A 251,390-nucleotide genomic window follows, 5' to 3' on the forward strand; every position below is an offset into this window, starting at 1 on the left:
AAAGGAGGAACTGAATTACAGTACAAAACACAGTGACAAGGCCAAATTTATCCTTGGTGTAACTCACTGATGTCAGTGGAGTTAAACCAGAGATGAAATAGGCTCACTACGTGTACATGAAACACCCCAGTAAGCACAGAAGGATATTCATAGATTTTGCAGCCAGAAGGGACCGTTACGATCGTATCATCTGACTCCTGCATAAACACAGGCGAGAAAATTTTACCCATTTCCCCATTACACACACAGATGATCGACTGAAAGATTTTATTCTTTTCACGTTGGCAGGGGAGTTGCTTTGGTACTGCTACAGGAAGATGCTGCGTGCCACTCTAAGGTACTGAGCATCCTCCCCTTGTCAGCAGGAGGTTTTGCTCAGTCAGTTTATGCTGCATTCGTCACCGTAGGGGCTGGAGGCAGAAGACGAAAGGCCTCCTTGCACCCAGTTTGTGAGCGCTTCCACTTTGAAGGGTTTTGCCTGTAACACAAACAGGCTGCTCCTCTCTATAGTGAGGCTTGAAGTTCACATGGGCTGAGGTGTGAAACGCTGAGATTCGTGTGGGTTAGATGGGGAGGATGAATCCACCTCTTCTAGGCAGGGAAGACTCATGAAGAGGTAGATGAGGGACCTAGCAGTGGTGAGCCTCGCCAGCGGAAAAACCACTTGGTCCCAAGGAGTAACACGTACATGGTAGTCAAGGTGAAAGTGTGTATTACCTCAGACATCATTAACTCTATCATTAACAACAGGACAGGCAGAGTGTGCAGAACATCCATCCCACAGAGATCTCTGGGACGGGCACAATTCACAGCAACTTCTGCCCAGGGAAAAACTTCATACCTAGCAAAGACACCAACCGTCTCCCCTCCTCCCAGTACGTAGGAAACATGCATTATCAGTTTTAATTTACCCGAAGGTGTACCCAGACCTGCTGATGGGAAGGTGCAGGAACAAGGATAAGTTGAAGCTCACAACTCCCACTTCTCTTGGCATCATCTGAGCACTGATTAGCCATGAGTGCTGACACTCAGGTCTGGGTAGTCACATTTTCGTAGGTGCCAGTCTCAACCTTAACATTTCTCTAACATTTTACCGTTTGTATAACTCACTGAACGTGTCAGGTGTCTCACCTTGAACGTTAAGAGCTCCTTGCTCTCCAGGCCACCTCTTCCACCACATCAGCGATGTGATTTCTTCCTGTGATTCACAGTGATGCCCATTTAGTGCATTCCCACAGATCCTTCCATACAAGGACCTCACATTTCATATTTATCGATGAATTAAGTTCTGTAAAAGTCCTGTGAGGCAAGTATTATGATCCCTGTATTATGATGGGAAGTTGAGAGGTGGAGCAGATTTAGTGACATTTTTACTCTTGGCAAAGCTAGGCCAAGAGCTAGAACCTCATCATGCATCTCTGAAGACTTTGCTTGAAGCAGAGGATGCGTCTTCCTCACATACAGTACTACCCTGGGTCATTTCCTACTCTGCTGTTTAAATGCAGCTGAAGAACAAGTCAGCCTTTTCCCCTACCCTGCAGTTTACACTTACAAAGTACTGCACAAACATAAAATACATTAGCATTCATACAATCTATGTATTTCCTGACATATCCTACACCTTATATCTCCTGAACCCTGCTCCCGGACCTCTGACTGTGCTAAGCCTGAGAAGACCTCCAAAACAGTTGGGCTATGCACTCCCAGGTCTGGTGCCTCCTCTCAAAGTCAGTCTTTCACAGGAGCATGCACTTTTGCAAGATTATCTTTTGGCTTCTGCTAGCAGAAATCAGAAACAGATTATCTGAAATGAGGAGCATCTACCATTTTAGCTCCAGGCCAGGTGGACATGGATGACCTAAAAGGATATATTTAGTAATGAACACTTCAGACCGCAGTGCATATGTGTATCCAGTTACTAACTGTTAATCATGTCTCCTTCCCCTAAACTGGCCAACCAAAAGGACACCTGGCAATTCTGGAACATTTTTATTAGGTTACTAATATCAATATTAAGTGAAAGAGCTTGAAGAATGTCACATTAGTTTCTGATGGCTCCCTTCCGCCATACTGCTGGCCAGCAAGCTTTGGCAGATGTGACTCCATTCTGTCCAAATGCAATTCAGTGTTTAAGAATGTGCTCACTTTCCTGGGACCATCTGTTTACTTTTCTGCTGAAGGAACTCCAGCCTCTTTGGCAACCTCATTGTATTGTACTCAATAAATCCTGACATGTAGCAAATTTTTTTTGGCAGATCTTGAATCTGAATGCCATCCAAATTGTTCATTATTGATATTAAAACCGATTTGTGCATCACCAACCATTAAAGGAATGTACTAAATATCTGCATGAATGAGAAACCAAGTAGTCCATCAGAATACATTTATCAAGAGCAACATTAAAGTGAAAGGAGAGTTCTGTGGCTTTTCCTGCTATTGCAAAAGCCCACCTCTAAGAGTAATCGCTTCTTTCCTTGTTGCAGGACCCAAAACATAGAAAGAGCTAATGTACAAATTAAAAAGTCAAAAGAGAGGTATCTGTCCCAAAGGACTACCTCGTATGTAGGTACACATGCAGTCCGGAGTAGGAAAGTAGGACCTTGCATCTATTCCTAGCTCAGCCACAAAGCCACTGTCTGACCACAGCAAAGTCTCTTCATCCTGCATGGGTTTGGTATCTTCTTCAAGTAGTTGTCTACATTGTAGGATCTTCAAGGCATCATTAGACTTGTAAAACAGTTAATGTGAATTCCTAACTACTGTACTCTGACGTCCAGTATGGATATCTGTAGCACGACAAAGTATAATGAAGCTTTCAAAGTATTGGTGAATACCTACAGAAAATAATGATGTGTACTTTCTGTATTTGTAGATTGTATACCCACATTATCTTTAATTAAAAACTAATACTTTTCTAGATAAGGAAGTTGATGTAAAATTATGTTTACCAGACTAACTTTTAAGGATCCATTTCCACTGGAGTTTTGCGTAAGTACTGTGGGATTATTGGGCTCCAGTTGTTGCTGGTATATCAGTGGTCAGCATTCAGAGTCCATTATATTTTCCACATGATTTTTCACAGAAACCTGCAGAAGCTTTGGAAAAATCCAATTACTTTATCTCCCATAAAAGAATGGACTTAATTTTTTATTAAAAAAAAAAAAAAAAGAATCAATACTTAGGCAATATAACAATCTATCCTGACACACCACACTGAGAACAAGGATTCTGTTGAAATTTCTTCATCTTCCCTTATTCCTTTCTGCTCTAATAACTACTAAAAATACTGACCTGAAGTATTTGCCCTTCGTGGTGTGTTGGACATTGATGACAAAAAGTAGAAATAGGACAACTGCTGCAATAGCACCTATATTGTACGGTCCCGTACAAGTAGTTGGATCCAAAACCAAGGGTTGGCTTCAGAAAGAGCATCATCATTTTGCTTCCTTTTCTTTTTTATTTGCCCCAGGTGGCTCAGTAGGGTCTCATTTCGAAGGAAGTTATTCTGCTTGCTACGTGGAGTGAGCATGCAGCCTCGACAGCATGCTAAACTTTTGAACTTTTCCTATATATTCTCCAGACACACTCACAGATTCCTCCCCAGTTAATTTAATGCTGGTGAAAGACTGCAGATTGATAGCTCGGGAGACCAAAGCCTGTTGTCACACGCAGGTAATTATTTGGTAGGATAAATGCTTCCTCCCATTGCCCTGTCGCAGTGACTCCAGTGCCGAGAGCTGGGCTGGGAGCGCTCCCTCTGCACCAGCTCCAAAATTGCTCTCCTCGTCCAGTTCGGTGCCAGCCGGAGAACTAGCATGGATTTTGGGATGTAGCTAGGTCTCCACTAGAAAATGGAGTGAGGCTGCCAACACTTACAGGTCTCCCTATTAACAAACGGGCTCCGTTACAAGAGGCACACTGCAGTTCCAGCAAGTAGCCTTCCGGTGTCGAGTCAGTGCACAAGGGCTTTGAGGAAATGTGTTAACAATATCGCCGTGTGTGACAAGGGAGTTAGACTTTTAATCACCTCTGCTCCTTCAGGTGATCGCTCTCTCCCTCTCCCGTTTTGTTCCTCCCATCACAGGGCAGGCTGTGCAGCAGAGCAGGGGAAAGCGCCTAGCTGCCTTCGAGCACCCTATATTTTCTTATCAAGAGCGATGGGTTTTATCATTGCTGTTCTTCTGCTCTGTCTCACTTTCATCAGACTGCTGGGCCTGTTAAATGAACAGAGGATCACTCCAAATATTTCAGTTGGGATTAAAAAAAGTATCTTGGATAGCCTGCTTTTTGTTCCCAAATCCTTTTCCCCTCTCCCCTTGGCCATGTCACCTCGTAGAGGCTGACGCTTAGTCAACAGTTGCCGCTGTCCCCTGCACAAGTGCAAAATCTTCTTGTGCCTTGTGTACTCATTGCGAATGTGATACAAATCAGTCCAGTGGGAATATGGTTGAAAATCAGAATTGACCAGTTAATAACTAGCGAGATAAATGTCCATCCTTGAGGTGAGGTTCTGCTCCCAGTCGCTCATTACGGCATGCCATCTCCCGACTTCACCGGGGCAGGCGTCGCACAGAGTGGTACACGAGGAGCTTGGTACTCCTTTGTGTATTTATGGGGATCTTCCACTACATGAACTGGCAACCTTGCTATCCACCCGAGTCTGTCACCGCCTCCACTAAATGCTCGTACAACCTAGGGTTGTGTAATTAGCTGAGAGGACAACCTCACGGATGTCAGGAAATCTGTATTTTATTTCCCATATAATGTTGGATAATGGATTCTCCACGGCTTTGGATTTCCATATGTAAATCTGGGATACTAATTCCTAACCTGTTCCTGGAATTTGTGAAGCTTAGCGGATGGGAAGTTACACCTAATTAAGCAGAAGTGATTTGTATGGAAGAAGATAAAAGGCTGGCTCCGATTTGCGCTCTGGTATTTAGACATGATCTTTTCCCCAACTATTTCTGTGAAAAGGCCCAAGGTTCCAGCACGGCTGGTAACATCCACAGTCCCAGGTACAGTATCTTTGCAAGGCACTACATAAAGCTGCGGCAGATAATTCTGACAGCCAGCTCCCACAGGAAATAACAGCGATCACAAAGCCGAACACCTTCCACTAAAAGTACAAGATGTACTGCTCCTGAACTTGCCTTCTTAGTCATAAACGCTCAGCAGCATGTACATTAGAAACAGAAACAAAACCTTTCCAAATAAAACACCGCGCTGCTTACACAAGGGAGGACAGGAGAAAGAAAGCATCTGAAAGATGTTAGTCATCTCTTTTAATGCATGGCACTGAAGTACATCAATACGTGGCGGTGTGAATGATAGGAGAAAGGACACCGCCTTGCAAGTGCAGGCAGGGCTTGGGGCAAATGCTGATGGCTAGCTGTGCCACATTGCTGTGTAAAAATGGAGTCAATAAACACTTGCTCCCCTGCAAAGACTGCAACTCTCATTTTTTAAGAGCAAAGCTGCAGCTGCAACGTGCACCAGATGGTACGAAAAGCACTGCAGTTCAATAGCACCTTCTATCTGCAAGATACTGTTATTCAGTTGCTCTACTCTCTCTAGTGAAACATAATAATGAAATGGAAAACACATTATTTTTTTTGCCTCTAGGACACAAAAATAATCCGTTTAAGACTCTAATTTCTAATGGTAGGACTGTGGAAGTTTCTAAAACTCCCTAGAAGCTGGGAGTATATTCCAGTGGGAAGATGACTTAGTGTTGCCACTCTTATTCTACTTTTTTTTTTTTTTCACCAAACATCCCCTGCTGGCCCCTGTTACAGAGAAGATACAAAGATATAAAGGGAATCTTTGGTCTGAAATGACATGGCAAGTCTTAACATCTTTACGGCGTAACTCACATTGGCTTCACTGGGAAGCTGATGTGTTGGAAGCAGAATAAGCAGTGGCCTGGTAGCGTGAATGCCCACTGACAAACACAGGAACCACACATAAATGACAGCTGGTGGCATTTTCAGGAAGGCCTTTCTTCTCCGCAAGAAGTGTTTTCAATCTGCTAGATGAAAGTACTTATAAGGGTAAAATGACCATCATGGTCAGGGCTGACCACTCCTGCTTTCATTTCAAGCATTTGGTTGTTCTTTCCTCCAGCTCTCCTTAACTTATAAATATTTGTAGTGGTTCAGATGTTGAAGTGGAATAAGATAATCTTACTTTAGAAGTGTTTAATATATTTCCTCACAAAACAATTGTCGCTTTATGACAACAACCTGTGACCTAGTGATGGCTGCAAGAACAATCTGGCTACGTGAAAGGGATGTCTCGTACATACTCATCGACAGCTTTGGCCAAAGGCACGCACCTCTGCCTCGACAGCCGTTTTAGGTGAACAAGTTTTACAAGGTTGGATATTGGTCTTAAAGAACCATAAACTATTTTCACTATAGATCTCCTGCAACTGGAAGATTATTTGATCAAAGCTAAAATGGGTTTTAATTAATTCAGCAAATATTGAACTCGCTAACAAGAGTTGCTTAGAAAGTAAATTCCATGGGGCCGGGATAGGTATTATCTGTGTGTTAGGTATTACACAAAACATATTGACTACATCAACAGCAAACCGGGATTCGGACTGTCAGTTATCAAACAGAGATAGAATTCATCAATTTTCTTTATCCAAGGATCTGATCCAAATACATACTGTGAATGTATTGGTAAATATAATTAAGCTTCATTTTTATTGTTAAAAAGCAATATAACAAAATATGTCAAAGGGCGTATAGAGCTCCCAGGTCCCGTTTTTATTATTCAACCATCATGCTGTGCTAGAGTTTACGAGACCCGCTGGCCTTTTAGAAGGACTTGGGGTGGTGTGGGCACAGCAGCATTTAATGCCACTACGGGAATGATAAGCCTAGACTTCGCAGTCAAATGTTTTTGATTCCCCAGTCAGAGCAGTCAGGTGCCCATTTACACCTGAGCTGGCTGGGTGGCCCATGGCACATGCCCTGAGCAAAAAGTTGATTTTAATTTAGCCACTGTGTGCATCTTCTCCCTGTTATTTGTGCTGCAGTAGCATGCAAAGGTGCGTTCACGTGCCAAAACGATGGTCAGTGGACAGCAAGGTAGGTGCAGATCAGGCTCTGAGAGCATACAATGAAACCGGGAGACAGTCATAGCTGATGGTCACCAATATGTGGAACCTCCTGGCTGGGCTGACTGTCACCCTGCCCCCTAATCTCTGTGTCCACTGAACCCCTTCTCTTGCCTGCTAGCAGCGGTCACTTCTGATTATTGCCTTCTCTGAGTGTCCCAGTCCTGACTTGGGAAGGGTGCTGACCTCCTCTTCCCACCACGGTGTTTCTACATCCCAAAACTTCCATTCCCTACTCTGCCAGGGCCATCGTTCAGCTGAGAACACAAACCTGAGCCCAACTTCCACCATACCACCTCGTTTCAACAGAGCAAGTCACACACTGCATCAGACTTCTGGAAATAAATTCTGGAAGAGTTACAAGAGAGGTCTGGGAATTGAGCTGTAGCTGAGTGACCCCGCTCACATGGTCTGGAGAGGAGAAATTTTCATTTGTGTGACAATTTAATGGTTTACAAGGTGGAGCGCTCGTGTGATGGCAGGGCAGAAACCCAAATCTACTCAGGTAGGAAAGATCCGTGGAGGACTTGGGTATATCCAAAGTGCTCTGTAAATTCAAGATATTAATAATATTGCTATGTGTTAATTTTATCCCAGGACTAGTTGTAAACTGAATATAAAGTTAAGTGTAAATGGGAGTAACTCCTTATGCATGCTTAAAATATGGAGCTAGTCTCCCATGGTTTCTTTCTTCTACTTTTATTAATCCTGAAAACTAATTACCACAAATTATTTGATTAGTCAAAATACAGGAATCAGATTTTAAATAGATTTTTTTTTTTTTTAACAAGTTACATGAAATCATGATGCAAAAGTTCACAGTAATTAGCCCCCTACTAACAGTTAAATAGAAACTATAGTAAGCATGCTTTGGTTCTTTTTCTTCTATCAAAAAAATGATATAATTCTCAGATTTTTATCATACCGGATTGGTGAGCCATACGTATAATGCTATATAAAAAAAAAAAAAAAATCACAAAATATTGACATTTTGGGAGCAAAGACACGGAATAGGGATTTCAACATGAATCACATTCTTCACTTTTAAGAAGAAAGTTCAATCCTTATTAATAATTGAAAGGCAGGCTTGTGTGGGAACGCTGTCCCGCAGCAAGCACCGCGGCACAGCATGCTGCATGCAGATGCAGCTACACCGGGAAGCTTCCCCCTGCCCCACTCAGCCACACCACCTCCCGCATCCAAGAGATACAGCCATGCTTGTGGCTTTTATTGGCACTGCTGCGTTGGTCAGGGATAGCACATCTTCACAATCCCCAAGGGCAGATGCGTCCTGCTCCCAGGCAAGAAATTATGTGACTTATCTTTCTTTTAAAAGGTTACTGGGGAATGATGCTGAGGTCTGGGAAGACAAGAAGATTGCTGTAATATAAAGCTAGCCGTTTTCTATGTTCCTAAGAGTTTTTACAAGGGCATAGGAAAACCACAAGTTTCTTCTAAAATCAAACTATCTGTTACCATTTTACATGTATGGTTTGACGATGGACTGATGAGCAGAGTGAGATGCCATAAAATCTTCTGGATTAATGGGAGAAGCGGTTTGCAAGACGGAGGAGGTTTTTTACACTACACTAAATCCTAGTCCTGCACCCTTTCTGTAGAAGTGGGTCTGAGGAGAAGTACAGGAGGAAGGTGACAGGGAGGTCTCCTTGCTCTCCCAGACTGAGGGGCTGAATGTGCTTAACCATAGGGTAACCCTGGGGTCACCCGACTGCACCCACATGCTCTGGCAGAGTGCTGTGCACCCCTTTCTCAAGCCCCACACCTGCAAACCCTCCCTTCTCACTCTCCTTGCCCTTCATATTGAGCCAAGCGCTACTGCAGAGTCAGCTACAGCACCTTCCCCTCTCCCGAAAGCTGGATGAGCACCCAGACCCCCACTGCTGGGTCCCTGGGGGCTGCTCCACGGCTGGGGCACCCAGCCCAGGGTAAGAGTCCACACAAAGTCAACTGAAGTCAAAAGAAGCTGAGATAGGAGGTGACAAACTCCTAGGAGCACCATTTTTTTTAAGACCACTCCGGCCGGCCGGTAGGTTGGAGAGAGAAGAGCATCCTCCAGGAGCTGTGCTTTACCCTGAGCAACCGCATTAGCCCAGAGAGGAGCTTCTGACGGGGCTGCAGCGCTATCGCTCGGCGCAGAAAATAGCTTAATCCTATCGTAATCTCCTTGCAATTTCCCTCTGTATTTTGATGTACATTGTTCCAAAGATACAATTTGATTTGAAATAGAGTTTTTTTTCAGACTCCAATGTGTCAAATTTAATTTCAAGAGTTTTTATTGCAGGGAAAAAAATCATTTTTTTAAGTGAAAGATTAGAATTGTAGTAAATAACCAGCACTGAGTTTCTGCTCTGCAAATTTAACTGTTTCCAAGGCAGATACAGATCAAGAACTGACATTTATTCCCTCATCGTTACCTAAACTTTAGATTTTTCAAATGTTTTTATTCACTGTCACCTCTGAACAAGCAACATCAAAACATGATGTTTGGAGAGACCATTCCTGGGGGGACTCCGCACTGCGGGAATGCAGCTTTTCAGATTGCCTGCATCGGCTTTGGATGGAAATCTCTGCACTGTCACTTCAGAGAACTCATTCCAGCAGGTGGTTTATGATGCTGAGAAAGCTGTGCTGGAAAAAAAGTGAAGGATTCTGTTACCAGAAACAAAGTTTAGTGTGGATCTGTGCCAAGGAAGATGAGGTTTACGAGTACAATACTCCTAGTGCACATGAGACATTATATCAGTGGTGAGAAATTTATTGCAATCATCTTCCTATTTCCATTTCTGCCTTCTTTTTGGTGACATAATAGTGAAAGAGGAAAGGTCACACCTTGATGCCAAGATGATTCATAACTTTAATACCAGAAGGAACAATTGACCTAAACAATCTTTGGCTAAAGTGTATTTCCAGCAGTGCTTTCAGCCTCAGTCTGAAGCCAAACAGAGAAATACCCACCGCAAGGTTATTGTGATATATTCAGAACCACCTGCCTGAGGAAGGAGGTTGATACCCAGTTGAATGTCTCTGAGAAGCCAAGACAAAGCTACCTAAGACCCAGACATGATTGCCCTTCAGCTACTGCCCATGGAGATGGCTCCACGGCAGTGGCTTCTCTGCAGACAGGCCTGATTGTAGCTCTCGTTGCATGCACCAAAAGTAGTCTGGAACTAAAGTGACGTTATGATGGTTTTCCTAATGTGCAATACTGACAAAACCATGGATATGCAAGAGAGAGGAAACCAAGGCCAAGGACAACATGATGGCATTTGCTGCTTTGGAAAAACTGCTGTTCTGCAGCCTTCTTGATGAGCAAGGTGAACCCCATTAATCCACTCCTTTGCCTGCTTTTTTTCATTGTCCACAAAGGCAGACTTAGACAAATGAGAAAGCAGAAACAGTGTGGGGACTGAGAAATCTGGGCCACCGTTTCTGTGTCTGAACTGCACATCAGGCTCTGAGAAGAGACCTGAGACTAGGAGTGTGCTACAGACACAGACCCGCCGACCGTGAGCACGCTCAGTCCTGACTCCGGTGGGTTGAAAGCATTTGCGACTCAGTAGGAAGGTCTACCTACAGCAAATTGATATTATCCAGAGGACACCGAGCCAAGCTGTCAGAGAAACTACTGCTTTAAAAAAACCCAGTAACTGTGTCACAGCACGACAAACATATGCACAGATTGATTTTGGCTACAAACCAATAAATTTGTACAACCAATGAGCCCAGCTTTTAGCTGTAACAAACAAGACACAATTACGATACAATCCACTACTGCAACACTCAGGCTAGCAAGGAAAAGCTAATGGCTCTTGAAATACTTTTGCTTGAAGAAAATTTTGGTACCAAGTATGATGAGAAAAATGTACAAGGCAAGAAACCAGAAGCAAGCAGAGATGTGAGCTGTCGTGTTGTGTGCTCTGTAAAACAGCCACGGATGGAAATAAATCAGAGTGAGAAATCCAAAAGAAAGACGGGAATCTTGAAACCGGCAGGATGATTAACAAAAGGACAGACCAAGGCTCAGAAGTTTTTATTGTGTCCAGAAGATCACATTTTAAGAGGCAGATTGTCTCATACTCCTGTGTCACCACTTAAATCTAATTACATCTGGTAGCAATAAAAGCTGACAGACACAGCAGGTGTTATCAATGCAATTTTTGGTAAGCAGCCATCCATACATAGACCATCACCAGGACCCAAATGGGCACCTTTGGCAATCTCAGCAAAGAACCTGAACGTTGCCTGGATATTGAATTGGAAAGTGTTTTTCTAGCCCAGAACGGAGAGGCTTGCTGAAGCTGACAGAGCATGGAGCCAGGTATTACTCAGCTGCTGCTCACTGCTCCCTGAGTGACCAGCTACATCACCTCACACCACTTTACATCTTTCCCCTAAGTGCTGCTCCAGTTTGTTTCTACTCCAAAAAAACCCCAGCCAGTTTCTCTCTTCCTCTCATTTTCTTCCCATACAGGAGCTAAATTAAATCCTGTGCAAGTTTTGAAAATACGCAATAAAGATAACATCCTGTGTTTAGATTAGAGCGGAAAAAGGGATGGAAGGGATGCATATGCAACCTTCAGGACATAAACCACCAAAACAGCATAAGACTTGCCATGAAAATTTAGTTTGGATAGAGTTTGCTGATAATTGACATTTGAGGAGGTTCTTCTACATTCTTTGGAAATGTTTGGTAGTAACCTTTACTTAAAGTGAAATGCTGCACTTTGGTACACTCTGCATTGCCTGTGTACAGCAAACCTTTCTGGTTTGCACTGCAAATACAAATATACCGCAGCCTGCAGTGACACATCACCATGTCACTGGTCTCAAACATCATTGTGGTTTTCCTCTTCCATTGAAAGATTTTTTTCATTCATAGCCCAAACGGTGCCTCGTAACATCAGGTAGAAGGTAGCGGAACCAATATACACAAAAGCTTTGAAGCCTGATGTTCATGACCTCAAAATATGGTTGTCATATTACAAACACAAAAGATCTCAAATTATTTTATGGTAGCACCATCCCCTCTGTGATTTGCATCAAAGCCCACCTGCGGTTCTCCTGTGTCTAGTCTGTTTTAATGTTTCCCTGTTTCCCTTTGTTTCCCTGCCCTGCAGACTGCAGAGCACCCATTGCACATCGTGTCCAGTCTGTGGATGGGGAAATGACACCCACAGCAACTACCAGCTGAGCCCTGGTCCCGTGGGAAGCCTGCAGCCGAGCAAGGAAGTGCAGCCTCTGAAACCAAGTCTTAACTACAAAACTGGCCTCTTTTCCTCTCAGTAAGTTATTAAGCCCCTGCAAAGTCTTGAACCTCTATCACAACGGCATTTGCAAAAGAGGATTTTAATGTTTAAACAGTGCTTGAGTTAAAAATATATTGAACAGTCCATTTACATTTTGGACAAAGTATATTGAATTTACCATGAAAATATTCCTATAGAGGTGAGATAAAATAAATGAAAAGACAGCTCTCCTTGTGTTTCTTACTTTTTTTCTGTAGAACTAATATAGGATTAAAGAGGAAAACCTGGTAGCTGCAGGAACAAGTTTGAGCAATCACTTGTCACTTGCAGTTAGCACAAAAATGTATTATAACAAGATATTACTTGTAGAATTTCCACTATAAATCTTTTATTCATTCCAAGGAATCCCAGTCCAGGCATTTGCCATACTGCATTGTCAAAAATAATGCCCAGCATAAATGGTGTTCGAGAGACCATGAACATCAGAGATAACAAGAGTACTAACGCCTTATGGGCCTTAAAAACCCAGTAGTGGTATTTCTGGTCTCTCATTAAAAGTGAAATAAAAATATTGTTTAAGAATGACTTTTATGCTTAACTATTAAATGCAAGCATTGATTCTTTGCTTATGGTTTTTGCCACTTTTCTTCTTAAAAACTGCTGAGTGGATGTAAACAAGAAAGTAAATTTTTACGGCCCCATTCTGTTGCTGGGCAGGAGAATAACTGAAAGCTGAAACAACCTGGCAACCTAAATGAGCACCAGGAGCAAGAAAACACCTGTAAAATACCAACCAGCTCTAAGAGAAGGAAGGAGAAAACTGCTTGAGCGGGAGCCATGGTGTAAACCAGCGTGTTTCCATGGAGGTCAGGGGACTTGTGGCAATTTCCATGGGTGAAGGAGGTGCAGGCTCTGACCTATACGCCTGATGAAGTACATCTGCATTTAGCAACATGGCTAGCAGCGAGTGCTGCTTTACTGCGTCGGGACAGCCAAGAGCCGCTGTCTTCCTCACCACCAGTTCCTAAAACTGGTTTGTAGTTCAGACGTTGCCAGGGGAGAGACTTCACCCTCAGAGCCACTTCCCTCTGCAGCAGGGAGCTCGGCCTTCGTGGCAGGACTCAACCCCCGGCCAAGCGAGCGAAGTCCTCCGCACTGATTATGGTCAGCGTTGAGTCACGCTCATTATTAATTTTCCGAAGTACAATGCAGCTGGGGCGGGGGGAGCCTGGGGTTTGTGCCAGAGCAGCGGTCACTGCAGCTGTAAGCGTTCGTGCCAGCTGAACGCCGACACCTTCACTAATGCATCGCACCCCCTTCCCTTTTTCTGAAGATGGCTCAGAAAACACAACTTGACAGCTACTACTCGGTACTGAGGACATTGTGCTGAGTCTTTCCCTTTTCAAATTTCCATATTCAAATCCTGATAATTTTATTATTTTTTTTTATATCAGGGTTTCATGTGCTTTAGTTCTCTCGCTGCATCATCCTTTTAGCATGTCTGTCCTGCTGCTGAACTCTTTCCCTTCACTTTTTCCCTTGGACTCTCTTAGCTATGTTTTCTTCCAGATTCAGCTAATTTGGGAGAAAGTGTGGGATAACAGTGGGAAATGTGAGGCAGCGTAGCTGCGTCAGTAGAGTGATGTGCCATACTGCAGTGAGATCAAAAGTGCTCCTAACCAAGGCAAGTTTATAAAGCAACTTCTGCCAAAACTCCTGGCACGATCATATCTCAAACAGGTAAGCAAGCCACGAAATCATCTCTTTCTTGGAGAGGTTCTCCTCCTTCCTTTCCACTCTTCTTTAATCTTCCCACCAATTCGTTCTTTTCCTCTAATTCATCTTCTCAGCTTTTTGTTTCTTCCATTTCTCTCTTCTCTTGACCTCCAGAGGCCATGAGAGTAAGAAACAGCTTTTCTCCCAGTTCATATACCAGAAGTAGATGGAAAAACAAGAAGACAGATTTCCTAGATAGGGAAAGGTAAGTTTCTAGTTTCTTTGACACATCCTTGCTTTCACAGCAGAAGCACAGAGCATGTTTCCTTCAGCTGTAGAAAATGGAGAGCAAATTAGGGGAGGGGACACACAAAATGGAAGATGACCTTCATGCTTTGGTCTCTGCTTGCACTAGAAAATGTAGGCTGAACCATTCTCTTTCTGCTAACATCAAGCCTCATGGAGGCCTAAGGTAGGATAGCCAGGAATAAAAACATATCCTTGATTTTCATCAGACCTGGAAGGTGGTATCAGCATTTTCGCAGCGGGAAACCTGGAACTGCTGCAATAACTTAAGCAAGATGAAATGACTGTGAGACACATAACATTACCACATGTCCTATGTATAACAACGACGACAACAAAATTGCAAATGTTTGAAAGAATATTTTTAATTATGAGTATTTTTCATACCCCCTGCTTAGAAAGGGTGCTGCCATGCTTCCAAGAGTTGTTGTATTAGCTATAGAGCTCATACAAAAAGGAAAATTATAACTGTAAAGGGAAAATTATAACTGATCAAATTTTAAAGAAACCTCTAAAAATAGCTTGTCTAAAGCCCATAATGTCACAATGATAAAGTCTAATATCTCAGGTCCTCCAAGAGCTTAGAGCAAGATACGTCCCATTAGGAAGTTTGGGCTTTTCCATTAGTTTCCCCACAGGATACAGATGTTCCTTCTGACTACAAAAGCCTGAAAAGTAACAGAGCTGAAGCATCTCTCCAATCCAAACGGAAATATTCCTAAACTCTCATGCATCATTGTCTGGGAAACAAGATTTTAGCACTAAGCAGATTATTTGTCTACATAAGATGTGGGTGCGTGCTTGCTTCCAGTTAGAAAACGAGGAATGTGGAGCCGTTTGCAGCAGTAGGTGGGCTGGAGATAGCCCTGGCGATGATGGATTTGCAGACAACGCAGGGGATTTTGTTAGAAATGAAGATGATTGCCGTTTGTTATATTACACTTCAGTTTATCACAGCAGCACTATACCATCCATTCAGGGCTCTGTTTTGGGTGTAAGATGACCTCTAATGTTAAGCAGACATTACCAATAACCACTTTCTTTGCCATTAGTATAATAAACCATTGGTAATAAACAGTGACCTCATCTTCTAGAGTTAAGTCCTGCCGTGTTCACTAAAACAACAGTAACAAAAATACCTCTTGATAGCCAGCACTAGTTTTGCTTGAGTACAGTTTCTTCCAGTTACAAGGTATTTATCAGCAGCAGGAACACAATTTATATTATACAGCCTGTGCTCACTGTTAAAATTTATACCAATCAGCATAGTCATTAAGTCCTACATTTGCCTTCCTCTAATCCACTGTTAGATTAAATGGTTCAATTAATAATAAATATTAGCGGTTTATTAGATTAATAGTTACACCACTACATTAGTGTATGCGGCTGCAGAGAGACAGAAAAGAAGCAATAGTTCCGCACTAAATCATTTTTAGCCAAGCAGTGTACCATATGTTGTTCTGCTGCACTCGTCTCTTCTTCACAAAAAACAAAGCCAAAACCTTCGGCTTCACCTGCCACTTCTAGTTACTCAGCCACAGCCCAAGGATCTAGATGGAAATGAGGAACCAGTCTGTGCTCTGAGCAAAGCCATTGAACTCAGCAGGACTGCAGGAGGGGAGCCAGCACAAGCTTTGACCCATTTATTTGAGAAAATTACCCCTGGACAACGAGATAATCCTCCCCAATAAGCCTGGCTATGGGCAGGAGGAAGCACCAGATTAGTGAATTTGGTTCTGCTGAAGGGACGGATACTTAGCAGCTGGAGAGGCTCTGCTGTCCCACACTGAAAATGCTGGTGTGATAACATGCCAAATTGTTGCATCTGTACATGATCTGTTTTCATCTACAAAACAGACAGCAAAATGTTCTAATTTTATAAGGCAGGGGAAGAATCAGCTAAGAGGAAAGTTGGTGATATTGTCCAGGAAACTACTGTTAATGTTAATCTGCTATTTGTCAAATATCCATACGTGTTATAAATACGTGTACCATTTTGCAAGCACATGGCCTAACCGGTAGGAGAATGGGGAGATGACAGTCAGGAGACTGGACTCTGTTCCCATCCTCATCCCTAGCTCAATGCCTTTTTATTTCTTCCAGCTCTGTCAGCCATGTCTATTGAAGCATCTTCTCATCATTCTAGATTCATTCTTTCCAGACCTGACCTTTCCTTATAATTCTCTGCTTCTTTTGCCTCATCCCTGGATATATCCCATCCTGCTTCCTCAGTTTCTCTCATCCACAAATACAGGATAATGACACCTTTTCATAAAGTGCATTTGTATGCAAAGCACTGTCAGGGATTGTTAAAGCTGTCACCAGGGAGTGACAGCTACATTGGATCGTACTCATCTCAGGGACATCTGTGGAGGGGCCAAGAGCGTTTTCATGCTCTGCTCGTAGCTGATGGGTAACAGCAAATCTGTAAGAAACTAGGGGAGGTCTGCAAAACTGCATGAAAACCCCACTCAAATCAAGCAGCTCTACTTAAATTGCCATTTTCCATGGGGAGAAGTTTCCACCGTCTCTTGAAGTTTGAAACGTGTTTGATTTACAAGATGGGAGCAGGGCCGAAGGCCTCCCCATCCTGGCACAACAGCAGCTGAAAAGATCGTGAGATCTCTGCTCTGCTGAGTTCAAAGAAACAGTAAAAATGATTTAACTTAGGAAATGTACACTGATGGGTATATTCCTAACTCCCATGGATGTGAATAGCTGGGGGTGCATGACTACAGTCCCACGCACTGAGATGAGATAATTACAGTTGTACAGTAGTGGAGGCATTGCCAATATCCCATAATTAATTTACAGACAGAGTATTTCCTCCTCCTTTCCCCCCATTAAGTGTAGAGAAAATAAATGTTCTTAGGAGTTGGCAGTTTCTCTTTAGTTTGCATATTCCTCCTAAATATGAACATTATGTTGTTTACTCATCTGTTAATGACAGCTGATTATCAAACCATAAATATACATGTATCTAATGGTTTGTGAACATCAAACATCGGAATGTAATATGTGTGGGTGTATGCCGGAACCCAGTACCAAACAATTGCCATTTAGCACGTCAGCTCTGTAGCCCTGTCTCAGCCTGGGCACTGTCACTTCCCATGCATTAGAAGAAGAGAACAGATTTTCCCAGCTGCTGTTAAGATATTTGTTTGCTGCCACGTGCAACCAGATCGTTTTTTATTTTGCTTGAGCCGCCTCTCCTGCACAATCCTGTGGTGTTACCTCTTCTTGCTGGCTTCTGGGGGTCTGAGAAGGCAACTCGACAAGCCAGACACCTTTTCCTTTTAGTTTTAAGCCTTATCTCTTTTTCTGCCATTGTTCTTGGTCATCAAGTAAAGTAAAATAATAGGATGCAGTCACCACTTCAGTGTGAACTTCCTAAGAAGTCAGGGTTTAAAGCGAACACACCCAAGGCCTCTTTCTGTGTTGCCCAGTTTTTTCCTTCTTTCCTCCATTGTCTCAGCTCTCTGCCTCAGCTCGCTTTTCCTCCTAAATGTCTTGCTGTTACCTCAGATTCGGTTTCTCAGGAACAAAGCTGTTTTCCTCCACCCTAACACTTCCTTTGCCATAGCTGGTAACTTCACTAACCTTTCCACTTCACTGACCTGTAACTTCAGTGTTGCCTTAGTCCTGACTCTTCTGCTCCCCCTCCACTTAGGCTCTCCCACTTGGTTATTCCTTTTCCTCTTTCTAGTCCTAAATCCAGTCCTTTCCCCTTACCCTTTGAAGCCAAAGCGCATGAACTATCTTTCTCCACTTCACTTTCCATCCATCTCTCTTCTGAAATCTTGCTTTAATTCTGCTGCTGAAGTTGACTTCTCCCGTTCTTCTGACCATGTGAACTTCCACTTCCTTGAAGTCCTTCCCGATCTGTCCCTTGTTGCAGAGGTAACTTAATCTTCTTTTGTGTCACCTCTCTTCCAGCTCCGTATTTACATTCTTTCCTCATTGTCCTCGGAATCATTTCTCTTTCTCTGCGTGCCACAACTAACTCCCCACTCTCTACTTGCAACGCTCTGTTTAAAACTAGAGCTGGGCCAGATACAAGGTTTTGGATCTGAATTCTTGAAAAAGCAAAGGGAACTGTGTGCAGCTCCTATGCTTTTAAGTTTGGAGAAGAACCCAAAGAAACAGGCAACTTCTCCCTTGGAGCCAACCTGCAAAATGGTGTGCGCTCCCCATCAGTACTGACTAACCTCAGCTTCGGCAGACTTCGGTTACAGGTAGGACTGATGGCACCTTCTCATGCCAAAGCCCCTGGGAATAGTTGTTTTTATGATACTGTGGATAAAACCAGTAGGTACACGCTTGGCCTGGTTAATGCATTTGAATGGTCTCTTTGCTTCATGCAAATGTTCAGATCTGGAAGTCTCAGCTAAGAATTTTGCATTGCAGCGGTATGTTCCCAGCTGCACTGAGCATTTTGCCATTGCTGTTGAGGGAATGAGAATAGGTTGGTCAACCATTTTCTGACAATTTACAAGGAATATGGTGAGCATGACTTGTCTCACAAGTAGTTTTTGGAATTCCTTATATTAAGATGAGGCATATGTGTAATTTTCAAGACTTTAATTTTTATGTTATTCCAAGTTACAAAAAAACACTTAGCAATTTTGATCAAACACAAGCACTGCTGTGATGTAATTCTAGAATCAACGTATAAAAAATTTCGCTTGTCTTTTTAGCAATTATTGATGAAGGGAATAGAGCTGCAGGTGAACACAAAGGGCTGGCTGTTTGCATTCCCGCACTGCCAGCACGCCAGATTGGATAGCAAGCAAGTCATTTTGCCTGGAACTAAACCAGTTGAATGCTGACAGATAGGTGTTTGTGCAGTGCAGGCTCGGCAATGAAAATAAGCTGTTACTGCTTACGCTGACCTGTGCTATTTGATTACGATATGACGCCTTTCTTCCTAATATGAATCAAGAGAGCTTATTTGGGTGATGTTGGTTCAATGCTCAGCCACGCCGAGCCACCACAGGAGCTCAGGTGCCCTGTGAGATATCTATATTTGTGGGGCTGACTCCTGGGGAAGTGTCTGACATCCTCTCCAATCGCGTTTTTATTGTCCAAGTCAAGAGAATTAAATAACTGTAGCTGGATGTTTTAAAAGGGCCGTATAGTTTTATGAATAGTTAATAACACAGGTGTATAGAACTGTTAAGAAGAGCTGTATCTCATGATTCACCCTGATGGCTGCCAGAGTTGGAAGGGAGACCTCCCGGTGCTCGGCATCGCAGCATTGGCTCGGGCAGGGCAGAGCCGGCTGCAGGGCGGCGAGGCGGCGGGTCCCCAGGGATGGCAGCGCTGCCCGCTCCTCCCAGCCGCTCAGCTCCCCAACGGCAAAGGGCGGGTCGCTTTAATTTTTGAGGAGTTCATCTTCTCATCTACCACCAAAATCTGCATCTGAATATGCCACTGCTCAGTTTTTCGCTACCCCAGGCCAGTGGAAATAATGCAGAGCTGCTCCTGTTTTGCTGCAAAATGGCTTCCTTTTGGCTGGTTTATTAACGTAAAACAAAGGCCCAACAAGTTTTGACAAATCCAAACCATTCTGTTTTCAGAATATTCTCCCAGAAATAAACCTGGGAGTTTTCTGATTTTGTCCAGAAATGAGCAAAGACAAATGTTGAAATCTTTCAGACACAGAATTTCTACCTTGCATGCAGGTCGACAGGAGATTACATTTCATTTGGCTTCAGGTAGAGGCCAATCTGCTAATTAAATGGCAAACCTGCTTTACTAGAGATAAAAATAAAGCAAGCGCTAGTGAGAAAAGGGGAATGGGGACCAAACAAAAGCGAAGGATAGGAAAGGGATGAAGTCAATAACAGATAAATCCCAGTCCCAACACAAGTACTAGAAAGACAATACTCGGTTGTGCACTGAGAAGCCGAGGTTTATTAGCTGTTGATTAAGTCTTGTGAGGAGCAGAAAGATAGTTGAGGAGAATGAAGCAAAATACAAGCAATCTCTTCTATTTTCTTGGCAAATTTGATCTTCTCTATTAGGATTATCAGAGCGCTTATTCCCTGGATGTGGGCAGCGAGGCAGATTTCCAATGCCTTTCAATTGCTTTTCTGGCTGAGGCTGGCTATTCTAATGCAACGTGACGGGTAGCCACAAACATAATCCGTAGGAGCCAGTGGTGCTCGAATGCAGATGCTACTCACAGAGTCAAAAGAGAAGAGCCGTGCTCCAAGTTTCCTCAAACCAGGACACTCGCAGCGCCGGTTTTTATGCGACACGGTAGCTCAAAGCTCAGCGTTGCTGCATTCTCAACGTTGTTTACAGGCGGGATATTCAGGCATTTAAAAAACCATCTGTATCCAAATTGCAGAAGATTACATATTCTTTTTCCTCAGCTGATTTTACTTTCCAGTATGGGGATTTAGGAATACCCGTATTGGATCAGACTGTCGGTTAATCTGGTCTGGTATACCTATTCTGACTGAAGCTAATAGATGGTGCTTCAGAGGAAGAAAACAGAAAGAAAACAAAACCACCACAATACATCTAGTTAATTGAACAGTTCTGTACACGGGGAGAAAAATTCCTTCCTGATGTCCACAGGTGATGAGCGTATGCCCTGAAGCATGAGACACGATTACTCTTATCATTATCTTAGCTTGCATGGCAACAAATGTAATTAGTGGTCATAAAATTATCCTGCTGTTTGGGATTATCTATTTTTTTAAAGCAACAGAGCCAAGCATGTCTCTGAGGTAACTTCATTTGAATAGGATGAATTTGGCCTGTGAAGTCTAAAATGTATCCTTAAGTACAAACAATAGAAAATAGAAAAGGCAAGAGTTGAAAGTACTTGGCTGTGGCCTCCTATGGCTGTTATTTATCACATACTTGGGCTGTTTCTTAAGAGGCTTTATCCAAACTTCATGTTAGCAAGATAAGAGGTGAAACAAACTGCTGTGAGTAATGACAATAAGCAAGAGAAGAATAAGACTTCCAGCCCAAACTAAGTAAATACCATTAAGCAACATGTAGTGGCGACTGAAAGGCAAGCCCCTTCCCACCTCTGGCCATACCTCAGCAGCTCTGCAGTGGATGATCAGCCACAGAAAGGGCATTAGCAAGACTGACATGTGGCCAGAGAAGCATTGGGACTGCTGTGTCAAGCCCAAATGTAAACAATTAAGACAAAAACAAAGCTACCAATGTAAGTCACCCACTGCGTCCGTTCAACGCATGGAGATCCCCCTGCAGAAGCCGTGGTGAGACCTGAGAGGCACGAAGGGTTTGTTCGGCTCTAGAAGAATTAACACGTTAACCAGGTTGGCTACCTGCAATGCTATATGCAAATAAATCTGAAACATCTCCTGAGGTCTGCTAAATAAGAGAGATGCCACTCCACTGCTTAACAGTCCTGGGAAGGACAGAGAGGGTATTTCAGCTTTGGCTTTGGCTTTGATGAGTGCAATCGCCGCTTGGAAGGGCGTAATTACACTGGTGCTGCTGGCTGCTTCCTTCAGGAGATTGGCGGCCACAGGGACAACTGTCAAGTTCGAGCCTGGTTTAGCCAAAAGCTTTTAGCATGGTTTAAACTCCATTTCTCTTGTAAATGCAAAGAGGTAAGGGCATCAGGAAGCAAACCTGCAGGCCTGCTAGACCTCTGGAACAGCTGAGATAGCAGGAGCTGAAAACATGGTACAGCCAGGCCACCCCCTGCGTGCTGATGAATGGCAGTGCTCCACCTGAGACCTTCTCGCTTGGTCTTTTCTTGCACCCTCACTGCCCCCCGCCCTGTCTCTCGGTGCAATCCGGATTTCCACTGTTAGTGCCACTTATGTTGCCTGCAAGACACCACGTACGATGTTGCAGCCAGCTTTGTGAAGCGGCATCGAAAGCCCTCTCGAAGCAGTGTCATTTCCACCATGGATATCTCCAGCTGGGTATTTTCCATATTTCTAACCAAAACAAGAGCCGGTAAGGGCTTTTTTTTGGAAAAAAAAAAGCACAGAAGGACTACAAAGAAAATGCAACAAGTTCCCTTCACAATGTGTACATCTTCAGTGCAGAGCAAACTCAGGCTTGAAAGTCGCCTTCACGATGGCCCCAAAATACCTGTGCCACATTTAATTCTTTTTTCAAGAGAGGGTGTCTGACTCCTCAGGGTCCAGGGGCCCGGGACCATATGCACGGTGAGACCATAGTATAACTGAAGTTCTAGTGGTCCCCAGTTGCTCTCCCCCAGTACCTCCCCACTCGCTGGGACAAACCCCAGAGCAGCCTGGGTAATGGCAGTGCCAGGGGGTCAGGGATGTTCCCCACCACAGCAGGGTAAGAGAAGAGAGGAACTTTACCATGAAGTAACATGGTAAGGAAGATCAGCCTCACAGACAGTGGCTTTCCAGGGGTGCTAATATTTTTCTCACTGTGCCTGTCAGGGCTGCTGTCCTCAGTCGCAGTTGTCTCTGTGGGTGGGATAAAGTGTTCAGTAATACTAAACTGTGGGTAGATATCCAGGAAGTGTTCCCCAACGGAACAGAGGAGCCTCCTGGAAGCAGTCACCAAGCCTAGTTTTAGAGCGATGCCGCCCCTGCTGCAGGCTCTCTCTCCGGTGTGGATCCCACAGCTGATCACAGGCAGTGCCTGCTGCCTGCCTGCCCGCTCCGGGCAGCCTGGGTGTGATGCAGGTCCCTCTGCCTGCCTCGCACAAAGCGTGCTTCAGCAGCAGCCCTTGGGAACTCCTCTCCTGCTCTAGCAGAGGTGTCACTGCTGTAATTCTATCAGCGCACAGGCAGCATGTAAAACTTTATAAACCACTTGGCCTCGCCACTGGAAATACTGTAAGAATTGATAGAGCATGCAGCAGCATCTAAACGACAGACCGACAGACATAAAGTAGGTAAGCACTTTTATTACTCCTTAGAGGACTCACACTTATTTGTCAAGGTTAACTGCATCTTTGAGGCAAGACATTTTTTGTTGTCATTAAATATCTTTCACTCCTGTGTCCTTCTGCTTAACGAAGATGCCCTCAGAAGACTGAAGGTAATTTACGCTGCAAGTTGCTTGCTCTCATCGTTTTACCAGGAGCCCCACGGTATGCTCTTTAAAAGCCCCAACTCCCAGCCAAGTGAGTCTGTGAGAACCTCAACATTTGTTTTAACAACAACAATAAAGTGACTAGTCATCACAGCTATGGATAAAAACATGAAGATGTGACCCGGGTGCATACTAAATGGTTGAAAACTAGAAGGCGAAGAAACCCAGGTGCATGTATTTACTCACATCTCATTATTTTTAGACCAGGTTTCGGAGCCATGACTTAAGATTTGGGAGCATGTGGGATGTGCAAAAAACACACCAAAAAACCAAACCCAAACGAAAAACAAACAAACGAAAAAATATGCTTTTTGGATATAAGGTGCTTGGCTGCCCATGCTGGACTGAATTTGCTGGCATGAAGAAGCACTTTGCACCCAAGGGAGCCCTCCAACTTGTCCAGAGTGCCAAATCCACAAACACTCAGATTAGCTCTTCTGCCTGGTGTGGGTTAGAGCCGGTCACTCATCCTGCCTGTCCCCTCTGTCCCTTTCTCACAGGGAGGACAGTCATTCTGGCACTTGGCCTGCCTCTGCATCTTGCCCAGAGATAATGTGCAATGACTTGGACTCCTATGCCCTCTCACTCCTTGTGCGCCCAAGCAGGCATCATGGCTGTTGGCTATCACCAGGGAAGAAAATATGCATTTTAATGACACCTGCTCTACATGTGATAAGGGCCCTATATACCTCCATGCAGAATGTTACATGTCAGAGTCAGAGCCTTCTAATTGAGCAACAAATGCTTGTTGCACAAACTCAACCGACAATTCTTGATGGATAGAAAATACAATATTTAGTCAGACTGCTGTAAGTTAAAACACAGCAGACAGTAAAAGGATGAAATTATACTCCAACAGACTTTTAAATGAGAAAATAGTCTGTGTTAGGGAACATTATTCATTTAAATAGCAGAAAGCTTATAATTTCAACGAGGCCACAATTTCCATAAAAAGCCTGCATTTGGGATTTTTTTCTCCCCGTTTTCCCTCTTGCAGATTGCAGTTAAAATGAATGAACCTTCCTGCTTACAGAGAAATTCATTTTTATTTTACTTTGCCTTTTTCATGTCAATTACAGAACACTTTGTTAAAATGATTACATAATTTGTGCGGAAGCTTGGTATTGCAGGCTGGAGGAGATAAACCCACTTAAATGTGACCAATGTACTCTCAAATTCCTGCCCAGAGCAGTTTCTCATCTAGACATCACTCACAGCATCTTCCAAAACCCCTGCACAGAATCAGTGCAAATGTCAGAGACAAAAAAGCGTCTCTCTCTGCTGAGGGAGGTACCACGTGAACTCTGTTCTCAGGCAGCGAGTCAGAGGTCACTTGCTGCTAAAAACTCTGTATCCTCTGTCCTCATCTCATCACTTGGTTCCTGTCTCTTGATAAGGTTACGCTGAATGGTGCTGGCATCCTTCAAGGTTACTGTTCCAGAAAATATTTGCAAATAATCTGACGTGCTGTCAGCTATCAGGCAGCAGTGAACTCATATAATTCAACATACTAATGTGGGTTTTCACGCCTAAAGCTATAAATAAGCTTGATATTCGAAAGTTTCTGTAATGTTTATTTAATAGCAATATTTTATAGATAAATATTGATTATTCCATTGCACTCCAGTGGAGATCTTCTTCCAATGTAACAGTTGTTTCTAACCCCAGGCCTCTTTTTCTGACCCCTCCCTGCCACCCACATCTCTATTAAAGAAACAAAACACTTCCTTCTCAAAACCTTTTTCAGACACAAGGGAATTATGGCCACGGCAGCTCCTCCTTTGCCCCCTCCTCCTCCCTTCTCCTTTTCCCAGATTGCTGTTCACCCCCGTGGAGATTTTGCCTGACTTATCATTGCACAAGGACACCCGTGGGTATTCTTGGAAGTCCAGCTAGAGAAAACTCCTTATGTTGGGCATATCCCATTTAAACTCACAGACTGGGAGTGCCACGTGTTTACTGCTTCCCAGCGCTCCCATACTTGGCCTTAGCCTGATGTTCCTCCTGTGCTGATTAGCTAGAGGGGGGACTTGGCAGTGTGGGGTTAACGGTTGGCCTCAACGATCTTAAAGGTCCTTTCCAACCTGAATGACTCTATGATTCTATGAAGTCTAAAGGAAATGTTGTATCAATTCCAGTCAGAGCGTGGGCTTTGGATCCTACCAGCCAGACCTCAGGTGTGCCTCACGCTCTGCAGCTGCTCCTTAGGATGCCCTCCCTCCTCCCATGCCCAGGAGCACCGCCGAGCAGATGATGCTGGCGTTCAGCTGCTTTTCACAAGCTCTATTCCTGCATGGTTCTGCAGGGTATCAGTTCACTGCCTTCCACCTTTGTGGCTAAGAGGCAACTCAAAGCCCACTGAAACCCATCTGAGAGGTGTTCAAGATACAGCAAGAGGCATTGCTCAAGTCTTTTAAGAACTTGGAAAAACCGACCCTTTTCCTTGCAGCAGCTGCTGGCAATTTTTTCTTCTTCTTCGCATGAAAAAACAATTCATCAGAAGCTTTCCAATTCAAAAGAAGCCTTTAAGTGAAAATGCTCTCATGGAGCTGCGTAAGGTTTGGACCATTGCACCACTGTGACAATTTGTGTTTTTAAAAGACTGTGATTTTCAGCACACTGTCCGCAACTCAGTAAAATAATCCTCCACTTGGGAAAACCAGCAATGCCTGATAACAAATCATTATAATTGAGCAGGACCCAATACATACATGCATTGTATGTACTCTACATACCTGAGGGCTTGGCTGGCTGTAGCTTCTCAAGCAGCTGGGTCTTTATACAGATGGTCCGTTGTGGTGGTGAGTGGCGCAGGAAGAATTTCTCCACTCCATGTTGCTAAATGGAAACTCAAGTTCAAGGATGCAGTATCTAATATACAGGGATCTAAGCACCTCTTCACATCTGGGCTTGGATTTTGGAAAGAAAGTAGAAATATCCGGAGCTAGCAGCTGTTTGATGGCCCTGCACAGGATCACGGACCTACTTACAAAATTTTGCTTGCCAGACTGGAATTTAGAGAGAAGTTGACTGTAATTCAAGTGCCAAGGAAATCAATGAGCAAAATAATCTGTATGACATCAATATTTAATAGTAATACCACCACTAGTATTTGGAGACTTCTGTACCATGAAAGACTGGACCCCAAATGAGCAAACCCCATTTTCTTCCAACGGAGAAAGGGAAGTGAGAACTCTCATCAATGAAACAACTTCTCTGCCGTACCCTGTGCAAATATTTGGATTACTAAAATGAATTTATGAAGCAATTACTTTTAATGCTATATGAGGAAATTAAGTACTCATTGATTCGTGATTTATAATCTAAAGCTAAAAGATCATGAAAAAGCAAATATAACTTAATTAAATGTCCTTTGGCTTTGCTACTATTGCAGACCTAACTCATAAAGTAAGTAAAACAAACCATTTTTAGAACATAAATGAGTATTGGTTCGTCTAGTTCAGAAGACAAATAATTTACTGGTTAAATATATTCAGCAAAGTTTAGCCATGTGAAAGATTTTTCCAGTGGCCTCTGGGTCCTGAAGAAAGGATAAAAACTGACTGGTACAGATTCAAGGGATTCATTGTGCTGCAAATGACAGGAGCATTTGCTATGAAAAGAGGAAAACAAAAGGCTATTTCCGTTCTTTTTGTACTGGGAAAAATATTTTAATATATTCATGAAGTAGAATATATTGTGAAAGGAACGTGCCTTTATGGTCTCTCCATTGGCAATGCACTTCTGATTATTCACTTCTGACACTGAGCCTATTAACCTGGGGAAATTTAATCTAATGCTATAGTAATGTTGCTATTTTTCCACTCTGAAGTGTAAATAATTTGAAAAAAAAAAACCACCCAGGGTTTTAGAATGAAACACCCCAAGTGGTGTATTCAGTCAGTTAAGTAGTCAGTTTGACTCTTCCTTTGTACTGCAGAAGCAAGAGGACTGAGTTTAAAAAAAAAGGAGTGAAAAACAAAACGCTACTAAATAAATCACGGAGGGCCATCCATTATAGCGACATATTGCATCAAGTTAAACTGTTTCTAAATACACTGGGTTGGACGTCTCCCCTTTCAGTCTGTGAATGGGTGTTGCATGTGCATACTGAAGGAGGACATACAAGACAACTTTGACGCCCCTTGAACTTCATGTGTTCGAGCAAAGGATGAAGATGAGGTATTGGGTTGGCTCTGTCCTCCTTGAAGAGCCTTTCTGTGTCCTCTGATCCCAGGTAAAGCACAACAGGTTTAGAGGGTGTGATTACACCAAGAGGTAATGGCAGCAGGGCAAACCCAGCCACTGCAGAACAGCAGGGACAAACGCAATCTGCTTCCCACCTCTTGCAAGGCACAAGGCTGATGGCTTTTGTCACAACAGTCCAGAGGACAAACCATACCCTGCAAAGGTAAAGGTGCTCAGGCCTGTCACGCTGTGAGGACAGCCAGCAGCTGCCTGCCTCTTAATAGTAGTGCACTTCGTGTGTCAACACCACATGCAAACCCCACCATATATAAAAGCACTATATCGCTCAGGTTCCTATAAAACGCTTTCTCCCCCCAAATGCATCAGAGGAGCCATTCATAAATAAAAGAGTGACTGCTATTCACTGGCCAGACACAGCCAAGTGTATCTGAGACCTGGAGAGCAGTGACAATAACTCGCTGGAAAACATCGGCTCCGCTGTGAAAAGAGACATCAGAAGTACACAGCGTTTCCAAGAGACCTCGGAGCTCAGGAAGCATCTGTCTTTTTAAAACCTCATTAATGTAGACTACAAGGGCTCCAGCACACAAACCACAAATTGTATCAGGTGAGTTAGTTACCATACATCAGCGGGCCTGCGTGCATGCTCTGAGCGCACAGAAAACACAGCATAATTTGAGTTAACTGGGTGCGCTCTGATTTTACGCTAACCCACAGCAATCTCCCGCCTTGCAAAGGACATAGATCCAGAGTGCCTACACAGGTGGTTACCCCAGGCTACCTGATGTGAAGTCATGCACTAACGAAAAGTCACTTTTCTGTTACTGTGAGCCATCCTCAGGCTGGGGACTACAGACTACGGGTGCTTCATTGAGGTACCTTAGCTAAGGAGCCTACACGACCACAGCTTCTCTCTGTCTTTGATGGAGGGAATGGGGGCCTCCAGAGATTGCCCAATTTAGGCAACTCCAGAAGAAACACTAAGGGTATTCCACTATGTCATAAAGAATATGGCAGTTAGTGTCTTCTCCTAATTTAGAGGGAACATGAAAAGCTGAATTTTTCAAGCAATGCCATTGTTAAACATCTATGGCCTTAAAAGAGTAAACTTGTTTCCAACTTAAAAAGCAAGCAATGGAAAGGAAAAAATGGAAAGCGTTTTGAATCTTTGCTTAATATATAAAACATCTAACACAAGAAAATAATCTAGCTGCAACAATAACTGTAAAGTCAATGTGAAACAGATGCACTATCAGTGACTGTATTTACCTGGTGTTTAACACAAATCTGAACAGCTTTTTTGTTCCTCTTCACTATCCTTTGCAACAAATGAAGTCACACCTCATTTTAAGGGCACAGATCCTAAAAGTGGAAGGACATAAATACTGGTACCAGAGCTTCAGAAAGATAAAGAAAAGATGCTGGTGCTTGATATGGAGAAAATACTTAGCTTTTCCTACAAACTGCAACTAGCTGTAAGAAGTCAGCCTTGCTGCTGGGAGGGTGACAAGCAGCAAGACGGACAAAGCGTGATCTTCTTGGCATCAGTGTGGTGGTGTAAAGATGGGTTCACTGGTGCATCCAAAGCACTCGGTTACTACCATCAAGGCTACAGTAGATCGTTATTGCTATATTTAGGGTACATTGTGAGTGAAGTCTGGATGGTGTACACAAACTAAGGCAGAAAAGTCACCAAATGAATGAAAAGCAAGACGGAATTTGCTCTTGCAATTAGTTCTGTGCATTCTGTGCACTGAGTGAGTTCTTTGGAGAAAATGACATATGGACATGTAACTGAAGGCAACATCATATTCCATACGCACAAAGGGAGTACACTGCGCTTGCAGGTCCAACGCTACCGGCCTCCTTGTGCAAACTTTCCCAATGTGGCCTTCTCTTAATGCGGATTCTTTACACATGGTTCTGTTGGCTGTTTGATGTGGTTTACTTCAGGGCTTGCAGCTCCCAGGTTTCCTCTGTAAGAATTCTTATCATGGGCATTAATATCCTGTAGCAGTTCTCCAAGAGTTAGATCAAAAGCTAATGTAAGGTAATAGGAGTCTTCTCACAGGCTTTTGTGTCTGGAAGTACCCATGGTAGCAATTTTAAAATGCATTCCTTCTGTCTGGAAGGAAATTTCCATGGCCATATAAGTCTACACTGTACATTCAATATTTTAATCCACCTTCCTTGGCCTTACTGAGTTCATATTTTCTTTAAAAAGACAATTTCTAAAGAGAATGGCACCATGTCTGGCACAGTGGAAAGGGACTCAAAACTACATTTGTGTTGAATTTGGAAAATACATAACCTTTTTCCCACATCTTACCCCAAATACTTGGTTAGTATGAACTATTTGTTTCTGTTTGTTCTCATTCTGACAAAAAAAAATTTAAATAATCTAATATTAAATTATTTGGTAATTAGTTAAACCAGGAATTTGGTAATTACTTAAAGCAGAAAAATCCAATATTCAAAGACTGCTCATCATTTGTTTTCCATGTTGCCATTCTCATCAGTCATTCTTATACCTCAACATACAATAGCTCTCACCTACAGAATCCTGGCAGCCTCTCCCTTTCTATTGTCTCCACCTCACACCTTATTGCAACATTTCCATTATAGCGACTACTTAACTTTGCAAGAGTGGTATGGGGATGATGCAGTACCACATTCATTTGCATTATGTTGTATGAAGAGCGCTTGCTATGAAAATTACCATGTCATAAATGGGAAGACCATGGCTCAAGGTGAGCAATATACAGCAGAAGTGGATGTGTTCTTGAAACCTCTCTCTTTATTACTGTTGAAAGGTCACACACAAAAGCGTATAATGTGCAGAACATAAAGGTGAAGTGCACTGTATCTTAAAATGACCCTAAACAAGAAGACGATAATGCTATATGTATAATAAAACAATAATAATATCTTAAAGGCCTCCAGAGATAAATGTTAGCTATTTTCCTTTATCTGGCAGTTACACACACACAAAAAAAGTAATAACAAAGATGTATGATAAAACAGATTGACAACCTATTGTTACGTGTATTGAGAGATAACCACAAAGTGGGATAGAACACAGGCATCGAAGACAAAGAAACAAATGACACCAAATTAGAAGAAAGGTAGAGGGGGAAAGACTCATAACAGGGGAATATCCCAGTATGCTACCGATCTCCTTGGACATGCGAGCACCAAAGGCAGCTGCCCAGAACCCGCTCGCTCCATGAGTGAGGCCTGCTTGAGTGGACCTGCTACCTACGACACTACACAGGTACTATAAGAGACCACGTTAAAAGTTCAGCTTCAGTACTTTACTTCATCCTTCTGTCATACTTCATCGTCCAGCGTGCACTGGGCCCTGATCTTTTAATCCACTCCAGAATGTATAAGAGGTTTAAATGCTTCCTATTTTTAAAATTCTACATGTTTCTCCGAAGAAAGATAGATTCTCTGGAAGCAGATGAAATGACCCAAAGGCATTCAAGTGTTACGAACAAAAGAGGTACAGCATTCATTTACAATCATATAATGACTGCCCTATAGGACGTCTGTGTGGAGCCACGTGCATCAACAGCCCAGGTGAGCCTGGGATGGAGGGAAGCCAGCTTGCCTGCCTACAGTCCAGGACCACCAACTCCAAAATACCATCTTGGGAAGACTTAGGGGCCAAAGGCTGTATTGAGATCTGCATCTTAGGTGGACAGATGGACCGATCCCTGTCTCAGAGACACGAATGCCATTCTGCTATCTCAAACACAGCATAGTCTTTGCAGAAGCTTCCATATTTTTTTTAATTTTTTTTTTTTTAGTCTTTTGCTGCAAGGCCTGCAGTTTGGCTTAAAGTTGCTCCAAGTCCTCTCTCTCAGTGACCCTACCGGGATGTGCTCATCCTCTGTACACAAGCTGCTGGCTTCTGGTACAGGGTGGACCTCTCCTCCTGACCACTGCAGATGGCCCAGGAACAGCCACCTGTGTGTTGTTCCTAAATGAAGCCCACAAGGCTCGATGTAATGAGGAACCAAGATTACTTATTTGCAGCTGAACTGAGCCCAACTGTAGTTAAGCAGCAAAGTGAAACACAGAGGAGTCACCACCGCCTGCAGTGGTAACAGAGATCCAACAGAAGACTCTGTAGAAGAAATATTTACTTATATGTTGAATTAATAACACTTCACCTGTGAATTTGTTTGTTTGTTTTTAGAAGTTTGAGATAGGTGCCTAACTTCAGAAGCTTTCCTGATGCCAGACCCTGCTCCTGTAAGGAAAGAACCAGAGCTCCAGACAAATCTGCAGGCAAGTCCTTTGTAAGCGATGGTCTGTTTTGGACAACACCTTTCCCCACTGCTAAAGCTGAGTGGGATTTAATTCCACAGCAAGATCAGGTTGAAAGTGAATTTGTGACAGAGTATGCAGCCACCCTAAGAAAGCTATTAGGACCTGTGACCTTGAGCTCAGTCTAGAGGGCTCTTTGTGGGACCACTTTGCCTGCAGGGAGTACAATAAAAGTGTTCAGCAAGCTTGCCTACAGAGGGAATCTGACATACCAATCAGTGCTGGAGAGATTGATTTCAAGTGAAATAGCAGTGAAGGACACTTGTGCTAATAAAGCAAGGCTGGAAGGGTAGGAAGAGATCATATGCAGCAAAGAATGGTCTGTTTCTGTCTGAAACTTTCAGGCAGTCTTTCATCTATGTCCAAAACATGAAATTGGACATAGCTATGGATACAGCTATATATAAACCCAACTGCATGTCTAGAAGCAAGGGAGGGAAGCCAGTGGAGGTGGTGCTGCTTGCAATGCTGGGGAGGTGCACTCCACTGTGAGCGGTTTAGCCATCCGCAGGAAATGTGAGAGCATCACCTGAGTCAGCATGGACTTGGGAAGTGCTCCACAGCTGAGGGAAAAGGGCTGGAGCACCAACGGCTACACACACCACACTCAGGAGGCAACAGCTCCAGACACACTGTAACACGGCTGCAGAACCAGGCTCCTGATGAGCAGCATGAGTAAAGCGCCAGCAGTAAATCCACTGAGGGAGCAGCTGCAGACTGTAGAAATTATGAAGGAAAGACTGGTTAGTGAGAAGGGCCAGTCACCAAAATAGTTTAACTAACAGCCTAACAGATACCACTGCATCCCCGGCAGGCTATACAAGAATGGCTGCTCCATGGATAAGCTGTCCGTGACATTGGATACTGCACCTTGAATACCTCCCCCCCCCCCCCCCCCTATTCTCTGGGGTAGAACAGGTTTCATTTCAGGCAGAGGCTCTGCTGCTGGTAACACCCAGCTTGTGTGGTCCTGGGCTTCCCGGCACACACATCTGATCTGCCGTAGGAGTGGGTACATGATTGTCTATCTGTTGAAGGAGTCAAAGCGGATGAGATGAAGTTCATGCTGGTTTTATGCCAACTTTATTGCAGCAGTGGGAGTACAGACAATATCTGATTCAGCAGAAAACCTTGTGCTCTAATCTATCAAAACTTTTCCAAATAAATTGGAACTGTGAGAGTCAGTTTGTATTGAATCAGCATTTTGAATCACTTGCCTGTGGCATTTTGGATCCAATACCAAGAGTCTTAGTGCCAGATTTACTGTATCGATGAACCACAACCTCAGCTTCTGTCAAACAGGGCAAAAGCAGGAGGGAAAGGCTTTATTTCAAGAATCCATGGAATAGTTACAGATGAAAAAGAACATTTGGATGGGAGAGAAGAATAAAAAGAAACAAGGAGGCTGATAGCATCTTCTAAAACACCCCAGTATTGCCAAAGATGTGATTTCTGAATAATTCAGTGTTGCAGTGATCAGCTGCAGTGCTATAGCTCTGAAGCCAAAACAACAAAATTTCATTACACCCTAATAACATGTAGTGTTTAGGCTGCAATATTCATCAGATCAATACTTTTATTTCTATCAGGACACTGTACATTTGTTTCCTTACCCTCCTAGTATCTCCAGAGATTCTGTTGTTTTACACAAATAGTGTGAGCTCAGTTACTCTGTTATTATAATGATTTTTTTCTGAGAGACATAAAGCACTCAGAAAATTGCAAACTACACTTTTAGCCAGCATGGTTTCTAGCAGTTTTAATAAATGCTTTAAAAAAACAAACCACCCTGACAGCAAACAATTGTGTTTATCCCCTGCCTGCAAGGATCTGCCTGCTCTTCTGATAATCAATTTCTTCGAATTACTAATAACAGTCTTAAGAGCAAGCAAGGCTCCCACTACCTGCAATTCAACAGTTGGAAATAAGCTATAATTTGCATTAAAAATAAAGCCAGTCATGCCTTATAGCTTGGACATTGCAAGCTGCAAAATAAGATACACTAACTACCTAGGCTTATGACACAGTGCTCCTGTGGCATGCAGCACTCCAATTAAAAGTGTGTCAGCACTTCTTTTATAAAACTCCATTTCTGAGGGCTTTATACCAGCTACTTAACTTCATGTAGCATAACTGTTCACAGTCCAGCAGCAAAGATATTACGTGCAAATTGCCCCTGCTGTGTAGAAAATAAGCCCGGAGAACCAAAACTGCAAAACACAGTAAAAATGTAAAATATCTCTGTTATTTATGTACCCCCAATCTCATCTATACATCCTGCAGTAAGTTTTGTGTGATGAGGAGTGTGTAGGGGGGCCCAGGGACTAATGTGGATCCCATGCAAAAGCTGGTACCGGAGGCAGTACAAACGCCTCTGCACCCTTCAGCAATGGGACACCAGCAGCGGTGGGGACCCCCAACCACTCAGAGAAGGGAAGGCTGAAATTCCTGCTCATTCTCTCCCTGCAGTACCATGCAGAGGAAAACTCCATGTGAGAAGCCAGGTAAACTCTTCAGATCAAGACATAGCTCTTACAGTTTTTGGGTTATGGCTCTTATAGTTTTTGGTCCATTTAGGAGGCAGGGGAAAAATGTTTTTGTCTTGTGCTCTTCTAGCTAATCAGAAAAATTTGACCCTACATATAAAATCAGTAAAAATAGTTGACAACAGTGCAAAAGGAAAAAATACATAAATTTTAAACCAAACCTGACTGAAACAAACAATTTAGGTCCAAAATATAACCCACTATCTTTATACTTAATATGATGGTCAGTGTGCTCATTATTCAAATAGCTTTTCTTTTCCATTTAACTATTCTCTTTGTATCTGACAAAATTTATCAAAAGCAAAACATTGCCTACCAGTTCCAACAGAAGATATGATTTAAACACTTTTTCTTCGCTCTGTCACAGCAGTGATTCAACCAACAAAACACTAGTGGGATCACATACGGTGCAGATGCTTTGCAAAGTTAAAATACTACCAAGATCATTAATCTGAGCAGCTCCAATAATCTGAGTTACATTTCATTTGGTAATCAACAGCAAGATGTGAAAACTGTTCTCTCTCTCATGCCACATGCTGTTGGCTGCCCATCAGCTGCTGCATAACTTGACCGAGCTGAGCGAAAGCCAAAGCGCATCCCTACATGCCAGCTGAACACATGCAAGAGAGACGTATGATATGCACCAAGATGAGTGTGTGGACAACAGCATCCCTTCTAATAGCTGAAGGTGGAAGATAATACTTCCCAGGAGCAGGAGATAATCTACTATTTTAACCATCTTTTCCCACTCAAGGCAGTGAAATGTAATCTCCAAGGCAAACTCTAACTTACTGGTGAAAGTGTGGCAGTAGCAACTAGTCTAGTCTCCCCGCTGCCTAAATCTCTTCTGAAGTAGCTTCAGATATGTTGAGGAATAGCACTCTAATCCTTTCCTACAAAATTTCTATTCATACTATGCAATAACTGTGGTCTGTGGCTGTCCCTCAGAATACCAGAAGTATCAAATTATTCATAAAGACAGATTTAATACGGTTATCACTGCGCTGTGGCAGACTAGCTCACGGGAGAAAGTGCTAGCTGCTATTTGCATGTAGGTGACCCATCCGATGCTCTTTACAGTCTTACTGTTTTAAGCTATTATGTCTGAAGGCTGCCATGTCTAATTTTTCCCCAAACTTCCCAAATTCCACTAAAACAAGAATCAGCATGAGCTCCCGGCACAGGGCTGGGAATGGGAAGACCTGATTTCTAGGGCTGTACCTGTCACTGCTGTGCGTGTCACTGGGGACAGTCCCTTCCCTCCGCTCATTATCTCACCAACTGAAAGATTTGGTGGGGAGACAGTCCTCCTGCAAAGGACCTAGGAAGATGAATGCACAGGCTGCTTTAGGACGTCATTAATGGTATTCTGGCAATCAACTGCAATTAGGAGTGCTGCCTAGTGCAAATGACTCTGGAACACGAGAGTACTGATGTAAATCAAACACCCCAATTCAGCGCCTTTATTATCAACAAGAATCTTGTCACGGACATCAAAGGACTCGGCACGTGCCCAGTCACATTCAGACTCCTCATCTTTGTGCAGATGTACATATTTTATTATTTAAAACTAGGAACAGTTAAATGTTTATTTAAGGCACAAAGGAGATCTCATTATGACTCTATTTTATAACACAGTATCTATAATGCTTCTCTTTATGGCTCATTCCCTAGAATGAACTGGTTTTCAAATGAGAAACAAGCGTTCAGGGTTTTGTGGCATAAATGACAATCCTGACTCCTTTATCCTTAACGGGGCTGAAGCCTTTTACACAGGTTTTATAAAGCTGTGCAGATCAGATTAAAACCTTTTTACTAGAAAAAGTGCTGCTGACCATCACTCTGACTTCAGCTGTCAAAGGGTCACCATGGCATTTGGGTGTTTAAGAATATTCCTAGTCCCATTACTTACAAACCCAGATCCTTTTATAGGTGCAGTATAGCACAAAAGTACAGTCCTTGTTATACAGTTAGAGGATGCTGCTCCCAATTTTCATTATTTCATTTGAAATCGCAAGCCCTGAAGCAAAAACAAGGCTTCTAGTACCTTTACCTTTTTGCAAAGCTGTTGGCATTGTTATTTATCAAACCTGATACTTTCATGTTCCTAAACCCTATTGTTTTCAGTTTAAGTATAAAAACTCCCAGATTTTCTGTATGCTAATTTATTTATATGAGATGTGTACGCATTAGATCTGCAATGAGACTATTAGTAACACACAAACTAAGCTACCTCTATTTTGAATGTTTAAATATTCAACTCCAAAGGATGCTCAAAGATTTAAAGCTCTAAACATATTCAGTCCTTTTCATCATAAAACTCTTTTGCACTGATTATTTTACAGAGCTTTGCTTGTATGCAGGCACTTAGTGGAAGACCAATTGCATAACCTTTCTCCCCTTACAAGCATTCCTGAGGCTAAATAAGACTTTACCAGCAACAACAACACCCATCAGTTATCTATGCTGTAGTGTAAACAATGAAATTCTTATTATGTACTCAGAATTCACAGAGCCATTTCCATGGTAACTCTGTTTTCATGTCATATCTTTAATGAATAGGTAATGAAAGAAATGCTGCATTTACAACTTCATTACTAGTAAAAAAAATACAGCAGTAAATTTGAATTATAGTAGCTGTCATTTTTAGAACATGCTGAAGATCATGCACGAATTTCAAGCCTGTCATTTTGAAGTGACAAAGTAAATACAAGCAGACAAATATAACAGGCACTCTTGTTTTTAATTCCACTCTCCAGTTTGTTCTGCTATTCATAATTTTCTGATACAGAGTAAAAGCTTAAGTAATAAACCAAGGTCAACTTAGGATGATGGGTCAGGCATAGTTGGAGACAAGTTGTGTACTTGTGAACACATGTACCAGTGCTAGTGAATTTTAATGACTTGATCCATCATATTTTAATTACATAAATCACTGAGGTGCTGACTTCTATAGGTATTACTTTCTGGATAGATACAAAATGCATCATGGGCTGGAGATGATGTTTACCTGTGGGAAAGGACTGGAAAGCGATTTTGACTGGTACGATAGACAGGGAAGGAGATAATCAGAGCCAGCCAGGTGAGTCAGGCAGAGGAAGACTGTAGCGTAAACCCCACAGATATTGTAACCACTCCATTGAGTTACAACACGAAGTAAATCAATGAGCCAATCCAACAGGAGCTGCCAGCTCGACAGGCTGGTGATGCAGGGTCTGGCTCATGGGAACGTGCCATTATTTGAATGCAAGACATGGAGCGAAGTAACTTTCATTATTTAAAATTTCTGCAGGCTTATAGACTAAATCTCTCCATTGCCTCTCCTCACCAAGTGCAGAACTGCAGCATGTTTGAGAAAGATGCTGAAACCTTCCTCCTCGTGAGCGTACAAATGGTGCCGCAGGGCAGGAGCAAGCACCATGCTGCTTCACAAGTGGCACACGAGCCTCTGTGGGTGCTGCACCTCCTTGCTCCCACCACAGGCTTCAGGAGAGTGACCCAGAGTCACAGCTCCACCAAACCCCCTAATACATTGTGTATTAAATCTCCTGTTTCTTATTTCACGTGGGCATACATGGGAATCTGTGTCCATTAAAAGGCTCGGAGCCCACAGACCTAACAAGAACCTCCAGAAAGTGCTTGAATGTGGTGCTGAGCTCAACGGCCTTGGGTTTACTCGTGAACACTGGGGTTGGCACAGTATTCCGTAACTGTGTCTTGGACATAGATGTCATTCCAACAGGACAGGGTCAGGCAGATGCACAGGAGGCTTTCGAGACCAGGGAGAGGGTTTGCTGTCCCTGAGGAGTGCCTGGAAGCTCCAGAGCACACATATACACATGCCACCTATCAACTCATCTCCCCGCGGCAGGGGAAATGGCCACAGGCTCTCTTGGGGTGAGTCGGGGCTCCCTGCTCCTCTCCGCAGCTCGGGCAGCTCCTCTGGCAGGAGGAGGCAATGGTTCAGCTCTCCACAGCATCACAATTGTAGAATCACAGAATCACAGAATGGTTTGGGCTGGAAGGGACGTTAAAGGTCATCTCGTCCCACCCCGTGCCCTGGCAGGGCCCCCTCCCCCCAGCCCAGGCTGCTCCCAGCCCCATCCAGCCTGGCCTTGAGCACTGCCAGGGATGGGGCACCCACAGCTGCTCTGGGCAGCCTGGGCCAGCGCCTCGCCGCCCTCACGGGGAACAATTTCTGCCTCACAGCTCATCTGCATCTCCCCTCTCCCAGCTTAAGGCCATTCCCCCTTGGCCTGTCACCACGTGCCCACGTACAAAGCCCCTCTCCAGCTTCTTGCCGGCCCCTGTAGGTGCTGGGAGCTGCTCTAAGGTCTCCCCGGAGCCTTCTCCTCCCCAGGCTGAGCAGCCCCAGCTCTCCCAGCCCGGCTCCATGGCAGAGGGGCTCCAGCCCCCTGACCACCTCCGTGGCCTCCTCTGGGCTCGCTCCAACAGGTCCGTGTCCTTCTCATGCTGGGGGCCCCAGAGCTGGTCGCAGCGCTGCAGGGGGGTCTCACGGGAGCGGAGCAGAGGGGCAGAATCCCCTCCCCCGCCCTGCTGGCCATGCTGCTGGGGATGCAGCCCAGGGCACGGGGGCTCTCTGGGCTGCGAGCGCACGTTGCCGGGTCGTGTTGGGCTTCTTGTCCACCAGCAGCTCTAAGTCCTTCTCCTCGGGGCCGCTTTCAATCTATTCTCTGCCCAGCCTGAATTGATACTGGGAGTATCTCAACGTGGCCTCACCGCTGCCTTCCCACCCCACCAGCTGAGGACTGAAATTACGACAGATGCCTGTGAGGGGGGAAAATCTCATTATGCCCCCCCTTCCCCGCACACCAGGCACAGGACACAATGCAGCCCGTTCTTTGCAGCTGGCCGAGGAGAAACCACAGCCCTTCACTGGCAGCTCCTGGCGGTCCCTCGGTGTGCACTGAGCCTTTCAGCTGTCACATGGGGGTCTGGTCCTGCCAAACAGACCCCACACAGAACTTCAGCCAGGCTTTTCTTGCTCTTACTTGGGCAACTCTCCCACAAAATAATACTGAAATGGGGTAAAAAAACCACAGACACACACAACCAAAACTGGATTGTGGAGCGACAGTCCTGAGAGTGGCCCAAAAACATGAGTAGGTAGCAGGGTTAGTTGGTGCTCAGCCACTGCAAGTTTTCATTTCTTAAAATTCAGATAATTTTAAATGAAATCTTTCCAATGGGGACAGAATAACCGAGCGGATTAAATACTGTTGCTGTTTGGGAGCTGCTGGGAAGGAGGTGTGTGTGTTTGGGATGTGTGTTTCTCTGCAAAGAAGATTTGTTAGTTCTTGAAACCGGTGATTTGGGAGAAGTTAGCAACAGTGCAAAGTCATTATAGATGGAGGCCGGAGATGTTGCAGATATTGAACTTGTTACAGGAATATTTTATAGCCCACCTGACCAAAACCGAACAACTGGACTGTGAAATGATTGAGCAAATAAAAAAAAAGCAGTAAAAATGCTGGAGTGATAGTAATGGAAGATTTTTAACTACCAGAGCATAGGCTGGAGTCCATTAAGTGCATGAAATAAGGCCAGAGGTATGCAAGAATGTGTGGCTCACAGAGGATCTTTTTTAAAGAACTCATTAAATGCCCTAGCAGTAGTTATCTGGGTATTAAATAACACAGAGAATAAACATATCTGCCCAACACTACTAAACTGGGTATTATTAAGAGTTGGATGTAAAGGGCTGTACACATGAACAGTGTGAAAACAGCCCATCCTGAGCACACAGCCCCCAGGAACTTTTCTGGACACCATCTCCAGGTTGCTTCTCCATAACGATTAGTACACATGGACCAGCATCTCTTCTCCTACCATTTCCCTGAGAGGGCTGTTGTGAACCAGCGCCCTGCAGTATGCTGTGACACAGGGGCTAGAGATGGAGATCGAGGATGTCAGTAATAGAGGGGCAACTAAGCAAATGTGAAGGAAATTTTTCATGTAATTAGTTTTTCAATCTTTTTCACTAGTTACACGAACATTTCACACCATTTAGAAGTTCTGATTTGTCACCTCAGGATTTACCAGGAAAAAAAAAGGAAGAAGCACGCTGAGATACTGGCATTGTTTTGAGGTAATAGAGTGGAGAACAGTGACTTAAGAACTCAGGATCTGTTCCTGCAAGACTCATGTGGACAAACTGTTCTCAGTGAATGATCAGTCTTCCACCTCATCACCTCTAATACTCTGGAAAACTTTTGCCAGCTAAATTTTCAGTCCTGCCTAGCAAACAACTGCTTTTATATGCTTGAATTCTCAGTGACTCATCACTGCAGATCTGTGGAACTTGGGAAAAACGATGATGCTTCACCTTTAGAAAATTGTTCTACTGGGTTTTTTTGACCCATTTGTAAATTAGAATTTACTTGATGTAAAATGTCAATCTCATTTAAGCCCCTAATCCCTCCTGCGATCTAGGGAACAGAGCTATTTTCACCTGGAAGGTAGGGAAACATTTTGAGTTATTAGAGGTGGAATTATTTTAAACATCTGTGAGATATACAAGGCTCTCAGCATGTGTTACCGCTTCCATGCGATGTCTGGCAAATGTTACAAGCACCACTCCTCCTAACTCACACTTTCATTAAAAGAAAAGGAAAGACAAAAGAAAACCTGGAGGTTTTGAGAGCAGACTACATGCTGTGTTAGCATGAGACCCAGGACCTGCCAGGCCTCAGGATGCTGCAGGAACCAGCCGTGGCAATGGTCTGGATGCAGGAGGTATATCTTGGGGTTGAGGAAAAGCGCAAAAGGGGTATATTCCCCGTGCCACCCAAATGTAATTAGTCTTGCTGCATTCTCTCTAGTTTTAGGATTGAATGACCAGCTCTGTAATCAGTCAGACCGATGTCCTGGAGACCCTGGGGAAGGGTCCCACTCATTCCCTACACACTCCCACAGCACTGCCAGCAGGTGATGGGTTTTCCTACCATGGGAAGGGGTCAAAATCCACCCCTCTAAGAGTAACAGGGACCCTGGGATGGAGCGAGGCTGTTAAGACTCTGCTTAACACCAAATAATATGATAAAGCAATGTCTTATAAATGGTTGTATTTCTCCCTCCTCATTCTCCTGCTGAACGGCACATGGGGTCTCTGAAGGCTGGGAATCCAATTGTGATCAGAAAAATTATTAGTGGTCACTTTATATCCATTTGGTTTTGTGTCAACACTGTCCTTTACCTCTTTTTCCCTCACTGCAGTTCGTTCCCTTGACATTTATCAGTGAACAATCAAACCCTATCTCAGCATTTATTTTGCTGGCTTAAATGATCCAGGCTCTTGTATCCTTTCCTGAAATCTCAGCTCCCAGTGCTGGGGCCAGCCACGGATCGAGCAGGATCAGAGCCACACACGGCAGCTCAAGCAGAAGCAGCAGGATGGGCACAGGCAGGAATACCTCACTAGCACTACTCAAAATACCTTCATGGCAACACATCATGGCTCAAAATCCTCTGGGACCGCTGCGTATGGCCAGCTTGCTCTTTCACCTACGTGTCCTTAACCTGTGAGCCTCAGCTTATCACAGAAATCATCACTGTTTGTCCCCTAAGGGCATATACTCAATCTTATTATTTTCTACTATTCCAGTCCCAAATTCCACGTACACAACATAGTAAGTTCTTGTACTTATGATGGTTTTAATTCTGTGCTGTCTGCAAACTCAGTTAGCATGGTCCCCCTCCCCAAGGCCATTACTGGGAATATTACACCAGATACTGTCAAGACCAGTCTTTGGGGAATGCTACAGGTAACCTCCTTCTAACATGATGTCTTCCCTGTTAATGCAATCTGTTTTCATTTCTACCTGTTGCTCATTCCTTATCAACCTTTCAGCTTTTCTCCTAATCTCCACTGCCTCCATTTTAACTAATAATTTCCCATGTGGTGCTATATCAAATGCTTCACTGAAGTCCATAAAGATGAGACCTATTGAATTTTCTTTGTCAAGAAAATCAGTTATCCTATCAGAGAAAGGTATCAGGTTAGCATGGCATGTGGTACCATAGGACAAAAAATTGTATGCTATTCCATTTTCCATGTATATCTTCTTTTGAAAATTATTTAATTAATTTTATTAAAGCTTTTAATTACTGGTTTTCTCCAAATAGCATCTGAAGTCTTGTACACTGTTGAGATCAGACAATCAGGCTTTGGCTGTCAAGAACATTGCTCATCCCCTTCTGCCCCCATTCTCAAGTGCAGGTACTGTGTGTGCTATGCTCCAAACATACAGTGCTGTCTCTAATTAGACAAATGTATTAACCCTTCCTAATCTGAGCACACTGAGCAACTTGAATATTGCTTCGGCCTGAGCCCAGGTAAATTCTTACAGCTTGATTCCCGCAGCCATTCAGCCTCTGACCCATTTTATCACCTTTCTTGCAAACCAAGACACAGACACTGATTGTTGGGGTCATACTTTGATTATTTCTACACAATCCCCTCTGTACAGTCTTCACTTGTTCTGCCTTCTTATCCCCAAAGAGCTTCAGTGCCTCTTATTTTTCCTTGCAAAGTCTGTTTTGGCTGAGGTTTTGCTGGCTTACTTTATCCTTACATTTCCTGAATTCCTTCAAGTACCTAACCATATCTTCAAGACCTAAGATTTTATGAAAACAAGTTATGCATCCTCTGTCTGCGCATCTGTTCCCATCTATAAAGCCACTCAGTTCATTCATTTCTAAAACCATCTGCCTCATTTGGTAAGCTCCTGCCATGTGCCAGTGAGTACATGGGAGAGTTGCAGCGACCTCTGTGCCTACTAGCATACAACTAAATGGGAATAAGGGGTGTAGTAACAGGACTGAAGTCCTAGCACAGGAGTAAATAAGGTTCTGCTGCTTGCCCAAGGTGTTGGGCACTTCCCCTACCATTTTAAGACACTTTTAGTGCTATCTGCAAGGTGGACCCACAAAGTCAAGCAATACTTTACTTGGGTTTTATGCAAGTTTCTGACAGTTCTTGCTGAAATCCATTGTATTGATGTAATTCACAATTCTGTTCAGTAAAAAAGCAATATTTGCACTCCAACTTTCAATAATGGGATAAAGTAGCATTAGGAAAAGAAAAGGAGGGGAGGGGGGGACGGGGGAAATTAGCTCATCCACCTAAACCACTGTAATACTGTAACAAACACTGATCTTTCATTGCTGAGAACAGAATAATGAGTAGCCAGGACTGCACAACTACAAAAGATTTCATTCTCTAATTGTCAAAAAGCGTTAAAGATCAACTATTTATTGTGTAGGAGAGGAGGAGGGAACAGACTTCAGTGCATCCCTTCACCAGAGGTTGTCCCTAATTGTCATGCATAGATTGAAACCAGAGGTTACTGAGCGAAATTTGTTTGCATTTATTAATCAAAAGGAGTCAAAGGCACACAAAGATATCATCAAGGCTCCCTTGTGCTTGGGGAGGCTGACAACTAAAATTCTTGATGAAGTGTTTGCAGAATGTTTGCAATCTGTTCACAGCCTTTTTACTTTGCAGGTGCAAACCTTTCTATCTGTTACATCAAAGAAACAATTGAAAATTAAACATAGTAAACATCACCGTACAGGTTTTAATCTCCCATTTCTACAGGACAAAGGGAGTGGTATAATTAATTTCAAAGCAATGTTTGAGTTCTTTCAATATTCATTTGTGCACATTAGCATGTCATTAGCTATGTTTTAAACACTGATCCTTATTTCCTTCTCCCACACACCTTTCTTTTAGCCCTTTTGTTAAAAATAAATAAATAAATGGAAAAGTTGTACTTCCTGGGAGATGCTTTCATGCTAAAGCATCCATGCATAGATAATTATCTTGCTCAATGAAATAGATTGGGGGCATAATGTATGGCTTTTGAGGTAAAGCAGAGGCAGCAGAAAATAGATGAAGAGAGATAATGCTTTTCAGCGATGTTAAGAACGTGCAGGGGCAAAGACACTCTCACTGAGTTTTGCTATCATGCCTCGTGAATAATGTATTTTATTATATCCATTGTGGTTATCTTTTAATATGTTAATAACACTTCTAACACTCTATCACACACACACACACACTTTTTCTTTTATGTAGTTTTAAAACTCTTTTTTTTATTAAGATGTAACAAATGGAGATGCAATCAATACATACTTCTTCTGTTGATGACTAACTAGTAAAAGGATTTTCTTGTAAGTTTAATTTTAAACACAGATCTGTTTGAACAATGTCTACAGGGTAATTTCAGCCATCTATCTGCAGCATTTCCTGTAGCATTTCCGAGCTAACTCCTAATAACATCCTCCCCCTTAGGTATATTAATTTTATACATCCTGAACAGGAGATTGAACAGTCCTCAAGCAGCCACGCAAGGTCACTGACACTAACAAAAATAGAACCTTTCATTGTGCTTTTATCAAGTCATGCTGGCATTTATATTAGCCTGTGTGGGCCTGAACAGCACGTATACTTGCTGGAGTTTAATATACAATTGTTTTCAAGAACCATTCAGCTCAATTTGTATTGAAAATATTACTTGGGAAACAATGAGCCTTTCAGACGTTTTGGCTGTCTTTCAGCTAAAGCGTATAATTTTGGCGTTTGTAGTGAGGTATGAAAAGTGCCATAAATGTATGCAGGCTGCCAATCACAGGGGAAGGGCAGCAAAATCCAAGCTGTCCGATCCTACAGGGACCCCTAACATGCTTCTGCTGCCCCTCTCATCCATGGGCAAGACCACCCCGAAGCACCTAAGCGGGAAGTGCCCCGAGGGGCGATGGATCAACCTGTACAACGCCTGCTCGCTAGCCATGCTCCACGCCGAGCTGGGCAGGCAACAGCAGCCCACTCCCGCATCTCTCCTCGCCAACCTCCTCTCACTGAGAACCAGTCTGGGCTCTGAATGTCCGCTTCATCTGCGATTACAGATGGGCACGGTGCTCAGCAAGAGCCCTTAGCACAAGGACATCTTACAAAGCCTCCAGAAAGGCAGATCCGTCTGCTGCTTTCCCCTCCTGCCAGCGTTGGGCTCAAACCTTCTTTCCACCCTCTCCAGAGGTTACCAAGAGATGGTCACCAGGAATAGTCCTAGTGCGGCAGAAAGGACAACTCATTACTCTGTATTTGTGAATAGATTCCTTGTATTTATGCGAAGATACGGTACATGCACCGTCAGAAAGCTTGTCCCTAACACGTAAGTTGGTGATGACTATCAAAGCACAGACCCCGCAGACTGACCGCAGCTCACGGGCGGGTGACAACGCAGGTGACAATGCAGGTAGTGGCGGTACAGGTTAGCAAGTTGGCAAATTTCCCCAGGGCAGTCAAAGGAAGAGGTGGGTATTTCATAATTACTTAATTACCTGAACATCTTCACTCTCATCTCAGGCTTTTCAGCAAGAACAAGTAAATGCACATGAAAATGCTAATTAAGCCTGGATGGAACAAGAGGAGGGATTCAATTGTCATATGAACCGTAAGGATATTGAACTCTCTGAGTCCTCCTGTGCTGTTCTCAGCGAGGAAGGAGGGAATTAGTCTTTAACAAGACAAAAATACCTTACTGAGTATCTCTGAGTTTTGTTAAATACTCTAAGCATTCCCATCCTTACTGACACACATGTAGGATAATTAAATGAGTGAACAGTCCCCTCACAGTTATCTTCCTATGTCATGAACAACAGCCAGAATCTTCAAATCTATTCGTAAGTATGATGAAGACCAGCTGACTAAGTACCAGGGACATCCCCACACACAGGTAGATCTGAAGCCTCACTACAAAGAATTTTTCAGTCTTTCTCTCCGCTTCTACCTAGAAACTTGCTAAGCGTGCTCACATTCAGGAATGGATAAAACCAAGGACAACAGGAAAAGCTCTGAGTTGGCTCTTGTTTTCGCCTGAATTGTTCTGCCCAGCCCTCTAAGCAGGATCAGCCAGGTGCTCAGAGCACCAGCAGGAGCCCGCAGACCTGGGCTGTCCCTTGCAGCAGCATAATCCCCTGCAGCCACATGCAAATGAGAACAGAACTTGCCCCAAGGTCCCTTTTCTCCTTCCAGCAGCCTACGTTTCTGCAGGTGACCCTCACTGCACCCCAGACTCCACATGATCAAACAGCAGCTTGCTCCAAACGTGGCTCCTTTTGACAGCATGGGGATGACTCATCTGAGTGACGACTTCTCCATTCAAGTATCATCTCCAAAACCCAAGTTTGTGTGGGGCTCCTTGGCCAAGGCATGCTTGTGAAGGGCAATTTTTAGCAGAAAACATGCAGTAGTGTGGAAGTCTGTGTGCACATAAAGATACACGGATATCTATATTTATGTACACACATTAACTAATAGAACTTTTTCCACTCAGGGTCAGCACATATTTCACAGACATATTTGTTTCTCCTGATGTTACAGAACTTAATTACAAACCCTCAGTTTTCATACATTCAATTCATTTTCAGACCGAGCAGAAGCAAATGAAATTGTCTTCTTTTTTTTTTTCCTACACTCAATGGGGTGTCGCTGTGATGAAAATAAATATGACATACTTCTGAGAGAGCTACTTAGTTCCTTCTAAACAAAAGGTCTGCTTTAGGTCAGTGTTTTAATTGTGTGAATATGCTCAAAGCCATCTTAACGCACTTCATAGGGCCATACTGTCCCATAATTCAAGCTACAAAGTTGTGATAAGAATCTTCCATTTTAAATTACAAAAAGAGAGGAAGAAACAAAAAACCCCAAAGCCAGATCTCTTGCTGCAAAGAAAATCAGTGAAGCACAAACCACTTCTGGAGGCCCCTCCAGCAACCCCCCTCCCTGCTGCCCAGCTCCCCTGCCCTTCAGTGGGACCGCACTCACTGCTGCTGCTGCTGCTGCTGGCCCACATCAGTTTTGTTTCAGCTGTTCCCGCCAGCCCCTTGGTAGAGGTCCCACGTGCTGATAAGGATCATGCCATTCACAGTCCACGTACCCATCTACATCCTTGCTGTGCACCCAGCTGGGTCATTTCAGAAAATGTCAGCTAGGAGCTGTGCCATCCTGGGCTAGACTGGGGTTAGGATCAGTTATTGGCAGTTCTGGAACTCTCTTTCCCTATAACATCGCAGCTGCCTGTGCAATGCGGGGTTTTTTTTAGATCATTCATTCTTACTTCCTACAATTTATTGCAAAGGGCAAGTTCATCTCCCAGGAGCGTGGTGTTCCTTAAGGCTCAAGGTCCCCCCATCAACAAGTGGTACAAAGTGACAGTGCACAGGATGGCCAAGCTGACCCAACAGCCAGTCCCACCACTGCACGGTGGGGCACATCCTGGGCTTGCTCCACCTTTTTCCTGATAATCTAGCAAACTGTCAAGGCTCAAGGCGAGAGCCCACAAGTGGCAGAAGCAGCACCAGATAAGCAAGAAAGCTGCAGCCAGCAGCAGAGAGGAGAAATGAGGCCACTGTTTTTTGATGACAGTGAGCCATTTGTCTGGCTCACCAACCATAACTGCACCCAACACCCACCTGCAGCCCAAATTCTCATCCCATCCTAATGAAAACTGTCCTCTCAAGAATATACCAGGTTTCTGCCTTTGCTGGCATCACCGCTGGCATCTGGCCATGCCTAGTGGCTGCACGCTGACACGCAAAGCCAGTTCCCCCAAACAGCACAGCCACATCCACCGTCCCCATTTGTCTTCTGGGTAACACTGCAGTGAGCTCTTCCTGCTGCTCTCCAGAAAGCCTTTGCAACACCTGCCAGAGCTGAGCTTCCTTCCTCATGTCTGAAATGTCCAAACTCTTTCAAACCCTCTTCTTCTTCTTTCCTTTCCCTGGTTTTCTCCTAAACACATCATGAACCAGACTGTCCCTGTTCTGCTTTACACCACCACCATCACCAGGTACCATATACCTACCCCACAGGTACCTGCTGTGCGTGGGCAGCTCCTCCTACCAAACAGGCAAATTGAGATAATGCAGCCAATTAAAAGCTGCTTTGTTCTCTCCAAAAAGGCACCATTTCATCATGTTATTTTATTCTGTTTCACCTAGCAGTCTCAGATGACTTTGGTTACTCATTTGAAGAATAATAAAATAGCTTCTTATCAAGGCTTTAAAAAATAATATACCTTGGAACAGTTATTTAAGATTGAAAAGGGGTGTGTGTAATCATTTTCAAAAGAAACAGAGTGACGTCTCTTACTACACAGATGCAAGAAAAACACAAGCTACTCCAGAAAGAAAATATCATTGAGACTGAGTTTATAGGAGCCACAGGTTTGTAACTAAAATTACAATATGAAGAAGATAATTTGATAATAAATAGAGACACTGCGCAGCAATTAAAACCAGTCTACTGAGAGCTGAATCTATGGAAGTGCAGTAAGATGTTACAAAAGTTTATAAGATGGGACATAAATCTAATTAACCTAGGTAGTAGAGACAACCCAGTCCGAATGCAAAGCATTCCCACTTGCTAGTTCCTCAGTTCATAAACACCCCCAGAGCCCAAGAACACCAGAGAAGAAACTCCTTGGGTATTGTGGAACATCTACAGCAATAGGAAGGGAAATGATAAGGAAATTGAAGTCAATTTGCTTCTGATGTTAACAGAAAGCAGGGACAACATCTGTGAAGGTGCTAGTGTGTAAAAAGACCACCAGTGGGCAGAGAGTTTGGCCACTGGCTTTCTGAGCTGTGTGCAGACTCAGAAGTTCCCATACCCCTATTTTCCAAAATTATCCTGCGCCCTTAAGTTACATTCAGAGGACACAGTGCACACAGCAAGGTCAGCCATCTGAACTGTGTTCCTAACACACATCCTCATTCATGTTCTCTTTTGCAAAGATGTAAGCTTATAAATAAAGGTGATGTTACATTACCTTTATACTTGCCAAAATCAGATCACAGGCAAGCTCTTCCCTGAAGCCGGGGCTGAAATGAAGACAGCTGAAAAGACAATCTAGGAAAGTCTGGGGAATAAGCTGAAATGGGCAAACATTTGGAAAGAATGCCTACTGCTTAGATTAAATTTTTAAAAGGCAAATAAAACCTCAAGTCCAATATTTGTAAGCAGAGAGTTAAATTTTCGGAGCTTGCAGAGATAACTCACGCAGCCACCAGCACCAGAGGAGATGGTTACTCACTCTGAAGTGTGTCCGTCACCATTCCTCCAAAAAGCTGCTAAGCCGAGGGGCTGGTTATGATGGGCTGTTATTTACAGCATAGCAGTCGCCACATAAACCCCATGGTGGGACTACATTGTTGCTGTGTTAAGTGTCCTGACATCCAGCATGAGGAAGGACAGGAACAAATGACAATACAATGCATATGGAAAGGGAGCACAATGGAAGTAGTTTGTAGTTTATTTCTGGAAGTCAATAACTATTCTTTTAGCTGTAATTTTTAGTCTTTAATATTACAAGATACAGTTATTTGTAAGTGGGTGAATGAGGAAGGGCTTCACATACCGTAATGTAATGATACTGTCACATCGTTGTAGCATTAATCAGAGGATCTAATTTTATGTGCATCCAAACATCAACAAATCTTTTTTAAAGGTATCGATTTTATTGATTTTAAGACGTATTGTGGCTCTTGGGACAAAGACAGACAAAAGTTCTACACAGACGATGTGCAGCAAACGAATAGATGTAATTACTACCACCTTGTGTTTATAATGCACATTGGCTGTGCCAGTGTTCCACACGGAGTCAGTTGTTCTGCCCCTGATTTCCACAGAAGTAGGTTAGAGCTGGTTAAAGGCAGTGTTAGGGAAACACTGATTATTCTACTTGTTAGAAAAAGAAATGAGCAAGCATGTAGCACTTAAATGTGGACTGAAGTAATGACTTTGGTGAGTTGAGATACCAGAGACTCCAGGAGCCACCCAGGATCAGTCACTCAACATGGGTCTGAATTCCCATGTGTGTACTTGTGGAGTATACAGCTTCTGTTTTGGGGTTGTGGGGTTTTTTCCTTTCATTTATAAACCATTAGTTTCTTCAGACAAGGACTTTCTCCTGCTACTTGGTTGCATGGTGTCTTACACTGAGACTTCAGCCTATTTGGCGCGCTTAGGCATTCTTGTGAATGAAGGCTAAAACATAACAAATCCATCTTCCCTTACAGTTTGATTTAAAAACTTCCCTTAAATATATGCAAAAATCATCTGTGTCTAAATGGAGAAGTTAGGATAAAAGGTATCTCCCTACTTTTCTACAGAAGGTGAAGTGAAGCCAAAGAAAAGAATTACTTAATAAAGTTCGTAAGTTGAGGGCCACAGTAAAAGATCCAAAATTCTCAGTTTCTGCAGATTCAGATTCTTCTAGCTGAGCTCAAGCACCCCACCCAAAGTACGGTGTTGTGCACATCCTGGGTATTTAGTAACTGTAGAAACTTGTAAAAAAAACAAGATTGAGAAAGGCTATTTTGGCTTTGGTGGGAGGACCGATGGTAGAAGGGATGAGGGTAGAGCCCACCACAGACCTTCTGAGACACCTCCTCAACCTCTGTTAACATTTAATTGATATTTATCTATTTGGACAGAGGCAGGCCTTCAGGTCCTAGGCAAACGTGGTACCACCATGCCATAAAGCCGCTCACACTTTCTCCAAGTATTTTCTACAATGTAGAACTCCACGGGACAGACGGTCCAGCCCTGAAATGCTCCAGAACTTTCTCAGCCATGCACTGACCTAAGAGTGGTTGGTTCAAATTCTATTTGTCATGCTGCTTGAGCTAGTATCTCTGATTTCTTAAGAAAGATAGCTAACTCGGAGGCCTTCAGATGATCCAGTTCCTGCCATTGGGGAACTTCACGTCAAAGACTGCTGGGGAAAAGGAAACCGCTGCCACTGTTCCTTGAAATCTCTTCACTTTGATTTTGGCAGTTGCTCCACATCAAATTCAGACATTTTCTTTAATAGTGAACTACTTCCAGTTCTGACCTGAGAAAGGATTTCAGATTTGTTGCTTTGTTAGTTAGGTGAGAAAACATTTTCAGTTCAGATTGGAAAGGACTGTTACAAGAACTGAACTGCATTTTTGGTCGCTTGCTGAACTGGCAAATACATTTTTCACGCTTTCCTGTGGTCCTGCCAGCAGGACACACCAGCACTCTGCCATGCTCCATGACTGCCTCCCCAGACAAATGGTCTTTCTTCCCTAAAATGCTTTCCTGTGTATCTGAGGCCAAAATTCTCTTATCTCATAAATATTAGGAAGGCTTCATGGAAATACTAGTGAGGATGATAATAGAATGAACTTCAGGAGGAACATGATGAGTATTACAGAGAGAAATCTCCTTAACTTTATTAAAGGAAATCACTTGCAATAGATTTTTAGCATAATCCTTCTTGCTGTTTTCTAATACTGGTAGGAACCACTGAATACCTCGTAGGTTTTCGAGAAGGCTTTTGTGAGACTTCCTTTGCCTACAACATCCTGAAACAGTTCCTGCTGCAGGTCCCCTGTGTGGTCTCTCCAAATGGACTGCTCCATTTCTGACTGTGCTGCTACAAGGTACAGCAAGACGGTAAGTTGCATGAGCAGTTGGTTTGTTACTTACAAGTGACATTTATAAATTAAAAACTATACAGATTTAAGTGTAATCAAACATGTCAAAGCTTCTTAGGATTCAATAAAAACCCTCAAGGTCTGCCTGGGGTGCTTTAAGGACTGCTCCAAATCACAGTCCTGGCTGGCACCATACAGATGGCACCTTTTCCATCTCCTTACACCTTGTCGTAGAACTACCAGGGTTTTAAGACTCATTCCACTTTCACCCTACTTACACAGACCTCATTTCGCTAACACACCGTGGTCTTCCCTGTGCTCCCTCTTATCCCTTTATGCCAAGGACAGAAAGCGAGTGCAGGTGGAGGAGGGAGTTTACTGCTACCCCTCTCGGAAAGCACTGCTTCCACAAAGACTTCCCATACGCTTTCCCCGCTACTCCGCTACAGTGTTAACTGTTCAGTTAACACACTCCGTGCAGGTTTTTCTGAGGTCTACGGTGTACACGCACAGCCAGTGACCATTTCTCACTTGTTCCTGTGGCAGAGGAGTTTCTGCAGCAGCATCTACGGTGTTTCAGAGAAAGTTGTGCAAAGGGCTGGCTCGGGGCTGTACATGGAGCGGGGTGAAAGGCAGGCACAGAGTCACAGAGGCAGGCATTGCATGTAACCTGGCTGGCAGAAGGATAGAACAACTGGGGGATAATAAGATTATTACAGTGCAAAGTTATTCTGTTGAGATAAAGAAGAATTTTAATGACTTTTGTAGAAGGTATCAAGCCATCGTTAGCCAATCAGCCTGACTTTCTGAGACGGCCGATTTTGCATATGTGAGATTGCTTTGCTTAGAGGCTCCCAGACAGCTCCATGATACCGTGTGACTGAAAGGGGAGATAAATCTCTCAATCTCTATTTTAATTTCACTACAATTGCCTTATTACAGTGTTATGTGAGGAATATGCATGGTACTTCCCAAGGGTTTTGCTTTTCCCAGTAGCAAATGTCTCACTCACTGTTTGGGCAGAACGGTTCTCTTGCTAAATTGCTCACAATGCAAGCTATTATGGAATAGAGGTACCCCGTGGGTATGATTGAAATTTATATGCAAGGAACAATCAAGAATGCCAAGTGCACTGGATAAACTGTAGGTAGGTGGCAGAAGGCAGATAAGCAGCCTAGGAGGTTTAAGTTACAGGATCTTAAGCCATAGAAAGATTCATTCTATAATTTACATTACAACCAGTTTCATTTGTGGAATGAATAATGGAAAGCTCATACAGATAAGTATTTGAGGTCCAATCCTGGGAGGTGTTGAGCACTCAGCTCCCACTGAAGTCAGTGTGCAAGCCAGGCTTTTTAAAACGTGTGTCTCTGCAGCACAGGGGAGCCAACTTGTTGGTTAACAGCCACTGCAGATAATCAAGCCTGAGAAGCCGGGCTTTCACAGCGCTGCTCCTCTTCTCCCAATCTAACACATTTGCTTGCTTTAGAACACTGCATTTTAAAGATACAAATCACTTCACAAAAAAGTACAGTGTGAATGACTTATTTACTTTTAAAACACCAATAAAGACATTCAAGTGTTGCTATGGGAAACTATCAATTTTCCTTTTGCTGAGTAGTCAGGCAAAGATTTATGCATATTTGTATCCATATATAAATACCTTTGTGCAAGTCTAACTAACTCCAAACTACTAAATCTCCAGCCTTCCCTCCTTTCCATGATCTCAGACCTTCATAAGTAGGACAACAGCACTGAAAAAATGACGCACCACAGGCAACATCAGACTGTTTTCTGCCCGCCAGCCTCAGCTGTCACTTCCCTGTCTCCTGGGACCAGGGGCAATATTGATGGGCTCGTGGGCAACACTTGTCCATGGGTCTGTGGGTCTATGGGCTAGGGGTGTGCTATTCGGTCTTATCTGCATTAAAAAGTTACTTTGATTTGTTGCATGTGGTTTTCAGCAAGTCAAATTGACAAGCTGACCCCTATTTTGGCACAGCTTCACTATTTTCTTTATGACTTAACTGTCCCGAAAACATCTCCAACTAAAAGGGAGTAATTCAAAGCTGTGTACCTATTAAAGAAGATGAAAGAAGGTGAGCATTGAGTTGTAAGAATCTCCTCAAGGTCATAACAGTTTCATTCAGAGTTCTGCTTTACGCAAGCCACCCAAATTTTGAGGAAGTGCAGGCAAGGGTTTGATTTTGACCCATACCCATGTTATTAAGTAAAGCTGGGAAATATTCATAAGCAGGGTATGAGAAGTTGAATGTGTTCTTAATAAATAATTATTAATTTATGTCATTTGAATGAAACATTGTAATTTCCTTCAAATAGACATTAGCATAATAAAAAATATTCAAGAGGTATCAAACCTCCTGAAGCATAATGCATTATGCATTTTGTATTTAACGTTTACCCTGTGAAACAGCCAGCGGTATTTGGAAAAAAACATTCAGCTTAAATCACGAAGACATTCAGGAGCTGAAATTACACTCTCCCATCTGCGAGCTCCAGCAGCCCCTGTACAGGGGGATATCTGAGGCACTCCAGAAGGGCAGGAGGCAGAAGGGACGATATAAAACTTGTGCCGGAGGGGCCAGTCCCCGCGGCAGAACAAAGGCAGTGGGAGATGCAGTGGGGAGCGAGCGGCAGCCGCAGCATCGGGAGAGTGTGTGAGCGGCGAGCACAGTCCATAAAGCCACAATGAATGGTAATGACAGGCAATAAAATACCCTTTTAAAAATCCAGTAAAGGATAAAGACTGTAGACTGCAGCATTGACTGGCAATGCTGTAGCTGCAAAACATCAGCAGATTAGCATAAAGCATGGCAAGAAAGTACAACTAAAAATTATTCAGTCATACCAAATGCTTGCAGAGAATCTAGGCCAAGCAAGCAATCAAAATCAAATAGAAACAAGGTATATGTAATCCCACAGTAAAAAGATTGAGCAACAGTACATTGCCAAGACATTTTAATACTCCTTTAGCCCACAATTTTTCAAAACCATTAATAGAGCTATAAAAAGTGAGGAAAGCTGCACAATGCAGTTCAGACCAACACGGGGGTGTAATTCTACACCGATGTAGCACCAGTGTTAATATAATTTCTCTCATGTTACACAAGAAGCCCAGCAAGAGCATCATAAAATGCAGTATGTGTTTTCTCTACCAGCTTAAGTGTCTTTTAGCATAATTATTCCTGATGCTTCAGTTATGGGAGGGAACGCTACCAATCTAAGCAGCAAGAAGGTATTTATTTGCCCTTAAGGCACAATTACATTCTGGAAAATGGCTCTTTTTTAATTCAATGATATACTTCTTTTGCATGTTAGGGGTCATACACTGCTAAGACCACAGTCCTTGCAGTTGTGTGTTTACGCCTTAAAAAGCTCAAGTTCTGTATGCTGAGGTGTTGTTTGTTTAACCCTCCTGCTTTTTCTCTGCGTGTTTTTGGTTTTTTTTTTTGCAGCTCATGCAGGCCTATGATAGTGAGTGATATCTATTGTGGCACGTGGAAAATAATCAAATCATAATTTAAAATTCCAAACACTAAATCTTTGTGCTGAGGATGCTCCAGGCAAAAAGGCCACCGAGTGGCTTCTCTGTTGAATTCACAGAGATACCAGTTAAGGAAAAAAAAAAAGCCCAAAGCATCCTTTTATTTAATTTTTAATTTCAGCAGATTTGAAGCTGAGCCAATCATCATGATTCATCCCAGGAATTCTCTCCGAGGAGAGCCAAAAGTTTCCATGCAGGCTCTGCAGCGAGCCTGGCTCACTTGGGACACATCTCCTGCCTGCCAGGCAGCCCCGCTACCCAGGGATTGCTCAGTGGTGACAGCGCTCCCTCCTCGGGAACAGCCACCAATCTTACCAAACCAGCAAGTTTTAGTCAAAAAAACTCTCTTTCATGTGGCTGGGAGCCTTGGGAAGGAAACCCCAGCCTCCACGGACTGGGAGAGGGAAGAAGCCCCTTTTATTTGACCCTTCCTGTTGGGGTTGACTTGTCCAATTGAGCTGTCCAAGGAGATCATGCTCTCCAGGGGTGTCAGCTTTGCATGGCCCAGGTGTAATAAATTGTACTAATACACAGTAAAGAATAATAGAAACTAGCACTTTCTGGCTTCAGGAGAAAAATGTAACCGCACAAATGACATTATAGTGGTACAGCAACCACTAATCGCCCCAAATTATAAAGTATAAAACAGATTGCTGCAGCTATGCCTGAAGATCATTTTATGCAGTAGAATAACCTGTTAAAAGCTGAAAATCATCAGTGGAAATCCAAATCTATGTGCACATCTCTTTGTGGATGTGTACATCAAACAGAGGCAACAGTGTTTTGTACCAGATACAAACATAAAGGTACTGAGTGAAGAAAGACCCCTCCAGAAAAAAAACAGCACAAGTTTTGGCAGTTATTTAACATTTCTGACTCAGGCATATACAACCCTACTTCCAGTTGCTACCGTAAATCCCTTTTCTCAGTCAAACACGGTTTCTATCAAAACACAATGATGGGGTGGGAATTATCCGGTGTCGAGGCCAACTGCTCGTTTGGGGAGCCCCAAGCCCCATGGATGAAGAAGGTGAGACTTCTAAGGAGCAAAGCTGTTTTAGCGTAGCTGGAAAAAGGCAACTTCTCCCTTCTGGATCGTTTTCTTTGTGTACCACAAAGATCTTTTGGTGTGTAAAATCTATGATGATAACAAATACGGGGCAAGAGCTGCTTTTATTAAATAATTAAATGTTTCAGCTTTTCCCTTGGAACTGTATGCTGCAGCAAGAGGATTTTGAAGGAACATATGCAAATGAAAATCATATCAAAATAATTCCTTAGTCTCCTGCAACCATGTGTTATTCAATATTTTCAAATAGCAAACCCTTATTTTATTTCAATATTTATCTTCAGTTTTTCTCAAGGAAAAATATAAAAGGCACCTGTACTTGACTCCCTGATCTTATACAACTGGATAAAAATCATTGTGCACTAGAGCAACGAAACTTGTACCTCTCAGCTAAAGCCAAAATCTCCGCAGAAAAGATGGATCTGGCTCAAGTTGCTGTGGGCAAGAAAAGATGGAGGCAGCGTCCTCTTGGTCGGTCTCCAACTACCCCATGGCTTGGCCTGCTGGAAAAGACGTACAGGGATTGCCCAACCTCAGGGAAGCGCAAAGGGTGTTTTACTAGAGAGCTGGAGGGTTGCAAAAGGCCTTCAGCAGCTCTTGCTGCTCATGTCTTGACTTTGAGCACAAGCTGAAACAGAGCCCACAGCAAAACCTCCCACCCCTAGACTGATAACCGAGGGGTGAGGCCGGTGCTCACGGCAGCGCTGGAAATGTCCGCATCGGTGCATCCCCCCAGCTGGCTGTTCTATCAGCCAGGGCAGCTACGGGCACCTCTGCCTTGCAGGGGGGACAGAAATAAACGTGGGCACGGCAAAACCCCCATGTGCTCCTTAACCCCGTTTCGAGAAGCAACTCAGCACTGCTCTCACAAACCTCCACTTGGCAGCCACAGCTATTCCCAAACTTTGGGTAACGGGCAGGAAAAAAGAGTTTTTTCAGAGCAAACTGAGGAGTAACAGCGGTCAAAAGCGGTAATCCAGGCTGTTAGTTTTTAATGGCACGCGGATAATAGGCAGGAGCGTGAGCAGGGAACTCTGCCTCCTTCCCTGACACCGACTGTTCACACTTGTGTAGCACTTCAGTGATGCACTTAGTTCATGCTTTACCTTAAAGTGCTATATTTTAACTGGAGAGGAAATGTGCAGCGGTTTTCATGCTCCTGCTGTGAAACTGTGGGCAAGTGGAGTCTTTCAAATGGCAGTCACTGCAAGTAAGGAATGTTGGTTTTGTATAGAAGGGCTTTCTGCACAGTACCGGCAATTAGTGACGTAATAACAGAGAATTAAAAAAGGGAACCAAGTCTCTCTTGTCAGACATCTTCCTACTCTTACCTCTTGCAATATGGACATGTAACTGTGTCTAGAAATAAAATCTGGGATGGGAGATGTTGGTCACAGGATCAAGTTTTAATAATATGAACCCTGGATGCAAATTAAAAACCTGTAACTTGGATGGGTTTTGCATGCACATCGAGTTGCAGCCATGGTTATGAAGACATTTACACAATTTCCAAGAAAACAAAGAAGTTGGGAACTGAAAAAAGAACCCACTCCTTTTTACCATTCAAGGTCTGTGAATGAAGTTGGGAATTTGCACTCTACCTTATTCATTAAAATAGAAACTGCCATCACTTTAATGAGCAGCCTGAGGGTGGACAAAGTGCCTTGAATAGCTACGTACCATAGAGAACTTGGCATCCTTACTGAAACATAATGTGGGATTGCAATTGTGGGATTTTTCCAGTGAATACGAAATGATCAAAGATAACACTGCCCCAAAAAGAATTAAAACAGTGCAACATTGCATCAAGTTACAGCCAATGTCAATCATTACATGCCTGAGTGCACAGGATCTTTTAAATAATGTTATAGACATGCTGTGGCATTCAAAATATTCACTGAATTTCAAATTAAAATGCAAAAGCATGTTCCCTGCTCATCTGACCAGAATAGTGAACTCTAGGCACATCTTTCCAAATATTGCTCTAATGCCACATCATTTACTGTCAGCTGGAGGACAGGCTAATTTTATGCAGAGCTGGATGATGGGAGGACTGTCACATTAAATGGATTCCGAAAAGTTACCTTCAGCTTTGGTCTCGGGAGATGAGAAACTAGCAAAGATGGAGTTACAAAAGACTGGGGAAGGAGAGGGAAGGAGAGAGAAGGAAAGGACTAATTGCAGACTGATCACCTTTCCTACTGTGAAAGAAAAAACCTTTCGCACAATGCAGAACTTGAACTCATCATTGTGTAGATGAGAGTTTCTGGCATATAATGCCAGCCTGAGCTACTTACTGGAAAGAGTGTTGCTTTATTTACATGCTAAAGGGAACCACCTCCTAGCTTTGGGCTGCTGATAAGCAGCCGTGGTTGGAAGAAAAAGAGAAAGAACAGTACACCATTCTGGAAAAGGAGAGGGTGGGAGGGAATGGAGTAAAGACACAGATCAAAGGAAATATTTATAATATGCCACTACAACGGGGTGAAATGCAGAAGTCTTTTGCAAACGTAACAGGGAGCCCAAAGTAATTTCAATTTTTAAAAAGGTCAGTGAGGAAATAGCAGAGAAAAACTTTACTCCAGGCTCAGAAATAGGAATAGAAATATTGGAGCATTTAACCTCACAACCTCTATGAAAACAGCATGCAATTCAGTCTTCAGGTGGAAAGAAAAAAATACTTTAAGCAGTCTATACAAACCAACTGAGAGCAAGGTAATATATAGAGTGTACAATTGCAATTAAGTGGAGGATGGAGCAAGCCAATCTAGATCCAATGAAAACATGAACAGAAGTGAACAAGTACACATCACCCACTACACACATTGTAGTAGGACCTGCATAAATTGAGGCACTTTTGCTCTCATTTCCAACACTGTAAGCTCATGGATTTGGACAAAGTACAGATTAGCCCAGGATCTGACTCAGAAGCTGACATAAAATATCTAAATCTTGAACAATCCCATGGCAGTTAAAGTCAGGTTCTCATGTTGGAGACCTCTGTCAAGCTCTGATGGCCAGGAGCCATCCAGGGGATCCCACCACCTGACTCTGAGAATCTTTTACCATCTCCTGAGCACCGGGATCATCACCTTTTCTCTTCAAATGCCCATACCACTTTCAAATCTACGAGTAATATGCAGCCTAATTTTCCTAAATGAATTGTAATTACAGTAATTCATGCCTATAGCTCATGCCTGTTTGTGGGAGGGTTTTGCTGTAAGAGGCATTGTATCATCTTCTCTGTAGGTCTACAGTTTGAGAGGTGATCTCATGGAGCCCTTACGTATCAGCTCTTACGTGATGACCCTGCTTGGGTATGGATTTCAATTATCTGACTTCTTCATTTATTTTTCTATGAATACGCTTGCATTTCATTGCAGAGGTTGACTGCTCAATGTCCAGAATATGTATGAATTTGTTCTTTTAATTGTTTATATGACAAGGTTTATTTCATAATATTTGATGAAATCAAAAGTATACACAGATTTACATGATTTAATTTAAGGCAAATGCTTAATTTAACATTCTTATACATACGAAATGAAGCAATAAGAACAAAAGGGTTTTTAATGAGTGAATTGTAGAACTGCTTATTTGAAGTGGTAAGGAAGCATGAGCCTAATGAGCTGAGCACTGGTCAGGGAGCCAGAAACATCCAAGACCTACTCCAGATCAGACACTGCTTCAGCCTGTTTTCTCAAGCAAGTTATCAAACTCGTCCAAGGTTGTCCAGTTCTCTGCCTGACAATACTTAAAAGACAAAAATTCACTGTGTGTTTAACTTTATGCCACATTTCACATCAACATTATTTTCTGCTTCAAAAGTACAGCAAATACAACAGGTTGGACCTTCAGCTACCACCTCCACTCGGGCACAGCCTGTGCATTAATCGCTTCTCCTGCTCCTATGTCTGGGACCATCCTGCTTGTCCATTCGCTAAGGAAAACCAAGCCTGATGGACTACGACCTACCTCACCTAGGGTCCACGCAGGGCAATGGCACGCTGCTTTTAGAGCTACATTTTGCCAGGTCTGTATTCTGCACTAAGGTTTGCCGGACTCACGGACACAGTCATTTAGGGCCAGGACTCCCACAAAGGCCTAAGTGCTTTGAATGAGGGCACGTTAAAATTTTCCCAGTCACCACTGAAAATCCCAGCTGGACAGTGACTGATATGTACTAAGAACCATGGAGAAGTAACAAAATACAGACAGGAGGAACACAGCAAGCAGAGCTAAAAACGTGGTAGCACAAGCAGGAACAAAATAAAATCGACGATTAGGTCATTAATGCGAAGATCAGCAAGCTTTTGGGAGCAGTGTGCCAGACCGCGTCTCTTTTCTTTCAATCAGAGGTTACACGCACTGGCAGGGATTTGGTGGGAGCCAGAAGATAGGGCCTCTCAAAGAAACAAGATGCTGCCAGTTGGCTGCTTGGCAGTGTCTTGCTGCTATAGGTGACAAGGGCTGCTGTCCCACTGCAGTCTCAAATCCAGTGGGAAATGGGGGCTGTGATCTGCAGTCTCCCCTAGATGTGGACCTGCTGTCCATCACTCACCCCCACCCACCTGCCCTTCTCAGCACCTGCATCCCAGATTGCTAACCCTCCTGTGAAAGGACCAAAACCCGTATTAGACGTTCAAGTCACTAAAGCCATGGTAAAAACAACAAGGAAAAAACCTCCAACCCCGAAGTCAAAGAAAATAAACATTCCCCTATACATTCAGAAAGAATGAGTCAAATCCAGTTTTTAAGATCCACAAAACCCAAGATGCCCAGCTATGCACAGAGGATTTTCTAAAGTAGTTCCCTGATCACTACCTGGTGACAGGACAGAGGAGTGTTGCCGAAGCAGCTGGAGGGTCATGGGAAAGCTTTCTGGACCCTAAACCTTTTCCTTTTGCTCTGCCCTTGAGAGAGTAAACACAGGCCATACACAGAAGTTATTTTTAAATTTTCTTAATCTATATTAAGAAGAATAAACTGAATTCTACAAACAACATGAGTTCTTTTATTCTCAATAAACAACAGGCTTTAAATTTAAGTGCTTATATGACTTTACTACACATCAGGTCACAATTTAATCTCTCTTTAACTTTCATTTAATGCCCAATTTAATCTCAATATGACAGCTAACAATTAAGAGAATGCATGCGGAGCCACTTACTGTTTGATTGTATTGGTCATGTATCGACGTCAGATACAGTATGGTTTTCCTGTAGATCATAAAACATCAGAGCAAAAGATTGCACAGTTCTGAGAAATGTCTACAGCTCTCAGCAGCTTTGAAGATTAGACTTTAATGAGCCATGACTGGGTACGTGCATGTGTTGCAAACCCCCTATAGCTTTAATAACTTAATTAACAAAATGTTCTATCCTGGACATTTCCAATGCATTACTTCAGGTATGACACACTCTTTTCTAGATTTCAATCTCCGTCCAAAAAGCAGAGTCTCTAATAAAACCTTTACACATACTGATCTTTTACAAACTTTGTATTTTTATGACATACTCTAAACACGTAAACAACCAAGGGCCAGAGGTCCCAAACATCAGCACGCACCGTGCAACGCCTTGGTAGAACATGGGAACAGCCACCTGGGCTCAGACGTTGAGTCCATCATTTATTTGGTCTGCTTCCTCCTCTTAGCTAGTGCAAATCCATGACTTCCAACAGTATAAATGAGGAGAAACATCTCACCCAGGTTTTGTATAGGTGGGAAAGGCACACTTTGTATAAAAGCAGGCATGGGTTCTGCTCTGTGTTAGCCCTGTTTGCAGATTTTTATCAGTTTAAGTGTTTCATAGACTTAAATATATGCACATGCCTTACGTAACCCAGCCGCAGTAGGATTATTTCTAACACACAAATTTGCCTAGACCCTATTTCTCATGTAGCAACAGGCCAAGGGGGAGTGGCCTTAAGCTGAGAGAGGGGAGATGCAGATGAGCTGTGAGGCAGAAATTGTTCCCCGTGAGGGCGGCGAGGCGCTGGCCCAGGCTGCCCAGAGCAGCTGTGGGTGCCCCATCCCTGGCAGTGCTCAAGGCCAGGCTGGATGGGGCTGGGAGCAGCCGGGGCTGGGGGGAGGGGGCCCTGCACACGGCAGGGGGGGTGGGATGAGATGACCTTTAACGTCCCTTCCAACCCAAACCATTCTGTGATGCCATGTTCCAGCATTTCTTGGTAACAAACCTTAAAACTAAAATAAAATTACATTGCATTTTAAAAATCACACCCTGAGTGATTTTATATAGTAAACTATTTATTTTAAAACAAGATTAAATATTGCACCTCGCTGAAATATTTTCTCTTAGCAAAGAGCACTCAGATGGAAAATTTCATACATTTCAACTGATTTTTTGCCTGAATGGTTTTCACATATTTTTCTAAAACCTAGTTGTGTCAAATGATTTATTCTCCTCTAACAATACGGTACAAGTAGCTAGGAAGATGCAAGTGCTGAAATGGTTGACGGCAGTTGGCCAATTAAGTGCTCTACAGTATTCTGATTTTTTTTGTGCTTGCACATACTAATCCTTTTTTTAATGTATTGAGGTTCTATCCAGCAGAAAGAATGAGCTAACTGCAAGGCATGCCACATGAGGAGTTTGAAAATGTACAGCGACATGCTCGTATCCAGGGGAGGTTTAGCCAAGTGTGAAGCATAAAACATATCTAAGAAGAAGCAAAAGCCGAGGGAAGGAAAGGAAGTCTGACTGGAGCCGCGGGGCGTCGCAGGAAGCAGGTGCAGGCACTGCCTGTCTTCACCAGCTCTAGGAGGGCACCGGGCGCAGAGAAGCCCATCCAGAACGGGTGCATTGCTTGGCCACTGTCCTGTCAACTAACAAGGGGTGGCCCACGGGAAGTCTCCCCGCTCATCTGCAGCACATCATTAGAGGAGGCGGACAGTACCGCTGCCAGGTCTCCAGGCAGAGCGAGCCAGCTTCACCCAGCACAGCTGTGCTTGTTCCAGACTCCTCTGGTGATGCTTTTTCTGCTGCCTCGTTTATCTCTGGCTTATGAAACTGTTGGGTAGCAGAAATAAACAAACCTCTTCTTCGGAAACATTGCTCTGTCCCAAGCGCAACTTCTTGGTCCCAAGGAAAAAAAAAAAAAGACAACATAAAATGTGGTGAATTATTCTTATCTGTATTGGACGTTTCCCTTTTATTAAAAAAAGAGGTAAGAAAGGTGATGCTTGGTTTCAGGTATTGTACAGAAGTAGTAAGAAGTAACACGTATGTACAATACAAGAGTAGTGATAGCCGCAGACTTCTGTAAATACTAAGTACACTAAAAGCAAAAACCAATCTAGTTTTATGTGGTTTGGTGGGTTTTTTTTCAAAACTTTTAATGTTGCTTTATTAAAATAAAATCAACGTTCGAAGTTTTCAGGAAGCTCTCCACTGAATCACACGCGGCTTCCTCTGCAACCTTCTTTTAAGCCTTACTGCTTATCAAGTAACACCCAAAACATTTTGTAGGTTTCTGGGAAGGAAAATTGAAACCCTAAGATATGAATTATAAAAACCTAAACTCAGATTTCAGAACCTTTCCACCTGCTGTCCTACTCAAATTGCTCATTACGGAAGAGACACAAACACTTGTCAAGTACAGGGAAGACACCAGGTCTCTGAAGGCCAGTGAAGAAGCAAACCGCTGTGAAATATGCAGTTTACAACCCAGACAAAATTTATTTATTACAGATTACTTTATCTAATTCCTTACCTGCTGAAGTTATCATCGCCTTCAGCACTGGGTGTCCATAGTGAAAGAATTACCACTAGCACTACATATCAAAACATTGCTATAATTTCTCTCACAGATCTATACCAGTCACCACAGGTTACTGTGATTTTTCCAGATTAAAACCTGCAAGAAAAGTGCTTTTTTCTTGTTAGCCAGCTGGAGTATAAACAAGTGACAGCCAGAATGAACAGACACTCCCCGCAATTTCAATGAGAGGCTCTTAATTACAAGTCACAAGAGTAGGGGTCGTCTCCTCTGAGGCCAGTACATTTAAATGTCTCCCTCTGGGTTACACCATTTGAAGAAAATGTACTTGCCTATTTAGGACTTAAAAAAAAAAAATGTCAGAAAACAAAGTCCCCAGATTTTTTAAGGTATAAATTTTTACAAGTTACAACCTGCAGCTTTGACATTTTAGAAGAAGCCTGGATTCTAGCTAGTATGTGTAAAAATGAATGAAGAGATATTTATTTGCATTTAAGCACTACATCTTGAAGAGATATGGATAAAATAATGTCACTTCATCATTCTGTTGTTGACATGAGTGTTGTTGCTCCTAAAGGGAAATTACTTGCTGGCTTTGGCCAGGTCCAGCAGCCTTCCTTCTTCCCACGGAGGTGTGGCCAGGTGAAAGCCTTGCTTGTATAGGGAGGGAGATGCATGACCATTCCCACTTAACTCCAGTACAAGCTAATAGACAAGAGAAGGTCAACTAAAAGAGATGTAAAATGTGACACTCCCTCCAGGCTGTCCATGCTGGAGGAGCACACATCACACTGCTGTCTCCATCCGAACTGTGGCGCAGTTCTTGTTAGGATTCTCTCCTTCTACAACCCCGCCACATTCCAAAAAGCAGCAAAGTTCCCAGCATTGCTGATGGACTCAGAGTGTGGGTGCTTCACCAGCTGTTAGTCTGGTCCTTCTTTGAGGAGGTCTAACTGTTAAAATGGAGAAAGATGGGAGCAGACATTTTAGCGCTGATGTTGTACTACAGCCCGAGTGAGGGCAGAGGTGGTAGAAAGCCAGGAAATCTTTGCCTGGAGGCAGCACTCCCAAGAGCAAGGAGAGCAAGCTTTGTACTAAGGGGTCCAAATCAGAGCTGGGTGAGAAGTTCATGAAAACAAATCTTCAATAGTTTTCACTCATTTTCTCCTGTTCATGAATTCTCATAGGACCACAGAATCATTTGGGTTGGAAAAGACCCCTGGGATCACCAAGTACAACCGTTAACCCAGCACTGCCCAGCCCACCGCCAACCCGTGTCCCTAACTCCCACACCTACACCCCTTTTAGATACCTCCAGGGCTGGTGACCCCACCAGCTCCCTGGGCAGCCTGTGCCAGGGCTTGCCCACCCTTTTGGTGAAGAAGAACTTTCCCTGCCACCCAACCTAACCCTCCCCTGGCGCAACTCGAGGCCGTTCCCTCTTGTCCTGTGGCTGGTTCGCTGGGAGCAGAGACCGACCCCCCCTGCCCACAGCCCCTGCCAGGGAGCTGAGAGCCATCAGGGCCCCCCGAGCCCCCTTTTCTGCAGGCTGAGCCCCCCCAGCTCCCCCAGCCGCTGCCCACCAGCCCTGTGCCCCAGCCCCCTGCCCAGCCCCCTGCCCGGCTCTGGACACGCTGCGGCCCCCCAGGGTCTGTCTGGGAGTGAGGGGCCCAGAGCTGAGCCCGGCTTCGAGGGGCGGCCTGGCCAGTGCCCAGCGCAGGGGGACGGGCGCTGCCCTGGCCCTGCTGGCCACGCTGCTTCGGCTACCAGCCAGGGTGCTGCTGGCCTTCTCGGCCCCCTGGGCACACGGGGGGCTCATGCCCAGCCGCTGCTGCCCAGCCCCCCAGCCCCTTTCCCGCCGGGCAGCTCCCAGCCCCTGCCCCAGCCCGCGGCTGCCGGGGGCGGCTGTGCCCCACGGGCAGGGCCCGGCACGGACCCGGGGTGACCCTCACACCGGTGGCCTCGGCCCCTCGGCCCGGCCTGCCCAGGTCCCTCTGCAGCCCCCTGCCCCCCGGCAGGTCAGCGCTCCCCCCGGCTGCGTGTGGGCCGGAACCTGACTGAGGGGGCACTCGATCCCCTCACCCGGGTCATCGATCAGGAGATTAAACAGAGCCGGCCCCAGCGCCGAGCCCTGGGGAGCACCACGTGTGACCAGCACCCCATGTTACTCCATTCACTGTCACCTCAAGTGTATCCCTTACTTGTACTACAACTGGCTTGCAGACCAAGGCGTGGTTCTTTACTTCTGCACAGATTTATTAGGATTGCAACTTTGTCCGAGTGGCATGATATATGCTACCAAATAAAGGAGAGATTAGAAATACAAGCTTTGTATATCAAGCACAATACAAAAATATTTCCAGTTAGTACAATAGTATCACCACACCCCACACCCCCCCTTTTTGAACATAATTCAGCCAAAATTACATATATGGAAAAAAACCCAGAGATGCTAAGGATGATTTATTAATTGTACGTAACATGCCTGAAGGCAGACTGGGAATGGAATTCAGAGGGATGGACACAAAGGAGGATTAAGCTGATAATGGCAATGCATGGTGTAACTTCTCCTTAGTCACAAACACTCTCATCACATGAAATTATTTTCACAGATGATGTTTACACAATAGCATGAACTGTCCTATAGTTTATCTCTTAAGCATTACAGAAACTGAAATGCTGGTGTGATACAATTTCTATGCTTACCAGAGGCTTTCTGCAAAATTCTTTCAAATCAAAATAGGACAACTAAGCACTCTATTCCTAAATCTGGTCATACAGATGCTCAAGTAATTTGATTGACAAACTTTCTCTTTGCTTAAGTTGTGGAACATCAGGGCTAGATTGGCCCCTTTTGGTATTAGAAAGCAAAACAAGGAAGGCGCTAAGCAAAGTGTGGAAGAAGAGATCACTCTTTTGTTACTTGAAAATAAATGTCAGGTTTAGGTTTTTTTCCTGAGAGATTTAAAACTTTCTGTCCTAGGGCTTAATTTAGCTCATGATTTATGAGTACTTGGAAGAAGTATTCTGAATTGGTCTGGCTTATCCATTAAATGGCCGTGTTGATATTTCTTGCATTTTCTCTGCAGTGGCCGTTGCCAGAGATAGGATGCTGGAATAAAGGGGCCACACTCCGGTCCATCAACACAACTCTTGCGTTTGCTCAAGGAAAAGGGTGGGAGGACACAGCATGTTGTCAGAATGGACACAGCAATTTCAGGGATTAGATCTATCTGTAAAAAAATAGGATAAACATAAGCAGGCAGATTTCAGGTAAGAGGAAGACCATAACTTTGGATATACGCACCTGACCTCTGGCTGGCACGGTGTGGTATAGGCACTACTCTACAACTAGGTGAAACACCACACATCAAATTAAGGTGACAGATTTACTTGCACTGCAGTGTGTGGAGGTACTCAGCCGGGGCTCACATAAATGCTTCTGCAGGTGGCTCTGCCATTGTGTCCAAAGAGCAGCGAGGATTGGTATGACAGCCATGAATGCCTTGCAAAGTCTTTTAAATTTGTAAATAGCAGGAAATCCCAATCACATTGCCAAATGCACCCAGAAAGTCCTAAATTAAAGCACCTCATATCTCTCAGCTGGGATACAGACCAACCTGAGAGACTTGGAAGGGCCATGACAGCACAGCAGAGACCGCAGGGGTCTGTCCTACCATTTCTAAACAATCTCTCTTCCAACAGGAGGAACAAGGTAAGCCCAAAGAGGAGTTTCATATTAGTAATTAAACTGAAAGGAAATGCACACTTTTTGATCCTTCCAGGTACATGTGCTGGACTGTTTCCTTGCAATTAAACTATTCTGGTGAAGCAGAGGTGGAAGAAAGGCCCCAGATGCTATCAGACAAAGAGCTAGTCCTTGTTACTGTTGCAGATGGTGGAAGCAGAATCCTCTTTCTTTTTACACTATCAATTAAGCAATGTTGCCAAACCCACATCAGCTTCTCAGTCAAACATTTCATTTCTCAGCAGTCTGTGTGAAGTTTGAAAGCTACAGTATGTTCTGCCAGCGTCCTCCAGAAAGCTGCTTTGCATTGTTTTGCTTAAACGGCTACAAAAGTGCTGTCAAAGAGACACTGTCAACTGCAGCTTTTGTGTTTATGTCTTTTTACTTTAAAAAAAAAAAAAAAAAAAAAAGGAAAAAGAAAAAAGAAACAAAACCTTTTGGAGTTGAAAGAACTGATTTCTGCTTGTTTTATCAGTCCTTTTAACATTCTTTTGGCAGACATTGGATTTTCCTGTCTGCTATTCACAGTGCAAGCATATTCAATATTGAATAGACCTTTCTGACAGTTTTGAACCTGTTCCATAAGATTCCAAATGCACTGATTCATGAGGACTTGCAAAGTTCCTACAACATAAAAAAACCCAAAACCCAACAAACCAAAAAAACAGTCTACCCTGCCACAAGAATTGTTTTGCATCAGGATAACTTAAAACTTCTGCTCCTTCATCTATATGATTTCTCAGAGCCAGCACGAACACTTTCTTAAATGATTTGTCTAGCTTACTCAGAGAGAGGGATACAACAATAAACACTCACTGTCTGGAAGTCAAGAAAATCTAATTACGTGCAATATTATACAGGTTCTTCTTCTGTCTTTCAACACCAAAATGGGGGCAAAATGCTGGTCTCTGAAAAAATGAAGTCTACTGATTCTCACATTCTAATGAGTACAAGTAAGAACCCAACACTGAACAGACATGATTAAACACACGTGCTGCATTAATGGCTGGACTTGAACTTAAAGGTCTTTTCCAACCTAAGTGATTCTATGATTCTATACTATGGTTGCAGACTTTTTTGTTAGCTGCACACTGTCATATTTTGAGTTTCCAAGCAGCCTGGGGTATTTTCTTCCTTGAGTATCCCCTTCACTCCCCTAATGCTGCTTCTCTGAAAACTAACACCATGGCAGTAATATTACTTATGGTTTACAACCGCTCCTGTTTTCCTACTTCAGGGGATAATTCCAGCCTGACCTTCACTTTGGAAAAGCAGATGAGAATCTGCCTAAATTAATAAATTAGAATGGTGATGATTACAGTAATGTGTTATAAGCCTAAAAGTGGAGGCAGCGATTATCAGTTACTTGCAAACACAGGGAATGGTGGTTACATTTTCTATTCCACGGTCAGTGTAAAGGAAAGAAATAAATTAGTGCTTCCCAATGTGTTGCCCACAGATCCACTGGAGTCTGCTGAGTTCTAATTCCTGCAGAAAGCAGTTAAGTCTACAGTGACTGAGCTTAAATTCAATACACAAGAGCCCACAAGTTCTAGTGGAAATTGTTTCAGTAGCCCACAAACAAAAAAAGGATGAAAACTGCTGAATACTAAAGCACATACAAGTAGAGCATTAGATCTCTCACATATGTCCTCCCAGAAAAAAAATTCCCATAGAAATCACTAGGAATTAAATCTATAGAAATGTAATACAGCTCTGTGGAATTTCCTCTGACAGCCTATAGAATTTAGTACAGCAGGGAGTCCTTTTCAGAGCCATTTCTTCCGGCAACTTGCAGAAGGATGTAATTCTAATGATTTTTTTTTAAAAAAAGACATAGAACGACAATAATCTTCTATTAAATTACTTTCCATAGCAGTATTGACAGCAATAGGAATTAACATTATTTTATAAAACTAGAGACATGTATTGATCAGTGGATCCATTCTGCCCTTCTGACACAGAGAACTCAGACAATTCATGTTGCTATTCATTGTCAGGCAGAGGGTTTTGTTTCTTCTTTTTTAAAAACATCTGGAGTCCCTACTTTAATTAAAATAAGAGACTATTTTATGTGCCCTCCTCGGCAAGAACTTTGCCTTCATGCTATCTGGCAAATCCACTATTGCTGGTATATAAATACAGAAACGCTTATTGGTCATTTGATACTTCCCATGGATTTTTCGTGATTTAAGATACAATCTCCCTTGGGGATTCCCAGCTTTCAGAGTTTGTCTGAGCCCCCCTGGGTCACACAGAAAGGAGCAGTCAGTATAGCAGGGCTGGGGTGGCTCAGCGATGAACAAGGGATTGGCTCCATACCTGTGACAAGCCCGGGGAAAGCACAGCTCCTTGCAGAGCAAGGGAGGTAGAGGCACTCTAACTGGAAAAGGAGAGGGAGCATCCCTTTTGTTTGGAGATGGCAGAGGGAACTGGCGCGGCTGAGGAAATCCCTCTGTCTCTAAGGGAAGGTTTGTACTACTCTAAGACTTGGTCTGCAGGGACACTGTGATAACAACAAGTATTCAGTGATAACAAGAGACCAGCCTACCTCCCCACCAGGAAGGAGACAGGGATTTCAAACCAGCAACATCAACAAGGTCAGAGGAAGCTGTGGGAAGACCTACATAGGACTGGAGAAAATGAAAGCCAAGTGCTCTGCTCTGGAAGCTGGCCAGCCCCACAGCAGCAAGCGTCAGAAGACATGCATCCTGAGATGGACCCTCTGCTTCGGTTAATTAAGCAGACCACAACCTTTTCTTCCAAGATCTTCTTTTCTTCTTTTAATAAAAGTCCATGTCCATCTTCTTGTCTGCCCTTTGCAATGATCTAATTTATAGAATTTGTTGTACCTTTTCCTTTACTTTTGGGGATACAGTATTACCTGTAATTTTCCAAAGGACCACACTTCTGTGTGGGGCATAAAAATTTACTTGCCCTAAGGGGTGGGTGACAAAGGAATGGGGGAGAAGAGGTGAGAATACAGGCTCCAAATTGCCCTCAAGGCAAACACAGGCACTCAAAGAGTCAGAACAAGAGATCAGAAAGAAGTGCCTTAAGACAAACCTTGTTCAGAAAGTTTATACGGTTGTACGTACTTATGAAACAAAAATACATGCCTTTGTTACAGCAGGAACACTTGATATATATCTCTCACTCTTCTATTTAGAAAAAAAAAAGCATTTTAAAAGATGCATGTATATTCAAGAAAAAACAAACCATCAGTTCACTCTACTGTGGCCTCAGTTAACTGAGGGATATAGAAAACTGAAAAATTGCTGTATTATTTTGCAAGAGCATGCTTTTGTGAGGACTTCATGCTATAGGGCTAGATCAAACGGCATTGATGAAGACTGCAGCAGGAAAGGTAAGAGTGGTCTAGAGGAGCACCCTCTGAAAGAGGAACATGACATAACTGAGGGGCAAGGATCAACTCCAAAGTACCGGGCATAGATGACAAGGTTCTTTGCCAAAATGGATAGCCCGGAGATCGTGAGACACTGATCTATTAAAAAAATCCCTTTGACAATGGAGGAAGGAGGAAGACAGAACTGATGCAGGCTTACATGGGCCTTTGCTAATGGAGTAGCCTGGCACAGCAGTTGGGGAATAGCTGTTGTGCCCTTGCTATGCTGCTCTCAAGGCACCTGTGCGTAGTTTTACACCTGAGAGTAAATTTTTCCAGGTGCAGGTTCAGCAGGCAGTAAGAATACCCAGGAAGGGAGTCCACAAAAAGAGTTTTTGCACTGGAAAACCATGTTCATCATGACTTTCCCAGGCAGACAAGGTCAAAGAGACTGAAAATGAGGGTCTACAATAAACAGGCTGTCACTTGGTACCCAAAAGAGTGGAGTCTGAGCCTACCTAAAGGGCCTGAGGAAGCTGCAAGCACAAGTAAGGTAACTTCTGCTGGGCCAAAAATGAAGGAGACAAGCATGTGGAGAGAATCTTCCCATATCAGAAACTTCTGCCTCAACCTTCTCCCTTTCCAGTTGAAAGCATGGTGGAAAAATTGCGGTCAAAAAAAGCTACGTGCCTTGTAGTGCAGGGTTTTGTGAACTGATTAAAAAATCCTGCAGTAAATATAGAATCTATATGGTTTCAACTGTTTGCTCTAAACCCTCATTAATGTTACCCTTATCACCATCTCTAAGGCTTTCACATAGTGAGGTGGTAGAGTCGGTCCTGTAAGGATCTATCAGACAAAAGCAAAAACCTGGGGAAGGAAAAGGTGTTTCTGCCTTTGATGATGCAAATGTATTTGGGAAGAGTTTTTCTTTTCTTTCTTGTTGTCTCCTCAGATGTCCTTCATTTTGTCTTCTTTTCCTTCACTTACCTAAATATTGGCTTAGTGCAGGGAAGCAACATGTTCAATTCAACCAGATCTGAGGAGTCAACCACCATGAGCACACTGATTTATTTTTTTTTTAAACGTCTGTGCTTTACACGCTTTACACTAGCCCCACATAAGTCAGTGGCAAATTTTCTAATGCCTTTCTTCCCTGGGAGCAGGATTTGGCCCAGCAGGAATGGACAGTAGCTAAGCCTGCCACCTCCCACCCCTGGAGATCTTCCCAGGGCAGCAGTAATCAAAATAATTCATTTGCAGTTCTAAGCCTTTGATGCATGACTGCTGAGAAAGAAGATTTGTGAAAGCTGTGACAAACTTACACCTCAGCTTTCAGAAAAGGAGAAAAAAAAATCTGTTACTGGAAAATTTGCCAATTTTTCCCCTCTAGCCCTTAATGCACAGCAATCCATTTGATTATTACTTAAAGAAAAGGAGCTGGTAAAAGAAGTGTAATTTATGGGGATGGACAAGGAAACAGATGAGAAATACAGAAGAAATATTAGAAGAAAAATACAAAAATAACATAGAAACATTGCTGTATACTGCTGTCAAATCTAAATCAAAGTCATGAAGGAAAAATGAGATGCTAGTGTGCACAGATTATTCTACCATCAGTTTTTGTTGGAGCAGGAAGAATCTTGGCAATCAAGATTATCTGATAATTACCTTTCTTAATGCATTAAATTCACTCAGCTTCACCTTCAGGCATTTAGCTGGAGAAAATAATGACATACATCCTCATGTTTAATGGTTAAACTCTATTTCCAAGAAATCTATTACATGTGGTGTCAACTAGAAACCCACACAGTAAAGCATCTTTAAAAGATGTACTGATAGAAAAGAATTGTGTTTTGAAACATAAATATCAGTTGTTTGCATCAAAACATTTTAACTTGCAGGCTTTATTAATACTAATGAAAGTTTGATTGTCTTTGTTAATTACCTCCCGCCCTCCTTTGTCAGGATCAGCTGCAGAACAAACCTTCTCCTGCCAGCATCTCAGGATGCATTAGTCCTCATTAAACATCATTTTTAAATGAACATTTCATTTAAAAGAGATTAATTTTTAAAGCATGCTAGTGCTTGAAAACAAATCTGTAAAATTATACAGTTGCAGAAGAATACATTCACCTCCTCATTCACCAGTATTTATAGACAGATGAGTCCAAGTGATGCTATTAATGAGGTTTTGAGACTCCATTTGATAGTCTACTGGCTCACAAAGGGACTTTGCCAAGTGGCCAACCCCTTTCCCATAGGATGTGCAAAACTAGCCTTGGGCCAGTAAAGAAGCAAACATACATCATCTTCCCAGCCACATAAGCTCTGGAAAGAATAAATTTAACCTGAATCTGCTTTTAATCCCTTTCTACAGACAAGGACACATCCCTCGCAGGCAGCATCTCCAAGATAAAGTTCTGGCAGCATGACCCTGATCTCAGGGGAGCAGATGCCCCAACAGCATGTTCCTCAGCTGGTGGACACCTTCACAGCACACTCTTTTCCCAGATCCTATCCACTGCCATTTCCACAGAATTTATGGAGTTTCACATTAAACCGCTTCCAAGTTGTTGGGATATTTTGGGTGTCTGAATTAGTCACACCAGGCAGGAACCAGCCTTCTTATATGGCTTACCACCATCACCATTGAGTTAGCCTGGGAAAAGTGAAACGGACCCTGCTATTTTGTAAATACAGAATGAAAAAACATTTTTATGTAAAGTTTGCATTGGCCTTATAGAAAAATTTGGACCGACCAATTATTTTTTTAATGAATAAGTAATTTGTTACTGGAAAAACCAGCCATTTCTACTTGAGAGTAAGTGAGGTTCCCTGTCTTTAGCATGCACAAATTCACGTGCTTTGAGAAGGTGGTTCTTCTCACCTGCATGCTCTTTATCTGATGGTAGGTTTCCTCTACAGTGTAAATTGGACCTCGCTGAGACAAAAGGACCAAGAAATTTAAGGTAATTCTTCTCAGACGAATGGACTGTGGACTGTGTCATGGCTCCAGCTAACTCCACTGAAGTACAGAGAGTGAAACCTGTCAGTGACATCAACGTCAATAGCTACTTTCATCGCGCATAATGGAATTTGTTACAGCATTTGCGAAATTAAAGATTACTAGGAGGGCTTATTTTCTCCTATGCTAATATAACTCTGGTGACTGCCACAGGACTACTGCCTGTCACAGGCCTTAATTTAAGTCAACTCTTAATTTAAGTGTAAGAGAACATAAGTAAATCTTATAACTTAGCTGAAGTCTCATTGAGGTTGATGAGATTCAGACATTATCTTCGGAGACAACAAATACTAAAATCTACTCTGAATTGGATTTCACTTGTTACCATTTTAAAGTGCTCTTGTTTGGTTTTTTTCAGTGTGGACTGCTTAATTAGAAACACAGGTGCATTCACCGTGCTATATTTTGCTTCTCAATTTAAAAAGCCAATTTAAAACTACTGATACAAAGTAAAACAATTACTTGCTGTTTAATTGGTTTTACTAAGAGTCATTTTAAATTAATACATGTTTTGGGGAATCCATTAATTCATTTTAATTACACGATACAAATATTTATATGTTACGCAAACACCCATAAAATTAATATAGGAAAAGAATAAAGGTATTATCAGTTATTAAACATCACTGTAAGTTACTTGTGGAATGGACAGCCTCTGTCACTATCATAACCGTGCCAGTTGCTAATGATTTGCCATAATAAGTAAGATTTCCCCTTCTCTAATATGACGTTATTTTGGATATTTGTTGCACAGACTGACAGACTGACAATTAAAATATTTTATCTGTGACTCAGAGCATAATTCTACCCTACCAAAGTCAAGACTCCGATGTATTTTTCCATGGTCAACACCTACACAGTTACAAATTACCCATAAAGTGGAGGTGAGCAGCTCTGACAAGCATGTGTCAGAAACATTTTGTGCTGCACTTGGAAAAGCAAAACTTGGCCCAAGAGACACTGTTTATCAGCAATGCTATGCGGCACTTTGGCTACAGAAATGCCCCAGTAGCTTTCCTTGAGCTCTTACGGGTTGTGCTGGCAACCAAAAGCCATTTTTATCACATAGTTACTTGCAGTTTATGATCACATATTATCTGCATATGTAGCGGCATTATCTCTCTCTTGTGCAGGATTCACGGAAAATGCCATCAAGTCAGTCCTTCAGCTCTTTCAGGTAAAACGGCCACATTTAAAGCCTGATTTTGTGCACATTAGTTACTTAAGCAGATTCCCTTGAGTTTGCTGCAGGAAAGAGGCAACCCAGATTTGGTCATTAAATTTAGATTCTTTTTGCTCATCTTATTCACACAGTCGAAAAAGGTATTTGTATAATTTTTCTTTTCAATAGATGGAATAAAATTAGCTGCATAACAACTGCCCTCGATCATGAACTATATAAAGCAAAGCATTTATTTTGAATTCCAAATACACAAAAGAAGTAAGACGGTGGATGAAAAAATAAACCTGCCAAAAAAAGAAAGGTTCCAATTTTCCATGCATAGTACAGATCATATTCCTAAAATGACCGGAGTAGTCTGAAAATATTATTCTAAGGGAGACATCCTCGCAGTCCCTCTGACGTACCTATCTTAACCATTGACTGACTGACATTTTAGGTACCTGCGCTGGGGGACAGTGAGCAGGGGCAGGCAGGTTCATCTCATATAACTGCTTAATCTTTAATGCAGTTAATGGAAAGCCTGAAGAATCACAGAGAGCAATCCAATCTGTCTAATGTATGCATTTCCTTCTTCCCAACAGCTATATACAAAATTTAAGTGCCCCTAGACAGCAATCCAATGCACTGAAGTTAAACATAAGAATGGTCATACTTGAGATGAGACCACAGGTCCATCTTGGGCAGAGTCCTGTCTTCTAGAGCGGCCAGACCAGTGCTCCCATTCATTATTTGCAAGTGAAGGATTTTTTGAGCAAGAGGCTGTTTTTATAGATTTACTAACCCCTCAGTGGGTTTCTTTTTCATGAGAAGATGAATGTCTGCCTCTTTGAGACTACGGGGAAGCAATAGGAAACATCAGGTGCTGTTCTCCACTGTGGATTTAGATCTTCTAGGTCTCCTCCTCTCCAAGTACGCTCATCAACCAGATTAGCAGCAGTGGGGCTCTGCTTTTGCATACTGGTCGAGGGATGAAAGAGGGTGGCCTTGTGTTCTAGGCACTGAGGGCAATTGGATCAACCTCACAAGAAAATGCTCTCTCCGGGAGGTAATCAGATTGAGAGGACTCTGTCTTTCTTCCCAGCACTGCAGGCAGGCGTACACAGCTCATGAGGCAGCCAGAGAGAAGCTCAGACAATATCTCACTCCCACCAAATGCCTTGCACCAGCTGGGCAGGCGGAAACCCTTGCCTTTTGGTCCACGTGTCCTACGATACGTGCCCATTTTATACGACAACATTGAGGGTTACAAAAAAATCCAAATGCAAAACAAAGGACCCGATCCTGGCTACAAGGTTAAGGGCCCAGAGCAACTTCAAATGATGTAGGGAATTATGAAATTAATATAGGTGCCTACCAGGTCAGACAGTCCTGGGCAGCCGACTGGACTGGATTGCAGTCTGAGACCCTGGGCAGAATGGATTCCAGCCAATATTAATAATTGCTTTACTAGTGGTTAATTGAGGTTCTTTGTTTAGTAACCACAAATTATAATTTAGGGTCTGAGGCATCTGTCATTTCCTTTCATGGAAAATTAAAGCACCTGGATGAAGTATTGCTATTTTTCAGCTCTTGTTGAGATGTACCAGTTTTGAAATCTCAGGGTTTGTAACATGCTTTTTCTACATAGCTCGATGTTTTCCGTGCTTTCTTTGGTTCTTTGGAAATGACCAGAACCATGAATATCCTCTGGGTGACCACCTTTCACCAGGGGGAACCGTTCATCAGCAATGCGACCAATTTTGTTTACACTAAAAAGGAGAATGAGAACTCTACGCCACCATTTTTCCACTTTATTTATGAAATAATGTAAAAGCCCAAACCAACGTAAAATTATGCAAAATACTAGGACACGAAGCTTCTAATTACATTCTGACCTTACTGCTTTCTAACACCCTAAGTCAAAATAGGTGAACTATGAAGAACACGAAATAATTGCAATCATTATCACATAAAATGCACTGTACATGATTTTAGAGTGGTATGGGGCTAAATCTATCTTTCGCTTAGCCCCACGGTATAAAGTCCTACTTATGCTAATAATACTCCCCAATTCAGGGGAGTGCACCAGAGAGCTAGGCGAAAGCCAGAGCTGGGAGGTGGCTGGAGTATTTCATTCCTATGGTGCATGAGAAACTCCTCTGCCTAAGAAATATTAGATATTATTCTGCTGATGTTACCTCTGGCAGAGCTTCATGGAAGGCAGTACTAAAAATCACCGACCTGGGCCCTGCTTTGCTGAATTTTCATGATTATTTATCAAGATAAGAGAACGTAAATTACTTATTCATATATGCAACATTTTATGAAAACTACTACAAGCCTTAAGTTCAATTAATTTGTTCTTAAAATCAGCTTCTGAAATAAATTTTTAAAAAAACCACCCTCAGCTCAGCTGTACTCTTTTATCCTTTATTTATGCTTTGTTTAAAATTACCAGAGTTGATAAAACTGAGTGCGGTTGCTTTGCACCTTTCAGAAGATGTGTGCACATTAAACATATTGGCAATATTTATTTATTCTGCCATCTGTCCCACTATCCCCACATTTTCAACAGTTTGGCCTAGAGAGGGCCAAAAATCACCTGAGCATCATAAACCGAGTCCCCGGCTGTCAGGGTAACACATTGAGACCACAGCTGCTGTCCTGCTGCCTGATTTAATGAGGTTCCTAAAGTATGTGGACAAGTATTCGGGCTCTTGGTTGCCATGGCGATGGGAGCGGGAGCTTTGAGCGGGTGTCAGCAGCATCCTGATCAATATGAATCAGCTCATGGCCCATCAGCCGTGGCGATGCGGTGGCCACCACGATGCAGACGCGCCAGAGCCCGTCCTCCTTGCCTGCACGGGCACGCCAGAGCGTGCGAGGTGGATGAGCAGCTTTCCGCCAGCCCTGCTCAGCCAAACCAGGCTGTGGCTTGGGATGCACTCTCTGTCGAAGGAGCAAAACTCTGCACTGAGATAAGCACATTCTTTTTTGCTCTGTCCTCTCATTATTTTGCAAACATAGTGTTTCATATTCCCCCCTTGATCACTTCCCTCAGGTACTAGGAGAAACCTGGTCAATACCATGTTTCCCGAAGGAAAAGGACTCTTCCATTGACTCAAAAATCTCTGAATTTCTCATCACTTTTCAAAGCGTGTTACTATACTAGAGCAGTAACATTTAGCATCTACATTGCTGAGGCCAAATGCTTTTTTACTGAGTCAATTCACCTGTTTTCACAAGACAAACATTCATGTGCAATCTGTGATTCATGTAGATGTTTCCTCACCCAGAAAGAACTGAAAACCAGAGTAGCAATCCAGTGACAGGGAGCAAACATGTCATACCAGATAATTCAAGCAGGATTCCCACACATTTCCACAGCAGCAGGCAAGGACAGATTTCCCCCCCATATTTTAAAAGCTAAAATGTTTGTGTATTTTGTCTCCTGCGCAGAAACATGAAAGGGGTAATTTAGCCATTTAAGTATACCTAGAGCACTCAAACCTGAATGAAAGGTTGACTCCGACAATCATCCCCCCAAACCCCCCAGCAGATAAACATATTTTAAGGACCGGTTCAAATTGCAGTTTACCACCTGACAGCCTTTCAAGATGATTCTCCAGACCCAAAGGAGGCTGCTTCTTGCCCCTTTCCCACCCCTTCTGACAGGAGCATTCAGACATTATCTTACAGCCCGGAATATTAAAGACCAAGCAACACCATATCAGACGGATTAGTCACACATGTTTACATTGCGTTGGCCATTCAACCTAGCTTGTCCTCAGATGGATCTTAACAATAAAGCAAACAGCTACACTGTGTAACAACCCAAGTGGGTAATCAAGACCTCTGAACAAAGACACAGAGGAAATTAAAGTGTCTGGAGTTTAAGTAGGACAGAAAGTGGCCTAAGTTGTCATCAAAGTTGGTACCAACCGACACTTAAGAAAGTTTCGCATTAACTCTCAAAAAACAGTATGAATATTTTGTAAGGGTAGGTGGAAAAGCACAACACCATAACGATGAAAATTTAATCCCTCTGTGAATCACCTTAGAAAACAGTATCCACATTTCAAGCAAAGAAATTCCCCAAATAACCCGCTCCTCTCCATATGAAAAAGCATTAATAATCAGACCTGTTCTTGACATGGTATTTTGTCATTCATTAAATCTTCTGCATCCATAGAGGGAAAACAAATTCCAAAAGAATTCATACGGGGAGTAGGAATTTCCTCCCATAAAATCTAATAACATCATTTTTGCTACAGTTCTGAGCAGATGTTACAGCTTAAGATCCTCACCAAAATGAAGCTTTCAGTGCTAGGCTCTTAGGAACTATGTTGCACAAGCGAGGCACTCCTGACAGCATGGTACATGTCATCTTGTGGTATGTCACTCATTTAAGTTGGGTAACAGTGTAAAAATGGCAAACAAAGGCTATGCATTTTTATTTACAGCTAGCAATATATTTTATGCAATTTACCATGGTGACAGGTATTGTCAAGGATTTCTTACAGACTGGATTTCCTCATCAAAATGTTAACATCTTCAAAGAAAGTGTGTTGTTTTGTAAACTTTCACATCCAGTTTTCCTGTGGCAGCTCGGGTGGCCAATGGATGTCTGCAACTTGTAATATTGTTTCAGTTAAAGGAATTTGTGACCTAGAGCCAATCCCAAACATGCTGATCTACAGACAAAATCCACTGCTCTGCTGGTCCTAGCTGCCAGCACTGGTTAGTCCTACCAGTTGTAGCAAGAGGAGGCACATCTAAAGTCCTCCAGTGAGGAGTGAAGCATTTCAGCAGTGTGCCACAATGTCACACCTACAACCTGTTCTTGGCAAGAAGCTCCATGCACTCCAGCTGGTCGTTGACATAGAGGGTGACACCCCCTCCTCCTCTGCCCTGACTGTCCTTCCTGAAGAGCCTGTATCCTTCCATCCCAACACTCCAGTCAAAGGAGCCATCCCACCACCTCTCCGCGATGCCAGTCAGACTGTAGCCCTGCAGGCGCACACATGTCTCTAGCTCCTCTTGTTTATTCCCCACGCCATGTGCCTTTGCATTTGCGTGGGGTCCCCCTGAAGCTGACTTACTGGCTGGGGTGGCTGGAATTCCTTTGTGCTGCTCTTCAGGTGCTCTCCTGCTGCCCTGTGATCCCTCTCCAGGCTCTGGGCATCTCTTGCTGGCACTGGCATCAAACTGGTAGGAGTGGGATGGACTGAGGTTCCCCTTTCCTGGCAATGCTACTGTAAAGCCTTCTTCTCCAGCTTGGCAAACCTATGACCAAAGATGTTCTTCCCCTTCTTTGACAGATGGACCCCATCAGCTCCCAGTAGACCAGGTTTCTCAAAGTAGGTCCCATGGTCTAAGTAGCCAAACCCTTAGCTGTGGCTCCAGTAACCATTTGTTGATTCACCAGATTCAACTGGCCCTTTCAAACCCCTTCCCTTTGACTGAGAGGACTGATGAAAAAACTACCTGCGCTCCACAGTCCCTGACTGGCACTCCCAGGGCTCTGTAATCCTTCTTGATACTCCACGTTGTCCGAGACATTCAGCATACTACAGAGGCAGACAGGTAGAAAACCACTATTAACTGATCTGCTCATTGTATTTCATATTGCATTATGAGTCTTTCCTGCTCTAGGAACCTCTCAGATGGGTTAAACTTCTCAGACCAACCAGACCAGAGTGTCCCCTGGGATGGCAGCAGAAACTTCCTGTGATAGGGATGAGGATGAATGAATTAAAGCCACCCCTGAAAACCTAACACTGTTATCTCCACTGGCACCACCAGATAACTGTCTTAAAACTTGATAGCATAATCCTTCCTTACCACCACAGTGGTAATTTCCACACGAAGCATTTCTCTAAAGCTGAGTGGTCCAGAAAACTCTGGTTTAGGATTATTTTTTTTCTTTCTTTCTATTTCATGGGATATACAGAAATTTTAAAAGAAAAGGTTTTAAAGTTTCAGATTGAGGTTGTTCTTACAATATACAGACTCCAAATTTGTTACAGTAAATGAGAGCTCTGTTCCATCTTCTGCACAAAGACACAATTCTGACTTCTCTCCCAGCTTGGATATTAAAAGTTAACTTCAAATCCCTTCATGAAATGGATGTTTATTCTTGGGGGTTTTATGTGCAATTTTTGGCATAGTGTGATTTGTTTCATATTTACTTTTCCCCACCATAGCTATAATCTCCTCTTTCAGAATAGCGGTGTTCTCTAATTTGCTTTTATTTGGCTTCATACACTCATTGCACCTCATAACAGAGCTTCAAAGAGCTCCCATTCTGCTGAAAAAGTTCCTACAGAGGCTATACTTGCTATAAAATATGATGAAATTAGTTAAGCGATACAATTCCCCAAACACACATCACTGACATCAGTCTCTATGACTCTGTATTACAGGGAAGCATCAGTCCGTAATAAGACCATATACAACAGGGAGTGATGTGATCAGAGCATGTCCTACTGAAACACTTGTTCTTATGAAGTCCATGAATATTGCTTTTAAGTGTAAAAAAAGTAATCTATTCTAGAAAAAGACTTATGAGCAGAAAGGGGGAAAGAATACTCTCTGATCTCTTGAGCCGAGCTCTCAAGACATCAATGACTATGCACTCATTTATAATCTCCGCTAATTTACTGGCTGCCCTAGAGACACACTTTGATCTTTGGGAAGATCTACTGTATCTCTCTGCTTTGCAACAGGCAATAAAAGCTGTAACCCTTTACAATAAAGCAGTCTAAATAATGTAGTTATAGCATCTAGCCCCCAATTCATCAAGGAAGACGCCACCTTCCACTCTACATTCATGGCATAAATATTCATCACCGGCATGGGAAGGCTTGGCTACGTACAACAAGTTTTGTAGTGTAAGTCCTTTTTCTACAAGTATGTGTGCTGTGTGAAAGTCTACGAATTTTGTGTCCAGGGTTACTGCCACACTTTGAGCTCGTGATGGGAAGCAAATGCAGTTTGGTTCACCAAGCTGGCTGCTTGGTTAGGCAAGCTGCTGTCCTTATAGCAGACTTCTGTTATTTAGGTTTATTAATCTATAGTATTGGGTCTGCATGGCAGCATTTCACGGCCGCAGCTGCACAGGGCTACGTACTGCAGGAGGCACTTCGCAGGGGAGGAAAAGTACATTGCGATCTCCTTGGCCAAGAGCTGAGACCAGGGGCTGCAGGGGCAGAGCTGTGTTGGCAAAGGCAATCAGGTGCTCTGGTGAGCGCGAGGGTTAGCGCTGCTTGCACGGCTGGCACCTAACCAGGCTCACTCCTCCACGGATGGCTCCCAGAGCTTCATAGCACCAGTTGCCCCTTGCCACACCACTCTGAGGCAGGAGTAAGGGCTCTTACTGCTTTCTACAATTCACTTTAAAACTCTTCCTGCTCTCAGGCTCAGCTCACTCCTGCTTCTCTCACTTGTCCTCTGCTCTCTCCCCACACTTCTCTGGCAGCTCAGCCCCACGCTTCACTCACAAATCACACAGGCAGCCACGGAGCTGGCATGCCCTTCGCTGCCACCTCACCATTTGCCCTGCTCACGTGTCATACCCTTCCCTCCACCCTCCCGCATGTCTTGTCTACTTACATCTGCTGCTCTTTGTACAACAGTCAGCCCTTAGGCACCACCAGGAAACACATGAATAAAATAAACACTGGAAAACCTATTTGTTTCCTTACTGAAACAGGGTTTACTCAAGACTGAAAAGTAGTTCAGGGATAAAACAAGGTAGTTTTTCAGGAGTTCACAACTGGAATACAAGAGTTTAGGCCGGAGGTTTTGCTGAACGCTGTGTCCTACAGACATTGCTGGGGAACTGAGAAACAGCAAACCTAGTTTCTTAGGGCACAGTGCAGCCAGACTAAAGATATCTTTTTTTTATTTTTCATTAAAGTGTGGCCCAGCGTCCAGAAATCACAAATGGTCACTTCATGTCTCCTACAGAAAAGACCCACTGTGCACCTGGCAGTCTGTGCAGAGCAGAGGGCTCCTCCACTTTCCAAGCCAGGCACACTCCTCTGAAGTTTCTGCTCTCCGTGGTGAAAGCGTGATGCTCTGCACTGCTGCATAAAACAAGTCCAGAAAACCCAAATGAAACTCACAAAAAAGCAACACCCCAGAACTGACAGAGGAGTGACATTTTTTAATATTTTTGCCTAAATAATGAATAAGGCTCCCAAACAAACACTCTCGGGATTAGCCAAGATTATGAATGTTACAAGACTGTAAAATAATAAAAATCAAAGCCAATTTTAACAGTATTATTTAGCATATGGTACAGATAGAGGAAGGATAATAAAGTAATTCAAAGAGCTAAAAGTCCCCCATTATAGCTTGTGAGTCTGCAGATCCTTTGTACAATTTCAGCATACCACATTTAAAGAATAGCAGCAGAAAATAAATCCAGCTATCGGGGCTGCAGGAAATCCCATGGGAGGCATTTTTCTTAATTGTGTATCTAAATTTAATTTTGCTGAAATAAAACAGATTAATTTTTTTCTGCAGTTTTAGGCACGAGGCATAAAGCACCACCAAGAACCACAGAACTCCTGTGTTCACTTTCTGTAACCCAGGGTCATTCTGGAAGAGCAATCCAACACAGAACAGGATTAATGACAGCACATTTATGTAAGCTTGGGTTTGTCACGTCAAGATTGGCTTCCTATCCCTGGGTACCTGTCTTGGAATCATTTGCTTAACAAACAGCACAGTTCATACACACAATCTCTCGGCGGGATGCTTTCAGCAGATCTGTGGCTGAAATGGAGAGCAAATTGCCCACTTGCAAGCTAGTCAATACTGAAGCAAAGAACAGAATCGCCGCTGACTTTAAAGAGGTGTCCTTTGTAACAACGCAGGTGTAGCTGAGTTGGTTTCTTCCTTATGAGAAAGCCCCTCTTCAGTGTCAGCAATGAAATAACACCACCATATGCCTCTATACCTGTCCACACTTGTTGATGCATGGATGTGAGAGACAGCACATGCACAGCATGAGAAACGAAAGAATACACATCTGGGTGCCAAAAAGCATTTATTGCAGCAGTTGTTCTGGGAACTGTCTTTCCCACTGAGTAACCAGATACACAAGGGCGGAAATATTACCATAGAGCAGGCAGTTCCAACAGCAGATTAAAAGTTAACAGAAAGAATAGAAACACAGTGGTATTTGGGTAAAGAGAACTGGCGAGTACAAATACACCTCCTGTCCCAGAATAGACACATATCCTTGAAGGACTGAAATTGAAATAATTGAATTTTCCCAAGCAACCAAAGTCAAGAGGAGACAGTGCAGACAGAGGCATCAGCACAAAGCATGCTGCTCACCTTGGAGCTCGGCTGGGGAGAAGCAGGGAGACTTTTGCACAGGTGAGGCCAGGCACAGCTGGCCTGCACCAACAGCTTTGTTCCCCGGAAATGAACTGGCTTTGAGGGGCACAGTGTTGCAGAGATGTAGCAAAAGGCGGAGATGTGCAACCTACAAACGGGCAGCTGTCGCAGCAATCGAGGCATGCTTTCCAGCTCCTGCTGCGCCCACCGCGCCTCCTGAAACAGGAGCGGGGAGCGCTGGCTGATGCAGGATCCAGTTTCTGTGTGTTCCACATCAGGTGCCAGAGAAGGACCACAGGGTCCAGACTGGATGGACCCAACGTTTCCTCCCCAGGACTCCTTTCAGGCCCTGTCTCACACTTTCCTCGTTGAGGCTCCCAAGCTTTGCAGATTCTGCTACAATGAGACAAATGATTTCTCCCCTTTGCAATTGCCTCTCCTTGCTCACAACTGCAGAGGTTTTGTGGGAAATAGCTCGACCAGGCTGCGATGCCTATAGGGGTAGGAAGCTGCTCCTCCCAAGAAGCAGGAGATATGGACACCATGGAAGTGTCTCCACTCAGTCCCTCAGTGCTGCAGTCCCATGGGCTCCCCGTTCCCCATTCATGTCAGTACTGAGTTATTTGGCAGCAGCAGAGGAATTCACTGAGATCTATACATGCTTTATAAACACATACACAAATAACAAATGTATAGGGTCATATAACTAGAATCGATCCATATGGAAACTCATTCCACGTGTGGAATAGCTCCTGTTGTCACAAAGCAGAGGAAGCAGGAATGTCTTTTCTGGTGGAAAGGGCAGATGGAAAGGCCTGATGTGATTTCCCTGCAGGCTTTCTGCTTTCTTCTAAGTGCCTGTGACCAAAATTAATGACCAAACAGCCAAAGCTAATCACTCACAGTGTTTTCAATAAGTGAGCTATTCATATCCATTACAGATTATACCTCACATTTATTCTGAACCTTTCAACCTAAGAATATAAGTGTTCTTTACAAAACTGCAACACAGAATGGGACCGAAACCACTAACTTCATTAGAATTAATGATTAATATTACCCAGAAGCCAGCCCTAGACCAAACACCAATGCATAGAGTCATTCAGACAGAAACGGAGATGCTCTGCAATGTCTCTTCACAGCAACAGACTGGAGGTTAGGAGAAACTCGGCATGATCAACTAACAAGCAGGGAATATTTAGGCAGGCAACATTTAGCTTTAGCTACAGGAAGTATACACACAAGTTCCAGGAGATGCATTGGAGGTATTATTCTTGCAGGTCAGTGTATCGAGATATTACTGTCACAAAAGGACACCTATGGCCATCGTGTAGGCACCCTGACCATCACAGGTGTATGTCACAGGTTTCCCAGCAGCACAGGCAACACTGAATGTTCATACCCTAGAGGTAGGAGCACAGGGTCTGGCCAGAGCTGGAGCTGGGCCATGCCTATGAGGAGCAAGTTAGATACGAAACAGACAGAGAGCATATTTGTAACAGACAGCTGGGGTACAGGAAGGGGAGCAGGGGTCCTGGGTACTCTGCCTGGCTCTCTGCTTACCATGGGATGGAAAAGAGAGAGATTTACTGATGTTGTCTAGGGGACTCCTTAGACTCTGTTCCTGGTGGCCATCCCTGTCATGCCTTCCCTCCAGGATGATGGTCTGCTTAGCAGCAGAAGCTGCTCTGGCTATCCAGGGGTTTCTCTGTAGCAAAGCAGGCAGTGGATAAGGGCCGTGGCCATTTCACTTCCCGTACAGTCTCCTGCTCCAGGCAACTGCCTCATTTGCCTGAGCCTAGAGGGGAACCAAGCTCGGTGTTATTTTTAAGATGTCATAAAAATAATTTATTCAATACCAAAATACTCCTCAGTCTGATCAGTCTGACAGACATTAGAGCACAGTATACTCCACTGCTTAAGTTGCCCTGGTAGAAAGCCAGAGAAATGATGCTCAAATAACTGAAGTACTATGGATTGCACTAATGAAACATAGTAGAACTTGATCCTGCAATTTGCCATGGATAAATTAATTATTTTTTCCATTCATACCACATCTTTGTCAACTATCCATTTCGGGAGGACCAAATCTCCATGACTATGGTTGAAAGAGTTGAATTTAACGCATACAACATTTGTAGAAGTATTTATATATATGTACGTATATATAAAAACCCCAACGTGCTCATTCAGTAAGGTGCTCAGACTCAATCATGTATTGGTATTTTGATTTTTCTAAATTATATATATTTTTAGGGAGAAAAATAGAAACGTAAAGCAAAAGGAACCTTGTATGTATCCTGGAGTGAGCACACACATGGGAGAGCACAGCTCATTTCTCCTTTTTGTGGCTCCAGGGCCACCCTGTTCTTAATTTTCTGCCCCAGGCTCTTTTCTCCCCCGAAGTATTTCAGTGCTGTTGTAATCTCTTTCTCAACTTTGCAACACCTACTTTTTTTGGAATATAAAAACTAGGACTAAGACTCCTTCCATCCATAAGAAATGTTTCTTTCTGTGCCTCACCTCTACCAGACACCAGAGTATTTGCAGCGAGCGTGATGTAGAGAAAATTCTGCCATGGCATCTCCATCACTGAGACAGGGGCCAGCTTCAAGATAGCCTCAGATCCCACTGAAGACATGTTTACTGGGGAAACCAAACACTATTCAGAATGGGGGTTTTTAAGTTTAGATTTTTTGGTGTTCGTTGTATTAAATATTCGTATTTTTTATGTTCTGAGTTTTCTATTTCTGTCTTGCTGCACTATGCCCCTATTTTGGAATTTCAGACACCTCTGGTGTGAAAATTAAATCTCCACTTTAAAGTTGGGAGAGAGGAATTATATGCCATTTGCTGGAACAGGTTTCACACCAAAATAGGAGCATGGAACATGCTTCTTCCTCATAATTACCATAGAATTTGTGCAGAAGGAATCTGACACAATCAACAAAAATATGAACGAGAAGAAATGTGTGTTAATGAAATATCATGTACTTGGAATTGATACAAAGATCACGACAACTCAGGAAGAACACACATTTCTGGGAGTAGGAAACTCCAGCTGCAATCAGGCTATAAGTTCAGCAGAAATGGCCCTATTGCTGAGCAAAAGGTCATGGTATAAAGTGATAATATATTGAATTAAGAAAACTTTTGGAAAATGATACTAGGGTTTCTTTTCCTAAATGGATAGTCATGTTTAATTAGGTTTAAGAGAAAATATGGCAAGGGATCCTCACACAACAGAGCAGAGTGCTTTGCTGCTTCCTGAATTTTCAATTACTTTGGCTGCTTCCTGAATTTTCAATGAGATTTCTACTATAAGAACAGTTTTGCCGTTGAAAACATTACGGAAAAATTGCCTTACTGATCAAAGAATGCCCCCTTTTGGAACATCCCAATCTTGTAGATGGTAGGTACCACATCAAGGCAGCTCTGAACTCCACATTCATGGATTAAGTCCTTTTTTCCTGCTTGGAAGACCATGCTGTGCAGATTAAAAAGGGAGTTCACTTTATGCCCCTAACTCACAAACGAATTACGTTCACAGACTAATGTTAACTAGTACTATTTAGCATCTGTCAGCCTATCAGCGCACCAAGCCAGTTGTTTGTGTCGTTTGCTTTTCCTGACCAATTTTATAATTCATTTCTAACTATATTGACTTTTCAGCATGGCATTGAGCTTCATTTCAAAAGCAGCAGCTAGTAAAAGTTAATGATCCAAAAAAGTTACTATTTTAAGCTCATGGCGGACCAACCAATTATTTCCAGCTACGGAGTTAAGGGATTTACTTCACAGCCCTGCAAGAACACAAAGCCTGAAGGCTGTAGCAGCCACACATCCTCAACCTCCAGTCCCTTCCATGCAGTGTTTGGGCAGCACCACCTAGAAATACTCAGGACTTGACAAGTCACCCCTCACACATGAAATACAAGCTTGTTTCAATCCCAACTAAGTAATACCCACCTTTCTTCAAGGGCTATCACAAGAATTTACCCAGAATCTATATACAAAATCTAGTCGACTTTTGAAGCCTGGTACTTGAAGGCAAATACACACACGTGCTTTGTAAATGGGTGAAACCCCAAGGAGACTCCCAGGCACCAGCACATCCCATCCCCTCTAAGCAGCTCTGCAGCCACCCTGCGATCTCCCTAACAGTCCTCGACTCCATCACTGCAACCACTGCAGCAGGAACAGAGCAGAAGGAGCGGTTCTGCCCCGTTCAGGGTCTTTGCAAGTAGGTGGTGGCCCCATTTTTTTCTTCTTTACCTACGGTTCCTATTACAGAAGAGATGGAAGCTACTTCCTTCCAGTCTAGGACAAGATATTTCTCAGTGGAGCAAGTGTTCAAGAAGAGGGGAGTGCGGCAAGTGGAGAGCATTGCAATCGCCTCTGGCCTTTACGAGGGTGAGAGTGACTGACAGATGAGCCAGGACTAAATCTCTGAAGACAAATCTTGGGGCTTTGACCTTTAAACAATATAAAATCCCTCAGAAAAAAATTAAAATCCAGGGCTTAAACTTCTGAGGAGCTCCTTAGACTATTTCAGATCCAGGGGCCCAATTTTATAGCAATTCTTTTCACCACTATTTTGTTTCTGCTGGGAAAAAAAAATATTCCAGACACTACTTTTAGACAGAGAGTTAAGCATAGGAAGCAATATGGCACTTTCCAGCAGCTGGGAAAATTATGCCTAGAATTAAACAATACAAGTGGACAACATAAAGCAGGGCTGTTCTTTCTCATCTGCTGCTTCCTTTTTTTTTTTTTTTTTTTACATGCCACAGATAGAGCCTTTATTACAGCAGCGCATTCCACCTCGAGCAATGGATGTCCAATTGCATCTTTTAAGAAATATTGCAGAAACACGTTAACACTGGAATTAAGTAACTGGCACTATTTGTTGCCCTTGATTTTTGAAATCTCATTGGCTTTTATTATTTTCTCTCCTCCCCTCAACAGAACAAGATAATTAGACAGAAGCAAATAAGATGTACAGAGCTAGAAAACAGAAGAGCCTGACATGTGTAGTACATGCTGTCAGCCATATGGCATTCTATATATATTGTTACAGATGAAAATTGTACCACACACTGCGCTGTACATTAACACTGGAATGGTATACAGTAATTCATGTGCATAAACTGATACTATCCTCTGTGTTGGCTAATAGATTCTTGAAGTTTTCTCCATAGCATTTTATTTCAAATGACAGTGTTTTCTATTAATGGGTGGGCACTGTCAGTTTGTTGACCCCGGTCGGGAAGGATGTCTTTTTGTTCAAATGGCAGCCATCATTTCTGTGAAGTGATGCATGTAAAAAAGCCAGTAAATGCAATTCACCTCACACGCGGCTGTCACTCAATTTGACATCTACATGTTGGAGTATTTTCTCAAAGTTTTCTCCATGTGACCTGCAAGTTAAAGATCAGGGAGGTTACCTTCATCCAGCCCATCCAAGCGTCAATCATGCCCACCTAAAAATGAAAGTTACAAATAAACTGCAGCTACTATTTATACTCTGCTGCCTGTCCCATCTTTTTCATGTCAATCTTGCTGTTTCTCATTATAGCTACATCATGCTCCCCCCACTTCTTCTTTGTGTATCCCAGATTAAGTTTCTTTGTTTTTCTGCTGCGGTCCTTTTGAGCGTGTGAAGTCTTTAATGCCTTAGCTCTCTTTTTCCCCCTGTGATAACTTTGAAAGGAAACTTAGAAAGATATTAGTGGTCTTTTTAAAGCAATGCATGGCTACAAATCAAATACAAACTCCCTCCTCCATGGGGACACACAAGATGCCAGGCAAGTAAATACAACTCTGCAGTCACCTGAAGCTGAACTATCCTTTCTGTGCAAAGGATGCAAAGACTGTCGTTAGAGCAAGCAAAAAACCTGCCAAAATGCAGAGCCAGGGACCTGCCTGTTGGCACTGCACGGGTCCCCCATGGGGCTCCCACACCGCAGCGCTCCCCTGTCGCTCAGTGGGGACAGACCAGCTATCCACACATCCCAAGTCCCTTCTCCTGCTCCCCTGCAGGTCCTCATGCAAAAATCCACTTCCTAAGGATTTGTGTGCAAGAGAAGGAAAAGGCTTATTGGTGTATTGGGAGTGATGAGATTAAATTTGGCCTGAAGTGGGAAAACAGACAGCTCAATAGTTTGAGATTGCCGTAACTGAAATTCCCTGCATTTTGAGATGCTAAATGAAAACGGTGTTTTCCAGTGTCACTGGTGTATTATTGTCACTGCCCATTAGGTAAGAGGCATTTTATACATGCTGAAAGTTGAACAGACCTACACCAAGGAAAATAAAACGTTACTGAAAACGAAAACATTACTGAAAACCATCCCTCCCAGTATTCAAACTCTTCCCTGTAATTTAAAAAGATGTTTCCTAAATCATGACTTCTTCCTAATTAACACAGTCAACTCTGTTCCCAAACCCCTGAACACTGAATGAAGAATAACCTAGAAACTGCCCAAGAATTCTTGAACAACTTCAGCTAGAATAAAACTTGGTAGGAAGACAAGAGGACACTCCTTCACACCCAGCAGCTTGAAGAGGACACTCCTTCACACCCAGCAGCTTGGGATCAAAGTACTTGTGCTACCCAAAGAGATCTACTCATCTGAAATACCCTAAAAAACACAATCCAGATGAGAACAAGGGATGAGATAGGGAACAGCTCTCTCACAATTACAGATAGGACCATATAATTATTAATTTTACTTATATTGTGTTACCAAACATTTAGCTTGAGTTTCAAACGTTTTCTTTGTTTTGCTGTTAAAGTCCCTGTTCACACTGGGAGACAAGGCAAATTGGGGCGAGGCAGACAAATGCAGAGCCTCATCCCACCCAGGCACCAAACTGACTCACAACCCTGTTCAGATGTGGTACATGGGGGTTTCCAGCCTTGGACGTGTCCAGGAAATCCAGAGGCAAGAGAGTATTTTGCCTGTCTCCAAAGGAGTGTATTTCCAAGCACCATCTCGTGGGAAGTGCCTTATCTGGCAGACAAAAATAAGCTATTGCAGCGCAAAGAGCAGAAGACACTTTTTAGCTTGACATGTTATGCCAGGGAGTCACTCTCACAGTCTTTCTCTTCTGCTCCATCAGTATTTGAATACTTCCTACAAAGAACTGGCTTAACAGAAAAGACGCACGGCAAATACATAAAAATATATCCACATATCTGAATACATCTCCAAATACCTCGGTAGCTGGTTTTTTTTCCTTAATGAGGGGAAATGCAGACTCCATTCTCGGGCAAAAGAGGAGGCTGAACCTCAGTCTGCTTCATTCTAGACAAGCACTCTGACCCTTGAACATAAGCAGGTCGGGACCATCACTTCCCTAGTTTCTCCTCTGCTTTCAAAGACTTTATTTGAAAAGCAGGGTACAAAGCCCCCCCGGACCCCAATGGTTTGATCAAACCTAGTATTTCCCTTTAGCCGTTTTAGTCTGGCTGCCAGGTTTGGGGTGGGGGAGGAGGTCACCCAGCCACAAGCACAGTCTGTTCAGTCTGCAGAGCGGCTCCGCTGCAGGCTTCCAGTGGACACGCTGCCAGACGAAGCTCCGCACCCCCCACTAAAGACCCTCAGGCCATATGCCAGGATTTAGCCCGTAGCTGTACACAGGCCCAGCTCTGCTCTTCATAATAACCAACGGAAATATTTTCATCTTTTATCTCAGAGCACCCACACAGCACTTCTTCCATCCTGGCCATACCCCACAGCAAGAAATAGCACCCAGCCTTCTCTTCCTCTGACTTGTCATGTCCTGCACGAAGATAATATTTCTCTGTTCTACTTGGTGACCCTGTAGGAGCTTACCAGGACTTCACAGCATCACTGACGTGGCACAGATACCTCACTGTCTTAGATGCACTTCTCCGGCCATGCCAGAAGATAGACAGTCCATACATCACATTCACGTGGCTACACTATGCAGCAATAAACTGACCAGATCAAGTCATCATTCATTCTTCAGTCACCCCCGCTTAGTTCGATGGCCTACAGCTTGCAGACAGCCCCAAGAACCAGCTGTCCTGAAGAGCTTGCAGCTATTATGAGTCATCTTTCTGGAAGAAGGGCGTACAACGGACCCCTGACGTCTGCTGAACCGTCACACTGTCAGCTCCTCACCTGTTCAGTCCACTCCTAGAAATTTGGAGGGAAGGTAAAATGTCCTCCCTGCTCCAGCTTGTCTCTCTTGAGGGCAATTTTCCTTCTTCGCTAGGCTACAAAATGTGAGGAATTCTTTCTGTTTTCTGACACAGCTAACCAGCGAGGATGGTATTTTTATAGGGTAGGTTGTAGGAACTGTGACTGTATTAAATGACATATTTTACAGCTATTTTGATGGCATTGCTGTTTACATTTCAGCTTTTCAAACCTCTGTGAAATGGTCTACGTTTACCATTTAATTAAAAGAATGGCCCCTAGAAATTTTGATTTAGGAGACTGAGCATTTGAGCTCACATTCGCAGCCCCCGCTCGCTGACCGACAGGTCTGTGCTCCCCTCTGTTCACAGGAGGGCTCAGGCACTGAGCTCCCTGACGTGGTGACTACCCGCATCATTCTCTTGCGCCTCAGCTGGAGCACAAAGGAACGGACTGAGAAACAGGAGTAGTAAAGTATTGCAGTGAACTTTTAAACTAAAATAGCAATAGAGAGTTAGATAATTAAATGGGAAACCAGACCCAAATGTCAAATAAGGAGGGAGACATCAAAGCGAAACAGCAATCTCTGATAAAGATCAAGAGAGAAAACTAAAATTTTTATGGCATATGCTGACAAATGGCTGAAGTAAAATATAACAAAGTAACTCGGTTTAGCAATATTTCTACAGATTGTCTGAACTACACTGCTGCAGAGATCAAAGGATAGAGCTGGAAACAAAATACCAAAAGAAATGCCACACTCCTCTGTTACCTTCCCCCCCCCCCCGCCTTTAAAATTCGTAGTTCAAACCTAAGACTCAGAAGCTGGAAATTTGTAAGAGTTTCTGGAAAGGTCACTCCAACTGAACAAATGGGAACTTTTTATTTGAAATTTCTTTTTAGTATCCTTCCCACCGCCATTAGAAAAGTGCTTAGAGGCAGGTCCAGCCTGTCTCTAGCCCAGACCTTCTCCCAGGGAGCACCAGTTGCTCTCCAAGACACACAGTTCTCTGCATGCCTGTGTATGGACTCAGTCACGTCTGCAGCAGAGGGGTTTTCCGCATGTTGCCCAACAATGCTCCTGTCGCTGTTATTGAAACTTTTTCTCCTGCTTTGAGCCTAGTCCGTGTTACGTGCAGATTAATCCAGTGTTTCTGATGACCATGCTTCTCTGTCAACAGTTGCAATTTGTGCGCATCCTCGAAAGAGACAAGAATCTCTTTTTTGGTTTGCTTTCTTGACTTGCTGATCACTTTGTCATACACTAGCTAAATATATGTGTCAATGGAGGCATTTTGAATATTTTATTAATAGAAAAGCCATCTGTAATTTATTTAAAGTTTATCTGCAGTGATCACAAACAGAGGACCTCCTCCAATTTATTTTCATTCATATTTTCCAATTACTTAAAAGTTAAAAATGAAATTTCATGAGGAAAACCCCCGATTCTTCCATCCTACTTGAAAGCCAGCTGTCAAAATAGCTGCTTTTTGGTAATATCAAGAGACTGGGAAATAAAGATTATCTCTGACTACATTCTCCTCCTACATGAGAGCGAAGACTTTTTTAATAAACTGAGCTCAGATTCTTCCTCCTCAATGAAAAATAATTATACTCAAAAATAAGATATACTCCAGGATTTCACCTGGCTATGTTACATGCAAGACTAAACTAGATCTAATGACCCCTTCTGGCTCAAATGAAGTAACAGATTTGCTGGAAGTAGCATATGGGCCATCTCTTTTCTGCAAACACATGATAGTTAAAAGGAAATTGCAAATATATTGGAGGGCAAGATTTAGCCATTTGACAGGAGGCACAAATGTTGACATATAAAGTGGTCTAGCCAGTTTAAAATGTCTACTTAGTTTAAATACAGAATTACCCTTCAGTCAGTTCTTGAAAGCTGGAATAGAGTAAAACACCATTCTGCACCATAAAACATGTGCAAAATGCCGCAAAGTCTCCAGCGCATTTTCTACTAGATCTCAGCGTTTCACCTTGTCTGCAGGGTTAGTAAATACCAATTCCTATCGGCATCTACGCAAAAGTAAGACAGCTACAAGTTGAAGACAGATCACAGGGCCAAACACTTGATAGCAGGAAGAGGATGTTTATTGCTATCCAAAGCACCTCTGTTTGCAAAAAGATGTATTGTATACAACTCAGTTTAATATATTATAAAAAAATTAATCTGCTCACGTTGAGGAGGTTGTTCAGAATCACAAGTGTTAGTTTGCTACAGTTTAGAAAATATATGTACATGAAAGAAGAGACAATGAATTGAACTGGTTGAAATTCACCATAATATTTACCTATTTAACCTTTATTATAAGACAGTAACCGAGATTAAGTGCATTCTCACACTTTCTGATCCTTTAGCTTACATGTTTGCAAACAAATTTTAGCAAAATAAACTGTTGATTTTAAAAAGCTACTTGTCTTGTATGTATAATATATGCTGACATTTCCTCCCTGTTGAATGTTTTGCCATTTGTTATACTCATCCACCTTGTCTTTCCTGTATATATTCATAGTTCCATGTCTTTTTTTAAAAAAAATAAAAAATAAAATTGTCTTTTAGGACTGTGGGGTCAAAAAACCAAATGTGGTGCCAGAAGAGACAACTGCCATTGGATTTTTCCAGGGCTTCCTAATTTGCTTCTGAAACAACCTGGTATAAATCCTAATCTTACTGGAGTGATATGAGCCTGGCTTTATACAAGGTACGTATGAGAGCAAAGTTTGGCAAGTTACTGCTTAATTACAAAATAATAGAATTTTGAGTGACTTTTGGAGGTCATTTGGTTCATCCTAAGCCACAAACTGGATCATGACATCTAATGACTTCTGAGGCCAACCAGCATCCGCAAATGGAGACACCACAACCCCTCTGTAAGATCTATTCCAATGCTTTGTGTATCTCTCAACTGTAGAGCCCCTCTAGATTTAAAATTAATTAAAATAAAGCTTCAAGTGAAGTCCTGCATTCCAAGTTAAACAAAACTCCTACCAATTAAAAAACAAGAATTTGGTCTGTGTAAACACTCTTCATTCATGGTTGTGTCCTGGCAGAGATTTTCAAACTCTAAAAGCAGGGAAAAAAAAAATCTATTGTTGCTGATGACAAGCAATGGGCATTCTTTCTTAGACAATAAGGCTTTTTATTTTAATTCCTTGTGACTTCAAGATACAGTGGATCAAGTGGTTTTGGTTTCACACTTCACTACTGTAGTTTCTTTGGAAACAGAAGATTGGCACACAAGAATACACAGTATTACAGAATACTTCTAATGAACAGACAAATCCAAAAATACCTGTCTGAAACTCCCTGGAAATTTTCCTACTTAATTTTTACATTAAGCGTGGAGTTTAGCACATGCATTGTGTTAGGGAAGGATAAGTGTTGGGAAATAGTTGCTCAGTGATAGTAATGAACGGCAGTAATTAAGTTTCCAGATTATAAGGCAAGTGATAATGAAGAGTTGATTGATGCAGGTAAAAGAATGGGTATAACACTGTATCTAACTGAGAGTTTGGTACCTGAAGCTCTAACAAGTTCAAAACTTCATGAATAAAGTTTTTTCTATTCTTCTTCTCTGCCTAAAACAACAGGAAAAAACGCAACAAATTTGAAACAGATATTGATCTCAGTTCCACAGAATTATATAACTTCAAAACTAAATTAAATTATTTCAATACAGTTTAAAGCAGTATGAATACATCGCAGACTGGTCACAAATCTTGTTTTCTGATCAAATTAATCACCAATGCATGTCCATCTACAAACCTCCTCATTAAGTTCATCATTGATAACACTGTAGTCTCCCCCACAGTTTTAAGCATTATTTTTTTTTAGGCAGAAAAAAAAATAAATTTAAAGCATCTTTTTTTCACATGCTGGATATTCTTTGGCTAGGAAGGGATTTGTGATTCCTTTTACTGTCTTTCAATACCCAAGATTATATTTTCAAGAATTATATGAAGTTTCAGAAAGGAAGAATACCCCAAAATGAGCAACTCTAAGTAGCTTATGGGAAAAACAGAAAGCAGAAAAGACAAGAAAAAAGCAATACATTGACTTCTGGTGATTTCAGAAGGGCTGATCTAGGGCTTAAATGTTGCCTAGAGCCATGGTCCCATCTGTCCTTGTTCAGAGGTCACCTGAGAACTTCCAGCACAATGGGGCTGACCCTACCTGTAACCCGCTATGCCAAGTTGCACTGCTGGTCTCTTCCTTCCCACAGAAGAAGTTAAGCCAAGCCCAAACATATCAGTGATGACAGTAAAGGCAGTCCAGAGGCAGGAACCGTGACCGCCACACAAAGGGTTCTGTCCAGGGATCTCCATCCCAGCTTGGAGGAGCGTTGGGCATAGAGCAGGGCAGAGCAGAGGGCAGAGGCTCTGCAGCATGCTTTGGAGCGTAAACTCCAAGAGCTGCCTCCAGGGCCAGGGGAGATGGGATCTAATCTTATCACATACACAGATGCACAGAAGTAACCTACCGCTTCGGCTCTAATGTGACCTTTCTCACCTGGATCAGTCAATCAGTGATGCACGGATGGAAAAAGGAAGAAGAAGAAACTGCAGAGAAGGTGTTCCATTTTAGTTTAGGCAACACTTTTTTCTGGCTAATTCTCCTTTATAGTACCACCACCTCTGATACAGTAGTCATCTGCTCCTGGTAGAGTGCAATGAGAACCACCTGGGCTGACCTGCTGCGCCACTCTCCACTGTTTCCTGGCATTTTATTAGGCAAAGAGGCAGACTGCCTTTGCAGAAGGCTCCTCTGACAGGTCAGGCACACAAGCAAGGGAGGATGGGGGACTCCTCTACCTTTTATAGAGCTTGTGTCCTTTCAAATGAAAATAATAAGTAATATTCACTCTCATGCTCCAGGCTGTAAGATGATCCCTGACAGGTCTTGGAGAAGAATTTTCCCACACAGCCATGCACAGGGCTGGTGAATAGTCTGAGCGCTGTGGTTTGCTCGCAGTCTGTTTTCTCCAATTTCAGCTATTAGCTGCTGGGAGGGACTGGTTAGCAAACTGGATGGATCTACAGTCCATTCCAGTATAGGCACTGAAGCCATACATGAAAAATTGCGATCACAACTGATGTAAGTTATTTCAAAAAAATAACTCGTGCAAGAGGCCGCAGAACAGCTGTTACTTACTAATTACTGATTTGATAAACTCAGTACATCAGGAGATCAGCATATACAGGCACCAGAGTTATAATTAATCTGCAGCAACTGCTATCAGAATTACTAACCAATGAACAGTTTAGTGCAGAGGACTTCGATGCACTTGTTCAACAATAGCAACAGAGGAAAAGCCTTTGCAAACACCTACGTGTGCATGTGCGCAATGTTCCTTTCAACCACAATCCATTGTAAACCAAATGTTAAGATGTTAAGCTGGAAGTATTTGAAACTTCTGAATCGGGTTTGCAAGAACACAGGACTGAATATAAAGGTCTTTTATTTTTCTCTCTTTTTTAGGCCTTTATGGTAGACCTTTCTCCACAGCCACAAAGACACTATTTCCTCTTGCTTTATTAAATAAAAGCTGAGAGTCTCAGAAATAAAGCAGGAATCTAAAAATCTGGAACGTGAGCAATGCAGCAAATAGAGCAAGGCACTGCCAGTACTGTGGTCGTCTTTGAAGACCTAAAGGCAGGCTGCTATGCACTGAAGAGGGCACTGAGGCAAACTCAAAGAACATATTCCCCATGGGGAAAAAAACCTAAAAAAACCTGAGCAAAACCCAAACAAAAAACCCCACCCAAATTTTAGGTCAAGCATTTTAATCTAAAAATACAGAAACACTTCACAAGCAGCAAAAAGCAAGAGATCTTAAAAGGAAACCTACAGAGGAACGTAGCCTACAGTAGGATTATAGGCTTTTGACTCTGATTCTTACCATGAGTAAGGATTAGCTTTGATTACACAACAGCTCCGTTACTATTAGTGACTTGCTCACTTGCCACTTGCAATACAAGCAAAGCAAAATATATTTAGTTAATTTTGACACCAGAAATGCAGTTGCAGTGCAGTTATTTAACCACAATTGTGGGAAAGAGAGTCCCATTATTTTTTATCTTCCAGAAGTAGATGCGGAGGTCACTTTGTACTAAAATCAACATCATTATGCATATACTGCCATTCCTTCTGAAACCTCCCCTATCTTTACCCCACATAAATAGAACCAACCCATCCTCTAACCTCAGTCTCTCAAGCAATGCTTCCAAAACCCATATGGTCTTTAAAAAGTCACTGTTCAGATTGAACCAAATAATCTTTCAGCAGAATCAACCAAAACCATTTGCACACACTTCTCAGATGGGATTGCCTGCAACTTGAGATTTCCAGCTGTATACTGTCCTGGTAGGTGGCTAATTCAGCTACAGAAAGTTAGCCTGCAGCATGCATTTTGTCCAAAGGCGTCCTATATTCTTAGTCAGATGATACCACCACAGAGGGTCATAAAAAGTTCTGTATCACAAATATTATGACAAGTAACATAAGTTGTGATCCCTCAATAAATTACATTAAGGTCTGATTTTAGGACTAATAGTATTTTATAACTTCCTAGAGATGCTGCAACTCAATATATAATAGGTTTTAGACTGCCTTTAGAGCACCTCTCCCCTATATGTCAAGCCAAACAGTCATTATGTTTAAGACAGATCCCATTCAGCCCTTTCGCTTTCAAACTGAGTGCCCTATGTACTGGATTGTGGGCTCCTGTTCCTGCTAGTGTTCACTGGACTAATGAATCTTGAACAGGGAAAAGTTAGTAATGCTCCTTCCCCATCCACCTATAAATCAAATAATTCACTTGAGAGATTAATTTGAATTTCACTATTCAAAGGAGGAAATAGAACATACGTCTCTATGCAACACGTCACATCTGCTTGTACAAGTACTTTGATCACAGCCATTTGCAAGACTTTTTCGTGTTCAGATCACTCCCCTCCTTCTGCTGTCCTTCCATCCTTCCCCAGCTACAGCTCCAAACTGGGGGGGGATCAGGTTTGAGTTATGCTTGCAGCTCTTCACTTGGTCTTGTCAAAACTGATACTGAGACCAAAGAGTTAGCAAACACAGGTAAGGAACAGAAGCATTTAAAGGCTTGGACATCTTGAGGTCTACATAGCTAGGAAGTTAAAGGTTTGGGGGACTACATTTTTGAGTTAGCCAGTAAATTTTACTTAATATTTAGGTGCCAATGGGTAAGGCATGGCTGCCAGTTGAAGCATTCCTAAGACTATGTTAGCTCTGAAAGGGGCGGTCCTGACCTTCTTTCCATCTAAGTGTACACCTCCAGTGCTGCTTCTGTTTCAGCTTCAGCAGTCCAAACAAGAAACTAAACTTTCCTTTTCCTTTCTCAGATGAGAGTGCTTTCAGTGGTGTCAGCTTATTGATCTGATTAATTACATAATTACTTACTCCAGCACCACTGCCAGTGCTAGGCAGACCAAGACCATGAGTCTGAGAATGAGGAGAAAGCCCAGACCCTTCTTTTGGCAGCATCATGGACTTAAACCATTTTAATTTAGTTGTAAAATACGTTCTTAACTACTTTATAATATAGCCCTGCTCCCATCAAAGATAACCAGGAAGATAAATACACACATACAAGTCTCTCTTCGGAGCACTGGCTCTGCCTGTCTCTGTGTGTTATTCCATGTGGGCAGGTCTCTGCTCCCAGGTCTCAGTGCCATTCCATAAAAAGTCTTCCACTCCCAAAAGAATGAATGTAGAAATTTAAACCAGGAAGGAAGAGGTGAAAAGAATATTGTGGCTTTTGCTTTTTATTTAATTGCCCTCATTGCAGTGGCATTTCAGCAGAGATGTGAAAGTCCAGCTCAGTTTCTAATAGGAGGTTTGTTCAAAGTGAGGTATGATGGGACCTTAGATGTATGCATTTAAAAGTACCATACCACGTTAACTTTTTCTGCAAGAACTGAGAAAGCCTGATGTAGGTGACACTTTAGCTATTAATCTCCTAACTGACAAATACTTTCCTGTTTCCAACTCTGATTCTCTGAGGCCTCTAGAAGGAACAGGACCCTCCTGAATAAGAGGCCATGAACACCTCCATTGACTATCCTGGATTTTAAGAGAAAGGTTGAGATACTGAATCCAACGTTTAGCTCTCTTAAGAGCTCTTTCCTTCCTCATTACTTGTGTGGCCAAGATGGAAACTTAAAATTTTCAGAGAAAAAATCATTTGGGAAGAGTCTGACCTACTGTTATTAACCTTAGCTAGTTGTTTTAGCCTGGAATTACAGAATTGTAAATAATTACCTTTCAGAAATCAGACAAAAGGACTGCAAGTACAGATACCTTTCAAGCTCTCTACTTTTTTTTTTTTTTTTTTACACCACTATCAAAGTTTTCCAATACCATAACCAAGTGAAAAGGACCATGTGTAGTCCCTTCTCTTTACTAATACAAACTACTACAGGTCTATTAATAGTTTGTTTATATTGATTTAGTTCCTTTTTTTGGCCAGTAAATAAAGTCTTTCTTTGAAGGCACCAGGACTGATGTTTTTCTGATCTTAAATGATGGAGTTGGTATATTACTGAGTAACTTTTTGCATTGCTTTATTTATTAATTGGCATATGTAGCTATAATGAAGGTGTTAAGTAAAGGCAGGTATTTTTTCAGGAGTCCTTCCCGCTGGAAAAGCCTCTTTGGGAAATCTGTGATAAAAATCCATGCCCTAAGACAGCGGGTGTAGACACAAACTACCCTTGGCACCTCCCAGGGATGCACTGTACGTAGTTAGGCAAAAGTTTACAGCAGCACCATCTACTGGAGAACCCCCTGGTTCTGGACTGCACCGCGTATTCCTTATACTTACTGAAAAAGCCAAAAAATGAGAAGTTGTGACAAGTTTCAAGCAGCAGACATTGCCCACTGTTGCGCGTGGTGCTCAGAGGGGCCCTCATGAAGTCAGTGGTCCATAAAGATCTCTCAGTTCTGCCGCACATCACTGGACTCTCTCTTGGTCCTTCAAGTTACTGCAGAGGAAGAGACTGGCAACACCGTCTCCTTTCCCTGCACACAGGGTGGGAAAACAATCCTTGCTACAGCTACAGATGATGTGGTGGAGGGGGATGTGGCAGCTCTACGGTCGTGGGAGGAACAAGGCAAGCATGGCTGCATCAGATGGTGTGGGAACCTCCAGCTCAGCTCCTGGCATTAGTACCTTGCAGGTCTGGTTCTTTAAGAGTTCTTCTTAACGGCTTCCCTTTTAGTTAAACACAGTATCCGCTTTTCTCCAAAGTCATACTTGTAAAACAAATTGTAAAGACATAAACTTGTAAAAAAAGCCAACTCATAAGATCACAGATTTTTTCAAAAGCAAACAAACAAGTGTGGAGAGACCTTGGGAATGAGCAACAGACTTGGGTTCTGCTCTGGCTCCCCTAAACACCTTTTATTAATCTCAGAACAGCCACTGAAATTCTGTGCCTAAAAAATTACCTTATGCAAAGGAGCAAAGGCAGCAGGATGTAGATCCCCAAACACCGATCCTTATAGCTGCACCACATAAAACAGGTTGCTAACAGTCTCTTATTTCAAAAGATCAGTCTAAGAATTAAGATGAACTAAGGAATGTGGGTTGGAGATGCATTAAAAATTCTTACGATGTATACCTATAAATGTATCACTATCACCTAATTTAAGTGATCTAGCTCTGCTGAAAATGAACTTACATTCTTCTAGGACAAACCGTCCTCCACTTCATCCAAAGCTCTACCATTAAATTCAAAGGTGGGAAGGCTGCTCTTTAATGACATTCATCTATTTATATCTCTGTTCTTAAATAACCATAGAAATCTCTTTTCTATGAGAACAGGAGCAGACTACAGAATATTTGTAAACGCATGCAAGCAATACAATGCATGATTTTGTTCTATGCTTTCTGGAACTGCCATCCTCTCAGGTGGAATTATCAGGATTAGTTTAAGGACCATTAAAGGACAAAACCCTTCTTAAAAATGGAACCAGACAAATTTATCTCTTTATTGCCAAGAAATGCATTTAGGAAAAATCAACTACTTTGCATTTAGAACACGAGATAATTTAGTAATGTCAACATCCAGCAAAATGGACTGAAGTGCTAAAGTGACGATTGCCACGGTGTAACTAAGACTCGCACCTTAAAGGTTATAAAGCAGATATACCTCTATACCACTGGCGTTGCCTTCACTACATTGTTTCATTATTTTTTAAGAACAAGGGCAAACCATGTCAGACATCTTGCTGCTGATTTAATAACATTAAGCTTCTAGGAGACAACCTCTATCTTTCAATTAAATCTGAAATAGCAAACAGGGCATTTAAAGAAAGGAAAGAAAAAATTCCAGCTATTCATCTTTCCTCATACAAATACCTCAAAGCACGTAATACAATCTACAAAACATCAAAGAATCAATTTGAAGAAGTTTAAATACATACCCACACAGGAAAACATCATGAAAAATTGCATGGTTCTTTTACTAAATTTACCAGGTTTTATTTGGATTATTTCAAAAGCTTTTGTTTACTTGGGTTTATTATTCATTATTCAAATACTTTGGGGAAGTTTGCCCCCCCCCCCCGCCCCCCCCCCGCCCCCAGCTGTAATAATATATGTTAGCTCTTCCATTTCCACTAAATCTTTTCTAATACAGGTTGATCAGAACTGAGTAAAGCAATTCAGGTAATGCTACGCATAAGCATTCACATAAGACTTTATAATAGTTGAGTTTTACTTTTATGCATTTCTGAAAATAGCCTTATATTTAACTACTGAAATTTATACATCTGAAAGGTTATTCATTAATCTTCCTACAAGGACTTCTAGATCTTTTTCCTGAGGGTCTGGAATGAATTTAGAAACTATCTGTCCTATATCCATGTGTTTAGCTATAATGATTCTTTTAAATATGCTTTAACACCTAATTTAATTTCTTTTATGACATCCAAACACCAATGTATATTGGTTCTCCCAAAGTTTCATTAGCCTGTAGTCTTCAGTAAGTACCTAATCCGTTTCATCTGTAAATTTTAGCATCTTTTTGTTCACACTGTCACCTAAATGTTAAGCGACTGGATGAGATGCAATACGAATCCTTGGGATACATCTCTATTCATTTTTTGCCACACAAGAAGTTGACTGTTGTTCTGATGTTTTGGTTTCATTTTGTTTCAGATTACAAAGTAGTTACAAAACTGAAGAAAATTGGCTCTCTTCTTGTCAATTTTGTTGTTTTACCAGCTTATCATAGACACTTGAAAGTCCAAATTTATTATCTTAACCAGTTAACCATAACAAAAAAAAAAAAAAAAAAAATCTATCAGACCAGTAAGGCACAATTTTCAAAGTAGCTATATTTTCCCCAAATGTCTTACAGTGCAGTTTTGATCAGATCTGGTTGAAAACAGGAATTTTCCCCAAGAATTTCTTCTGAATTTTTAAAGACAGAAACTTTCTATGACAGATGAACTTTCCATCCAAAACCCAAACATTCAGTTTGCAACAGAGAGGATCTTGATGGTGCTTTTGGGAAGGCTCGCAAGAATTGAAATTTTCCAGTGGAAAACAAAACTGCTTCTGCATGCATACAGACAATTTTTTTGTCAAAAAATAAAAGGGGGCAATTCTTCATTAACATAAAATTTTACATCACTCCTACACATCATTTTAAGTGATATCCCTATACCAAAGATAGGCTTACTTAATCACTTGGGTGTTTACTTAAAGGTACACAGAATTTTTACTGAATGCCCATAATACGGCATTATACCCAGCAGGTAGGACAGATGCATATTTTATTTAATAGTTCAAACATATAAATGTTGAAGTCCATCTAGTTTAGCTTATTTGTCGTTTTCCATGGTTTTGGTTTACTTCTGTCATTTTTTGACATCTCAATATCCAGCACTGCTTTTGTCCCTTACTCCCTGCCACACTTGGTTTTGGTGTATTTGAAATAATGTCTTGTTTACGTTTCTATCTTCAGTTGTTTGCTCTTCAATTTCCTCCTTAGTCTTTCTTGACTTTCTCCTGTAATAGTTTGCTCTTTATATTGGATCCATTTGGGCAGGATTTCCATTTCCTCTGTTTGGCTTGAATAACCTCTTAAACTTCACCAGCAGAGGAAGAATCTGCTATTTTGATTGAGCAATTAAGATTCTTTAGGCTTGTTAATGAAAGGACACTGACAAGTGACTGAACTATATATAATCATGGGCTTTTAGAAAGTGTCACCAGCAAACCAGTAAAATAAATTCACTAATACTAGGTTTTTTAAACCCCATTAGAGAGCAAAGCCTATGAGATAGCCTGAACATCTCATCAGGTCGTCCAAGTTCTTTTCTGGTTTTATCTTCATGATGAGCTTCTCATTGCCATATGTGAACTTTCCAGATGAGATTCATTCATCTGACTATTTCCCAGGGGGATAGGAAGAGCAAAGCCCTAATTAGCAATCTACTTCACTATGAAATAAATATTAATTGCCTTTTTTAATCTGAAGGTGCCTACAAACCTTGCCTTTACACTAGTAACAAGAACGACATGCTTTTCAGTTTAGGTGTTTGTGGTTTTTTTTAAATCAGAGACGTTTGTTTTCTTTTTACTATTAAACAGGCCTTAACCTTGCGCAGGCAACATCTCATAGTTAAGGACTTGTATTGTGCTATTATTGAGAAAGCACTGGGTTTTTTCGTTCCTTTCAAGGCAGTTTCAGTGTGGTGGTAAAATACTATGTCTTGACCCATACAACCAGGCATCATATTGTATTTTTATGTCTTCCTTACCCATTATGCTTTCCGTGCTTCCATCAGAGAGACAGCTTATCTAGCAGTGATAAATGCTCTGGTGAACAACAGATGCAAATCTAAGAAGTGCTCAGACTTGAGGCATCACTCAGCCTACTATTCTGATCAGCGATTCAGGACCCAGAACCTCATCATATACTCCATGGTCTACTCTCTGTACACGGCACTTGGTTTATTTGCCTGGTGAGTACATTTTGGGGGGTGGAGGAAGTCCCTAATCAAGACTGTACCAATGCAAAGTACCAAGTGCATAAACAAATCTCCATAAGAGACATGAAAACCATGACAGATGTCAGCTCTCTCACTTAAAGGGCAGCTTGAAAATGCTCAGACTCTGTGGTAATGAGGATGATACAAAATTCACCAGTAAACAGAAAATCAAATTGTATCCTCTATCTTGAGCAATTAGTGCTTTGAACTAACACTTTGTGGTGAATATGGGTTACTATTGAAAAGGAAAAGAAACCTAGCATCTCTAACAGATTAAGCTTTTTTCCTTCTTTCTGGTTTGAAAGAACAATAACATGGAAAATAGAAAAATATGGGATAAATATCATTCCCAGTTCTAGAAAAATCTGTAGGATGATATTTCTAAAATAACAAGGTATTAGACACTAAAATACTATAAAAAAAATAGATATAAAGTACTTATTAAAATGTTTAAGAAATATCGACCTACCCCTATAAAATACAAATCTAACAAGTGGCTGTCACTACTGCTCAAAATGTAAGGGATGAGGCAAAGTTACCGGGAAGTCAGAGAGATGGCTTTCTAAGAAACCAATTAGATGTTATCAGTGCAGGGGAATGATTAATACAAAGGACAGGAAACGGGGCATGGGACTCCTTGGCTGAGGAGCGGGGGTGGAAGAAGAAAAACATACTGCAGAGAGAAAATGAACGTTCTCATTTCCAGTCCGGTGCTGGTTTTCCTCAAGTGGACCTTTCTTTTTTGTTTTATTTTCTGTGTCATGTTTTCCTTTTAAAAACAGTAAAGAAATTTCCTTACACAACATTCACGGAAATCATCTCCCTGTAAGATACCTCAGAAATACAATGTTAGCTTTTCAGCTTCTCCAGTAAAAGAGTAATGGCAACCTGGCAGAAATAAGAGGCAGGCATGAAAGCCTAGGGAAGATTTTTTTCTTATTATCAGACCATCGCATCTGAAATAATTCCAGGACTCAAGCCAAGATCTTTGACACAAGTATTTGTAATGTTGAGCTAAAATACCAAACCAAAAAGCAGTCGAGTGCTGTTTGCTAAATCAGAAATCCTCCTGCACGGTTTCTAGATTTACCTGTCTTCAGAATATGAAGGAAAAAAAGAAATCCAGAAGTATTTCTGAACTGATACAGCTTCAGGATTAAGGGTGATCTGTAGACAGAACATTTTGCAAGGCTTTTAATCCCTGACATAGCAACCATTTCATTTGAATGTTCTATTTCTGTAGCCATGGGGGATTTTTAAGTTTGCTAAAACAACTGAACACATTCTTCAAAACAATACAGTGGGTCTTTCTTGTGAAAGCAATGCTAATCAAATACAGCATCCTGTGCTATTGATGTCAGCCAGCAAGCCACTCATGGCACTACGAGATTCTCTGCTTTTTGGCCAACAGGCATATTATGGACTGTTTTCTCCATCTGTTCTCAAAGCAAATGCCAAGATGGTCAAGGTGTCAGAACATCCCACTGAAAACTGGATCAAAGAAGAGACCTGAGCTGCCATGCCAGGACTAGAGTCTTTGCAGAAACAAAATCTACAGAAATAAAATTCAGCAACAAATCTAGAAAACATTCATAAGATAATTCAATAAGACCAATCCTGGACAAATTTTGAGACTTCCAAGCAGAGTTTGCAACCCAAATCAATCAAAGTATAAAACAGTGAAGAGAACCAATCCTTTTACAAGGCAAAGTTAAAAGCAGAAATTGTGTGCTTATCCGTGCTGATAAGTAAACTTAAATTCTTAAAATGCATCTTTACAGCTAGCGTTGGTCTACTGCAAAGGCATCCCATTGCCTCAGTGAAGAGAGAAGCTGAATACTGTATTGAAAACAGCATCAGCCAAACACCTGTCACACAGTCCTGTCTACACACCCAAACAGCCCCAAAAGCCCTATCTCAAAACACCAAAAGGTTTGGTTAAGGAGATACATAAGTGATCAGGTAGCTCTGGTTATTTCTTTGGAAACTGTTAGCCTCTCACATGGCTACCGTCACTTTCTAACCTGACATTAAAGATTTTCCTCATTATAGAAAGCAAGAAGAAAGCTGGAAAGGAAGGTATACACAGGATGAGTAAATAAGGTGACTCAGACCTTGAGAGGCTGGAAGAAGAGAAAAGGAGAGGAATGGTTAAGGAGGGGGTGATTGATGTGGACACAGTGCAAGAAAGAAAGGAGACTGTGGGCAAAGAAGACCCTTTGATGGAAGCAAAAATCACTTCCCACAAAATCGAGCATGGGGTTTGGTTAAAAATCTCTTGAGAGCAGCATAATTTCTTAAGAGGCTGGAGGAAACGATACCTAAATAAGAACAAGTACCTGGAAAATGGAAGCCAGGAAAGACTGATGGGACTGACACCTACGTGGATGCGCATGTACTATTTGTACTCACGCTGTACAGGCTCCTTCTCAGCTTTGGGATTTGCTACTCTCTTCACCTGGCCCGGAGAGCCCACACAGAGCACAGAGTGAACTGCAGATGAAGCACAGCTCAGCACGGAGCGTTCATTCTTCCATTGGATGTGTCACCTCTAAGAAATCAGGAACTGAGCACGTTATGGCTAAATTCTGCCTTCCTGGGGAGCCCAGCCAGCCCAGCTGAAGCTATCAGAAACATGTCACATCTTCCTTTCAATCCAGGTGTCTAGTGCAGCTGCCTGCTAGAAAAGTCCATGGCTCAGCCAGCCTTACCGACCACGATTTCACTGCCAGGGAAAAAGCCACCTGAACAGGAGAGGTGCTAGCTACAAGAGAAGAGGAGGGCCTTCCTTTTGGCAAAAGCAGACACCACCCCATTGCTCCCACTCCACTGAAGATGGCAAGAACAGTAAATCCAAACTTGTAGGGCTGTTCATCTCTCCCCCTCTCCTTACTTTCACTCCCCTTACCAGTGGCCAGTCTCTGGTACCTCATCAGAGGTAGGAAAAATCGATTTTATCGGTGCTGCTGAAAGACCTGGATGAGTTCTGGATTACTCAGAAATAAGTTTAAACTGGTTTCAGTCTAGATCATCCAGGCAAGCACTGATTTTTTCAGTGAGTTTTCTTCTATAGGCTAGTCAGAAAACTCCTGTGGATTCAAACCTTCCATTTAAATGTAAAGCACCACATTTCCCTGACTGACCAGAATAGGCTATTATGATTTGTGTATTAAAGCCCTGTGTTTTCCACCTATCGAGTGCATAAACAACAGTTTAACCTTTATCCCAAGGCATGTACACCCTTCTACTCCTAGAAAAATGAATTCATGTTTAGCAGTCAAATCAGTATCAACCTGACCTTTAAACACATCAGTGTTTCTTGGAAAAATATTATGGCTGAGATGCCTACTGTGGTAAACAATATTAGCTGCTCCAACCCATTGTTGAACCATGCTGTGCGGAGCCTTATCAAAATAAGGGGGTGGAAATCAGCGGGGACCACAGATCTTCTGACAAACTCCACAGGATATGAAGAACAATGTAAATGTAACAGTACTGGCAGATATATTTCTATATTACTGTTCCAGAGATAACAGCTAAGGTGAATCATTTCCCACCACCTACAGTACTGAATTATTTCAAATTCTGAAGGGACCATATTTATTTCATTGGTAGGTAGCAATTTACTTAGCTGAAGATCATTATATTTATGTGTCTGTGAAATCCTCACAATAATTATATATTTGAGCTGTCTCAGAAGTGCTATATATATTCTCATTAGTCATGTACTTCCAAGGATATTATCATTTTTTTTTCCTTCAACAACCTTTGCAATCTGAGTGTGAAGTACTGCACTGCATATGAACCTCGATTCTTATAGTTTTCTTAAACTCCAGTTTAATCAAACAGCAGGGTGGCCTATATTCAAATGCAAATGCTAAGCACGCTATGAAATATCTTCCTTTCCTTTAAATGAATGCACTGCAGAGCTTATTTAAAACAGACCACACTGCACAACAAAACAGAGGAGGACATGGGGAAAAAAGTCCTTTGTTTGATATTACTTTTGCGAACTTTTCCAAAAAAGGTCATGAAAATGTTTAGAGCAGGGTAAGGAGATAAAGGCAAGGGGGTTTCTTTGGTTCCAATCCTATCTTTGCCAAGTAGTCAATTATACTTCTCCAGGGTGGAGAGAGGTCCATTTATTCTCTTCAGTGCACTTCAGAAGTCTCATGTGAAAAATATTTTCAAAACACAAAACACTGTATGAGTCTAATTCTAAGTGGTAGTCCATGTAGCTAGAGATTAATAAACCCAGTGAGTATCATTCCTTTGAGTTGCGGTACACACTGATATTAAAAGTTACATCCCTCAGACCTGGATAAGAAGATCGTGTTTTCCTTCATTCCACAGCTTGTTACCCTCTGCAATGTTCCCGCAAGATCACCAGTAAATTTTTTTATTCCCTCCTTTGTATATGTAACAATGAGAAGAGGTGCCAAGCTGACAGTCCCGGAGACTGAAGGTTCTTTCTCGTGATTAACATTAATTACCCCACCCTTTTGCAGAAAGTTCCAGCCAAAGAAACCCAAAAGCTTTAAAAATATCACTCACATCACTACTCTCATTCTGTCTGCTTTCTTATTTATTTGAATAAATAAATGGAATAAAGAAATGGCCTCAGTTGTGTTTACCATCCTTGCCAAGAACAGACTTCATAGTTTGTTTCTCCTGATTTGGCTGATGGATTTTTCTTTTTCCTTTTTGAAAATAACAGAGTACAAAAAGATGTAAGGTAGAACTTGTGTGCAAGGTACATCAGGTCATAACAATTACTCATTAGCCTTAGACCTACTGAAATGAAAAATTACAGTTAAAACAAACAAGCACACATAGAAGACAACGATATGCCTCATGCATGCAATGTAGTAAGTGACAGTGGACAAAGCAGACACAGACACTATAAGCTTGTTATAGTCCAGCAACAATGCACTACAATTACCAAAATCAGGAAGGAAAAGGTTAGAGGTTAAGTTCTACCTCAGACTGTATAAATAAAGGTTGAAACAAAGATAAACTGTTCTCATTCCTTTCACTGATCTGGGAAATTGAGTAGTGAGGAGGATGCCGAAGAATATCTTGCCACACTCTTCAGAGAGTTGCTAGCACACAGTTATCCCGGCAGAGCACACTGCTGCCAGAGATCACCATCCTCCGAAAAGCAGCGTGGTTAAGGCACGGAGCGGAAGGCAAACACGTAGCAAGCACTATGCAGGTGCAATTAAGCAATTTAAGTGAAGAACATCAAGAGATGTTCTGGCTTGAAATGTTAGCTCGTCATGATCACCGACCCACCACTGCAGTAACCTTTATTCTTCCCTTTGCCAGATACACTCCTTAGTTCGGGCGTTTGCCATGAAAATTAAAACTCCATCCTATTTTTAAAAGAAAAGGGTTTGATCAGATCACTGAAATATCGATTAAAAAAGCATAACTCCAAAGTTTCCCATAAACTATCCCTGTAGCAAACAGAAGTCAAGCAGCAACTGACTTTGAGAAGCTCACTGCACCCCTCGCCTTATACATCTTTCTATATATATACACACATGATCCTGTTGACTTTGGTGGGGCTGCTTCCATAAGTAAGGAGCACAGCTTCACGTAGGATCTACGATTCTCTTCAGGTGAGCACTATTCCCACCAAAGGCACAGGAAATTTTAAGTTTTATTTTTGGGGGTTTGGGGTTGGTTTTTTTTTTTCTTTACACTCCATGGTTTTGAAAACAAGCATTGAGCAAATATAAGTATGACTTGGCAAACAGACATACCCATTGTGAAACCCAACCACAGCAAATTAATAAACCTAAAAGACTCTCACAGTTTGAAACTGTGCTTCCTAATCTATGATTGCTGCTACATTTATTTTATTGTGATAGAAAATAAACATCATACCTTTAAACTTTTCACATTGCTAATAAATCAGCTCAGAGGGGATGACTCTCACGAGAGGATCGTGCCTGTGGTTAGCACAGTCCCACAGATACACAAGAGGTGCAATTATGCTAGAATAGCCAGTTCTATGGCTCTGACACAGCTTATTATTTGACTGGTAAACAAGGAACTTTTTCAACTTAATTGAAGCCTGGCTTTTCTACCACTTATCTATTTCATCCTTCTTTTCCTTTAACTGTGGCCTTCGTAGAATTTTATTTTATTTTAATCCTTTGGTTGTTGATGTGCACATTTCTTGGGTCTGTGTTTTGTACTTGCTACGGATCTGCACAGCTTCAAAACGAGGTAAGCAGTAGCTGCTGATAAGATTTACCCCATCTCAGCTCACTTGTTAGAAATTTGTGATTCAGATTAAAGGAATTTGCAGCATTAATTTGAGCCATGCACTGATAAGAGGTTCTTAACTGTAGTGGTGTAATGCCCCTGAAAGCTATGAAATTATCGAGTCTCTTGCCGAAACATTTATTTTTGGATGCATCTTCAGACAGTAACATTCCTTGTACCATAATGTATGCATGTTCGATAAGGAACTAAAAACTACAGAGGGAAGCAGAAAATACCTATCGGTAACGGTCTGCATGATCTGCTAGCATGTGGGAAGAGCTGAGCTTTGACCAGCATTAGCAGCAAAGCTCGTACCCCCCGAACAGTGCCCTTGCTCTGTGGGGCTGCAGGTACTGATCACCATCTTAGCTGCATGCCAAGGACACAAACTTGTCCTGACTGAACATCATTTCTGTCTTCCTGTCATGTAACGCTTCGATCGCCCTACACATATGGAATACCTGAATTTCACTAATTAACAAATGGCCCTGGCATGGGGCCCGGGGACACGGCTGCCCATGCTCTGGTACTGGCTGGAAAGCGCATGGCAGAGCAGCTTGCAGGATTGGGCCCTTAAAGGTCAAGCAATTACCAGCTTTCAGCAACATAAACTGCCTTTAAAGTCAGCAAAGTAAACAAAAACTATTAGGAGATTCATCCAACATTTATCTTTTAACTTGTTATCTCCAATACATGAATTTATTCTTATACTGTTTGCATTGCAATGCATAAAATATTAAAATTAAAAGGCTCAGGGACTTCCAAGAGGAAAAAAGAGCAGAACTATTTTAGATCCAGAAACATTTCATCAGTATGTAGTGCATTTGCATAGTGGAATCAGAGATTCCTGATTATACATGTTTATCGATTTTGGCTTTGTTTTGATTAATGATAAAACTATGATAGTCTTGTGGGGTAGCAAGGCTTGAGGGAGCTTAACACAATACAAATGGTTTGTATTGTAAGAAATCCTATTTATGCAAATAAGAGGACATTCACATGCATTTTGCTCAACCATGGTTGTAACAAAGCTCCAAAAACGTTCTCTTTTATACTCTGGATAATTTGGGGAGGCATGTTTAATACAAAAATACTGCATAACAATTACTTTTTTCTTCATTATGAATGACTTCCATTATATCACCTTGGACAAAAGAACAAGCTGAAATTCCCACTGCGTCTAATTTATTATTACTGCTGAAGATATTGTTTTGTGTCAGAGTGCGTACAGTATTTCTAGAAATGTATTGCAAAAATCCTACTGGGGGGAGTTAAAGGGGAGCGGGGAGAAGTAGGGAAGAAATAGAAAAAACATAGCTGGCTATAAAAGTTCTTGCACCTTCGTGAAAGAGCAACGTTGGCATGTTAGCCCACAGTCATGCCACTCAGGAAAATGGGAGAAAGGTTTTCATTATACAAAGCAAGCTGTAGATACTTGTTATTGGAGTGCAAAGCAAATGAGAAGACAGACTTCCCATGTAGAGTGTGCCAAGGACATCAACAGTTGTGACAGATCATATTCCTGTCTTAGCAGCATTCAGACCATATACTAGGCAGTGGGCTGAGATGATTCTGAATTTATCCAACAAGACACCTGCACATCAAGATAAACTTATCAGATGGCCTGTGTTCTGACACATGAATTATTCTTACAGAACTCAGCAGGATCTCTGCCTGTGTGACAGCTGCCATATTGGCCTCTGATACCTACTTTGGCAGTAAGAACACGATCTATATAGTTTAAATATAAGAGCAACCAGAGAATAAGGGAGAGAATGGAGGTGAGGAGGATCTTCTTCCTTAAGATAGAGTCCCAAAACATAGTTTGGGGACAACTTGATAGTCTAAAGCTGTGTTGTAGAAGAAGGATATGGAACAAAAGTGTCCACTTCTGCAAGCAAGGGCTCACCCATCTGCTAACAGACTCTGTGACAACTTCTTTTTAAAGCACAGTAGGGTTTGCCCGCTGTTGGCTGCTGGTGCTGCAGACAACAGAATACCACTCTTTCACGTCATCCTCCCATGACCTAAGGATATTTGCTTCCACAGCAGTCTGGAGCTGCTTCATGCTGCAGGAAATCTGATTGAATCCCTTCTGCAGGTGCTACTGTGCATTTGGGGAGAGACTTGGCCAATCTCCGAGGGAAGAAGAAGGGTCAGCTGAACAGCAAGAAAGGGTCAAACCACCACACAGTCATTCCTGCATCTGAAAGACCAGATTTGTCTTAGAAATTATGCCCTTTAATGTCTTCACTGCTTAACAAGCCCTCTTCTACTTCAGGGACTTCGTTATATGAGATAGATGAAACGGTCATCTTACTCTTCCGGCTCAAGATGCTGAAAATTTTTTGTTCACTTTCAGGAGAAACAGTATTGCCCATTGAAAGCCTTCGTTCTACAATCATTACAGGAAAGCAGGACTTCCAGGCTACAGGACAGCCTCTGCTTAACAACTCAGCAGGGATCGCCCTTTTCTGATACTTAGGGGTCGGAAACAACAGAGCCAAACGGACAGACTGAAGAGATCACAACTGTTTTCTGAGATGGTGTTTCTGAATCTAACAGTCTGTCAGCAGAGCCCTCAGCACAAACCCACTGCATAGGAACCCATCACTGTAGCAGGGTCTCTCCCAACTACTCTGCAAGAAGGGACCATCTAAGTACATACACAAACACACACACATTTCTTCCTCTAACAAAACAAGTTTCATTCATTTTTCCACTCACTTGAAAAGGCAAATATGGATTAAATGGAACTTCAAATTTCATAAGGAATTATTTAACCCAGAGGCTAAAGCTCTTTTATATTGAAGCCTGAATTTAACTTGAAGCATAAAGAAAATTGTAGCATAAATTAGCACATATTGAAAACTTGACACTAGAACAATAAAAAGTTGAATTAAATCTAAGTAGTAAACTAAAGAACTAATTTTGTTAATTTGCTGGATACTGTCAGTGATTAAATAAGTAACTGTAGTCAGATTATAGGCTCTCAAAGGCAAAACAAAATAGCTCTGGATTGAAAAAATTTTGAACTTTATACACATCAAAAATGAACAACTGGAAAAAGATATTTAAATCCATAAAACCCATGAGACTTACATATTTCCATTTGTGTCTGAATCAAGTTGTTGCATTTCTCTGACATGATTGAGAGCTCACTGATACCAGTATAAATCCGATAATTCAACCCACTACGGCAGGTTTTATACTAATATAACATTTACATATCAAAATAACACCGTTCAACACATCTGCCCTCCTATGGTACCTAACTGTATTGCACATTACAAAATATTTTTAGAATTAAATGTTAATTCTATTCCAATGATAGCAAGCCTAATTTAGAATGAAAATTAACGCCACACATGCACAGAAAACCTTCACGGTAATGCTTCAAAGATGACAACGTAGAGTTTAACACCAGTAACAAAAATAGGATTCAGCAGTTTTGATGGAAAATATTGTCCTTATGTATCAACAGTCTTCCCCGTGCCAGTCCTCTTTTATTCCCGCCCCCCCCCCTTTTTTTTTTAGAAGTCTTTAAACCTGGTACTTAACTCCATCCATGAAATATTACACAATATGTTGATCATGCTGTTTTTTAATTTCAACTCGACTGAAGAAGCATTGTTAAAAAGAGTCACCATATCCCAGGGGAATCAGGAAATTAAACTTTATTTATTGGGTTTTGACTTTCCCATAAGTAGATACAGCCATATACCATCTGATTACCATCTGAGGGAAGGCACAGCTTGAAAAAGAGCACTGCCAATGTGCCACTGGGCCATTGATTAATTAAGCAATAAGATGAGAAGGTCTGTCGCTTAGGGTCATTAATGCATGCCTAAAATACCATTTGAGGCGTGAATGCCTGGTTAGTATTGTAGAGCCTGATCCCACAAGAATTTACATCTGAGCACAGTACTTGATACTTGTGTTGGTCTGTTTGCGTAGTAGGCAGAGCTATTTGTAGGTATTAGAATATGCTGGACAATCTAAACACAATTTTTATTTTTGGAGGTTGGGGGATGAGAGAGGAAGAATGGATGTTCACTTTAAATTAAAAAAACCCACTTCCACTTCAGACATAGCATGCCTCGAGTTACAAAAATTGCCTCTCATTCCATGAACTATTGAAAGGGATCATAAAAAAATATACACAGCCATTAGTTTCTTAAAATAATACACTGGCAGGCAACTAGGTCTCTAATGAAGCTCTAAATACTCTATAGCAAATCTATGTACAGGAAAAGAAGTGCTGGTTACAGCAAAAGTGTAGGAGGACTCCTCCATCTTACAGTCATGGCTTTGCTGCTGACTGAGCAATCCCCCGCAGTACAGCATGCCACAATTAAGTCATCTGCAAAATGAGTACTACTGCTTAAATACTTCACAGGGCTACCGTAAGGATTAATTCAGTGCTATTAGCATAGTGCTTTATGATCATCACATCACTATTTCTAGACATCCCACAGCAAGGGGAAAAAATAGGCGTTCCTAAGATTCTTTGAATTTTCTGAACTGGTTCAGGTAGTCTGGGGAAATGACCACTCCATATCCCTTCTTCCAGAGCTGCTACAGTTTATATGAAACAGTTAAACATTGGGCCTGAAAGAAAGCACAGGGTTTTCTCTAGTTCAGTGGTCTGGGCACTCAGCTGTGAGTAGGCAGACATGAGTGCCAGCCCCTGCTTCAATTAATGTTTACTTCAAATTTAAAAGTCATACCAGGACCCTAACCCAGGCAACCCCCTCCCTTCGGTGGGTATTCTAACCTCTGGGCTAGATCATCATGCTCACTCACGTATACCTGTGAACTTTCTCTTCCTGATGTAATGAACATCTAAATAACCCATGCACGTGAGACAGCTTCAGGAAAAGGAAAGTAAGGAAAACTTTGTAATAAGCCATAACCTCCTCGCTGAAACAATGCAAAACCGGAGGAAATAATAGAACCTATTTCAAATGGGTGTTGTAATAATTAAGTTTACACACAAACATGATAATAGCTGCTCTTCATGTACCCTCTGGAGGACTTGACGTGTTTGAGCATTCTCTCAATTGAAAGCATGTCATGACACTAGAATAATTAATTTGTGAATCTTTCCCCCAACACAGGTATGAGCTTGGTGCTGTCAAGACTAAGGCACTTTAGACTTGTCCAGAAGTAGCATTTTAAGCACTTGTGGAAGACTTCTGGGACTTGGGTATCTCTAGCATCTGCCACCAGATTAACAGGAGTTCAAATATATACAGTCTCTGCAAATTCTACACAGCTTCCACTTTTGATACATATAGAATTAGCTGCATAATCTCAAAAGGAAGGAGAAAACAGAGGCTTACCCAGCTGTTTTATTTTAAAACCCTGGTTTACAGGCTGTCCACATGATTTCAGTTCATTGGCTTCAGGAGAGATTAAGGCTGTTGAGAATCCCTTCCCATGAGCAGGCTGAGAGATGTCATTATTCCTTCGGTATTGTAGGCTGAACCTGGGATTCTGTGACCACCTTTGGGCCACAGAGAAACAGGAGAGGAGCCAGCAAAAAGTAAGATGGTCTGAGGCAAGTGACTTGTGAAGAAACGGGTTTGTTTGGTCTGGTGAAGATGAGGCTAAGGCAGGTCTGTGGCTATCTGAGAAACAGTTGCAAAGGGGATGCAGTCAAACTTTTTGGTAGTGTCCGATGACACACCAAGAGGGAGTGGTCACAGAGAGCAGACTGGGAAGTTCAGGATGGATATTAGGAAAATACTGTTCTCTTGCACTGCAGTGTAATGCTGGAATAGGTTACCTGCACAGGTTGTGCAAGCTCCCTCTTTGAAGACTTTCTAGACTCAGGTCAACAAAGCTAAGGCTGAGCTGATCCTGTGCTGACAAGTCTGGCCTGAGTGGGAAACTGAACTACACATGTCCCAGAGGTCCCCTCTGAGCAGCACTTCTTTGATTCTTTGGCTGAAACTTACCTATTTCAAACTACTCTTCTTTCTGTACACCACATCTAAGAAACGATGATTTGAGATATTTCACTTTCAGGTGAATATACTGAAGTATCACAAACCATGATCAGACAAGAGAGCAAGCTGATAATGTGCTTTTCATAAATGCTAAACAGCTGCCTACCTGAATCATAAATTGGGTGCTTTAATGGTTCGCTCACACCCACTGTTGCCATACATCCAAATTAAGGTCAGTTAGGATTACTTCCCTGTTGAATAGGCTTCCCTTTAATTAGATATTGCAGAGGTAATGTTTTAACAACTCATTATTAACAACTCAACTTTGTTGGGGAGGCAGGCATAAAACAAGAAATTTGGGATGAGGCAGCTCTATATAGTCCTTTCCCACTCCAGAGCGGAATGGGTCTCTGTATTTGCCATCTAATGCTCATTAGATAATGTAGCAGCAGAAAGGGAGAGGTTAAGGCACAATAAGAAAAAAAAAAAAAGAAAAGTTGCAGACTGTGTCTTAAAGATAGAAGAGCCTAATCTGAAGTTTCTACTTATTTCAGATACTTTATTTCTTGTCAACCAGCACAGCCACTGTACCAACATAAACATTTCTATTAGATACAGGCCTATATTTTTGGTTCAACATTAGCAACAGTTGAACAGCTATAGCAGTATTTTGCTCAGATAGGGAGAAGTTAAACCAGTATAAGAACATTTATAGAAGCTTAATATTTTGAACTACATCACTGTAAATAAATCAGCACCAGTTTTGAGTTTAGACAGATCTCCAACAGTATTACTACTGTGTAGCCCAGGGAACAAAATGGGCTCATCTTCAGTGCAACATTTATATCAAGTTACTTCACTCAGACTAACCTTGAGAGTACCCGCTAAGAAACATTTCAGCTACACAGAGTGATTAGATTATGAACACTGAGTGGTTAGATTAGCAGTAGATGACTTGGAAGTCAAGCTGCTGCATCCCCACTGAATTACTCACCCCATGAGCAGCAGCACTCCCCTTCCACCCAACCATCCCCACAGGCCAGGCACTTCAGGCTTTAAGCATCTCTTTAGACACCAAGTAAACAAAATGCAAAAGTTAAATCTTGCCTCCTATTGTACCAGAACCAATCTGCTATCAAACAACAATAGTTTGTCTATGAGGGTCAAAATGACTATGAAAAGCATTTCATAGATCACAACATTTCATAAATGAAACAGCTATAAAAGCTTGACATCTAGCTTACCAGCAGGCCATGTGGTCCAAGAGACAGCAGCTTTGAGAGAGACTGTTTTCTCAGATCTAGTTATCAGCAACCAGGGCAGCAAAAAGAAAAAACCAAACAAACACACCTTGAACAAATGGACATAACCATGCAGACACAAGCATAAGGCTATATTCCAATGCAGCCAAACTGATGTGACCCAAGAAGCAAGCTGGGTATGGAAAGTCAAATGACAAATCTGCTACTCTTCAGCTCAACCGTATTAATGACCAGCCTGAGCCTGTTGTGGGGTTCAGCTGATGAGTAGCAACTCATTAAATCAAAGAAACTTGCAGCCATCTGCCCAGCCCCTTGGTTGTTTTTTTTTTTGATCAATTTCACTTGTGTTCTGTGAATTTAGCTAAGATACTAAAACACTTTTAAACAAACACAGAAGTGACTTCTTAAGACAGCTGTATAGACAGTCCCTAAACTGATGCAGACTTGGGAAAAAACAGAGGGCAACAATACCTGCTCATTCAAAAGGGTTATATTACAAAGCCAGTTGTTTCTGTAAAGAGATTTTGGCTGTTTTCAAATTGTTGATAATACTGTTCAAGGAAATTTTGTTACAAACTTGCTTGGGGTGTTTTGTGGTTTTGTGGGGTTTTTTTAAATAAAACAAGCAAAAAAAGTCCATCTTTATCACACCACCTAGGGTATAACCTCTACTTCTCCAAAACAGTATTTGGCTGAATTAGCCCACAGTGCGCTCATTCTGCTGAGCTTACCTCCACCCATCTGATCCTAAATAACTACCAGCTGGGATCACTTCCTTGCACCAACTCGGAAACCTTTCTGGGAGTTGCCAGCCCTCCTCCCCTCTCTTCCATCCTCCAAGGAGGAAAAAAAAACATATTGCAAAAATACTTTAACTCAACAGGTCTTCTTCTCAGAGACATAATTATTGCAAGTTTAAACAAAACTTATGGTTTCTATCCAAAGTACACAAGCCTATGACTTTCTAGAATTCATCAGGGGCGTTATAGTTCATTTTGGAATTCAATGTATTGTATCTCATGCTGTTTACCCAAGAAACAGACACAGCACAAGATATGTGGGAATCACCTGTTTGGTTCAACCCAGCACAGTGTATTTCAGTGTGTATAGAGGTTTTATGATCTCTCTATTTTCTCCTCTGGAATCTCCATCACAATGTAGTTGAGAACATGTATTAATCCAGTTACTTAAAAAAAAAATAATTTTTTATATATATATGTGTGAGTGTGTGTGTGTGTGAGTCAAAATGTGAAGGGAAAAAAAGGAAAGGGGGAAAAAAAGAAGTCTGGAATCTTTCTATTGGTGTTTTAAGGCATAACAAACTCCAATAATTTATTTCACCATATCCAGTTGTAATGCTAAACCACAGATAAACATTACTATAATGTAGCAAGAATGTGTTTCTTCCTTCTGATGTAGGTCCAAGATTGCCCTCTTGAGTATGCCAAACAGCAGGGGGTACTTCACTTACCATGTGATTTGCACACACTTTAGTTTTGAATCAATTTGGAGATGAAATTGTTGGCTACGGCTACGGAAATTCTGACTCTAGAGTTGTCAGGCAGGCTGTCTTTACTTTGAGAAAAAAATAATTCTTTTTAATAACACTATGTTACTTGGCTTTTTATCTGTTTTTACGTTGTTCATTAATGTTTTGCATTTCTACATATTGTGCAGCACCCCAAGAACTTTAGTAGAGAGAACTTCATAAAAAAAACAGTTTATTATTTCAGCATGTCCTAATAAAATTGTTACGTGTTCAGGGAAATATGCTAGTACCATCTATCTGGATGGCACACAAAAAGGTCAGCCATTGCATGCTGATGCAAAAATATCTATCTGTTCACTCAAAGGAAGAAATAATTTTTAACATAGATCATTTTCAAGGCATCTCTTACAGTGCAGGGAATGGGAAGGGTTGAGGCTTTATTTTTCCATTTATCTTGTAAACAAAGGGAAATTATCCCACAAACTTATGCTTAAATTTTTCTAGTCAACATTATTTTGCATAGCAACAAGTTTACTTCCAGTGTATTTTAAGACACACAGTTTGGTTTATTATTTTATTCATACTAATGGAAATGATCCAGAAGAGGAAAACACAGTATTTGGAGTTTTGACTCTAATGCCTTCCATATCATACAGCCAGTAAGATTCTGGGAGCAGAGTGCTTAGAGGATTGGTTCTGAATTCACTTCATTAGGGACATGGCACTATAAAATCATGAGTTCTTTTGAGATCCAGTTCATCTCAAACTCAAACTTTCATGCAGCCTTCCACTTTCACCTTGACCTTTTTTTTTCCCCTTACTGCCATGAATGACGCTTCCGCATGTACACTCACATTTTGTGAGTGCACACACAGGCATGCAAACATTGTTTGCCACACCCTTTCTTTCTTCATTTATACAACTTCTGTGTTATAACCAAATGTTACAGTTATTTTGCACAGTAATCTAATGCACAGCTGCTTTTTTATCTAATGTCTGCAATGGCCAGTAACCCACCTTCATAGCCACAAAACCTTTCAGAAAAGTGTCTCTCTTACCTGAACACACAGTTTTGGCTCCCTGTTGTGGTAAACCCTCAAGAATCCAGTTCCATTATATACTTCTGTCAACACAGATGCTATCAGCTGCTCGAGGTACAGTCATACCACTGATTCGGAAGCTGAAGGAGCTTTTCGATCAAGATGAGGGTCAAGCAGTATCAAATAACACAAGTACAATCACCACCTCTGTTCTCCTAATAGAGGTATTTCTAAAAATATGTACAATCATGCTTTTCCTTACAATGCTCCTCTTGCATTACTATAAAAATTTCAGTGACGTCTTCAGAGTAACATATGGTTGTTGACTTCAATGAACTCTCAACTGTACTACCACATTCTCTTTACACAAATGTTTATTTCATCATCCATTTGAGTAACAAGTAGTTCCACTCTCAAGAAAAGGCACAGATGATGATAAATAATGCTACAAAGGTGTTTTGATAATTAAGATGACTTGTTTGGCTGCAGGTTTTTTTCATTCTCAGGAAGGGGTTTGTGAGTGCCACATTTTTCTGAGTGGTGTTTCGGATACCGCCTACAAAATGGGCTCTTGGTATTCTGATCTTTTACAAATGATGTCTGATAAATGGTTAAGCCATCCTCGCTGCTAGGAACGGAGTCATGAGCCCATAGGAAGAAGTTTTGCGAGTTCTGTTGCTGTCTCTCTGGTTCAACCTTCCTCCGGCCCATACCCTAGAAAAAAAAAATCAAAAGAAAAATTCATGTAAACATATGACTTATAATCACAGTTTCACAGATGAATCTTGTAACAGTCACTACCCCACTGGGAAGTTAACAAAGCTGTTACTACAGTGATTTCAAGAACTCATGGCTGATCTTTAGTAAGTTAAAAATAATATTATTAGACTTGCCTGTATGGACATTTCTGGTTGCATATATAATGGGAAATGTGTTGACCTTCCACCTCGTAGTACTAATAAATCCCTTATACTTTGCATTTCTGTAGCATACTATATACTCAAGGCTATTTAGCTATACTCGGCTACATTAATCTTCAGAGTAACCCAAAGAAACAGGTTAATAATTTTATGTTCAGACTGCAAGAAAGAAACTGAGATAGACCATGAAATCTGATTCTTCAAAGCTATCCCTTGTGTGTCCAAACACAAAGAGACAGAGCCTGATTTTCACACTCCATAGCTTGCAGGAAATTTATTTGGAATTATGGTTGATCAGTATCTGTAAAATTATGAGACACTGCACAAAGTGCACAGAAATGGCAGTTAGTCAGTGAATAATGAGTATCAAAAAAACCTAGCTGTAAGAGCCCAAAGTTAGACAAACTTTCACAATTCGCTGCTTCCTCCTCTATTCATTATCTTGTGAAGTGCACTATTTCTTTCAATGCCTAGAAAACTGTCAACAATCTAAGAAAAGTGGAAAAACATGAAACTGTTGCACATACAGCAAAGCCTCACACAATTTAAATTCTATTAAAAATTGTGGCTTCTGCAACATACATTTAAACAGTTATATTATAAAGAGATGCGGATGGGAAAATAATACATTCTGGAGATATATTGTCTGTCCCCTATGGATTTCGGTGAAACTTATGATAAAGATGAGTCTGAATCAAATATGTGGGGCTGTGAATTATGAGTGGCTGACACCCCTATAAAAGTTCATCACAAGGCAAATCACTTCTAGCAGACTAATAGGACTGTAACTTGTTACAAAACCATGTTAGGACATAGAAAATAGGATCTCTAGAAAATGCCTGTCAGAGGCCCTAATCATCGGGTTTTTGTTCCCCTTGAATTCTGTCACTTTCAATGACCGTGTGTGCTGCTGTATAGCTGTGCCAGCCTCAGGGAAGTCCCATCCCTATACTAAAAAAAAGTGTGTTTTCCTTTGCTGTATATATTTTTCTTTTCTCACAATTTTTAGCATCTATAAAGTTTGCACGAGAGAAAAAAGATCGTGTTTAATCTCTGGCAGACAGATACATGAACTTGCTTGATCTTCTCAGTGCTGGGTACTTACCAAATCAAAATACTCTCCTACATTCTGTAGACAGTGTCTGTTGTCATGAGAAGAAAATGGAAAGTTTTTGTTCACTGCTCTCTGAAAAGAAGAAATTATAGCAAAAAAAATATGAATATTCACATACCTTGTTTGGAGTCCACTAGTCTTAGTTCTTATATTCTGACAGATGCTGAAACTACAGCTGCCTGTGTTCTAACACGGAAGTCATATATTAAATCTTCAACTGCACCCTCATTATATTATAATTTTACAAAATCATCAGGAGAATTTGCATTCCCTTGACTTGCTGACTATATATGATTAATATAAAAGCGTGAATTTTCAAATAAAGAATGATACATTCTGTCTGCAAGCAGCAAAATACTAGATCTATGTCAGGATTGCCTTGTTTGATTCACTAGTAAGCCTAAAGCTAATTAAAATTAACTACAGAAGGGACCTCAAAACTGAATTAATCTATGATTTATGTACTGAATGTCATGTACACTGCTTGTTGCAGGGGAAGTAGAGGAAGTATTAATTGCATAACTAATTTATAATCTCATTCTTTAACATAATGTTCATCCAGTCACTAAAATGAAACCAGAGTTTCAGAAGAAAAAAGGACAACTGCAAAAGAACCATTTTAAAATTAATTTAACATATTTAACTTTTTAAAAGTTTATTATGTATCATTGTCATATTATTACAATAGCTAAAAGTTGAAACATTGCAAACTCTTCTGGACTATTAGATTGCCTCTGTTCTTCCCCAAGCATAACTTTCCTGCTTCATGCTGGGAACTTTATGTTTCTTCTGTAAACGCTCTAGCAATTTTTACTTTTAATGTGGTGAAATACATTTTTCATCTTCCAACTATGATATATTCATCTCCAAACGGAAGAGCAAGTTTTAAATGTAACACAGTTTAAAAAAATGTGTTTCAAGAGTAAGTGAATCTGAATAATTTCTAATGATAAATGTAACTGGATGACTGATCCAGCAAGAAGAATCACTAAATACAAAATATGCATGCATGGAGTCAGCTGCGTGATCATATCTTAAAATATTTGGCACACTAGACAGATTATCTACCTTTTTAGGTACGTACCACAAGTTCACTTGTTTTCTCATACAGATTCAAGTAGACTACAGTTTAATGGATAAGTAAATTCAATTGATATATTCTCATATATGTGTTTAAAAATAAGTACCTTCTAAGTCAGTAAAATGTAAGACTTGGTAAAATATCCTACTGCAAGTACATGTCAATCTTAACATTTTAGGAATAGCATTTATTACTAGTGCTTATATGCTACAGGAAAATTGAAAACCAAGATGGTAAATATTGAATATTGTCTCTTGGAAGGATTCCCCATATTAACTAATGGTTAAAAAAAAATCTATTACAGAATAATTACAGGACTATCATGAAGTAAGAAATGAGAGGTAATATAAGCTTAAACAATATGTATTTCTTAGAAAATTAATTAACCTCACAGCCAGTGAGTTCCCTCATACAGAGATTAGAGACATCCAGCTTCTCATGCAGTGAGCTTCCAACACTCTTATCAGCACTTGTTAAAAATGTCACATAAACAAACTCCCTCAGATTGTTCCTGTGACATCACGTTGTAGCCTTTAACGCATCTTTGTACTCTCACCACTGGTTTCATGTAATTCCTCATTTATGACAGATAGGAATTCCACTTACTGTTTTTAACAGTGAAGGGCTGGTAAATACAAGACAAAAACAACCAGGTGAACAGTCCTACTATTGTTGATAAAAGGTCCATCTGACCTGGTTCACCTTTTCAGACAGTGGCTAAGGCAAGATGCTCCACAGAAAGGTATATGTACTATCAACATAATGCATACTTATGTTACAGTATAATCTCCTCCTTTTCACTAGCCTCAAGCCTCCCTTTTAAATATTCCTTCCCAGCCCATTTCTGCTCTTCATTATAGCAAACTCTGTGAAATGAACTCAATATAATTGCTATGCTTATAGAAAATGAAAACAGAAAATCTTCTGTGCACAAAGTGGATGGGTAAAGCAAAGCTCAGTCTGATGATAAAATAAGCACATAAAAATGTGCTTATAAAATTCTAACATTTTAAATACTTCTGATTTTAAAATACTGGATTTTGTTTCCAAGATTGTCCCAAATCCCCTCATATTTAAGCAAGCCTTAAAAACATTTCACATGGGAAGCTTCTAACTTTTTAATGATCAAAAAAAGTCTTATCCCTGAATATATAGGATTTCTGACATTCAAATCAAAACAGATCATCAAATTTCAATTAAATGTTCTTATAGGGCTTTACACACAGGTTTTGGACAGATAGATCATAATATATTCTGGCACACAAATGTGTTTCGAACAGCTAGAGCGGCTAATAAAAGAGTAACTGATGCTGGAAATCAGCAATAACTACAGCAGGACTTTGAGTATCCAAAATTACAACCAAGTAACAGTGAAATCTGTTTCTTCCTTAACACAGCTAGGAATCATTTTACTCCCTGAGGCACAAAGTCTGCCAGTCCGCTATGACTGCTTTGCTAACTCTGTAAGTGCTATTCTTACTTATAACTTAGCAAGTGATATCTTGCAAAAAGAGAGCTCTTTAAATTGACTGTATTGCCACAGCAACTCACCTGCTCCTGAGCTCTGTATGCTAGCGGCAATCTATCCTCAGTACCCTGAGCTGCTTCTGAGTCCTGGACCTGTTTTAGTGCAGAGCTTGTAGGTGACTCAGGTTGACTCTGGCACGCTCCAGAGTGAGAAAACTAGAAAATAAAGAAAATTGTGATCCATTTAGAAAAAAAGCCAACAACAACAAAAAACAAATACATCTGATCACCAATGTAGGCAAAATTGTATTTTCCCATTTATTTTTTATTATTTGGATTATAGCAGCACCTAGTGGCCTCTGGAAAAATCAGGAGCCTCCCACATACAACACAATCCCTACCATAAAAATCTTACAACATAGATCAGTAACCGGACAATAATATTATTTCTCCAGGAAGTTTCTGACAACTGTTTATATGCTGATAATTCAACTAGCAAAACCACATATGCTATAACACCTTTTTTTTGCCCATGCTGTTGTACATAGTAAGGTCGCACATAGGTTTGAAAGCACAAAATTTCTGGGAACAGCTCAGCGAAACATTAGGCCCAGGGGTTCGGAGAGGGAAGAACAGCCTATGCCAGGTGCACATCGCAGCGCCCCAGGACGCCAAGGCACCCCAGCCCAGGGCCCAAAACATGAGAGGCAGCATTTCTCTTGAGGCTGAGAACCCAGGCAAACGTCAGCTAGCATTTTCAGAAGTTAATCAGCTAAATATAAAGTTAAGACACTTTCCAGTGCTGTTAGAAAAATGGGGGGTGTGTGGGGTGTGTGTGGGGTTGGGGAAATCCTGCCAGAGTTTCTTTTAGCATTACTTCCCCCGGATACCTAGGGCACATTTTCTTCCTAAAAATCAGGGACGGGAAACCGCGTTTGTGGCTAAAGACAAAGTCACCCCTCCCAAGCTTTTTCGAGTGTTTAAGGCTAAAAAAGCCCTGGGGAGCTGGGGGCTCCCGGCCGGCCCTCACCCATGCTCCAGCGTGCTGCTGGCTGGGGCGGTGCCCCCTGCCCCTGGGCATGGCTCTGCTCTGCAAGGCCCCTGGCCTGCTGCTGCCGCTTGTCCTGCTCACAAAGTGGGGCAGCGCCAGGGGAACCCCCCACCGTGACATCAGACCCGCTGTGACATCAGACCCGCCATGATGTCTGACCTGCAGTGACGTCAGACCCACCCTGATGCATCACTAAGTGATTCTGTTGCTGGAGGAACAGCCTGACAGGCAAAGGCAGTGCTACTCTTATCCCTCTGCTGTGCCGCCAGGGCAGGGGGAGTTGGTAAAAGTATGGAATGCTGCCTTAAAGTGGGAGAGAAATGGAATTCCATTTAAAAATGAATTAGTTCTGCACAATTACTGCAATGACACTTCACAATAATGTGAATATAACAATAATGGTAATAGCTGAAGAAAGGAGGGTCATTTTTGAGGAAAAAACTAAGGATGTTATGTATATTGTTTTAAAGTTGTAACCTCAAGCTCTTCTTAAAATCACTTTACACATACACACACCTTAATCACCTACACAAGCAATTTTTGTTTAAAAACCTGACAGCACTGTAAAGGTATTTTTTTTTGCCTTTGAGTTTGAGCACCAGCTCAATACCCATATTATTTCACTGTCAGTGTGCTCTGCCAGAAAGCACTGCCCTGGCAGAAACCCAGCACCACCAGTGTCCCTCAAGGAATATGGGGGTGGGGGGATGCCATCTACACTTGCCTGCTGGCCAGAAAAATCCCTAGTCCGTTCATCTGTGTTACAGACATAGTCCCTGAGATGGATATAGCAGAATTATTTTTTTTTATAACATTTTGTAACAGGTTTTTATGGACAAGGAAGTGGAGAGCCAACTGAAATGTAAGGCTTCTTTCACAGAATGAAAAACTGGGGCACAAAGCCCTTGCTTACTGTGAAATAAGGCTGTGGGTGAGCTGGAGACAAGGCAGAACTTCTCACTAAATTAAGCACAAACCAAGACTTTGTCTCCTTGGCCTTGACAGACTGTAAAGAACATGACACTTGTACGGCAAGCAGCCTGATTTCCAGTATATTGATATTCAAGGCTAGCTTATGTGGGAATCAGACACTATCGCTGGCAAATGGAACAAGAGAAAATACAGTATTTGTATTAGTTAAGTATGAATGATTCAGACAGTCACAGCCATTTACAAAGTGCAATTGCAAAGTTCCTGCAGGAAAATCTAGTTTTCCATCCTACTATCAGACACAGGTATAATATTTGGGAACACTAGCAGACATCATGATTTTTCAAGGCTTTCTTCTAAATGACCTAAATACTTGTTTCTCTACTTGTTGAGCTTTTCGTAATACAGATAAGAGCAATTATTTGGAACTTGTCATTATTCATGATGCCATGCTGAGTTACTTTTCAGTACAAAAGTAGGTAAATTGACTTTTATGATGATTTAGAGGCTAATGCAAGCCTTGTTTATGAAAAATAAGCTGTTGCAGATAATGCAATTTTGATTAAAGAAAAAAAAACCCCAACAAAACCCAACAGTTGTAAGCAAGCTCTAAGAGCAACATGTTTTGGAATACTTTCATGATTGTACTGTCACGTCAGCCTCGACTGTAATGAACTGCACCAATGTCTGAATGTGCCAGGATCAGCTCAGAAGGCTGTGGAGTTAACTCATGCTATTTTTAAGACTTAAGCCCGTGATAGAAACAACTAGAGAAGGATAAAGAATGTGACAGGCAGAGGAACCTGTCATTTGTTTTCGTTCTATTCTCTTAATTTTCAGATTAAGTAAATTGGTGCTCCTTACTGCAAACTCAGGCAGCACTTTTAAGGTATTACTCCACTAGAACCTCTTTTTTCTGAAGGGCTGCAAGTTTTGTATGTACTGCTGTTCTCCATTGAGATATGGGTAAAACTGAGAAAGTTTAAGGATGAAATATAAAAGGTCCCTTACCAACACCATGAAAAGATTCTAAGGGAAGATAAGGAATAAATAATTCATTTAAGGAAGAGTTGTGCCAGTCCACAATGGCAGTAGGCATAGGTCCAATATAATAAAAGCTTGACTAAAACTGCTTTAAAACATTACCTTAAATAATTGTATTTCTTAAATAGATTTTTTATGTGTATTTGCATACCAAAGTTGTTGCCGTATTTATAATATTGTTGTTACTGCTAAAAGACTTATGCTTTGTGTTAGTAAAAATAGGTAAGATTATTTCAGCTTGGTTCACAAAGGAAACAAGGTTTACGCAACTGCACTTTCTGATTCTCGGATGCCATAATAATTTTCAGATTTTCAGGTCACTTTCAATCAACTTTGATAGAAATTAAGAATTTTGAAGATGACTGGGATCACCTAAGCTCAGCGAGGATCAGTGGCAGGACAGAAAAGTACCTCGGTAAAGAAAGGCAGGCCCTGGCCCTGTTGCTATGTATGTTTAGGGGGATGATGACAGGCAGAGAACATTTGTACTTCCCAACCACTCACAAACTGTACTCTGTTGTGGCCTGGAGAATAAACAATCTAGTCTAAAAGGGTAACAATAAACATTAAGAATTCTTTGTGCGCTATTCAAGGCACCATTTACTTGCTTACGCCATCACAGCTAGGCCTTTGTCAAATTAAACTAATGAACAAGAGGCCAGCACAACACATTCATGATCCCCCTAAAGGTAAGGTGCCCTGTCACAAAGTTTTCACTGGTTTCATTGAGAGTTATTCAGCATCTCCGTAAACCCCATCAGAAAGCCCTACTGGCCCATTTCCTTACCTAAGCTACCTAACACGGCGGTTAGCAGCGTAGCAGTCCTAGTCTCAGGGCAGGGCTGGGACAACCGGGCCCCAGAGCAGGCCCCAGGGGCTGCCAGCTCCCCGCCACACACAAACGCCCTGAAAACCACAGCACCTCACGCTCCCAGCAGTGCACACGGTGGCGCTACCAGACCAGCTGCTAACGGTGCAGCCCAAACACAACCACCCGCTTCGGTTCGGCACCCCTGGGCGGCGGGACACCCCGCTGGGAGCCTCACACCAGCACCTCACCGCCCGCCATCGCCACCTTCTCCTCACCCCCCGCACCGCCCGCCATCGCCACCCTTCTCCTCACCCTCCGCCCCGCCCGCTAGCCCCACCCTCCGCGCTCTCCTATTGGCCAGAGCCCCCTTGCTCCGCCCACAGGGCCCCGCGGGACTTGTCCGTAAGTGTCGCGAGAGGTGGCTGCTCCCGAGCCGGCGCGCTGCCCGCCCCCCCGCCGGCAGCGGGCGCTGACAGCGGCCTGCAGCGCCTCCGCGCCGCTCGCCCGGCCCCGGCCCTGGCCCCGCACGGGCCGGCCCCGGCAGGCGAGTGGAAAATGGAGGAGCTCCGCGTTGTGGGGGCCGCCGCTTCTCTGAGGGGAGACGCGGAGGAGCCTAAGCAGGTGACGGCGCTGGGGGGGCGCGTCTGTGCCCGGCAGCCGTAGCGGGAGGGGGCCCTGGCGCCGCCCCGGTGCCGCGGGCGGCCCGGCTGAGGCGCGGGGGGCGGCGGCGGGCTCGGCGGTCGGGCGGGGCTGTACCACCGCCCACAGGGGTGTTTGGCGGGTGTCCTCCCGCCGGTCGGGCGGGTCAGGGAATGCTGCTGGGAGGGCTGGAGTACAGGAGGGAACGTACTAATTATGATTAAGCTATAATTGTGAGCAGTATTTCTGTTGTTATGTTTAAGTGCAGCGTGCTGCCTTGTATTTACATAAATAGTGTCCTGTGGATCTGTTTTTCCCTTACCGTGTGCCGGTTCAAAGCTCTTTGCACGAGCTGGCAGCTGCGTTGGGCTGTATTTGAGGGGGAACGCGCAGTGGTAAGGCGTGCGTACCGAGTGAGGTTGGCTTTCGTGTTGGTCTTTCTTAGCACACAAACTTTTGAGGCATTAGTGGGAATTACGGTTGATTTTCCACCTTCCCAAGTAATTCCACCTTCTGTGGGGAGCCAGCCTTAATCACGCCTTAGCCCTAAAGTGGGATGTGTGCTTGGTGCAAGCATTGGAGTCGGGGTAACTAAAATACTCATGAGCGTATATGTGGGAGAAAGTTGGGAGCAAGTGCAGGACGGGGGCTTTGATCACTTACCATGAAAAATAACTGATAATCAGGTAGTTTCAACTGCTGTTGTCTATGATAAACAAAATACTTTTTTTCTTTGAAAACCAGGGCTCGGTGTTGTTTCTCGGAGGCAATGAGGTGAAGAGCAGTGCTGTGGTGAAATACTCCTCTGCCCCGCCACAGGCAGCGTTCGCCCGTCTTCAGGAGAAAACAGACCTGAAACTTCCACCTGCCAACTGGTTACGTGAGAGCGCAAAGCTGGGACCGGCGGGTACAACCATTCTTGGCAACAACAAAAAAAGTAAACCGTTTTCAAGGTAAATAAGAGCAGGCACTATTTTTTTCCAGGCCTTTAAGAATAATTCTAGTAGTTGACTTGACACTATGTAATTCTAAGTGTAAAGTACAGGCTTTACCATAGCAACTAGCTATTGCTTTTTTTTTCACTGTACTCCCTCTGCTTTTTCATCCTTAGTTCTTGCCTGTGTGCTATAATCTTGTCTCCTTTGTAAATGATTAATGATGCTGGAAATGCTGTTGATTATTATTTTTTTAAAGTGCATGTTGACACCTTGCCTGAGACAGTCAAACGGCCCTCATGTTCTTCCCTGGTTGACTGTTGTCAATTGGCCAAAACCAAGGTAGTCTGGCTAAGCCAGCCATTCCGCTTTTGATAGCAGGTGAAAATGGAACAAAGGTGGTTCACCTTGAAAGTTACAGAGCCAATTTATACTTCTTCTGGATCTTTAGAAACTGGACCTGGCTAACTAATGGCAAAAGACACTTGGTAGTCATGTCAGGAGTGAACACAGAAGGTGAAATAAGAAGCAAAACCAAAAAGCAGTGTTACCTTTCAGTATGGATGTTAAATAGTTGGATAAGTTGAGTTCTGAGTGTTTGTAAATAGGTTTAAATCCTGTGCTGCACAAGCAAATTCACACTAAGTCAACTAGTTAGTGAAATTGAACAGTTTGTGGAGGGTCTATGTTTAGATCCTCATGATCTGTTTTAGGAGATGCACGTTTTTGAGCAGAGTAACATGTTACTCAGGGCTCTGACTTTTTCCTATTTATTTTAGGTACCATGTTTGTTTGTCAAATAGATTTTGGCAGTTTAATCTCTCTAATGTTAGTATCAGAAAGCTAATACTGAAGGTATAGCTTCAGATGCTTGCACATCATGTATTTTTTTGGGTTATGGTAATATCTGGTTTAATTTTAGAGACTGATCTGTATGTTAAAATATTCTATTCTGTTCAGCTTATTTAGAGAGGCTTTAATGAGGGTGGATGAAGATACAACCATATTTTGTCTGTTACAGAATCTAGGCCAGTTTCAGAAAATATAAATAAGAGGTAAAATGAAATGACAGCTGCTAAAATGAAACTATTTAAGGTGCTTAATGCCTTAAAGAGAAACTCTTTGAAAAACTGTTTTTGTTTTTAGTGTTCAATAAAAAAAACAACTCAATTTTTCTAATTTCCCATAGCTCTCTTAACAAACACTTTGAATAGTTCCAATTTTCCTGATTTCAACAAAACTTAAACTACCTTTTAGAATGTCTTGCAATTGGATCTAAGCACGTCCAAGGGTACCTTTTGAAGAACTTGTTGAATGTGAAAATGATATGATTTTGTTAATTCACTTTAGATGTTGTTATACCTGGTAACATTTACCTAGACTTCTGGTTTTTTATGAAGGAAAAACTTACAAATATTTAATAAGCTTAAAAAACCAGATCTCTAATGCCACGTTGCATTTGTCTAAACTTGTATTATTTTCTAAATAGCTTTGGGATGGCATATGACTTCATTGACTCAGTTGGAAATGATGTAGATGTTGTGTCTGATTCAGAGGTATGTATAAGTCCTATCATTCAAACTCTTACGTTGTATAAACCTTATTTTAAGTTCCTGTCTTGGCTTCTGTCATCTTTGTGTCCTTTGAGGACAAGTAAAGGTCCCCTAGTGAAATACAAACAGATCCCCTGACTTGGTCTGTCATTTAAGGGAGCTGCGATCACTGAATAAGGGATGTAGAGATGAAAATTATTATTTCCTGTGTATTCCTGCAAATAACCTTTGATTAAAATATGCAGTGTAATGAATGCAGCACGTCAACCTTGCAATGTAGTCGTCTTGTGTGTTTGAAATTAGCTATTTTGATGTAAATTATTACTCTCTATTAAGTTTTTTCTATTCTTATCTAGAAGAGATACCCACTCTCCAATCTACTTCCTCTTTCCTCTAATTTTTGCCAGCTTTTTTGGTGCTGGTAATATCTGTAGAATTCAGATGAGGCTATTCAGAAGAGGAAATATACATACTCATTTGCTGCCTCAGTGTTGATGTTTGGCAGATTTTTATTCAAAATTAGGTCTTTGTCCAGATTCCTCCAGATACCTGACAAAGTGTTGGTATTCCTGTGGTGAAGATAAGGTTTTAAAATCCAAACCATCCACTTGCTTGGATTGTTTAAAATCAAAAACGTCCATTTTGTCACATGTGGTTGTGATGATCCAAAGAGAGATCATGTTTAAACCACCTGTGTGGTTTATACTGATCTCTTCATCATCGTTACTTATCTTCTCTGACCTCAACAAATGCAACTTCCTGTGAAATGGCCTTCTTAAAATCACTGGCACTATAAGGTTTTATTTGCCTGCTCATCCCTCTCCAATGTTTCTAGTTTATTCTTTGCTTAGAATTTCCGAGGAATTGTCTTACAGTGTATTATAATTATATTGAATATTATCTCTGTTCTCTTTTTCTCCTGCAAGAATATTAAAAAACTTCTGAAAATACCTTATAGCAAGTCACATGTGAGCATGGCAGTACATCGCATTGGGCGGACGCTTTTGTTGGATGAGCTAGATATTCAAGAACTCTTCATGAGATCATCTCAGGTTAACTGTTTGGTTTTTGTTAAGTATGTCGTATGGTCAGAATGTATTATTTCAATAACAGTGTAGCCAGCAAGAAAGCATGTATATATTGGAATTCCTGAGAGCCATATGTGAGTACAAAAGTTCCTCTATTCTGCAGCAATTGGTTTACCCACAAACTGCTTCTGATGTCCTATATTTATGGTACTGTAGGATTAAAATTCCATGTCCCACTTTCCTATAATTATTTCAGTATTGCTATACTCTTTTATTAATTTTATTATTAATACACAGTATTTGTAACTGTGGAACCTCTTACTATGTATCTGACTTTCTAGTGCAGTCAGCTTTTCAATAAGAATGTTACTTTTCTAGAAGATACTTTTTCAATAAATGACCAATTCAAGACTTTAGCTGTGAAGTAATTCTGGGTTTCTCTTGTTGTTGTGGATGAGTATTCATAAGTTAATAAGGCTCTTGGTTTATTTCACGGATGCTTTTTGATATTAATTTTGTATTTATGGTACTGCCTAGACAGGGGACTGGACATGGCTGAAAGAGTTTTATCAAAGGCTGATTGATCAGAAGTGGCAACGAAAAAAGAAGAGTAAAGAACATTGGTACCAGAAGGCTATACTTTCTAAATTTTTGTATTACAGGTAACCTTATGTCTGCATGAATCTTGATGCTGCACATCTTACTTTTGCCTGGTTTCTTGTCTTGAAGTAAATGTTAAAATTATATTTTGGGTTGTCATATTTACTGATTTATCCTTATACAGATGAAATTGAGGGATAAGATCAGGAAATAATGCAAATGTTTTAACAGAAATTGAACTATTTTAAAGTAAAATTAAAGTACTGAAGAGTAAAATAAACAGTATGACTTAGTTAACTACATATCTCAGTATTTCGCTGAGGGAAGAACAACTTCAAATGTCCAAGTTAAGATAGTGACACCTGCTGTAATTTTGTTAAAACTTTGAGCAATGAACAAATTGTCCATATAGCAAAGTCATTCTTTGAGAACAGTGCATCAAATATAGCAATTGTAAAACGAATCTCTGTGCATACTGTCAACTGAACTTTTTAATGTTCCTTTGTCAGCATTAATGGTGATGGAGCTGCTCAGCCTGTTCCTTCCACTTCAAAACAGCACCAGGAGGGTCCTGTTTCAGGTGAGAGTGATGAAGCAGGAAGGGCCTCTTGGCCAGCTCCTTTTGAAATGCCTTCTTCATTATCTGAAGATCCGGGTGCCTCTAACCAGGTTAGTGTGTATGATGTTTTAAATGGCACCTTAGTTTTTGTAGAGGCATATATATTGAAAGGTTTTCAAAAGTGCTGCTGCAGAACTCTCTGCTGAAATAAATTAACTAAGGCGTTAGAAAGAAGAACTTGGCAGTATGTGCGGTTTAGCTTATGCCGGTGTTTCAGAGCTCTGAATTTCAGAAGTATTTTTTTCTGTCACTGTAATACTAAATACATATTTATCTACACATTTTTGAGAAGCAAAACATTTGGCTTGGAGTAGTCATCAATGACTTTATGTAAAAGTAGGAAAATCTTAGGTTTCCATGCACACCTTCTGAATATCAGGTCTTGGCCTTTCTTTTTAAATTTGCCATGTAAATGAATCTGTTGTGGCCCTGAATTTATTAGGTGAAGAAGAAAATTAAGATCTGTGAAAATGCTTGTAAACAACTAAGCAACATTTACAGATACTTGCTATGAGATTATCGAAGTGGAAAGGGGAGATGTTGCAGTAATTCTGCAACAAACTGCAATCATTATTAGGCCCTGATTCTAGGGTTTCAGTCAGTGGCTAAGCTTATTTATGAAAACTTAATTCCTGGCGTTTTTGAGTAATACAATACAGGAATTGATTTAATGTTTGAGAGGTTGAAAGATCTGTTGTATTCAGTCTACATTAGTATAATGATGATGCTATAGTTATGCTTAGACTACCAACTGGTATGCCAAATGACTGTCAGCTAACTTAGGAAGGCTCTAAGCTATGTTATCCATAAAATTGTAACCTCATATGTTGTGGTCTAGTAATAGTTTCAAGTGGTGAAATATTTCAGTACTTGGAAGCTTTATACTTCTCTCTTCTGCCTTCTTGAGGAGCTATTGCCTAAACCAGACTGTTTATCATAAAGGAGCTATTGTGCATTTGTACAGTGTCACTTTCTTTAATTTACTAATTGGGATAGAGGTTTTACTTCTGGAGAATGATAATCTGGTGCTGACTCTGGGGTAATAAAGAGTTTCTTTAAATTTTCTGATTTCTTTCCAAAGCCTCTGAGAATATAAAATCTAAAATTTTGGTACTACCTATAGAAAAGAAGTATTCTAGTCGCTGACTAGAGGTTTTTTGTAGTTTAGTGCATATTTATTTAAAGATATTAGAGGTAAAGGTTTTTCCCTTCTATGCTTTTGTTGTTCAGATATTTTTTTTTAATGGCCTAACTTTACCTCAGCAGCAGAATCACTCCTTATCCTTGTGCTTTTCACAGGGTAGTGTGCCTCTTGAACCCTCATATATAGTGGGGCATGTGGCCTCAGCCCCCAAAGAACAAAACCTGACTACTTTGTTCAATGACGGGGAAAACAGTCAGGTATGCTATATGTGAAATTTGAGCTCAAACACTGAACCCCCAATTTAATCAACCATTTTAAAATTTGGTCTAAATTGGAACAGAGAGAAAAACTAAGTCCCCTGTAGAAGTAGTTTTTGTGGCATTTGCAATCTCAGTCTTTTAAGTTAATGTGAATGCGTAGCCTAGTTCATTCTGTGCTGTCTTTTATTTGCTGCTTTTGCTTCTCGCTTTCTCATAATTCCACAGAGTATCATAGAGAGCAAGTTTTATAGTAGTGCTTTATAGACCAGTTTTTTCTCTCTTAATGAAGGGACTTAAAAATGACTTTGTTCGTAATATCTTGTGGACTTTTGAAGATATCCACATGTTAGTAGGATCAAATATGCCTATATTTGGAGGTGGGAGATACCCTGCTGTGAGCTTGCGTCTCAGGTGAGTTTTGAAGTTAATGAGATACGTATGCCAGCCTTGATTGACTTGTTGCTTTGCTTCCTCTTTAGCTATCTGCATTGTTTGACTCACTCAATTTTTACATGCAGTTTAAAGAATAAAATTTGTACTTTAGACTTAAGTGGTGATGGCATTGTGAAGTGCAGAAAAACAGAAATGGAGTCCCAATGCCATGCCACTGCACTGTGACTTGAGATGCTCTGCTGATCTTTTTCTGGCTCTAAGTAAACCTTTATTTGAAAGTACTTGTGGTTTGCAACCTTTCCTGACTTCAGTGAGAATGCTGAGTGTTAAAACACTCCTGTATATCTAGCCCTTAGTTTTATTCTATTGCTAATTTTATAAAACAGAGCAGTAGTATTTCTCCTCTTGGGATTCTGAATTTCGGTAACTTCTAGTTGGGTATAAATACCTAAAACTTGTGATTATAATATTTCTAAGTTCTGTCTTACTGTTCACTAATACTTTCTGCTGATCACTTGATTACTAGTCTTTCTGTTCCTGCCTATGCATAGGCAAAGAATGAGTAGAAACTTGAAACTTGGTCGGTATATTTGTTGTCTTTTTAAGACGCGTATAGGAATTTACACTTGCTTTGCAAGGAACGTTGGAAGGTCTGTGAGAAAGCTTGCGCTATAATTAGTTGCAGTTAATATTGCCATTCCTTTAGTATTACTTAATAAGTACTTATTATCTTGGTAGTAGTGTGACATCTGAAGCTTGTTAAGTTTCAGTATATGTGCAGGTAAAAATTCAAAATTGTTGAGGGAATGTGAGTGTATTTCATTGGAGAGATTGGTACATCTATTGTGTTTGATATAATTCATTGTTATAACAAGCCACAAATAATTGTTTTAGTATCCATCCACTCTCAGGTGACTCAAATCTAAATCCCATTGGTAAACATCCATAGTATTTTCTGAAGAGTAAATACTTAAATAACATGAGAATTACTTATTCTTAGGGATAACAACAAGCCAATAAATGTGCTGACAGGAATTGACTATTGGTTGGACAACTTAATATGCAATGTACCAGAGCTTGTGATGTGCTTTCATGTTAATGGCATTGTTCAGGTAAGTCTGGCACTTCGCACTATGCATGGTTAATCTGTTCTTCTGTTTCTGAAATTGCTCCAGTTGTAACAGATCTCTTTAAAATCTTACTGCTCTGACAGAAAGATTTACAAAAATCCTTTATTGCAGAATGAGAAGTATCTACACAGCTTGCAACAGCCACTAAAAAATACTATGCTCTTCATTCCTCTCCCTCCCATGCATGCAAGATTCCTTCTTTCCCTGATGTATGAATGAAGGCAAAAATAAAAAAATGTAGCAGCAGAAATAATGTTTCTTGCATCTTAAAATCTGTAGTGTTCACTTGTCAAGGTAGATGCATGCTTTTTAAACTTTAGTTTGATTATTTTGCAGTAGACCACACGTATCAGCTGAGTTTCTGTTGTACCTGATAGTGTATAGTTGCTTCCTAGGCTGACTGGGTTTCATCGAAGTAGACGTAGAATGGTTTGGGTTGGAAGGCACCTTCAAAGATCATCTCATTCCAACCCCCTGCCATGGGCAGTGACACCTTCCAGTAGACCAGGTTGCTCCAAGCCCTGTCCAACCTGGCCTTAAACACTTCCAGGGATGGGGCATCCACAACTTCTCTGGGCAACCTGTTCCAGTATCTCGCCACCCTTGCAGTCAAGAATTTTGTCCTAACACCTGATGTAAATCTACCCTCTTTCAGTTTAAAAACATTACCCCTTGTCCTATTGCTACAGGCACCACTAAAAAGTCTATCCCAAATATAGTTAGATTTTGCACCTTTACTGTTTTTTCACCTTTTATTCTCCAGTTACCATGTTTGTCATGGAAGTGATGTTTAAAAGCTTTTTAAAGCTCTTACTGAGTAGCGTAATCAAGATGTGCTTGCTTTTAAAGTAAATCATAGAAATTAACTCAATTTATCATGACGCTGTATCAAATAGTAGCCTTTTGTTTCTTTTAGCAGTTGGTAGAGACACTGCTCTATAGATTTTTGGGGAGGTAGGTAGCAGAAAACCCTCCTGATCTTGATACATTCCTTGCAGAAATATGAAATGATCAAGACTGAAGATATTCCCAATTTGGAAAACTCCAATTTTTCTACCAAAGTGATAAAAGATATTGCTCAAAATATCTTATCTTTTCTGAAATCAAATTGCACCAAAGAAGGACATACTTATTGGTTGTTTAAAGGTAAGTAGATTTAGATCTATTTGAAGAGCTTTATGTTAATGCCAGGTTGATTAATGAAAGGTCTTACCTTTCAGCAAGTGGGAGTGATATAGTAAAGCTTTATGACCTAACCACGCTTTGTGAAGAGACAGAAGACAAATACCAAAACCCTTTTACAATGCCTGTGGCAATTCTTCTGTACAAGTAAGTTTTTATAGTTTTTGTTGTAATATTTAGTTCTTGGTGCAGTTGTATTAAGAATTCAGACCAAAAAGTACATTACAATTAAAAAATGCATTAAATGAAAGTAGTCTTTTACACATAAGCTTGGTAAGCCGCAGTCCTACAAAATCAAACCAGACTTTCTTCTGTTCACCATTTCTCAGTGTAAACTACACTCTTGCTAAGTAAGTCTTGTAGACCCATCATAAAGTCTGGGAGATCTACATTTGCATCTGGGTACATTTACAGTTCTTCTAGCACAAAGAAATTATTCTGTGATACATGATTTTGTTCAACCTTCTTCTAGAGTTGCTTGCAATATGATGCTGAAGAAAAACCAGAACAAGAAACACTATGGCACTATCAGGACATTGCTCCTGAATTGTCTTAAGTTATTGGACAATGGCAGACATCCTCAAGTAAGAATTGCATGTTTTCTTGTAACTTTTTGTAAATATAATAAATGCTGTCATCGTAATACACCTAGTAATATATTGTGTGGTACTTCCTCCTTTCCTTGCAAGGGAGAAAACTATAATTAATTTATAAACTTAAAAGAAAAAAATACTCTGGGGCTTCTTTAAGCACAAATAAATTTCTAAGCCGTAGCCTTCACTGACATGCATTGCTATGTAATGTTGCTTCTGTCCTGCTCTAAAAAGGAACTTGTCATTACATTTGCTCTCTTGCTTTCATTCCCGAGGAGTCCTTTTGTGCTTGGAAGCTATACAGGTGCTAAGGTAGATCTTAGCTGGACAGTGTAAAGTGTGAATATAAGAATGTTTTTACTCTGAAGGTGGCTGAATGTTGGGATAGGTTAACCGGAGAGGTTATAGAGTCTCTATCCTTTGAGGTACAAAAAGCCCAACTGGATGTGGACCTGAGCCACCTGCTTTGAGCCAGGGGGGTTGGGCTGGGCTAGGCCGTCTCAAGGGGTTCCTTCCAACCTCAACTATTCTGTGATAGATGGGAGAGTCAGGAAAAGAACCTCAAACTCTTACCTCTTCATTAGACCTTGTGTCAGCCTTTGGTACCTTGATGCTCTGTAGTTTCAGAAGCAGTAAGTAATGAAAAGAAGGTGAAGCTGTACTGACCTTTATTCCACATAGTTGATTCTGGTTCTTTTCGAAGAAAGACGGGAATCCAATTGCTCTGACAGACAAGTAGTTTATTAAAGTTTAGGGAGGTAGGGAACATGTGTATGTCTTAAAGTATTACTGCTGCCAGATGTGCTAGCTTCTTTTTTCATTGCAGAAGATAAGGGAGTGTGCTACTTTCTCATTGGTATTTTGACTAAGTCTATTCACAATCTTTTCCTTGTCTTAAATTGAGAAATCTGTAGGTTCAGAATGCTATCAATATGCTTAACCAAAAGACAGGAGGCTTGGAAGTTTATCAGGCAGGAGCTGCTTTGTGCAGGCTACAGCACACCAGCATGGTAACTTAATACTATTTATAGGCAACACATTATACATGTAAAAAAGAAATACCTGTACTGAAACTAAAATGTAATCCAAAGTTTGTCTTCATTTACATGTAAGTGGTCTAGATTTAAGCTGTTTTCAACTGAAAATTGATCTCAAAAACGTCATGTGAAAAATATGAATTGTATTTAAAGTAGATAACAAGAGGAGACATGGCATGTATTAGTTGAACTAATAAGTATTTTGTAGACTCCTTCTGAAGTTGTGGGAAGCTCTCAAAATCCCGTTAGAAGCTCTTGAAAATTGGTGGTTTTTTTTTGCTTGCATGAGATCCTTCCCTTGTTTGCTTCTTGTGATCTACAAGCTTTTAGAACAGGTAATACTCTTTAACAGCTGGTTTTTATTCTTTTCTGAACTTGATCAGGCTAGAATCGCTTTCCCTTTCCTGTATGGTTTTTTTTTTTAATTCTAAGTAACTCTTTAATAGGGCAGGAGAGAGTCCTTACTTGAGTAGGTTAATGGAATTCATACTCCTGCACAGTGGTGGCCTCTTTTACTTTCTCTCAGCAGCTGTATACTGGTTCAGAAAGCGGCCTGGTAAAATAAGTAATTTTCTAAGCGCTGTTTTTTTGGTTTTTTTTTTTTTTTAACAAAGCAAAAAGCCCTCCAAAAATACACAAGAAGTGTAAAATGTTGTTTGGTTGGCAGTTCACCCAAATGGCTAATGCCGAAAGGTTGCTGTTCTGATGGAGGGTTACTTAACATGCTTACATGATATAGCATGGCTACTGTGGGGAAATTGTATCTCAGTTCCATTTTGTATGAAATTGCTGGACTGTATTCTGGTCCAATCTCACTAGATTCCAGCAGAACCAGGAACTGGAACATGCCCTTTATTGCCAGAAGCAGGAACTGTAAGTAACAGTGCTGTTGTAATGCCACTGAAGCCCACTATTTACATGTAGTACCTTTTTTGAAGTCAGAAGTAGAGAAGATGTTGGGAAGCAGAAGGCGGCAGCGTGGGCGCAGGTTTTTTGTCACTTTTTTTTTTCTTCCCCCTATTCCCTGGCTACCCCACTGCTTTAGAAATTACTCTTGACACTTTTTCATATTCTGAATGTTCAGGAAGTAAAATGCAGGAGTTATGAATCACCAAGGTGCATATCAGGGGAGTTAATCGCACGTCCTTCACCCAACACTTGTTCAGCATTGGGGGGGGGGGGGGGGGGGGGGCGTCTCAGAAGCCAGAGATTTCAGTGTAAAAATGTGTTCTAGAACGTAGGCCTTGACGTAATCACTCTGTGTGTGCATGAAGCAGTAATGCAAGTCTTTTGGCTGTTACATCCTTCCTAAGGTGCCTAAATGCAAAAGGCCAAACCTGAAAGCTGTTCCTTAGTGTTTTCCTGGAGCTACACAAGAGTCAGTGATTTAAGGTGGAGCCTAAGCACTTATCAGAATTGTTCATTCCAGTTTGGGGACCAGGTGCACAAAAGCAGGTCACTTCAAGGCATATATTTGTGTTTGGTTTGTGTTTTGGTTTTTCTGTGTGTGTTTTTTTTTTTTAACTAAATCTGATCCAATTTTCTTGGCAGACTTGACTCGTCTCTTAGTGTCAGAATTCTTAGTGATAGGAGTGTGAGAGCTGTCTGAGCAAGAGTTCAGTTTACTTGAAAACTTGAGGTAGCAAGAAAAGGGCTTAACACTTACTGTAAGGTTTATTATTGTATTGTTCTTACTGGTTTAATTGTTAGGTGTGTGTTATGGTTCCAAAATAACCTTTTCTCTAAGCACTTTTCTTAGAGGAAAAAAGTATGTGTATGTGTGTATAGTGTGTATACATATTTCTCATCTTGCTGACTTAGTCTTTGATGGGTGTGTTGAAATGTTCTGGAGTGCAGTCTGATGCTGGACCAGGTTGGCTTTCAGCTGTTTGTGTTCAGTCTCTTTTTGAATGGAATGGGAGGAGGTTATGGAGCAACATGTACAGGACTGCGTAGTACACTTAGGCAAGAAATGAGGTTGAACTTTGGTACATCTTGCCTCAAGGCTTTTTATTTCTGTATAAAACCAAACTGAAGCAGGGGGTGTAATGCTCCTTGTTTTAGGCTGTTGCCAGTGTGCATTGTATTTCTCCTGACTTACTATATAGTTTTATTTGTTTTCTCACTATAAAAAGCAAGCTAGTTACCTCTACAAGTATATCCCGTTTGTGTGCTGTTTTCATGTTTGACCCCTTGAGTTTCAATTTACATCTGTTATGGTTGTCAGTTCCAGTGTGTTCTTTGTTTTTGGAGAAGCTGAAATTGATTTCTTCACGCTCTAAACTGTTAGTACTGTGCATGCTGCTGCTGCTACAGCATAGCTTTTAAATGTTTATATCTAAGAGCTCATTCACTGACATATTCTGAAACTCTGGCAGTGTATAAACTGAAGCAGGAAGAAATGAAATGCAGACCCCCTGAATGCTTATCCCTACCAGAACATAGTTTTCATTACTCCATTTTTCTCCATGCAGCAGCAGTCCAGAGAAGAGAAGGGATAAATACCCCCTTACTGTCAACTAAGATAGCTGCTGGGTTTTTCTCTTACAGCAGATTTTGCCTTTTTTTGTGTGAGTTAGAACAAAAGTGGAGGAGGTAAAAGCTTCTCTGGAAGGCAGCATAACTGCTGTTTGAGACAATCCTCAAAAGATGTGAATAAACAAGTTTTTAGGGTGGTGCTGAAAAGAATAGAATAGTGTGATAGAGCTGCCCTTACTTCTTTTTCTTTTTTTTTTTTTTTTTTTAAACAAACTAAAGCTGTCTTGGCCCAAGGTGGTCTGTGTTCCAAATTTTACCTTTACACCCTCGCTTACAAAATGACATAAAGACCTTGTAACGTGGGGGATGAAGCCAAGTGTGGGCAAGCTTGATTGCAGGGTCTGCATGCACATATATGGATATTTAACAACATACTGTCTGCAAGCCTTTGTTCCTTAAATATTCTTTAAAGTTCAGTGCTCAAGGATATGGTCATACAATGTGTGTGTGTACAGGCTGTATTTACAGGTTATCAACACCTGTTTGTATGCACACTCTACTCCTTGTTCTAAGGCAATTTATATTGATGTTGCCTTTCAAAAGAAAAATAACTTGAAAATAAATCACCAATTTTTTTCTTTTATTTAAAAAGATTATTGCTTCAGCAAACTACATGTTATCAGAGCTTTTTCAGTTGGATGAACCTAAAAAGGAAGACGGTACAGACTTCCCTATAAGTGGAAATTCTGATGAAAGTTACAGCGAGGAAGAGGAAGAAATGCCAGACAGTGATGAAAATGGTTCCTACAGTAACAGTTCTGATCCGCCAGATGACAATAAAGCAGTGGCTGTAATCAAATCTGTTGGGGAGTTATCAGTACCAGAAAAGTACAAGTCTGTTCATCGGATCCGTGTAAGTAAAGCTGTGGATATTTTTAAAGGGCTTTCTTGAAAGATTCAGTTCATGTAGCAAGGTTTGTTACTGAAATTCAGTTACCTGTTTTGTGCTTCAGTTAACTTGAAGACAAGACAGTGGGGGGAAAAAAACTTCTGATGGGCTGCTCATAACATTTGAGGTCTTTGAATTTTAAAGTATAGCAGGTTTAATGTAGATTTTCCCCTGTCTTGCATGTGTCCTTTGTGTCAGCATAGCAGGATACAGAAAAATTATTTCCGTCGCAATAGTAAGAAAATAGGCCAACTGTGGCTATGTGTAAGCACTGTAGATGACCACGAGTTTGTGTGGATAGCTAGGGTATCTTAGTCTTTTATTTCTGGAGCAACGTTGATGTTTGAGTTTTTTTCTGAGATCAGCAGCTACTTCACTTCCACAGGGTTAGTGTTTGATTTCCCTTTGTCTTTCCAAGGTAACTGATCGAAATACAGCAATTGATTTCCTTGAAAACTTGGTTCTAGTTAATTTTAAAGAAGAGGTGAAGCTTCACTCTGCACACATGTACATGTTGTGTCTAAGGGGATAGCTGGGTGCGTGGCCATAGTATTCCTGAAACTTTCTTGGCATACATGTGCCTGATAAAGGAATTGGCAGAAGTGTAATAGTGCTACCTTTGTTGCACTTTCTGTGTATTATTATTGTAACAAAATACAGGAACATGAGAAACTGGGAAGGTCAGTGAAGAAGTTGTTCAAAGCATTTTATTTCTGATATTTTACTTGTCTTACCTATATAGGGATATGATTGTGAAGTTACTCTCATTGGTCAAAAGCTAAACCTTTTTTTTCTAATGTCTGTGTTGAGTAGCAAAGAACAAAATTTCCTAAGTAAATTTGTAACTGTTATTGCATCTTAATTTCTAATGCTGCAAGGTCCATCAGCTGAAAACACAACTTGTACAGGTGCAGAAGTACTCAGTTTCTTGTTTCTCCTCCCACTTCTACTCAATCCTAGAAAAAAACAAAAATACAAACTCCCCCACCACCACCCCTGAAATCCCAAAGCTTTGAGTTGTTCAAAGGTGACAAAAGTGCAGCTTTGATGTATAGGCTGAAGAAATTATTTTTCTGCAGTATTGAATCTTATCCTCCCAGATCTGCATTGCAGACCGTCTGTGGATGCTTTTGTAACTACTGATGGAATAGAGACATCTCTTCTATTTGTGATTACCAGGGGAGACCAAGTAAATGACTAGGTATATGAATTGCTCACTAAGGTAAAGGAAAGAAATACTGTGACACTTTTTAGTCTCGAGTTCAGCTGTTCCGTTAACACATTTCCTTAATGCTAGGTCTCATTTGCATCTTCTAGCCAGTAACTTTCTTCTGCTGAACATTTTCCTTCCTTCCCTGTGCCCCCTCCATGAAGCCTAGCTGTGCGTTTCCTGTCTGCCATGGCACTGAAGAGCGCTGCAGGCTAGTGCTCAACTATGTCCTGGAGGTAAGTTTACAGTCAACTTTCTAGTGATATTTCACCTAGTACCCAATTCTTGATGTATTCTGTATTTCCTAAATGTTGCTTTCAAGGTGACTTAAATTACTTCTTCTTTTTGCAGGGCTTGAAGTCTGTTGACAGCAGTGTTAAAAAAGAGGGTGACCTTCCTGCAGCTGATCCCAGCACTCCAATCCCATTGAAATATGAAGATGAATCCACCAGTGGTGGTCCCGAGTGTCTGGAAAAACAGATGGCATTATTTTTGGACAAAAGTAAGTTGTATTGTTGTGCAAATAAGACCTTTTCAGTGCCAGCACAAACTGCTGCTACTTTATTTTGATTGTCAAAACAGTGTACTTACGAGTCACTAATTACACTACTGCCTAAGTAAAAGTAATATATTGAAAATTGAGGAACAGTCTGTTCCCTTTTAAATATGAAAAGAATAGGTCATTTGGGATATTTTGCATATCAAAGCAATTATATTAGTAAACTCATAATTTACGGGACCGTATTTAGATGTAGTTTGCAGATGACTTCCATAAGGACTTAGTATTTTGGGGTTTGATACATGGAGCATGACAAATTGCATGGGTTGTTTTTAAAATAGTCTTTAGTTGTGGGGTTTTCGTGACTTCTCACTTCTGGCAGGTTTTTCTCCTACATTGTTTGCTGCTGAATTGCATATCAAATATTAACTAGGATTTTGTTTTCTATCTTGTACATCTACAGTTGTGGAAGGAAGCAGCAAGTAAAAGATGGGGGTTTTTTTGCTTAAATACTCGAAATACAGAAGTCTCAGACTATAGTCTGTCTACTTACTTTTTCTCTGGATTACCATAAAAGGGTAGAAGAAGAAAGACTCTCCTGAAATTAGAGTTCTCTGCAGGGTGAGAAGCCCTACAAGCACAACCCAGGAAGAAATTTGTCTTGCATGTTCGTACAATTCTTTCTTCTTTCCTTTTTCCTTGCTTCCCCCTTCAAAAATCTCTAAATAATAAGCAAGTTCCGTTTTGAGGTACTAGTTTGTGTTCTCATATTTCTCTTCCAATTTCATGATTCTCTTGAATGTCAGTGATCTGGACATGTACACATACTTCCTAGTTTTTATCACATACAAGACCAAGGAGTTTAGCACCTCCATCAGAAAGTTACATTGTGCCCAGCTTGCATAAATCATGTGCAGTACTGCTAATACAGACTGTGAGACTAACTGTTACCAAGATCTACGGAGAAATTCCACCTAGGGCAGCTCAGCAAGAACAGTGGGCGGATTTCAGCTCTCCTGCAGTCAGGCTCTGTTTTCTGCCTTCAGGATTTGGAACTGGTAACATGTTGCAGCTCTTGCCAGCTGGCAAGGAGAATGTCCAGGTTAACTTTTTCTGTTTAGAAACAAGTGTTTCCTGGGGGAGGTGGGAGCTGAATATTGTACAGATCTCAGAATAAACCAAACCAAAAAACCACCAACCACCCCCCCACCCCCCGCCAAAAAAAACCCAACTTAATTTCTGGATCTGTGCTGGAGTTCTTCCCTGAAGTAGCAATGGTGTTGCTTGTTTAGGTCGTAAGGATTGAATTCAACCTAGAGAAAAATATTTCAAACATAAGGGGGAAACTTCTGCTTCTCCAGCATGTGGGTTTATTTTCTGTGATGCAGATGATATAGTTTCTTTGCTACATGTGTATGTTTACATATGTATAGAAAGGGTAAGTGCTCTTAATTCTTGAATTTTGAGCTTGGAGAACTACTTCTGAATGGTATATGGACACAGTATGTGTGCATTCTATGTCTTTAACTGCATGAGGTGTTGACGTATTAGATTTGGTTTTCTTATAAACACGTAGTTCTAGAACTTACTAAAGAGAGTGGCCTTGCAGGTCAGGCCTTATATGTCCACCTGTGAGCAAGAGACTCATTTCTGCATGCAGATACTGTCAGGACAAAATTCTGTCCTTTGGTATGTCTAAAGCCAAGTCACCTGTTCTTTCTGGTTCCATAACCGAACCCTGCAGCACTGAAGGAACCTTCATATTCTTATGTTGAGGATGTCTTGGAATGAGCGCGAGACAGACATTGGTTTTCCTTGCAGAAAGGACCGGGTTATCCAGTTCCTTTTGTGCTGGAAGCTAAACTTGCAAATGGAGGCTTTCTCACTTTGAGACTGTTCATACAGAAACAGAGCATGTATTGCAAGGATTTGGCAGAGAACGTGACACGTTATGCCCATGGCTTTCTTGTTCTTTTCTACTGCTGTCTAATGGAATAGTCTTGGTTGTTGCATCTGTATTTCAAAAATGGTTTAAAGTTTGAGAGGGTAGCTGCATTGGCTCTGTGCTCACTATGTTTGAGCATCCTGCTACCAGTGGACTACATGGAAAAGTTCAAAGTATTGGGTCCATTTTGCAGATGAAAAATGTAGTGGCAGACAAGTTGGCATAACTCTGCTTGTGCAGAGCTGTACTAAGGCAATTTGCATTCTGTCTGAATGCTGATGAATTATGTTCAACCTCTAACATATGTTATGGAGATGAGATTTACTAATGAGGTTCTGTTGCATTACAGTGGGCTCATTTCAGAAGGGTAAGCATTCCAGTCAGTCAGGAATGATTCCTGGATCGTGGCAATATAAAATGAAACTCCAGCTCATTCTGAAATCATCGAAGGCTTATTATGTCCTATCTGATGCTGCTGTGATTCTACAGAAATACGGGAGAGCGTTACGATACATCAAGCTGGCTTTACAGTGCCATGGTAAGTTGCTTGAATGTGTTTTGTCATCTGCACCATTGCCTGTAGATACCTTTCACGATATCAAATAATTCTCATGTGCATGATTTATCCTAGTGGTGCGCAGTGACAAGTCTGACAACTGTGCGTTTAGTTAACTAAGTGTCTAGCTCCTTATTCGGGAGGGAAGTCTGTAGTAAGAAGAACTCTTGTCTCCCTTTGGTAGAAAGGTGTTCCCATGTTGACAGACTGGGCATATCTGGAGCTTCAGAAGACTTGAAGTTGGGAAAGTTGTTCTGGTGCCAAGACCAAGATAATATTCTGTGGTCGAAGTGCTATCGCTGCAGGCAGATGCTTTTTTGCTGGAAGTGCCTGGTGGTTCCTGTTTCATTTAGATATATTCCCAACTCTCAAAAATACCAAACTTGTTCATCAGCTGAATTGGATACTCCTCTAAAATGAAATATATTTTCAAATATTACTGAGGAAAACGAAGAAAGTAAAATCAGGCTGTTTAGAGTATTACTACCATAATGAGAGTAACTAGTTGGAAAATGCTATTAGCTTAGTACTATAGTGCTGCTATTTTGCTTCCATGTTTGTAGGGCTTGGGGCAGGAGGAGTCTTATAAAGCAAGAGTCTTGATCTTAAGATGAAGAATCAATATGCTTATCAATAACTCAAAGCATTCTTCAGTTTTCAGTCTTTTAAAGACTTGAGAATCAATTTTAAGCTGTACCTTTTGGAAATGAATTTTTCAGGCTATAACTCATTTGAGTTAATCTGTAGAAAGTCAGTTTTCCTTTAGTCAAATATGAGATTAGCATTTGTAATTATCAAATTCACTGTTCATCTTGGACAACATAGTTGCTCTTTCGAAACTGTCAGCTGGGTAGAGCAGCTGTAACTTTAAAATAGGCTAATTTTTCTTAGCAGAAAGTATGTTGTCTGCATACAGAGAATAAGTGTGACAGGTAACATCAAAACCAATTATATTGTCAGTCTGTGTCAAACCTTTTGACATTTAATTCTTTTTTTTTTTGTCCCCTCCCTCATCCATGGGATTTTTTTTTTTCTAATAGATACCTACTGTTGTCTCTGTGCCAGCATGCTTCCTGAAGTATTAGTATTTCTTTGTCAGTGTTTAACCCTTTGTGGAGATATCCAATTAATGCTTGCTCAAAATGCAAACAACAGAGCAGCATATCTTGAAGAATATAATTACCAGACAAAAGAAGATCAGGAAATACTACACAGTCTTCATAGAGAATCCAGGTGCCAAGGTATGATACTGTTACAAGATAACTGCTGTAATTTGGTTATGTGACAGACATAAGTAATTGCATTATGCTTCCTCAAAAGCATGCACTAGCAACGTTTCTGGAGGAGGGTTTATTATGCTTCAGTTCAGTTCCCTTCAGAGAAAGCTTACCGTGCCTGTCACACGTAAGGAGGCTGTCAGTATGACATGCCTGAAGCTGTAAAATAACTAAATTTAGATACTAACTGTTTAAGTAATGGGTAAATTTTACTTACCTGTAGAAACTGTGGGATCATTCTGACATGGGTCTTATATTTGGTTATCTTTTAGGGAATTTTCTTCTAGACTATCACAGGTTTAAGTTTATTTGGAAATACTATTTGACATGCAGGCTTTTTGGTTTGTTTTGTAGCATTTGCCTGGGCTACGGACTTGTCTACGGACTTGGAATGCCAACTTTCCGTCAGCTGTAAATGTTATGAAGCAGCTTATGAAATTTTACTTTTCAGCAATTTAAAAAACCAAAATCCAGAGCAGCATATACAGGTACTAAAGAGGATGGGCAATATCAGGAACGAGATTGGAGTGTTTTACATGAACCAGGCTGCTGCAGTGCAGACTGAGAGAGTGGGCAAGTACTCTTCCCCCCTCCCCCCCCCCCTTCTTACTATTTCATGGAACTGCAAAAACAATCATGTTCACTGGTTGTGCTGGAAGTCTTGTCTATTTCTAATTATAAAGAAAACATTTAAAGAACTCTGTAGGAAGTACACAATATCAATTACAAAAAATTAACTTTCATGTCCATTGTAAATATTTTTCTACAGTAGGTTACTGTGACTTGTAAATTAAGTCTAAACTGAATGATGAGATCTATAGCTTTGGAGAAGTTCCTTTACAGTGGGTAGAACACCTTCAAAAAACAGGACAGCAACTTTCAACCAACTTTGTTATAAAAGGGAGGGCATGTTGCTTTCTTGATATTCAGTTAAACCCAGCATGGCATTAACAACTGTAAGATTAATTTAAACATAAGAATAGTTTCGGTAAAGCCAAAAGAATTCTTTGGCTGACAAGTAAATCCTTGGAAAGTTTTCTTCCGGTTTATTTTTGGTGGGGTTTTTTTGAGGAAATAGAGGTTACCTAAGCTGCTTTGCACAGTAAAGTATTTGGTAGATTTTTGGTTTTGAAAGCAAAGCCAATAGTGTCTACAAATAAGAGTTAAATAAACTAGAACAAATTAGAAGCTGGTGGTTCAGTTTAAACAGCTCCAGTCTCCCAAATACTAGCTGTTTTCTGAGACCTTTGTCCAGTTAGTATTTGAAAGATTTTGTGTTGGACTTCAATTTTGTAATTTTTCATCATCTCTGTGTTTTAGTAGAACTGCCATTTAGCTGAAGTAGCTGAAATACTGGATTTCACTTGTCTGTAAAAGACACTTTTTACTTGTTTCGTATTTCACTACACTTCATACATACTTTTTTCATACTTGTAAGTTTATAAAGCAACTGCAATACCCTGAATATTACTACAGGAAAAAAAAATTAGCTGTTTTATCCTGCTTATTTCCCCTGGGTTTTATGTCGTGTTACCACAGTTCTTTAAGTGTAATAGTGCACTTTGGGCATTAGTTTTCTTATGTTTGAGTTTTTCTTAAGAGTAGTTTCCCAGAACTGGGTTTTCAGAATCATTTACTACCCTTAAATTCTAAAAGGTCATCTATGAGAAAAAGAACATAGTGGAAATGTTTGTTCAGTATCTTTAAAGAACTTGGGTGAGACTGTAAGCCTTGTGTCTTAACCCTAGTGAGTAAAAACGTATCGACGACAGAACAGCAACTCTGGAAGAAAAGCTTCTCTTGCTTTGAAGAAGGAATTCAGAATTTTGAGTCAATTGATGATGCAACCAATGCTGCTCTTCTGCTGTGCAACACAGGAAGGCTGATGCGAATCTGTGCTCAAGCCCACTGTGCAACTGAAGGTGACTTCAAAAGAGAGTTTTCCCCAGAAGAGGCCCTTTATTATAATAAGGTAACATCATACTATTTTTAGAATGTCCAATACCCTAATTTGTCTTTTACTGTAGAATATGTGCAAATATCTTTGTAAATATCTGTAAGCCTTGATGTAATAATTTGAGATACCTCTTCTGCTTTCGTATTGCCTTAATCGGTGTTCTGTAGGCTTCAGTATTGTTGGTTTAATTCCATTGCCCTGAAATAGCGCCGTTCAGATCCTGGTGTTTAACGGACTGTAGTACCGTGCACAAGGGAGACGGAAATGCCTGTTCCGGATTCAAGTTAGGACCAAAATGGTTGTAAAGAAAATGAAGAACGCTCAGATAGGTGTTTTGGAATGCTTCCTTGAGAATGAGTGTAAGGAAACTAATTACTAGCTGCTGTAAATACAGGCAGTAATAAGTATGTGTATTATTTTGTCATCTGCAGGCTATTGATTACTACCTGAAGGCATTAAGATCACTAGGTAAGAGAGACGTGCATCCAGCTGTGTGGGATTCTGTGAACTGGGAGCTGTCTACTACATATTTCACTATGGCAACTCTACAGCAGGATTATGCTCCGTTATCTAGGAAGGCTCAGGAACAGGTAATACAGAGCGTTTGTGGCAACATCTGAAAAAATTACTTTCTTCCTGGAAAACTGAACAGTGAAAAAAATTGATACTGGAATAACTTCCAAATGTTTATTGGATTCAAAAACTTTCGTGAAGTATTTCTTGGAAAACAGAAAACATTTAGTGACTTGCCTTTTTTTAAAGTTTTGCTTAATGAAAAGTGTGTGTCACAAACAGATTTAACTCTTACACTTGCACATAGTTGTGTTCTAGTTTCAGAGTAGCCACACTACATCTTATTGGTTTGTTTCATAGATAGAGAAGGAAGTTAGTGAAGCCATGATGAAATCCCTGAAATACTGCGATGTTGATACGGTGTCTGCACGACAGCCTCTCTGCCAGTATCGGGCTGCAACCATCCACCACAGGCTTGCTTCAATGTACCACAGTTGCCTGAGAAACCAGGTATTAGTAAAAACTGTTTAATTTTTCTGCATAGCTTCCACACGTAACATGTCCGTGTGCATGGAGGTTGATATGTATTCTTCTACCTGTAGTTGGGATATATTTATTTACATGATTTAACCAAAGAAATTTGAGATGCTTGATTTGCAAATCATTGTGAAATATAATGTTATTTTTAAGTGTAGTCTTTCCTTCACAGAATGTATTGACCTTTATGGTTCTGTCTATTCTAAGTAGTTCCATGCTCTCATAACAGAAGCCATTGATGATAAATATTTTCTTTGGTTTGGTTTTGTGTCCAGGCCACTCTTCTGATATGCAAGCAACCAGCATTCTGCTAGAACTTTAGCACAGAATTTATTAAAGTCTTAGAAAGCAACATGCAAATCTGCACTGATTTTTTATTTATTTATTTTTTAACCCTTTTTTAACCCCAAAGTAGTATTCTTTATGGCTGACTTAGTTCTACTTGGTGTGAATTTGTTAGCATTAGCTATGAAATTACAATAACTTCAAAGATGGCGTGCTGGTGATGTGTTCTAGAACTGTGCAGCCATTCATATAAACCGTGATGCAGTGAGGTGAGGAATGATTGTGGACACCTTGTGTACCAACCTACACAGGTGGTTTTTTTCCTAACGGTTATCTCATGAACATACAAACTGTCTGGGATTTATTATGTACCCTAATTTGAGTGCAGGTTGGTGATGAACACTTGAGGAAGCAACACCGTGTACTTGCTGATCTTCATTACAGTAAAGCAGTACGACTTTTCCAACTCTTGAAGGATGCACCCTGCGAGTTCCTTCGTGTGCAGCTGGAAAGGGTGGCATTTGCAGAATTCCAGATGGCGAGTAAGTCTGGCTTTGTCTTACTACAACAGCTTTTCAAACAACCATTAGCTCTTAAATTTCATTTTTAGATAACTGTGTATATGAGAGCAGGACTAATCTGCTCCTTGGAATAGAGTTTTCAAGAGAGAAGAGATTTTTTTTTTTTTTATCTTACTAGTTTTCTGTTAACTAGAACAGTACACACTTTTGTTGTGGGAACTGTTTAATTGGGATGGAAGAAAGTGCAATCTGTAACATAACCCATTTGTGTCATGTTTACCTTTTTTTTTTTTTTAATTTTATTTTTTATTTTTTTAGGTCAGAACAGCAGTGCTGGGAAATTAAAGACTTTGTTTGGGGCCCTAGATATAATGGCAAAAACCAAAGGTGCATTCCAGCTCATCAGAAAGGAGCTTGTGGCAGAAAGTGAACAGGTAAACAGAAGTCAAGTGGTGTGATTCTTTGCTCCCTTGTCTCTCTTGCATTCCTGTAAAACCGTTATTTGGCAATTAAGATACTGCTTGGTCGCTTTTCAGTAGAGCTAGTTGCTTAAATAGCATGGGCAGGCTTTGAGCCTATTGCAATTCTTGTCTAGCCTTTAAGTGGAAGCAGATTAAAAAAAAAAATTGCTCTAGAACATAATTTGGAGATGGATTAAAACGTGTATTGCTTGAGTGAGTGAATGGGGTTCTGTGCAACTCTGTTATCCCTTAAAAGATCCCTTATCTGTTAGAAGTAGTCTTAAAGAACTTAATGTATATAAACGGGAATTCTCTCTATAAAGTATATTGAACTATTAAAATGTGGAAGGTTATCTGTAGCTAGTGTTAATAGGTTCGTGATGCCTCGATAATTACTTGCAATATATGCTGACCTGGTGTTCATCCCTTGCTAGCAATTTGAGCAACAGATTGAGCAGTCAGGTCCATAATTTCCTGATATTTTTATAACTGAATACTCCAATGGACAACATAAGCAGTCGGTGTAACTTGTGTGCAGCGTAGATCTGAGCTAACTACTGAAGCCTCATAAAGAGGGTGTCATAGCAGTTGGGGTGTCGGTACCACTTCTGTAAAGAGTAAGCTAACCTGCAAGTGCAGTTGTCTGACTTGATTGAACTGTGTTTAAACGGTGGAGTTCAGTGAAATGGTGTGGCTTTTCTTTCTTTTTCTGTAGATGAGCGAGAATAAAAGTACTGCTGAGAATGTGTCACCTAATGATTCCTCTGCTGGCCTTAACAAAGAAGAAGTATTGAAACTGCTTGGTATTTTTGAGTCCAGAATGTCATTCCTTCTCCTCCAGTCCATTAAATTGTTAACTGCAACCAAAAAAAAAATTGGGTAAGTTGAACTTTGATGTGTGTAGGTGTAGGTGTGGTTGTCATCCATAAATTCATACGAAGTATGTATCTTAACCATGTAACAGTCACCTCCATAAAAGAATAAATACCACACTCTTCTGTGTGGAGAAGGAGTTGAGATATGCCTTAACCATCTAAATTTTGAATGTTTTATGTGGTTTTGCAAGTAATTGATGGAATGACCAAGAAACACCTTTACTGAGCGTGTCTAGGCAGCTTTTTTCTCTCCTCTTTCTGATAGCAGTCCAGGGCTGAGTGAGTTAAAAAATCAGACTTGAATGGCTGTATTCAAATGGGAAAACAATGGTTTGTAATAGTCTCCTGAAGTGCCTGGTGCAGTTATGAATCACTGATGCTTCATCATGCTCTGTGATACCTGACTTACCCTTTAGAGGGTATAAATCCTACGTCTCATAGGTATAAATTCACACACAAAGCAGTTTAACTTTTACTGCCATAATTTTGCTGGCATAATTCTAGTTGTCTTTTATTTGTAATCAAACTGTTTGCTCGGGGAATGAGCTACATGTATGTGGTGTCCTTTATCTTAACTGACACTGGTTTGTCTGTGACAGAGCACTTGAAAGCTACTGGGGGAGAAACCACTGCATGCTGATGATCTCTTCATCTACCTTGACAATAAAATGTATTGGCTACAGCATCGTTTAGCAAGCAGAATACTTCAGAATAAACGTGGGCACATCAGCAATGCTGTTAATAGAGGGGGGCTGTATTGGGAAGATACTCACTGGCATTAAAGAATTTTCTAATGCCTAATGGCATTGTGCAGTGAAAAAAGAATCTTCTGTCTTGCTGCTGGGATTCAGAACAAACGTGGCTTCTCCTTTTTGTGTTGACCTTGAAGTGTTGTTGGGATTCGGTGTGGCAGCGTAATTCCTTACACCACGTCTGTTGGTCTGATTTGGGTGTGTGTGGTGCTGCCCTTGGGATCCAGACAATAACTTATTCCCTCAGCAGCGAATGTGTTTGCAGAAGCTACAGCAATATACTGTTGCTGTTTCTAATGTTATATGAAGTTAGCTTATGAAAACGTGGCATTAGTTCTAGTATGCGGTTCTAGAGAATTCTTTTATTGTTGGAAGTTGTCTTAATAGTTTTTCAGATTGAAGCACTGCTGATGCGAGTGCTATTTTGCTAGAAGTAAACTGTGAAATGCATTCACTCTGCACAGTCGGTTGTCTGCTGATCGGAGGAGGCTGTGAATAGAAAACCGTGAGACAGGAAAAATCCCGCGTGCTTCCCTGGCGCTGGTTTAGGCGCAGTGTTCGGTGCTTTCACTTTTTTTAAAGAAGAGCTGCCACAAGGTGGCAATCTGAATGTGTGACATTCAGAGGACTGCAGTATAACTTGTATGTAACCAAGTAGATGGCCCAAGTAACAGAGCAAATTGTTTTAGTTCTGTTGTCTCATAATGTGGGTAAGTGTTGTAAAACAAAAAGCCTCTGTTTTTGTTCGGGGGCTCCCCCTGTTTACTTTTTCATCGTTGTCTTGAGTGGAGTTTTGTACTGAAGATCCCACATAGGGAACGAGTTACAGTTTGGATGCTGTGAAGTGGCACTGTTGGAACATGTGAAACTTTTTAAAATGGATCAAGGCTAAGCTTAAAACTACCTTTTGTTAAACCTTTTGAGTGCCTTGTGTACATTTCCTCAGTTCTGCTTTGGACAGGAAGGTAACGTCTGCCTTCTGTTTTAAGAATGGGTTGAAAAGGGAGGAAATTGGAGCCCCCAAAATCTGTTTCAGGGTCTCAGATGCAGTTTGGCAGAGAACAGGAGAACGAGGTGAAATTAATGTTTGACAGCAAAACCTGCAGACTAGCTATAAAACTGGATGAAATCAGAGTGTTACCCTCTAAAATTTAAATGCACAAGTGTAACTGAACTTGGCTATGTAAATTGGAGGGAAGAAGTAATTGAAAGTAATTATTCTGGGAATTCTTTTAACTTATCCTGGAAATACTTTGCGTTTCAGTGGCTTTTTATTGACTACCTGTTCTGTTTAATAAATAAACCTGTCCGGCTTCTGCCAAATTTTTATGAATTTGATTTGCTTCACTTTTTCATGGTAATGCCCAAAGCATTTACAATTAAACTCACTGCTGCTTGTACACATATGTGCTTTATTTGTCGTATCAATGGCAGCATTTTTATTTTTCATTTTTCTAGTTTGGGTCACTTATTAGTCTTGGACATGAAATGTAGCAGAGCAGAGTGGCAAAGACAGGGGGGTGATGGTGCTGAAGCAGAAGACCAGGATGTGTGCTATAAGTGATTTACAGTCTTTGTTGAATGGGGAAAGTTGGTGGGAGCTTAGACTGCAGGCTGGCAAGAAGAGGAAAGGCTCTTTTGTGTAGAGGTGTCGAGCATGGAAAAGTCCCTTATCGTAGGGGAAATAGCTTAGGTGTATGGAACTTGAGAGAATGAGGCCAGGTCGTGGGTGTCAGACGTGGAATAGGAAAATTATGTCCACAGCGGTTTAGAGGGGAGAGCTAATAGCAGGCAATGGCACAGGAGCAAACAGACAGTGTCCTCTGACTGTTCAGGTGTCTGCATTTGGCACGATCAGGTTAGACACTAACTTATCAAAAGTACAGAGTTTTGGCATCTAGACCTGGATTTTGGAGGGTTTATGATGTGATTTTGGATTATGACTTAATAAAATGGCCAGACTGGAGCTGAATAAAAATCAGCACAGCTTATCCCTCCTGCAGTATAAGCAGGGGCTCTGACTGCAGTGCTGTGAAATGGCAGGAGACAGGAACTAAGGCAAGAAGAGACTCACAGCAAAACACCAGCCATGTAGTTTCACAGGGATAGTCATCACTGTTGTCATTTAATAATAGGTTTTGATAATTTGCGGAATAAAATATTGTGGTTAAAGCTAATAGGTTGTGCTATCTGTTTTCTTTTTTAGGGGCATTAATGAAGAAGAAGTTGTTCTTAAAACAAACAAGCAAGTTTACTCCCTGCTGTTGCGTGCAACTGCTAACAAAAGTATGACCCTGCTAGAACGAATAGAGGTAATCGTAAATTTACTGGAACAGCTGGCTCAAAATGCTGAAGGTAGTAACGGAGGAGTTCAGTGACTGAAATGGTGCAAACCAGCAGAAACAGTGCCTTGCTACGCATGGGATCAGCAGTAGCTTTTCCCATGTCATTTGTATTTGTTGAAGGTGATAATATCACCTACTTCATTAACGTTGTACATCTGGGAAAGAACAGGAATTCCTTTTTATCCTGAGGACTCTGTACTGGTTCAGTTACTAGAGTTTCTTTCTTTGAAAAGCCAATTTTGGGTTCGGGATAGAAACAACAATTTTTCATGTTGGAGAACTTCAGTTTATCTCCTACAGATAATGGGCTTTGCAGTGATACACATGTTTTGCATAAAAATGTAATCTCACAGTTGCTCTAGTTTGGTATTTAACGGAAACGCACTTTGAGCAAGGCTTCACTGAAACACTTCAACCGGTAACGTGACCCAGAGTTGTACAAGGGACATTTCTGTTGAATATGTGGACATGCCACTTCTACCACCATTGCTGTCCTGCACTGAAATGTGTGCCTTTCTCGCTTTGATGCAAGACTCTTGCAAATGTTAGCCATTACTGGGACTTCATTTACCCCAGAAAGTGAATGGTTTTAGCTGTGTTTGAATTAATCAAGAAGAGTATTATCTTTTTCAGACTTGAAACTGTGAATAAATGAGAGCGTATTTTTAAATAAGAAGTTATTTATTAAATATAAACTAATGAATCAGTCTGCCTTGTTTTTCTTGTTATGACTGTTACAACCCTCATCAGAGAAGCAAACTGCTCAACAGAACTAAAACAATTGGAAAGGCAGCAGGTGCTGGGAAAAAAAATCTGTAAAATCACACCTAACAGATGAGTGTAGTCTTACCTCAGTATGTGAGGACTCTGGTTTTTTTGGAAAGATGTGTTATTTAAAGATAAAGTTTTCAAAATGCAACTATGTCTTAATGTTTTTTTTATAAAAAGTGTGGTTCATTATAGGATAATAATAGTATAAAACACACTGTTTATTCCAAGGTAGTAATAGTTTTCATGTGTCTATGCATGCACATATATTTTTTTAATCTATACTAAAGACACAAGTGGTTAATTAACTATATAAGTTGCTTATTTTGAGGAGGTGATTCTTACTGTCATGGTGACAGACAGTGACATATATATATATTTTTTTTTTTTTTTTTGTATGGGACATGTTTTCACCCAGAAAACCCCAGTTTGTAGAAATTTCCATCCTGACAATTTAAAGACAGTTTTACAAGTGCAGCCTTAGGTCTCTCTTCAGAAGAAACCTGATCTTTCTGGTGCAACATAGAGCACAAATAACCTGAAAGAAGCAAAAGCACCTTTTGGAAGGATGAAAGATGACAGGCGTCGTATGTATCTGTTCTGTCGATTCTGATTTGGAATGATTGATCTGAAAAAGAAGGATTTCTGTGTCTTTTCCTGCCTTCCAGCTGGGGGCTGGCTCGGGGCAGCACCCCTTGCACCCGCCTCACTTCTGGTGAGGTCGGAGCTGCAGAAAATTGAACAGCGGGTGTCTGAGGTAAGACTGCTAAAAGCCCTGTGTCTGAAGCTGTTATCAGCGAGAAGCCTGGCAGCAGCGAGGAGTGGAAGAAATAAGTTCACGACAAAAAGCTCTTCAGAGCAGAGGAGCTGAGGGGTGACTAAGCAGGACTGCTGAGATCAGTGACTGTATCACAGAGCTACTCGGGGTTGGAGAAGTCTGCTGATCTGATGGCTGCTGGCAGGTTCCTGGTGTAAGGGGAAATTCTAGCTGAAAGCCATTGATCAAACCCAATTTCGCAGGCTATCTTGCTGCACGGGTCAAAGAGCACTTACACCTGCCCCAGTCCTGCTGCTTTGGGAAGCAGCTGTGAGCATAGCGTGTGCTTCTGCAGGTGTGTGATGGTCAGCCAGCCGATGAGAAGAGCCTCAGAGTAAGCCTGGAGAACCGGTAACAGGCTGTTACCATGATTTTTTTTTTTTGGGGGGGGGGGGGGGGGGGGAGTGGGTTATGGAACCTCTTCTTGATTCCTTGTAACAAAATGCAAGTAATATTTTACGGTACTTCAGCCTCACATAAAAATAGATCAGGTCTGTAACCTGCCAAATGACATCCTAATAAAAGTCTTAAGCCTGCTCTGGTTTATGAACGCCACAGCGGTTGGGTAAGGTCCCCTGCTGCTTAATGACCGGGGCAGACTCGGTGCCACCGAGGCAGCAGCTGGGAGCGTGGCCTCTCCTGCAGGCAGCGCCTGTGCGCGGGGACAGGCTCCCGCAGCGCGCTCGAGGCGGTTGGCAGCGGGTTAAAGACCCAAGGGCCCAGCGCAGGGCGTGCGGCGTGGGTCTGGCACAAGGGCGAATTCCTCGGCCCCAGCCTGGCAGTGGTGACTGGGTAAAGGCAACGTCGGCAAAGTGTGCGTGGCAGTGGTGGAGACCGGTGGTGTCCGCTCATCAGCCAGGCAACAACAGGTGCAACTTACACTAGATGGCAAATAATTTTGCTAGTGTAAGGGAGCAGAAGCCCACAGCTGGCTTCTGTTTCCAGTTCCCATTCTCTGCCTGATCCTGGCTCCTGTTCTTGGGCGGGCACTCGCGGGAGGGGGCACTCGCGGGAGGGGGCACACAGGCTTCATCACAGCTGCCCTCTGTCAGAGAGCAGAGCTGCGGGCAGCACTGCAGGGGGCTGGAACAGGCTTCCCCTTCCTGGCTCTGCCGTGGATTTATTTTTGAGTGAAGCGATGAGCAGCCCTGCACGCTGTGTTACAGGGGTGGTGCCCAGCAGACTCTGAGCTTCAGTCATCTTACAGTAAGGGGCAAAGTCAGCAACTGCTGCATACTCATCCTCTTCCTTCTTCCCTAGGGCATGTTTTCGGGTCCTGCAGCTGCATCCAGTTACCACAGCCATTCCAGTATCCTACACGAGGTTCTGTAAGGGTGAAGCATTCCACTGTTCAACATTGCCTTCCAGCAATTAGCGTACTTCTGAGATCCTATGTCATTGCAAGAAATTGAACTGCTTTATAAAGCAAAATGGTTGTCATATTGTGCCCAGTCTGACTGATGAATCCACATACACAATCTGAAATTACTTCAGTTATTATTAACATAATTGGGTTCAGATTGACTCTCATTCTAGGTATGGAGCATCTCACCTAATTGGAAACGCAGGCCGTATACTCGGAATTAAGCTAATAGACATTTGCAGCAAATGAGGATTTCTCTGTTATTCTATGAACCTCAGTGCTATCCTAACAACGTGAATGACTTTCATGAGGATTATAATTGAGTGTATTATGATTTAAATCTTCTACAAATTCCTTAGTATTAGCTGAAGGTAGCATTAGTGCTAAATAGGATTACTTTTTCCCCCTTTCACAGATAAACAATTAAAGCATAAACCACATCCAAAACAGACAACTCTTAACACCATGATTAACTATGACAATCCAGTTTATTTCTCTGTTAATAAATCCTCCTTCTTTACAGCACTAGAAACCAAAACCTAATTTTTAAGACCCTATACTGTAAGGATATGGAGTGGCAGCAGCTGCCCTGCTGTTGGCTCCACACCGTGCAACTTCCCTGCAAGACCTGTCCTATTCCATTGAGAGTCTACAATCATTATTTTACTATAAATATTTGAAAAGCAGAACAATGAACAAGTAAGCTTTACAACAGAAAATACTTCATTGTAAGACTGCTTCTTCTGGGTTTGGAAAGAAACGGGAGAAAGATGGGTTTGGAAAACTGATTGTACAGAGAAATGAAAACCTTGCCTTGTGTGCTAGTATTACCTGAAGTGATACACTGAACTTCTTTTGATACACGCTGACGCGGATTAGCCTCTCACAACCCCTCTTCAGGGAGCGCCCACATGAAATATTTACACTGCAAACATGAGGAAAGGGGAAGAGCTACATGCTTTAAGGGACACTGGAAAAAAATCTAGATTTCTGAGATAGTTAGATGCAAGCTTCTCACACCAGGCCCTGACCAGGACAGTGTTGCATATCCCTGAAAAAAATACTTTCTTGCAGGACAACGGGTCTGCAAGATGGAAAAACCTACAGCACCATATTCCCTTTCAAATGCCTGCCGTGCTCTTATTCAGGCACACAGCGTTTCTGTCTGTGAAGTGCTTTTTGGATCCCAGCGGCGAGGTCCTGTGGAGTCGGACTCTCTGCAGTGCAGCTCACAGGGATTCCTGCTGCTTCCATGGCTTCAGCTGTCGTTGGACCGATAGCAGCAAACTGAAATGACGTTATTTACAGTTACAACAGCGCAGTCAGGTGCAGCACCAGCTCTCACTAGTTACTCGGGTACGTACCCCTCCTTTGCTGACATTGCCGGTGTTACCAACTTGTATGGCTGAGCTTACTAAACTGTACTAACCATTTCAGGTTGAAGAGTCTCAGTATTAAAAACCGCCTACGAATTGAGCTACTTAGAAGTCACTTAGGAAAGGTTATTATTTATCTTGCTATTAGAAACATTGACAGCTCTTAGTCCCGTGAAACAGGAAAAGTGAGAGGAATTTTAATATGCCTCAGCCTGATTCAAGCAAGAACTGTTTACACCTTCACATTACTAAAAGAAAAGAAAGCCTATACCCAGTGGAGACTGGGTAAGTTAAACTGGGGAAATAATTCTAGGTGAAAACAATTACTTTTTTTAAATAAATGGCTCTCAGCTATATAATCACATTTGTGTTTACTCTCTGTGCATTTGCTATAATGTGTTTTTTTTCAGAGAAAGAAGCACAAACAGAAGAGAAAATGAAGGTCTGTAATGGGTTTAACAGCTTTCCCTTTTCTCATTTGCCCACACCAAACCTACTCCCTATTGTATTTCACCACTTTTAAAGAGAGTATACCTTGATATGGCTGATAAAATCCCCTGAAAGCTTCTGAATGTGCTGGAGGCAAAACTTGACACCAGATGGACTGAAGAACACGATACATGCTGGAATTCCCTGTGTAAAAGTAACCACAGGTTGGCATAGATTACTCACAAATTACTCAGCAGTGTATGGGTACACTTTCACATAAAACCCTTCAACTGTCTCTATATGGACGTGGAGTGTTTTTATTGATGAGACACAGCAGGTATGCCAACGGAAAGGGTTTCCTGTGGTGCAGAGAGCCTGCCCAGCCCCCACGTACCACAGAGTGCTGAAATTCAGGTGTGACTTCAACCAAATGCTTTGTCACACAAGCGCTTGGTGATAAATGCACTGCCAGGGTTCTGGAGCTGTTCTCATTTTCCTGCTCTGCAAGAAAACTTGGCAAGTTCTTTCTCTGCTCCATCCCCATTTCTGTCAGTTCTGCACAGGCACCCTGTTGCCCAGCTCCTGAGGTTTACCCCAAGTTCTGCCTGCCCTGAGATGCTCTGGCAAAGGTGAGGCGATGCCTTAAAACCGCAGACTCTCAGAATAAACCTGCCATAAGAGAGCAGCAGCAATCTTCTGGAGCCAAATAAAACTGCACAATTCTGTCTGGAGTGAAGGTCCCAAGCTCCTGAGCTGCAGACCTAAAGCACATGCTCACTTTATCGTGATTGTCTGACAAGAAAGATACACTAGTTCCACTCAGAGTACATCTGTTGTTAGTTTATAGCACGTGACTTGGTAGCCAGCCTTAGCTCGTGGAGGCCAGAATGAGAGTTTCACACAGTGCTCTTCACTGTCCTCACAAATTGCTCAACACTTGTCATTTTATGTCAGCTCTCCACACACTAAATACATAACCACAGCAGCACCAGTTAAGGACAACTAAAAAGCGCATGAGAAACACATTTTCACAGCTTTACGCTTAAACCAACATCTAATTGCAGCAAGTGAGGAGTGCCATCAAAAGGTTTCAGAAAGTTACAAAATGCGTATGTACCATTGACTCACTTTTGTAACGGCTGTAAACTACATACCGTGGGGATCAGAACTGCAGTACCCACCGAGGAGCACGGGGATACTGCCGTGTATCATCGACTGCCCGTGCCATAACCTTTTAGGGCCTCTTGAAAAAGAACTTCAAAATCAATATGTAATTTAACAAGATGTTAATGCGCAGACTTTAAAAGGAGGTGCAATGTGCTCAAGGAGGCCAAGTCTGTGTAATAAGGAAAGCCTGCGTTTTGCAGAAAATTAATCCTACGTATGATGTGGGTGCCTACAAATGGAAAATTCAGAAAGCCAATCTTGAAAAAATAAAAGCAATTATTAGTACATTCAGATCTTTTACTATGCACTGATCCTTGCTTAATGACATTTACTAGATGGTTTTAAAAAGAGAAAAACAATAATTAGCAAATAGATCTCAACAACACATGTCAACAGCAAGTCACTGCTCTAACACTTCCAGTGAGATCATTAATGCATTCACAGATCGCATAATTGGAGAAAGAACGCTGAAACTACGTAGGGCAGATTACTGCTGGATTCTGATTTGTAATATACAGCAAAGATGTCCAGTGAGATTTCAGTTACAGTAATAAAAAATAATAATAAAGCTGTTCACTAAATATCCTCGCTAAATGTAATTTCTGACACTACTACTGAAAAAGTAGTTGTGTCCAGCTGAAAGGAATAAACTGAATATGTAATTAAGCAGTTATTTCCCGGTAATTCTGAAACACATCTGTTTTGAAAGTTAGACAAAATGTGGAAGGATTTGTTTTCTTCAAAGGGAGGCACTTCCAGGCTCATTTGTAATTCCCATAACAAGTAGCTAAGGGACTCACTCTCTGTCTGAACCTTCTGCTATCGGACTTTGTTGATAACCAACAGGGAAACGAGAAGCCTATGGAGGATATTCTTGTATCACCACAAGTATCCTTTCCAGACAGCTGAAAAAAAGGAGTACGCTGCTAGGTATTATTGTATACCCCCAAAATTCTCAGCCTACATCAGCATCCAGTACCTGTTGCGAGAAGTAACTGCTCAAAGATTCTTGCAGATCAGTGTGTTGCGTTGTTTGATAAACGGTAAGGCTTTCCAGAGGTATACCTGGGATCATGATATACATTCATAATTAAACGAGGTTTCATTAATTTCTATCATTTCAATAAAAGACTCTCAACATACTAATTGCAGTTAAGTGTACCATTTTAGGCTTTAAAAGATAGATAAAAAATTCTGTGAGGCGCTTGCAGGTATTTCTAGAGTTGCAAGGTATACCAAAGCACGCGTAACCAGAGGAGCTCGGAGCACGCCTCGCAGCTCGCAAGCCTCGCAGTGTTTCTGTGACACCTTCCATCTCACAGCTGGGAACACCAGGGGACAACAAGGCGAATAACCCTGCCCCTGTCAGGCCACAGCGCAGTCCCAGAGCTACGGGCAGCAATCCAGCCTCACAGGTTTTAATCCCATCCTCTAACTTCTAGCCGACATAATGGCAAATTCAATTTTTACTTATTAAAATGTGGTTCGCAAGCTTTAGATGAAACTTTTCTCATAACCGACTAATTAAAATGAGGCTCCAGGGGAAGTTCAACCTTTTTCTTTAAGTACTGTAGGAAGTACTTCTCTTTTCAGGGCTCCACAAGGAAAAAGAAGAGCTGAGGAATTAGGTTTCTCTCCTGTAAACAAACAAGAACTTTAATTAACTTGCATGTGTAATAAAGAGGAAACAATACATTGAATATATTTTAAAAGGATCGAATGTTGAACACAGCAGTAAATGCTGCGTGCTTCATCACAGACACAGCTCTAAGATAACTGAAAACATCTGCAGGGCAACTGCATCCGCAGTTCAGAGGACAGAGGCTACACTTTGCATGTACATTAAAAAATATTCCATAACTATAATATGAACACATTGGCTAAAAGATCTCACAAAAGACAAACTGCATTTCTATTCCCCCTGCCAGTCTACAAAGCAAAACAAGTACCGTGCAAGTTATCTCCTCCTCTTCCTCCTCAGAAACACGATCTCCCTCAATTTAATACCGAAAATCTTAGTCCTGCTCAATACACGACAGCTCTCTCTATAGCGACGAATGATCAGGCAGACAAAGAAGAGGGCTGAAAAGTTTCAGTCTATCTGCCTATCTGAAATTCTTTTTTTTTTACTTGCCCAAAGAAAAATTATTCTACTTCCACTGCTAGGATGGAAGTAGGTATCCTCGCTTGCTCTTCTCCTTTGAAACTTTAGTTACTCTTACACTGCTGAGGTGTGAAAGCCCCTTGGTAATTCTGGAAGGACCTTCCCGATACATGGCTGCTGATAACTTACCTCTTGTGATACACCTGGGGTGCAGTTTCCACAGGTTTTGTATGTTTGTAATACGTTACCAGAGGAGCAAAATTTAAAAATACCACCAGGGGATTTTACTCATGTTACCATCTCTTTGGTTACACCTCCTGCACTCCTGAGGCCACCCTGTCCCCGTGCACTATGCACATGCCCACACACCGAAGAACACTGACCGTGATCAGGACACGGTGAATGCAAACAGCTGGCTCGGAAGAAAGAGCGAGCACTCTCTGTGTGAGACTCGCAATAAATCGCTGGGCTTAGGGCTTAAACTAATAGTTTTGGAAGGTTTTTCACTAGATTTTATCTCATAAAAGTGAATATTGACACTTGGCAGACAATAAACAGCATTTTAATCAAGGAAGAATTCAACTTTTAGACAGGAATTTAACCGTAGACTTTTTTTGTACAGTTTGCCTTTTCTATAAATAACAGAAAATTTCAAGATGGAATTCTACACAGCTGCACGCAACTTTGCATTCATCTTTCAAAATAAGTGAGAGTTCCCCAACACATCTTTTTATTACTAATTCAAGTATGTTAATACATATGTTTAAGAGATGACTACTAGAAAAATAAATGCTTTTTCTTAAGTGCTGGAATAGACTCTTGGTTTGTAGCAGTGAGCATCAGAGATGCCCCCCAGGAAAAAAAGGAAGGACAGCATAGTAAAAATGAAATGGAAAGACCCTCATTAGGAGTCAACACAGATACCTTTGACTGCCCTAACTGCACGCTGAAATTTTATTAGAAACTACAGATATGCTTGTAACAAATTACAGGAAGGAAGAATGAACTTGGGACAGAAGTAAAACAGATTTTAATATAATAAAACCAAGTATCTCAGCATTAATCCTCCTACAACTTATGTCAGTTAATTGAAATGTCAATGTCATACCTGTAAAGAAACACTAATCTCCTACTTCTGTAGCCAACACGAATGTTACACTGTAATCAAACTAGAAAAATATTTGCCTTGAAAAGAGAGTAAAGCTAGCTAGCAAAGGAGTAAATTCTTTTATTTTCCCAGTCATAAGTTGAAGTGGGTACCAAAGCACAACAGGTGAATAACAAAAGAAATATAATTACCTCCAATTTTATTTTTACTCTGACAATAAATTCTATTGATATGAAAATTTAGAGGTATTTTTTTCATTTACTTATAATTTTATGCATAAAGAAAAATAAATATATACATAATAGGGAGCACGACGTAATTTAATTCGTACTTCAGAGGCTGTTATAAACCACTTGATGAGCTGAGAACATATAAATATGCACAATCCAATAACTCACTGAGCATGGTTATATATTTAACAACAAGCAGTCCCCAGTGATTGAAATTCACCCTTTGGTTATCAAAACTGAAGGGTATTCAAAGGCAGGCGTTTCTGCACGGGTAATGGAAGTGCTGCAGCACCGTGTTAATTTAAATAGCCTGCTGGCGTTCTGGATCTCAGCACCCTCTACGTAGAAGGCTGTAAAAGCCACGGATCTCTCTTTCCCTGTGGTGGCTGCCAGAAGCTGCTGCTGGCTCTGGATTGAACTTCCCTGCTCTCACCAGAAAGTGCTGTTCCCTGCCTGGCTCCTGGGGCTGCAGCGGTGGGAGGCAAAGCCGGCAAACAGCCACGGGATCAAACACGGTCAGAAGTAACAGGGTCTGAACCAAGCGGCTCCCAAAGGAGGAGGAAGAGCCAGGATGACCCTCATCTGGACCGACAAAATAACCGAGATACTACGATGCAGTAACTGTGCCAGTCACAAGCTCTCCAACAAGGACTTTTTCCACTCGTGGTACCACACGCATTGCTTCCTTTAGACCTGATCCTATTTTTTTTTTCACATTCATACAACAGAAGAGACACGTATTTTTCTCACCTTCCTTCTCAAGAAAAAAGCCTCCATCTGTAAACTGGCAAACTTTAATTCATTACCAGAGGTAGAATTCCTAGCACTAAAAAAACAGCTAAAAAACACCTCTGTTTTAAAGTATCTGTTGAAGACTAGACACGGGTTATTCCTCACTTACAGAATTTTGACGTTGAAAATTTCATTATTAATTTTCAGAATTTATCATTTAATCTTTTGTTGGCGACTATCATTTTTATCATGAAATATTCCACATAATTAAAATACTTTATTTGCCAATTAATTAAATAGCACTGACCCTAAAAAACACTTGCCAGCTCCAATCGCATTTTACTTTTACCTTAGATCTCTGCTACTACGCAGGCTTTGCTAATCAACGCACTCTTTCATAACTAACAGCCAAAAATAACGTGTCAGGGCTCTTGACATCATTTCCACTACTGCAGCGCTTAGCACCTTATTTAGCAAGTTCATAAAGTGGGTCAGCAGTAGGGCTTTTAAACCAGCAGATAGAATAATTCATCCAACATCTAGAATAACTGCACTGATTGTCCTTTGTTTCCCTGACCAGGGTTAGCCGGAGGCGGACTGGTGACTGTGACTGACTGAATAACGTGGATTTTCAAAGCGTGGCTCGTTCTCTGTTCAGCTAGTGGACCCTGCGTGAGCCTCTAGATGAAGGTTTCTGTTTCCCTTTCTAAATTTGGGGCAGCAAATCCTTCCGCAGGGGACATACCCTTGTATCAGACTGAAAGCCATCCTCTAATTTCCCAGAGACTTCCCTGCTTTCTCACGTGAGCCGGGATGTGCCCCAGGCTGTATAAAAGCACAGAGGAGGATGTGCCAACTAAAAGGTTCCTGCTGAGATACTGAACCTTCGGTGTGATTATCACCTAGTACAAAGATTATTTTAGCAGCGAGTTTCAGAGTGCTGGGGGACTAATTCTGCTGGCTTATTTTGGTAGCTGTTCGTCCCAGCAGATGCTCAGACAGACACCTTGAAGGCAGCACGTACCTCAGTGGTGGATCCCTGGAGCACCACCACGTGCATCAGCAGCTCTGAGGTCAAACGCACAGCACTGGCAGCTCCTGCTTTATGACATTTTCACCCGAGTTCTACAAGCTGGTCTGCACAAAAACACAGCCTCCTTTTTCACAGCCTGTACTGACCCACCCACACAAAAAATTAATCACCCCCTAAGCCTAAAAATGTTTCGTATTACTATTGGAAATTTTAACAAATTACAGTAAAAAAAAAAAAAAAAAAAAAAGAGGGAGTAGACTTTTAAAATCACCCAACAACTGATAAAACATTTAGAAGCTGCAAACTGACCAGCATTACAGCTTTAACCATAAAAAAATGGTGACACAAAACAGAAAATCATTTGAACTAACGCTTCCTGCACCTTCTTCAAAACCACCCTCCTTCCGTGCTGACAAAACAGATTCCTCTGAAGCCACATGCTAATCCTGAGGAGAAGAGTTCCCCGTATCTACTTTGAGCTACGGCAGTGAACAATCCCCAGCACCAAGTGGGCTGAGGCCACCTGAAGTTCACAGAGAACCAGCACATCTACAGTCACCGGCATTTAAATCTTACGATTAAGCAGCAATTTCTAACTATTACAGCCCTGATCTTTTAGTAAAAAAAATACTCTGTCTCCTGGCTCATACAGCATTATTAATCAATGAGAGAGCCTAAGATTTCATGTAAATGAATATTTTGTATAGGTATTTCACAATATCTTTTATCGTCTTTTAGAGGTATCACCCACATCCCCAGAAGCTGAATTCACAGGTTCTACATATAGGAGATACATGCAGTACGGATTGCTCCGCTTCACTACGCACTCAATTTTATTTATAGGAAATGCTGAAACAATGGAAAGTACATTAGCTTAATTTAAGTAGAAGATTTTTAGATACTTACTTGAGCAAATATATTCAGCTAATTTTTCAGCGTTTCCAGACTTTTCTCCTTGTGGAGTAAGGCCAATTTCTTCCACTATAACCAAAAGCAGCAAAGAAAAGCGTTCAGACTGATGAGAACAAATCGTATTTACTGTCACAGAAACATGAGATGAAAAGGGAGACACGACTTGAACCAAGCACGCAAATAATTCTTTGAAAAGCAAAAAAAAATGGAGCACTTGAAGTAATAACATGCTTTGAAAATCTGATTTTGGCTCTAGAAAGACATACCTGAAAGAATTACAAATTAAGAATTCTGGGGATAGCTAAGCTGTTTCGGAGAATTTTTAAACGCTTGTACCCGAAGCGGTGAAACAGAAAGCCCTGTCTGACTATGCTGAACGGGCGGCAGCTCCTGGCATGGACTGCTTGCAGCCAGCTTCCCAAGGAGCGGATCGCTGCTTTTTCTAGTGAAGGCTGGAATCCTACTGGAAAATCTGAGAGTATAACCTTGCGCTTCTTTAAGCAAGTAAGCAGGGATAAGACAAACCCTGAGAAGTTAACTAGTTTGGGACTTGACTCATTCAAGACGGTTGTTAGGTGTCACCAGTTGGTGATCCAGTGTTGTTGTTACCAGTCTGCCTGAAAAAATACATCAGTAATTATCCAAATTATTTTTGGACTAGGAGCAGAAAAACTTCGAGACTTTGAAAATTCTCAGATGCTAAGTCTTTTCGTAATATTTCCTGGGTAGTTCAGTGGAAGCTAAAGCTGCAATGCAACTTTACAATAAGAAAGGCTTTCACAAACTACAATCTACATTGCATTTTTGTTACGCACCAAAAATATGTATTACACCAGATTAAAACCACTGTCAAGACAAATCAAACAGCTGGCGCACTGAAGTCAATGTGGAGCGTACTGCTGACTTCGTTTTGGTAAATACCTCAAAGGAACGCTGAGGGAAAGATGGGCCAGTGCATCAAACTTCGTACAATCTCAGACCATCATGCTATAAATCCTTTCATCCTTTTTCATTTCAAAGTGAATAAAAAAAAACCCACATGCAAATTAAGAATAAAGGTTTCTTCTTTTCTGATCAGTTTTTAAACTAGTTATGATCACATTACAATAAAAGTAGTGGAAAACCAGAATCTGGATCCTCTGCTAAAGTAAGCATGTATCGTTCTAATGTGTATACAATTACTTGTCTACAAAATTATCCATTTATAGAACTTACCTATTTCTTTTTTCTGAGCACCCTTGAATAACAGATAATACTCCAAAAACTTTACTTACAAGACCGACTTATCTAAGACTTCTTTTTCTAAACCCAAGCTTACCTAAGGAAGCTGTAGCTCTTCCTACCACATACGCAGGTTTGGTATTCCACCTTAGTTTAAGAGATTTTGACCAGGCTGAAAAACATTTCATTAAATTTAAGCATGTGGCAACAATATATGAATGCTAAATGAGCGTTTTTAAACTTCTGTTTAATCTACAAATAGAGCAAAATAATAATAACTAACACTGCGCTACACATTTCAGTAAATCTGGATGTACAAAATTAATTTCTCCAGTATTTTTTTCATTGTGTAAACAGCAGTCTACAACTTGTTTTTAAAAGCTTAATTGGAGTAAACAGCTTTTGCTAAGTAGCATTTTTAATGCACATATGCCCTATGCCAGATCACATGCAACTTGCAATGTTCATTTATATTTCGGCATTAAGGACTTGGCAAAACTCATAGGAAAAAAGGCGTATAGTACAAAGGGAGATTCAGACATACAAACATGGTTTAAAATTGAAGGCTTAGGCAGAAAACAAATATAACATTCTATGACAACAAATAAAAGGGGAAAAAATTATATCCATGCACTACAGTATTCTATAAAGCAACACTTCCCTATACAAGAGAAATATAGAAACTCATTATATTTCAAACATGAACCAAAAATAAGTTATCAGCTCAGGAATGAAATATACCTGAGACCAAAATAAAGTTACTAGGAAATGGTTTTCCTCCTTCAGGCAGTAAGTAGGTTATAGGTTACATTTCTTCCTTCCGGCTACCTGACGCCTATGCCTGATACCCTAATGGGTCACAACCAGATACACTGTGTCTTTTACTGTCTTGTCTTAAAACATAGCATAGGACGTTGAGTTCCTTTCTAGTATTCTTGAGGGAAAAAATTAGAAATAGAAATGACAACAGTTAAAAAAAAAAACAACCCAGAGGAAACTACTCTAAAGAAGGAAAAAGATAAGAATTTATTACCTTTGATAGGAACTAAAGACACTTTTTATTGATTAAAATACATATTTCAGTAGCTGCCAAAAGTCCTAATGAAGATTAGGACTAGATAAGAGATTACCCTTGACCAAGAATCCTAAAATATAGTCCTCTGTTGTTGAAAATGCTAAAATAAGCTAACAGTCTCAGTGTATTCACTGCTTACTCAAGAGCGTAAGCTTACTCGCTGTACATTGATTAGTATGACTACAGCCCAAATACGGCGCAGATGAAGTCATAAAACAATTTAAGTGTAATCAGAAACTCAAAGCCAGAAGTTATCACTTAGAGTAAGATTTTAGAAGTGTTTACAAGGATCTGATAGATCGTTGGTATGGTAAATTCTATTTAGCACTTTGCAGGATTCTTACAACTAATCTGTCAGCTTTTATGTATCACCATTTTTTCACCACTTTTTAGCTAATACTTCATTCACTTGAGAAATTTTATATTCAAAACACAGGAATCTCTTCTGTAAGACTTCATATGAATTATACAGGCTCAGAAGTTAGCAGTGGCCTGTTTCTGTAACACGCTCCTCTCTTTCAAGAAGGAAAGTAGTTGGTAAGCAAAACTTGGCACTGCAGCAAAATTCTCCCTATGCAAGAGATAAGCACAACTGCAAAAGCTCACAGTAATTAGTAATTTGCACCAAAAGCTCTTTCCTTTATTTTACAATAACAGTGTAAGTGCGGAAAACCCAACCCTTAAAAACTCTATTTAGCATGAGGCCTTTATGATGCCCAAAGAATTATGCGATGCAGCTTTTTTAAAAGGGTATATTCCGAACGCCTACTGCTGGGCAAAATAAAATCACAAACTTCACAGAGTACTAAACCAGAAAGAGTAGGCAATATAAATATGTACTTACCTTCATTTTTACTATTCTTTTTTAAACACATCTTGATGGCTTCTAAAGCTCTTGGACTGGTAAAAACTAGGCCTCCATAACATTCTGGATGAGAAAGCTACTTATAAAAAGTAAATTTAAGGAGTAAATTAAAAAAAAATAAAAATAAGTTGATAAATTCTTTATAAACTTGTGAAGAACAGAACAGCTTCAATAAATGTCTGAAACTGAACGGGGCAAATATTTCATTACTATCAGTAGCCAGAGTATTTGTAAGAGAAATTTATGACAAAGCTTAAATGCAGAACAAAATTTGCACAGATTGTATTCATTCTGAGAATCTGTAGGAATGGACAAGGATTCCTGTCACTGAAATGAGCTGGATGGATGGGCAAATGAAATACGAGGTTCTTACAATTCACAGAAGAGAAATGAACTGTTATTCCAAGTAGTAACAGAGGGTACTACTAAGACAGCTGCTTGCCCCCTGCCCCTCAAACAGCAGTTAAAATTACTAAGGGGCTCTTAAAGATCAGTATAAAAAAAGGAAAAGTGTTCTTGGATCACTTGTAAATGCAGATCATGACACATTCGAACACCTAACAAAGTTCAGTGCTGTTGGAGACTGTCAATAAAGGCAGAAAACCTTTTCAGGATTTTAAAATTAAATACATACATAGAAAGAAAGAGTAGAAAGAGAACACCGATTACGCAATTTTATTCCACATAACTAGGAGATGCAGTACAGAATTTCAGCAGAACGTAAGGGTGAACCTCAGGTAACCGTTAGTTGTCACTACAGTCTTCTAACTTTTTGTTGTGACAAAACAACTTTTTGTTGTGACAAAATGCCTCAGTACCTGTGACTACCTATGGTCCACCGACTAAATGTGAGTTCTATCTGACCAACTTAATTACTTAACAAGTATGGGCAAGGTACTTGATGTACAATACAATAATTGTATACAGCTCTGTGGAAACACAAAAAGAGGTACCATAAAGGGCATTATTAAATCAAGGTAAGGCATGGCATCTTGGCAACCATGGCCTAAATACTGTTAAAAATAAGACAACTGAAATCATTTACAACTTACCTTTTCAAATAAGCTTTCAAGAGATATGAATTCAAATGACAAAACTGGAATCAAAGTCGTTTCAAAGTTGTATAATCCTAACTCCTTAAAAAAAAAAAAGGGGGGGGGGGGGGGTTAGAGCTCTTGAAATAGACCTCAAACAGTAGTTTTTCAAAGAACAGACTGAGTCAGTACAAATATTTTTTTTTTTATACTAAAGCAAAATACAAAGGCATCTTATTTGCTTTTGCTAGTGAATCTACTTTGGTTTTGTTAGTTATTTAGCATTACAACATAATACTAAACAAACAGCTGTGGAAATGAGGCCTCCTACGTAGCTACTGAACGGTTACAGCTTACACCAGCACTAACTCTGAAGTCCCGAAGTGACAAACAATCACCTAGTCCTGCAAATACTCCTGTACATCTCTGTAATTCTTTAAAGTCAATAGACTTGCTCTTATGAGTAAGACTTACTCACATGACTAAAGGCAACAGCAGAAAGACCACAGCAACAGGTAACCACTTTTTCACACTGCATTCCCAGTAAGGCTACTAACATTTTTTGTAAACTTAATTTTATCCATATGAACATAATCAATATTGATTAATTAAAATGAAATTGCTTTAATATCAGTACTTTACTGAGAGCTTTAACAGTGAATTCAATATAAATGCTCCGTAAGTAAAATATTTTTTTAGTATGAGCAAATTTTCTAGCATGCTTTTTTCTCAGCGTAATTTCAAACACACACTCCTAATTTTGCTTATTTTTCTTAGAAAATATAATTTCAGACACACATTTCTCATTTTGATTAAGCACATTTTTCACTTGAAACAGTTTAATTCACCTATCTTGCTGAACGCGTGGCTCTATTATTTAATAGCGAAGTGACACAATTGTTTGTTTTTTTAAAGTTTACTCACTTCAATATAGGGATCTGGTCCTGAATCTTTGTCTTTGGGATCCTTCAGCAACAGAACCTTCATTGTTTACCAAAAGAACTCTGAAATACAACAATGGAAATTATCTAAATTAGATCTAGAGTACTTTCTACTGAACAGTGACTTTAATAGCTTCAAAGAAACTGGGTTGCTAACAGCTGCACTGCTCTCTATACCATGAGTAAGCAGTTAATGTACATTCTCTGGGCAAGAATATCCACCCTGATAAGACCAACAAATGACATGCTGTCTTCAGATAATACTGCTTAAGGGAGAAACTACAATGAGAGTCATCAAGGAGAATACATTTTAAAGGAGAATATTTTGTAAAACAAGTAACAACCCCTACAACGCAGTCACATTCAGCCATGTAACAAGGCCCTACCTATAAAAACTTACTCTGTGTATTCATTCCCACGCTAGTTTCCACCCTATGCTCATAGTAATGAGTTTGCAAGGGGTTTACCTCGATCCGTTTGGGGTCTCATCCTTTTCAAGGGGGAAAATGCATGCAGGGCAGTGTTTCAAAATGTTTTTTAAAAATACAAATATATGTGTGTGTATATACAGACACATTTATACATCTGATTATTTGATAATATTCATAAATGCCTTCTTTGATATACCTGTAGTAAACAAGGCAAGACTGAAAAAAAATACATTCTGCCTTTACAATGGAAGGTGACAGTTCTCAGCTCCTTAAAAGCTGCCTCGGGTGCTGAGCTCAAAGCCCCTTACCCCACCTAAGCAAATACACCAAGCACCAGGTAAACACATGCATTAACACAAACAAATAGAAATCCACTCTCTAACTGCACATTTATTATTTATGTGTTACTTTCCTGATAGGTTACATACTAGCAAATTCTCTTTAAAATGAATGAAAATAAGAATGACTATTTGAATGTATAGAACATCCTAGATTTGATTCCTTTGAATGACATGCACTGAAGTCCTCGAAACTCAAAGACAAAAATGTCAATCAAAGACAAAAAAAAATCCACTCAGACAAAAAATGAAAAGAGAAAAAAAAAAAGGCAAAAGGCAGCTTTAGACCGCAGCAGGCCAAGCAGGGCCTGGTGCAGGTCACCGGGCTCAGTGTCCCACGCTCACCTTTGGCCAGCAGCGGTGACACATGGGTGGGGAGGGGGCACCCAGGGCACCCCAGGGCCTCACCACCCGCCTGCCACACCGGGGTCATTTCGTGGGTTTTAAACTTCATTATTTTTTTTTCACCGAGGTTCTAAAATGTGGCGTCGTTAACTGAGGTGTTCAATTCTGAACGTATTACCGTTAGACACGGACGCGCTCATGGCCACAGGGCTTCCAGCGCTCAGCACTGACACAACAGGGGCTGGTGCCCGTTATAGTTGAATTTAAACAAATCGAGTCCAAAATGGATTCACTAAATATTTATTAAGGTAGGAAAGCAAAAGCAGCTCTGGGCGGCTGGGAAGTAACAGCTCCACCAAGGGCTCGCAAATTCAAGCAAGCTGAGCAGCTCTTTTTATCTTCACCGAGGTCGCTTCTGACATCTTCGGTACGCCCCTCTGCTTCTTCCCTTATCGTGGTTTCTTGCTTAAGGTAGCTCCCATAAAATGATGGTTCCAGAATCAACTTATACAATCTATTCTTTACATGGTTGATTGGTACAACGGCACACGTTAACATAACATTGCGGTTTAACATCTGCCCAGGATAATACATTCCGATAACATTGCGGTTAAGATTTATCTTGTCAAACAGGACGTTCCCATGTTTGGTGCAGCAAGGTAACATTGTGGACATGTCTCCTTAAACAGGAAGTCCTCAAGACCGCCACAACGGGTTCGTTCCTCTTGCTTAACTTGTTTGATCAGCAAATTACTCTTAGTTAACAATTCCCCCCTTCTTTTATTTATAAGCGGTTTGTTGATCAAACCTAGACAACACTTCACAAGCTGCATCTAATTCAGGATTTTCGGTTGGTATAATTTTCATTTCCAGTTCTGATTGCTTCAACACCATTAGCTGCACTTTTTCTAACCTGCTTTTAAAAAAGGTTACAAATTTATTAATGACACAGGGTCCAAAAGTCAGAGCCAATAGCAACATTATGAGGGGTCCCGCCAAAGTAGAAATTAAGGTAGTCAGCCATGGTGACTGATTAAACCAAGATTCATAGCAGGAGGACTGAGCCTCTCGCTCTCGTTTTCTTTTCTCTAATCCTTCTCTCAGCTTAGCTAACGAATCTCTTACTACCCCTGTATGGTCAGCATAAAAGCAACATTCTTTACCTAGGGCAGCACACAATCCTCCGTTTTGCAAGAACAAAAGGTCCAATCCTCTTCGATTCTGTAAAACTACTTCCGACAGTGAGGTCAATGATTTCTCTAAATAAGAAATAGATTTTTCTATTCGGGCCAAATCTTCGTCTACTGCAGCTCTTAGAGATGTTAGACTCTGCTGTTGTTGCATCAAGGGGGTTATGCCAGTGGCGGTCCCAGTGACCCCTAAACCAAGTAGAGTAGCTATAGTAATTGCAAATATTGGCTCTCTTTTGTTGATTGTATGTCCTAAATTGCTCCAATGTAAATACATAGTTTCTTCCCCATGTAAGAGGATTCTAGGTACCACAGTAACCTGTACACAAAATTCTGAGACATTTTTCTTGAGAACAGCAGTGGACAAACACGGTGTTAATGTGCTTACGGAGCAGACCCACCATGCCCCAGGACTAGGCAGAACCCATTTAGTATTAGATATAAAGTTTTGAGTCTGCTTGGTACATAGAGTTCCTCTCTCGTTCGTTATCTTTCCTATACACCAACCGCTCCCTCTGACCTGTTGGAGAGTAATCCCCGCCTTCCGTTCCTTCCAATTACATCTGGAGGGATTGTCCTTGGTAGAGGTATTCAAAGGAGATGACACAGCTATCCCCTCATAAAAAGGGGGCTTTATGTCGTAACATAACCAACAGGAAATGGTAAAATTTGGATTTGTTGCATTTAAAGCTTGATAGGCTGCCTGCATTACAGTTCATAAGGGTTCATCGTCTTTGGGTGTTTTCTCCACTTTATTTGTAGAGGTTAGGTATGTCCCTGGGGTGACTGAGGCTGTGGAGCTTCCTACCTTTGTCTTTTTCTTTTTCCCTTTTTGCTTTGTGATGACTCGATTGGGCCCTACTGCTTGTGGCATTTTAACTTCACGTATTTGAATGAATATTAGTCCTCCTCTATCAGTTCCAGATTCCCAATATCGCATTCCCCAGGTTCGTCCAAATAACCATCCGTGGTCATTAGGCTGCAGGATTTCTAGTACAACAAGCTTACAGTTGCCAAGATGGGGGCCCTCTATGTGTCCATCCCAGCTAGGAGCTGGCAGGTTGCATCCTCTGGGTCCCCATGTTATATTTAAAAATCTATCTTTAATGGCTATGTCCCAGTTTGAAGCTATGGTTTCACATCCCCAATATGCACAGTAATAGTGATTAGGGAAATTGCAATAGCTTTTCCCTGGATTCGAACCGGGGCAGAGATAAAAAGGTTTTATTGCTCTTTCTTGTCGACCGGGTGGGTCTAGTTCATAAAAGACGAAATCTTCCAATTTAACTTGGAATTCTGGGGGTCTGGCTGTCACGTTATATCGAACTTCTATTGAATCCTCCCATCGACCTAAGGTCCAATTGAAGGGTTGATGTTCATTTTCTAAAGTCGTGGTAATCAATACCATTAAGAGGATACCAGCTTTCATCTCCCCACCGTTCAGTACCTCTCTGCCTTCCTTGTCTACTCTTTTGCAGAGAACAACGGGATATCAATATCTTCTCGGCAGCAGCAGGTAGTCTTCAGGGGAATTTTGCTGTTATCCTGTCAATAATTTCCAAGGTCTAAAGAGTTAGTTATCTCTCAAATATATTTCCACCTGTTTGGTTGCTCTGCCTGTTTCCAGGCGAATCTTATAGTACACTGTCTTAAAATCTATACCAGTCTGTTTCATATACTTCCCAAAGTTCAGGTACTGACAGTTCCCATCCACAAAATAATTTACGAATTTCCACTTGATCCTCTGGCCCCCTGGTACGTATCAAATCATTGTGGCATTTCATACAGTAAGGTTGTCTCTTAAATGAAACACAGGACCAATCTCTATTACAATTTAGACATCGCAAACAACCCAACATAAATGCCCGAAGTAGGGTGTTTTAAGCAGGGTATGCCCCGGAGATCTCCTATTCTGGGTGATTCGGGTATCTCCGTCTCTGTTTCGCAACAAAAGGGAAAAACCTGGGGAGTTCCTGTTAGTTTGTATAGTCCACACACGCCCCACCCCCCCACGCCCCACCCCCCCACCCCCTGTTTGGTCAGGTATCCTTTCTTCACTCCAAGGTGCAAAATATACCTTTCATAGAGTATTTCCCGGTGCTATTTGGAACCATTGATATAAACTATCTCTTACTTCCCTTCTGGAGTGGTTCATTTACCGGTCTCACTTTTCCTTATCTTTATTCAAAGGTCTCCTGGTTCCGACGTCACGGTCCACTTCTCTGGGAAGATAGGTCCCTTAATTCTACTAGCGTGAGCCCATCCTTTCTCTGCTGTCCGTACAGCCATATCGGTGGTAAGTAACACAACAAAGGATCCTTCCCAACGGGGTGTTAGGGAGGTTTCTCTCCAGGTTTTGATTAGTAGCTGGTCTCCGGGCTGGATTCGGTGTATGGAAATGTCCAAGGGAGGTCTTTGTACTACCAAGCCCTTCTTTCTTAGTTCCTGTCTTCTTTTTGTAAGTTCTAAAATATATTCTGTTAAAAGTTTATCCTCGACCTTTGGGTGTTCCACTAATAACCCAAAGTCATAAGGCATTCCATACAACATTTCAAAGGGGGATATACCAGTATCTGCTCTTGGCTGAGTTCTAACGTAAAGCAAAGCCAATGGTAAACATTTAACCCAATTCATTTTTGTTTCCACCATAAGTTTGGTTAGGTGTTTCTTTACCTCCCCATTCATTCTTTCTACTTTCCCAGAACTCTGGGGGTGCCAGGGAGTATGGTATTCCCATTTTGTACCGAACAATTCAGTTGTCTCTTTAATTACTTTGGATGTGAAATGTGGGCCTCGGTCTGAGTCAATTACCACAACAGTCCCATATCTTGGAATAATTTCTTCCAAGAGAATCTTAATAACAGTCTTTGCAGTAGCTCTTACCACTGGAAAGGCTTCTACAAAGTGCGTAAGGTGATCAACCAAGACCAATAAATACTGATACCTCCTAACCTTTGGCAATTTGGTAAAATCCACCTGTATTTTCTCAAAGGGTCTTTTAGCCAATTCATGACCCCCTTGAACCTTTTCTCTAAGTTGTCATTTATTCACTTTGTGACAGGTTAAACATCTCTCTAAAATCCTTTTAGCTAGACCGTATATTCCGACACAGGCATAGTCTGTCTCAAACTGATCCACTAAAGCTTGAATTCCCCAATGAGTTTTATGGTGTAATTTATTCGGTATTCCCCGAGCTAATCCCTTTGGAAAAATTTCCCTGCCATTTATCACCATCTCTTTTTGCTCCAATTTGTTTTAGCTTATCCAATTCTTGGAGAGTGAAAGTCTTATCTAATTTTAGCCTTTCAGGTTCCTCTCTCAAGGTCTGAACCATTAACAATGCAGCCCGTTTTGCCTCTGCGTTGGCTAGGTTGTTTCCTCTTACAATATGGGTTAGTCCCTTCTGATGTCCTTTTACATGGACTATGGCTATCTTTAGCGGACCTCTTAATGCCTTTAAAACTTCTAGGATTAGCTTTTCATGGACTAATCCTTTTCCCTGGGTGTTAATTAAGCCTCTCTCTTCCCAAATTTTTCCAAAAGTATGTACCACCCCAAAGGCATACTTTGAATCTGTATAAATAGTTCCAATTTTATTTTCTAAGAGCTTTAATGCTCTTAACATAGCATATAACTCACACGCTTGTGCGGACCAAGCTTTACTTCATGGTCCTGATTCTTTTATCTTAAAAGTATACCCATCCACAATAGCATATCCTGATTTTCGTTGTCCTTCAACCACTCGTGAGGAGCCGTCCACAAATAATTTTTCTCCTTCGTCTAATTTATCTTCTTCTAAGTCCTCCCTTATTTTAGTCTGCAAATTTATTAGTTGGAGGCAGTCATGTGTCAAATCTTCTTTAGGTTCTCCATATATAAATTGGGCAGGATTCTGAACAGAAGTGGTTTCCATTTCTAGCCTAGGGGAGTTAATTAAAATTCCCTCATATTTTAGCAATCGACTATCTGTAAGCCACTTAGCAGCCCGTTGTTGTAATACTACTCGAATGTTATGGGGGGTGTATACTTTTAGTTCATCTCCTAAGGTGACTTTTCCAACTTCTTCTACCAATAATGCAGTGGCCACTATTGCTTGCAAGCAGGTGGGCCACCCGCGGCTTACAGGATCCAGTATTTTAAAATAATATCCTACAGGCTTTCTCTGTCCTGCCCATCCTTGGGTCAGAACCCCATAAGTTGTCCCGTTATCCACACTGATAAAAAGTTGAAAGGGTTTACAGATATCGGGTAAACTGAGGACAGGTGCTTCTACCAGATCTCTTTTTATATTTTCCCAATGATTCTCATCTTCAGGGGACCATTTTACCAACCCGTTTTTAGTTAATTTTTCATACAAGAATTTCACTCTACTGCTGTGATTTTCTACCCAGCCGACAATACCCTAAATAATCCCAATAACTGTCTTATCTGTCTTTTATTAGTGGGCGCTGTTAGAGACAAAATTCCTTTTACTCTTTCAGGATCTAATTTCTTGTGTCCCTTTGTGAGCCAATGTCCCAAATATTTTACCTCTTCTTCAGTAAACTGTAATTTGGACTTAGAAACCTTTAATCCCTTGAGGCCTAAAAAGTTCAATAATTTGATGCTCTCATTTCTGACTCCTTCTTGAGTTTTTCCAGCGATCAATAAATCATCCATGTATTGTATTAGAATTAGTCCCTGACTTAATTCATAAGATTCCAGTAACTGTTCCAGAGCTTGTCCAAACAAGTTCGGAGACTCTGTGAATCCCCAGGGCAAAACCGTCCACCGTAATTGTTGTTTTCTATGGGTCTTGGGGTTCTCCCACTCGAAAGCAAAATAGTCCCTACATTTTTCTTCTAAGGGACAAGCCCAAAAAGCATCTTTTAAATCTAGAACACTATACCAGTTATAATCTGGATTTAACTGATTAAGTATAGTGTGGGGGTTAGCCACCACAGGGAACCGGGAAATGGTTCGTTCATTTACAGCTCTCAGATCTTGTACTGAACGATAAGACCCATCCGGCTTCTTTACGGGCAATATGGGAGTATTGTGGGGTTCCAAAAGCCCCTGGGCCAAAAGTCTCTCAATTACTGGCTGTCCCCCTTCTCTCCCCTCTCTAGAGATGGGATACTGTTTTATCCTAATTGGCTGGTCTGGGTCTTTTATGGAGACCCATAATCGGTTTGATATTTAATTTTCCCACCGACCCTGGGCTACACCAAGTTTCTGGATTAATCTTGGCTCCATCTTCCGCGGTTAATAAGCATAATCTTACTTTTAATTTCTCTTGATCTACTTCCAAATTGATTCCTAATTCCACCATCAGGTCTCGTCCCAGAAGGTTACACTCAGCTTCTGGGACCAATAAAAATGTTCCCACTCCATATTTATTTGGAGCTTCTATTGTTACATTCCTTATCAGGGGCACTTTGAAAGGTTCCCCCTTTGCACCAATTACTTGGAGTTTATCCTTTGATTCAACACATCCAGATGGTAACTTTTGGATGGTTGACCTTTCAGTGCCCGAGTCCACGTGGAACTCGAACACTTCATGCTGAGGACCCAATTTTAATTTTATCAAGGGCTCGGTAACCTTAGGGGTCCCCAGCAAATAGAGCCCCTGACCCCCCTAATCTTTCTTAAAAATCTCCTCATCCTGTATCCTTTTCCGACAATTTCTCTGCAAATGTCCCTTCTTGCAACAATAAAGACATTCCATTTCTTACGAACCAAATCTTCTTCTCAGGTCTACTGGACCCCTCTGGGGACTGTTTCTTCTCCTACCCAGATTTTGCCCTTCTCTTACAGCTGCCATTAGGATTCTGGCTTGTTTCTTCTGATTTTCTTCTTCCCTTCTCACATACACCTTCTGAGCTTCTCGTAATAATTCATCTAACCCCATTTCTTGCCAATCTTCTATTTTCTCTAACTTTTTTCTTATGTCTGTCCAAGATTTAGCTAAAAATTGCGTTTTCAGCAGAGCTTGACCCACTTGACTATTGGGATCCAACCCAGAATATAGCTATAAAATCTTTCTCAAACTTTCTAGCCATTCAGTGGGGGTTTCATCTTTTTTCTGTTGTTCGTTAAAGGCCTTATTAATAATTTGTCCTCTGGGTATAGAATCGCTAATCCCCTGAATTATCATATCCCAGAGATCTACCATATTATTTGTATGTACGGGGTCTTGATTGTTCCAATTGGGCCTTTGCAGGGGCCATTTTTCATCTCTGGCGGGACCTTGCTGATGTCTCTGGTCCCAATGTCTCATACCTGCCGTTCTGATCATTCCTCGTTCTTCGTTTGTAAACAAGATCTTTAAAATAGGCTCCATTTTGTCCCAAGTATAAATGTTAGGTCCAAGGAATTGATCAAAACATTCGGCTACCCCTAATGGGTCCTCTAACAAGTGTCCCATTTCTTTCTTAAGTTCCCTCACATCCCCGGAGCTGAGGGGTACAGATACAAATCCGACTCCGGGTTGTGGTCCCCCCATAGCAGTCTCCTTTAATGGATACAATAGATTTTCCTCCCTCCTTTTTCTAGTTTGACTTCTAGTCATTATTCGATCAGGAGGGGCCTCTTCCTCAGGTTGGGGGGGTGCTATTGGAGGAAGATCACGCTCAGGACCTTGTGGTAGCGGAGGAGGGGGAATATAGGGTGGGGGAGACGCTGGAGGTTCACCTACATCCTGCCTTTTCTTTCTATCATTTTTCTTTTCTTTTAATGGGAACAAATTAGTGGTCTGAGCTATGCCCAGGATCCATAAAAAGGCATACTCGCTCTCCTCCTTATTAAACGGTCGTTTGTTGTTAACATATATGTTTAATTGTTGACATATCCAATCCTCAAAAGATCCATAAATTGGCCAATATAAATCTTTTCTTATTTGTTTTATCCCCATACTTCCATACAATAATGGACCATTTTCTCCTTGGGCTTCCCCTTTCGAGAAGGGGAAGTACCCCCATATTGGATCATTAGGCCTAACGGGCCACCTTGGGGTATATCGGGGAGCCCACCCCCACCCCGTACCTCCTGCATGGAACCAGAAGCCTTACTCTTTTGTCCCATCTTCCGAGAGTGCCTTCTTTCACTCAGATTACACTGGTTTCCCTCCGTCCGTGGCCCACGCCCTCGCAGACAATGGGAACCGCACTATTAGGAGGTCCACACTCACTTTGCCCGGTGGACTACTACATCCAGTGGACGTCTCAGTCACTTGCACCCTGGGCATCCAATCCCCGACCGAACGGAACCACAATACACTTACTCACTCCCAAGTCTTCGTCCAGCTCTTCATGCACAAAAATTATGGGGAACTGTAGTATCTCCTTTCTCTTTCTTTTTGCTTTCCTATCTCAGTTCGGAAAATCCAGGTGAGCTAAGCTGGAATCTCCTCCGGGACCATCTGAAGATGGGGTGCCCTCCTAAAGTTGAATTCTGAGTCGGCTGTCTGGATCCAAGTCATGGCACCAAATGTGTTATAGTTGAATTTAAACAAATCGAGTCCAAAATGGATTCACCAAATATTTATAAAGGTAGGAAAGCAAAAGCAGCTCTGGGCGGCTGGGGAGTCACAGATCCACCAAGGGCTCGCAAATTCAAGCAAGCTGAGCAGCTCTTTTTATCTTCACCGAGGTCATCTCCCTTCTGACATCTTCAGTATGCCCCTCTGCTTCTTCCCTTATCGTGGTTTCTTGCTTAAGGTAGCTCCCATAAAATGATGGTTCCAGAATCAACTTATACAATCTATTCTTTACATGGTTGATTGGTACAACGGCACACGTTAACATAACATTGCGGTTTAACATCTGCCCAGGATCATACATTCCGATAACATTGCGGTTAAGATTTATCTTGTCAAACAGGACGTTCCCATGTTTGGTGCAGCAAGGTAACATTGTGGACATGTCTCCTTAAACAGGAAGTTCTCAAGACCGCCACAACGGGTTCGTTCCTCTTGCTTAACTTGTTTGATCAGCAAATTACTCTTAATTACTTATTACAGCGCCTGCGCCGGGCCGGCCGGGCCGGGGGTGCGGGGCGCCCGGCGGAGCCCCCTGCCCATCGCCGCCCGCCTCAGCCGGGCCGGGCAGCGGGGACACGGCGGGAGGCTCCGGGGCCGGGGGCAGCGCTCGCAGGGGCCGGGGGCACGGGCAGCGCCGGCTCCGCCGGGGAAACGGGCTCCGGCCGGTGCCGCTCACAGCCCGGCGGGGCCGGGAGAGAGAACCCGGCCCGGCCCGCGCCTCCCCCCGCCCCGCCCGCCGGCCCGGCCCGGCCCGGCCTCCCCCCCGGGCTCCCCCCGGGCGGGCAGGGGCCGCGCTCCGCTCGGCGCCGCTGCCGCTGCCGCGCCGGCCCCTCCGGGCGGCTCCTCACACTCGGGCCCGGCCCGGCCCGGGCTCCGCTCCCCGCGGCGCCACAGGCCCTGCCGGGAGCCGCTCCGGCGCGGGCTGCCCGCGGGGCACGGCCCCCGCCGGCACCCCCTGCCCCGGGGGGGAGCCGCTCCCCCGCGGGCTCCGTGGGCCGAGGGGCGCCGCCTGCCCGGCCGGGGGCTGCCCTGCCCCGCCGGCCCGGCCCGGCCCGGCCCCGGGTGCCCGCGGCCCCGTCCCTGCCCCGCTCCCGCCCCGCTCCCCACCGCCGGGGTCCCCGGGCGGGTTGTGCCCCCCCGTGAAACGCGCCCCCCGCGGCGCTGCCCCCGCGGCCGCTGGGCTGGGCCGTGGCCAGCGGCGGGCCCGGCTGGGAGCGGCTGCCGGGGCTGCTGGGGCCGGGGGGAAGCGCCCGCAGCCCCCGCGGCCCCGACCGGCACCGCGGCCCCACTGCAGCTCAGCGCTGCAGTTCTGAAACACCAAGGCCAGTGAAGTCAAAGGGAGCGGCTATAAAGCGCAGACAGAATAAGAAATAAGGGCTTTGTCACGGGCTGTATTCTCAACAGTGCAACTCTCGCCGATCTGTAACTAGAGCAAATGCCATAGTAGATCCCATCCGTGGCTTCCAAGAGTTGGACTCCCAAGTACTTTGGAGTATCCAGTTGCCAGTAGCTTGAAGAAGGTAGTGTGAAACGACTTTTCTCAGGCGCTTTGACATTGTAACAGTCTTTAGCAATCCAACATTCCTGTAAGAAGGTACTGTGCCCGAAGTTCTTTGTAGTGTAGATTGTCATTATGATCCCGACGTTACTAACGACTGTTACTATAATGCCACCTTCAGCGCTTATGCTCTAACTACGATACACTTACATTGCTGGTACTCTTAAAGTCTAATAACACCAAGAAAATGATGTTAACCTAGCACAACTATTTCCAAAATGTCAATGGTATGACATTATGAACTCATCAAAATGTAAGGGGGGGGGGGGGGGAAATCCTTCCAAACTGTTTACTAAAAGATAGTAATACTTTCTGGAAAGCGCCATTTCCAAAAGTATTGTAGTAAAACCCCCAGATGACATGAGAGAGTTAATTCAGGTACACCTGGGGAAAGCAGATTTCTAATTAATTATTTTAGGTAGTTACAAACAAATTAACTTCCCACCCTATGCCTTATTACTGTGTCAAGTAATGAATAACAATTAGAAATGGGTAAACATCCATGTTTAACAAGGTGACTTACAATAATCAATTTAATTATTTTGTTTAGAACCTGCACACAAAACACATACTGCACCAACAAATAATTACAAAGTCATAAAATATCATGAACTACAGCAAGATGCAATTACCTAGCATCTCTACACAGAAATCATACAAGCTGTATTTTGGACTCAGCCATCTGGCTTACTTGTATAAAGAGCAAGACTGCACAGCTCTGGCACTCCTAGAAGTCACTGGCTTATTTTCAATTCTGCCAGAAGGCAGCTCATTTTTGGACTCCAAAAAGGGGCTGCAAGTGTCCAAGAGAAGACAAATTTGACCTAGGGAATCTATAAATTTCTGCATTCATGAATAACATGTATATTGATCTGCAACTACCCTCGGACTGCTTTTGGTTTTACTGCTGAAAAAATTAGTCTCTTTTCCTGCAGCCATAAACCTATCAGACCGTTCTGTTCTTTCTACCTATTTAGCTTAGACAGGTTCGCACAGAATTGCAGGGACCAAATGAAAACTGTTGGAATATACCCATTTCCAAATGCCAGGTCCTCCCACCCCAGCATTTTCTTAGAAAGTGCGTCCTACTACTGCTGACACATCACTGCGAATCCAGCCAAAATGCCATCTTAACAGGCAGGCAGAAGGCAGACAAGATCCCAAAGAGGGACAAGCAGCAAACCAAAAATATGCCAATATACATTCAAAGGGTGAAAAAGTTAAAACTCAATTATGGATTGTTTTTTGGGGAAAAACATACAAGTTTTCCTAACTTGCTGCAATGACGTGGGGGTTCCACTGCACCAGGAAAGGTAAGAGAAATACAGTATTTTTATTGGTTTACTTGTGTCCTTGAGGTGTTTCTAAGGAGTGCCCTATAAATGACTGAAAGAATTTTAAGCTAGGTTTCTGCTAAATACATGTAGAATCATGAATCCTGACAAATTCTTATTAAATCAAAGAGCATTAAGAGAAAGCACATAAATAAGACATGCGGCATCTTTGGTAATTTTTGATGTATTCTAAGGGAAGTACTTACAATACAAAGCTATATTTCAGATCTCTCGTATTTTATCTATATATTACATCTTACGTATTTAATCAAGAGAGGTATGCACAAACTTCTAAACAACCATTAAAAGTTTCTATTTAGAACAATGAATGGACTTAGCTGAGCCCAGCAGTGCTCTATCTGTGCCTGGAAAAGGGAATGTGTATGAATAACGTTGCTGTGGTTTAACCCCAGCTAGCCACTCGCCCACTCCCCCCGTGTCAGGATGGAGAGGAAGTGAGAAAACACGTGGATGGAGATGAAGACAGCGTACCCGGCCAGGCAACACCGCGCACAGGAGCAAAGCAAAGCCCGGCACTGGTTCCCCGCTGCCCGTGGCAGGCAGGTGCTCGGCCATCCCAGGGGAGCAGGGCTCCAGCACGCCCAGCGGGGACTGGGGAAGGCCAACGCCATCGCTCCCAGCGTCCCCCCGTCCCCCTTCGTCCCCAGCTCCATATGCCGAGCGTGACGGCGCATGGCACGGGGTATCCCTGGGGTCGGTCGGGGTCAGCTCCCCCGGCTGTGCCCCCCCAGCTCCCCGTGCCCCCCAGCCCGCTCGCTGTGGGGTGGGGGAGGAGCAGGAACGGCCTCGGCTCCGTGTAGGCACCGCTCAGCGGTCACGGAAACATCCCTGTGTCATCAGCACGGCTTCCAGCACAGACCCAAATCGTGGCCCGCACCGGCGGCTGTGAAGGCAATCAGCTCCAGCCCGGCCAAAGCCAGCACAAACCTTAATAAGTTTTACACTGCCAAGTCTTTGTTTCTAGGATGATACTGGCCACCCACTTTTTGGCTCACTAAACAAGCACTTTGCCTGAGCACCAATAACAATTCTGCAAAGACTGTTCTTCAAATGTTAAAAAATTACCATTTAAAACCCATTAGGCTCACAAACAGCTAAAAAGAGGGCAACAGATTTTCTGCCTTGCGGACACAGACACAAAGATGAAGAAAAACCTGTATTGGTCAGTCTGAGGTTTGGGAACCATCCAATTAGCTCAGATAATGAACTACAAGAGCAACTGGAGTGTTTGAAGCATTACATCATGACTGAAGGCTAAAAGCAGTTTGGTGCTCTGAGTCCACATTACTTAATTTTAAGTCCACTTAATTTATAAGAAGGGTCACACTGCATTTTCAGAATATTATTCTTACAGACATAATTGAAATGGTTCTCATTCATAGCATCACACAGTAAAATTCAACATCCTTGTGCCTTCAATTAAAATATAAAGTGGATTACAATGTGTATCTCTAGGTACCTGGTATTAGTAGAGTAAAAATGAGCAATACTCTCTCATATTAAAAAAAAACCCACAACCTGCAGATTTCTTATATACATTGTACAGAAAGAACATCTTTGTAGGTCACTCAAATTTCATTTGAAAAGCTGCCCCCAAACTAACTGCGACCTATCTTTAATACAGCGGACAGCCTGTAAAAAGAGATAAATGGGGACTTTTGTTTCTTGTTGCTGAAGTGACACTGCGAGCTGCAAAATATTACAACTTGTCTAATGCTATTCTGATTATAAGCAACCGTACGGGTCACACGGTAAGGTCTGATTGCCATGTGCAGAGGGAATTGTCTGTTCCATCATAACATAAATAAAGATGAATTTTGAGATACTACTGAGATAAGATATGCTTAGGGCAGTGAGGGGGGCACACAGAAGCTCTGGACTTCAGGAGAGCAGCCCTTGGCCTCTTCAGGGATCTGCTTGGCAGAGTACCATGGGGTGAAGCCCTGGAGGGAAGAGAGGCCCAAGAAAGCTGGTTAGTAGGATCACCTCCTCCAAGCTCAGGAGCGATGCGTCCCAACAGAGAGGAAGTCTGGCAAAAATGCCAGGAGGCTGCATGGATGAACAAGGAGCTCCTGGACAAATTCAAACACAGAAAGGAAGTCTACAGAGGGTGGAAGTCAGAGCAGCCAGCAATCAGGTTAGGAAAGCTAAAGTCCTGATAGAATTAAATCTGTCCAGGGACATCAAGGGCAACAAGAAAAGCTTCTATAGATAAATCAGTGATAAAAGGAAGACTAACGTGGGCCCTCTCCAGAAGGAAACAGGAGACCAGGCTACCTGGAACATGGAGAAGCCTGAGGTACTCAATGACTTTTTTGCCTCAGTCTTCAACAGCAAGTGCTCCAGCCACACCGCCCGGGCTGCAGAAGGCAAAGGCAGGGACTGGGAGAATGAGGAACCACCCACCATAGGAGAAGATCAGGTTCAAGACCATCTAAAGAACCTGAAGGTGCACAACTCATGGGACCTGATGAGATGCATCTGCGGGTCCTGAGGGAACTGGCAGATGAAGTGGCTAAGCCACTATCCATCGTATTTCAGAAATCGTGGCAATCTGGTGAAGTTCCCACTGTTCAGAAAAGGGGAAACATAACCCCCATTTTTAAAAATGGAAAAAAGGAAGACTTAGGGAACTACAGGCCAGTCAGTCTCACCTCTGTGCCTGGGAAGATCATGGAGTAGATCCTCCTGGAAATTATGCTAAGGCACATGGAAAATAAGAAAGTGATTGGTGACAGCCAACATGGCTTCACTAATGGGAAATCATGCCTGACAAATCTGGTGGCCTTGTACAACAGGGTTACAGTGTTGGTGGATAAGGGAAGAGCGACTGGTGTCATCTACCTGGACCTGTGCAGCACTTGATGCTGTCCCACATGACAGCTTTGTCTCTAAACTAGAGAGACATAGATTGATGGATGTACCACTCAGTGGATAAGGAATTAGCTGGATGGTTGCACTCAAAGAGCTGCGGTCAATGGCTGGATGTCCAAGTGGAGACCAGTGACAAATGACACTCCTCAGAGGTTGGTACTGGGACCGGCACTGTTTAACCTTTGTCAGTAAGATGGACAGTGGGACTGAGCGTACCTTCAGTAAGTTCACCCACGACACCAAGCCGTGTGGTGCTGTCGACATGCTGGAGGGAAGGGATGCCATCCAGAGGGGCTTGAGAGGTGGGCCTGTGCGAACTTCAGGAAGTTCAACAAGGCCAAGTGCAAGGTCCTGCACCTGGGTCAGGGCAACCCCCAGTATCAATACAGGCTGGGAAGAGAATGGATGAGAGCAGCCCCAAGGAGAAGGACTTGGGGGTGCTGGTGGATGAGAAGCTCCATGTGACCGAGCAATGTGCGCTCGCAGCCCAGAGAGCCCCCCGTGCCCTGGGCTGCATCCCCAGCAGCGTGGCCAGCAGGGCGGGGGAGGGGATTCTGCCCCTCTGCTCCGCTCCCGTGAGACCCCCCTGCAGCGCTGCGACCAGCTCTGGGGCCCCCAGCATGAGAAGGACACGGACCTGTTGGAGCGAGCCCAGAGGAGGCCACGGAGGTGGTCAGGGGGCTGGAGCCCCTCTGCCATGGAGCCGGGCTGGGAGAGCTGGGGCTGCTCAGCCTGGGGAGGAGAAGGCTCCGGGGAGACCTTAGAGCAGCTCCCAGCACCTACAGGGGCCGGCAAGAAGCTGGAGAGGGGCTTTGTACGTGGGCACGTGGTGACAGGCCAAGGGGGAATGGCCTTAAGCTGAGAGAGGGGAGATGCAGATGAGCTGTGAGGCAGAAATTGTTCCCCGTGAGGGCGGCGAGGCGCTGGCCCAGGCTGCCCAGAGCAGCTGTGGGTGCCCCATCCCTGGCAGTGCTCAAGGCCAGGCTGGATGGGGCTGGGAGCAGCCTGGGCTGGGGGGAGGGGGCCCTGCCCAGGTGGGACTAGAGGATCTTTAAGGTCCCTTCCAAGCCAAAGCATTTTATGATTCTAAGATTTTTAAAAAACTTCTAAAAATCCCTGGGCTACCATTTTTGATACTATACATTTCTTACCAATACTCTTTTAGTATTATTAGATGGGTTTAATAACCAGAGAAGCAAAAAGCCTACCTGTAAGGCTGCCGTGAAATATGGCTCCATATTTCATATTTCAGAAAAGGACCAAATTTCACAGATAATGTAAGACATTTATCATCAAATAACAACAAGAGCTGAGAATAATTCCTGCTGTTTGTGTGTCTACATCACAAAACTCAACAACAAAACTGTTTTTTTGACACGGCAATCCAGAGGAACAGCAAAGGACTCAGACTCTTCTACTACATCATGGATTTTTACCAAAAGCAATGTTAGTAATTATTGTCATTCTTGACTGATACAGTTTCAGAAATAAAATGGAAAACTGTATAGAGGCACAGATTGCATTGCCACAGAGGCAGTCCTACTGCGGCAGTAAAAGGCTTTGACAATTCATCTCTCTCCACACTGAATTCTTTCCCTGTATCACTGCTCATGTTTTGTAATGACCTAAGCGCTCCCTGAGCACACACAGCTCTCGAAAAATAATAAAAAATAATAAACAGTGACTTATTTGATACTTTAAAGGGACTTGAAAATTCTAACCTGTTTGGATTGCATTTATAAAGCTGAGATTACATACCAGGCCCTCCGCCTTGTGTTTCTTCTGGCTGGCAACAGCGAGCGCCCAGTCCTCTTCTTCAAACGACCTCGTTAACACTTACTGTTCTTCTTTAACTAGACACAAAGACTTAAATGGAACACGGTGCGCATGAACCAGGCTCAGACACTCACAGCCACTTTATAATTTCAGTGCTTTGGATTTTTCAACTCATTTTCCTGATCAGTATTTTTTATAAAAACCGCACTCACACTGTGGTTACTGCACTCTACCTGGCTGCCTTTCCTGTTTGTCTGTCTGGAAATTCATTTTTTAAGCAAGCAGTAAGCACTTGATTCCTTTTTGTTTAATTGAACTTCCTTAGCGCCAGCGACGCTGTGCGGGGGCCACACGCGGCCTGCTCGGCTCTTCCCTTCCCGGCAGGGTCACCGCCAGGCCCCAGACGCGGCCACGCATGGGCAGTGAGGGCAGCGTGAGGGCATGTGCTGCACAGTTATTTCTCTGGCTTTTAAACAGGCGCCGCTTCAGCAGGGCAGGGAGCTGCCACCATGAACACGCACTTACATGGTCACATATCGTTCTTAAGTGTATCTCGAGTGACGGCGGAGCCCGGGTGACTTCCCCAGAACACTCTTTTAAAGCGGGTGACATGTGCAGCACGAAGAGGGGCTCCGGGTGTTTCAGGAGCGGGGCAGGGGCGGCCCGGGCCCACGCTCCCCAGAGGCCCCAGCGGGCGGGGCCAGGCCCGGCCCCGGGCCCCCCCCCCCGGGGCTCTCGGCCCTCGGCAGCCTGACGCCGCCGGTCCCCGCGATGCACCGCGGCCGGGCACGACCTACCCCTGCTGCCGCCTGCAGAGCTCTGCCCGAGCAGGCCCGCGCTGCGTTCCCCACACGGGCGGAGGCGGCGTTGGCCGCTGCAGGCCCGCACGGCGCGCTCCACCAGCCGGCCGGGGCACGGCCCTCCGGCGGGCCCTGCGGGGAGCGGCCGGCCGCGCTCCCCGGCGCTCCGCAGCGCGCAGGGCGGGCCCCGCGCCTGCCCTTCCGGCGGCCGGGCGCCTGCGCGCCGCGACACCATGGCCACGCCGGCCAAGCGGCGGGCCCGGGCCCAGCCCCAGCCCCAGCCCCAGGCCCCGGCCCCCGCCGGGGAGAGCGGCTCGGAGCCGGAGTCGGGCGAGTCGGACTCGGAGTCGGGCTCGGAGGAGCTCGGTGAGGTGAGCGGGACCCTCGCGGCCTTCAGGCGGCCCGCGCCCCCCCGCCCGCTGGGTGCCGCTCCGACGCGGCCGCCCCCTGCCCGCCTCCGCGGCCGCCCCCTCCTCTCTGGCTCCGCTCTCGGACAAGTCGTACCGCGACAGGCAGCGACAGCCGGAGCTGCGGCTGGAAGCTGGTTGGGGGGGTGCCCCCTGCACAGCCCCTGCGGGGCACCCGGGGCTGCGGCCCGGCGCTGGGCGCGGGTTCGTGGTCCTGGGTTACAGCGCGGGGGGCGCCGTGGTGTCTGTCGGCGAGCGGCCGTGTGAGGGCAATTCTGTAATTTTTGTGGAGAGTCTGATTTTTGTTTGTTTTCTTTCTGGTTTTGGTTTTTTTTGTTTGTTTGTTTGTTTTTTTAAAATGCAGAGGTCCCCGAGGCCGCAGTCAGTTGTGCAGGCTTGGCCCCGGCGTGCGGGGTTTTTGTGGGCCTGGAGGCAGCCGCTTGAAATAGTGCTTTGGCACAGATGATTTGTTATAATTTTTTATTTTTTTTTTTGGGGGGGGGGGAGTAGAAAAAACACTAGGCCCCACGGAAATAACATTTTAATTGCTTTTCCGAGCGCACACACTGTCTTTCCCCCCGCACGCCTTTCTGGGCCTAGACATGGGTGAAAATGCTTTATTGAGCCGTGAAACACAGCACTGAGGGGGGAGCAGGAGCCCCCTTTGCAGGAAGGAGGGAGATACACACCGAGTTTGAACTCTTAGGGACGGATGATAAGGCAATCTGTCGTTTCCACAGGGCTTAGAAGAGTCAGAGAACAGACCTGTCTGTTTTAACCCAGTATATTTCAAACTAAATATTTTAACTCGATTGTCTTGACTACGTTTTTGCTTTGAGTTTATTATCTTCCTTTTTCTTAGATGAGGCTTTAGTTAGCAAATTAGCAAATAAAAAACCCAAACCCTACCTCTTTTAAAAGGATACCATGTGATAAAAACTGCAGGCTTAATTGTCTTCTTAGTCATGATGGAAAAGCACATTTATCATTTGCTAGAAATGTGTGCCACATTAAGTGACTGACTTAGTTGGAGCTAACGTATGTTTGTAAAGTTCTTGGCTAGCACTGCTACTACGTGTACTAATCAGTGTTTGTAAACTGATAGATGTTACACTAGTGTCTAGAAGCTATGAAATTAAAGCTAATGGTAATAATCCTTTTTTTTCCTTTTCTTTTTTAAAAGTGGATGGCATTCCTGCATAATGTAGAAAGGACAGTGGTTTTGTTGTGGTGCTTGTGGGTGAAGACTTGAGTCTTCAGTGGCAGGGCTTTTGAGGATGGTTTCCGTTTCCTGCACTGGTGTGTGGTACTGCATTTTATTTGCAATTGTTTGTGTGCTGGATAAAATTTGCAATGTAATGCTTACTTTAGTGTTCCAGCTTTTGAGGATGATATATCACTATTACATCTATTTCAGTTTGGAAGTCTTCATAGAAAGGTACATTGAGTATCTCTCAATTCTTGTAAAAGATGTCAAGGTGTGCCTTGTTCCTATTAAAGAATTGTACAGTTACAAAAATTCAGTACACACTTAAAAGAACTTATGTACTTAAAGGGCATTTGTTTCTCTGCAATTCTTGGCATTTTTATTTTTGCCATATTAGTCTTTCCCTTTGTCTCTTGCCACTTCAGGTGGAAATGGAAAATCTCTTCCTTCAGGCAGATGTCTTCTTTATAGGAAGGGGCATGTGGTAGTTCTGTCAGTCTGAGAACAGCAGCATGATGGCTAAGTGGCACCTGGTTGCTGAGAAGGAGCTTTGCTTACTGCTGTGTCATACGTAGCAGAGTATTGCACAGTACAGCTTGTTCTGCATAGTCTTGCTTTGCTTTGGATGCAGTCCAGGGGGAAGAGAATAAGCACAGAGCATCCAGACAGGACACACCAAAATATATGAATATATGATGAGTCTCCATTTGCTTTTTTTTTTTTTTAATAGATGAAAGATGGAGGGTTTGTAAACTGTCATACTAGGCTGTTACTTTGGGTAGTGGGAAAGCTATGAAGCAAGACCAGTGTTAGAACATCTAGCGCTTCTGTGGTTTATATCAATTTTATGGCTGTGGTTTGCACAGTATTCAGAACCACTGTAAACTGTGTTTTGTTTAGAATTTACTGGCTTAATCATTCAGTGAGATCCTTGAATTTTAAAGCAGTCAGAAAGTTCCTGGATGCCAGGAGTGAATGCTGTATACACCAAAGATAAAATCTGTTTTCTTATATTGATAGCTTCTCAAGTAAATTATGTGCTCTCAGTTACCTCTGTAGAGCTTCCTTGCTTTACTAGACCATAGAAAAGTATCTGAGCATGTCTCCTGATTTTTATTACCCTACAAAGTGGTTATATATCTGTTTTCAACATTGTAAACAGGCCTTTAACACTGTTCTCCCAGTGGACCGTAAGGACCATGACCTCAGTATAGGATAGGAGAGAGTTATGAGTCTTCATTGGTGACAAAAATAAGGCTCAGTTGTTTAGATTGTTCAGAAGGTGGAATTCAAACTGACAGTTAAAAGGCAAAGTATGTTTGGATGATCTTGAGCAGGCAAGGCAACCTTGGCAGGCAGTACTGTTAATATGGAATACCAGTAAAACCGTTTGCTAGGTGCGCAGCCTTTGTTCTGAAAGGAGAAGCAGGAGGTCACATTCTGCTTTTGCTGTGAGTGGGTCTCATTGTGCGCCTACTGAGCAGGCTTCCAGAGTGGGGTTAATGATACCATTAGGATTTGAAGAAATAGCAGAGCATTGTTTTGGATGTAATTATTTAAAAGTCTGCAGCAATCTTCATCTTTAGCCAAGGCATTGCACGGCAGTAGTGCAGTTTTAAGAGTTTAACTGCCTGGATCATGCCTTTCTAGAGTAAGAGTCTATGTGGTTACGGTGAACGTAATTGTGTGAACCAGATTGCAGGAACAAAGCATTATAGGTTTGATCACAACACAATTTGTAAGTTAGTTTTATAAAGTTACTTTCGCAGATGCTGTCTAAAGATTACAGAAGGAACGATAACAATTGCTGAGGTTACCGAGAGATGGAAATAAGTTCTATTTCTGATGTTGACCATTACTTGTCTTGAAGTTTTATATTGTTTAGCCTTCTTTTGATATAGCTTCTTGCCAGGTGTGTTTGATATTCTCCATTTTACTTCTTCATAGGAAGTGAATATTGAATTTGAAGCACATTCCATATCAGACAATGACTGTAACGGGATAAAGAAATTACTACAACAGGTACTTTGACTTCTTATTATCTTGGTTGATATGTCCATTGATAATATCTAGAGTTATACAGTCATCAGTGCACATTATCTGTATTGATTCTTAGTTTGCTGTGCTTCAGCTCATGAATATTAAGTAATTACAGCCACAGTGAATATGTGTCTCCTAAACCATGGTTTCAAGAACTTTACCCAGTGAACTGTAGGACTGTTTTTCCACAGTATGTATAATTTTTCCATCTCCATTGTGTTAGCTGCTGCCCAGAAAACCTGGGCTGACAATGTTAGTCAGCTTCCTGGAGGGTTTTTTTTTTTTGGTAAAATTTAGCCCTTAAAAAAACAGACGAACGAATGATGTGTGTGTTCAATGTGGCAGCCGCCAGTCTTCTTTTGGCTGTTTCTGTAGTAAGTCTATGCTCAGCAAGCATTCAGATCATACCAAACTCAAAAGGATATCAGGTATGCAAAATAGCAGCTTGTGGAGGGTCAAGGAACAAGTGCTTCAAGAAGCTGATTTTTAGTCTTTACATTATTGTATTGAAGAAAGTTAAAGTCACTAAATGGAAATTAACAGTGGAAGAGAGTATTGCATAACAACTTGGAGAAATTACTGACTTTATTTCCTAAGTGGCCCATGATATGTCATCAGGTCTAAAACTTCTTAATACCTGTTTCCTATTTTCCAGTTGTTTCTAAAAGCTCCTGTTAACACTGCTGAATTAACTGATATATTAATACAACAGAATCATATTGGAAGTGTTATCAAGGTAAGACAGTTTACATTTTTGAATGAAGTACAATACTTTTTTCTGTTGAGAAGACATAACAGGCTTTCAGAAGGGGATCCTGTTTTTGTAATTTGTATGCTTGCTTCCTTTTTTGCTTTGAGGAGGATTCTTCTAGGGGAGCTGAAAGTTTCCATGTCTACTTTCAAGCAAACAAGGAATTTGATTTCTTATTTTGGTTGATTTCTTTTTATGTATGGAAGGCTTTTCACTTGTCTCTCTGAATTTTTAGTAGTAGAGTAGTAATGCTGAAAATGCTATGGAGAAATTTGTTACCATCTTCATAAGAAACATGACCTTGTGATTTCCCAACGTCAGACCAAAAACGTCCTGCATGCAGTTTCTTTTTGTGCAGAGTTCTTTGTGCATAGGAAAGGATCCCAAAATGAGTCCTAAACAAGTTCTGCTGTGGCAATGGAGCGCTCTGCAGAGGCTCCTGAATTGCTCCTGGCTAGGAAGTTGTTCAGTACTGTATGGTGCTCACAACATCACGGCCACCTTGCTTTCAAACTGCTCCCGTCACACAGTTGTGCTGTTTACCATGTTACATGGTACCTTTGCTGTACATTCCCTTTTTGTCCTGTGCCAACAGTTTTTCTTCCCATGTTTAATATGATCCTTATGTTACAATTGCATGACCCCCTGTTCTTTCCCAATTTTTTCGTTCTGGAGTTTTGTTGAGCTTTTTGTTTCGCTCTCTGTCAAAGCTCTATTGCTGTGTGCTTTTCAAGACTTTGCAGGTTTACTTCCCTATGTTAGAAACCGAAGAAAATTGGGTTTTGCTTAAGATATTTCCATCCCTTGTACTGAGATGCTGCTTATTAAATGTAAGCTAGCAAATTTTAGTGCCTTTCAGAAGACCCTACTGTAGAAGGCAGATAACCTGGCTCTCTATATAGCTGGCTTTAAGTACACAGAGACATTCAGGGATGCAGCACTTTCATAACCATAACCAGAATTTGTAGGTTTTGTGTTTGTACAGATTACCTGGATGGTTGTCATCTACCAAGCATCTTCTGGAAAGAAAAAAACTCCCATTTTTTTGCTGCAGAGCAGAAATAGAATGTCAGTATGAGTTGTTGCTTTTTCTTTCATTAAATAGCAAGCAGAAGTCCAAGAAGACAGTAGTGATGATGACGAAGATGATGATGAAGTCTTTGGTTTTATAAGCTGCTTAAACTTAACAGAAAGAAAGGTTAGTATTCCTCATTAATGTCTAGACAGTAGTGAGACTGTGTCCTGCTTTCCTGCCTTTTGTTACAAGCCTAGACAGCTGGATCAGGATTTTGAATTTCACCGTGGAGGACTATGGTCATAAAGGCTGCACATCACTTAGCTTGCTTTTGGATCTAGTCCTGTGTAACTTGCTGGAGGTCAAACATAAAGCAAAGAATGGCATAGAGAGTTAAAATTAGGTCAAATAGTATTTCCAGGGTGACTGAGCTGCCATCCTCTTACATTTCTTGATTTTCATCTCTCACAGCTTTTGAGTTTTGCTGTTGAGTGTGTTGGTGTTGCAGCTCCTAGCTGCATTCCTATCAGTTACAAACCTTTGTTTGCCCTCAGCTTCAGGGTTGGTAAATAATTTCAGAGAAATTGTATAGTGCTTTAGAGACTGGTTACAGAAATTGCCAGTAGGCCTGTAGAATATTCCCTTGAAGTACACATTCGAGGTTTTCTGTGTAAATAATTGTTTTATAATGTAAAGAAAATACACCTTTTGATTCTAGGGTACACAGTCTGCTGAACAAATCAAAGAGCTGATTCTGAGTCGGTGTGAGAAGAGCTGCGAACAGCATGTAGTTGAACAACTGAATAAGCTTCTAAATGACAGTACTAAGCCTGTGGGTCTTATACTAAGTGAAAGATTCATTAATGTACCACCGCAGATTGCTCTGCCCATGCACCAGCAGCTTCAGTAAGTTTCTTTGGGGTTTTTTTGACATGATGTTGAATAGTACTTTTGCTTCATTTTTTTTTTTCCCCAGAAAAAAATATTTTCATCTCACATAAGGTCTTCAGTTAATTTAAAAATATTTTTATATCTTTAAGCTTTTCAAACTCGGTAAGATAGAGGAAGTAATCTAAGAATGTATGCTGTTCTACTGCAGAAATAGCTGTGTGTATGTTATAGTTTATCTATATTGCAGAGTATTTCCTACTGATCTGGGAAAAATTTAAAATGAGAAGTTTTTATAGCATGCTGATGATGAGCAGCTTGGATGTTTCTGCTCGTGTGTTAATGTCTGGCTCTGGAAGGGAAGATTCAGACCGAGGGACAGGCTTACAAGGTGGATGAGTTCTGGCACAAGAAAACAATATGCAGTGTTTTGATTAGTTTCAAGTAAATGACTAAAGCAGGTTAGATGCTGGGTAGTCTACCAGTTAATGGGTTTATATCATAGGCTGGGGGGCAGTAAGTAAAGGAATCCACTGAGATACAGCATTATATTGTTTTAGTGCCATGCTGACAGCCAGAAAATTACAATTTTTAAGGAACTCCAGTGATCAAATGAAGATTGTTAATTTTATTTTTTTTCTTCTTTTTTCTCCTGTGAGGTGGGATTAGAAGTTAAATTAAGTTGACTGTTTAAATGAGCCATGACAGCAATAAAACAGAGCTTCAAGAAATTACTGCTTTGTTGTAAAAATAAATGTGTTGATAGGGATGGTCAGGAAGGTTTTTAGAGAAAGGAATGAGGTGCTTGAAGACTTAGCTTTGAGGTTTACCACTAGTATAGCACTTGTCACAACTCAAATTCAGATCTCAGTCTCTTTCTCTTAATGATTTTGGAGTGTTGCAGTGACAAGTTTAACACAAGGGTGGGCAAGAGTATTTTCTGGCTCTTCAGCTATTGTTCTTCATAGAGGTGATAGTCTGATGTGTTTCCAGCAGAGCTGCACTTAGAATCATTTCACAGACCCTACCATGAACAAGATTCTGGGAAAAAGGGTTATATTGTGAAGTGTGGAAAGACATCCATCTTTTTATTGTTTTGAAGTGCCAATAGTGTGTTTAAATACTAGGAATGCATATGCAAAATCTGTTTTCTGAGGCAACTGTTAAAAAATAGGCTCCAATCTCAATATCCTTTCTGTAGTAATGCATTGTAAGGTTTGCTTGTTGAGGGTTTAAATTGTGTATGTAAACATATTTTTAAATTCTGTGTATAAACATCTATTTATCTTTAGGAAAGAGTTGACAGAGGCAGAGAGAACAAACAAACCTTGTGGAAAGTGCCACTACTACCTCCTTGTCAGCAAGACCTTTACAGAAGCCACGAAGAGTAATTCTAAGAGGAAGGAAGGAAGAAATCAGCAAAAGGAGGAATTAATGTTTGCAAATGCAGAGGAAGAATTCTTTTATGAGGTACCATATGAAATTTAATTTATAATATTATTTTTCTTATCGGCAAAAAAGGTATTTCACCTTAAATTCAGGGAAGGCTTTTGAAAAGATATGGTCACGTATCTTTATATTGAATCCTGCTTTTTTTAGACTAGTTTTGAGGGGTGGGCAAGCAACCTATTTTTGTGTGTTGAACACTACACTTTTTGTACTTACAGAGTTATGGAGAGGTGTGCCATCCATAAGTCCACATTATTAAACTAATACTCTGTATTGGCATGAATTGACTATTATGTTATTTGTGTCGGGTCACAATTAACCTGGCTATAAGACTTTGCGGCATAGACTGCCTGTAGCAGCGTTACTACCTGATAGGGTCTCCAGTGCTATGAGGATAATGGAAAAAAATTCAGAGAATACCTGCAATAATGAGAGACTTTAGGGGAAAGATCAGGTGTTGCTTTGTCTTGAGGCTAGTGTCTTGGCCTCAAAGAATTAACAAACTTCATCTCTTTACTCGTGTAGCAGTGCCAAAGAGATTGAATTGAATGTAGTAATTGTCAGACTTGTTGAAATCCCGTGAATGGAATATCTACATTTTTAGGACAAACAAATGGTAACAAATCTGGGTATTGAATTTAGCAGCATGTCCCAGGCCTCCTGAGTTTAAAGAAGTTTCTTTTGTTTTGGCAGCAGTGCAGTTGTCGTCTTTAATCTGAATAATCAGAAATGTGGAAGACTTGCTAAATGGCTGTGCCAGCTGAACAGAGCAGTGTGACTGTGGGTGTGCGCACTGCAGGAGGGGCAGGTTAGCCTGAATGTCTGTCAGTGAGATTCAAGCTAACATGATTTACGTCACAAGTGCCCAAGAGTGGCAGTGCAAACAACAGGTAGTAACTTGCAAGGGTGCTCTAACTTAATCATGTGTCACAGCTTTAAGCACTTAGATGAATAAATATTCAAAAAAAATCTTCTGTTGTTAGAGTCTCGATCAGCATCTGCAATGCATGTTAATACTTAAATACACAGATCTCTTTTCCTTGCCCCTAATAGTTAGTCCTGTGTCAGAAAGAAACAGCTGTTGAGGCTTTATTTAGGTTTGGTAATCTAGTGAAATGCATTGCTTGAGATCTCTTCCCAAGAAACTTAACAGATGCCAAGCTGTGCCTTTGTGTTGTTGCTGATACTATATGGAAAGCTGATTTATCTGTTTGCTTTTGGATACCTGTTACTTTCAAGAAATAAGAATAAAAAACTTCTGAAGATCCAAACAAATAGCTATCACTTCCCTTTCCTGTCTCTCTTCTACTCAGAACAAGTATATTAATAAAAAAATGCTACAATACTGAGATTAAAATATTACTTCCTCTTTCCTAAGGCAACCTGTTTACACGATTCTGCAGGTCCCAAGCCAAATCAGGTGAGGGAAAGATGCAGGAAATTAGATTAAAAATATACTTTGAAATGCAAAGACTTTTTCATTGTTCTTTATTTTTTTTCCCAAAGCTTTAACAATATTATTCTACAATATTATTGCTTTTTCAAGATACCATTATTTTTTATTTCTGGCAGTGCCTACAGGAGAAAATACTTGCACATGTGTCATATGGTTAATGGCAAAGGTTTCTGTAGGTAATTATTCATGACATTCTCTGTTAGAGGCTATAATATGGCCGTAATTTTATTTCTTGGGAAGAAGAAAAATGTAAGTGGGTGAATTAATTGTTAGCTATAGGGAATACTGTTGTAGCCTCTATGCAGTAACATGTTTGGGATTTTTGTGTTCCTGCCACAGCACCTTTACCAGCTGAGTATGAAGTCCATGTAAAAACCTTACTGAAAAACTGAAGGGGAGAAGTGTGTGATGCGCACGTGTCCACAGGCATTACGTTCTCAGAGGCCTATTTTGTATTTATTTCTGTTTTGTTGTTTTGATTGGCATCTTAAAGACTAATTTTCTGCTTTTATCAAAATTGCAAGAATTGTCAATTCAAGTGGATAGACTCGATCTGAACATGCTTTTCTTTCCAACAGCCTTTCTCGTGTTGTTAATAAATTCTTTTAAAACATTAGGGAGGCTATTAGATTAAGTGAGTCTCTGTACTTAATGATGTATATGTGTTAAATTAGTGTTAGAGTGTATTTCCTTCTTGATCACATGAAACATTAATTAGATTGCTATACAATAGTATTAAATGTGGTGAGGCAGAGGCTTGGAGCCATATAAAATAGAGAGAAGCTTTTTGCACTTGTCAGTTCCCTGTGCTTTATTCTGTTCCTTAAAATGTTATTGAGGGAGCAGAAGAAAATCTCTGTTATAACCAGACTTGGAATTGATCAAAGGTTTAGAGCCTCCATTGCTTAAATTGTTTGTTCTTGAGCAAAGCCACTCAATTAATGTGATTGTTCTTCCAAAATTAAATTTACAGCCTTGAGATACTGTTAGTAAATAGCAAACCTAAAGGGAGACTGGATCTTAACTTTCCCTGCAAAGGGAAGAGGTTAGATGAGTTTTTCTATTTAGGAGTTCAGTTCATACTTTGTAATCTGACTTGTGTGAGAACTGGAAGTGTTTGTTGGGTAAGTTTTTCTATCCGTCTGGCATTTTGTCTAGGAAGGCTAATAAAGAGGCACAGTTCTATATGTATACAGTATATATCACTGAAGAGAAAGAATACATGTTATGGACACCTACATATTTGAAGAAGCATCCTTTTATTAATATTGTCTTTCAGTGGCTCCAGCCATCTAGGGATTTTCCAAAAGCTTTTTGAAATTCTGCTCAGGATTTATATTATTACCTATCCCCTTAATACTTAATTTCTACTGGCAAGGTGAAAGAGAGGATTACTGTACTACATATTCTTACAGGTACCTTGATTTTTAGGACTGAGCAGTTTCAGAGTAGGCCATGAAAAGAGCAGAGCCTGCATCTTGCTACAGGCCTTCCACATGTTGTCCACACGAAGCTATCGTCTTTATTGCAGGCTCTGCGCTACTTGCACTCTCGTGCTGTTCCTTTTATCTGGGCTGTGGCTGATCTGCTAATTCTCAAAATTACACAGCTAGTGGTTTGCTCTTGCTCCAGGGTTGAAGGACTCTTAAGAGCCCCATATTCCTGTTACTGGTCAGGAGTCCCCGCTAGCTGGCACAACAGCTTCTAAGGGTCAGCATTCCTTAATGTGATAATACGGAGTGGAGATGCTCTCTTAAACAGTCTAAAATGGGGCACTGTAAGCTTATAAAGGAGGTGTTGATTCCCGCCCCCCCCCCCCCCCCCCCCCCTTAGGTCATTTTTCCGATACCAAACTATAATGATATCAATAACTTTAGAATTTAATATGAATTATATAAATTATGTGAAAAGCATATAGTTTAAAATACTTGATAGTGGATTCTTTTGTAGGGTTTTTTTTGGTGGACCTTTTGAGAGTGAAGAAAATAACTTCTTATTAAGCATGTGCATGATAGGGTCATTATTTTTACTTTGTTTTGATGATGTATTACTTCACACTAATTAAAAAATTTAATCCTAATGCTTTTATTTCTGTTGTTTAGAAAGCCCTTCTGAAGTTCAACTACTCCGTGCAAGAGGAAAGTGACACCTGTTTGGGTGGCAGATGGTCCTTTGATGATGTACCAATGAAACCTTTACGGACTGTTATGATAGTTCCAGCTGATGGAATTAATGCAATTATGGATAAACTCAAAGACTATCTCTCACTCTGAACGTTCCTGTAAATGCTGGTTTTTTATCAAGCAGCCATGCAGAACTATGACTTCACAATATTTTTAGAGGACTGCTATTGAGTTAATGATTTTGTACTGCTCAAATGATTCCTCTCTACACTTACAAGACAAATAGGTGGTACAACTAAAAATATCCATCAAATTAATATTTTTAAATACTGTATCTTTCTGTACTTTGGTATCATCATTAAGCAGTCAATAAAAACCTGATGTTCGAAGAAAACTTGGAGATCTGCTCAGTATGTTTTTAACCAAAACTAGGTTGTGTGGTTTTGCTACAAAATAATGCATGCAACTCCTTTTGTTAAGAAAAGTGCTTTTTCTGAGTTTCTTCTGTTAAATAGGTTTATGTTGCAAGTTCTAAATAATTACATGGGTTAAGATGAGGATGTATATTGCATATAATGCTTTTATTTCTATGATAGTTCAGTCTAAAATCACTGAATAATACATCTGTGTTCAGTGGGAGTTTGGAGAGATTTTTCATTTTCTTTGTTGTCGTCATTAGTTTTCTGTTCCTCCTTCATGGCTGAAACAGGTGACAAGTGTTTGATCACTTCCTGCAGAATATCCTTACTTTCACTAGGTGGAAGATTGCTAAAATAATACTGAGGTACCAGCTCCATGAATCTGGTGAGAAAATAAGACAAATACATTATCATTTTTTTAATTGAAATTTGAAATGCTTGAATAGCTATTTCCAGGCTTGTACAGAAGACATCAGCCACATGCTGATGCATACAGCTACAAAGTTGGTATTTCAACCGAAAACCAAAACTCTCTGCAAGATGTCATAGTAGTTTGTGCCTTCAGTAGTCTTGCGCTTAAGGTACTCGGTCTGTAATTCAGGGGATTGTAGTTCAATTCTCAATGCCACCGATTGCATTAGCAATTCTTCAGGTTCAATAGAATTATGAAAAAGGCTTTCTTATAAAGATTGGAAATAGAAAAGATAGGACAGTGAAATGTATACTCTTGGTGTAAAGAGATTGCTGCAGAAGGAAGACTGTAGTCTTTTGTTGAATCCATAAACAGTTGCCTTGGAATGATTTAGCTGGCAGGGTACATAAAACATTTGAAGAAAAAGATGTACTGGAAAATAGGTTTTCAGGGAACAAAGAAATTTTCAGCTAAATTTAATGTATGGGTACACTGCTGCATTAATTCTTCCTTGACCGACCCGCCCCCCCCCCGTATATTTTACTTTTTAAGAAACTTAAGCAACTTACAGGGTGTGTTTTCAATGGATGAATTTGTTACAATTACATGGCAGACATTGAGACTGACTTCAGTCCCTGAGCAGATCAGCACACATTAGGAACTACAAAAGCCTGACTTTCGATGTTTTGTTTTGCAGGAAGAGAGTAGTAAGGGCGTGAGATCACAGTTCTTCCCTTTTTTAATAATTCTGAGCTGTAACACAGTGAGTGTTCTCAATGAAAATTAAGCAAAGCTAAACACAGTGACAGAAGAATACTGGCAAGAAAGAAAATCTATGCCACGTGTTTTCACTATATAAAAAGTGTGAAAAGCAACAATTTCTTCCCCCTTCAGTGATGCCAACTCTTGCTTGACTAGGTATGAAGATTGACCTTTCCTTTTATGCCTATTTTACTGGTTATTTTTTTTCAAACCCACATCTGTGCCTAGAGTGAGTGAGTTGTGTTTGGAATGTATTCTCAACAGAACCAGAAGACAGCTATTTTTTATGACAGAGATAAAATCAACTCTGGTCATCTTTTCCTTCTCCAGGCATTGCTGCAAATGTACATACATATCCTTACCCTCTTTGTGACTTAATACTTTTGTGATAGAGGTGTGAGTGATGAAACAGTTTCATTGTTGTTAACTTACAGATCGGGTGATATCTCTGATACGACTCTGATGGAATTGTTTTCTGATATACTAAATTCATGGAATAAAACCCACTCAGGAATCCTTCTGGTGTTATAGTATGATGAGAAAGGATGAAGCTGGGCCACTTGTCTGTGTGTTAACATTAAGTAGTTACCTGAGCCATCTACATCACGAGCAATCTAAAAAAAAAAAAAAAAAGCAAGCAAAGAATTATCCATTACTTAATTGAATGTACAAGATGCATAGATCAGTGTTTGCCTATTATATTAAAACCAGAAGTTAAATTTGCATTCAGATACTTTCAACGGGAGAGCCTAAATTTCTGTGGGAAAGCTAGGGACTGGATACTATGAAATGAGGCTTGAAGAAAATGTTGATCTGTATATTTGAAAGGAAACGGTTTGCAACAAATGAGGGCAGGCTTATAGGGTAAGTATCGGAACTTGGCTTTGGAGGGTCTCTGTGAAAACAAGTTTTAAAGAACTATAAGAGTTTAAAATGCAGTGTGTGGCATGGCACTTGAAGTAGGGCAGTTTGGAGGGGTCATTCTTGTATTTAGGAGGAGCATAGTGGTATGAAGCAAGGCATGTTTTCAAGTGGGAATAAATTAATCTTTCTTGTTTGTGTTTACAGTTACAGTTAAGAGTACCTCATTTGGTTGAGATGGAGAAAGCTGTGTATTATGGTATACCTAAACATATTCAAGAAGTGAGTTCTTTTGTTTCCAGGGTATTTTCATAAAAACATCTTCAAAAAGGAAATAACGTCTTGAGAGAATATTACAAGTTAAAGAGTGTTTTGAGGTAAAAAGAGCTCTTTGAGTGAAAGGCATATTGACAGTTCTCCTCTTGCAGTGAGGTGTATGAACGTCATGCTGTGATAGCTGAAGCACAGGGAGAAGATTGGAATTGGCAGAAGTGTTTGTTACACTGTGGAAAAATGGCTTTTGTCCTTTCTGATGATCAAGAGATTTCACTACCTAACTTGCGTTCTCTGAAAGCATTCTGTATAACTCAGCAATGCAGTAAGATGAAACCACAATAATTTTCCTTACGTGCATAAAGTAACCAGATAAGAGAGATTTCTTAATGCTTAGTATATTTTCGTTGGATCCAAAGTCCGGTTCTGAAATGGGAAGTTCAATACGCTTCATAATCTCTACTAGTTCAGCTCTGATAATTTGTGCCATCCTCAGTGCAGAACAGCTTAGAAAATAATCACGACACCATTTCTCATTACTGTAGTCTGTGGAGGAAAAAACAGTATTTTGGCTTAAAGTAAAGTCTTACTGATAGGTGCTAGCCACAGATACACTGCTCTGTAAAATGCTCTTTGGTGCAATAGATTAAAAACATTTTGGAACGAGTAGCTGCATCAAGGCTGTCCAAAATTCTGATAGCAAGAGCCATGTGGACAGCTTAGGCTCACTGATGTTGCTTGTAAAGTGAGTGGGTAATACTCGATATCCTTACTTAGTTTTAAAGAATTTTAACCCTGTCTTTCCGAATAAAAAATATTCGAAATCCCTTATTTGGTCTGTAAAAAGTAATAGCTTCAAATAGAATGAGTAGCAGCTCTATTTTCAGACTTTATTTCTGGATTTGACTAGGATGTAGAAGTGGAGTCACAAGTGTTTACAATCACACAACGATTCTGTATGCTGGTAAAGGACAGGTTTTCTTGGACCTCGCTTTAGCACTCAGCATGACTGAACGGGGAATAATCCCACTGTCCCGTCCTAAGTTTTTACTCAGTATGTGTGAATTTATCACTCCACTCTCTTAAATACTGGACTCAGTCTAAATGAGCCTGAGCAAGGTGTTCTGAGCACAGGAAAGTGCTGTGAAGAGCTTCTGTTTGCAGTGCAGTCCTCTTGCTTTTATTTGGTTTCCTGTAAATGTGAACTTCGCTACTTTCAGTATTTTCCTTTAAACTTCCCTTTTAGTTGACAGCTATGAGAAAAACAGAATTGTTAGGCTGCTGGGGGAGTGGAGTCCCTCCTCAACAGTTTATGTTGTTTCACATCTTAAACCTGGATGAAGTGCTCTTACAGGGGGCACCATCACTACGTTTTTGTAAATGTCCCTTCAATGACAATTTTAACGGCGCTTATGTCCCCTTGTTGGATGAGGTGTGCTATCCTAGGTCATTTTTAATTGGTTAATAAACTAAAACTAATATTTGCAATGGCTGCTGTCTCTGGTTTCTCCCTGCAAATTAGCAAATCTAGAAGGAATCATTCAAAAAGGGCTTATGAAATAAATGCTAGTAATGACTGTTCAGAATTTTTTTAATTTTTTTTTTTTCCAGATTGTTTAGTGTGCTTCATTTTGTCTGGTATGGGTACACTTACATTGGCTTGCGGAGTTTGCACTGACTTCCTTGAAGGCGTTGAAGACATTGATAAGTGTAAAGTGATCTCCTGCAGGGTGTGAGAATTTTCGCCAGCAAGTAAGAGCAATCTCTTCTGTTCCAGGAGGTGCGTGTAAGAAGCAATTGGGAGCTTAGAAAAAAATCAAGCCAGGGGTTATTAAGACATGCAGATGCAGGCACAAATAGTAACTCCACTGGTATTTTTGTTGTTTTCCTTCCTCAGTTCCCTTTCATCTTCAGTGTTGGATTGCTGGTGAAGGACTGAATCTATTGCATTTGCTAAGGTTTTATTTATGTGGATGTCCTTTCAGTCTCTCCTTTAGTTAATGTGCTGTAAACACAAAAGAAGATGAAAAACTTTCTCCTAGACTGATGCCAAAAATGCTTTATAATGGCATGATCCAATTTATCCAGAACCCAAGCATATGGTTTCTTTAGTATAGAAAGAAACCAAATCTGTGGCTGTAATGCCTTAATTTGCCTCTATATGTTGAAATTTGTGCCTTGCGCTGCGTTTTACTTCTGTTGTGGTACTGTGCAACATAATTGTGTCTTGCGAGATGGCTGAGCTTTTTTAAAAAAAACTGGTGTGTGCCTCTGCTCCATCGTTTATATTTGTTGTATGTACTTAACAATTTTATCACAAGTTTAGGCCCCCTGTTAAAAATCAAGCCAGCTGAGTCATAAACCCAAGTTGTACTATAAGGACAACTACTAACGCAGCTTGCTGTCCTCAGCTCCTCACCGATTTCTAAGCCTGAGGATACTGCCTCTGGGCAGAGCACAGCAATGCCGTGCCAGACGGCGGCTGTTGAGCAGATAGCTTTCAAGCATTGGTTCTGTATTAGGGTTATCCCAGAAAACCAGTAGCATAGGCTGCTCCAGAGAGGGGTGGGACAGCTAAATATTGCTGGAGCCAACATCACTGTGTAACGCTGAGACCTGAAGGGATGCAAGTCTAGCCCTGCCCTGCATTATCTGGTGGGATCCTGAGAGGTCAGCATCGTTATTTTCTCTTTGAACTTCTGGAGTTGCCCTCCTCTCAGTTATCCCAAAATCTTTGATTTTGTGCATCTTTGATGTATTAAGATTCCAACAGCAGCTTTTGCAGAGTGAATAAGTTTTAAGTATCGGATTTATGCGTTGGTTTGAAAGTTCTGTCACATCAATGAAAGCGGTTTTATAGTTAACAACCTTTTAATGTAAATGTTCTTGCTCCAGCCATCATGTGTCCAGTCTTTGGGGCCAGCTGGTTTGTCTTACAGTGCCATGTAGGAGCAGAGTGATCCGTCAGGACAGAATGGTATGGATACTTAAGGTTAGGTTATTTTCAAAAAGTATTTGAATGGAGAAACAAGATCACAATGTGATTCTTATGTAGGTCACCGGTTCAGTATTGTTTATAATTAGAACTTCCCCTAATTTGCTGCTCCAGTCTGTAGCAAACGTACAGAATACAAGATAAGAAAGTTAATTTTGAAGGGATGTTCAGTGTATGATTTCTGACTAAAGGTTGGAAGCCAGTGGGGCAGCTGAAGCATGGAAATGGAGTGCTACTTACAAGTTCATTACTTGTGTTTCATTGCATGTGTAAAATCAAGACTTAAACAGCCAAAGATACTAATTTACTTGAAATACTCAGGATGTGAATAACAAAAGTTTGCCTTTGGGTTGCCCTTGGGAATAGTCTTCGAAAAGGTTTATGTGGACTTGGCAGGTGGCACAAGAAATGCAGTAAGACATTATCTATGAGTACCTGTTACCATGGCTGCAATGGTGAGCATTTCATCAACACACTCAAATTCACACGAAGCCAGAATTGACTTTGACAGTTGTGGATCCAGGGGAAATTCTGACATAATAATTCCAAATTCAGAAAGGTTTCCATCATTATCCAGGGCTGCTAGATAATCGAGATCTTCCAAAGCTTGCATCAGGCTTTCAGGAGCTAATAAAAAGGAAAGATAATTCAAATTCTTGAGAACAGCTACACATAAATGAATGTCTGAATTCTCGTTATAATATTTCAGTTGTATATTTCCTGTGTGAAATTCATAGAAGTCAGCTTCTGTCATTTGAGTAAATGAGTAAGAAGAAAAAGTAATAGATGAGGGGTGGTCACATTTGTGGGGTGCTGAGAGATACACAACAGCTCTAGGAAAGAGGTTTATGAACAAAAGACAAGTATTTACAGAAGTTGGAGCTGTCTTACCATTCTTGCAGGTAATCAAAGTTCTCTTGGTTGTCTTTTAAAAAAAAAATTATTATTTTACATGTTTTTTCATAATGTCATAATTAAAATGGAAACATATGAGCACATGTCTCCCTAGCGATTGACTTTCACGACACAGATTTCAACGTTGTTTTCCCTTATTGTAGGTTCTAACCTCTGTATAACCTCACAACCTCCATGGGTAGAAATGAGAACAGTGAGGCAGAAAAAATGATGAGTGAATACAGGCAGGTAATTAGGTAAGCTGAGAGTCTAATTTGGGAAAGTAGGAAAGAAGTGACTTTGGGCCACACAGTGAGCAGGAAGCATGAGTGTGAGGTGGGTTGAACAGAGGCAAACATGAAGAAATCAGGAATTACAGTCTCGTGTTTAAGACGGGGGATCTGAACAGCGCAAGCAGAGGAGAACGAAGACTGAAGTGGTGGCTTTTCTGTCTTAGACAAACGCAGGCGGAGGCCAGCCCAGAGTGTTTGGTAGGGATGTTGCTTCTGCGTATGCTGTGCGCTGAGCTTTCAGGCTAAAGTGGTCTGCATGTGCTTTTGCTGAAGGCTGCTGGAGTATCAACAATTAATTCAGTTAGTTGTTCAGTTAACTCAGTTTTGATCAATGGCATGTTAATATGCTATAAGTAGTACCTCCACAAGGTATAGGTATGTCTTCCTCTTTTGTGGATGAGGATGAATGAAATCGACAACCCACAATATATACACATGGGCACAAATCCACCATGTTCACCAGTTGTCATTACGTCTCATCAGTTATTTCTTGATAGACTAAAAGGTGGCATTTGTTGTAGCTCTTCTGAACCTTTTAGCTGGATGGGAGTAAGTAACGAGGGAGTTTGACAGAGACTCTCCTTTCTCATTAACTATCTTGCTTTCTCCTTTACTGTTTTCTTTCCCCCCCCCCCACTATTTTTCTCTTACTTTTCTGTGTCAGAGGCGGTGGAGGACAGCTTACATAAACCATAGTCCTTTTATTGACTGCTTTTTCTTCTGAAGGTTCCAGAAAACTGTAAAGCATTATTCTGACATTTTTTTCAGATTTTGAAAAAAATAGTCTTAAGTTTTCTCTGTGACACTTTGTTCTGCTGAAAGGATGGTGTAATGAATTCAAACCCTCACAGTTGTGGTGATTAAAAAAAAAAAAAAAAATGTCCTGAAAGGACAGGATTAAGGAAATCAGTACTTAAAGTGAGAACTTGAGCATATGTGTAGGAAATCTGCTGTTGGTGGAAGCAGTTCCCTTTGGCAAAACAAGCATAGAAGTCCTTTATGTGCAAACGTGGTGGCTATAGCTGTGGGGCTAGAGAGGATGAACCTGAAAGCTGAGTAGAAGTTGTCCAGCCTGCACTCTCCAAAAAGTAATTGTTAGAGCATGAAAGAAAGGGGGAAATTTGGAAACTCTTGAATTGTGAAGGTTCTTTCCTCCCAGCTCTCTCCAAAGGGAGATTTCTATTCCAGGCCTTGTTGTAATGGTCAATCTATTTTCTGAGTGCCAGTTCACTTACATTCCTAACCACTCTCCTGTCACTGCAGCGACTTTCTCCTTATTCCAGTTTAAGGAACTGTTTGGTTGTTTGTTTCATGGATAACAAGTTACATTCTAGTCCTAATGAAGTTGGTGGCAAAAATTCCACTTCAGCAGGACTTGGCCTCACCCCCCGCCAAGCATACCCAGCGCGGGGAAGGGAATGGCTGCACGGGCAGTTCTTCAGTCTTCCGTGGGCTGCTGTCAGTTTGAATACCAATGTAAAAAAAAAAAATATCTCTAAATAAATAAAAAAAAATTCTCTAAATAAATAAATAACACCACCACCACCCCACCACCCCCGACAAATAAAACACAAGCACAACGACTCACACCGTCAGGGTGTATATTTGTTCTTGCATCTTCATTAATAGATGACTAAAAATAATTTCTTGCTGTAATTCATTATGGAGGGGACCCTGTGGCTGGCAAGCTACTTTTGCATCGTGAGGATTAAAAGCCAAGCAAGCCTCTAGGGCGCGGGCTTCCCTTTCAGCTGTACCATCACGCTTCAGGCACCCTGCCGTCGTCCTGCAGGAAAATCTTTGAGTTTGGGTTTTTACTTTGTTGGCAGTGAACTGTTAGTTTATTACTGTCACTCTGTAATTAACGGGTTATAACGAAGTAAAGAAAAAAGTAAAATGGGAAACAAGCAAGCACCTGTTGGTTTTAACCCTTTACTAATGTCTGAAGGGGAAAAAATGGTTTATTATTAATACCTCTTACACGAGCTTTTACAGAACTTCTCCAGTGTGTAAATCTGTTAGTGTTGTGACTTCACTTAATTTTAAAACACTTCCTGTTAGTTTTCATAGATGTTCTCTCAGAGGTCTGCAAATTCCTGTTAAATCTGTGGACCTGTTTTATTTCAGCATTAGAGTTCATATCTCTGCCTGTACATGGGGGGTTTCCCTCTAGAGACACTTGTTATCAGACATATGGGATAAAAGCTGAGCCCTTGCAAAAGCTGAGGAGAAAATGCTTAGGAAGCTTAAAGAAATTAAAAGGAACAGCTGATGAAGAATGAGAGTCAGTGACAGGAAATAGATATCAGTGATTGAAAATACAGGGAGAGTGAAATGGTCATTCAGGCACACAGTAATTGCTCGGAAATCATGGAAAGCTAATTTCCAGAAATCAACAAAGTAGCTTGTGCTAGAACTTACAAAATATATGGTTATATGGCAGTCAATTTCAATCCCCTGATAGCATCAGTAATTTGCATTTTTATGCACTAGAGTTAGTTGCTTTGAGATTTATAAACAGAAATTACTTTCCTATTTTGCTATCAGTGTTACCACAAAAAAAAAAAAAAAAAAAAAGACGACTTCTGGAGGTTTATGGTGCCAGAAAGGAGAGGATAGTAAAGGTAGATTAGAGCAGGTGAAGGAACAGTGTAACAAAAAAACCAACCCCACCCAAAACCCAAAAATCAAACTAAAAAAACCAAACTACCCAATGAAAAATAAAAGGTAGCCTAGGGCTTTCAGATACAGGCTTTCAGATTGAGTCACATAATCAATAAAAAAACATTGTAAGAACAGAAAATGCTCATTTGAGTGTTCTTTATGGTATGTTTCCTATTTAAATAAAAACTATGATAAAGCAAAAATAGTATACGTTTTTAGATATGGAAAGCTCTTCTTTAAGAAACAGAAACTCATACTTTTTTATAATGATTTTTAGCAAGCAAGCGTCATTACTTTTAGGGCTGCTCGCCAATGCTAGCTACCGCTGCCATTGAGGCAAACCACACGGCTTTGTGACTTGACTGCTGCGTTCACAGGAGCAGAGTTAAAAAGAAGATCTCGTGATGTGTCCTGTGCTTTCAACGAGAAACTGTCACACCCCTGCAAGTTTGAAAGGTATTTCCTAATCTGATATTTTCTTTCCCTTGCCTGCGTTCTTTGACTACTGAAGGCTGGGTTGCTCTGGACTTGTTTCAGGAAATCTGACCAGTTTTATATAAATATGGTTTTTACTTTTGATCATAAAACAAATATGTAACTAAATGTTATTGTTAGCACTGAAATCATTTACCTGAGAGTTTCAACTGACTTAAAATGATATTTTTTGTTTCCCAGTTTTTTGTAACTTTGACACAAGCAGAGTAAGTTTATGTTTCTAAAGGTAGCTGCGCCTTTAATCTTTTCAGTATCACATCCTATGTGGCTGAAACTGCAGTGCGTAAGGTGTGATAAAATAAATCTTAAAATATTAAGCTTTTTGCATTAAGGAAGCAAGTGATTTAGCAAGTTGCCCAAAGTTCTGTAATAAGAGAATGTTAGAGAGAGGGATGAAACATAAATGCCGTGATTTTTAATAGTCCATTTAACTACTATATCATGCTTATCTGGAGGATCTAAAGGTCTTGCGTTCTGGCCTCCTACTCTGTGAAAATGCTGAGTATGTAAAATACTTTTCTTGATAGATCTTTTCTTTCCATGGATGTAATTGCCATAAAGTTAGAGCTGACATGAATGTCAGGTGAAGGTTTGTTGTCTTTAAAGAGCTGATTCACTGCCTGGCAAACCGCAAGTTTTTCCAGCTTCTGTTAGGCTTAACAGCATGAGGAACTGCCAGAGTAATTACTGCAGGGATAACGGTTCTGGGGAATGGCATTTTCTGTTACTGTTCTTTAACATCGCTCCTTGGATAGCAAACTGAAGATACAGAGAAATCTAGTGCCAAATTTTCTTCAAATTATGCAGACGTTTTCCTTCTGCAAGGACAAGCTTCTGTGTGCAGGTTTCATCTTGTCTTTTCCTCCGTGTAAGTTACGAGGTAGGATCTTTTATGAGTCTGTCATGGTCTGAAGCCACTTATTCTGTAAGTATTATTTTGACGTTATAGTCGATCATTCAAAATTACTTTTCCAAGGTCATACTTTGCCGTCTTGCTGTTCCTCCTCACGCTGCTGCCTCACTGCTCCACGTGGATTGGTGATGGTCCCTGCGGTGCCGTCCTGCCCGCAGGTACACCAGCTCCGGCTGACCTTTACGAACACAGACACACACAGTAGTATCCGCACACCAGGGGCAGCACCGATTCTTCAGTGAAGTCAGTTTTCTGTCTGCTTTGTGTCATCCTCAAAGCACGTTACGTGACTGTGCAACACGTGTCTACACCTACAAACAGTGTAATTAAATGAATACTGTATAATGGCATAAAAATGCTTTTAATCCCTTTGGTTTTTGTTGTTACATGGCATGAGAGTAGTGCAGCTTCAGCAGAACTGGGCTCCTCCTCCTGTTTGGGATGCCCTTTGTGATTCCAGCTCCCTATTCTAAATGACTGGCTACGCTCAGTGGAGTGTGTGCTCAGTTCGTGGGCTGTGCATACTGCTCTGAGTCCCACGAATACGGGACTGCCGCTAAGGGTCAGATTGTCCAGTCTGCCCTTTGCTTCCTCTGTTTATTCTTCTGCTGTCTGGTCCTTACCTCCTCCAATTCCTTTTATGCTTTTCCACTGATTTATGCAGTACAGACTATGAAGTATGTGACTGTGTCTATTCTATCAGAAAGCTTTTCATTAAAAGATACATAATGCTATTTAATCGATGAAGTTCAGAAATTAAAACATCAAAGAATCGGCAAGTGGACTTAATATAATGAATCTGCCATGAAGTGATCTCAGCTGAGCAGACCTTGTGTGGCACATTGAGTTTCTGTCTTTGACAGTCTGCTTCTAATGAAAAAATATGCAAACAAATGTTGCTTCTGAAACAATTTGAAATTACATGCATTTATACAACTTTGTGATTATGGAGATTCTAGAAATACACTATCAGCGAGGTTATATGAGCATAGCTCTCAAATGTCACGGTATGCATGCCCATCAGCAAACATTCTAATCTGAATTTTTTTATGGTAATTCTGCATGAACGCAGAATCTGCAAACTGCTTTCACCTTGATTTCTTATGGAAATTGTACACGGCTTCATCTTTATACTGATTTGCATAGTTTAAATAGGGATCTTCCAGTGATCTACAAAAATACGTAATGTTGCTGCACTCCGTGGGAAAGGAGTTTTTTTGTCCCATTATATAACACAGTAAAGATCGAGCTGATTAACCGATAAAAATGTAAACACATCCCTATTATAGTGGCACAGGAATTCAAATAATGCACTTCAGAACTGCAGTGCCAAATACATTTTCATATGGCTCATGAATTCTAAAAAGGGTAACAAGTCTGCTGCATTTACTCATCTCGATTATAGCGTGAATTAAATGCAACAGCTGTAAGCCTGACATGTTTGTTGCTTTCATAATGCAGTAATGAGTCAGAGTTAATCCAGGCTTTTATTTTTCCTCAGAGCAGCAGAAAAAAACCCAACTTGTGCACATTGCTGCTGAGCAGAAATACAATGTTTTACTGATGTAATTTTTGTTTCTTTACTTATCTGCTATATGTTCTCTATGTCATGTACAGGGAATGGACTGAAGTACTCTTTGAAATCTGGCTATACATTTTGGTGTACTTTTGATTTGTTTATTCACCACATGTCCATACGTTACTCTGTCATCTCAGTGAGAACATTATTTTGTTTAAGAAAAATTCACCTTGGATTGAAAAAATTCGCAAAGCCTCCATCTGTTTCAACGGCGAAGAAAATTTGAGAACGTTAGCTGAACCGAAACGGTGCATAGGAGAGCCTGCAGCACGTGTGGTGCGTGTGGCACGTGGGAGATGCTGCGGTGTGTTCACTCCCGTTACAGGCAAATCAGGTCCAGGTTGGTGAAGGGGCTTGGAATAGTCAAGCCCAGGACAAACCATGCTGGAGAGAAATAGCAAGGCTGTTTGTGTTTTTTAGTCTCTCTCTGTTCTGAGCAGCACTGGGTTTGGCCAGGTCGAATGAGAACATAGAGAAATAGAGCCTTGTCCTTTTGTTTGCTGGTTTGCGGGGCATTGCTTTGGTCCAGTTGGTCTTGTGCCACGTCTGGTCGAGGGTGGGCAAACTGCCTTTGTATGTATTGGTAATAGATGGGAATAAGAACTGTTGTGCCCAGGAGTTTTCTTCGAGTCAAAACCCCCACACTACTTGTTTTGTGAGCTTTGTTGCTCAACTTTTTCGCTTAGGTTGGTCTGCCACCCCAGAGATCCCTCGTCCTCAGCTGTCTCCATCACTTCAGGTTTCAGAATGCTTATGGAACTAAAGGGACTCCAGCAAAGGCAGTGAAGCCTTGTTGGATAGCTATAATCTCTTTGCTCGAGAGAGGATGCTTTCCATCTCTGATGGCTCTTCTCTTTGCCTCTCTGCAACACTCTCCTGCAGTATGTCATCCAGAAAATTGTAACCTCCATTTGACCCTGTGACTAGCAACCAAAAAGCTTCAGGGCTCCCCTTTAGCTGAGGATCAGAGGTATTTGGAGCTGGGCAGGAGGGACTCTGTGGTGTGACTTTAGGGTCAGTCTCTGCTTCTGCTGGAGGATGTTGTGCTTCCTTAGCCATGGGAGACCTCGGTGCCATTGAGGGTATGCGGCAGGTTGGGTCTGTCTTGGCACAGAATGAGAAAGCTTGGGCTTTCACAGGCTGAGATCATTGCCCCAAAGCTCTTGGGAGGGTGAAGAGCCCAAAAGAAGATTTTATGTGCCTGAAAGCTTGACACGTTTTGCATTCTGTAAGTTAGTGAAATACAATATCTAACTCCCCTTAGAAATTTGCTTACTTCAGTATTCCTGTTTCTTTCAGGCACATGTATTTCACACCAGGTACTTCAAACTATCTGTATTTTCTGATAGCGTGAGCTTTATAGTCATCTCTGGAGGATTACAGCAGGGATATAACTTAAGTGTGAGTAGGAAAGAAGTATGTCGCCTACTCAGAAGTGGGGAAGAAGAAAGCCCCAAGGCAAAGAAAGCCAACACATGATCTGTCCCAGGGTAAGGGAAGAGCTGTGCTAGACAATTAAAGCACTGTTTCAAATGTTTACTTGTGTGGGACCTTAAGATGTGAAGGACACCAAAAATTGTGCAACCTTTCTCATCTCCTTTCAGTGGACCCCCTGCAGCATTTGGGGGATTTCTTCTTTTTTTCAAACAGCTCCTTGCACTGTTTCAATAATTCCTCAAAGTTTTCCCGACCTTGACCTTGCACATTTGATCTAGTTAGCAAAAATTTTTTCTTATTTGATGCCCATCCAAGTAAAGCTGATGCATTCATCAAATACCTTTACAATTTTGTACACATCAGCAAGATGCTTTCTTCAGCTGTATTATCTCAAAAATACAGATAAAACTTAGAATTCCTGCACCTGTGAAATCCTTAAATGCCTCTAGCATTTCATTCTCTCTGAATACCAACCGCCTCCATTCTGCCTTTAAACCCTTAAAATACCAAGTGCTTTGCCTAATGTAACTTCACTAATTCATTCTACAGTTCAAGAACAACTTTCTTCATATCCAGTAAAAGCACTGGTACATTTTAGATTATTTTTTTTTAAATTATTATTATTTTTTATAAAATACTTTCTAAATTTGAGTGGAAGCCAGCTATATTCCATAACCATTTTCTATGAAGGTTTCCTAGATTCAACACAAGAGGTGACACTCGCGAGGCCAAAATGCTCTGATTCTCATCAGTCTTGCATTAGTTACTGCTCAGACTGGCAATGTTTTTTCACTTTTCTTTCAGGCATGGTTCTGTTAAACAGGCAGACAAGGGAAAAGCAGCTGAAATTCTACTTGAAAACGCCACTGACAATCTATCACACAACCAACAATGGGAGTTAAACGCTTTGTTACTGATTAATTACAGCGCACAACACATAGATGTTAAGCAATCATTCTAATTTTGTTTAGTGTGTGAGGAAAGGGAGGATAATATAGAGATACTTTCTGTTTGCACTGGAAAATTACCACAAATGAAGCTAGCAGTAGGTCACAGGATCCCCAAACCAGTGAAATCAGTGCTATTTCCCTCACTTGGACTGGTTTTACGTCAAAAGCAGAATTTGCAGTGGTGCTTGGGTTTTGTGGTTGGTCAGAACAGAGGGAAATATCCTTCTATACAAAAAGCCCTAAAACATGGATTCAGGAAAATAATAAAAAAGAAAGAATAACTTTCTTCACACTCTTACCTCAAAATTTGGAATATTCCCTGTCTAGCTTTGAAAGTTTATTCAGGTTTATTTGTCCTTAAGTAACAGCTTATTGTAAATTCGAGGTGGGAGATGCTGGAGGATAAGTCGAAAGCTGATTTCCTCCAAATATACCTCCTAGGTAACAACGGTAGTTTATTTAGGTTGTAAACTTTTGAATAAAGGAATATATTTTGTTAGATATCTGTACAATGCCTTGTACAATGAGACACACATTTTCTTGGTGGGTTCCAGGAAGATAATATGAAACCTAGATGAGAAGATATTTGGAATATCAGTTTATTTTTTTTTAATTTCTTTTTTCTCCCCAATTCCGTTCAGATACTTTATGGTCTTTTTCAGAGCAAACAGTTCCTACGTGATACCCGTTCTCTAAGTGCAGCTATTGCACTGGGAACTGTTCTAGACGGTAAGTGGTAAAAGCAGTGGCAGTGTTATTACAAGTACTTTAATAAAAAACAGTACTGTAAAAACCAGGACAAAATCTTTCAATAACAGCAAAAATAATAATAAAGACATGGAAAATTGGTGCATCATCATTACCTGGCCTGCTTATGAAGTCACAGTGTCCGAAGCCTGCTATATCCATCCTTTTCAGGAAGAGAACCATGCTAGTGAGGTTTGATTCCTGGATTTTGGCTGTTAGATGTGGTTTCATTTCTTTGTGTGTAAATTCTTCAGGATACAAGCAAAACAGTTTTCCTGGAAGAGATTTCAGGAAAATTACCTTTTTTATTTTTATTATTTTTTTTTGCATTGCCACACTGCTTCTATTAATAATTTAAACTAGTGGATTTAAATTTTGAGCTAATAATTCTACCTGATGAAGACATGCCCAGAATTTGTTTATGCATCTCTGCTTGACTTTTGCTGATAGGCTGCGTTATAACAGAGTCTGCTCTGATTCTAGGATTGTACACCTTTAAATGAAAGAGATATTAAGCATCAGATAAGTAAGTGAAGACTACAAAAATATTAATGGTCTGTGTTGAATCTTTGTCTAGGTCATTTTACAGAAAGTATAGTAACAGTTTCATTGCTTTTTATACTATGTATTTCACCAGCTTGGAAATGAGACCAGTCAGCGCTTTGATAAATTGACAGACGCAATTGGCAATAACTCAGTATGAATACTCTAAGATAAATGTCTTTTTCTCCAGAAATGTACATCACTAAAACAAAAAATGCACATCTGTGGTATCACCAAGAAAAATCATCAAAAAAGATTATTTATTTCTTCCAATGACAGAATCCCAGCAATGTCTGATAACATTTTTTCTGTAACTTGAGATTTTTGTCTTAATACTGAAAACTGTCAGTTCAGTACAGGAGATAAGGACTGTATTAAAGATGTAGAATGCCCCATTATATTTTTTTTTTTTTAATTCTACTTTATTTTGATTAAATAGAGGAGCTGATTCACTCGCTGTTCTGACGACCAGATGATGTCCATAAGCTTCTGTAGTATATGACAAGACATACAACGTCTGGATAAGGCGATTTTCTAGCCACGCCATCTGAATTGACTTTGTCTGCTTTAAGCAGGGTTTTAATACAGAAGGTAAAATGTGAAGGGGACAAATTTATTTTCCTCGGGGTAAATTTATTATTTATGCAATATATATATATGCAAGACTTAGGTGGGATTTTGTTCTGCACAAAACTTTGCCTCTATGAGGCTGACTTCCAGCTCTAGAGACTGAATGGGAATTTGAGGTGCTGCGGAATGAGTATGAGAGGACTAAACTTCAGGTGTTAGGACAAAATCATTGAATTAAAGGGTCAAAACTGCATAACTGACAGAGGTGAATTGATGGCCATCAGGACTGTGTTGAAACTGATTTTTTTCCCGTTGCTTCATATTTCTGATTCACAGAAGTCTGGGAGGACTGAATTTTACTTTGGGCTTCAGAATACCATGGACGTGAGGTTCATTTCCATCATCCAAGACAACTGCAGTTTCAGAAGTAAGTTGTTAGGCATGGTCTAATTGCAAACTGCTTTTAGGCTTTTATTCATTTCACACAACAGTATGACCTTTTTCCTTTTTTCCCCTTTAACTTGAGGCTGAGTTAGTTTAAACCCCCCAAATGGGATCCTTTAAAAATGGCAGTGTTAGACACACTTCTTAAGACGAAAATGAAAGGTGGTGGTAGTCTCCAAGCATTTGCCTGAACTGCTTTCAGGGCTAATCAGGACTGATGATCTCCAATCCAAAATTTTAGGAACACTTCGATTTTGGTGATTCCATTCTGGATTATATAAAGAAACTGCGTTACATTGTTTCTTTTGCCTATTAACTGGAATATTTATTTTGACTAGCAAAACACATAGGACAGTTTCAAAACCTGTAGTAGTGCAGCCTTCCAATTCGTGCAATGACTTGTTCCTACAGAGTTACTCATTCTTTAGGACATCAGTTTTGTGTGAATGAAAGAAACGAGGTATTTTTTGCAGCTGCACTAGTCCTTCCCAGGATGGGGTGGAAAACAAGAGCTGAGGACATACTTTGAACTTTAAAGGGTCAAGGACTGATTTGATAAATTGCAGCATTTTGAGGCGCTTGGATAGAGGCATGTATCCGGAAGGAGCATAAGCGGCTTTAGAAAGGAGTGGTTCCCTGTGTGAGCATTCCTTGGCGTTATACGATCTGTGACATTACACTGATCACTAAATTGTTAAAGAAATGATGAGGTTAATCTACTAAACCAGGTAATCTGCCAATAGGTAGCCAAGAAGTGATTGTATTTTGCTCTGTCTGTAAGGTACTGAAGAGATAATTATGATGGATAGGCCAAAACTAAGGGGAGCTATAGTTTGCAAATGAGATGTCATTGGTTTGGTGCCCCAAGGAGTGGCAGTTCCAGCTGGGAGTGTTCATCTGGTTTTAGAAACGTGAAGATTTTGTTTTCTGACTGAATGTAGGAAGCAATTGTGTTTTCTTGCTTAGTTTTCGCATGAGATGTCCATGAAAGTTATTTAAATTTTGTTCATTTGAATGTTAAAAATATTATAGAATCTGACTCATAAAAGAATAGAAAAGTATTTGATCCTTTAGAAACCATTTGCATCAGTCTATTAGCTGTACATTTCCCTTTCTCCCACCCTGAAAAACCTCCATGCATGGTTCATGTTTGGCATACCGAATCTGGTGAACTTTACTAACCTTTCTTCTTTCAACACCGACATCAATGACAAAAGTTACATTTTTAATCCAAATCAAAGATTCTCCAAAGCTGGTGGTGAGTAGCACTTTTCTTCTGTATTTTCTGCAGCATTTCTGTTTGTCTTGATTTGGTTTGGGAATTAGGTCTTGTTTCGTGGGGTATAAAGGAACTGGGATGAGTTCTCCAAGGTCAGGATTGAAATTAGCCTGTTCCTGTCTGATCATTTGGTAAGCTTTTTCAATTTCCTGTAATCAGGAGAAAGATTTCTTTTTTCTTCATTCATATGAAATCCAATTATCAATATTTAATTTTAAAACAACTTTTTAATTCTAAAATGAATTTTAACTACATATCAAACTGTAACAACATTTAAGTCTTACATGATTAACAATTAAGGGGAGAAAAGGGAACATAACTATGTATTAAAATTTCCTGACTGTATCTGCTAGCTATAGACCAGGGAAAAGCTGGGCTGTTATTTGAAATGTCTTTTTCCTCTTCTACAATTTTCAAAAAGTCCTCCTTGCTTAATTCATATCCAAACCATCCTCTAAGGGAAGACAGATGTGCAAGAATATAGTACAGGAATAGCAAGGCTGAGAAATTATGAAACAGTCACTAAGCTTTATGTGGGACATCTAGGATGCTCCCGCATCAGCAGTTTGGTGCATTTTTGTCGGGAGTGTAGGGCTGGTAAAGCTGTAGCAGATACTCTGGTGCCCCAGCGATGTGCCCAAATAGTTTTCTCTTCTGCTGGAACCAAAGTCATGCACGTGGGGTGCCCTGAGTGGCAGTGTCCCCTGGGAAATGGGGGCTGGCCACGGGGGACCTGCCCTGCTGGCAGGGGTGCGATGTGCAGGGGTGCCCAGGAGACGGAACGGAGCGCGGCAAATCACCGCGCCACCCCACTCCGTTCCCTGATGTCCCCATCGCTGGAAGGGCTGAAACGGCAGAGCCTATATTTGGGTCACTTTGGAAACTACTGTTATGTTCTTAGTCCCATTACAATACATAAAAAGATCAAAGTATGTGGAAACCTCCCTACTTTACATTAATTATTATATTTAAGAAGATATAAGTATTGTAAAGGTTTTAATTTTTTCCCCTAATGATTAATAAGCTCTATGAAGACTTTACTAAGTCAATAAAATGTCCCTTAGCTCTGTTAATGGAACATCACCTTTAAAATAGTTCACAAATTCAGACGTTGAATATCAATCGTAAAAGGTGGGGTTTTTTGTTGTTTTAGTCTTTTTTTTAAATATAAAATAATTTGTGTTGGAACTGATTTATTTTTTTTTTAAAGTACACAAACATCATTCATAGGCTTGTTCAGTTTGAAAGGGATTTTTTTTTTCCAAAAGCATTTTTATTAGCTAACACTTTTCAAAATGGAAAAACCAGATTGAATTTCTATTTGAGAGCAACACTACATTTATGGTAGTTATAGGTTGAAAGTATCCTATCAAAAGTCTTACAAAGATACGACAGTGACATCTAAAGGCTGGCACCAAGACAACACATAAATCTTCATGTTTATTCATATTTCTGTTCGGTTTAAGGGACAGTTGAGTACTAGGGAACAGTGAGCCATTAGCGATATGAAACAGTAAATCACAGTTAGGCAAGGACGCACAGGATGTGAATTGTGTGGTAACAGTCCGCGATGAGCGTTTTGTTCATTGGAGAGAGAAAACTAAGTAATTTCTTCCCAGCAAGGAATTATTATTTCAGTATGGTGTGGGAATTACTTGTCAAAAAATCAAGCTGAAATGAAACTTTTTTCCCAGTCCTTTAAAACTGGAAGTCTGTGTTTTCTCTCTCACATGTTCTATGGTAAATATGAGAACTGACACAGAGAATTCATTAATTTGTAATTTGTAAAATTTGTGTCTATGAAGTTTACAACTGATAATTACCATTATTAGAAGTGTTACATATCCACCCCACTTTTTACAGAGAAAAACATTACATATAACGGTACAATCAAATGGTCATTTATCTCCGCTTGGGAAATGTCATTGTCTCCTGGAGCAACTAAGGTGAATTTGTTGTTCTAAAGCAGATTTAATGATATGAAGTGGAAGGTTGAAGATCACTACCAGGATAGTAGTAGTAATAATAATAATAATTATAATTTATAATAACTTCAAGTCTTAAAATATTTATTTGACGAGTAGATTGCTTTGACAGCTGTAAAGGACCTGATGGTGCAATTCTGGCAGCAGTGAATTTAGAGCATCACTGCTGTCCTCCAAGTTTCAGAGATGTCGCTAGTTAGAACAGCCAAGCCCACGCAGAACCCAGGGTTATCGGCGGCACCTCTGAAGTGGCATTTGCCTCCTGCTATTGTGTACAGAAATGACTGGGAAGCTTTAGCTATAGAGGAAGATGCAAATGGAAAAAACGTGTAGGCAGGTTTAAGGTAAAAACATCCACGCATATAAGGATGTTTATGCAAACCGGGCATGTGTTCTAGTTGTCCCTGTTCTGCAGGAACAAAGTGTGATATCCCCGATGCCAGCACAGATTGTAATGTATTGACTGCCCGCGTCTTGTGGCCCTTGTCCCTGTATACAGCCTTCGCTCCCTTCTGCATCGTGCAGCCTTTCTTTAAGCATACAGAAAATCTGATCGTTAAGCATATTAGTTTATGCTATATATATACACTACGGTGTTACATATACCGTAACTTTTTTGTAGGAAGAACCTGAAATGACAAAAACTATTGGCAGGGTCTCGTGTCTTAGATACTGGCCTTAAGTGTATGTGTGTATATATATATATATATATATATTTATGATATATATAATGTTTTATATATATATATATCATATATATAATTTGATATAACATATATCAAATATATATCTCTCATATAAAAGCACAGATGGAAGTTGTTTCTTGATTAAAATCAGAAATATTGGAATCAGTTAATAACTTACTTGCTCACATGCCAGAAAGATCACAATGTTGCCCTTCTCTTTCGTATGGTGTATCTCAAAGAGCAGTTTTAGTGCAGACAGAAAGTGGTCTTGCTGAATGCTGCAAGAGTATACAACCTCAGCACGGTGTTTGTTTTCCACCCTTAGCACGGGGATGCTGCCATAATAATTCTGGAGTCTGCTGGACATATGAGGTGCGGTGAGTATTACCAGCCTCAGTTCTGGTCTTGATAGCAAGACATCTTTAAGAAGACCAAGTAACGCATCTGTTGCAACAGTTCTTTCATGCACGTCATCCAAGATGATAACACCATAACAGTTCAGGAGAGGTGTAGACATCATTTCCCTCTGTAGCATATCATCTGTACAGTACCTGCAACGTACAAACAGAAAATTCTACAAAGTTTCTCGGAATATTCAGTATTGATTGTAAGAAAATAATTCAGGGTCTTGGGGACAGCTCGGTTCTTTCCGTTCTAACAAGAAAGATTTGATAAGGGCAAAGAGTCTATTTTGTAGACTGTATTACAGTCTCAACTACGTGTTTAAATCCCTCTTTAAGGAGCTAGAAGAAACTCAGTGTAATTCAATGACACTAAGTGTCTCTGTGGTTGAAAGGATGCTCTAGTCAAAAGGAGAAGTACTTCCGCCCTGAAATCATAACTTATATTGCTTTCCCTCTTCCCAGCTATCTAAGCATATTGCATGCCGTAATCAGTTCTTGAGCTAGGAACTAATACTTTTAGATGAGAAAAGAAAACATACATGCACACGTGAGGCAGTGCCACAACCAAGATGAGACATTAACTCATGCCGTAAGGCCTGCCTTGCTTTTATCCCTACTGTTCCTGCCACTGTCATTTTTTTAAAAAGATACTATTTTTTCCTATGTTGCTCAGCAGAACGTTGAGTTCTTTAACCAGGTTTTGATGTGTGAGACGATAGGATTCACCTCCCTTTCACACCAGGAGCAGCTGCAGGAAGATGTGCCATAGGATGAGGTTTACAGGCTTCTCCGTAGAGGGGAAAGGACACGCAAAAAGAAGAGTGGTTGAACATGATTTTCAGAAGTGGTGGGTATCTGCTGGAAGTCAGAGGCTGGGGGAAAAAGGCTTATGGTCTAGATTTTATAGTTTTTCCTTGCCATATTAAGGAACCAGAGAAAATAACTCTCCTAATTTTCAGAGACGTTCAAAATCTGAATTGCTGTGTTGCTGCTGTCACCTGCCTATATTTAATATATTAAGTGCATTGCTTAGCTCTTAAAATCCTCCTAAATGCTTTTTTTTTTCTTATTACTGAATATAACCTTTTCTAGCCATGATTTTTGATTGCTTTTAAATTCCAGCTTTACTTTGTGATAGATTATCCCCATATGGTAATGAACACTCCTGTACTGGAAAACAAAAGAAAAAGGAGAATGGCATGGAGGTTCCTGAGGTGCTTAATGAAGCTGGGCACAGACAAGAACCCTGCCCACTTAAATCTCCACTACAACTTAGCACAGAATACCTCCTTCAAGCCTTTTGCAGCTTATTGATTGATCACAAAATGTCCAGAATCTGCATTTCAAAATAGCGTATGCAACTTTAGGGAGCAGTGTTGGTGGTTTTGTTTTCATACTGTATGCAAAAATGTTTTGCAATTCCAGCAATGGGTGTCCCTCCCCGCCCCCCAGTTATTAGGTCATCTGTCCTGACCACATTAATGGAGCATTGCAATGAAGGGCTGAGGACTGGAGTGCTGTCGGCTGCAAACTTTTGCCCTTGCAAAGAACTGTGAGCTAGCTAATTAGTCTGAAGGCATTAAAACCCAAACACACACACCTCAGGATGGTTTCTGTTGTACAGCAGCTTTCAAATGGGATGAAGTAGCCCACTTCGTGGCCAACGTTGACATCCATTTCATCAGCGACACGCAGCGCCAGCCACACTGCTGTCTGCTTGTGGACCTGCGTGCATACCACTACGCCGTGTTGGTAGTGGACAGAGAGGCAATACTCAGCGCACCACTGAGGAACCTGGAGGTAAGTAAGAAAACAGGTGTATTTGGTGTTTAACACATTTAGCAGAGACTGTAATGCGAAAGAAATAGTGCGGCAGAACTAAATCAAGCTGAGCACCTGCTGCTTGCCGTCTGCCTGCTGATGGATGAGCTGTACCTCACACCCAAATTATCTCCCTTGACAAATGTCAACTCCTGGAATATCTGAAGTAGTTGAGACCTGGAGTGACACGGGCTAGAAGGTTTACCTGGGAATTTCTCAGCTGAAAGTATTGAGTATATATATATAAGTATTGAGTATATATGTATATATTGAGTGTATATATATGAGTATTACTCATACTCTAGTTTGAGTATGTTGCAGGAGGGTCAGAACTGGCCTCTGGGGAGCGGGTACCACTGGCAGTGTCATTCCTAAGCATCTGCTGATCGAGCCAACAACGTTAGTGCAGCTGCCAGGGGCTTCCCAGCTGGCGTAGTGGTACGCCTGCCCCTGCTATGTCATATCCAGGTGCTCGACATGAGAAACATCTCCCAGGAAGAAGATGATTTCAAACTGAAATGCCCCAGTAAATAGATATAATTTCAGATTAGTTACTCTGTAAACAAAGATAACTGAAACTGAACTGCTCCAGAAACTGATGCAGTAGCTCTCTAATTTATATATTTACAGTCGAAAAGCAGCACTAGAAAATATGAGTGTTAATGCACGAGAAAGTGAAGTTACATTATCAATATTATTTTAGTGAAAGTATTAGGTTTCAAACCCTTTATTTATTCAACATACATAAATTGGGTGCATCAGCCACCTATCACTTATTTCTCCATAGTTATTTATGTTTCTAAAAATGTTTAGAAAACAGCTAGCAGCATTTTACATCTTATTAAGCTTGTTTAAGGGCAATTAAAAAATCTAACATTTCTTAGCAAGCTGTTTATTATTATACATTTTGTTTTATATACATTACAGTCAGTAATGTATATAACACTTTGCACATCAAAACCTATTCCAGTCACCATGTTGGTGTGTATCCTTTTTATAGGAATTTCCAATGAGAAGTATGATGACCCGAGTTCGATATGTGATCACTAGCAGTGTCCAGCATCAAAGCCTCTGGTAGATAGGAGATGCACTGCCACAGTAATTATCCTACATGCTTTACCTGCTGGAAAGTTTCCTCCTTAACCCAGTCATAAACAACACTTGACTGGAAATTCTTCTCTGTTTACTGTAACAGAGTACTGTAACAGGCTTAGATCGTTACAGATTTATTGCAACAGAATTTGATAGTCCCAGTGGATATTTGCATGTTTAGAGTCAACTGAGATCTTAGCTTCAGTGACGTCTTTTAACATTAGATCGGTGAAGTACTTGTGTATGCTTGGAAAAAGCATTTGCTTTTGGCTGAAGTGAGGGAAAGAACATTAATTCTGCCCAAGAAACAGCCCTACTGATTTCAGTCCTTCACTCCCTGAGAACATTTTTCCACCTTCTCTTATGACCTGCCTGCAAATCCACTGTATTTCTCTCCTGGTATAGCACTAATCTGAACCAAAACATGTTTTTCAAGTAAGAATATGCATTGAGTCCAGTACAGGCATTGCAGAGTTCGAAAATTCCACTGGGTGTTCAATGTGACGATGGACAAAAAAAGGATCAAATGATTAGTTCAGTCATTATTAAGCAGAAGGCAATAAAATTCTCCAAATGAACAAAATAGTGGCCAGCCAAATGCAGAAGGAATGGTTTATTGATAAAGAACAGAAACAACCTGAAAGAAGTCCTAAAGTATTTTACACTTAGCCTTGGCGCCTCTGAAGCCAGTAGTAATGTCAGTGGGAAGGATTTTAGCCGACACATTCTGCAATATGTTTGAAAATATATTTTTGATAGGTTTTCACGTTGAGATGTGATGTTGTGATACACAAGCAAAACAAAACTTTACAGTGTTATACTGGTAGGTACAATAACATTTTATACAGAATTTTTCTAAGGTTATGTCTGTATTTTTGGTTCTGAATTTTAAACTATAGTATTTAATGTGAGTGCTCTTCAGTGTTCAGAAAGGGCTTGATATTTTTAGATTTAGTGTTTAGCACATAAAAAGTTGCGGTTTGAGATTTTTGTTAGTTGTTTATGGCAACCACAGTCTGAGAAGTGTTATTCTTCAGTGCCTAGCTTACCCTGAAGTCCAAAAGTTATCACCAAACCCATAAAAATGGCTTGTAATGGACAAATGTCTGGTAAGTGTTGGTTGTTTGTGAATATTTGGAGAAAGTTATTTAAATGCATGCATATATATATATATATAAATTTGTATTTGGCTGCGTTAATCTTTATTCACCTTCTGTATTTCACTTTCCATTTCTGGCCTTAATACCTCAGATTACAAGAGATGGCTGCACGTTTGTTTCTACACCGAGAACTGCTAAACTCAACACAACTGTGTGCATACACCGCGGCTGAGCTCCTCAGAACTGGATGTTATTATATTGCAGTACCGTGCGGTACTCATCATAGCAACAGCCTGCTACTAACAGAAACCATATACTTGTATAATATAAATCTAGATATTGATGTGCCTAATATAAGCAAAGGGCAACAGCTGTGAATAGTAAATCCATTGCAAAAAGAATTTTCTGTTTTAAAAATGTGTAATATTAGTAAAAGAGTAACAATAACTCTGAAAAGTGTACAACATTAAATAGTCTAAAAATAATTTTAACACCCCCAACCAACTATGTTGTACTGACCTGGGAGCTCTTGCCAGTCTTAGCATCTCCTGACACAATCACAATTTGATTACGAAGCAAACTTTCCATAAAAGTGTGTTTCTCTTTCCATACTGGAAGTTCTTCTCTTTCTTTCATAAGTTTATAATAACGGGAAGAGTAAGGCAAGCCATCAAAAGGATTGAGCTCGAAATCTTCTCCACATACTAGTATTTCCTCTTCATCACCATCGCTGCAGTCAAGTAATTCTGAAAAGCAGTGGATCTCTGGAGAAAAGCTTAAAAACTCCATTTTTCTTACATATGTTATTCCCAGCAAAACCAGATCAGTAACAGCAGGAGCCCTTTGTGTACTGAGTGATCACTCAGGGCCCCCTGAACCCGAGGAATCCATTTCTGCTTGCTTCAGGATTTAATGTTTCCCAGCTCTTCTGTTTAAAAGCTCAGTCTTGGGGTCCAGCCTTTGGGGTCTGTTTGTCACACTTCAAGGTTTCATAACCCCAATGAACCCCTAGAAAAATACATTTTAAAACTCATCCAAACTCTTTAAAATAGCTAAGAGAAGATGAGGAGCTTTTGCACCACAGGAGCGCGTTCAAGGCTGACGGTGCATACCAGCGGCGCGTTTGCTCCTGCTGGGCCAGGCTGGGGAATAACTGGGAAAGAGCACGCTGAGCCTGACCTTTATCGCTGCTGCCAGCGTGGACAGAAGGCTGGGGAGCGATGATTGTGAGGGCAGAGGTGGTCATGTGGCCACTAATCCCGGCACAATGGGGCTCGCCCGGCTGCAGCCACAACGGCGCAGGGCCTGCGGGGAGCGGCGGTAACCGCTGCTGGAAGCGCCTGTCAGGAACGGCCGGTGGTTTTGGTTTGTGCTGTTTGCAGTGCTTTAGAAAGTCAGGGTAGTAAAGAGTCTTTTTATAGACTCCGGTTATTAACTCTACTTGGAAATCTTGCAAGGCTTTGACGGCTTTGCCGCAATTAAAAATCTAAAAGGTACTGAAGGCATTAAAAAAAGCAGAGAGATGCCAACTCTATTCCTTCAAGGGCACCAGAAGTGGCCTTGAAAGATGGGGGAAGAAAAAAATATTACTGATGTAAAGGAACTCCAACTCTCAGGACTTAAAAGCAGCAAAAGTTTCCTAATCTTGACTGATCTGTACTGTAACACAAATATTAAATAAATTTTTTTATTTTAGTACCAGAGGCAAGTGTCCTCTTGAACAATGGTACAGATAATGTCTTGATGAACAGACTATGAGCACAATACTTGTATGTTTTTATGTTTTTTCTGTATCAAGCTTTTTCTGCACCAAGTAATATAACAAAAGTTATTGCCTCTTCTTACACATTTTTCTTGTTTCATGGCTTTGGAACATATTGGCTATGATGCTATTAATGCATTCTCTGATGAGAGCAGCATAGGAAACCAACACAGAGAAGTAGAAGAAAAATCTTTTGTTCAGCAGTCTGAATATCTCAATCCAAATGAGATAAGTCTAATTATATGCTGCTCACAAAACAGACTGATTATTGGCACGTAGGGCGGCTGGCAGCAAAGGCTGACAGACTGCTCAGTCTGAGGGCCAAAACCAAACGTGGTCTTCTGCAGGAGCATCTCTGAAAGGCAAAAGGACCAGAGGTGACTTATCTGCCCACTCTCTGGCATGTAGTACTGCAAAACGTGCTTTGGACAAAGCAGCAGAGAGGCTGCACCTCATACCTGTGAAGAGGACAGGATGACATATCATGATATCTGTGGAGACAGGAGTCTAGATTTCATGCTTAGTGACACTGAATTGGATCACATTCAGCTGAACTTGGAAATGACTTTTTTTCCTGTGACCTTGGTGGATCCCTTGTTATCTAATGGTTTGTCTGGTTTTGTGTTACATCCCTATTTATTGTTGCAAACTCACTACCATTGAGATCTCTGCCTCTCTCAAATGTGGTCAAAATCACTCAGTAAGGCATAAATGTCATGAGGGGACTGAAAGCGCAGTCCTACAGAATATTTTTTGTGTGTGTGACATTCAGCTTACAGCAACATGAAGCAAACAGGTGAATTGCTGTTATCCTTCATTTTACTTGTTTTTCACAGGCTTAGCAGCAGCATGTACTGCTTCTCCCAGGTGCAGGATAGGTTTGTCTTCAAAGTGTTAAGATTTGGACAGCAGTATTTTCTGGTTTGTTTGAATGAATGACTTGCATGTGGTGTGACCTTTTGAGTGGTCATACCACTGCAGTGTTGTCGTTTTTGCTTTTTGGTACCTGTAATAGAAGAGAGCAAATTGAAATGTTATCAAATCAAGAAGAAAGTTTACTATTTGAAAACCTGAATTTCTGAACTCTGAAAAAATTCTGAAACTAATATTCCTTTCATGAGAATGAATACTTTAACAGAACAGTTTGTTAACTGGTTTACATTATTCATCTTTGCTAAAATGGCCCGTGTAAAAGCTTTATCCTGATCTTCAGCCAGGTATCTGATCGAGCACTTTGAGCCTCTTCCTGGAGCATCATCCCAAGAGCTCTCTGCAGCCAGCCTCTCTGGCAATGGGGGAGGCCAACGAACAAAGCCAAACGGCAGGTTGGGAGTGTGATTGAGCATTGCCTTTGCAAATTAAGACATCCAAGCAGCAGCTCTTTGCTACTTGATGTGCCTCACGGCTATAGCTCTGCCATTTTCTTCCAGAGTACTGGTTTATGGTCTTGCCTCTTTCACTCCTTAATTTTGACCTCATGATGTCTGTCTATTCCATCGTGGTCCCTGGCACTCCACCTGCTTTTGATCATTCTGTTGAATGTCTCCCATAGTACCGCTGCAGTTGTTCTTGGCTTTGGCTTTGCTATTGAGCAAGATCTCTTCTTCCCTTTGGAGTGTTGTACCCTTTTCTGATAAGGCTTCTTGATCATCTTTTCTGATTGCTGCCGTAGCAAGCCCTTAGGGATTTACAAGATATGCATTCTAACATAATACAGAAGGCTTTAATTAATTCTAATAAACAACAGAAACTCTCGCTGCAGATGAGTGCTTTTAGTCAATTAGGGTATAAGCTGCTTTCAAAGATATCAGTGAGAACTTTGCTATTGATTTAAATTATATGTTGTGCAAGTGCTTATGAAAATGTATGGTAGGAAAGCAGTAAATACCCCATAACGTATTCTGTATCTTTAATAAAGCCTTGTTAATATATAGGTACTCTTTGCAGCTTTGCTATTAAGTCTTTCAGAGGAGGAAGATTTTCTGTGTGTAATTTAGACAGATTTTTTTTTTTTTTAAGATCAACGGTATTGCAAAGTTCTTTCTTCTCTATTCCATTTTTCTTCCCCCGTTTTGGCAGCAATAGCTTGCAGTAGCAATGGGAATTTAAGGGTGTCACTTCTTTTTTTTTTCTCCCCAAGAATGTTGTTTAAATAGAAGGTTTCAGATTAAATTTACTTTACAATGAAGCAAATTAAGCTTATGAAATATGAATGTGAGATATATCACATTTTAAAAAGCAAAATTATAGTTTATTCCTGTTAGATGAGAACCAGCAGATGCTGTCAAGAACAGTTCCTCTTTCCATCCTGTTTTCCAGCACAAAGTCTTTTGATGCCAGATCCCCTCAGCAATCATGTGTGTGTCCACAGGGACCTGGAACTGCATCTTTGCGGCTGGGAAGTGGAGGGGCTGTTCCTAACCTTGAATTACATTTGTCCTGAAGGCTTTACTAATTTTCCCTTTTAACTTAAAAAATGCTGTATGCTGGTAACATATTTCTTTTTGTGTGCCTATTACAATGCCCAATTGCTCCCCTGCACTTTAGACCAGGAGCTCTCATCTGTTTGAGCTCTTTGTTTTTCTCAATGAGACGAACCAAGGGTTTATGTGGCACCAGTGCAGTTTGGAAGAGAGATGGCCTCCAAAAGTAGGCATCTTTCCGTTTTACCTACCCAAATAGCTTAGTTTATTCCCTGGGACTGGATTATCTTGCTGAACCACCTCTGATTTCCCATGGCCTGAGGCTGGTGGCCTCAGCTGTGGGATGCCAAGGCCACGACCACGTCCAGGACCAGGAGAAGCCCAGGCTTACCCCTGGAGCTGCAGCTTACCATCCATGATACTGTGGTGCCACCCTTCCCCAAGGGCAGTCAGCCTGCCAAGGCAGGTGGTGCAAGTAGGAGGGTTGGACAACAGCTAGATTTTGGCCCATGTTAAACCCTCATTGAAGCGCTTTTCTGTGATAAAAGTAGGACAGGGGCTGAGGACACGGGTTTCCTTGAGCATAATAAAAGCTGAACCAGTAACTTGTATGCATAAACCTGCTGGAGCTGATGGCAGGGGGAGACAATGCCAAGCACTGGTAGAACCTGGAGGTGAGAACATCACCATGATTTATGGAGTTCTGTTACTATAAATGACACTTTAATAGTCTCTGCAGGGCTTTTTGGGGTTGTTTGTTTTTTGTTGGTTTTTTTTTTTTCTTTTTTTCTTTTTTTGGTTGCTTTTTATACTGCTATGAATATGAAAGCTTGGTGCCTGGCCAACGGACAGCAAACAAATGTGGAAAAAACCCCTTTCATTTGAAGACTCTTCTCTGTTGGCCTACTGACAGCAATGTTTAACCTTGGTTATCCTACAACTATAATACTGTTTATTGAGCAAATTGTAAAACTAAAATAGAGAATTTCCATCACATGAGAGAGATTGTAGCAGCACAGACAAGTCACGCTTCTATTGTTTTTTAATTTCCACTTCAGGTTTTGTTGGTTGGTAAAATATTATTAGTTTTGCATAACTGCTTTTAAAAGTACTGACAGGCAGTGATAGATAGGTTTAGAACAAAGTGCTTCAAGTCAGCAAATAAAAAAAATCTAGGTTTAACTCACTGGTTGCCCAGTATTGAATGAGAATGGTTTTGAGCTGAAATTGTGCATGTGTAAGCAATATACTTGCTTGGTTTTGAGATTCTTCATTTTATGTGGAAGTGAAGGAGAAGTATGTAAGATACTGCCTAATTTTTGTTTTTTTCTTGTTTGGTAATTGTGGATTGAAATTGGAATTCACTTAAAACAACAATGTGAATGTTTTAAGTACTCAATAATATTGAAAACAGTAACAAAAATATCATATTTTAAAATTCCAGTCAGATTTATTAAGAAAAGGAAGTGTGGCCTAAGAACTAGTGAATTGAGAGGGTGGCTTCAGATTAGTGTAAACCTGCAAGATTCAAATCAAGAAAATATTCTCTTTTCACTTGGAGTCTGTCCTGGCCAGAAGCTGCTGTATCGTTCCAGCGGGCTCTGGGTACAATGCAGCGGCTTTGCTTAGCTCGGTGCTGGCAATAAGCATAAACCACAGGGGTATTATTTCTACCAATGGGTTACAGTGAGTTCAGGATATAATATAGTTTACCATAAACTGACATGAAGTTTAAGTAAGTTTTATTTCTGAAAGGAAAAGTAAATGAAACCTACAATTCAGTATTTTATTAATTGTTCAATACCTCACCCATCCCAAATCAGTAGCATGAGCAATGTTAATGATATTCATTAGTGATATCTGCTATCCTTTTGTAGATAAGGCTACGTAACGTTAATTTAAGTATCATTTAAACCTAAACAGGACTTCTGGCAAGACCTGGCATGTTGCCCATGTGGAGTAACAGGCGTTAGGTTTGCATTAGTACTGCAGTCCTCCCATCTGCTGAGCAAACCCAGAGCGGCTGGGGTTTTGCTGGGTCTGATGAGCATGTTCACGTCGGTGAGGGGCAGTGGGGAGAGATGACAGTGAAGGAAGAGGTTGGGAGGTTACTGCCAGCACCCTGTGTCCCCAGGTCACCTCCAGGAAAGGGCTGCAGCATGGACTGGCTTGGTACGAGACACAGGCTGAAGGCTGTTAACTTCCATAATTGAAAAAAAAAAAAAAAAAAGAAAAAGAAAAAGACAGCTCAAAACACGTTTTTCTTGTATATTGCCATATTTATCACCACCATTTGCTTAATAAAACCATTGGCTATCTCATTATCTGTAGTATAGCTGCGTTAGGACATTACCCACAAAACTGTCAGCCAGGCACCAGCTCTGTCTGTTTACTCTTCATTTGAATAATGATACGAAAAGCAAGCTAGCAGCTATATCTATCTTTTGCAAGGACTTTTTTTCCTGAGCTCTTTTAGAGAACAGCTTTAAGTGTTATTTAAACACCAGATATCTTCAGAAGACAGTTGATAGAAGGGCTAAAAGGAATTTAATTCTAATTTATTAGTGTTTTTTTAATGTAGTGGGATATCTTCATCTGTTTTCTGTTCTCTTCATGTTGTTTAGAAAAAGCAAGACCAGCATTCTCTTTTCAATTCATTAGTATAATATTCCTGCGTACTGTAGACTTAACGCTTTCCAGAGCTGGAGCAGGAGGAGGAGGAGGAGGAAGAAGAAATGGAGATAATTCATAGGGAAGAGAATAAAGGATATTTTGAACTTGGATTTGAAACGAGATGAAGAGTCAGCTAGACAGTGTTAGTACAGTTTGTTCCAGATGACAGGAGCCACAGACAAGAAGTTTGGGTAGGGGCCAAAACGTCTGGTGGGGCAGCAACAAAAGCTGGTGCTGTAGCAGTGCGGGAACCAGAGAAACACCAGGCTGTTTGTCAGAGGGTGCTTTTGCTTTATAAACTGATGAAAAACATTCTCTGGAAAGTCTCTTGGAACAAGTTGGGAAGTTCTGTTTGTGAAAGTATTAGTTATGTGGCTATATTTTTATTTGAATGGGAAGGCTGAAGTATTTTCAAGGCCTGGGATATGAATTTCTGGATTTTGGGGAGGTAGGCTGGGGCATACGGAACAGCTGTTGAGCAATGAACGGGGAAGGTGTGCAATGTAATGGAAAATGAACAAGGTGAAGCATTTACAGATAGCAGTAAATAGTGGTGGCGATCGATTTACGGGCAGATGGCAAGGGATCAACCAAAAGGCAAGCCCTTAGTCACCCCGCAGCCAGCGGGCGCTTGCAGCTGATGAAAGGGAGCTGTGATTTAGCCCAAAGAGTTTGGGAAGGAGTCATATGGCTTACTCAAATGACCTAGCTCAAAATCAGAAGATGTTTCCGACTGCAGGAGCGGTTCCCGCGGCGGCGAGCAGCCCTGCTGGGTCAGCAGAGCGGCGGAGCTGTTCCTTCGGGAATTCAGGGCTTCAGTTTTCTTTGCAACTTTGGCAGCAGCGGTGAAACTGTCAGAGTGGTCATTGCTGCTCTGAGGGGTGGTGGCATGAGAAGTCTCTTTACTCTAGGATTAATTTTCTGTATTGTAAGATACTCCAACTGCCTCTTTACGATTTAATTGATGTGGCTATTTTTTTAGATTTGCTCAGTGAAATGTATTACACGCCCCACCCCCACCCCCAAGTGTTTCTGTGTCACAGGTGCCTGCCTTTCTCTGCGCTGGGGTTTATTCCTTTCTCTGTGGCTGTGGATTTCTAATGCTTTAGATCATGAAGAATGCAAGAAGCATACGCCAAGTTAATCTAGTTTACTTCTTAATATAAAAAGAAAGAGCATTTTGTAGCTACTTTGTTGTGAGTACAAATTTTATTGATTTGTTTCACGTTCCAAAAATTTTCATTTATTAGTACTTGTTTATCCTTACTAACTTCTAAGGAACTTGTATCTTAATAATTTATTTAATGAAGCATGGGATGTGAAAATGTTGAGCTTTATGGATGTCTCCTGATAAGGGAACGCTGCGCTCCTGCAAAACACGGTGCTGCAGTACTGCAAATAAAAACTGAGGCAAAAGGATGAGCACTTTGCCTTTATGAAGGGTTGATTTTGCATGCTGGGGTTGAACATTTTTTTTCCCCAGTACTGTTTGAACTGAGCTGAAGCTGACATAGCTGTTTCTCTCTGGTCACACAGTTACTGTCACTGGGAACCGGCGAGGATCAACGTGCTCCAAAATAAAAGTTTGTTTTGTTTTGACGTTAGGAGGTTGGTTTCATGTGACACTGCCCTGGCTCAGCACCGCTCAGCTGCATTTGGCCGCTGTCCCTGTTGGGTTTCATTGCAGAGCTGTGGTGATGCAGTGATTGTTGACTTGAGACCCAGAAAGTCTCATGTCATTGCTTTGGCCACCATTTAGTGTTGATTTTGCCTGAGGTGTTACAATATTCCGACCCTAATCAGGCCAGTAGGAGTTGTGTTACGGAATAAATGGAGTCAGTCTTCACTCTGTGGCTTTTACCCTGCAGTCATTATTCAAGCCAAACTATTAGGGAAGTTTGTGAATGTGAATTGGCGTGGTTATACTCAGCCAAATCAAGTCCTTCTTCTTGTATAGGCAGATAATATTTAGTATGACTGTCTGCTTCATTACAGATGCAGAACTAAATGTTTGGCCTTTGAATTTAGTGGGAATTTTGCCACTGATATAGATCAAGCCAAATTTTATTCCAGAAAATATTGTTAGTATATCCATGAGACGTGTGTGGTTAAAAGAATTATGGAAATGTAGCTTATTTTCTCAGGGTAGGGTAACCCTTTGTGTGGGGTCAAACTTCATTGTAGTTTTCAGATGCAAGCAAAAAAGTACATGTTAGATAAGGAGTGATCTCTTGATTCTGATTTTATGTTTACCTCTATAGAAGAAAGCCAGTATAATTTCGCATGCTGATTAAGAAAAACGTCTGCTGCTTTATGGTTTTTTTTATTATTATTTCTCAGTAACTATGTCACTCCTCTGAGAAAGTGACCTTTTATGTCACCTTAAGTTTCAAAGTTTCTGGAATAATAACTTTGACTTTTTCCTTTGCTAGCACTAAAGGAAACTCTGCACCACCAGAACCTTTGTGCGATACATTAGGAAGGGCTATATGGGCATTTTAATGAAATCCGCTATCTCTCATAATAAATACTTGGATTATAAAAATTTTAGAGCCTTTGAAACAGGAGGCAAATACAGTATCTTTGCCTTTTGTAGGTGTGTAAAGGTAGCATTTTGGTTTACACCTCAGAATATAATTGAACGGGCTAAACGGTGGTGTTTATTTTTCAGAACTACGTGTTTTCATGAGCTTTGAATGAACTGCTGAATATTCAAATTCACCTACTTGTTATTTCTATACTCTTTCTCTTCAGTTACTTTCAGTCACGGCCTTTATTGAATAAATCGTTAAGAAGGATTACAAGTGGGGCAACATATCATAGTCCTGGCTCTAGCAAGGTATAAAGGAGGTTTTGTCCCTTTGTTCCTTTCTCTTGTAAGTAAAATATATCTAACAGTCAGCCCTGTGTTGTATATGCTTTCCTGCTTCATGAAGAGCATTGTGCTTCTGATGAAATGGCAGTGAAGTGAGGCAAATGTGATTCAAGTCAAGTGGTGGTGGGGAAAAGCTTTTAAAAAATAATAGTTAAAGCAGTAAAATCATGCCCATTGGAATCTGCATGCAGGTAAGCTTTGCTTTCTTAGGTGGGGGATCCAGTGGCCAGTTTACGTAACGATTTGAGGTAAGGAATTCCCCCCCCCAACCAGACACATCCTTCCAGCCCTCTCCCACCTCAAGGTATGGTTTCTGATCTCCAGAGCAGGAGCGGTGGTGCTGCATCCAGCTTGCTCTGCTCTGTGCCCAGGGCTCGCAGAGGCTGCTGGAGGGCGAGTGCCCAAAATGGACTAAAGCTGACTTCTTTCTCCTGCGCTGATTATTATTCAGTATGTTATTAAAGTATAGAAAATTCTGAGACTTCCTTGTCCATGGGAAATATGCTTTCCTTGATCAAAATAGCAAGGGTTTTTTTTCTAATTCTTTACAGATACAATATTTTTAATCATATGCAAATTCCTGATTAGTGATTAAAATTGTCTTATGCGTAACAATAGCTACAGGACAGTATTTGTTGTTATTAAAATGTATCCAGTTGACAGAGACCCAGGTAATTCAGCTGATAACTGTTGTCAATGAAGACAGTTTCTCTCTTCATTTAGAGAAAATGAAATTTAAGTGAATCATGAAATGGAAAAGGTAGAGGTATGGGTATGGTAATAAAAATGCAGCATGTGTGTATAATATATTCCTTTATACACAAACAGCTGTAAATGTTTTAGGTTAACTTTGAAGCAAAAGGGTCTCACTGTTCTAGTAAAACTTTGCTATTCCAAACTGCAGAAAAAATGTAGGTGGGAGTGAGTGGGGGAACATAGACTTCTGATAAATCATTTGGTTATGCTGTTTTTCTGTGCTCCAAAAATTAAAGAGAGGTAAGACGGGATTTGAAAATCATTCAAGGAAATGTTTGAATTTTTAAGTTCCCTTGAGTAGGACCTAGTTGCCTAGACAGGTTGGCAGCAGAAATGTAACTGTAAAACAAGGGTTGGATTACGTGGTTCCCCAGCTCTTTCTGAAGGTTTCTTTGGCCAAAGAACTCAGCTGGATGGAGAGCTCTGCTTTTCTAGTACGAGGTTGCTCCTACTCGGGTTTTTAGGATTTCTGAAGGTGGTAGTAAGTCTGGAAGGCTTGTGTTTGCTAACACACCATTCTCCACTGTATGCTTCTAGAAACGACACAAATTGTAGTTGACAATGCGTAAAAGTATAATGGAATAAGAAGCTTAGAGGACTTTCCTTCAAATTAGATTCTCCTTCACAGCCGTGCAATGAGACCTCTTTTTTTTTTTTTTTTTCCCCAGGAAAATGAAACCCTTTTATGAAAAGAGCGGGCGCCTACCATGATAGTTCAGGTCCAGCTGACAAGAGCAAATTTAGGCACTGTAATAATTCAACTGTATGTTGAAAGGGAATGTGCCTTGAAAAAGGGATGTCTTACATGGAGCAGATGTAAAAACTTACTGGAAGCATTTCTACCACCTGGGTGGAGAATGGTACATCAGTCAGTTCTGCTGCGCGGGCCACTTTCTGCCCAAGCCTGCCGAACTTGGGGGTAGCCAGAGCCAAGGGGTCTAATTAATGAAGAACTTGTTAAGAATATATTTGTAGGATATTTTTGTCATAAGAGAAGTGGTTGAGTTGACATTTTGCTGACATGGGCTTGAATGGAAGGAATGCAGAATAGTGTGAATCAGAGAAGAAATAATGAGTGGGTTTTGCTGAGTCAGAGACTAAATCGTGAGTGGGTTTTGTTAAATGCAACAGGACTTAAGTTACCCATTGGCATAAAAAAATAAAGTATTCCTACTGTTTGGGTACAGAGTAGTACCGCTCACAGAAAACACTACTGGCTTTCTCATCGTAGTTTCAAACTGGTAAGTATATCTTGCAATGTTTTAAAACATAACTGACGAGCAATTTAGTTTGTTTTTTTTTTTTTTATGGTTCCATTCACAGCCTCTGTAAACGGAAACTTCCTAAGGAAACCTGGCAATAGTTTTATGGAGTTCAGGTAATATTTAGGATACTGAATCTGTGGAGTTTGCTTTTTTTCCTTTATGAAAGGAAATCTATGTAAAAATGACACTTTTAGTAGCCAACTGTAAGCATCGGTATCACTGGACATCCCAGCTCCTCAGGGCTGTGGAGGGTGTTTTCAGAGTTTGACTCTCACCTGCTGGATTTTTGAGAAATACTTTCTTGCCAGCCTGACTGTTGGACACCCTAATAGTTTGCAAAATCAAAAGTTTTCCTCATCTTATCATGGGAAACACATCTTCCACTCTTCTGCCATTTTTATGGGACGTTTTGTTTTCCCTGAAGATCTATAACACCAGATTTTCTTGTCTCTTCACTCTTCACCCAGATTTTATTTTTTGGTCATTTATATATTTTTCTCATTATATTAATGCTTGTCAAGAGTCACATTTTGTTTTCAAAATTATCTTTCTCATACCCAGATTTTTTTTTTATTTGAAATAGTTTAACCAGAAACAAAAATGCTGGCTGAGTTTTAAAATTGCTTGCCTTAACTGAGTATGCCTAATCTAAAATTCCTGCATAGGGATTTTTGTTGTCCTGACTTTTTGGGTGTGTGTTTGTAAAGCAGTGCTATCCAGGTTAGGGCACCATGTGTTTTATCATCCAGGCTATAACAGCAGAAGGGCATCCATCTCTGCTTTTTGTCATCACAAAAACAAGAGATTTTTCTTTTATACAGTCAGGAAACTCAGTATTTCAGGTTGAACAGTTATCAGTTAATTAAGCTGCTTTTTCTGGACTTACACATGCATGATTATTGACAGTTTTTACCATCATGTATCATAATACCAATGTTTCTTTTGCCTAGGTTACATATATATGTGCTTGGGGTATTTTTTTGAAAGAAAATAGAAAAATAAAAGGGATCTTCTGAATTATTCCAAATTTTTGGTCTCTTTTTGTTTCCTAGATTTGCTTTGTGGCTTCAGCTGCGTGTTGGTATACAGCAACCCAAAGCCTTCTTGCAGGCGTGTTGGGAGGAACATCAGTGAGAGAGGCTCTGTGTGTATAGAATGATTTATAGTGAGAATAGAGACTGCATTAAAACTGAATGCATAGGCTCAGTACGCTAGTATGGCAACCATGTCAGATTTCTAAAGTAATCCTGTGCAACTTCAGATACAATTTCTCCATCATACAGTAAATTTTAAATTTGATGCTCTTACTTAAATATAAGTACAAAATATGTGCATAGTTTTTGTGTGTACTTGTGGTTCTCCAAGCACCTAATGTAGGTACAAGTGCTAAATCAAACTATAACATAATATATTATTGAACATCCAAAATCCATTTTATCATGTGAAAATATTTAGACAAGCTATATCGTGAAAGTAATATTTTGAAATATTTATTCTTTTTTAGGAAAAAGAACCACCTATAAACCAACACCCCCTATTTCTAGAAGTGAAACGCCACTAAATTTGGATGCTTTGGGCCCCAGAAGAAGCAGCAGATAGAAGAGGATGGTAAGGATAAGGGTTACAATATTCAGTTGAAGAAAGGACAGCCAATGTTGCATACTTCAGGGTCGTATATAGGTAGGTGCAAAGTTACCGTTGTAGTGTCTTCAGTTTTGTAAAGCATTTTAAAGCTGAGAGTGATTGAGATGCTGAATATTTGCTGTGCATCTATCTTCTGCAAAAGTAAAATGAAGAATTTTGCATTATATTATGAAGAGTGAAAGTAGTTCATTAACAAATATCTTCAATAATACAAGTTTTACTGTACATACTATCAAGGAACACTTTTCTACTCTGCTGCACGTGGATTTTATTTCAGAAGGGGACATTGCAAGTCCTGAATAATTTCAAAGTTATTGCACACCCAGGAATCTGCTATGTCTTCCTTCAGATCTGTCATGCTGTGATTTCTAATACAGAGAGAGTCAGTCCATGGAGGGATAATATGCACAACTTCTTTTAACTACCCTGGAGGTGTTTTTTTTCTTTTTACCCTGATTATGTGTTAGGTGTCTCCCAAAAAAAGCTCTTAACAATTCTGGAGTCCCTTGTAACAAACCAGTGCTTCCCATACACGTAGAGAACATATTCACTTTTTAGGTACTGTGCAAATGAGTACTGAGTCTTTCTGTTTCCCTTTCCTTTAAGCTAAATATGAAGTGGTGGCGGTGCTAAAATTCAGAGTTTGCAAGTTTGGTATGGAGGCTGCACACTTTGGTCCTTCTCCTACAGGTGAACGTGTTTTTTCCAGTGACACAGTCACGGCCCTCGAAAATTTCCCTAGGAAACTTGGTCACTAGGTGGCAGAATCAGACTGTATTAGTCCTAATATTTTTTTTATCATTTGTCCAGTTAGCTTCTTTCTATTCCATGAATACCTCTTTGACTATATCCAGCATTCAAAAATATCTAAATGTTAAAATACATACTAATAAATGCAGCTCTTTGGAAGGACTATTTTTTTTTTTTTTTTAAGTAGGAGGCATAGTATGCTGCCCTTCAGGATTGTTGTAACTATTTGATTAATACTTCACTTTGGATTTGTGCTGTAACCTGCTTTTCTCCTGAAATCTTCACTCCCACATTTTAGAAGTATTTTAGTATTCAAATCTGTAGATGATCTGCAAATGAAAACATGTTTTTCCCCTTTAGTGTTTTCCAAAGATGCATAATATCCAGATACTGCTTTAATTACACGTGCAATGAGGTATTTATATGTGCAAATGTCTTGTCTCTAAATGCCATTTTTCATATGACAGCAGCTAATTCGCAGGCACAGTTAAGGTTACTTACAAGTGAGGTTTTTACCATGTGGGACAATTTAAAACGTCTTTAGTTGGGGACATAAGCAAAACTGAAAAAAATCTGTGCTAATTGGAAGAGCAGTGATTATAGCATTTGTATTCTGGTCGTCATTGATGACTTAGATTATATTGAAAAAAATCATTGTGTTCCAATATGGATTATATCTTGGTGACTAGATTTGACAGCTGCATCAGTAGGGGAGCAGTGATGCAGAACTTGAGGACATTTTGTTTTGAGGGATAATGCATATGTTTTGAAAACGTTGCAGAAACATCTCTGATCACTCGCTGTGTGCTGAAATGTTTAGAAAGCATTTGGAGTATTTGAAGAAACGTATGAAGACTTTCTTTACTTTTTAGAGGATATCCTACACAGCATGTCCCGAGTGGCTATAAGCCAAGAATGCCCTAGATATATCAATTAAAGGTCGCTAGCCCTAAAGGAGCTTTTGCTTATAGTCCAGTTATCTCTGTTCCTTACTAGAAAGTAGTACAGATTTTAAATTATAATGAAATGACTAATTCAAGAATTCCTTTAACAGAAAAAAAACCCAAACCCAAACAACCAAATGCTTAAAAAAAAGTGTTTTCTGAGCAAATACTAGGGAAATCATAATTTTAAGACCCAGATTAACTAATCAGGATTAAAGTTATTCTGTAGATTACATTCTAGTTATAATAGTTTCTAGAGTGCTTTCTAACATGACTTTAAAAATTAAGAATAAAATGTTACTTGATTTCCTTCTCCCCGCCCCCCTTTTTTTTTTTTTTTTTTTAAATATATTTTAAAATCTTTTCCCCTTAACCGAGTATTGGCTGTTCGGGGTTAGAGGTGGAAAAGCAGCTGTGTACTTTTTATGTAGCCTATCTCATGCCTTCTGGATTCAGGAAGAATATGATTTAGGAAGAATATGATAATGATACCAGAAATGTTTCTATCAATGACAGTGTAGACGTGCGTGCTCTTTCCTGTGGCTGACTCAGATGGCATTTTTTATTAAGGATAGAAGTTACATTTCTTTTCAGGTGTCTGAGACACTGGTCAGTGAATACCTTGCCTTGAACATGTTGTACTTCTGAAGTTGTTAAAAATTGCTGTTGGAGGTGCCTAGTGGGATGAGACCAACTAACAGAAATGGTGTTCTTGAGCAGCCTGAAGCAAGAGTAACTTCTGTAACTGGCAGGAGTTCACCCACTATAAGAAGAATATAAAATCATTAATGATTAAAATAAACAATTTTTTTCCTAATAAACATTCTCTGGCTTGAATAATGTCTGCTTGGAATCAGGCAATTGGTTTTCAAGTTTTTCAGAAGCTCTAGTTTTGCATATTTTTTAGATAACACCTGAAATGACATCGGGAATTAGTTTTTTACCATGAGCCTTTTTCATTAAATCTCCAAGTTGGCACTGCAGATGTTTTTCCACAGGAAAGGAGAGCTCTCCTAAAATATGAACATATGTTTTTATAGTGGCTTTTGATGTTTAAAGACGATAGCATTTAAGAATTGTTGTGTGCAATATTTGAGAGACTTAGATGCAGGAAAGTAAGCTTAAACAGATCCATTTGTTTCGAAGCAGATCTTCCAAAGCTGAGACTTATTTCTTCACACACTTGTAACAAACCTTCAGCTTTTCAAGTAATCAGAGCTTGCTTAGAATAATATTTTTAGTTGAAAAGTATTACTGTAAAAGTTGCCCTGTTCATTACAGGCAGCATGTAATCTCTGGCATAACCTAAGCAATAGAGTTTCCCTTTTAAATTCTTACTCATGGCTGAACTACAGCAACTGTAGAGAACCCACTGCAGTAGCAGATAAACTGTTCCAGAGATTAATTAGCTCTGTTATAAAGGTACACCTTGTTTCTGGTGGATATTTCCTTAGTTTCAGTCTCCAGTCAATGTATCTCCCTCTCCCTACTACATGGAAGAGCTGAGGTGTCATCATCAGTTCTTGCGCTCTGTTTAGATGCTTTTTAATGGTGTTTAAGCTTTTATATTTCATAACTGCACCAAGCAGAAATCTCTTTAAGTAGTTTGGCTGTAGGTTGGTTGCGTTGGAGATTAGGTGGTGCTGGTTCATAGCAGTCCTGGACTTGATCTAATATCCGGAAAGTTGATAACTATCTAACGTGTGTATATGTGTGTGTATATATATATATAAAAATATATAAAAAATATTTCTGTTTGTGTGTGTATCTGTGTATATATACACACATGTGGACTAAATAGGAAAGGAAGTATAGTTTAGGCCTAATATAACTTGTTGCACCAACTGGTTTTTGTTACAGTTTATTTTCTTATTAATATTGAAAATATTTAAACTCTGATTTTTGAAAGAGTGCCTTGCAAATTATACACAACCAAACAGAATAGGTTTCTAATTTGTATTCGGCTGGAAAGACATTCAATAAATCAGAAAAGGAACTACTTGGTTTGAATGAAGCTTTCTCTCCCCCTTTGGTAAAGTACGAGAGAATTCTGCTTAAATGAAGCATGCAATTTTAATCAATTGTACCCTAAGAAAAGAAGACAAACAGCTGCTGTTTGTTAATTGGTGAATGTCTTCACCAATGGACTCGTCATTTATTCATTGCTTTCGGTGCAGCCTTAGATTCTGTAAATAAAGGTGTTATCACCATGCGATATGACTGCCTGCACATTTGCAACTGAGCAGCTCAGATGATGCATGAAGAATTTATTTCAAAAGACAAATACATGACCTTCACCCTCACAGATTCATTGTTTCCATCTAATAATCACATTTCCCATGAAAGGTCAGATCAGATGTGCGAAATCAAGGGAAAAACATGTTTAATCTCCCTAGCTAAAAGATTAATTTCTTCTCAAAAATTATACCAAATTGAAGATTTCCCCACTCTGGAGAAGGGTTGGACCACAAAGGTCATCCCGTCCAGCCCTCTGCTCAGCTGAGATGTAGCTACAGCGAGTTGCTGCAGGCCTTGTTCAGTTGAGTTTTGAAGCTAGCCGAGGATGGAGATCCCACAGCTTCTCCGTGCTTGGTTCCAGTGTTTTACCACTGCACGGTAAAATAAATTGCCTCCTTACGTCAAGCCAGAGTTCTCATTGTCCACGGTGCGTGAGTTACCGCCTGTCCTTCCATCACGCACCTAGAGGAAGAGATTCCCCACCTTCCCTGCCCTCCGTTCGGTAGCTGAGGGCAGCTGTTCTTTTTTCCTCTCTCCTCCACAGGTCTTCATTTAGTTGTATTTATGTTCCACAGAACACCTCTGTTACTTCAATTTATAGCTTCTCTGTTGGGCTGGGATTCTGTCCTGCCCCCTTTCCCTGGCTGCTCACCTGCAGGTCTGCAGTGCCGTTGCAAGGTTTTCCAAGGACATACAGCAGTGAAATATAAACCTTCAATTCAACTTGACAGAAGTTTGAGTGTTTTCTTCTTTCCTTCCTGTCCTTTCATACTTTTTCTCTCTTGTTCCCTTCTGAATCTCCTTTTCTTCTTCTCCCCCTTGCAAGTAATTTTTGCAGCTGAGCGCTGTCACTGTGCCTAGTTGTTACGTTCTTATCTTTTGTTTTGCCCTTGCCTCTAGCTTTGTTCTTCGTATTTTCGTTTTGCAACTTGTTTGGTTGAGCCTTCATTGTCATTGTTTCCCCTCTTCAGCTACGGAGTGGCTGTTAGGGGTCTCTCTACACCATTCTGGGACTATTCCAGCACTATATATATACCCCTGAAAAGTATTTGCTTTGGGTTACCTAGCTAATAAACACAACGAACTATAAGAACACGAAATCCAAACGTAAACTCTGTTTTCACTCTAATAAAAAGAAGTTAAAATTAATTGGCAAGCAAAAGGATACAAACGCTTCATTTGATCCTATTTACTTCCTTTAGAAGGTATTTTAAAGTCAGGTTCTGAAGCCATTTCAAGTCTCCAAAGAAGGCTTATGTCTGAAATATTTTGTCATATTAATGATATTCAGATCTTTTCACAACTTTGAATAATACATTACATGAAACATAGCTAACTGAGAATTGCGGTAGGAGCTCTGTTGTTGGAGTAAGTAAACTGGAAAGTAAAAGATACCAGAACATCGTGTTATGAAATGTGAAGATTAATCATCTACCAGCAGTAGCTTAATACTATATGATTAAAATGAATGTTCCGACTATTTTTTGGAGAAAAGGCTTTGTGCTTTACTTTCTATAGGAGAAGCAATGAATGGAGAACAATTCTGTTGGCTGGTAATGTAAACAATGTAGAGGCAGTTTTTGACGTTCTTCAAGGAGGTTAAGAAAATGTTCTGGTCTAGAAGAACGGATTTAAAATTGTTAAATAACATTATTATGTTATTTAAATGTTTTAATAATGGTGTTATACAATGTTCAGTAAATGTTATTTACATTATAATTGCCATTATAATGTTAAAATAACATAAATGACATGCTATTGTACTTTCAGAATTCAATTATCAGCGTATCTTCTTTAACATCAGACTTAGCTGCTGTATTTGCAAGTTCTATCTACAACTTGCTCTGCCAGCATTCATGCTGAAGCAAAAAGGGGCAGAAGAATGGATGTGGAAAAGACAGGTATAGTGTGAATCTATTTCATGTATGATACGTAGGGACTATATGACATATAAACATTGCTGTATCTATCTAGTATCAGATAAGAATCTATCTTTAGATAAGATAAAATAAGTATCTATCTATAAACTACTTTTTATGTCACTGCTTTTTCGTATCTGGAGATTGTGATTTGTAATCTACTTTAGATCACAGTTAAAAAAAAAAATATCTTGTTAATTTTTGTCTTGGGTTGTCTGATATTTTCCAGATTTTGCTATAGGTGTTGAAGGCGGAAAAACTTAAGCATTTGCTCCGATCCATGGCTGGCGGTTCCCATGCCCTTAGCCCACGCCTGGGGTGCAGGTTCTCCTCGGCTTGGCTTAAGCCGTTTGGTTTAATATCCAGTGAATGGTGCTGGAGCTGGCTGGACTTGCACTGAAGCAGATCAGAGTTTGCTTGCGGGCTCTCTGGAGGGGATGGTGGTTTCCAGCCGGAGAGCTGGTCCCGGCAGCTGAGGGATAACAGCACAGAGCCCCCCAGCTCTGTCTGCCACAATTGTGTTTCGGTGCCTTCACGTCCGCATTGTTCAGGAAACTGGGGGGCTTTGAAAAGCTGCTTTTGCCTAAGTTCTGAGCACCGAGCGCTGTAGGTCAGCTGTGATGTCTTTCAGATGGGGTCTAAAGAGAGGAAACTTTTGCTGTATGTATTCTTTATGTATTACTGAAGGTCTGTATGTACCTGGCTCTAACCAATAGTACTTTTTCCCCCTACGCTAATCCGTGTATGCATTCTTAGAGTTGCAAAGAAATAAATCAAACAAAACTAGTGTCTGTC

General features: G+C 41.2%; 5 protein-coding genes across 7 annotated transcripts; 2 read left to right on the forward strand and 3 right to left on the reverse strand.

Moving 5' to 3' along the window:
- Window positions 1–122,696: 122,696 nt before the first annotated feature.
- On the reverse strand, window positions 122,697–131,052 carry TEX36 (testis expressed 36). Its single transcript, XM_056352096.1, has 5 exons — window positions 130,996–131,052; window positions 128,887–129,045; window positions 127,007–127,138; window positions 124,366–124,446; window positions 122,697–123,054 (listed from the first exon to the last, which is right to left on the reverse strand). The coding sequence occupies exons 1-5, from the start codon at window positions 131,050–131,052 to the stop codon at window positions 122,806–122,808; spliced, it is 678 nt and encodes a 225-aa protein (XP_056208071.1). The 3' UTR covers window positions 122,697–122,805.
- A 140-nt stretch (window positions 131,053–131,192) lies between these two features.
- On the forward strand, window positions 131,193–159,737 carry EDRF1 (erythroid differentiation regulatory factor 1). 3 transcript variants are annotated; one of them, XM_056352531.1, is made up of 25 exons: window positions 131,193–131,379; window positions 132,142–132,350; window positions 133,822–133,888; window positions 134,812–134,937; window positions 135,451–135,575; window positions 136,023–136,182; window positions 137,432–137,533; window positions 137,826–137,947; window positions 138,930–139,041; window positions 140,058–140,205; window positions 140,280–140,388; window positions 140,714–140,825; window positions 145,002–145,262; window positions 146,673–146,744; window positions 146,860–147,010; window positions 149,302–149,490; window positions 150,549–150,749; window positions 151,140–151,362; window positions 152,538–152,757; window positions 153,174–153,332; window positions 153,616–153,765; window positions 154,466–154,619; window positions 154,917–155,032; window positions 155,775–155,938; window positions 158,893–159,737. In XM_056352531.1, exons 1-25 carry the CDS (start codon window positions 131,314–131,316, stop codon window positions 159,062–159,064), a joined length of 3,690 nt encoding a protein of 1,229 aa, XP_056208506.1. In that variant the 5' UTR covers window positions 131,193–131,313; the 3' UTR covers window positions 159,065–159,737. The 3 variants fall into 3 exon arrangements, with proteins under 3 accessions (XP_056208506.1, XP_056208507.1, XP_056208509.1); XM_056352532.1 differs by lacking the exon at window positions 137,432–137,533 and having other exon boundaries at window positions 131,194–131,379; XM_056352534.1 differs by lacking the exons at window positions 131,193–131,379; window positions 132,142–132,350; window positions 133,822–133,888; window positions 134,812–134,937; window positions 135,451–135,575 and having other exon boundaries at window positions 136,026–136,093.
- A 2,711-nt stretch (window positions 159,738–162,448) lies between these two features.
- On the reverse strand, window positions 162,449–194,529 carry UROS (uroporphyrinogen III synthase). The gene is made up of 12 exons (XM_056352536.1): window positions 194,390–194,529; window positions 193,538–193,669; window positions 176,190–176,269; window positions 175,284–175,367; window positions 174,211–174,307; window positions 172,389–172,463; window positions 171,065–171,139; window positions 166,505–166,588; window positions 165,931–166,016; window positions 163,890–163,988; window positions 162,842–163,266; window positions 162,449–162,810 (listed from the first exon to the last, which is right to left on the reverse strand). The coding sequence occupies exons 3-11, from the start codon at window positions 176,250–176,252 to the stop codon at window positions 163,120–163,122; spliced, it is 810 nt and encodes a 269-aa protein (XP_056208511.1). The 5' UTR covers window positions 176,253–176,269; window positions 193,538–193,669; window positions 194,390–194,529; the 3' UTR covers window positions 162,449–162,810; window positions 162,842–163,119.
- Window positions 194,530–194,625: 96 nt separating this feature from the next.
- BCCIP (BRCA2 and CDKN1A interacting protein) lies at window positions 194,626–207,837 on the forward strand. Its single transcript, XM_056352535.1, has 7 exons — window positions 194,626–194,763; window positions 197,954–198,028; window positions 198,702–198,782; window positions 199,903–199,995; window positions 200,531–200,718; window positions 201,993–202,170; window positions 205,708–207,837. The coding sequence occupies exons 1-7, from the start codon at window positions 194,626–194,628 to the stop codon at window positions 205,876–205,878; spliced, it is 924 nt and encodes a 307-aa protein (XP_056208510.1). The 3' UTR covers window positions 205,879–207,837.
- On the reverse strand, window positions 206,337–232,497 carry DHX32 (DEAH-box helicase 32 (putative)). The gene is made up of 11 exons (XM_056352537.1): window positions 231,866–232,497; window positions 228,934–229,127; window positions 227,108–227,480; window positions 224,162–224,407; window positions 221,816–221,915; window positions 221,539–221,697; window positions 211,886–212,077; window positions 210,110–210,259; window positions 208,811–209,001; window positions 207,754–207,935; window positions 206,337–206,529 (listed from the first exon to the last, which is right to left on the reverse strand). The coding sequence occupies exons 1-11, from the start codon at window positions 232,133–232,135 to the stop codon at window positions 206,337–206,339; spliced, it is 2,250 nt and encodes a 749-aa protein (XP_056208512.1). The 5' UTR covers window positions 232,136–232,497.
- Between the last annotated feature and the right edge of the window lie 18,893 nt (window positions 232,498–251,390).

Source organism: Falco biarmicus, chromosome 9, assembly GCF_023638135.1.
Source record: "Falco biarmicus isolate bFalBia1 chromosome 9, bFalBia1.pri, whole genome shotgun sequence".
NCBI classification, from domain to species: Eukaryota; Metazoa; Chordata; class Aves; order Falconiformes; family Falconidae; genus Falco; species Falco biarmicus.

Bases quoted from the DNA above. Each gene is read 5' to 3' on its own strand.
- UROS (XM_056352536.1), bottom strand. From the start codon at position 176,252: ATGAAGGTTCTGTTGCTGAAGGATCCCAAAGACAAAGATTCAGGACCA. The intron at 171,140-172,388 runs GTAAGCTTGGGT...TTTTGGTTATAG, and splicing joins AAGAGCTACAGCTTCCTTAG to TGGAAGAAATTGGCCTTACT. The intron at 163,989-165,930 runs GTACTGGATGCT...ACTTTTACACAG, and splicing joins GCAGTTACTTCTCGCAACAG to GGAATTCCAGCATGTATCGT.
- TEX36 (XM_056352096.1), bottom strand. From the start codon at position 131,052: ATGGCGGGCGGTGCGGGGGGTGAGGAGAAGGTGGCGATGGCGGGCGGT. The intron at 129,046-130,995 runs GTGTGAGGCTCC...TTCCCACATAAG, and splicing joins TGGCGGGCGGTGAGGTGCTG to CTAGCCTTGAATATCAATAT. The intron at 123,055-124,365 runs GTAAGTACCCAG...TTTTTTTTCTAG, and splicing joins TAGGAGAGTATTTTGATTTG to GGTATGGGCCGGAGGAAGGT.
- BCCIP (XM_056352535.1), top strand. From the start codon at position 194,626: ATGGCCACGCCGGCCAAGCGGCGGGCCCGGGCCCAGCCCCAGCCCCAG. The intron at 194,764-197,953 runs GTGAGCGGGACC...ACTTCTTCATAG, and splicing joins GCTCGGAGGAGCTCGGTGAG to GAAGTGAATATTGAATTTGA. The intron at 202,171-205,707 runs GTACCATATGAA...TCTGTTGTTTAG, and splicing joins AGGAAGAATTCTTTTATGAG to AAAGCCCTTCTGAAGTTCAA.
- DHX32 (XM_056352537.1), bottom strand. From the start codon at position 232,135: ATGGAGTTTTTAAGCTTTTCTCCAGAGATCCACTGCTTTTCAGAATTA. The intron at 224,408-227,107 runs GTAAGTTATTAA...TCCTGATTACAG, and splicing joins TCTTTCTGGCATGTGAGCAA to GAAATTGAAAAAGCTTACCA. The intron at 206,530-207,753 runs GTAAGTTAACAA...TTTTCTCACCAG, and splicing joins TCAGAGATATCACCCGATCT to ATTCATGGAGCTGGTACCTC.
- EDRF1 (XM_056352531.1), top strand. From the start codon at position 131,314: ATGGAGGAGCTCCGCGTTGTGGGGGCCGCCGCTTCTCTGAGGGGAGAC. The intron at 137,948-138,929 runs GTGAGTTTTGAA...ACTTATTCTTAG, and splicing joins GCTGTGAGCTTGCGTCTCAG to GGATAACAACAAGCCAATAA. The intron at 153,766-154,465 runs GTATTAGTAAAA...ATTTGAGTGCAG, and splicing joins ACAGTTGCCTGAGAAACCAG to GTTGGTGATGAACACTTGAG.